The 243982-nt window shown below is 46.5% G+C and overlaps 1 protein-coding gene and 1 non-coding gene across 6 annotated transcripts; one reads left to right on the top strand and one right to left on the bottom strand.

The window, feature by feature from the left end:
• Positions 1–43963: 43963 nt before the first annotated feature.
• Positions 43964–228172, bottom strand: IQCA1 (IQ motif containing with AAA domain 1). 5 transcript variants are annotated; one of them, XR_011255947.1, is made up of 20 exons: positions 226653–228172; positions 214765–215089; positions 213368–213487; positions 208557–208748; positions 205475–205546; positions 178139–178344; positions 151535–151619; positions 141862–141984; positions 130425–130503; positions 121218–121324; positions 120950–121051; positions 100493–100548; positions 96988–97070; positions 87056–87163; positions 82153–82352; positions 68494–68580; positions 57178–57355; positions 50666–50904; positions 47403–48231; positions 44429–44550 (listed from the first exon to the last, which is right to left on the bottom strand). XR_011255947.1 is itself a non-coding variant. In XM_069584679.1 (19 exons), exons 1-19 carry the CDS (start codon positions 226661–226663, stop codon positions 44425–44427), a joined length of 2499 nt encoding a protein of 832 aa, XP_069440780.1. In that variant the 5' UTR covers positions 226664–228172; the 3' UTR covers positions 43964–44424. The 5 variants fall into 5 exon arrangements, 4 of the variants coding, with proteins under 4 accessions (XP_069440780.1, XP_069440789.1, XP_069440794.1 ...); XM_069584679.1 differs by lacking the exon at positions 47403–48231 and having other exon boundaries at positions 43964–44550; XM_069584688.1 differs by lacking the exon at positions 47403–48231 and having other exon boundaries at positions 43964–44550; positions 130425–130500.
• On the top strand, positions 90321–90393 carry TRNAG-CCC (transfer RNA glycine (anticodon CCC)). Its single transcript has one exon. It is a non-coding gene; the product is annotated as a tRNA-Gly (tRNA).
• Positions 228173–243982: the final 15810 nt, after the last annotated feature.

Here is a 243982-nt window from a genome sequence, read left to right as displayed (position 1 = left end):
CTTCCTTTCTTTGGTAATTGAACTCTGGCCTTCTATGAGAAAATCTCGCTAATGTTAAAAGGAAAACAGCCAATCCCAGACTCCTCGAGTAGAGGAACAGTGGCATCATGGGTTAGGGTCATCAGAGAAGCCAGCCAGGACCACTTGAGGGGCTGCTGATGGACCCTGATGGAGACATTGCTGGAATCTCTGGCAATGGGTCCCTGCCTAGAAAGGAGAAATGAACTCTGGGAATCTGTATGCAGACATCTGACTAATTTGCAGAGTCTGGTTCTTTCTCCAACCAAAGAATGATGGGTTTTGAAAGAGATTTTAAATCTGAAATTCCAAACACAAATACCTTGTAGCGTCAGATGTCTGACATTTGCAAAGAAATTTAACACCAGCTCATTTGTGTCAATACAAAGAGACGAAATGTAGTGATCACAGGAAGTTGATCGGATTTTGGGTAAGGTGACTTAGAGAAATAAAATCAGGATTATTAGAGATTGCTATCAAACTTCAAATCAGAAGGGAGGTAAAGATGAAGCACTTGTTAGGCAGATAATAAGATGACAAAGCCTCAAAATATGGCACTCACTGATCTTAATTATCAAGCTATCTGCTGGGTGTTTAATCAGTGGCACATATACTATGCTAATTATTCTGGCTAATTTTGTTATAATGTAATTCTTTATCAACCCTGCTATGTATAAATTAGGAACTGAAATGTAACTAACACAAATTATATTTAAGGCAACATGAATTTCTTTATTTCATTGTGAAATCTTCTGATTTCTGTTTCTTTGTCTTTGCTTTTATTGATTTGTTCATGGGATCCCCAACTGCCCACCATGCCTCAGTTCCCTATAGGTCGAGCCATCATTTGAAGAGGAAGGGACCAGGTACCAGTATTTCTCCTTGAACTTCTTGGAAATCTTGTATTTGACTTTCTCCTTCACCAACTGTCCTTGAAAGGAAAGGAATATATTTAAGCAATCAATGGTAGAGAGATCCTGGCTTTCTCTGGATCAGATAAAGGTCGCTTCATTGTTCCACTTGGAGGTTTAAATAATCATCAGAGGGTACCATGATTCATGATCTTTCCCAGTATCAAGAAAAGACCCTGATGCTGGGAAAGATTGAAGGTGGGAGGAGAAGGGGATGACAGAGGATGAGATGGTTGGATGGCATCACCAACTTCATGGACATGAGTTTGAGCAAAGTCCAGGAGATGATGAAGGACAGGAAAGCCAGGTGTGCTGCGGTCCATGGGGTTGCAAAGAGTTGAACATGACTGAGCAACTGAAGAACCATGATTCATGGGTTTCAGTGATATATTGTATGTGACTTACATCGAGTTATGTGTACAAGTTTGGTTAGATGAAGACTAATGACGCAGATCCTCATAGAAGAGCATAAACGCTAAAACTGTTTGCATCATGCAGTTTGCATCTGATGAGCTCGGTAGAACTGTGCAGAGAGACGATTAGCATGCCTTTGAGACCACCAGCCTTGGAAGTTTTTCTCTATCAATACTCCTGGTCTTGAACTATTGTGCAGCAAGACAACAATGCCTGATGAATAAATGGAAACAGTGTGGGTCTAATTTAGTCACAGCCTCGCTCAGGAGGAAAATAAATAAGTTGGTTGCCAGCGGAGGGTCATGGTTTAGAAAAACGGTCAGTCGGGTACACGCAGACCCCATTGTGACCTCAGGTCAGGAACAAGCGCACCGCATATCCAGGTTAACTCAAAGTGGCCGTGGCATAATTCCACTGTGAAATGGGTCCACTTCTGAGACTGAGTGCTCCTTTGAGCTTGAAAGGCCCTTGTTAAACTCTTAGGTCCTGGAGAACTCCTTCCACACACAGGTTCCCTGAGGGTCAGCCCTTGAGTGCTCTCAGCTCAAATCTCACTGTCTAACCCAGTGGACTCACCAGCCCGGGGCTGACCTGGACCGTAAAGAAGGCTGAGTGCTAAAGAATTGATGCTTTCAAATTGTGGTGCTGGAGGAGACTCTTGAGAGTTCCCTGGACTACAAGGAGATAAAACCAGTCAATCCTAAAGGAAATCAACCCTCAGTATTCATTGGAAGGACTGATGCTGAAGCTGAAACTCCAATGCTTTGACCACCTGATGCAAAGAGCCGACTCACTGAAAAAGATCCTGATTCCGGGGAAAATTGAGGGCAGAAGCAGAAGGGGAAAGTGGCAGAAGATGAGATGGTTAGATAGCATCATTGACTCAATGAACATGAGTTTGAGCAAACTCTGGGAGACAGTGAAGGACAGAGGAGCCTGGTGTGCTGCAGTCCATGGGGTTGCAAGCAATTAGACACAACTTAGTGTTGAGCAATAACAACAAAATATTTATACCTATTCTTTTTCAAATTCTTTTCCATTCTAAGTTATTACAAGATATTGAATAAAGTTCCCTATGCTGTATAGTAGGTCCTTATTGTTTATCTATTTTATGTATAGTATATTCGTTTATTACAAATTCCTAATTTATTCCCCCCATCAATAAACACTTTTTGACCTCTCGTATATGCCAGGCACTTCTTGACATGCTGAGAATATAGTATACTATCTGCTGTGAACTGAAGGCTGCTCAGCTGTGTCTGACTCTTGTATAGCCCCTGTCTGTTTGGTCCATGGGATTCTCCAGGCCAGAATACTGGAGTGGGTAGCCTTTCCCTTCTCCAGGAAATCTTACCAACCAGGGATTGAACCCAGGGCTCCTATATTGCAGGCAGATTCTTTACCACCTGAGTCTCTCCCCTGAACCCAGTTCCAGATAGTTCCTCTGATGAGTTCTACTTAACTTTCAAGAAATAGTTAATTTCTATTTCTATTGACACAGCTAGTTAATAGAATCAAACCCAGGTCGCCTGCATTGCAGGCAGATTCTTTACCAGCTGAGTCACAAGGGAAGCCCAAGAATACTGGAGTGGGTAGCCTATCCCTTCTCCAGCAGATCTTCCCAACCCAGGAATTGAAACGGGTCTCCTGCATTGCAGGTGGATTCTTTACCAGCTGAGCTATCAGGCAAGTCCACTTATACTATAGTATGTGGTATAGAATATGCTATATATCGTAGTATGTGGTATATAATATATCCACTATATACTGCAGTATATACTATACTATATACTGTGGTATATGGTAGAGAATGTGCTAAAAACTGTAGCATATGTATATAAGATCCTATATACTATGTACTTCTTATAGAGTCCTGTTGTACATGAGACAGTCTTCTAAAGATGCTGCACATATGAACACCTTTTCTCTCAACCATCCTGCGAGGCAGGAGCTCTCATCATCACGGAGCAGTGAAGCAACTTCCTGGGGGTCACACGGCTAAGCGGCGGAGCTAAGATGCAAATGCATCTTTGGGATGTGCTCTTTATTTTGTGACTTTGATACAATGCACAGAATTTACTCAGAGTCCACTGTGCTCTTCAGAACTGTGTGGCCGTTCTTTGCATTCAGACCCCCGCTGGGCCCAAATCTGCCCTCTCTGAGATTCTTCCTCTTCCTTCTTTTCTAGTTTGTTCTTTCTTTTGAGATGCAGTCTTGTGAAAAAAGATGGGGAAGGGATGGGAGGGAAGTAAAGAGGACCAAGGACTGAGGCAGGGACCAGGAACGTTCAAAGGACTTAGCGAGCAAAGACCCAGGAGCAGCTGTGACGTAGGTGGGAACTGGATAGAGAAAGAACGGCAAGTGCTTTGAAATCATCTTGAGTGGCTAGAGGGTGTTCTGATCAAGGGACACCTTGCTGAGCTGAGACCACCAGGGTCACGGCTTTTCAAGAGTGATCCAGCTAATTGTGGGTGTCACTGACGTCGGTTGGGGAGACAGGGCATCACCTATCGAGCCACAGTATTGTAAGGTGGAAAGTTTGACTTCTGAGGGTTAAAAGGTAAGATCAATCTGATAGGGACTTCCCTGGTGGTCCAGGGGTTAAAAATCCACCTTGCAATGCAAAGGTGGCAGGTTCAATTCCTGGTCAGGAACTGAGACCCCACATGGCGCAACTGCTGAACCTGAGTGCCCCGGAGCCCGTGAGCCACATCTAGAGAGTCTGTGCACCACAGTGAAAGGTCCTGCGTGATGCGGTGAAGACTCTGAGCTCTGCAACTTCAGAGCTGATGCGGCCAAAAAGAAATAAAGAGCAAATCAAGCTGATGGAGCAAAGCAGTCTGTGTACCTGGTCTGACCTTAACCAATTCAAGGGTGCAGAGGCGAAGTTTGTAGTCTGCTTTCAGGTGTGAAGCCCTCCCACCTTAGATAGCCTTGGAAATAAAGAGAGGGAAGAAAAGTGCAGAAGATGTGTATCCAGCTGACGTTAAGGGCGAAGTGCCTCACCGTGACAGAATTGTTGAGGAATCTCTGTGAGACACAGGGCAGGCAAGACTGAGGAAGGGTGGGCCAGCTCACCACCGGAGTGAGTGGGAGAGGAGCCTGGGGGTGGGTGTGGGGTGGGTCTTGCCTCTCCTGCAGGTTGGGGAAGGGCCCCGAGCCCCGCTGGGTGCCCCGAGAACATCAGCATCTCATGGTACATTCTGCAGGCCTTCCAGGTTCAGTCATCCATGTTTCAGAAGGGAGCATCACACCAGCCATTCCGGAGGGTCATATGCTAACAGCGGCTTCCCTGGTGGCTCAGGTGGTAAAGACTCTGCCGGCAGTGCAGGATACCCAAGGTCGATCCCTGGGTCGGAACGATCCCCTGGAGGAGGACATGGCTACCCACTCCAGTATTCTTGCCCAGAGGATCCCATGGACAGAGGAGCCTTGCGGGCTGCAGTCCATGGGGTTGCAAAGGGCTGGACATGACTGAAGCGACTTAGCACACACGCACTTCTCTAGTCTGGGTCTGAAAATCTTTGACCTCAGGGATACACACGGTCCATGATCTACCCAACTGTAGTAGGCGACTTGGGAGATGGCCCTGCTGACCCACTTCGGATCTCCACACGCTGCGTCATCCCCTCCCCTCAAGTGTGGACTCGGTGACCTGGTCCTAATCGACACGGCACAGCAGAGGGGATGGCTTCGCTTTGGAGGTTAGGTCACAGAGGGACTGCAGCTTCTGTTCTGGATGCTCTTTCTCTCCCTCTCAAACTGCTTGTGCTGGAGGAAGTCGGCTTCCATGTGATGACGCAGCATCGTGGAGGGTCCCAGGTGAGGGAACTTGAAGGTGGATATTCTGAGGCTGCCAATTGTCATTGAGGGGGCCTGGCAGTGGAGTCATTAGCCTAGTTGGGTCTTGACATGACAGCAACCTCATGAAAAGCTTTGAGCTGAGCCTCCTCCAATGAGTCATGCCTGGATTCCTGATCCACAGAAACGGAAAAATCATAAGTGCTTGTTGCTTTATGTGGTTAGGTTTTGGGGGTAATTTTCTATGAAATAATATGTAATTATTCCTCTACCTGAACAACTGTTTTTAGAAAGCTGCAAATCTCATTCTTCCCTCTCTCCTTCCCCCACCCCAAGGATAAACCAACATGGACTCTGATTCAGAAGAGCAAAAGGATAGGTTATTTTGAATCATCAGAGCGAATGTCTCTTTATGAAACAGTTGCTGCATGAAACAAGAGAATATTTGAGAAAATCTCTGATTCATGCTGCCACTGAGAATCTAGATGAACACTGTGTATACGGAAAAGGAGATGAAGGAAGATCGCCCTGAGATGAAAACCATCACTTTAAGTCTTAAAAGGAAATGGACATAGTGATTGGAGATTGCACAAAATCAGATCAGTGATTTAAAAGACCAGAGAAAATTTCTCATGCTCAGACTATAAAGGGGACAAAAGAAGCATATAAAGAAAAGTAACATTGAAGACAAATTCAGGAAATTCATTATATCTTAGGAGAAGTAGGAGCAGAGAGAATATAACTTGTAAACAAGGAAATAATGCAAAGTTATGCTGCAGACTGAATTGTGTCCCCAACCAAACCCATATGTTGAAGCCCTAATCGCTTATGTGACTCTGGTGGGGACAGGACTTTTAAACAGGTGGCTTAGGTTCAATGGTGGCTAAAGTCCGTCTAGTCAAGGCTATGGTTTTTCCTGTGGTCATGTATGGATGTGAGCGTTGGACTGTGAAGAAGGCTGAGCGCTGAAGAATTGATGCTTTTGAACTGTGGTGTTGGAGAAGACTCTTGAGAGTCCCTTGGACTGCAAGGAGATCCAACCAGTCCATTCTGAAGGAGATCAACCCTGGGATTTCTTTGGAAGGAATGATGCTAAAGCTGAGACTCCAGTACTTTGGCCACCTCATGCGAAGAGTTGACTCATTGGAAAAGACTCTGATGCTGGGAGGGATTGGGGGCAGGAGGAGAAAGGGACAACCCAGGATGAGATGGCTGGATGGCATCACAGACTCGATGGACGTGAGTCTGGGTGAACTCCAGGAGATGGTGATGGACAGGGAGGCCTGGCATGCTGCGATTCATGGGGTCGCAAAGAGTCGGACACGACTGAGTGACTGAACTGAACTGAACTGAACTGAGGTTCAGTGAGGTGCTGAGTATGGGGCAGGGCTGATCTGATAAAACTGGTGTCCTTATAGATGAACCGCTAAAGACCCCTCTCCCTGGGCACACAGAGGGAAGGCCTTGTAAGCATATATTGAGGTGGCAGCCACCTACGAACAAGAATAGAGGCTTCAGAATGATACCTACTTTGTCAGCATCCTGATCTTGGACTTCCCAGCCTCCAGAACTGTGAGAAATGTTTGTTTTTTAAGCCCCCTGTCTGTTCTGGTTTATTGGGTTAGCCAAAAAGTTCGTTTGATATTTGCATACAATTTTTTAAAAAACCAGAATGAATCTTTTGGCCAACTCAATATTATGGTAGACCATAACAACAACAAAAAAATGGACTATGATAAGTTTCTTGAGCTGAAGAATATCTTTTCTCCAAATTAAAATTATCTTTAAGCATCTTTAAAAATAAAAGATTTAATTGTCTTTAAAGTAGCCTTCAAGAGACTTTTTGAAAAGATATTTAGAAATATGCCCAGCATATTCCAATGACATTTTGGTATTTCAAGGGAAAAGGAACAACTCTTACAGGTTTACAGTAGAAAAGCCACATTACCTAATTGGTAGCAGTTTTCTTCATGTAATAATGAAGTGGTACAAAGCCACAGAATAACCCCCACAAAGTTTTGAGGGGAAAATACTATCTCAAAGAACTCCATTTTCAGCCAATCTAATGTTCATGTATGAGAAATCAGAAAGAGATCTTCAGTCATGAAAGGAATTGGAAAATATTTCATAAGCATCATCTCATGAGAAAAAAATGGGGAAAGATATCTGCAAAATGTCAAACAGACAAAGTGCTCACTTTTAGATTATGTAAAGAATTCCTGCAAATCAATTAGAAAAAGGGAGACCACCAAGTATAAACATATATCAGAGACTTGCACGGATACATCCTCAAACAGGGTACCCAAGTAGCAATACACAAATGTTGAGGGGCTTACTTTCAGTCAGTTCAGTTCAGTCGCTCAGTCGTGTCTGACTCTTTGCGACCCCATGGACTGGAGCACACCAGGCTTCCCTGTCCATCAACAACTCCCAGAGTTCACTCAAACTCATGTCCATTGAGTCAGTGATGCCATCCAACCATCTCATCCTCTGTCGCCCCCTTCTCCTCCTGCCTTCAATCTTTCCCAGGATCAGGGGCCTTTCCAATGAGTCAGCTCTTTGCATCAGGTGGCCAAAGTATTGTAGTTTCAGCTTCAGCATCAGTCCTTCCAATGAATATTCAGGACTGATTTCCTTTAGGATGGACTGGTTGGATCTCCTTGCAGTCCAAGGGACTCTCAAGAATCTTCTCCAACACCACAGTTCAAAAGCACCAATTCTTTAGCACTCAGCTTTCTTTATAGTGACTTTATACATGACTACTGGAGAAATCATAGCCTTGGCTATATGGACCTTTGTTGGTAAAGTAATGTCCCAGCTTTTTAATATGCTGTCTAGGTTGGTCATAGCTTTTCTTCCAAGGAGCAAGCATCTTTTAATTTCATGGCTGCGTTTACCATCTGCAGTGATTTTGGAGGCCCCCCCCCCAAATAAAGTCTCTCACTGATTCCATTGTCTCCCCATCTATTTGCTGTCTACTTTCATTAGTTACCCAAGAAATGCAAGTTAAAGCCCCACTGAAATACCTCTACACTGCATCCAGAATGCCTGCAATTTAATTTTGATTATTTGAAGCAATTTCCAAAAACTACTAGGGCATAAGCTGGTGCAACCACTTTAGAAAACTGGGATTATTTACTCAAGTTGAAGCAATCACACCTAGGTACAAACCTATCTCCCTCCCAGATAAATGTCCAACAGAAATGTTTGCACATTCCCATAGAAAGCATGTTCAGGAATGGTCATAACAGCATCACTCCTAATGCCTCAAACTGGAAACAATTCGATTGCACATTAACAGCAGAATAGATAAATAAATGGTGTTCCTACAACAGGAAGGATTCAGCGATGAAGGGGAATTTACCACAGTCACCTGCAGCACAGCTTGAATCTCACAAACACAATGTTGAATAGATGAAAGTTGCCCAACACAAAAGAGTGAATTCCACGTGACACTGTTTACACAAAGATTAGAAAATGGGCAAAAGGAAACTACAGGAGTCTAAATCAAGGTAGTGATTGATGTTTCAGGAGAGAGAAGAGGGAGAAAGTGGGACATTTCGGGTGAAGTTTTACTTCTCGATCTGGTTGGTGGTTACAGGGGTGTTACTGATGATCCATGGAGCAGGTGAGTGTGTGAGTGTTAAGTGTGAAGTTCTCTCTATATATTTCAGATATGTATAGGAGCTTCCCTGGTGGCTCAGACAGTAAAGAGTCTGCCTGCAATGCGGAAGACCTGGAATCTTCCCTGGGTCAGGAAGATCCTCTGGAGAAGGAAATGGCAACCCACTCCAGTACTCTTGCCTGGAAAATTCCATGGACAGAGGAGCCTGGTAGGCTACAGTCCATGGGATCTCAAATAGTTGGACACGACTGAGCGACTTCACTTTTTACTCTCTCTGTATATATCATACTTCATAATATAAAAAAAGATAACGATAGGCTATTGCAAAGAAAAAAGCAACTGGAACAGATACCAGGCAGAAATATTCAGGGCAGCTTTTGTTGAGAGTTCCTTCATACTCTGAAACCAGAAAATGACCTGATTTGGGGGAGGTGGGGGATGAGTGGAGAAATCCCCCAGACAGACAGGAGTAAGACTCCCCTGTGAGCCCCAGGAGGCTCCATGGGCACTGACCCAGGGCAGAAGGGTCCCTTAGCTCACCTTCCAGACCCTGTGTGTCAAAGGTCAGCCTGCCAGCCCAGGAGCACCTTGGTGTCTCCAGGACTGTCCAGTCCTGCTCTTCCTCTCAGTGACCTGTCACTGGTGAGAAGCTCACTCTTAGTGGCCTGGGTACCCACAAGCCCACTGAAGAGAAAATGCTTACAAATCTATTTAAAAAAGGCAGGCCACCCAGTAGAAAAATGAGCAAGTGACTTGCAACTGGATAATGGTGTGAAAAAAAGAAAAACTCTTCTTAACCAAGATAATAACTGGACAGAAATCAGTAGGAAATTGCCCAGTGTCTGGGGCAGGGTAGATACGGTGTCTATTTTTATATGATAAGTACACAGGTGCAGTAGATACATATTTTATTTCATAGAATGCAAATCAACAGCACATAGACTTTTCATATGTCTGCGTTACATGGACATGTGTTCATATCCTGGAACATAAAGGAAACATTAATACATTTCCAGTGAATGTACTTACGTTCTCTGGTTGCAAGTGAAAAGAAGAAAATGTAACAATAGTCTTCGATAGGCAAAATCATCACAGCACTTGGATATTTAAAACAAACAAAAGTATTTTTTATGAACAACTCGAAGGTTATAGGATAAATCAAATCAGCGTAAGAAATTGTTTCAAATGAATGACAGTGAGGGCACTGTATGACAACATTTATGTGAGACAGCTAATATTGCTCTCAGAAGAAAATTCATAGCCTTTGATGCTTTTATTATGTATCGAGAAAGAAGGAAGATAAAGGAATTAAGCATTCATCTCAGCAACAGAGAAGTAACATAAAAATGAAACCAAGAAAGCAAGAAATCAAGTAGAACTAATAAATTTAGAAAAAAATGAAATAGAATAACTTAAAAAATAGTTAAGATGGTTCAACTTCAGAATTTAAGAATTTAAGTGAAGAAGCCTGGCGTACTGCATTCGATGTGGTCGCAAAGAGTCGGACATGACTGAGTGACTGAACTGAACTGAAGGTGATTTAAAAATTCAACGTTAATTTGAAAAAAGATATGGAAAAAATCTCTAGTAAGATCAGTAAAAAGCAAAAGGAAGGCAAAAATATGTAACCTTGGGAGAAGAGAGGCTATAACTAGATAAGGAACAGAATTTTAAATCTTCAATAAAATATATTTTAGTTTGTCTGAAAGTCTCAGTGAAATGGGTAACTTTTTTAAGGTAAAAAGAAACAAAAGCTGAATAAGGCAGGAACAGAAAACCACAGCACATCAATTCTGTCAACAAAAGTTTAAAAATAGTCAAGGAAACATTCACAAAAAAGCCAAAGTGAAACACAAAATACAGGATAGTAATCACAGCAATAATAACAAAACTAGACCAGTTTCAATCACAAATATAATTGCAAAAATTCTATGTAAAACATCAGCAAATCAAATCCAGCAATGTGTTGAAAGAATTTATATGACCAAGTAGAGTTTGTTGTAGGATTGCCAAATTTATTAAAAAAAAAAAAATCTACTGATAAGTTTTGGGCTTCCCTGATAGCTCAATTGGTAAAGAATCCACCTGTAATGCAGGAGATCCTGGTTTGATTCCTGGGTTGGGAAGATCCCCTGGAGAAGGGAGAGGCCACCCACTCCAGTATTCTGGCCTGCAGAATTCCATGGACTGTATAGTCCATGGAGTAGCAAAGAGTCGTACACGACTGAGCAACTTTCACACACTAGTAAATTATATCTCATAATATGTCAAAGGAGAAAACCATACATCATCTCAGTAGAGATGAAAACAGTATTTCATAACATGCAATGTCTATTTCTTATCAAAGCTTGTAGTAGACTAGATCAAAGAATACTTTCTTACATGATAGAGATTATCTTTCTAAAAGTGCAAACCTACCTCATATTTATGCTAAAACAGAGATTAGTTTTTACTACCAAGAAACACAGAGAGTTCCAAATAGGATAAACCCAAGGCGAAACACCCCAAGACACATATTAATCAAATTAACAAAGATCAAACACTAAGAACAAATATTAAAAGCAGCAAGGGAAAAACAACAAATAACACACAAGGGGATTCCCATAAGGATAACAGCTGATCTTTCAATAGAAACTCTTCAGGCCAGGAGGGAATGGCAAGACATACTTAAAGTGATGAAAGACAATCACCTACAGCCCAGATTACTGTACCCAGCAAGGATCTCATTCAAATACGAAGGAGAAATCAAAAGCTTTACAGACAAGCAAAAGCTGAGAGAATTCAGCACCACCAAACCAGCTCTCCAACAAATTCTAAAGGATATCCTCTAGACAGGAAACATGAAAAGGGTGTATAAACCCGAACCCAAAACAATAAAGTAAATGGTAATGGGATCATACTTATCAATAATTACCTTAAATGTAAATGGGTTGAACGCCCCAACCAAAAGGCAAACACTGGCCGAATGGATACAAAAAACAAGACCCCTCTATATGCTGCTTACAAGAGACCCACCTCAAAACAAGGGACACATACAGACTGAAAGTGAAGGGCTGGAAAAAGATATACCACGCAAATAGAGACCAAAAGAAAGCAGGAGTGGCAATACTCATATCCGATAAAATAGACTTTAAAACAAAGGCTGTGAAAAGAGACAAAGAAGGCCACTACATAATGATCAAAGGATCAATCCAAGAAGAAGATACCATTAAGAACAAAACAGCAAGCCAATATCATGTTACTACATCTTCCTTGTCTCACTTTGGAATCAACAGAGGAGGCATCCGACAGATGGCACTCAAAATGTTAGATTCAGTACTGAGAAAGCCAACTGAAGTAGGTGGCTTTAGATCTGAAACCAGAGGAACTTGCTAGCAGTCCCTGAATTAGGCAAGGTACACAGCCCCTGACCCTCCTTTCCCCACCCACACCCAACGAGGACTGACTGTTCCAGGGAGTCAGAGAGACCACAGAGTCCCTTATTCTCAGATGGGCAGATCCCAAGTGGATCCAGAGGGGCCTAAGCCAGGCAAGCAAATTCTTTGACCCAAAGATACCAGTAAAGTGCTCCCAGAGTGAAAGATACAAGATTAGAAGGAGGCCAGAAGCATCACATGAGTACAAGGTTTGGTGTATGGAAGCCTGAGGCCAAGGGGAGATCTGGCAGTATTCTACACCCTTCGGGAAGCTTAGCCAATGTGAGAACTAGGGAAAAGAAAGAACACATATTAAAGAAATCAAAATGAGCAACCAGTACTTGCAGATGATACAGTTACTTGGAAAATCCAAGTGAATCTACTGAAAAAATACTCTGTGCATGCTCAGTCACTTCAGTTGTGTCCAACTCTGTGAGCCCATGGACTGTAGCCCACCAGGCTCCTCTGTCCAGGGGATTTTTTAGGCAAGAATACTGGAGTGGGTTGCCATTTCCTTCTCCAAGGGATTTTCTCAACCCAGGGATCGAACCCGTGTTTCCTGCATTGCAGGCAGATTCTTTACCATTGAGCCATCAGGGAAGCCTCCCACCAAATATTAGGTAGAATTTATAAAAATGTTTCATAAGCTAGCCTATGGCTCTCCTCCAATTAAAACAAAATTAGTTAACAGCTTTTCTATATACCAGCAAAATAGGAAATTGGGCAAGGTGTGGAGGAGAGAACTCTGGAAAAATAAATTCACATCAATGTTCAGGAAATTCAATACAAGAAGAAAGTTGAGAGAATATCTGCCTTATCAGATTGCAAAAGACAGGCTAGAGCACCCATAATTCTTCAGTGTGGCAGTGGCAAAAGATTCAGTGGAAGTGAGCAGGAAGAGAGTGGGAAACTCAGAGACAGAAACCGCAGACAGGGCTAGATCATGAAACTTGCTGTTGTTCGGTCGCAGTCGTGTCCGGCTTTTTTTCGTCCCTGTGGGCTGTAGCCCGCCAGTCTCTGTCCATGGGATTTCCCAAGCAAGCATACTGGAGTGGGTCACCATTTCTTTCTCCAGGGGATCTTCCTGGACCAGGGATTGAAACCTGTGTCTCCTGCTTGACAGGCGGATTCTTTACCATTGAGCCACCTGGGAAGCCCTTAGATGATCAAACTGGCATTTAATTCACCAAGAAGGCAAGTATTTTCCATAAATGGAGTGAGGTGGCTGGAAAAATGAAAAGTGACATCTGTCATGCTATGTAGCAAAAGAAGGTCCAGAGGATTGAAAAAGTAAAATAATAAAAGTAAAATCATATCACTGCTCAAGGTGAAGAAGGGCTGAAGAAGAGCGAAGTATTAAAACAAGGACAGACTCTAGAAAAAGACATGTTTGCTCAAACAAGCAATTTTAAACTTCTAAATATAAAAAATTCCTAAAAACAAATGGTAAGAGCAACTGTGTGAAATACTTCAGAGGATTGAACTTTTGATGTAAAGAGCTTCTTATTATTCAATAAGCACATCTTCAAGGCTCCAGTAACAACAGGAGCCACAGATATTTACGGCATCTCACGCAAAGGAGTGAAAATGCCAATAATCTCTTAAAGTGATGTTGAACTTCACTAGTCTTCAGTTCAGTTCAGTTCAGTCGCTCAGTCTTGTCCGACTCTTTGCGACCCCATGAATCGCAGCACGCCGGGCCTCCCTGTCCATCACCATCTCCTGGAGCTCACTCAGATTCACGTCCATCGAGTCCGTGATGCCATCCAGCCATCTCATCCTCTGTCGTCCCCTTCTCCTCCTCCCCCAATCCCTCCCAGCATCAGAGTCTTTCCCAGTGAGTCAACTCTTCCCATGAGGTGGCCAAAGTACTGGAGCTTCAGCTTTAGCATCATTCCTTCCAAAGAAACCCCAGGGCTGATCTCCTTCAGAATGGACTGGTTGGATCTCCTTGCAGTCTAAGGCACTCTCAAGAGTCTTCTCCAACACCACACTTCAAAAGCATCAATTCTTCGGCGCTTAGCCTTCTTCACAGTCCAACTCTCACATCCATACATGACCACAAGAAAAACCATAGCCTTGACTAGACGGACCTTAGTTGGCAAAGTAATGTCTCTGCTTTTGAATATACTATCTAGGTTGGTCATAACTTTTCTTCCAAGGAGTAAGCGTCTTTTAATTTCATGGCTGTAATCACCATCCACAGTGATTTTGGAGCCCCCCAAAATAAAGTCTGACACTGTTTCCACTGTTTCCCCATCTATTTCCCATGAAGTGATGGGACCAGATGCCATGATCTTCGTTTTCTGAATGTTCCAGCTTTAAACCAACTTTTTCACTCTCCTCTTTCACTTTTATCAAAAGGCTTTTTAGTTCCTCTTCACTTTCTGCCATAAGGCTGGTGTCATCTGCATATATGAGGTTATTGATATTTCTCCCGGCAATCTTGATTCCAGCTTGTGTTTCTTCCAGTCCAGCGTTTCTCATGATGTACTCTGCATAGAAGTTAAATAAGCAGAGTGACAATATACAGCCTTGACGTACACCTTTTCCTATTTGGAACCAGTCTGTTGTTCCATGTCCAGTTCTAACTGTTGCTTCCTGACCTGCATACAGATTTCTCAAGAGGCAGGTCAGGTGGCCTGGTATTCCCATCTCTTTCAGAATCTTCCAGTTTATTGTGATCCACACAGTCAAAGGCTTTGGCATAGTCAATAAAGCAGAAATAGATGTTTTTCTGGAACTCTCTCGCTTTTTCCATGATCCAGTGGATGTTGGCAATTTGATCTCTGGTTCCTCTGCCTTTTCTAAAACAAGCTTGAACATCAGGAAGTTCACGGTTCACGTATTGCTGAAGCTTGGCTTGGAGAATTTTGAGCATGACTTCACTAGCATGTGAGATGAGTGCAACTGTGCAGTAGTTTGAGCATTCTTTGGCATTGCCTTTCTTTGGGATTGGAATGAAAACTGACCTTTTCCAGTCCTGTGGCCACTGCTGAGTTTTCCAAATTTGCTGGCATATTGAGTGCAGCACTTTCACAGCATCATCTTTCAGGATTTGAAACAGCTCAACTGGAATTCCATCACCTCCACTAGCTTTGTTCATAGTGATGCTTTCTAAGGCCCACTTGACTTCACATTCCAGGATGTCTGGCTCTAGATGAGTGATCACACCATTGTGATTATCTGGGTCGTGAAGATCCTTTTTGTACAGTTCTTCTGTGTATTCTTGCCACCTCTTCTTCATATCTTCTGCTTCTGTTAGGTCCATACCATTTTTGTCCTTTATTGAGCCCATCTTTGTATGAAATGTTGCCTTGGTATCTCTAATTTTCTAGAAGAGATCTCTAGTTTTTCCCATTCTGTTGTTTTCCTCTATTTCTTTGCATTGATCGCTGAAGAAAGATTTCTTATTTCTTCCTGCTATTCTTTGGAACTCTGCATTCAGATGGTTATATCTTTCCTTTTCTCCTTTGCTTTTCACGTCTCTTCTTTTCTCAACTATTAGTAAGGCCTCCCCAGACAGCCATTTTGCTTTCTTGCATTTCTTTTCCATGGGGATGGTCTTGATCCCTGTCTCCTGTACAGTGTCACAAACCTCATTCCATAGTTCATCAGGCACTCTATCTATCAGATCTAGGCCCTTAAATCTATTTCTCACTTCCACTGTATAATCATAAGGGATTTGATTTAGGTCATACCTGAATGGTCTAGCGGTTTCCCCTACTTTCTTCAATTTAAGTCTGAATTTGGCAATAAGGAGCTCATGATCTGAACCACAGTCAGCTCCTGGTCTTGTTTTTTGTTGACTGTATAGAGCTTCTCCATCTTTGACTGCAAAGAATATAATCAATCTGATTTCGGTCTTGACCATCTGGTGATGTCCATGTGTAGAGTCTTCTCTTGTGTTGTTGGAAGAGGGTGTTTGCTATGACCAGTGCATTTTCTTGGCAAAACTCTATTAGCCTTTGCCCTGCTTCATTCCGCATTCCAAGGCCAAATTTGCCTGTTACTCCAGGTGTTTCTTGACTTCCTACTTTTGCATTCCAGTCCTCTAGAATGAAAAGGACATCTTTTTGGGATGTTAGTTCTAAAAGGTCTTGTAGGTCTTCATAGAACCGTTCAACTTCAGCTTCTTCAGCGTTACTGGTTGGGGCATAGACTTGGATTTCCATGATATTGAATGGTTTGCCTTGGAGACGAACAGAGATCATTTTGTTGTTTTTGAGATTGCATCCAAGTACTGCATTTTGGACTCTTTTGTTGACCATGATGGCTACTCCATTTCTTCGGAGGGATTCCTGCCCGCAGTAGTAGATATAATGGTCATCTGAGTTAAATTCACCCATTCCAGTCCATTTTAGTTCGCTGATTCCTAGAATGTCAACATTCACTCTTGCCATCTCTTGTTTGACCACTTCCAATTTGCCTTGATTCATGGACCTGACATTCCAGGTTTCTATGCAATATTGCTCTTTACAGCATCAGACCTTGCTTCTATCACCAGTCAGAGAACTGCAAAATAAAACCAGATATTAAGTTGACAAAGTTTAAAAATGTATGTTTGTCACGTGAAAAGATGCTCAACATCACTCATTATCAGAGAAATGCAAATCAAGACTGCAATGAGGTACCATTTCACACCGGTCAGAATGGCTGCTATCCAAAAGTCTACAAACAAAAAATGCTGGAGAGGATGTGGAGAAAAGGGAACCCTCCTACACTGTTGGTGGGAATGCAAACTAGTACAGCCACTATGGAGAACAGTGTGGAGATTTCTTAAAAAACTGGAAATAGAACTGCCATACGACCCAGCAATCCCACTGCTGGGCATACACACCGAGGAAACCAGAATTGAAAGAGACACGTGTGCCCCAATGTTCATCACAGCACTGTTTATAATAGCCAGGACATGGAAGCAAGCTAGATGTCCTTCGGCAGAGATGGATAAGAAAGGTGTGGTACATATACACAATGGAATATTACTCAGCTATTAGAAAGAATGCATTTGAATCAGTTCTAATGAGGTGAATGAAACTGGAGCCTATTATACAGAGTGAAATAAGTCAGAAAGAAAAAACACCAATACAGTATACTAACACATATATATGGAATTTAGAAAGATGGTAACAATGACCCTGTATGAGAGACAGCAAAAGAGACACAGATGTACAGAAGAGACTTTGGGACTCTGTGGGAGAAGGTGAAGGTGGGATGGTTTGAAAGAATAGCATTGAAACATGTATATTACCATATGTGAAACAGATCACCAGTCCAGGTTCGATGCATGAGAGAGGGCGCTCAGGGCTGGTGCACTTGGTGATCCTGAGGGATGGGATGGGGAGGTTCATGATGGGGGACACATGTCCACCCATGGCTGATTCATGTCAGTGTATGGCAAAAACCACTACAATATTGTAAAGTAATTAGCCTCCAATTAAAATAAATTAATTATAAAAATGTATGTTTGGGTGTCAAGGTGACTTTAGGGAAAGGAGTCTTTATATGCATTTCTGTTGGATATAAACCTACCGGAAGGCAGAATCTTATAGCATATAATCTCACAGGTTTTATTTTTGGTGAAGTACTTGTGAAATAATGCATGGAGAAAGATTGAAATGACAGATTCCAAATGTTAACAGTGATTATCTCTAAGTGATTACTTTGTAAAATCTGTGTTTTCTTGTTTTTATATAGTAGAAATGATACTTTTGTAATCATGCTGAAGTATCACCTCCCCAACCAATACTGTATATATATGAGAATACTTTAAAAACTTTTGAGGAAAATGTAAAAGACGGCCCTTCCCTGGCAGGGAATGATGCAAAGTGACAATGCTTAGCAGTGTGCGCAGGCGCAGAGGGGCTTCCGAAGCGGCAAAGAGCCCACCTGCTGATGCCGAAGACAGCAGAGACTCGGGTTCGATCCCTGAGTCAGGAAGAGCCCCTGGAAGAGAGCTGGGCAGTCCACTCCAGCATTCTCGCCTGGAGAACCCCATGCACAGAGGAGCCTGCTGGGCTACGGCTCACAGGGTTGCACAGAGCTGGACACGACCGAAGGGACGTGGCATGCACGCACGGGTGTGTTGGACACAAGACAGAGCAGAGGAGCGACCGGAACACGTTCTCAGTGGCTGCTCAGAAGCTGCTGAAGCTGGAAAACTATCATTCGGAGGACTGGGAGCCATTTCTGTGGTGGAATTTTCCTTTGGGAGGGATCACCTGATGAACCCTACAAGTTGGGAATAACCCAAATATCCGATTCATAGGAAACTGGCTGAATGAATTATGGTACATTGATTCAGTGGAGTTCTACAGAGCTATGCAAATCTGTCATGATAGGATATTTCATGGCATGGAAATTTGTTTACGGTTTAGTGTTAAGTGAAAATCTGGTTTCAAAACTGAATGCATGCTGTGATCCAATATTTGTTAAAAAAAAAAGAAAACTATTTATTTAAAGATTTGAAGGATGTATTTTATTTTACTCTGTTCACTCATCTGCATTATATTTTCTCTGTAATGAGCATCTATTTCTTTTATAAGAGAACACATAATAGACGTAGTTTATATGCAGTTTATATAAAAATATAAAAAGGGAGAGGAGAGTTTTCCAGTCAGCAAGGCTCAACTATAAAAGGACTAAATGAACCAATACATCCAAAACAAAGTCAATTAGGCAAAAACACTAACAGGGGCCTCCTGTTAAAAGGAGAACTCTGGGCTCTGGACTGCAAACAGTGAAGACCCACAGGCAAAACCATCTGTTTTGTGAGAAGGAAGCTGAGGTTGCCCTGGCCAGTTGCCATGAAATACTTGAATTGTTTCAATAGCTCTGTGGGCTTCCCTGGTGGCTCAGATGGTAAAGAATCTGCCCGCAATGCAGAAGACAAGGGTTTGATCCCTGGGTGGGGAAAATCCCCTGGAGAAGGAAATGGCAACCCACTCCAGGATCCTTGCCTAGAGAACCCTATGGACAGAGGAGCCTGGCAGGCCACAGACCATGGGGTCATAAAGAGCCGGACACGACTGAGTGACTGACACACACACACTGGCTCTCCAGAGTCACTATAGGGAATTGGCTCGCGTGACTGTGCAGGTTGAGAGCTCCTACTGTCTCTGTAAGCAGGGTACCCAGGCGCAGCCGGTGGTCCAGCTCTAGTCTGAGTCCAAAGGCCTGAGAACCAGGAGAGCCTGTGGTTTAAGTTCTAGTCCAAGGGAAGGAAAAGGCGGAAGCCCAGGACCAAACAGGCAGAGAGGACAAATGATGCCTTCCCCTGCCCTCTTGTTCTGTTGGATTGGCCTAAAGGTTCATTCAGGCTCTTCCGTAAAATGCTACAGAAGATGGGAAAGAGCTTTCTGGTCGACCCAATATTTGGGTCCTCAATGGACTGGATGAGGCCCACCCACGTTGGAAAGGGCCGCTGGCTTTACTCAGTCTTTTTTTTAACTTTATTTTGCTTTACAATACTGTATTGGTCTTGCCATACATCAACATGAATCCGCCATGGGTGTACACGTGTTCCCCATCCTGAACACCCCTCCTACCTCCCTCCCTATACCATCCCTCTGGGTCGTCCCAGTGCACCAGCCCCAAACAACCTGCATCTTGCATTGAACCTAGACTGGCGATTCATTTCTTACATGATATTATACATGTTTCAATGCCATTCTCCCAAATCATCCCACCCTCTCCCTCTCCCACAAAGTCCAAAAGTCTGTTCTATACATCTGTGTCTCTTTTGCAGTCTCACACACATTTCATCTTTCTAAATTCCATACATATGTGTTAATATGCTGTATTGGTGTTTTTCTTTCTGGCTTACTTCACTCTGTATAATTGGCTCCAGTTTCATCCACCTCATTAGGGCTGATTCACATGCATTCTTTCTAATAGCTGAGTAATATTCCATTGTGTATATGTACCACAGCTTTCTTATCCATCTCTGCTGAAGGACATCTAGCTTGCTTCCATGTCCTGGCTATTACAAACAGTGCTGCGATGAACACTGGGGTACATGTGTCTCTTTCAATTCTGGTTTCCTCGGTGTGTATGCCCAGCAGTGGGATTGCTGGGTCATAAGGCAGTTCTATTCCCAGGTTTTTAAGGAATCTCCACACTGTTCTCCATAGTGGCTGTACTAGTTTGCATTTCCATCAACAGTGTAAGAGGGTTCCCTTTTCTGTGAACCCTCTCCAGCATTTATTGCTTGTAGACTTTTGGATTGCAGCTGTTCCGGCTGGTATGAGATGGTACTTCATTGCGGTCTTGATTTGCATTTCTCTGATAATGAGTGATGTTGAGCATCTTTTCATGTGTTTGTTAGCCATCTGTATGTCTTCTTTGGAGAAATGTCTATTTTGTTCTTTGGCCCATTTTTTGATATGCCAATCTTGTCTGGACACACACTGACAGACATGCCTAGAAATAATGTTCAAGCAAGAACCTGAGGCCTCTGCGGCCCAGTCAAGCCGACACACCAGCTTAACCATCCCAGCCCTGTGACTGTGTGAGGCGGCAGAGGTTTGAACCTGGGTATTTTCAGTGAGGTATAAGGCTATAGAGAACTGTCGTAAGCATTGCAGAAAGGGGAATGAATGATGGCTCAGATGGGCTGGTCACCAGGGTGAGGTGGGGGCCCTGGCCCCCCTGTGAAGCAGGAACACACCCAATGCTGGAGGGAAGAGAAAGGAACAGATGCCCCAAAGACAGAGGTGAGGCTGTGCCCGGGGCCAGAAACGCAAGGGAGGGGGGCTCATGGTGTCTTTGCTTTGAAATATGAGTCAAAGTCATTTGCTGAGGGCTAGGAGAGATGGTTAGGGTTCAGAGCTTGAATACAGCAGTGAAAACTATAACAGAAATATCTGGTGTGGTTTGATGGGTGAGGAAGCTGACTAGGAGCAGAGAGAAAGTTTATGGATGGCATCGAGAATCCGAGAATTTTAGAGGCACCTACAGAAGGGGGAGCTTTGTGCTTTGAGCATATCACATGTCTTACTGTTCTCTGATCTATCAGAAAGGGTTAAAAAGAGACATGGCCTGTCTTTCATTTACCCTTAATCCAAAAGACTCTATGACATAGAACCCTGTCATAGGCTACAAAGGCTTGTAGAGTAAAGTCTCTGGTGCCAGGGACAATTAGATAAGAATATTTAATTAGAGACTTGATCAGCTTGGGGATCAGTGATGGTGGCGGGGAGAAGACTTCTTGTTGTAGTAACCAGAGAATTCATGGGCAGGTGGCTTTTGAGTTGAGTCTTGGGGAATGGGCAGAGTTTTGGTGCGTAGAAAAGTTCCCTCCCAGATGGAGAGAAGAGAGTGAGCAAAGGGATATGGAGAGACTACCAGGTATGTGGGCTCGGCCAGCAGCAGTGGACATGATGACAAGGTCATGGGTCAGCATACAAGGTCTTCAATGCCACTTGATGCCCAACTCTTCAATGTGTGTTAGGGTCGGCTTATGAAATGACCAGGGTTGCACTTTAGGAAGATGAGTTTGGTGTAGTTTATAGAAAGGGGAGGCAGGGCTGGCCTAGAAATAGGTTGAAGGCTCCAGTGTCACAGACATCTAAGAAGAATCACTGATGAGCGGCAAAACAATGAGATTAGACCGTCCATGTGATTACGCATAGGGACTTCTAATTTTAAATCCAGCACCCTAATGAAGCATAAATTATTTTGCCATTCAAATGTATTCTGGCTTGAAGCTCCCTCTCCGTTGGTGGTGAGAGGGGAGGAGGGAGGTGGGGAAGCAACCGCAAGTCAACAGTCAGCGTTAGCTGTCATTTCTACTCAAGAGCAGGAGTGGAGAAGGCAATGGCAGCCCACTCCAGTGCTCTTGCCTGGAAAATCCCATGGACGGAGGAGCCTGGTGGGCTACAGTCCATGGGGTCTCAAAGAGTTGGACACGACTGAGCGACTTCACTTTCACGCATTGGAGAAGGAAATGGCAACCTACTCCAGCCTTCTTGCCTGGAGAATCCCAGGGACGGGGGAGCCTGGTGGGCTGCCGTCTATGGGGTCGCACAGAGTCGGACGTGACTGTCACGACCTACCTGCAGCAGGAGCAGCTACTCAAGAGGAGCAGGCCGTTCCCCGGGTCTCCTGCACCCGCGTTTGCCACCCTGGAGCTCGCCGGTGCTGGGCGCGGACTGTGTTCTCCGGCAGTGATGGCTTCTTGGTTTGGTGCCTTCAGCCTTCCCCAGGGTCCAGCTGGAGTAGAGTCCAGAAGGGTTTGGTAACCTCCGAGTCTAGATAGTGGAGAAGCCCAGAATCACTGGGAAGAATTTCCAGGCACCGAGCAAAGGCATCCAGGACACTCAGGGAGGTGGATGTCCACGTATGGCCTGGCAGACAATGTGAGCGGCAGCGTTGAGCCTCTGTGGGGAGTTCAGACCGTCCTGAGGGGAAAGTTGGGAGGAGTCCAGAGAGAGACACAGAAAACAGGGGATGTTGGTTACACACAGACGTGGCCGAGCAGCTCGGGTGTGTGGGAACACGCGGCTCTGCAGCGCTGTCGTCTCCCCGCAGACAGATGGGCCGTGGGGCAGATCCATAAGCCTGGTCATGCCATCGCCTCGCCTGCCCTGGCAGCAGACGGCATCATCACTTGGGGGGAAGAACATGTGCCTGGGAAGAAGGAGAGAGGGAGGGCTCACTCTCCCGGGACCTTGCCAGGTGGCCTGGGGTTACCGGGACCCCCACCACCCATCCCTGAGGGCAGCTCTCCCTGAGTGGGGGTCCATCGCCCCGAGTTTGGGGGCCACCCACCTGTGGGGTCAGGTGAAACAGAGACTTCTCACATTGGACAAATCTGTGTTTTGTGTCTTTTCTCTTCCCTGACAATATTGGTGGGTGGAGAGTGGAGACAGTAAAATCACCTAATCTCTCCTCTCTAGGCTTTGTATGATGGTCTATAAGGCTTTAGAAGACAACTAGTTACACATCTGGGCACTGGTTCAAAGATGAGGGTCAGCAAACATGGAGGGAAGGGAGATATCGGAGCACAGAGCATCCCAGGCTAACAGAAGAGCCGGTGCAAAGCCCCCGAGTGAAGAATACGTGAGGTGTGTCTGGAAAGAGCCAGGCTGCCACCAGGCTGGAGAAGAGCCGGGTGTAGACTGGGGCTAAGTCATACAAGGACCTAATGGTCACTGTCGGGATGCTGGATCTTCTGCTCAGGGAGGTGAGAGGTTATTGGAGCAGAGGGATGACCAGTCTGCCTGAGCTACGGTGCTCAGGGTGGGCTGCAGAGGACAAGAGTGGAATCAGAAAGCTATCACAGCAGTTCAGGTGAGCCCTGATGCATTGGTCCAGGGCAGTAGCCATGGATGAGATGAAAGAAAGGTGGAATCTGGGTATATTCTGAAGACCAAAGAGTCAGGATTTCCTGATGGCCAGGGAGAGGAAGAGGGAGCCAAGGATGATTTTGGAGGCTGAGCGATGAAAGGATTCATTCCAAGGCTCTGAGCTGGGGGAGACCTGGGGAGAAATAGGTTTCGGGGGAGGGGAAATCAGAGTTTGACTTTGGACTTGTTAAATTTGAGTTGCATTTCCAAGGAGGATGTTGAGTTGGCAGGTGGAGACACATCCGCCGTCTTAAGCCTGAGAGAAAGATCCAGGCAAGAGACAGGTAAGCAGGAGTCCTCAGCACTGGAAGATATTTGGGGCCTTCAGGTGGGATATTATCCAGGGAGCGAATGATAACTGGGAAGAGAAGGCAAGGACTGGGCATCTGGGGCAAGAAGACAGGGAGGGAAACAGGAAGACGAGATTGACTGGTGGGAAAGGTGCCTTGAGGAGTCCTGGGGGGAGGAGATGCCGCCTGGAGGTGGAGCCGTGAGCTGAGAAGTCATCCTTGATCTAGGCATTCTACCTTTGGGGCGCTTTGGTGCCTGGAAGCTGGCAATGAGCACACAGCCATTCTTTAAACAGATTTAAAGAATGGAAATGGGTTTAAATGGTAAAGCGGATTCTTTGCCAGCTGAGCCACAAGGGAAGCCCACAAAGCCCACAAAGTTTGCTAAATCAGCACTGGAGTGAATTGCAAACGGTGTTGCCAGGTAACCAGGTTTCCATCTGGGGATTCACATAGAACCAGGGAACATGAATCAGTTAACCTCCCATGAAAGAGGAAACTGCCCTCCAGGAGATTTTTTTTTTTTAACTCAACTTTTCTTTAGGTATAATTAAGTTTTTAAAATAATTTATACGTGTATTTTTGGCTCTGCTGGGTCTTTGTCGCTGCGTGGGCTCTGGTTGCGGTGCACGGCCTGCTCATTGCTGCGGCTTCTCCTGTTGCAGGTTCGGGCTCTAGAGTGCGTGGGCTCAGGAGTGGCAGCTCGTGGGCTCTAGAGCACAGACTCAGTAGTTGACGGGCACAGGCTTAGTTCCTCTGCAGCACGTGGGATCTTCCTGGACCAGGGGTCGAACCCGTGTCCCCTGCATTGGCAGGTGGATTCCTTATCACTGAGCCACCAGGGAAGTCCCCATCACTACGTTTTGACAGATGTATTCAGTCATGTCCCTGCACCACAACTGAGACGTAGAATGTTTTCACTTCCCCCCCAATATGAATTAAAAATTAATTTTTAATTTAAAAACAAAACAAACAAACAAAAACTTCCTTACCAGCCCCGACCCGCTGCTGCAGCCTAGCTCTGCATGATGTACTGGCAACCTGGTGTAGCTCAAAGGCCACGGAGTCTGAAACCTGCCTGAAGACAGCTTGGCAGCTCACAACAATTCTGCGTCTAAATAAGGCGGAAGCAAGCGGCTCGTCTCATCATCTAAAGCTCACACAGAGTGCCTCGCTTCCCAGGTCTGGCTCAGGACAGCCCCCCATGGGGAGTCCCAGGAGGTCGACCGCCTTGGTCAACGGACAGGCCTGTCCCCTTTGAACTGCATACACTTCAGGCCGCAAACTTAAAGGGAGGTGTGTGTGTGTGTGTCGGGGCTGAACGGGTGGTAAGGCTGCCCCTCAGCCCCCACCAGACTCAGGGCGAAGTTGGAAGCCCTCCCCTGGAAGAAAGAGAGCTAGGGCTCCTTGACCAGCACGGGCCACCCCAGAGGAGCTGGTTGAGGCTGTCTTAGGGATGCTGAGAAACCAGCTCACAGCTCCTCCATCCATTCCCTGGCGGGAGGAGGACCAGCGGAGGGGAGAGGGGTGGAGAGGTGACATTTCCGCACTGGCCACTCACAGAACTGCCCACAGGGCCTTTCTCTCCGGGGACGCACCCCACCCCCTCCGCCGCCACCCTCCACCCCCTCCGCCGCCCCACGCCCCCAGAAAATGGCTGCTGAGCCCAGGCCGCCCAGCAGGGGGCAGCAGCTGACCCACAGCCTGGTCCACTCCCTCCGGGGCTCAGAGCACTTGGAGCTGAGCAGATAGGATAGACTCCCGAGATGGTGATGGGTCACTGCCCGCAGCACACTCTATGTCCATTTGTGAAGGAAGAGCTGAGACCACCGAGAGCTGGGGTTTACATTCAGAACGCTTGAGCTTGGGCAGAACCCTTGCCGTCTCCGTGTTTGCAGCTGGTCTGGGCCAGCACCTTCCAGCAGTGTGCCTTGGGAGTTCATTGATTTTTCTGGGCCTCAGTCGTCTCGCCGGTCAGATGGGAGGAGCACAGCATTGATGCGTGAACAGCGTGGCCGTGGCAGGGACGCAGGTAGTGTTCCTGTTGTGATCATGTGATGGTCGGTCGTCCGGTGAGGTGTCAATGGGGCACGCCAAGGGCACGCTATCAGGACCCTGTGACTCTGGGCATGACCTTTGTGAGGGCAGGACTTTCTCCCCCTTGCCTGCAGAGGACGATGGATCTATTTGCTGACAGCTCACACAGGGGTTTCCCAGGCGGCTCCGTGGTAAAGAATCCGCCTCCAATGCAGGAAACTCAGGTTCAATCACTGGGTTGGGAAGATTCTCTGGAGGAGGAAATGGCAACCCACTCCAGTGTTTCTTGACTGGCAGGATACAGTCCATGGGGTTGCAAAGAGTCAGACACGACTGAGCTTGCGTGCTCCTGCCTGACACAGGTGAGAAGTCAGGTGTTTCCTCCCAGGGATCTTTGACTGTAATAAAGACCCTCGCTGGGGGTCTACATGGTGTGATAAAAGAAGCAGAAAAAGCCCAAATCTGGATGGAGGTCAGAGGGCAGTGGCCTGGGTCTGTCCTTTCCTGCTGTCTTATGTGGTCTCTTTCCCCAGCTGGGCTTGGATTAAACCATCTTCAGGGTCCATTCTTGCTTGGAAGCCTTTGATATCTGAACCAAGTTAAAGCTTAGAATCCCGCAAGGCTAAGTCCATCAAGCATGGGGATGATAAGGAAAAATTCATCAAATCTCTCATCTGCCAACAAGACCTGAATTTCCATTAAATTCCTACTCTAAAGCTGATTTTTCCTGCTGCTTCGAAGGGCAGAGGAGGATTGCCAGTGGGTCTAATCAAGCCGGCCCCAGCTGCTGGCGAACAGGAGAGCAGTGTTGGCTTCCTAAGGTAATGAGAACCGGTTGCCAGGTTGTTACACTTTATTCTTTCCCGGAGGTTTGGGGAATCAAAACCAGGCTGCTTCTGAGCAGACCTGGACAGTCACCTGGAGGATGAGATCAATGTGAGCCCGCAAGTAAAGAACCCACCTTTTCTTTTCTAAAAAATTGTGGGAATAAATCAGTTCAGTTCAGTCGCTCGGTCGTGTCTGACTCTGTGACCCCATGGACTGCAGCACGCCAGGCCTCCCTGTCCATCACCAACTCCCGGAGCTTGCTCAAACTCTTGTCCATTGAGTCAGTGATGCCATCCAACCATCTCATCCTCTGTCATCCCCTTCTCTTCCCACCTTCAATCTTGCCCAGCATCAGGGTCTTTTCCAGTGAGTCAGTTCTTCACATCAGTGGTCAAAGTATTGGAGTTTCAGCTTCAGCATCAGTTCTTCCAATGAATATTTAGGACTGATTTCCTTTAGGATGGACTGGCTGGATTTCCTCGCAGTCCAAGGGACTCTCAAGAATCTTTTCCAACACCACAGTTCAAAAGCATCAGTTCTTCAGCGTTCAGCCTTCTTTGTGGTCCAACTCTCACATCCATACACGACTACTGGAAAAACCGTAGCTTTGACTAGACATACTTTTGTTGGCAAAGTAATATCTCTGCTTTTTAATATCTTGTCTGGGTTGGTCATAACTTTTCTTCCAAGGAGCAAGCATCTTTTAATTTCATGCCTGCAATCACCATCTGCAGTGATTTTGGAGACCCCCCAAAAATAAATAAGTGAGATCCCAGTTCCCTGACCAGGGATTGAACCTGGGCCCAGAGCAGTGAAAGCACTAAGTCCTAACCACTGGACCACCACGGAATTCTGTGAGAATATATACACAACATGAAATCTGCCATTTTAACCATTTCTAAACGTGTAGTTTGTGAAGAGTCGGACACGACTGCGTGACTAACACACACACAGACGTGTAGTTCAGTGGCTTTAAGGACACGCACATCACTGGGCAACCATCACCACCATCCTCTCGAGAGCATTTTTCCTCTTCCCAGACCGAAGCTCTGTCCCCATCAAACGGCAGCTTCCCATGCTCCTTCCCCCAGCCCGAGGCAACCACCCTCCTCCTTGCCGTCTCTGGCTTGGACTCCTCTAGGGACCTCACACAAGTGGGATCATGCACGATTTGTCCTTTGATGACTGACTTGCTTCGCTTACCTTAACGTCTTCAAGGTTCATGTGTGTTGCGGCCTCTGTCAGGATCCCCTTCCTTTTAAAACCTGAATTGTGTACGGACTGCATTTTGTTTATCCCTTTATCCACCGCTGGGCGTTTGGGTAGTTGCCACCTCTGCGGCTGCTGTGAAGAGTGAGGCTAAAGATGAGGGTGCCATGCCACAAGCTGCCCCGTGACCTGCGTTCACTGTGGGCCCCCTGCCCCTGCTCAGAGGGACTGCAGGAGTTCCTGCTCCCAGCCCTGGGGTTTCTCTCAAAGAAAGCAGTGCCAACCTGTTTCCTTTCTGGAATGCCCAGGCATCGTCCAGAATGCTGCAACACAGAGCGGAGAAGAAACGACGGCGGCCTGGAAATGGTAAGCCAGGGCTCCCTAATGTCCATTTTCCACCGAAATAGAGTCTTAACACGCTGCTCACAGCACCAGGTGTTAGAATCAGCACCGGGTATTAGAATGTGATCAAAATTCTGATGGAGCCTCTAGGACGTGTTAGCCCAATTACGAACACGCCCCCCCCCCCTCGCAACCCTCCTCCCCCAAATAAGAACAAATGCTAACTTGTCGAAGAGCATCGTACAGAAATATTCTTCTGGAGCCTTCTGAAATCTGGCAGGAACCACTGAGGCTTTGGCTTCCACCTTCGGAATGCTCTTCTCGACAATGACTGTTTAATAAGTTCAGCTGCTTTTCATGGACGTTTCTGCAGGTCTTTCCATGAATGTTTGAGGATGCATGTCTCCTGTTTTGTTTTGTTTTCTGGCAGGGATACATGTTTATTATTCCTCTAAAAGCAGCATGGAGCTTTTTAGTAGCCAAATTCAGTTAAAAGGAGGGAAAGTGGGCAAGAGACACAAAGAGATATTTCTCTGAATCCAGATGACAAGTAAGCACAAAAAAAAAAAAGATGTTCAGCATCAGTAGCCGTCAGGGAAATGCAAATGAAAATGACAGCGAGCTATCTCTGCAGAATCTATCAGAAGGGTTAAAATAAAAAAGCGACAACACCAGGTGTTGAGGAGGATGCAGAGAAACTGGGTCCCTCCCCAATCTCTGCTGAGAAAGCAGCACGATGCTGCTGCTCCAGAAAGTAGCTGGGCAATTTCTCATAAAACTAAGCATGCGATTTTCACAGACCCAGAAATTTTACTCCTGGGCATTTATTCCAGAGAAATGAAAATTTATATTCACACACACACAAAAACCTGTACACAAATACTCATAGCAACTCTTTTTGGATAAGCCCCAACTGGGAAAAAACCTCATTACAAGTATTTTCTTACATTCTGTGGGTTGTCTTTCCAGTTCACACTGTTTCAAAAAAGATATTTGAAACGCGCCTGTTTAAGTCTACCCTGAAAATCACAGCAAAGCATCAAAATGTAAAGCTTCGATTTTGAAAGCTTAAATTCTTAGAACTGAGAATGAGTTGTGGACGCAGATGCCCAGTTTTAGGGACAAAAAGACTGAAGTTTGGGCAGATCGAGTCTCACCGAAGGTCTGTGCTCATGCTCAGCATTCAGTCGTGTCCGACTCTGTGTGACCCCGTGGACTGCAGCCCGCCAGGCTCCTCTGTCCATCGGATGCTCCAGGCAAGAACACTGGAGTGGGTTGCCATGCCCTCCTCCAGGGGATCTTCCTGACCCAGGGATCGAACTTGAGTCTCCTGTGTCTCCTGCGTTGGCAGGTGAATTCTTTACCGTTGAACCACCGGGAAATCCGAAGGTCTGTACACATCCGTTAGCGGCAAAACTGAGCTTGTATTGGGGTCTTCTTCCCTGTTTTATGTTCTTTTTCTTTTTGCTTTTTGTTTTTCTTCCTTTAGATAAAGCATAGATCAACTTTCATTTCTTACTCATTTAATGGTTCCTTTTGCTGGTAATACTTGCATTTTTCTATCAGTGCGTAAACTTTTGAAATGCTTTTCTGTCTTTTCATTTACGCAAGCGATACCTTCCAGGTGTTCAGTCTGGCGGCACCTGTGGTTGTGATGGAGTTGCTCCCTGACAGCAGAAACTCAAAGGTGATGGCTTCACATGCTCCCTACATTGGCTGATTTCATGGGTACCAAGCATGGCTCTTGGGCACGAAGTTCCCTGATGCCCTTGTTCTGATTTCTGATGTGTAAGTAGTGTCTAGAGCAGAACTTCTGAAATTGTATGTGCACGTGAGTCCCCTGGGGATGTGATGAGATGCAGACTCTGATTCCCTAGGCCTGGGGTGGAGCCCAAGATGCTCTCTTCCTCATAAAATGTTCAGGGACCAGCGGTATCAATATCATCTGAGAAAGAAAGAAAGAATCGCTTAGTCGTGTCCGACTCCTTGAGACCCCATGAACTGTAGCCTACCAGGCTCCTCAGTCCATGGACTTTTCCCGGAAAGAGTACTGGAGTGGGTTGCCATTTCTCAAAAATGCAGAATCTTGGACCCCAATCCTGACCCAGGGATAAGGAATCTGCATATTAACAAGATCCCTGGGAGATTCAAGGGCACATCTGATACAGAGAGAGGCTGCTCAGGGGTGCGTATCGGTACAGTCACTGCAGGAGCTCCGAGCTGCAGGTGAAGATTCAGACAACACCTGCACCCAGGTTCTGCCGGGAGCCCTGGTGGGTCCTGGTGCCCCCGGCAGGCTTTAAGATCAATCTGGGTCATTTGTGCTTTTTTCCTTTCAGGCCACCTTGGGGACCCACCGCTGCTCCTCCTCCTTCCCTTCCCTCCCTGGTGGTCTGTTTCCTGACTGCATAAATACCTCCCAACTCCGCTGTGGTCCGCTGTGAACCCTTCCTAGTTAATAGGCATCTGTTTTGTGCAGTGGGCCTTCTCCCCATCTTACAAGCTGTGTTCTCACTAAAGTCCCAGGGACCCCAGGCACAGATGGGGTCTGGCGGGCAGGAGTCCAAGACATTTTATTGACCTCCAGCTGCCCTAAGGCATCTGACAGCAGCATCGCATTTCAGCTGCCAGCATCCCTCCCCTGCACAGAAGTCGGGGCCTGGGCTTGAGGGTATTGTGCGGAGAGAGAGGCCATTTGGCTCATAGAATCTTAGGAGAGTTTATGGACCTAATAATGCCAGCAGGAGAGCTGGCTGAAAGCACCATAGTGTACCCAGCTCGTCTCCAAGAAACCAACTTTCAAGAAGAGTTTATTGGCCCCAATACACCATCTCCCCCATTCTCTTGGTTTGGCTTCCTCTTATCACCAAGACAATCTCCATTCCACATGGATTCACCAAGGCAACAGGAAGGAAGGCTTTAAAAGACGCATTCTATTCAAGGGACCTTCGCTCTTTCCTCCTCGGTCAATGGAAGTCATTAGGATTTAGCATTTCCCAATTAAGTACGTCAGCTGGGACGTGTGTGCTTGTTCACGTACATCTAGATACGACAGTGATGATGGTTTGATAAGGTAACACTCATATTCTAATGTAATTGGCCAAGGCAAAGAGAAAACAATGGGCAAACACAGATTAATTTAGCTTAGGGCAAGGCTTGTTGAATCCTCAGTTCTTTTTTGTTTTAAAGAAACAGTTTTTAAGATATTTATTTTATCTTTATTTATTTTTGGTGGTGCTGGGTCTTCATGGTTGCACTCAGGCTTTCTCTAGTCGTGGAGAGCAGGGGCTTCTCTTTAGTTGAGGTGAACGGGCTTCTCGTGGCAGCCGTGGCATCTCTTGTCGGGGAGCACAGGCTCCAGGGTGTGCAGGCTTCCACGGTGGCAGCGCTCGGGCTCAGCAGTTGTGGCTCGAGGGCTCTAGAGTGTGCTGGCTTCAGCAGCTGTGGCGCATGGGCTTAGCGGAATCTTCCCGGATCAGGGATCCAACACGTGTCACCTGCATTGGCAGGTGGGTTCTCATCCACTGCACTACTGGGGAAGTCCTCCTCAGTTCTGAAAAGGAGAGGAGGAAAAGGAGGAGATGTCAGGTTTTCCACTCGTTTGCGTTTTCGCCAAATCCATTTGACTATTAAGCCTGTCTGGTTAATATCACATTTCTTGGAATGTTGGGTCTTTGCAGCCTTCACTCATGGATATTTCTCTGTGTGTAAATGATCAGAGAAGTTAAAACCAGGTACGCACCTTTCCTCAGTGCATAACCCCCTCCCACCCGGCACTCCATCTTTCTCCATTACAGCTCATACCCCTGTGGTAAAGTGGGGGTATCCTTAGGGGGACGGGAGAGTGGGCTTGCAGTGGAGTCTGCACTTGCTTGTCAGTCTTCTGTCCTCAGAGATGGGTCTTATCTTCTCCCCACCTTGTGAACCCCCTGTTGCCCACTGGAAGCAGGACCGTCCTTAGAGTGTCTGGACTCAAGGAGAGACATTTAGATGGATTCATCCATTCCGGATTCTCTGTGCCAAAGGTCTGCCTCTTCTGTGTCTTGCATGGGGATGGCCCCAATAGAGCACCCGTTTCAAGCATCTCCTCTGCATCCTGTGATCCCGTTATGGAGCATGTGGGAGGGTAGAGCACCATCCAGGAGGTAGGAGCGGGTACAGGCAGAGACTGGTTACTGTCGGTCTCTGCCCCTTGAGCCGGTTGCACTGTAAAACCAGCTCCACTGCTTTTGAGGGACTCCCTCTAAAATGCTATCCTTGAACATATTTTCAGACCTTGCAGAGCATTGTCAGGTGGGGACTTCCTACCTCTTGTATTCATAGTTTGAAAGTCCTCCCACCATCACCTCATTTTTTAAAACAAATTTGTTTCATTGTTGTAAGAACACTTGCAATCTACCCTTTTTAAGCAGACAACATGGTCTTGTTGGGCTTCCCAGGTGGTTCAGTGGTAAAGAATCTTCCTGCCAATGCAGGAGACACAAGAGATGCAGGTTCAATCCCCGGGTCGGGAAGATCCTCTGGAGGGGAGCATGGCAACCCACTCCAGTATTTGAGACTGGAGAACCTCACAGACAGAGGAGCGTGGCGGGCTGCACTCCACAGGGTCGCACAGAGTTGGACAGGACTGATGGTGCTCACACGCGCAGAGTCTTGTTGACTGTGAGTAGGATGCTGTGCACCCGGTCTCTAGAGCTTATTCATGTTGCTTCACTGAAACTTTACATCTGTTGATTAGCGGCTCCCCTTCCCCCTCCCCACTCAGTGCCTCATTTTGATGCAAATTCAGGTGTTTGCCAGTGATCCTGCTCAGCGGGGGGCAATGGTATCCTCGGTGACCATCACAAGTAGGACACCCAGTGCCCTATGGCAACTTCTAGGGAACCACCTCTCAGAGGTGTCCATCTCGCCAGAGAATGCAGGGAATGGGAGTCTGAGTGAAGCTCTTTCCTTGCTCTTAAGGTTGTTGCACAGTGGCTTAGTTGTGTTTGACTCTTTGTGACCCCATGAACTACAGGATGCCAAGCTTCCCTGTCCATTACCATCTCCAGGAGTTTGCTCAAACTCATGTGCATCGAGTCGGTGATGCCATCCAGCCATCGCATCCTCTGTCGTCCCCTTCTCCTCCTGCCCTCAATCTTTCCCAGCATCAGGGTCTTTTCCAATGAGTCAGTTCTTTGCATCAGGTGGCCAAAGAATTGGAGCTTCAGCTTTAGCATTAGTCCTTCTGATGAAGGTAATGGGAGTTTATTTCAACCCTTTCCTGACCATGACTTCCTTGCCCCTCCCTCTTTCCCTTTGTGTCTGGCGTGGTAGGAGGGACTGGGGCCTTTTTACACATCACAGCAAAAGCATCGCGGCCTGCCTGCTTTCCCATTGTGAGTGAGCCCAGAGAGGGTGGAGCCAGGGCGGAACTGGGGCCCCTCCGAAGGCATCTGCAGACACGGATCCTACAGATGTCTCCAACAGGGCCTGGCTCTCCCGCTGTTGCTCCCACCTGTCCTTGGCCAGTTTCCAGGATGGCAGAAATGATGGACTGGCATCCTCTGCTGGGGAGTCCATGACCCAGGGTATCTCACCCCTGGAGGGCTGGCAGGAGGCCACAGCCCCATAGTCTATGATTTTCACTCCCCGCTACTTTCTGCTTCCAACTTTCTATGCATGAAACGTTGACCCAGCTGGGCCACTTTTGAGAACCCATCCAGCAGAAACAGACGAGGCACCGAACGAGGCTAAGCTTGAGATGGTATTTGTCGTGGCAGCATCGTGGTGGCCCAGATGGTCAGCTGCGGCCAGCTGATGCTACTACTGCTGAGATAAAGAACATGTCCTTCGGTTGCAGGGGGAATGGCCGGCAGCAGTCTTCTGGGTCCATCTTTTAAGCCAAAGTCATGGTCCTCACATGGGGCTTCCCAGGTGGCGGTAAGTGGTAAAGAACTCGCCTGCCAATCCAGGTAGACATGACAGACAGGGATTGGATCCCTGGGTGGGGAAGATCCCCTGGAGGAGGGCATGGCAACACACTCCAGTCAGTATTCTTGCCTGGAGAATCCCATGGACAGAGGAGCCTGGTGGGCTAGAGTCCATAGGGTTGCAAAGAGTTGGACATGACTGAAGCAACTTAGCATGCATGCGTGGTCCTCCTGGGCAGACTCTGGCCAACAGTAATGATCGAGGAGAAGAAGTTAGTGACTGAAGACCTGCTGAAACACACAAGTAGGACGTCGGAATATTCTTGCATAATATCCTATCGGACAGGTGAGGGCTCGGCTGGGACCACAGCACTGGGCAGTCAGCTGAGACCCTCTGTTGCACAGCAACCTCACACTCTGAGTTGTCCCCTGTGGCCAGGACCCGCCTTTGGCCCAAGTCCATCCAGTGCTCAGTCAGTTCACACTCGAGAACCACTTTCATCAGGAGGTCAGTAGCAGCCTGTGCCATGCACGAAAATAGGTCCAAAGGGATTGCGGGTTCAGTAGCCATCTCTTCTCACTCATGACCATTCTTCCCTCCCTTTTCCACATGTACTTGTCTGTCCCTGAAATGTTCCACAGTCCCCAGGAAGGGATAACCGCATGATGGACATTTCCTATGAATGTTTGCAGAATAGATGAGCTGGCAGGGACGGGCTGAGGAGTGGAGGTCACCCAAGGAGGCAAAAAAAAAGGGGGGGCATTCTTTGAATATTTGTACATTTGCTTATTGGAGATGGCAGAATACCCTGCATTCTATTCGTAAACCAAGATACTTATTCATAGGTATGATACTTATACGTATGATACTTATTCACATGTACTCAAAATACATGCCTTTACGTTTAGAATAAGAGATTTCTGGCATGGCCTGGGCTTAACAGAGCACGTTCCCCGTCCCAAACTGACTAAGGGCAGTGCTGGCCACTCTCCACTTGAGGGCACTGTGGTCCCAGGGTTGTTCTGGTGTCCCTTCAGCTGGATCCCTGGGCAGGTGCCTGACTGGTCCAGCTCCATCAAACTCCCAGTGTGCTCCTTGAAGAATGGGCGAGGTCTCCATCCTCACTGGGGACAGAAGCCTTGAGCTGAGTGCCTGGTTCTTCGCGGCTGGCTTTGCACAGAGCCGCGGCTGTCGAGGCTGTTGGAGAAGCGATGCCAGTCTCTGCAGCGGTGGCGAGCCCTCAGCTGCCGTCCGCACAGGGGTGCCTGTCCCAGTTCAGTTGCTTACTGGTCGGAGAGAGGCTGGGTCCACCTTCCGCAGAGCTGAGGGTCTGGGGCGGAGCGCCCCTTGGTTCTGGCCTGCAGCAAGCTCACCGCCCAGCCTCGGGAGCCAAGCCCGCGAAGCCGCAGCAGAAACCTGTCTGCTCAGGTTGCCATCTTAGTGTCGGCTGACTGATTGTGCCTCCTTTTCCCGGGACCAGCAGAGAGGGCAGGAACGGGCTTCACCAAGGTCGGGTGCCACCCGTGTCCGGATCTGGAGCCTTTGGAGGACGGCGGAGGCCCGTCTGTAGGTGCAGGCCGAGCCCACACAGCTCGTACGCTCTCCCGCCACTGGACACGGCACCATCGTGCTCCAGGGATGAACACAAAACCTCTGTCATCCTGCGTCCCTTCAGCTCATTACCATAAACACTATTAAATCCTGGCAGCACAATAATCCCTTCCCTGTGTATGTGTGAGCATGTATTATGCAAGATTCAAAGTCACTTGATGCCAAGAGGACAGTAAAGAGACTCTCTGCATAGGGCAGAAATAATTTGCAAGACCAACTTGGGGTAGAGGGTTCTCAAATGAACTCCGGTGGTCCCACAGCTTTCAGAGGGCCAGGCAGGCACCCCCTTTGAAGAGCTGTGTAACAAAAGGCCCTGGCTGGGGGCATTATAATTTGCTCTAACCAGTTCCAAAGGACTCCTATTTTCAATGATGTAAAGAGACATACTAATGTCACAGGACGTGGGCATTGTACATAGTATAAATACACACACAAAAGCTATGTGAGGGTATTTTGGATGTCTGGTTGGGGCGGATGTAATTAAATTTACCTTCGAGAACACTTTGAAGTCTGTGGCTAACTGTTTTATATAAAGCTAACATTCCCCATCAGCTCATCCTTCAGTTGTAGAATTCTCGCAAATTGGGAAAGTTGCTGAGGCAGAATCAATTAGTTTCCACTTGGAGTAAAATCTGTCCTTTAGGACGGAGGCTGTCATCCCCACTCTGGCTGTTGCAGGTCACCTAGGGGGGTGACCTGCTGTGTTCAGGGAGCCGTGGGAGCCCCCAGGACCCGGTGTGGATCTAGGCACTGAGCCCTGCACCCTTCTGTGTGCCATGGGGAGACCAAGGTTTCTGGTTGGCACCAGCTTCTGCTCAGGCCCAGCCCTGCTAGGGTACCACCCAAGGAGACCTCCCCACCACTGAGCCCCATGAACTTGGCAGCCTGGCTGGTGAGGAAAATGTCAAATCTCACTGGGTGGATGATGTTGGAAGTGGCCCGTGTGTGCCACACCCAGAGCAGAAGTCCAGCAAGTGGGCTGCTTCTTTCTTTTTTGTTTCCTCTTGTATTTATTTATTTATTTTTTATTGAAGTATAGCTGATCGAGAGGATTGTGTTAGTTTCAGGTTTATGGCACAGTAATTCAGTTACTTATATACATGTGCTAATTTGCTTCAGTTGTGTCCGACTCTCGCGATCCTGTGGACTGTAGCCTACCAGTTTCCTCTGTCCATGGGATTCTCCAGGCAAGAATACTGGAGTGGGTTGCCATTTCCTCCTCCAGGGGATCTTCCTGACCCAGGGATCGAACCTGAGTCTCTCATGTCTCCTGCACTGGCAAATGGGTTCTTTACCACTAGAACCACCGGGGAAGCCCCATTCATATACATCAACTCAGTTCAGTCACTCAGTCGTGTCCAACTCTTTGTGACCGCATGGACTGCAGCATGCCAGGCCTCCCTGTCCATCACCAACTCCTGGAGTTTGCTCAAACTCATGTCCATCGAGTCGATGATGCCATCCAACCATCTCATCCTCTGTTGTCCCCTTCTCCTCCTGCCTTCAATCTTTCCCAGCATCAGGTTCTTTTCCAAGGAGTTAGTTCTTTGCATCAGGTGGCCAAAGTATTGGAGTTTCAGCTTCAGCATCAGTGCTTCCAGTGAATATTCAGGGCTGATCTCCTTTAGGATGGACTGGTTGGATCTCCTTGCAGTCCGAGGGACTCTCAAGAGTCTTCTCCAACACCACAGTTCAAAAGCATCAATTCTTTGGCGCCCAGCTTTCTTTATGGTCCAACTCACATCCATATATGACTACTGGAAAAACCGTAGCTTTGACTAGATGGACCTTTGTTGGCAAAGTAATGTATCTGCTTTATAATATGCTGTCTAGGTTGGTCATAGCTTTATATACATATATTGATGTAATTCAGTTATTTATATACATATATCCGTTTTCAGATTCTTTTTGCTTATAGTTTACTACCAATATTAATATAATTCCCTGTGCTATACAGGAGGTCCTTGTTGGTTATGTCTTATATATATATATAGTGTGTGTGTGTGTTAATCCCAAGCTCCTAATTTATCCCTCTCCTCCTTCATTCCCCTTTGGTAACCATAAGTTTGTTTTCTATGTCTGTGAATGTCTTTTTGTTTTGCCAATAAGTTCATTTGTATCCTTTTTTTTTAGATTTCACAAATGTGTAATATCATATGGCATTTGTCTTTCTCTGTCTGGCTTACTTCACTTAGTATGATAATCTGCCTCAAATTGCATTATTTCCTTCTTTTTTATGACTGAGTAATATTTCATTGGTGTTGGAGAAGATTCTCAAGAGTCCCTTGGACTGGAGATCCAACCAGTCCATTCTGAAGGAGATCAGCCCTGGGATTTCTTTGGAAGGAATGATGCTGAAGCTGAAGCTCCAGTACTTTGGCCACCTCATTCGAAGAGTTGACTCATTGGAAAAGACTCTGATGCTGGGAGGGATTGGGGGCAGGAGGAGAAGGGGACGACAGAGGATGAGATGGTTGGATGGCATCACTGACTTGATGGACGTGAGTCTGAGTGAACTCCGGAAGTTGGTGATGGACAGGGAGGCCTGGCGTGTTGTAATTCATGGGGTTGAAAAGAGTTGGACATGACTGAGCAACTGAACTGAACTGAACTGAATATTCCATTGAGTTGGTGGCTCAACAGACACGAGTTTGAACAAACTCCAGGAGATGATGAAGGACGCAGGAGCCTGGCGTGCTGCAATCCATGGGGTCGCAAATAATCAGACACAACTTAGCGACTGAACAACAACATTTTATTGTATATATGTACCATATCTTTTTTAATCCGTTTGACTGTTGACTGGACATCTCTGCAAGTGGGCTTCTAAAGTGCTGGCAACACCTCCCCTTCTAATACTGGATGGTGAGCAAAGTGCCTTTATAGTATTTGTGTCATAACTCAATGAAATCTCAAATGCACATCCCCTCTCAGGAGTGTTCACATTTTGATAAAAGGCTATTGGGACGTTCTCCTTCAGAAGAAAGACTGAAGGCAATTTCAGGTGGTGAGAGTGCGTCTGTGCTGAGTTACTTTAGTAGTGGCTGACTCTGCAGGGGCAGACGAATATCGCCCCTGCTCTCCAGGGTGAGGAAGACTTCTCACCAGGCAGGGCTCCAGCCCTGAATCTGTAATTCTGGGACATAAGATCAGCCAGGATGTTCAGAGAATCCCGTGCAGAGCACAGCAGTTCTGACTCCAGCTGTTTATCTTCTTCATCAGCACTGGGTCAGCTTCTGTTAGGGTAGCCCTCGCCTGACCCCAGCACGCTGCTCTGTTCGCTGTAGAGATACTGAATATTGGGCTGCAGGCAGAGGACCCAGCCTTGCGAGGCTGCGGGTTCTTCCCTCGGGGATGCGTCTGAGCCCAGGTGTTTAGGAGTCGGGTGAGCCTGGCCACAGTCCTCTTATTACCAGTGACCCTGATGACTGCCACGGGTTAAGGCTTACAGAGCTCCTTCTCTGGAGTGCTTCCATCCCAAGGGCATCAGGAACTCAGAGCTAGAAGGATGTTTATGAGGCTCACCCCCAGGTCTTTCATAGATGAGGAAACACACGTGGCTCCCTGGGGACCCCCAGGACGGGCCCTGCACCACCGATGTTCAGCTTCCCTCCCCCTCCCCTGAGTCGTGGTGTGGTCTGGTGGTGTCTGGAGCAACTCTGTGACTTTGGGAAGGTTGACAACCTCTCTGAGCTCCGCGTGGAGAGCAGGGAGTCTGGTTTGGGTTTTTTGTGGCCGCGCTCTTCTGAGCGGCCCTTCCTGTTCCTTGTGCAGTGGGGAGCCATGGGGGGCCAAGTCAGCCTTTCCTGCTGCAGCAGGAAGCCCTCAACCCCCTCCCATGGGGATCAGGAGGCAGATGTCTTCACCATGCACTTGCTCAGTGCAGCTCGTAAACACACTGCGCGGCCCAGGAGCGCCTGCGGGGACGCCTCCCTCTTGTGCTGCTCTCGAGGGGAGCCCTGAGGCTCAGGGATGCCAGCGTCTGCCATCAGCCCTGCTGAGAAAGTGGGGGCCATGGGGTGTGTGCATGCACGTGTGCGTGTGCTCGTGGGTGTGTGGGTGTGCATGGATTTATTGGGGTGGGGTGTGCACATATGTGAGTATCCGTGCACGTGTGTTTTGTGTCTATCCGTGTGTTTGTGTGTGTGTGCATGTGTGTGTGGCTCGTGTCTTTCTGTGTGCCGTGTTATGTGCTGTGTGTGTGTGGGTGTGTATGGTTGGACTGGCTCAAGGTCACCCAGCTCGCTTGTGAGTCGGAACTCAGCCCGGCCCAGATCACAGGGCTTTTCAAGAAGCCACGGCCCTCCTCCCAGATGCTGGCTGATCTTCTTCCAGATGGGCCGGGAGATACCTTCGAACAGGCTGGAGTGGTGGTCTCTCTACCCAGGGGCTCTAGAGATGAGCCCATGGTGTCCCCGAGAGGGCGACAGAGGCCTCCCGGACCCCAGATGGGCCCACAAGGGAAACGGTCAAGGGGAAGGGCTAGGGGTGGGGGTGGGGGTGGGGTCCTGGCTTCTGCAGGTACATCCCGGCTCTGGGGAAGCAGGGGCATCCCAGGGCAACCGCCCATCACGTCACCACACTGCACGGTTTTCTCAGGAAGCCGGGGACCTGCCATGGAAGAGCAGGTGGTGCTCACGGAGACCTCACCAGGTGCCCGGCTCTGCTGGGCACCTTGGTCAGAGCTGGGATCGCTCGTCACTGCAGTTCCACGAGGCAGAGACCAAACTCCTGCCCAAAGAAGACGCGGAGGGTACAGGGCCAGGAAGGGTGGGGGGTCAGTCAAGCCCTTTGCTCTAAACCTCTAGAATTGATGGTGGAGACAGAATTTCTAAGATGCTTAATCTCTAGGCCAAAAGAGAGACCCTGTCCGTTTGCCATGGGGAGGACCTGGGCGAGCTGCCCTGTGTGAAGAGAGAGACTTCCGAGGAAAGTCCAGTGGGTGTGGGTTGGGGGAGTTGGAGGGTGGGTGTGAGTGTGAGGGCAGAGTAGGGGGGCAGAGGCCAGAACTCCTGGAGGCAGACTCATGGGCTCTGGGTTATCGCCCCAAAGCCCAATATGCGAAGTGCACTGTGAAATGTCTGCGAGGCAATAAACCCATAGGGAGTGCATTCCATGTGCCAGGGGCCCTAAATATGCCGTCTTAGGTAGTTATATGGGCAGTAAGTGCAGCCATTTTGAAGAGCTAAGGAATCAGACAGACCTGCCATATACTCACAGAATCTCAGATTCTCCATCCAGAAACGGTTACTAAGGCTGGATCCCTTAGGCTAAGTCTTAGGGTGGGTGTCCCAGTCCCCACACCTCTTGTTCGGATCTGGCTCCATGAAGCCAGTACTTAAGTCTTTTATTGATGGCCCCTCCCCCTCTAAACTGCAAAGCAGTTCACTTGAGCCTCTTGGCACATAGAAGGTGTTCAATAATAGACTTGGAGAATGAACCCCCAATCCCTGCATGCTGCAACCGTGTCTTCTAATGACTGGGGATGGATAAGGGGACCACACACCAGTGGATGAGTGATTCTAACAGTGCGTGGTGCCAAGTCGCTCAGTCGTGTCCAACTCTTTGCGACCCCGTGGACTATAGCCCGCCAGGCTCCCCCGTCCATGGGATTCTCCAGGCAAGAATACTGGAGTGGCTTGCCATTTCTTTCTCCAGGGTATCTTCTCCACGCAGGGATCAAATCTTTGTCTGCCTCATGCGTTGGCAGGTGGGTTCTTTCCACTAGTGCCACCTGGGAAGCCTAGTGGTGCAGGGAGACATATTTTGGGTCAAGATCCCTTTGATTTTCCAAACCTTACTGTTGAAGTAGCTGCTCTCTTGGTTTCAAATCCACTGGTCTTTTGTGGTTTCTCTGTGCTTGTTAGTATCATTTGCTGCTGCTGCTGCTAAGTTGCTTCAGTCGTGTCCGACTCTGTGCGACCCCATAGATGGCAGCCCACCAGGCTCCCCCATCCCTGGGATTCTCCAGGCAAGAACACTGGAGTGGGTTAGTATCATCTACGCTTCTCTTAAAATCTTCAGACCTGCAAGGGCACCAGAAGCCACTTCTCTAAGTAGGCTGGGCCGCTTAAAGTCATTAGTGGCTGAAGCTACTGTCACTCTTTGAAATAGCCATGTGACACCACCCACAATTACTGTCTTCATATCACACATGGATGGAGCATTAGGAAGAACCTCGAAAATGGTTTCTGGAGCACTGTGCACTTGAACTTTGCAGACGTGCTCAGCTATATCCTACTCTTTGAGGCCCCATGGACTGTAGCCCACCGGGCTCCTCTGTCCACGGGCTTCCCCAGGCAAGAATACTGGAGTGCGTTGCCATTTCCTCTGCTAGGGGATCTTCCCAACCCAGGGATCAAACTCGTGTCTCCTGTTTGGCAGGTGAGTTCTTTAGCATCTTTGCCACCTAGGAAGCCTCAGCATTAGGGTGTCCTAAACCTTCTAGTTCTGGACGGAGGTGTGTGTTTAAGGACCGACGGCCTCAGGAACATGCTCAAAGGAATGCTGAGTTAGCCCGCAGTGGTTCCGGGTCCAAAAACAGGGCAGGCTGAGGGCAGAGCCACCGAGAGCTTTAGTTCCACTTTAGTCAGATTTCATTGCACAGACGCTCCCTTAATGAGGGTTAATGACATTCATGACTGTCTCCTTCACTTAAGAACGTGCTCGGGAGGGGCGACCTGTCACAGCACGGCCCAGGAACAGCTCAGGCCCCAGCTCAGAAGTGTCCATTTGTCCTTCCTCCCCGCAGTCCCTTCCTCCCTGCCCTCTCTGCACGCTTTTATGTTCCTTTCCTCCCATCAGTCAAGGCTGCCATTTCTCTGCATCAGGTAAGAACAGGGGTTGTAGCACACGGCTGCATCATTTTCCCAGGAAGACCTCGGATTTTAAACATGGACTGGGGGGCTTCTCTGGTGGCCCAACGGTTAAAAATCTGCACGTCCATTGCATGGAGCACAGGTTGACCTCTGGTTGGGAACTAAGATCCTGCATGCTGAGTGGTGTGGCCAAAAAGTAAGTAAAAATAAACATGGATCCCTTACGGTTTGATGAGCTGGCCAGTGGACGATGATGTAGTGATTCTCATGGCTTTATAACCTAGATTCTATTATTTGCAATGAACACCAAACCCTAGAGCCTTGAAGTTCTCGTCTGGGGTCAAAACCAAGGGTTTGCTCCCATGACACATGAAAAGATGGGGATCACCCTGGAGAGATGAAGGTTTCCCTGCTCTCTGGGCTCAGAGTGGCGAGTCTGTCCAGCCCTCAGGCCTCTTGGAGCGTTGGCCAGACATGGTCTGGGGTGGTTAAGGGGTCAGCAGGCTGACAGGCTGAAGTCGGGGTTCCTTTGGCGAATCTATGGCAGTGCACTTGGTTTATTTGAGAGAACAGATTCAGTGACTTTGCAGTTTGTACAGAGCAGATTCGGTGCATGTGGGCCCAGAGCTGTCTCTTTCTCTCCTCATCTGTGTCCATGTCCTGTAGAGATGCAGGCTGAGGGGTCTGTGCTCATGGCCAGGAGATGTCTGGGAACAACTGCCCATTTTGGGCATTAAAGATCTAACTCACTGAAAATCTCGGGAAAGTCTGGAGACGGAGCTTGGTCTATAGGGAAGGAGACTGTAGAACTTTCTGTGCCACAGCCCCAAACTGTGCAACAGTTAATTTGAATTAAATTTAATTAAGTTTATCCCACCTCAGCCTGTCTCCTTCCTCCATGTTCTCACAGATTAGAAGTGGGTCACTTACCGTCTTCTACCAAGTAGCCATTCATGTTCTTACAAAACTGAAATTTATCTTTGACCCTCATCTCTCTATTCTTTCTTTTTTATTCTCAGCATTTGTTTTACTTCTTTGTTTAGCATTTCTCTTCTACAATTCTTATCCCATTTTATTTTTGGCTACGCCTCACGGGCTCTTAGGTCCCCGACCGGGGATTGAACCCGGGGCCGCTGGATGGTTGGGGAAGTCCCTGCTCCACTTTCAAGCTGTTCTCTTCATCTTGCTGCTGGCCTGCCAGCGCTCCAGTGCTTCCCAAGATCAGCCACCCGGGAATTGAGGCAATGACTTCAGCCTCAGGGTTCCAAATATCAGCTCTGTGACCCTGGGTCTCAGCCTCCCCATCTTTGAACTCAGAAGATTGAAATCATTAACTTAAAAATCCATTTCTAGCTTTAGCAACCAAATTACTGAGTCAGTTCAAGAAAAAAGTTTTTATTGCATTATTTAAAGTATATGAATAGAGCAAAGAATTAATTTATTAAAATATGTGCAAGATAATATACTGTGTACATGAATTAATAAAAACCTAGTAGTATCAGTGACAGACTGAACTTACTAGTTGTCAAATTAGAATATTTTCTAACTATTAACATTTAAATCTGGCAACTAGTACTGTTGAGATGAAGTGTCCAACTTGGAAAGATTGTGGAGTATGTGAAGAGTGAGTTTGGGTTATATACAAATTTTACATAGGCTAAGAAACAGTTACAAGCTGCAGAAATAGCTGTTATGGACAGCTAACTTGGTGGTCAACCTATGAAGACCTGGGTGGGAGCAGGGCTGATGGGCGTGGGGCATCAACGCGGGTCTTCAGATGCGCAATGGTGAGTCTCCTCTGTCAAGTCAGAGACACCTGCATCCTCGGCTCCTCAGAAAGGCATTACTTTTTCTTTTTCTCCTTTTCCCCTTTCTTCTCCTTTTTTCCTTTGTCCTTTTCATTTTCTTTGTTACCTCCTGTTAATGCCAAGGCTCGCTTTTTACCCATAGGGGTCTTGGCATACCAGTCCTGAAATCAAATAGATGTTTAGGAAAATATGAAAATGACATAAATTCACTGGTATGCCCTTAAAAATAAGAAAAGCTTGCTGAAAGGAAGGGGGCAAGCAGCCACTCAACACTGGGCTTTTAAGGTATGTTCTTTCTTAGTGGGTTTTGCATATTTCTACACTATCTGAAACTTTCACCTTAAAGAGTTAACAGAGAGACTACTTGCCAGGTCAAACCAAGAGCCCTTCTCACTAAGTCACCTGACTTCCTGGGGGTCTTGCTCTAACCCCAAGTTACCAAGGTTTTCTTGGTAATGTGAGTAGCTCCCTGTGGTTCAGACAAGACCATCAGCTGGACTGATGACCAACTGTGAACCTTGGGAGGGCTTCAAACACTCTGAGGGACTGCTGAAAACAGGACAGAAACACTGGAGCCAGAAGGTCCAAAAAGCACTCACTAGTCACAGCTGGCCCTGTCATGACGTTCTTCTCAACCTTCACTTTTATTTGAAGTCTGAGAAACACTTTGGCTTGCAAACGCTGTAGTCATATTTCATTAAACGACTGTTGTTTGTGCTTATGCTTAATTGCTCAGCTGTGTCCGACTGTTTGTGACCTCATGGACTACAGCATGCCAGGACTGCATGTCCATCAGCAACTCCCAAAGCTTGCTCAAACTCACGTCCATCGAGTCAGTGATGCCATCCAACCATCTCATCCTCTGTCGTCCCCATCTCTTTCTGCCTTCAATCTTTCCCAGCATAAGGGTCTTTTCCAGTGAGTCAGTTCTTTGCATGAGGTGGCCAAAGTGTTGGAGCTTCAGCTTCAGCATCAGTCCTTCCAATGAACATTCAGGCTGACTTCCTTTAGGATGGACTGGTTGGATCTCCTTGCTGTCCAAGGGACTCTCAAGAGTCTTCTCCAACACCACAGTTCAAAAGCATCAATTCTTCGGTGCTCAGCTTTCTTTATGGTACACAACTCTCACATCCATACATTACTACTGGAAAAACCAGAGCCTTGACTACATGGACCTTTGTTGGCAAGGTAACGTCTCTGCTTTTTAATATGCTGTCTAGGCTTTTCTATAGCTTTTCTTCCAAGGAGAAAGCCATTTCCTCCTCCAGGGGATCCTCCTGACCCAGGGATTGAAGCTGTGTCTCTTGCACTGCAGGTGGCTTCTTTACCCAGTGAGCCATCGGGAAGCCCTTAAATGACTATAATAAACATTATTTATCAATTCTCCTATTGACGGACTTAGAGGTGATTTTCAATTCTTTGTCATTTTGAATGCTGTTGAAATTCACAAGTTTAGTATATATGAGAAAGTTTATATTAGAAAGCTTCTCTGGGGCATATACCCAGAAAAAGAATTCCTGGGGTTGTAGGTAGGTCATGAGCCTCTTCAATTTAATCTGATGTTTCCAAGCCGTGCTCTGAAGGGGTGTGAGTAGGACACTACCTCAGTCTTTGTGTGTGTGTGTTTTCTCTCATCTCTTGGGTGCTGGTTTGCATGTAAGTATGTGTGCTGGGTGCTCAGTCATGACTCTTCGTGACCTCAAGGACTGTAGCCCATCAGGCTTCTCTGTCCACGGGACCCTCCAGACAAGAACACTGGAGTGGGTCGCCATCTCCTCCTCTGGCAGATCTTCCCGACCCGGGGACTGAACCTGTGTCTCTTGCATCTCCTGCCTTGCCAGGAGAATTCTTTACCACTCTGATTCCTGGGAATCCCCTGGAGGCTAGTTTTGCTGGATATAGATTTTAGGCAGCTGGTTATTTTTCCTCAGCACTTTGAAGACAGGCTTTCACTTTCTTCTGGTGCTAATTGTTGCCAAGGCGACGTCTGATTTCCCCACTGCTTCTCTGCAGGTAATCCGGTATCATAAGACTGGCCTGTCACCTTGTTCTCAGCTTGACAATAATGTACGTAGATGGAGATCTCTTTTACTTATTCGGCTGGGCCTGTGGAATTTATTTTTAATCTAAGAATTCATGTCTTTAACTTAAGAAAGTTCTTAGCGAGTATTTCTTCAAATAATCATTCCTCTGGTATTTCCTCTCTTCTTCCAAAACTATTACCTGGGTGCCAATGTTTTCAAAGGCTGTCACTTGCCGTTTATCTGTTTATTTTTCTGTGCTGCTTTCTGAGGGAGCTCCCTAGGACCATCCTCCATTCCACTAATCTGTTCTTTGACCATCTCTAGTCTAGAGTTCACATCTCTTTTGTTTTTTGACTTTTTATGTTAGTGACTATATTTTTCATTTCTAAGCTTTCTGTGTGTTTTTTTTTAAAATAATTATCTGTTTTTACTCCATTTCTGCCCATCTTTCTTTCAAAACGTTGTATGTTTCTCTAATGGAAGTTATGGTTTCATTATATTAATCTAATATAATTATATTAATATAATCTAACATAATGGATTAAAACCTAATGTAATTAGATTTTTGTTTAAACTACTGTCTTTTAATCATTTTTGTTTGAAGATCATACTCAGCACTAGATTTTCTGAAATGTTTTGGAATTTTGATTTTCAGATTTGTCTTGGCCTCTCTCTCTCTCATTATGCCTCCGTTCCTGAGCAGTACTGAAGTTGCTTCCATGTGTTCTCTAAACCCACATTCAGAACGGAGTCTTACGGGATGTTTAGAAGCCTTACAGGATGCTCCTTGGTGATCCTGGGACGTCAGAGATCTCGTCACAGAGGCAGCAGGTTTGTCACTGTGCCTGCTGCGACTCCTAACCCTTTTGCTTTCTATTCCTATTTCTCTCTTTGCTGCACGCCACGCATCCGGCTTTCCCTGTGTTTGAGATTTATCTTTGTTTCTGGCACTTGGGGATTTTGTCATTCTTCTTTTAGCTTTGGCTTACCTTTCCATGAAAGGTGAGGTGGCCAAGCATTTAAGGTGACAGCCTCCTAATTTACTGAGACACAGGATGGACTGCGTTCTATAGCACTGGCTTCGGAGTAAGGTTTGAACTTCAACTCTGCTCCTTTTAAAAAAGCTGCGTCACCTGGAACACATCATTTTGCCTCTTGCGGTTTTCTTTTCTGGTTCTGTTTCATTTTGGCTGCTGTAGCACATTGCTACACACCTAGTGGCTTAAAACAAAGCCCTTGGTATCTTACAGTTCTGTGGGTCAGAAGTCCAAAATGGGTCTCATGGGGCTAAAATCAAGGTGTCCGCAGGCTGTATTCCTTTCTGGAGCTCCGGGGGAGAATCCGTCCCCTTGTCTCTTGTAGCTTCCAGAGGCCACCTGCTCTCCTGGCTGGTGACCTCATCGCCACCTTTGAGCAGCAGCGCTGGGCTACCTGGAGGTCCAGTGAATCCTCACACGGCCACCTGTTTCTCTTCTGATGCCCTCTTCTAATTTTTATGAGTACACTGGACTCACGAGGATAATTCAGGGTGATCTGCCTTCAGGTCAGCTGATTAGCAACCTTACTCCATCTGAATTCCCCTTTCCCATGTAACCTGACAAATTCCCAGGTTCCAGGGACTGGGGTGTAGACCTCTTTGAAACTGACTATAACCCAGTTTCTTCATCTGCAAAATAGAGCCATGGTGAGGTCTGAATTCGTAGGGTGCCTGGCTAATAGTCACAACAATATTAACTAACATTGTTGTGACTGTTACATTCTTATCATTCAGTATGTTCTCCATGACGTCCACGGAGCAGGTACATGTGCCTGGAGAACCTGTAAGAAAGATCTCAGTGTGACACACAGTTAGCTGAAACTTCTCAGGGTGACAATGATAGACCTGGTTACCAGCATCTACAGCCATGCAATCTCATTATTTGGAAGAGTGACAGTGTCATTCCATCTATCCATCTGCTCAATCCATTTGCCACTCAACAAGTTAACTGAACGTCTAGCTGGGGCCAGGTGCTGTGCGAATCCTGGAGTAAAGACAGGAAGTGGAAATGGATGGGGTGGGTGGGTTAATGATGATGGCGGTAAAATGATTTAGTTCCTTTGAAAAACGAACATGATGGAACTCTGCTCAGTATTATGCGGCAGCCTGGATGGGAAGGGAGCTTGGGGGAGAAAAGATCCATGTATTTGTATGGCTGAGTCTCCTCACTGTTCACCTGAAACCATCAGAACATTGTTAACCGGCTATACCCCAATATGAAATTAAAAAGTTTGAAGTTAAAAAAAAACCAACAAAAATGAGTATGAGAAGCAGAGCAAGAAACATACATGTTCTCACCCCAGGTTATAAAATGGCAGCCTTTCCTTCTTTTGATTAATATGATGGATTCTAGTCACTGGATCTCAAGTACCTGTAACAGGTAGGAAGCTTCTAGAGATTATTTCAGACAGTAAAAAAACCCAACTAAGAGAAAACACCTAAACCTAGTTCCTCAAAATGCAGAGGAACATTATCATTTTACAAAGGAGAAATAACCTGGGAATTTCTAACAAGAATATATCACTTGAAGAGGATTACTATTTGCAGTCAACACTAACAAGGTTTAAATAGTTAATGAGTATAATTCAGAAGCTTGGCAAAAACTTCTACTTGGAGTTGTAAATATTTCTTCTGACTTTTCTAGAGCAAGGCTTCCCTGGTGGCTCAGAGGGTAAAGCGTCTGCCTGTAATGTGGGAGACCTGGGTTCAATCCCTGGGTCGGGAAGATCCCCTGGAGAAGGAAATGGCAACCCACTCCAGTATTTTTGCCTGGAGAATCCCATGGACGGAGGAGCCTGGCGGGCTACAGTCCACAGGTCGCAAAGAGTCAGACACGACTGAGCAGACTTCACTTCACTTTCTAGAGCAAGGATCAGGAAACTATGGTTGGATGGGCCAAAGTTGGTCTGTTTTTGCAAATAAAGTTTCATTGGCAGCTGGCCACACCCATTCATTTATTTACTGTGTCTGGACACTTTGGAGGCAGAACATAGAGTTAAATAGTTGGGACAGAGACCACGTAGTTTTTGAAGCCTAAAACGTTTACTATCTGGCCCTTTAAGTAAAAAGTCCGTCAACTCTTGTGCAGACCATTACTTCTGGAATCAGTGCGGTGACTATTTTGCATCTTCACTGACCCATCAGTGGCAAAGCAGAAGGGGAACAGCTTCTAGAGTTGGTGGAAACAGTTTCTAGAGTTGGTGGACACACTGTAGAGGGGATTTTCCTAATCCCAGGTAGGCTATTAGGGATGAAAGGTTTGAACGAAAATTCCAGCTCTCTTTCTGGTGACTGAATGGCCAGGATGGTGATGGATATAATTTCATGGATACAGTTTCCCTTCTTTTTATTCCTAGTTGGCCAAGAAAACTACCTTCAGGTCCAGAAAGAGAACTCAACGGTGCTCACTGCTATGAAAAGGGTTTGGAGGGGCGCCTGCTGGCCTGGGCCTTGGCGGGTGATGGTGCTAATTCTGACGGTGCTTAGAGAAGGCACACCGCTCTTGGCTGCTTCCTTTCCTCCTATAGCAGAGGGATCTGGAAGAAAACAATTCTGTGAACATCTCAGAATGTGTTCAAAAACTAGAAAACTAAATCGAGCTGAATTTTCTCGTGCTTTCCTATCACAAGCGAACCCAGGCACATATGAGACAAACCAGCCTGGGCTGGAAGCACACTGTTTAGGGAATGGTTTTCTCTAGCCAAAACCTGTTCCATTATGTGAATTGTGAAAGTAAAAACCAATGTGTGTGTGTGTGTGTGTGTGTGTGCAAATTCAATAGTTTTGAAGCTGCTACTCAATTCTGCAATTTGACTGTTCTTATAAGGTTCTTTTGTGGCTCAGCTGGTAAAGAATCCGCCTGCAATGCGGAAGACATGGGTTCAGTCCCTGGGTTGGGAAGATCCTCTGGAGCAGGGAAAGGCTACCCTCTGCAGTATTCTGGCTTGGAGAATTCCATGGACTGTATAGTCCAGGGGTCACAAAGAGTCGGACACGACTGAGCGACTTTCACTTTCACTTATAAGGTTACGGATCACAACTTTCCTAAGATTTAGAAGACACGTGCTTTATTGCTAAGGCCAGAAGATACTGTGGACCCCAAATTTCACATTTCCAAATTTCACTGGATAGGGCAGAGTCCAAATGCATGGATAGAGGAGGGTGGAGGTGTCGTGTGTGACAAGCCTTTGTTGCTGAGACATGCGCTGCACTTACCTTAAAGCTGTCTTCTTCCTCCTGGTAGACCGGATTCATGCTGGTGAGAGAGGCGACGAACTCGAGGGCGGTGAGCGGCTTGTGGGACTGCTGCCGGAGTCTCCGCTCCGTGAGCACCTCCTTCACCACTTGGACAATGTGTCCCTGTGTGAAGCCGTCGGTGATCTTCGCCAGGCAACTGACACTCAGGGTGTCCGTGATGACGCCGCCGTGTCGCTGAATGATCTCCTTCCACAGAACTGTCGTGTCCCAGACGATGGCGAAGACAGAGAACGAGAGTCAGCAGAGAGAAAACAGGGTTAACCCAGTCTCCGGGACAAACCTGCCTCTCACCAAGAAAGGAGAGCACGGGGGTCTGCTCCAATTTGTAATTCAAATGAGCATGGGGCCAAAGAACCAAACGCTGTGCCTCAAGTCATTTTTCACTCACAAGGCATGCACGTCGATGGCCCTGAGTTCTACAGATCCCTGAGTCCTTTGTGAATTGACAAAAAAACACTTAATAAGGGTCAGTATACACTTTCATGTGTATTAATACAGCAGATCGCTGGCAGGAAGCAGCTGTACGGCACCCACCGTGAACTCCGCTGGGTGCTCTGTGATGACGTAGAGGGGAGGGGTGGGGAGGGGAGGGGTGGGGAGGGGAGGGGAGGGGTGGGGAGGGGAGGGGCGGGAAGGAGGTCCGAGAGGGAAGGATATAGGTATACATTTAGCAGCCGCTTCGTACAGCAGAAAGCAACACGACCTTGTAAAGCAATTACACTCCAATCATAAATTTTTAGAAAAGGTCAGTAGAGTTTTAGGGTGATGCCTTCGAAGATGTTCAAAATCTTCCAAAACTGGAAATTCATGGTGTTTGGTTAAGTAGGAGTTTGACTTGAGTTACAAAGGTTATTTCATATGTAATTTATACATGTAGAATTGCAACACACAGTCCGATTTCCATCAGCTTTGCAGGGCTTGGTTCCTGTTAGGCGTATGCCACCGCAGAACACTGCCTTTGAGCAGAGCCATACTCTCTGCCCCCAACCATGGCAAACATGCACAGATGAACAGGCTACCAAATGGTGCCCTGTTGCTGTCTGGGACGGTGGGACCCTGGGTAACCAGGAGATTCCACTTCGGACACGGGGATGCCGTGAACACGAATTAAGAAATAATCCCTGCTTCTAAACCTTAGACATAGGATGGTCTCCCACACAACATTCGAGACATAACACTTTGAACACTGCATCCATTCTGTAAGAGAGATTCTACGGAAATAAATTGAGACCCGGTGTGATATGTTTTTCCAGTGGTCATGTATGGATGTGAGAGCTGGACCATAACGAAAGCTGAGCACCGAAGAATTGATGCTTTTGAACTGTGGTGTTGGAGAAGACTCTTGAGAGTCCCTTGGACTGCAAGGAGATCCAACCAGTCCATTCTAAAGGAGATCAGTCCTGAGTGTTCATTGGAAGGACTGATGTTGAAGCTGAAACTCCAATCCTTTGGCCACCTGATGTGAAGAACTGACTCCTTGGAAAAGACCCTGATGCAGGGAAAGACTGAAGGCAGGAGAAGAAGGGGACGACAGAGGATGAGATGGTTGGATGGCATCACTGACTCGATGGACGTGAGTTTGAGCCAGCTTTGGGAGTTGGTGATGGACAGGGAGGCCTGGCGTGCTGCGGTCCATGGGGTCGCAAAGAGTCGGATATGACTGAGTGACTGAACTGAGCTGAACTGAACTGTGATGTGTTAGTTCTGTCCAGACAGTGAGGAAGGGACTGGGCAGGGACAAGACTGTCCATCTCAGAGCCAGCCCTGGCACGGCGAAGGCTGGGCTAAATGTCTCCAAAGAGACATGACCTTCTTTGAGGAAGGTTAAAGACAGTTTTTTAATTAAGAAGATTCTGGCATGATCTGAGCACTGTCAGGTGTGTGGAATGACTACATCATTCAAACACATCGACCTCTAAATACCAGGTGAAATGAAAAGTTCCAATGACTGTCTAGGAATAGAATGACTTGGGACATAACTAGGACCCACACCAGAGAGTCCGGTTTTGGGGCCTCAAGTTATTTCTCTGTCCTCCTTGGTGGGGGGATCCTTGGCTCCAAGGTGAGCTGAGTTGCTGGGAAGGGGGATATGTTACCATGGGGCCTGAGGTGTCTTCTAGTGTGGAAGGTTAGCCGTTGAGGCTTGAGGACCACAGTGAAGCCTGTAAGGGCTACAGGGGGCCCCAACCTGACCTAAAGCAACATCTACCCCCTGCATCTACACTGCTACTTCCTTGAGGGGTTTATTTAAACTTGAAGTCATCTTAAGGTTACCTGTAAAAATAGGAGTAGAAAGATTTAATTCTTAGGCTTCTGTGAGGACTAAGGACAAGAAAGTATAGAAAGCAATTGGAAGAAACCGTTCTGATACACGGTGGGCATTTTGTTTTAGCTTTATTACTGTTATTTCTGTAATTACTATTAGTCATTCCATTTTGTGGGGCTTCCCAGGTGGCTCAGTGGTAAAGAACCCGCCTGCCAATGAAGGAGACATGGGTTCAATCCCTGGGTGGGGAAGGCCCGCTGGAGAAGGAGATGGCAGTGCACTCCAGGATTCCTGCCTGGAGAATCCCATGGATAGAGGAGCCTGGTGTGAGTCCATGGGATTGCAAAGAGTTGGACACGACTGAGTGACTTAACAGCAACAACACTGCACTTTGTACCAAAGTTTACTAATGCTCACTAAAACGTCAATGATTGATAGAAAAGCTAACACAAAATAAACTAGAGTATTTTCTAAGCATATTTGTGTGAAGACCCTGGAGCAGGTAACGATTACCCTTATCTAAATACAACTGTCACAGATCAGAAAACATAACCCGTGGTAAAAACACACAGCAACAACAACAACCAGATCACACTACCCCTTGGGATCTAGTCTGTCTTGTCCACATTCATAGCATCTAAAAACTGTGCAAACAGGTCTGAGTGGTGACTTGGAAGCTAAGAAGGGAACGTGTCTTATGGCACAGGTGATAACCCCTAAAGCTGAGGAGCCAGAAAACACCCCAGACTGGGATCCAGAACAGCCTCAGTCTCGAGGGCTGAGGGCAGCCGAGGGGCTCTCTGCACCCGGTGCTGCATTTCATTTTCCTCTCGTGGATGCAGAGGGCTTCTCAGTTCTTCAGGCTAATCTACATCCCCTTCCCCTTCTTTAGACCTGAAAGGAATCTGGTCTTTGGGTCCCCTGTGAAGAACTGACTCATTGGAAAAGACCCTGATGCTGGGAAAGATTGAAAGCAGGAGGAGAAGAGGGCAGCAGAGGATGAGATGGTTGGATGGCATCACCAACTCAATGGACATGAGTTTGAGCAAGCTCTGGGAGTTGGTGATGGACAGGGAAGCCTGGCGTGCTGCAGTCCACGGGGTCACAAGGAGTCAGACACGACTGAGCAACTGAACAACAACAACTCTGCTTTTGCCATTCCAAATTGCTCTCATCCTGACTGCTGGTTGAGAGGGCACCATCTCTTAAAATTCATTTGGGGTCTTGCACAAGCACATGAGGGTGAATAATACGATTTGGATGAGCTTCTGGCCTCTGCAGTCTAGAATTCCAGAAAAATAGAAAGACACGAGCTGGACTCCTCCGAGCAGACACTGGGTCCAGGGTGGGGAGCCTGTGATGGATTGGGTTATTAGTGGAACAGACCCCAGGGAAGAGAGGCAGGAGGTAGAGCATTAGGAACGTGGAGAGATGGAAGCCCAAAGGGATTTCTGGGGACTAGACACGGTATTCATCAACCAGGGAGGGGGGTGGATTTTCTTTGCAGAGACATTTTGAAGGAAACAGCTTGATTTGGGGGAAGGAGGTGGATATTGAATTATATTTGGTAAACCTTAAGGACTGTGTTTCCTCTGGCTTATCTACCCTTAGCTTCTCAGCCCCGTCACTTGCCTCCTCCCCGCCTGGAGGAATTTCAGAAGTTGGATGGTGATTGTTCCACACACCTCCAGCGCTCTGCTGCCCGCAGACAGATGGACAAGCAAGGGCCCAAGTTATGAATTTGCAGGCCAGGCTTTACGGGCTGTGAGGGACCATTTTTGATCACTGCAAAGACAGGAATAGTCTTTCTTTAAGATAGATGTCCCAATCAATGTGGCTATGATAACTTCAAGGTCACTGGAGAAAACAGGCAGTGTTTATGATGTTGGCAAGAATGGCAGCCTCAACAAATCACCCACCAGCAAAGAAATATGTGAGACGCATGTGGCTGAGCGGACAGAGCCCTGAGCCCAAGACAGCCACTGCTGCGGGTTCATCATCTGCTCACAGGTGAAGGGACGCTTCCTCCTCCTGTCCCACGTGGCTGCAGGAGGGGGTTCAGGCTGGAATCTGTCACACGATCTGAGTCCCTAGAGAGGCCTGGCACTACATCAGAAGAACACAATTGTCCTCGTTAGACATCAATAGCTCCATTTTTAAAGGGCCTCTGGTTTTGTCAAACAGTGGAAACTATTGAATCCAAAGTCAAGAATAACGTTCTAGCTCCTGAAAATTAATAATACACTACTTTATTCCATTAAGATAGCTTAAAAAATATATATACGATGCAGAGAGAGAGAGAGAGAGAGAGAGAGAGAGACAGACAGACACACACAGAGAGACAGGGAGAGAGAGATGCTAACAAGAGCTGGGGAAGCTCTGATGAAGGTGGGAGCGAGGAATCCTCTGCAGTGACTCACAGTGGGCCGAGAATGCTGGTGCCCACCCACCCTCTGAGCAAAACGACACAGCCCTGTCCCCTTGAACCTGAGATCATGTAAGTCATTCTGGCCAACGTGGGTAGAAGTGCTGTGGGCCCCATCTGGGTCTGGTTCCTAAGATCTCCTGAGAGATCATTTATAGGATCTTTTTCTCCCTTTGGTGCTGATTGGCTGCAGAGAAGCCAGTAGAGGGCTTGCAGGCCCCAGAAGTCAGAGAAGCCCCTAGATGATGGAGAAATGCCTGCATCCAAAGTCTCTCAGTGCTTTGCATATAACACTGACTTATGAAGTCAGGACCACAGTTTATGGAGACAGAAATGAGTGCGTGTTGCAAACCGAGTGGCTAATAAGCTAAGAGATTTTCATGTATGGGGAATAAAGGGCTGTTCTTTCAGCAAATCACATTAGCCAGGAGCTTAAGAACAACCAGAAAGGACCACATAGCCTCTCTGTTTTGGTGATGCTATTGTGAAGGGTTAAGAGAAACCAAGTCTGACCCAGTAGATTTTATTACTATCATCGGTGCTAACCATTGCTGCTGAGTCAGCGCTAGCTCCATCTCCTCTGTTGCCACCACCACCGTGACCGCCAGCATCTCCTTCATCCCCAGGCTGCAGTCATGACCACCATCCTCAGACCGCAGTCACCATCACCACCGTTTCCGACACCAGCACCACCAGCACCACCTCTTGGATGGTCTTGGATGTCCACGCCTATCCAGGCTTCAGATGACTGAAGCTCCAGTCACCGTCATGAAACACCTCGGCAGGAGGGAAGCCCCAGCTGAAGCCAGTGGCCCCTCAGAACCACGTGAGGCATAGGTTGTTGTTTGCAGTCCCTGGGGAGGGCTGTCACACAGCAGGAGACGTGGAGACCCCATCAGCACCACTGCCAGCTCCCGAGCCATCTACCGCCCAGCCATGGAAATCCTCCTCCTCCACGACAACCATCAGCACCTTATTCTCCCTTCTCCTCCACCGCCACCAGTGCTCTTGTGGGGCTGGGATGGTGCTGGGCATTCCAACCATCTCACAGAAGGGTCACCACCGCCCTGCGAACTCCACGGTTCTCCTACGTTACAGATGAGAGAGCGGGGAGGCTCAGAAGGTCAGCCACCTTGTCAAGGTCATCAGTGATCCAGGGGCCAAGCTGGGATCAGATCCAGGTCTGCTCAGAGCCCACATCTCACCCTTCTTCCCCATTTCACTGCCCTGGGTCCCTGGTTGGTACAGTTCCCCGTTAACAATAGATTTCCAAAAACATGGATTTTGAATCTGTCTGTTCAAGAAAAAAAAAAAGGAAAAGAGTAAGCTATTGTATAAGTCAATCAACGTTCTCCTGAACTAATACTTTAAGACTGGAAAAAAGGAAAATCGACCTCGTGAAAAGAAATGCTGCTGGATGAGAAAGGCAACACCACCACGGGGACAAAATGAGGGACCCGAGTCTACCTGTCGGAAGAAAAATTCACACCCTCGAGGCTTCTGTCTCCCTCGGGGCTCAAAATAATAACCCCTGTCCAGTTTCTTTTTGTCCAGGGAAAGACGATCATGTTAGCAACAGAACAGAGGCATACGCTTTGCTCTTCTGACCTGGTATTTGCGTTTATAGCTCGAGCCTGGCTGACCCTGGCATGCTGGGCCTCATGCCCCTCCTGATGCTCCTGGGTGACGAAGGCCACCCTCCCGGCCCACAGGACAGCATGGCCGTCGCGGATGGCCCAGCCTTGCTGGCTGCACACGGAAGGGATGAGGGGTACTTGCCGTATCTGGAAGCGTAGTCTGGTCTGGGAACCAAAATAATTTTTTGGTAAGCTTTGCAGAAAGGTTGAAGTTCCGCATCAAAAGGTCGCTTTGTGGTCCCCACAATTAGAATCCTGTCGTCTGGCTTCAGGAGTTTCAGCATTTTGGGAAGCTGCTTTTTCAGGCGCTTAGGTTCCATCTGGGAGAAAGAGAGAGGAAAAAAAATGAGCCCACATATAGGAAAAAGAATTGAGAACTAAAGGAAATTCAGCCTCGGACACACTGTGGGACGCCCTTACTAATGTGCTTTTGGGGCTGCTGGACATATTTTCCTAGAGTGTGTCCTGGGCCAGGCCTCAGGACGCGGTTCCTGGCTGGTGTGGTCTGAATTGCTGGCCCTTCCTTTCCTCAAATCTGGTGTTAGATTTGGACAGGGGGAAGGAGGGAAGCACCTGACCGAACGTTCTAGCATCTTAGCCCTAAGCATGGGAAATGGGGGGATTTCCAAGCGGAAGGAAGCTGCCTGGGGTTGACAATGGGTTCTGGTGCGTCCCTCCGAGCTGTTTTGCAGGTGAACTCAAGACTTCCTTTGTTGATGAGGATCTGAGTTCCCGGATCTCAGGTCTGAAAACACCTCATGACATGGAGCCTGACACCACTTCTCTCTGAAGCAGTCTGAATGTAGTCCGAAGCTGTCTTATTTCAGTAGAGCCTCCGCACTAATCGAGGGTCAGGAGCAAGACGTAAGGCACTGGAGGGAGGAGGACTTCCAGCCTGGGGGGTGCTGGTGAGCAGATTTGGCCACATTGCCATGGCAACGCACTGGCCTTCAACCAGGGCAGCAAGAGAGGAAGCAGTGAGGGGTGGTGGGGAGCCTCCACAGAGATGCCCAAGCATAATCTTGGCCTCTTCCGCTCCCCTTTGGCTCAGGGACAACTTAGACACCAAGCTAAAGATCTCACCTATGCTGGGAGTTTCCCGGAATTGCCCCCCAGCACCTGTGAGCTCCTCCACAGAGATGAGGCCACCTGAGGTTTGTTCCTGTGAGTCCTGCACCCTCGGCTGAGAGACAGCCCTGTACGCCAGTCTGCAGGAAGGGGCTCGGGATGCCTAGGGAAGGGAGGGAGCGTGTGATAAATTCCATCCTCGGGAATAAAAGCGAACGGTGGAGGGTGCTGGAGGCCCGGGGGCTATGGGGGTGCCAGAGCTGTGTATAGCTTGCAGGGCCTCGGGGACAAGGCCACTGTGTGCTGGGGGACGGCCAGCCTGCTGGGCAGAGGGCTGGAGGGTGGAGGTTGGCATGCAGCCCGCAGGGTGGGTGCCACCTGGGGGAGGGGAGAGGAGGGGCTGTTGGCTGAGCAGGGGCCCCAGGGCTGAGTCTCTCCTTCCTTCCTCTGTGTGCCCGGCGGGAGGGCCCTGATTTCACGGGGCACAGGGAAAAGACCACAGAGGCTGAGGAGGAGCACTGCTTTGGCTGAGGGGCCCTTAGGAGCACAGCCCAGTGGGAAGCTGCAGGAACTTCAGCTCCAAGCAGGCCCTGGGTTGGGGCTTGCCTTGACCATAGGACAGGGCAGCTGCACTTCTGTGCCCACCTGCCTTGCTCATCGCTTCTCACACCCAGCTACACGCACAGCACCGGAAGCGCCGACCGCAGAGCTCCAGGGCCCCTGCTCTGTGCCTGGCGCAGACTCTCTCACCTAATCCTCACAGGCAGCCCATCAGAGGGGCTTGTTCCCACCCTCACTGGGGAGATGTGGGCCTGAGGCATGAGGCAGTCTGGAGACCTGCTCAGAGTTCACGAGCAAGACCCTGGCTGCCAGCACGGAAGCGGTGACTCCAGAATGTTGCTCCTTCCCCAACTCTTGAGGGGGCCAGTCTCTCAAGGGGATGTGCTGGGGGTCTTGCTCCCGCTGACTCGCCAACTCCCTTCCTGTGTAGGGCCTACAGCAATTGAGAGCTGCAAAGGAGACTTAAAATATCTATTACTATTATATTATGTTATGGCTGACTTTATTTTTCTGGGCTCCAAAATCACTGCAGACGGTCACTGCAGCCATGAAATTAAAAGACGCTTACTCCTTGGAAAAAAAGTTATGACCAACCTAGACAGCATATTAAAAAGCAGAGACATTACTTTGTCAACAAAGGTCCGTCTAGTCAAGGCTATGGTTTTTCCAGTGGTCATGTATGGATGTGAGAGTTGGACTATAAAGAAAGCTGAGTGCCGAAGAATCGATGCTTTTGAACTGTGGTGTTGGAGAAGACTCTTGAGAGTCCCTTGGACTGCAAGGAGATCCAACCAGTCCATTCTGAAGGAGATCAGTCCTGGGTGTTCATTGGAAGGACTGATGTTGAAGCTGAAACTCCAATCCTTTGGCCACCTGATGTGAAGAGCTGACTCATTTGAAAATACCCCAATGCTGGGAAAGATTGAGGGCAGGAGGAGAAGGGGACGACAGAAGATGAGATGATTGGATGGCATCACCAACTCAGTGGACATGGGACAGTCAGTTCAGCGACTGAACTGAACTGATACGTTATTATATTTATATAATTACTACAGTATGCTGTTTTTCAGTCACTCAGTTGTGTCCGACTCTTTGCCACCCCGTGGGCTGCAGCACACCAGGCTTCCCTGTCCTTCACCTTCTCCCGGAGCTTGCTCAAACTCACGTCCGTTGAGTCAGTGATGCCATCCAACCATCTCATCCTCTGTCGTCCCCTTCTCCTCCCGCCTTCAATCTTTTCCAGCATCAGGGTGTTTTCTAATGAATCAGCTCTTCAGATTGGGTGGCCAAAGTATTGGAGCTTCAGCTTCAACATCAGTCCTTCTAATGAATAGCCAGGGTTTCATTTAGGATTGACTGGTTTGATAAGGTATAGATCAGCTTTATTGATATAATTCATATACCATATAATCCACCTATTCAAAACATGCTTCCAATAAAATTAAGATAGTAAAAAAAGAAAATGTCTGGCTGAATGGTTTTTAGTATATTCACAGAGTTGTGCAACCACCATCACAATTAATTTTAGAACATTTTCATATTTGCTCCCCAAAGATCTCACCCGTTTGTAGTCACTGCCCACTTCCCCCCAACTTCCTTCTCCAATCCTAGGCAATCACTAATCTACTTTCTCTCTCTATGGATTTGCATATTCTGGATATTTCATAAATAGAGTCATTCAATGTGTGTGTGTGTGTGTGTGTGTGTGTGTGTGTCTTCTTTCATTTAGCATGCCATTTCTGAGGTTCACCCATGTTGTGGTATGCTTTAGTATTTCAATTGCTAAATGATATCCACTGCGTGGCTATGCCACACTTTATTTATCCACTGATCAGTTGATGGACATTTGGGTTATTTCTATTTTTTGGCTCTTCTGAATTGTGCCACGATCAACATTTGCGTATAGGATTTTATACATGCTAATGTTTTCGTTTTGAATTGCTAGGTCATATGGTTACTCTTACATTTAACCTTTTAAAGAAATGCCAGATTGTTTTTCAAAATATTTGTACCGTTTTACAATCCTGGCAGAGAGCAGAAGATTTAAGTTTTCCCAGACTCTTGCCAACACTTGTGGTTGTTTTCCTTAATTTTGTTCATTTAGCTATCCTCATGGGTGTAGTGGCATTGCGTTGTGATTTTGACTTGTATCTTCCTGGGGGCTAATGATGTTCACATCTTTTCATGTGCTTACTGGCCATTTGTATACTTTGTTTGAAAAAAAAGGTGTATTCAGATCTTTGGCCCTTTTTAAAACTGCGGTTATTTGTAACGTTGAGTTGCAAGGGTCATTTATATGTTCTAGATACAGATTCTTTGTCAGATAAATGATTTGCCAATATTCTGAGTTCTTTTCACTTTCTTGATGATTTCCTTTACAACAAAAAATTTTTAGCTTTGATGAGGTTCAGTTTAAGCTTTCTTTTGTTGCTTGTGCTTTTGATGTCATGTCCAAGACACCACTGCTTAATGCAAGGTCACGAAGATTCATGTCTCCATTTTCTTCTAAGAGTTTTATAGGCATAGCTCTTTCTTTTAGGTCTATGAGGCATTATTGGTTAACTGTGTGAGGTAGGGGTCCAACCTCATTCTTTTGCAGGTGGCAATCCAATGGTCCCAGCAGCATTGGTTGAAAAGACTATTCTTTCTCCATTGAATTGTCTGGGCACCACTGTAAAAAAAATCAATTGACTGTAAATGTGAGGGTTTATTTCTGGACTCAGTTCTATTCCATTGACCGAGAGGTCTTTCCTGAGGCCAGCATCACACTGTCCTGATTGTTGCAGGTTTGTGGTAAGTTTTCAAACTGGGAAGTGTCCTCCAATTCTGTTCTTTCCCAAGACTGCTTTGGCTGTTCTGGGTCCCTTGAATTTCCATATGGATTTCAAGATCAGCTTGTCAATTTCTTGCAAATAAGCCAGCTGGAATCCTGACGGGGACTGTGTTGAATCTGTAGATCAATCTGGGGATTCTTGCTATATTAACATTATTAAGTTTTTCAGTCTACGAACATGATGTATCCTCCTCCTTATCTAGGTCTTCATTATTTTTTCAGCAACTTTGATTTGTAGTCTTCAGAGTGGAAGTCTTCCACTTCTTTTGTTAAGACTTTTCCTATTTTTTGGATGGTATTATAAATGGAATTGTTTTCTTAATACCAATTTTTTCACAGGAAGTGTATAGAAGGCAGTTACTTTGAATATGGGTCTTGTATCCTACCCTGAAATCTCACTGAATGTTTGCATTAGTTTCTAAAACGGCTTTTAGTGAATTCCTCTGGGTTTTTTTATACACAAGATCATGTCATCTGCAAATGTGGTTTTATTTCTTCCTTTTCAATATTACGCTTTGCTTTTCATCTTGTTTTCTTCCCTGACTGCCCTGGTGCCTCTTTGCGACCCCAGGATCCTCTTTCCATGGGATTTTCCCAGCAAGGATACTGGAGTGGGTTGCCATTTCCTCCTCCAGGGGATCTTCCTGACCCAGGGATTGAACCTGTATCTCCTGCATCTTCTGAACTGCAGGCAGATTTTTTACCGCTGAGCCACTGGGGAAGCCTGATTGTCCTGGTGAGAACCTTCAATGTAATGTTGAATAAAAGCCTGGCATGCTGCAGTCCACGGGGTCACAAAGAGTCAGACATGACTGAACGACTGAACTGAACTGAAAAGAGGCGATCTTAAGGGAAAAACATCCGGTCTTTTACCATTAAGGATGGTGTCAGCTCTGGATTTTTTGTAGTTGCTCTTTATCAGGCTGAGGAAGTTTCCTTTTCTATTTTTTTTTTCTTTTAACTCATGAAGAGGTGTTGGCTTTTGTCAAATGCTTTTTTCTGCATCTGTTGAGATGATGGTGTGGTTCCTGTCCTTTATTTTAATGATACAGTGTATTACATTAATTGACTTTTGGATGCTAAGCCTGGGCTAAATCCCACTCGGTCATGGTGTATAATCCTTTTTCTGTGTTGTTAGATTCAGTTGAGAAGAGACTTTCTGTAATGTAACTCACAGAGAGAACAAGATGGGATTTTTACAGCAAAATAAATCCCACAGTCTGGGCCTGAAGCCAGACCACCAGGCAGCTTCCGACCATTTCCTCCTGCACTCACAGGAGTCCAGAGCCAGCAAGGCTCCATCAGGAGGGAACAATGGCCACGCAGGACTCCATCCAGGAAGCATGGGTGGGGGCTGGGGACAACAGGGAGCTTAAGAGAGGGCAGAGCACAAGAGAGGGATGACCGGAAATAAGGCTTCCTGAAGCCCCAGAAATGGGTGTCAGGACGGAAACCTGCTCTTGAAGGGGCTGCACCCTAACCCTGACCCTAGGCCTGTGCAGAAACCTGCCGTTGCTCAGATCCATGCCTCTGGGCTGCCTGGGATGGGAGAGATGTCTGTTGGGCCTTGACTATGCTACTGAACTTCCCATGGGGGCCAGGCTGTGTGCAAAAATGAAAAGCTCAAGCATAGAACTCCATATTGTTCTTGTTCAGTCCCTAAGTCATGTCTGACTCTTTGAGACCCCATGGACTGCATGCACTGGGCTTCCCTGTCCTTTGGCATCTCCCTGAGCTTACTCAAACTCATGTCCATTGAGTCGGTGATGCCATCCAACCCTTTCATCCTCCGTCACCCCCTTCTCCTCCCACCTTCAATCTTTCCCAGCATCAGTCCTTCCAACGAATATTCAGGGTTGATTTCCTTTAGGATTGACTTGTTTGATCTCCTTGCTATCCAAAGGCTCTCAAGAGTCTTCTCCAGCCCCCCAGTTTGAAAGCATCAGCTCTTAGTGCTCAGGCTCCTTTATGGTCCAACTCTCACATCCATACAGGACTACTGGAAAAATCATAGCTTTGACTACACAGACCTTGATTGGAAAAGTGAAGTGCCTGCTTTTTAACATGCTGTCTAGGTTTGTAATAGCTTTCCTTCCAAGAATCACATGTCTTTTAATTTCATGGCTGCAGTCATTGTCCTCAGTGATTTTGGAGACCAAGAAGATAAAATCTGTCACAGTTTCCACTTTTTCCTCTTCTGTTTGCCATGAAGTAATGGGATGGGATGCCATGATCTTAAGTTTTTTAAATGCTGTTTTAAGCCAGCTTTTTCACTCTCCTCTTGGACCCTTATCGAAAGGTTCTTTAGTTCTTCACTCTCTGCCATTAGAGTGGTGTCATCTGGATATGAGCTGTGGTTATACTAAAAAAGTAACCCTTTGGAAAACCAGGAGGAGGAGCAGGGTGATGAAGGTGGCGATGGAGGAGGAGAGCTGGGCAGGCCCTGGCCGTGCTGGCAGCACTGTGGTGGAGACATCCCATGGGTGATTCTGGTTGACGCCAGGTGTCAGCATCCAATCCGCAGGGGAGAGCTGCAGCCTGGGGATGGGGTGTAGCATCTGTTGGTTAAGTGGTGATTTCTTTACGTTATGAGATGGTGCCCAAGGAGGGCAAGGAAAGAAAGGTCCATGGGCTTGAGATGGAACCTCAGTGAGCATCTGTGTATTTAATGGAGTGTTTAGATGCACATGGAGGAGAGAAAGAAGAAAGTGTTGGTGGGGTCTGAGGAGACCAGGAGAAGGGAAGGTGACAGAGGCTAAGAGAGGACAGACTTTTACAAATGGGGGCTCACTGGCAAAATGGACTTCAAAAAATGCTGTGAGAGCAGTTTCCACGGAGCTGGAGAACATCAAGTGGAAGCAGTGGGTGGAAGAGTGAGTGGGGATGGTTGAGAACAGACTGGTCTTTTAAGAAGCTTGATGGAGAACAGTGCAGTTTTGCTGGGAGATTCTCTGGTGGCTCAGATGGTAAAGCGTCTGCCTGCAGTGCGGGAAACCTGGGTTCAACCCCCTGGGTCAGGATCCCCTGGAGAAGGAAATGGCAACCCACTCCAGTACTCATGCCTGGAAAATTCCATGGATGGAGAAGCCTGGTGGGCTACAGTCCATGGGGTCGCAAAGAGTCGGACATGACTGAGCGACTTCACTTTCTTCCTTATGGTGCATGTGGGGTAACATGAAGCTGCCCAAAGACTGGAAGGAAGTCTGATCCCCGGACCCTGGTAGGACTGGAGACTGCCACCCTGGGGGTGGGGGGTGGGCAGAGGTGCTTTTACAAGGTGCCCACGGTGAGAGTGGTGCGGTCCCGCCTGTTCCGAAGCGGGAGATGATATTGCTGTGTCCTGTCAATATCGGGGATGTACAAACTTAACCAGCCTGTTTGGGTAATAAATGTTGATCCTGGGCTGGCTCCAGAGTGACATCTTTGCAGATGGTGAGTCCCCTTAGGAGGGCATGGAAATGAAAGGTGAGTCTGTTCGGCCAGCAGCCCCCTGCCCCCGGGGCCACCCCGTTCCTGTTCAGAGCCGCATCCATTACACACGAGACCCGCACGCTCAGGCGTCACGCTGGCCAACATCCCCACTGACCCCTGGCAGCCTTTGCGGCCGACGCCCCTATGGCAGGACCTGCTGGGCCTGCCCACCTTATCGCTGCGGGCGATTTCTAATTGGTGTCTGACGCCATGCGGCAGTCCCCGTGTGCTTTCCTGCAGTCAGCTCCACCAAACCATGGCAGCCGCCCGGCCCGACCCAGCCCTCGTGGAGGCCTGACTGGGATGCGGGGAGGGCTCCCACGTGCTGCAGCCACGAGGCTAATGGAGCGGAAAACGCAGCAGCGTCTCGTCCTGCCTCACGCTGTACTGCCTCTGTCTTGTACACCGACAACTGACTGACGGGGTAGCTGAGGGCTGTGGAGAGGACGGCCATCCTCTGGGAGGGGAGGGGTGGGCACAGACCCAGCATCCACCTGGTGACCGGGGGCTGGGCGCTGAGGACGTTGTCGGGGGGAGAACTGGGGTGCCAGGGGGCTCTGGAGCCCAGCACCGTTGGCTCTGAGACCAGAGGGCCCCACGCGCAGTTTTCAGGACATGGTCTGGAGCACGGGGGTTGAGGAGGGCGGACACAGGGGTAGCAAAAGCGTGGAGGGCAGAGCAGGAAGTGCTGATGCCAGAGCCACATCCAGGTGCGGAGAAGGGGCCTGCGGCTGAGTCCCAGAGCTGCCAGAGACCAGCGGTGCGCCCTTCCTGGCTTAAGGCTTCCTAAGGAATCTGCCTGCCAGTGCAGAAGATGCAAAAGACGTGGATTCGATTCCCTGGATCAGGAAGATCCCCTGGAGGAGGAAATGGCAACTCACTCCAGTGTTCGTGCCTGGAGAATCCCACGGACGAGGAGCCTGGCGGGCTGCAGTCCACGGGGTCACAGGGAGTCGGACAGGACTGAGCACATGCAAAACAGGAAGGCCACCTCCTTCCCCTCAGGACCACTAACTGCTCCAGACCTATGCTTTGTGCTCCCGGGACCTCTGCTGTCTGCTGCAGCAGCCCGCGGGGTCCCTGCGCCCCACCAGGAGCTGTCACCTCTTAGGACTGGGCCAGCCTCCACACTGTACCTCCGAAAGGGCCTCGACCCAGAAGCGGAGGCATCGAGGGTGGAGTTAGTCACTGTGGGTGAGAGGTTTCCCCAAGGGGTGTTCCTGGAATGCCCTCGAATGCCCTGTGCTACTGCCGGGAGTACTCTGGGCTGTGGCCGTGGCAAGGGGGTGGTTTCTCTGCAGCTGGACATGTTTCTCTAGGTCTCAGGGCCTTGGACGTGAGGAGCCTTTGGACGCAGGCTGGGCCAAGTGGTAGTTAGGATGCTGGGGTCCTTGGGCGGCCAGGTGATGCAACGTGGAGCTTCTTGTCTGTGGATGCAGTGAACGCCCTTGGCGTTCGGTGGTCACCTTCAGAGCCTGACTGTCCAATGCTCACAGCCACCCCAAGCCCGCGGGCAAGGACAGAAGTCAGAGGCTGGGGACAGGGAGGAAAGCAGAGAGAGCAAGCCGGTGCTGGCCCCGGAGGCAGGAGGCAGTGGGAACCCCGCTGCCCGGGGGGCAGGTACAGGACTTGGGGCTGGAAGATGCTCGCAGGGCCGTTCTCTGCCGGCTGGCTCTCTTCTGGCACTGGAGCTGGGGACTCTGCAGGGCCAGAGGGGTCTGCATGCCTCCCCACCAACCTGTGGCAACTCTGTCTGTGCCTGGGCTGGTTCAGGCAGCCCAGCCGGTCTTGTGGACCTTTGGGGACCCGGGACCCTTCTGCTTGTATTCATCAGGCGTCCTGGGATTTCCCCATACTGTGACTCAGGCTCCGGTGCAGTGAATTCCCCTGACAAACGACAGACTTTTCTAAAGCAGAGGCGGACAGAATAAATGTGCAATTTGTCCACAACAAACACTGTGCCACCAAAGGCCTTCATTTTCTACAGGAATGAGACTAGTCAGGGACCATACTTGTGGGGACCACAGCCTGTGCATGGGGTGAGCAAGAAAAGGGCCGCTTCAGGGGAGGCTTCTGGGCCCCCTTCATGGTGACCCCCCCGGCTAGGGTGGGGGGGCGTCTGCTGAACTCACATTTATTCCCTGTGGTCAGCACTCCCTCAAAGCCTGCCAGCCCACCGCCCTCTGGCTCTCAAACGGGCTTGTTCATACCTCTCATTGTCCCTCCACACAGGGGCACAGGGGAACAGAGGTAATTGCTGGTGACAGCCGGACAGCTTGAGGGGGTCCTGGGAGAGGACTTGAGGGGGGCTTCGTGAACTCAGAGGCTGGTCTCTCTGCAACTCTTTAGCCAGCTAAGGGGGTGGAGGCTCGGAGAGGTTAGCTTACTTGCTCAGGGACACACAGCCAACTAAGCTAAAGGCCCGGGACACACTTCTGAATTCTCATATCTTCCAGGCTGATGCCCAGCGAGAGGTCCCTTGCCCATTAAAGAGACTGAACTTCCGATGACATTAAGTGAGTGATACCTTGGACTAAACACTGCCTTTCATCTCTCTTGAGATTTACTGTAGTAACTGCCTTCAAGTTCACATCTACATGAACTTTTAAAATTTTATTATTTAAAAAAAACCTGATTTTTTTTGGAGTCTAGTTGCTTTACTGCGTGTGGACTTTTTTTTTTTAATGTAGCAACGTCACCAGCAGAGGGAGCCACCTGCCAGCTTCCCAGATTAAATAGTAAATGAGTCCTCTTAAGAGTTTCCAAAATGACAGGGCAATCAAGGCTCATTTGGGGAAGAAAAGATTGAGCTTTCATTCTTTACCCAAATCATCTCTACCTGCTAAAAATGATGTATAATACATAAGGATCAAAAGTGATTAAAATCCTTATGAATTTAATCAGAAATTCAGTTAACCACTATTTGCTTTGGTGCAAATTGATGTGGAATAACAATCATGTGTATCTGCAATCTTTTTTTTTTAACTTGTGGGAAATTTGCTGGTGATTTGGGGGTGGGTGGGGGGAAGTGCGGAGGAGGGGATCCATTGAAAGGAGAGAAAAGGCGGAAGGAAGCAATTGACAGAGGGCTCCCAGGGGGACCCTGAACGTGGGGGCGCTTGGCGGGTCTATGCACCGTCTTTGTTCATAAATTTCAGGCCTTTGGCTATTTATTATGATGAACAATAGGAAATCCTAATAATAACTCCTGTGTGTGCCATTTGCCGTGGCCGAGCAGAGCTCTCTCGATTGTTCCTTACTGTGAATCCTATGTTTGGGTTTAAGGCTCCCCTTCCCCCTTCTCCATCCTTTCTTTCATTTTTCTTCTAAATTATGCCTCGTAAAAATCAGACACTGGATCCTTTCAGATACCGACAAGCACTCAGGGCAGAGAGCGCCGGCCCCTTGTTTCCTTCCTCCCTTGAACAAGCAAGACCTTCTTGAGAGATCGAGGTGGTCCCTGGGAAGGGGACCACTTGGGAGGAGAGAAAAGGCCCCACGGAGAATCCACCCGGAAGCCCTCACCTTCCTTTCTGCGTGGGGCACTTTTTTGTAGAAGGTTTTCTCTGTGTCTCCGATCCACACCACGGAGGGCTGGAGCATGCGGGCCACCTGCGAGGAGAAACGGTTGGTTGTAAACGCGTTTCCTCTGGGGTGCACTCTTGACCGCCTGCTCCCACCCCGGGGAACAGCAGGACAGTCTGGACCACCCCCCCCCACCCCGGGAACAGCAGGACGGACTGGGACGGTCCCCCGGGACAGCAGCGCCTTGAGAGGCTGCACTTCCTTCGCTGCAGGATGTGGGCGCTGGTGGTCAGGACGCTCTGGGGGTCCCTACGTCCTGCTGCAAGGACCCCAACCGTCCACCTGCTTTGGCTTGAAATGAACCAATAGCTTTCTGCTGCAAATTAAGGGAACTGGGCCACGAGTTTTAATTACAGCCTATGCCCTACTCCCACGCTGATTCAAGTTTGCGCGTTTTGAGAAAAGCCCGTTTCAGCACCAGGGCCCCCGTGATGCTGTCTGTTCGTCTCCGTGGGCCTGCTGCCTTTGTGGCCGTGGTTTCATTTGGAAGGTGGCTCCGAGCCCCTCCCAGGGCGAGCGGAGCTTCGTGACTGCGCTAGGACTTACTGTGGGCTCGTGAATAATTGCCACACACTAACAATCTCTTCAAAGCACCCCCATGATAGCGGAGTTCGGGTATTTTTGCAACAATTTGTGCTTTGTGCAAAATTGTGCCAGATAAAAGCCGTCTCCAGTCATAGTGAATGCAGTGTTATGTACTCCTATTTTTATATATCTTTAAACATCATTAAGGCAGCAGGTGTGATTTTTAAACCAAGACAGACATTTAATAAATGATGGAAAAGTCACTGGGAACACTGGCTGGGTCTGTTTTCCCCCGGCACTATGTACCAGGGGAAGCAGATTATGCAGCTTCAAAGACAAAAGTGGATACCGCTTGATCCCAGTGCCGGTCTGGCCCTGGGCTGGGACTTGTGTCCAGTCCCACACACGCCGGGACGTTCAGAGAGGAAATGGTGCCAGCCAACCACCCTCTGGTCGGCATTATGTTTTAGACCCCGAGCCACAGAGCTTAGGAATCTGGTACCACAAGTTTCAATCTCAGTACCCAAGGCAGCTTGATGGGAAGCATATAAAATGGCCAGTGAGCCAGGCTCGGGCCACACGTGTCGCACACTGCCTCTGTCACACACAAGGTCACGGCCAGCACCAACCAGCACTTCCTCTACTCAGAGGATGGGACCTGTGATAACTCACTCACATTCATTACAACTCTATGGAGCAGGTAACATCATCACCATCCCTGTTTGCAGATGGGTAAAACTGAGGCTCAAAAATGCTCCATGACCCGTCCACGGTCATGCAGCTAGACGGCGGCAGAAGCAGGATGCCAGGCCATCCTCAGTTCCCGTCACTCCCTTGAGCCAGACCCTCTGGCGCCCTCCCTGGCTTCACTGGACACATGGAACCATCACCAAGTCTGTCTGCCCTCTTCCTAATCTCTTTCAACCCCATCACATCATCCATCCCCTCAGCTCCTGACGTGAACCCCCGATTTCTTTCCAGTTGACCTGCCCACTGCAGTCAGTGGGACCCACTCCAGTGCCCCAGGGGCAGGCCCCAAGGAACCACTGTTCTGCTCAAAGCTTTTTGGAGTTGAAGTAAAAAGCTTCTCTACTTCCAGCCCCCAAAGAAAATAAGAAAATGAGATACTGGATATAAAAGGTTTTCAGCTTCCCAGGATACTTTGTAATAACAAAGGCACAATTTTTATTCTTTGCAATCCCTCCTAAAAAAATCTTAAGCTTTAGAACGGAAACCAATGGCAAAACAATTTTTGCACAGACAGTTGTCTCCCGTCTCAGGCTAACTTGTGTGCTCACGGAGGCTGCAGTCTGGCAAACGACAGCTTTTCCCCGGCTCTTTCTGCGTGCCTATGCTCTCTCAGTCCAGCTGTTCTTAACGGGAACTGTAGATGTGAGTACCAAGTACCCCCATTCTCCTATTCTCTTTCTGCTTTTAATAAGGTAAGCTGAGTAGATGGACTGGAGACACAGGCATCGTTTTAGCTTGGGATAATTTTGAAAGCAGCAGTCTTACTTCCAGCCTCTTATCTAAAGTTGTTTTGAAAACGTGGCCACAATGTTCCACTGAATGTGAACGCTGAGGAACTGTTCCCTCGTTCCGAGCAGTGGGGGAATTCCACACTTCCTGTGTTTCTAACATGCACTTGTGAAGGATTTCCTTCCTCAGGACGGTCACCTGCTCTGGGGCTCCCGGGGCTGTGCGGGGGGGCTTGGGTGACCACGTGGTTTGGAAGGGCTCGGGGATTATCAAATGAACAGAAAACATTTCCCAGGCAAGTTCTTGGATGATACTGCAACAGTACAAGGAACGGCCATTTGTGAGTTGCCTTGAGACCCGGGACACCGCTGCTGCTCCTTCACCACGTGGCAGGTGTGAAGCCAGGTGCGTTTCACCCCCCACTCCTCTTTTATACATGAGGTCGCCGAGGTGGACAGAGAAGTCAGTAACGCGTGCCCCCCTCCACCAGCATGGGGATGTGTGGAACCCGGAGGCATCCCTGGGTTGGTCTGACACCCCCAGGCCCATGCCATCACCCGGGCAGCAAGCTGCCACGTTGCCATGGAGACAAGATGCTTATTCCACAGCATCTCCTAACCCCTGGCCCGTGTCCTTTCCTATCACCTTTCATTCTAATAGGATGAAAGGCTTTAAAAACCATCACTGTCTGTCTTGTCCTCCAGAGCATGAATCTCTATCTCTCTGACCTTCCTTGGTGGCTAGCCTGTTCAGGGGATGCCCGGGGACCTTGTTCAGTCCTGGGCAGAGAAGGAGGGGGCAGAAACTCTGGCCCTGCCAGGCCAAACGCCTCTCCCACCAGGAAGAATGGAAAGACCTGAGGCTCTTTTCCTTGGGGAAAAGAAGACTCCAGGGAGCACGTGAACTGTTTTCAAATAGTTGAATGGCTGTCATGGGGTGGAAAGGGTTTCTATCATCTTGGGTCCAGAACGTAGAATGAGGGCTTCCCTGGTAGCTCAGATGGTAAAGAATCTACCTGCAACGTGGGAGACCTGGGTTGGACCCCTGGGTCGGGAAGATCCCCTAGAGAAGTAAAGGACAACCCACTCCAATATTCTTGCCTGTCCCATGGACAGGAGAACTCGGCAGGCTATAATCCATGGGGTCACAAAGAGTCGGACACGACTGAGTGACTGAACAACACTGTAGAATGAAATCCATTCTCTCATTTTCCGTTTATGAAGCATCGACAGAGGAGCTCTGATGTACCGGGCACTGTGCCGGGTGCTGGGGTCCCTGACTTGAAGGAGTGCACCGGTGGGAGGGGACGGTGAGGTGGGGATGGCAGGGCGGGTCAAGGAAAGTGGGTGTCAGCATGGACCACCTCCGACAGAAAGAGAGGGAAGGGGATGAGGGCGGCAAGCAGATGTGGGCAGGGCCAATGAGGGCTAAAGCAGACGGGATCTGCAAGGGTCTCTAGAAGGCCCAGAGCCTGGAGGAGGGCACGCGTCTGCCACACTAGGGGCAGGAGCCAGGGTGCAGGGCGGGGCTGTGCCCACGTCGGGTGCTCAGGTCATTCTGGAAGGTGTCAGAAAGGCCTTGGCCTTGCCACGGAGCTTGCTCTTATCCTGGAAGCTCTTTGGGGTCTATAAGGGACTCGAGTCGTGAGCTTCGATCCTGGTGTGTTACCGACAAATCCCTCTGGTGGAGCGACAAGCATGACCAGCTGGCGGCTGTCTCCCAGGAAAGGGGTGGGGGTTTCCCCCAGAGGTTGTGCTGGGAAGTAAGGCTGGAGGCAGGGAGAAGGTTAGGAGGCTTTTGGAGGAGAAGAGGTGAGGGACTTGAGCAAAGGAGTGGCGGGAGGGCAGGAAATGGGTATGAAGGGCGTTTAGGATCTGCCAGACCTAATGGACAGCAAGGAGATCAAACCAGTCCATCCTGAAGGAAATCAATCCTGAATACTCATTGCAAGGACTGATGCTGAAGCCGAAGCTGCAATACTTTGGCCACTCGATGCGAAGAGCCGACTTACTGGAAAAGACCCTGATGCTGGGAAAGACTGAGGGCAAGAGGAGAAGGGGGCGACAGAGGACGAGATGGTTGGATGGCATCACTGACTTGATGGACTTGAGTTTGTGCAAACTCCAGGAAATAGTGAAGGACAGGGAGGCCTGGTGTGAAACGGTCCATGGGGTTGAAAAGAGCTGGACACGACTGAGCGTCTGAACAACAGCAGTGAGACCTGGTGATGGTTGGGTGAGGGGGGAGGAAGCGGGGAGTTTCCAGTGCTGGGAAGCCTGGAGGCCAGGAGGAAGAGGGCCCAGGAATCCAAACAGGGCACCAGATGAGGGATGAAAGATGAGGTCCGTTTAGGCCACGGGAGCCGGAGGGCAGCTGGACCTCCAGGCAGGAAGACTGGCGGGTCTGGGGGGCAGCGGGCAGGAGGGAGGTGGGGCTGCAAAGGGCTCTGAGGCTGCAGTGGGGCTGTGGGAATGGGTGGGGGACATGGGGAGAGGCGGGGAGGCCAGCCCAGGGCCGCGGAGTGGGGTCTGCAGGAGGGAGACGCTGATGGAGGAGAGAAGGAAGGGGGCCCTGGGGGAGGTCAAAGGGGCACAGAAGAGGGAGCAAGCGGTCTCAGAGCCCAGGGAAGGGCAGCAGGGAGCTGGCAATGGCAGGCAGTGCTGGCCTGAGGGTCTGGCAACCACGAGGTCACAGGTGGTGTGGAGAGGACGGAAGCCACATGACAGGCAGCTGAGGAATGCATGGACAGAGACAGGAAACGCGGGCAGGGCAGAGCTTGCAGACGGCATTGGGTGGGGAGGTAAAGCCCAGGAGAGGGTGACCTTGATGGGGAGACCCCCTTTCTGCTGTTCAGCCACTGGGAGTGGGGAGGACCACTGTAGGTGCAGGCAGGGTGCCTGCCAGTCAGGGCATGTCTCCAGTGCCATCACCTTGAACACACGTGCCCTGCAAATTCAGTCCTTTCTTGCCACACAAAAGGAGTACTGGTAAAAATTTCAGAATATACATTCTAAAGGAGATCAGTCCTGGGTATTCTTTGGAAGGAATGATGCTAAAGCTGAAACTCCAGTACTTCGGCGACCTCATGCGAAGAGGTGACTCATTGGAAAAGACCCTGATGCTGGGAGGGATTGGGGGCAGGAGGAGAAGGGGACAACAGAGGATGAGACGGCTGGATGGCATCACCAACTCGATGGACATGAGTTTGAGTGAGCTCTGGGAGTTGGTGATGGACAGGGAGGCCTGGCGTGCTGCAGTTCATGGGGTCGCAAAGAGTCGGACACGACTGAGCCACTGAACTGAACTGCACTGCACTGAGACATTCCGACACGCCTCCTCTGCCCCCTTTGCTGAGAACCACTCTCCAGTCCTCTCCTATCTTCACAGACCTTTCACGACATCAGTACTTGCAAACACGAGATGGCTCTTCACATACTGCTTTATATTCCTGTTCATGCTGTATGCAGTTTATTTCACCAACAGCCTTTTAATAAGAAGCTCCATCACTTAAGGATCTAGTCCCTGTTTTTTGAACATCTGGATGGTTTTCTGCCTTCTCACTAAACCCAACAGGGCTTAAGATGGGCCTTTTGGGTCCATGAAGCCGCTAGGTCGAAGGATCTGCCTGCCGGCTCGTCACACTTGCACCCATGTGGTCACCTGCCCTTCTGGAGGCCCTCTCCTCCAGCCACAAATTTTTTTCACACTCTTCTCAACAAAGTATTAACAATAAAAAAACTCTTTGCCAATTTGTTAATGAAAGATGGTATCCTTTGCTCTTTTAATTTTCATTTAGTAATGGAAAGGCGCCATGTAAATTATCCACAGATAGTTGGAGGTCATGGGCAATTAAATGCAATTAATCCATAATGGAACTTTTCCAAAGTTACCGGGATAGTTTATTTCCATTGCCAGCAGAGGGCTCTGCACTCCTATCGAATTATCAATTCCGGACTAAAGATACATTTCACCCAACATGTGCTTTTTCAAGTTCTGGAAAGGTCTAGCCAACAGTCACTCCCCCATCCATGTGAATTTTATAGATTTTATCTTCGGCATTCTCCAAAGAAATGCTGTCAAACATCTGCCATCAGGATGAGATTCTCTTGGGTTGGCATATAATGGCTTAACGATGAAAACCAGTTTGCGTTTGGCACGCTTGAATTACTAATTAGATCTGCCCAAATGACCCTTGGAAGCTGTGGAAGTTCTTTCTGAAAGGGTGCTCTTCTGCTTGCCACAGAGAACCCCAAGAAAACCCAGGTCTGCTTTTCAGGGGTTGTATCTTTACCAAACCGAAAAGGACAGTCCATCCGACTAGCCAACCATCGGCCTTCCATCCATCCACCCAAGCCACACAGACCTGGTGAGCACCTGCAGTGGGAAGCACGGTCCCTGCCTGCGGAGGGAGTGGCCTCCTGTGTCTGAACGGGGGCTGTGGGCAGCCGGCAGCGGCTAAGCTGGGGAAGATCTGGGGCAGGCGGAGACTGGGGCGGGGAAGGCTCACTTTCCCGAACTATCGTCACTCGGATTCTGCTTCCATATTTAATATGTGAGGACGGCTTGTTCTCTATTTCCATTATTTAAAGATGATAATTTGTAAAATTTCTATTTCCTTGTATTATCTTTCATGTAATTGTAGAGGTTACTGGGTTGGTCAAAGAGTTTGTTCTGGTTTTCTCCTTACGTCGGATGAAAAACCTCAGTGAACCTTTTGGCCAACTCCAAGTCCTTACTGGGTGTGAGCTGGGATAAACCGTGAATGTCCATCACAGGAAGAGCAGAGGTGGATTAAACGGTCCAGAGCTGGGTGGGGCTGCCCCTTGACAGGAAGGAAGGTGAACGGAGGCACAGGAGAGGACCAGGAGGGAGCTGGGGATGGAGGCACAGCGGATGGGCTGTGACACGTGGCATGGGGAAGCGGGTCAGTGCTGGTGGCAGGCACCCACCAACACCACTGCCCGATTTGGCGGAGGCTGCTGTCTGGAGGGCGCCAGGCTTACAAGACCATCCAGACTGTCTCCCGGAACCCCTTCCTCCTGGTTCACTCCCAGCTACACCAGAAATAACGGGTTCACACCCATCCGCCCAACCTCGTGCCAACTCTGAGAAGCGCGGGAGTTAACACCTGGGCACAAGGCAGGTGCCTCACCTTCCCCAGGCACCGTTTAGCTGCATTTAGGGCACCCCCTTCTCGAAGGGTTTTCAAATTGGCTAAAAATCCTTTAGTGCCTGTGACATTGTCCCTGCTCACCCCCACTGCCCACCACAGAGTGAGAGCAGATGCGGACCGCCCTTTGCAGCCCTCAGCTGACCCTCATGGTGCCCGCGGGCATCCTCATGGCAGGAGGCACCCTGGGGCATCTGCAGTTGGGACCCGCCCTCCCCTCCGAGCTGTCCATCCTCCCTGGGGGTGTGGGATGCTCTCATTGCCACTGTGAACTAAAACTGCTCTAAGATAGAAAGTCTGTGGTTAAAAACAACAAAAAAAAGAGGTTTTGATGCCTTTCAGTTCAGCTCAGTTCAGTCGCTCAGTTGTGTCCAACTCTTTGCGACCTCATGGATCACAGCACGCCAGGCCTCCCTGTCCATCACCAACTCCCGGAGCTTACTCAAACTCACGTCCATAGAGTTGGTGATGCCATCCAACTATCTCCTCTGTCATCCCCTTCTCCCTCCTTCAATCTTTCCCAGCATCAGGGTCTTTTCTAATGAGTCAGCTCTTCACATCAGGTGGCCAAAGTATTGGAGTTTCAGCTTCAGCATCAGTCCTTCCACTGAATATTCAGGACTGATTTCCTTGGGGATGGACTGGCTGGATCTCCTTGATGCCTTTGCTCAACCTGAAGCCCTCTCTGTGGCCCTGCAGGAGGGCCCTGCTTCCTGACAGCAACTGCTCAGGGCTCACAGGCACTCGGCCCCCTCCTCCCACCCCGGTGCCTCTATTTCCATACCTGATGCTCCATCAGAGCAGCTATCTCCTCTTTTTCTCTTTTCCTCTCCTCTCCTCCCTCACTGAATTCCCGCCACCCCCATTTGAGCAGCTCTGTTTCGGGGTGGGGGGTCAGGTGTAGGTCTTTGCTCTGTCCTTACTGAATTTCACCTTGTAAAGGCAGGGCTAACATACTTGTTCTGTTTATTATACATCTGTTTTATTTAAAAAAATCATCCACGAATATCCACGATGTCTTTGGGTTATTAACCAGGAGTAGAGGTCTCTGTGAGCTACAGAGACGTAACTGGTGGGGCTCCCCTTCCCCTGCCTGCTGGGCCAGCTGTTTACACCAGCACATCTGGGTGAGATCCCTTGGCCGGCTGCCACGGGCTGTTGGCTGGGAGCCCAGCAAGGAGCCCAGGTGGGAGGAGCTCAGGCTCGAGCAGCATCTCAGCTCCCTTGGGTCCAGATTCACAGGCCAGTGCAGGCCGGGTGGCCTTGACCCTGGCCGGCTGTCCACCTTAGACCTGCTCTCTGAAGCCTCCCTCTGAGTCCAGCCCTCGGGGGTGAGGTCTCTAACAGAGGAGGAAGGGGAGGAAGCAAGGGCCCCAAGGAAGGGGCCTGTCCCTGCCAGACCTCAGGAGAGAGATGCTCTGCTCTGGCCTGTCCTCCGGGGTGCCCTGGCCTCTCCTTGGCTTTCTCCCAGGCGGTCTGGAGGGTCAGGCAAGGGGGAATCCAGAAGGCGTGGAGACAGCGGGACCTGCCAACAGGATGCTAAAGTCTCTAGTTTCTTCACCTTCTGACGCTGAAATGTCCCCAGCTGATACTCTAGCCCAAGAATAGCCTTTGCGGTGGTTTGAGGGCACAGATCTCACAGGGCCGGGGACTACCCAGGCTTCACTCCCCCAGAGCCCAGCTGGGGACCAGGTGACAGCTTCTGAGTCACACCTAGGCTTAAATCCAGATGCCAGCCCCTTAGTTCTCTTATGCGTGCCTGATAAGTCGCTTCAGTCATGTCTGACTCTTTGAGACCTCATGGGCTGTAGCCCACCAGGCTTCTCTGTCCATGAGGATTCTCCAGGCAAGAATACTGGAGTGGGTTGCCATGCCCTTCTCCAGGGGATCTTCCCCACCCAGGGATTGAACCTGCATCTCCTATGTCTCCTGCATTGGCAGGCAGGTTCTTGACCACTAGCACCACCTTAGCGCCAACTAAGAGAAGCCTTAGTTTTCTTGTACTTTTGGTCAAATTAAGCACTCTGAGCCTCAGTCTTCTGGTCTGTAAAATGGGCACATTAATTCTTGCCTCACCAGGAGCTGGGGCAATCAAAAGGGAAAGTGAATAGACAACTCCTTGGCATGCGCTGGACTCCTGGCCAGACAACTCGAGTCCTCCTCACACCTTCATCCCCTGATCAACCATCACAAAACACCAGAGGAGGCTGGCACCCCGCCTTGATAGCTTTTGTCCAAAAAATATCTATTAAATGTGAATCACTTATCCCCATGGGCTGCAGCTACTGAAGCCCGTGTTCTGGAGCCGATGCTTCACAAAAAGAGAAGCCGCTTTAATGAGAAGCCAGGGTACCACACCTAGAGAACAGCCCCCACTTGCTGCAACTGGAGAAAGCCTGCACTCAGCAATGAAGACCCCGTGCAGCCAAAAAAAAAATAAACAACAAAAAAAATCATTTATCCCACAGTTCTTAACTGTTAGATGCATTTCTAGTATGTCCTAACTAAACAGATGTATTGGAAAAGGAAATGGCAACCCACGTCAGTATTCTTGCCTGGAGAATCCCATGGACAGAGGAGCCTAGCAGGTTGTGGTCCAGGGGGTTGCAAGAGTCGGACATGACTTAGCTACTAAACCACCACCGCCGCACAGATGTGTATTCCTTCCCCCGTCTAGCCTTACTGGAAGAGAGAATTTTAAGTGACAACTGTTTACCTGTACTGTATACACATTTGTGGAAGGAACGCACTGGATTTATTGTGTGTAGACTAAAGGAACCCTCCCATAATAATGAGAGCAGAACAGAATGTTTTGTCAAATTATCTTCTATTTTTTTGTAGAAAATTTGAATTTGTGCTTGGAAAACAAACCAGAGACTCATCTCACCAGTACATGTTTCCACATGCAGAGGGTTTTGTGGGAGAGGTAAACGCCTCCAGGCAGAAGCGAAGTTTTCTTCAAGAGTTGCGTTCTTAGCTCTGCAGAGAGGAGCTCAGCAATAGGAATTCTTTACGAGAAGATGTTATGAGTAACCAGGCCCTTCTGTTATTTCACCTACTCGAGCAAATGCCTCAGATCTGAATTTTGCTGCCCGCAGGCCCATGTAACAGGCCCACGTGTGGAGCTCTCCGCATTTCTCCGATTAATTAAAAGCAAGTACCTCTTTGCAATGCAGATAGCTGCTCTGCAGTCCTGCCAGGGCACTGTGGCTCAGCGCACGTGAGTTTTAATTGAATGACTCCCACTCCGGAGACCTCTGGGCCTTCCATTAATCACTTACATACACAGTAAAGGTGAAGCGTAATGAGGTGTGTGTCAGGCCCTTCGACGCAGAGTACACAGGCTGTATCCACATCTTGATGACCTGACGTCCAGCATTTTGTGCTCCATGGAATGCCCATTTGCAATGATTCAAATTAATGCCAAGACAGCTTGTCTGATATCAAGACAAACTTCTCAGCAGCAGGAGCAAATAACACAACCATGCCCTTGGCTTTGTCCTAGACTCTGAACGACACAGCCCTTTGGTGGGTGGAGAAGAGAGGCTCAATTCAGAAGCTGAATAACGCGGGTGTTGGGCCTGGAGCCTCAGCACCCAGACTGGTCAGGCTCATGACATGGCACTGCAGCCCTGGGAAACTACTTAGATGCCGTGTGCCTCAGTTTCTTAAGTAAGCAAAATGGGTATAGCGATACTGCCCACCTCCTAAGGTTACTGTGAGGAGTGACTGAGTTAACACAGAGAGCGGTAAGGTCTGTGATGCCCAGATGCTCATGAAATGCCTATGTTTTTACACTTATGTGCTTCTGCTGGTTACTTGACAATGTCAACAAAATCCGGCATTTAGAATGAGTTCCCTGGGGCATTCTTCTGGGCAAGAGGATGAGTTTTACCTTTCCTCTGAAGAACTCGGTGCTTTGAGCTTGGTGGTTAAGTACACAGGGGCCACAAGCGAAGCTGCTGGGCTTCAGATTCCAGCTCACCTCCAAGTTCTTGGTTAACCTTGCAAGTATGCATGCATGGGGGAAGATTCCAAGAAGCTCAGTGGAAAGCCACAGCTGGGAGAGTAAAACAGCTGAGCACAGACCTTCGCTTCTGCCAAGTTAAAGGAACTTGGTAAACAGCTCAAGATTCCCACTGAAACCTCAAAGTAAAGACAAGCTTTCAGGACTAAGAGCAAAATCAAAATAGACCCTCACTAATGAAATGGAAAACAAAACTTCTGCAAGTTCAAGCTGAACAGCCAGTAATTTAACTGCCTGTTAGAACTAAGCCTAGCAGGCTTCAGGATGTCAACAACATATTATCCACCATGTCTAATCTATAATAAAAACTTATTAATCATATGATGAAACAGGCCTCCTTCATGGCTCAATGGGTAAAGAATTCACCTGCAGTGCAAGAGACACAGGAGATGTGGGTTCGATCCCCGGGTCGGGAAGATTCCCTGGAGGAAATGGCAACCCACTCCAGTATTCTTGCCTGAAAAATCCCACGGAAAGAAGAGACTGGTGGGCTACAATCTATAGGGTCGCAAAGAGTCAGACAAGGTTGCAAAGAGCATGACCATGATACAACAGAGTGATACAATATGAGGAAAAAGAAACATGTGACCCACAGTTGAGAAAAAAAGCAGTCAAACAGAAGCAAACCCCAGGATGTCCTGACTCGCTCAGTGTGGGGTCCACGCGGCTGGGAGGAGAAATCCCGCTGCCATCACTTCCTCCTTTTTGTCTGTTAGGAGAAGACGGAAAAGGAACTGCTCCTGCCTGAGCAGCTGCTCACGTCTAACCATCTCCCTTAAAAGCAGATGCGGAGCTAACACCTCGCTCCGTGTACTGGCTGACACTTATTACGGGTATGTCTTGATGGAGTCAAAGCTGCTCACCTGGCATTCTAGCAACCAAACATGAACTGAACGGCCTAAAGACAACCTTGAAGTACTCAACCAAATGAAAATGAAATCCTGTCCAGTTTTAATATTGGATATAAATATGTGGGGGCTTCCCTGGTGGTCCAGTGGCTAAGACACTGCATTCCCAATGCAGGGGGCCTGGATTCAGCCCCTGGTGGGGGAACTAGATCCCACACGCCATAACTAAGAGTTCAAATGCCACACTAAAGATCCACATGCTGCAACTAAGACCCGAATAGCCACATAAAATATGTAAATAAAAATAAATATTAAATAAATATACAAACATTCAGTGTCAGAATACTCTAAAACTTGGCCATCCTTCTGTGTGTATATATATGTATATTTTGCCTCTATCTATCTATATATCCTAGCTTCCCAGGTGGCTCAATGGTAAAGAACTTGCCTGTTCAATGCAAGACAGAGGTGAATTCTATCCCTGGGTCAGGAAGATTCCATGGAGAGGGAAATGGCAACCCACTCCCGTATTCTTGCCTGGGAAAACCTGTGGACAGAGGAGCCTGGCAGGCTACAGTCCATGGGCTTGCAGAAGAATTGGACACAATTTAGCAACTGAACAAGAACAACAGTCTATCCATCCAAATTATGTCACGGAATCACAGCTTTTAGGGCTGACAGTATCATTTGATTTGACTCCTTTATTTTGGTGATGATGAAACAGAGCCCTGGGGAGGTGAAGAGTTTGTCTAAGATCCCAAGGCAGGGTTGCGCAGCATCTTTCAGGACCCTGCTACCTGACCCTGGGCTGCTGTTAAGTCACTAAGTCCTGTCTGACTCTTTCCACCCCATGGACTGCAGCACACCAGGCTTCCCTGTCCTTCATTATCTCCTGGAGTGTGCTGAGATTCATGTCAATTGAATCTGTGATGCTATGTAACTGAAAATCTACACTACTCTGGTCAGCTTAGATTGCTGTGGGTTCCTCCTTATATTGGAAATGAGGAGCTGATTGCAATTCACAAGCCATGTGAGAAAGAACACCCCCAAATGCAAATGTCTGATGCCGTTATTGGAGGGTGGTGGGCTGAAAAAAGATTTAATTTCTAAGGAGACGTGAGCACTGCAGGAGGGAAGATGTGAGCGTTTCCATGACAGAGGAGGCCGATCTGAACGGCACAGGAGGGCGCTTACCAAGAGAGAAGCTGTGTCTGGCTGCTGGACGCTCAGCAAGATGCAATAATAAAGCAATTTACCGGAGGATGCAAAGAGGATGTTTAAGAGGGACGTGCATGTCAGTTAAGGAAAGGGTCTGTGCTAGGGGACTTCAGGAAATTGTTATCATTCGGTCGCTAAGTCACGTCCAGCTCTTTGCAACCCCATGAACTGGAGCCTGCCAGGCTTTCCAGACCTCCACCATCTCCCAGAGATGGTGGACAAACTCATGTTCATTGAGGTGGTGACGCCATCTAACCATCTCACCTTGCAGCACTTGAAAATGTGATATGAGAGGAGGAGGAGAACCGGAGACTGGGAAACGTGACGAGTACCTTGAAGACCACATGCAGCATCATCTGGAGGCCACTCTTGCCTGGGTATTTCCCGGTGATGTTGGCAGCAGACAGGTTGAAGAGGTTGGCTCCTGTTTCGGTACAGATGGCATGGACCAGCATCTTCTTCCCCACCCCAGATGGTCCGGCCAACAGCAGGGACTTCACCAAAGGGGCTTTCTCGTGCACGGCTGCAGAGCCTAAAAAAAGGCAGAAGCAGAGGCTCTAAGATCCTGCCAAACACAAGTGGTTCTTAGGTCAGGATCCTGCAAGGCCGTGACTGCACGGCGTGACCCCAGTCTCGACAACAGTGATGGATGTGTTGAAAGCATTCTCACCAGGGGCGCACCTCCTGTCTCAGCCGGCTCGGTGACACCTTTGATTTGTACGTCAAGGTGGAACTGTTGGGTCTCCCTGGGTGTCCATACATCACTTCTCTCTCACCCTCACCCCAGCATTCTCCCTAAACTTGTAATTTTAAAGAGCATTCCTGTGATAACTCAGCTCTGGCATTCTGTGGGGAGGGGGCAGGGGAGTCTCTGTCAGCAACAGCACTGCGCCCTTTGAAGGCTTGGGAGGATGAATGTGATGCGGACAGGAGGATACAGGGGAAAGAGGGAAAAACGGAGGTCCAGATGGCGGTAGCCTGGGCTTTGAAAACTTTTTATTTTACATTGTGGTACAGTCGATGAACAACGTTGGGTTGGCTCCAGGTTCCGTTACACGCATGCGTGACCAGCTATTCATTCTCAGGTTCTCTTCTGTAGGTGGGGACAGAATCCTGAGCAGGGCTCCCTGCGTTGTGCAGTGAGTCTGTATTGGTTTCTCCTGCCCTGGGGTCTGGCCTGTCGCTGGGGCAGAGTGAACATGACCCTCGATAATGAAACGACGCGACTCATCGGGTCACTCGGAGGCCTCTGGCTTTTGCTCTCCACCACGCCGTCCATCTCCTTTGAGCCCAGACTGGGACTCGGGTTTGATCTCTCCCATCATTCTGAACACGATCAGAGCACACGTTGGCACTGACTAGTTAGTGGGTGGAATGAAATCCTGTAGAGCACTGCGGTCAGAACCTCCGCTGTCACACTCGTCTGCTTTGGGCCCACTGCTGGGCTCTTCTGGGTCATCTGGAAATATATCAATATTCTAAGAACGACTGTGCTTCTCTTTCTTTGTGTGTGATCGACAAGACACGGAATCGATCTGAGTCATCAGAAAGAAGGCTCCAATTCAGTTCAGTTCAGTCGCTCAATCGTGTCCGACTCTTTGTGACCCCATGAATCGCAGCACGCCAGGCCTCCCTGTCCATCAACAACTCCTCGAGTTCACTCAAATTCATGTCCATCGAGTCCGTGATGCCATCCAGCCATCTCATCCTCTGCCGTTCCCTTCTCCTCCTGCCCCCAATCCCTCCCAGCATCAGAGTCTTTTCCAGTGAGTCAACTCTTTGCATGAGGTGGCCAAAGTACTGGAGTTTCAGCTTTAGAATCATTCCTTCCAAAGGACACCCAGGGCTGATCTCCTTCAGAATGGACTGGTTGGATCTCCTTGCAGTCCAAGGGACTCTCAAGAGTCTTCTCCAACACCACAGTTCAAAAGCATCAATTCTTCGGCACTCAGCTTTCTTTACAGTCCAACTGTCACATCCATACATGACCACTGGAAAAACCATCACCTTGACTAAACAGACCTTTGTTGGCAAAGTAATGTCTCTGCTTTTGAATATGCTATCTACGTTGGTCATAACTTTTCTTCCAAGGAGTAAGCGTCTTTTCATTTCACGGCTGCAGTCACCATCTGCAGTGATTTTGGAGCCCCCTAAAATAAAGCCTGACACTGTTTCCACTGTTTCCCCATCTATATGGTTACACAAAAGCCTGGAAAGTAGTTTCGAGCACGTTCTCTCTAAAGTGAAATAACCCAGGCATGCTTCATCCGCGGCTGGCGAGGGCGACGATACTGTGTTACAGTGAAACAGACCCAATTCCATGATGGCAGAGAGAGGCCGTCCAGACAAAGGATCTCTCACCCTGGCAGTGGCACCCTGAACAGTCAGGCCGACACACACACTCCCTTTTGTGACTGGATGCTATTACAGAAGTATGGTTATTTAGACGGAGCCCTCGCAATCTGCCACAGGAGCGAGTTTCTCTGTCTGACTTGCTGGTAGGTTGCAAACCTGCCAACAGGTCACGGTAACAAAGGCCCTGCTGGGTCCGTGGCTTGGGTCAGGCAGACCCCTGCAGGGACTCCAGGTTTCTCAGCGACAAAAGGAGGGTCCGGGCAGGATGCGTCCTGGGCACACTTCTTCCTGGGACCCTCAAGGCAGCCTGGAGACAATGGCCCTCACCTGTTGATGATGCAAATCGACCACAGCCTCACTGGGGAGGCATTCCCTGAAAACCTTGTCACCGCTTGGTGTTCTTGGCTCTCTACTGCCTTCCATCACACTGTGATGGGGGTTTAGGGGACATCTGTTTATTTACGTGGATCCTGTAAGCGTTATATATTGATTTTATTGACCCCCAAATTATGCAGATCCCCAAGGATTATGTATTTGTTTATGTTACACATGCATCTTATTTATGTTGACCCCTGGGCTACCCTTATGGCTCAGCTGGTAAAGCGTCTGTCTGCAATGCAGGAGACCTGGGTTCAATCCCTGGGTCAGGAAGATCCCCTGGAGAAGGGAAAGGCTCCCCACTCCAGTATTCGGGCCTGGAGAATCCCATGAACTGTATCGTCCATGGGGTCGCAAAGAGTCGGACACGACTGAGCGACTTTCACTTTCTTTGGAGAAGGAAATGGCAATCCAGTCCAGGACTCTTGCCTGGAAAATCCCACGGATAGAGGAGCCTGGTAGGTTACAGTCCACGGGGTCGCGAAGACTCGGACACGACAGAGCGACTTGCACTGCACGATGTTGCCCCGATTCCGCGTACTCCTGACGTGATGTTGAGAGAAGAATGCGCTGTTTCTTGCCAATAGGCTTAGGTTCTTTTTAAAGTTATTCATTGATTTATTTTTGGCTTCACCGCTGTGCGAGCGGCTTTCTCAAGTGGCAGTGAGCTGGGCCTCCTCTCTCGTGGTGCTGTGAGGGCTTCCTGTGGCGGCGGCTTCTCCTGCTGCAGGGCACAGGTCCCAGGGCCTGCAGGCTTTTGCTGCACGTGAGCTCAGGAGTTGTGGCTCCAAGGCTCGGGAGCTCAGGCTCGATAGCCGTGGTGCATGGGCCTAGTGCCTCCAATCTTCCCGGATCAGGGATGGAACCTGCGTCCCCCGTGTTGGCAGGCAGATTCTCCCTGGATCAACAGGCAAGTCCTGAACTTTAAGTTTGCATTTAAGTCAAAGTGGAGGGACTTCCCTGGCGGTCTAGGGGCTGTCTCCTCGTTTCCACTGCAGGGGGCCGGGGTTTCATCCCTGGTGGGGGAACGAAGATCCCACATGCCATGTGATGCAGCAAAAAAAAAAAAAAAAAAGTGGAATAAGATAAGAAGTGTCCAAACTATTCCCATCTCACTTTAAAGCAAATTAAACGAACAAAACGCGATTTATAGTTCAGGACGGTCATCAGAGCATGGCCTGGCTGGGGTTCCTGCCCCTGCCCCAGTGGCTCAGGTCACACACAGACCAAAGTCATGAGAACACACACAAAAGCGGAGGAGAGCAGCAGGCACTTCTTATGGTAAGCCCAGACTTTCCTGCAGACTCTGGTCTGTTTGAACAATTGTGACTGAACCTCAGTGGAAGCTGGCAGAGTCTTGATTCTTTCTATCTATGAAATATAGCTCCACTGAAGGGCTGGCTCTACTAAGGACCTGGTAACAGAGCCTGTGCGTAAAAGGCAAGCTTAACCTCAGGCTGAGCTTACTTTGAATGGCAGGGGCTTGCTTTGTCTATCATTTCTCCAGAGTTTGGCCATCAGGGATTTCAGCCCAGAAGGTTAAGCGGCCAGGACGTGAAAGCAACTTAAATATCCACCGGCAGAGGACTGGGTAAAGAAGATGTGGAAGACACACAGTGGAATACTACTCAGCCATAAAAGGAGCGCAGCTGGGCCACGTGCAGAGACGTGGGTGGACCCGAGAGCGCTACAGGGTGAAGTAAGCCAGAAGGGGAGAAACAAATACTGTGCATTAACTCATAGCTTCCCTGGTGGCTCAGACGGTAAAGCGTCTATCTGCAACGCAGGAGAGCGGGTTTGATCCCTGAGTTGGGAAGATTCCCTGGAGAAGGGAATGGTAAACCACTCCAGTACTCTCGCTTGGAGAATCCCATGGACGGAGGAGCCTGGTAGGCTACAGTCCGTGGGGTTGCAAAGAGGCGGACACGACTGAGCGACTTCACTTTCACTTTTAACTCAAATATGTGGAATCTAGAAAAATGGTATAGATGATCTTATTTGCAAAGCAGAAATAGAGACACAGATGTGGAGATCAAATGTATGGATATTAAGGGGGAGAGAGGGGGGAGACTGGGACTCATATATACACTGTTGGTGCCGTGTGTGAAACAGATAGCTCATGACAACATTCTGTATAGCCTATGGTACAGGGAACTCTGCTTACAGGACTGTGGTGACCTGCATGGGAAGGAATCCACAAGGGGAGGGGATGTATGTATATGTATGGCCGATTCACTTTGCTGTGCAGTAGAAACACTGTAAAGCCACTATACTCCAGTAAAAAGAAAGGAATGCTAAGAAGACACTCTAATGTGCTGCAGCTGTGCTTCCCAGGCAGTGCCCTCCCGGGTGCCCCTGGATGCCCCAATCCAGCAGAACGACCCTTAATCACAGTTCTCGGTAGGAAGGGTTGAGCTGCAGTGCCTGCTGACGACAACCAGGAAGACACGAGCAGACAGCCCCACTTCTATCACAGGCACAGTGGGGCAGGAGGAGCCTTACCTAGTGGCAGGATCCCGTACAGGGTGATGAGCTGTCGGACATCCAGGAGGGAAGGCATGGGTTCTATGGACACCTGGCGAAGGCTCGTCCCCAGGTAGCTGTACTCACCTGGGAGAAAAGAAACAGAGGCTGAATGAACTGGAAACTATGCCGGTCTGAGCCGCATAGTTTAGTCGTTTGCAGAATTAACAAGTGAAGACTCTTGAGAGTTCCTTGGACTGCAAGGAGATCTAACCAGTCCATCCTAAACGAAATCAACCCTGAATATTCACTGGAAGGACTGATGCTGAAGCTCCAATACTTTGGCCACCTGATGTGAAGAGCCAACTCACTGGAAAAGACCCTGATGCTGGGAAAATTCGAAGGCAAAAGGATACGGGGGCAGCAGAGGATGAGATGGTTGGATGGCATCACTGACTCAATGGACATGAACTTGAGCAAACTCTGGGAGATAGTGGAGGACAGAGGAGACTGGCATGCTACAGTCCGTCGGGTCACAAAGAGTTGGACATGACTTGGCAACTGAACAACAACAACAGAAATGAACAGAGAATACAAACTTAATATTTCTGAGCAAATATAATTGTATTATGGAAGAGTCATCATGAAGAACTTTTTAGATAAAGGCTTGAAAGAAAACTTCCAGCCACAGAAACATTTCTATACTCACTACAATAACTGGGAATTATGGCTTCACTTGTAGCTCAGTTGGTGAAGAATTTGCCTGCAGAACAGAAGACCCGGGTTCGATCCATGGGTTGGGAAGATCCCCTGGAGAAGGAAATGGCAACCCACTCCAGTATCCTTGCCTGGAAAATCTCATGGACAGAGGAACCTGGTGGATCGCAGTCCATGGGGTCGCAAAGAGTCGGGCACAACTGAGCGACTAACACACACATGACTAACCTCCTAGTATTTTAAAAAATAACCTTTGAATGTTATGTATGTGAAGAGCAAGTGCTATAATGAAGGACATATACAGTAAATTAATACACAACAGGTTTGGTTTAATTTCTATTCCAAGAGATTATGTCTAACATTTGCACAAACTTTAAAAATAACTTATTTAAAATGGATGTGAAATTTGTATTGGAGGTGTGTAAATCTGAACCCAAAATGCAATCATTTGAAAGGAAGGATCTGAGTCTAATTTAGGATAAACAGAAATATCTCCTTTTGAGGGTGATATTCATTAACATTTTTATCATTTTTAAAGGATTACCAAAGGAATAATATCGAAATAAATCTTTACAGGTTTAATTAGAAGGCTTCAAAGAGCTTAATTGTAACTAGTCATAAATCTGAAGTGTTATTTTCCAACTAATTTAGATAAGGTCACCAGGAAAATTAGTTTGGCTGTCTCCATTTGTCATGAGGATGGACTTTTACATGCTTACTTGGTTCTCTCTTGATCTGTACCTGAATCTGAAAAAAAAAAATTTCATAAATGAACACAATTTCTTAATTTTTTTCCTTTTCATAACCCTTGGTATCTTGCAGAGTGCAATGTTATATATGTTCGACAAATACGTTTATGTGTGTATGAAAACACTAAAAGGACATTAATACATTCATGTGCCTATGAAGTCCTGAAAATATTGAGGGCTTTAAAGCATTTTCAAGTGCTAAGAAAATGAGAGTTAAAAACTAGATAATGATTGCTGTTTTGTTGTGAATGACAGTCTTTCAAAGCCTCCACATGAAAAAAGTCCTTGGCAAGGACAGTGGTCTTGGTGAAGGACATGAGTGATGATGAAAGCTCGCCTTGCGGCTTCTGAGCCCCACGCTCTGAAATGAGCAGGTAATAAACAGAAGAGTGGTTAATTTCACCTTCACTGGAGCAGGAAGGCATCCTGCAGCCACTGTTCAATCCAGCACTTCTTGCTGTAAACATGGCATTAGGGGGGATGTGAAAGTGACCCCCTTTTCCTGCTTAAGTAAATCAAAGCTAATACGCAGGTGTGCCCTGTTTTGTAGACCCCCAGCAGATTTTATTTAGACAAATGAAGTTGAATAGGTGGGTGCTGGTTCCAAGACAGGGTAGGACCCTTCACCAGGTGATGAGACTCATTCTGAAAGCGTGTTACTATGTTTTGCTATTTCCCAGGACAGAAGCTGTAATCAACTTTTCCCATAGACTCATTCAGTACTTAGCGACTTCAGGATTCCTTGCAGACATGAGGTCTTCCATGAGGGAGGGAAGACGGAAATAGTGGATGAAAAGGCACTGGAGGTAGAAAGCAAGAAAAAGGGCAAGGAAGCCGAGGACAACAGCAGGGAGAGAAACAGGAACAGGTCCTCTTAAGATCCACATGTGGAAGCCGCAACTCTCAGTATCTCAGAGTGTCACCTCGTTTGGAAATAGGGTCATTGCAGAGGAAACGAACTAAGCTGAGCTTCTTAGGGTGGTGGCTGTTTACTTGCTAAGTCGTGTCCCACTCTTTTGCGACCCCCTGGACTGTAGCCCATCAGGCTCCTCTGTTTATGGGATTTTCCAGGCAAGCATATTGGAGTGGGTTGCCATTTCCTTCTCCAGGGGATCTTCTCAACCCACGTCTTCTCCAGGGGATCGAACCCACGTCTCCTGCATTGGCAGGCACATTTTTTATCACTCAGCCCCTGTGAAAGCCCTACACACAGGATATAGAAAGCCTAAAATCTCCCTTTAGCCTTGGCTCTAAGAAAAATATAAAATGTGTCTCAGTGGGGCTTCCCTGGCGACTCATTATAAAGAATCCACCTCCCAATGCAGGTGACGTGGGTTCAAGCCCTGGTGGATTCTTAGTGTGAGTCCTAATCCAATAAGGGTGTCCTTTATAAAAAGGGGAAGTTTGGAGACAAACACGCACACATAGAGGGAGGAGGTCACGTGAGGATGAAGGCAGAGACGGGAGACAGAGCGGAAGCCAAGAAGCGCAGTGACTCACAGCAAACCCCAGGGTCAGACAACACATGCAAGGATGAGGCCGGCGAGGGCCACGTGAGCCCAGGGACACTCGGCCGCCAGGGAGCAGGGGCCCAGGGACAGGACAGATGGGGAGTCGGAAGAGCGCAGAGCTTCCAAAATGAACCAGCACTGCCGACACCGTGGCCTTGGACTTCTGGCCTCCAGAGCTGGGAGAGGAATTTTCTGTTGTTTAAGCTGCCCCCTCCACCCCACTGTGGTACCTGTTATAGCAGCCCCGGCGAATGAACACAGAAAGAGGAAATAAATGCAGAGAATAGGAACATACAAGCACACAAGAAATAATGAGAATCAGGGGCTTCCTTGGTGGTCCAGGGGCTAAGACTCTGCATTCCCAATGCGGGGGGCCCGGGTTCAAACCCTGGTCAGGGAACTAGATCCCACATACTGTAGCCAAGACCTGGTACATCCAAACAAGTAAGTAAATATTTCACAAAAAGATGAGAAATAAAAAATATTAAGAAATCAAGGTGGAATCAGTTTCTAACATTTCCTTTCTACTCCATGCTTAGTCACTTCAGTTGTGTCTGACTCTTTGCAACCCCATGGACTACATACAGCACACCAGGCCTTCCTGTCATTCACCATCTCCCAAAGTTTGCTCAAACTCATGTCTATTGAATCGGTAATGCCATCCAACCATCTCATCCTCTGTCATCCCCTTTTCCTCCTGCCTTCGATCTCTCCCAGCATCAGGATCTTTTCCAGTGAGTCAACTCTTTGCATCAGGTGGTCAAAGACTGGAGCTTCAGCTTCAGCATCAGTCCTTCCAGTGGTTGATTTCCCTGAGGACTGACTGGCCGGATCTCCTTGAAGTCCAAGGGAGTCTCAAGAGTCTTCACTGAGAAGGAAATGGCAACCCACTCCAGTATTCTTGCTTGGGCAACCCCATGGACAGTATGAAAAGGGTAATTTAGGGGAGTATCTGCTGTGTTTGTCCCCTCTGTATTTTCCCCTCGAGTGGTGGCCACCTCAGGGCCTCCTGCTTCTGTGACATGGACAGAGAGAGAGGGACACAGAGGCACCAGAAAGTCACAAGCCCTCCTGTTGGCAAACCCTGAGCCCGTGGAAGGCTGGGTGAGACCCCAGCGACACAGAGAGACAGCCAGCCGTGGCCTTGGGTACCCCATCTCCTCACTCATTAAACTCCCACAGCAACTGAGTGAGGCACTTGCTGTTGTTATCCTCATAATCACGGAAACTGAGGCACAGAAAGGACCAGCATCCCAGAGAGCAGCAGCTTCAGAGGGTGGAAGTGGGGAGACACTCCCAGCCTGAGTGGAGAGCTGGTCAGTGGGTCTCTGTCAGTGGGCATCAGCCCTGTGTCCTGGAGGACAAGCAGAGGGGAGAGAGCCCTGGATGACAGAGGGTCCTGGGCAGGCAGGAGTGGCCTCCGTGGGAGCCGTGGGGTCTTAGAGGGCACCAGAATATCTCCCCAGTCTTTGGATGCCCCCTGGGAATTGGGGGCCTTGATAGCTGGGGTAGGGATGGGGCTCATAGTTCAGTTCAGTTCAGTCACTCAGTCGTGTCCGACTCTTTGCGACCCCATGGACTGCAGCACGCCAGGCCTCCCTGTCCATCACCAACTCCCGGAGTTCACTCAAACTCATGTCCATTGAGTCAGTTATGCCATTCAACCATCTCATCCTCTGTCATCCCCTTCTCCTCCCGCCATCAATCTTTCCCAGCATCAGGGTCTTTCCCAAGGAGTCAGTTCTTCACATCAGGTGGTCAGAGTATTGGAGTTTCAGCTTTAGCATCATTCCTTCTGAAGAACACCCAGGACTGATCTCCTTTAGAATGGACTGGTTGGATCTCCTTGCAGTCCAAGGGACTCTCAAGAGTCTTCTCCAACACCACAGTTCAAAAGCATCAATTCTTCGGCACTCAGCTTTCTTTAGAGTCCAACTCTCATATCCATACATGACTACTGGAAAAACCATTGCCTTGACTAGACGGACCTTTGTTGGAAAAATAATGTCTCTCCTTTTTAATATACTGTCTAGATTGGTCATAATTTTTCTTCCAAGGAGTAAGCGTCTTTTAATCTTATGGCTGCAGTCACCATCTGTGGTGATTTTGGAGCCCAAGAAAATAAAGTTAGTCACTGTAAGAAGGACTGAATTTGAATAACCTCGGCAGCTTAGCAGCTGTGATGCTAAATGACAGTGATATAAAGGGTAAGGAAACATGCTCTCTCTGGCATACCTGAGCTTGTGGTAGGAGCTGGCTTTCAGGCACAGGGCCAGTGCTCAGAGGTGGGCAGATGTGGAGAGGCACAGCAAGGAACCAGGCAGTGGCAGGGGGAGCATTGGGAGCTGAGCCTTGGGAGGCCAGACATGACGAAGTTGAATGTCCTCTCCTCTGAGTCTCTTTCAGGCCTAGCTGCTATGACCCTAGTGAGTTTTGGGATTTGCGTGGTGTTAAGAAGAGAGTGGAATTACACATGCTAAGCACCCCCAAACAACTCCAGCCTGGATGGGGAATTGGTGAGGCACAGACCACTTGCCCTGCTTGTCCAGCTTTGAGCCAGAAAAGGAGAGGGGTAATGCCCAGGGGTTTTTCTCCTTCCCTAAGTCTGGCACTTTTATTAGAATACGGCTTGGTGTTGGTCCATTGGAGTTGATGGTCCCACATACAAAGTATAATCATCCATTATGTGGTTTGCACTTCTGTTTGGGGAAATTTTTCAGAATAAAAATTCTCAGTATGTGTCCTCTTCCTTTGCTTTGGCTTTCCTCTTCAGGGATGTGGATTATCTTTGCCTGCCTGCGTGGATTTTCTTTGCCTACCTTTAGTATCTGTCGCTTTCTTTGTAAATCTTGTAATCTCACTTTTCATTTAGTTTTATTTAAAAAGTTCCTGTCTTTCACATTTCATTTCTCTTAAAGCTTGGTTTGTTGACTTTATTCATTCTTGTATTCACTGTAATTTAGTTTTTTCCTAAAATGATTTTTCCCCTTAAAATACTCCATTTTTCCCGACTCATTTCTGCATTTTTCTAATTCCATTTTGTGTATTCTTACATATCTTCTATCAATCCCTTCTATAATTTCCTTAATGTTTATTTGCTTGGTTTGAAAGGGTAGGTTCCAGGTATGTCTGCTTTATGAGTATCTCTTTCTGTGACGTTACTTTGCTCCTTATTTTTCCTTTTTTTAAATAGAAGCTTTGCATGGGCTTTGACCTTGAACTTTTCGTTGCTTAAATATATGAGCTAATATTCCTGTATGCTGAGAAGACAGTTGGGGTCAGGGTAGCTTTTTAAATCCCAGAGAGCCCTTGTCTTCTGTGGTTTTTGTACCCGTTATTAGTATGGTGGCTTGCTTCTTGTGATGTCCTGGCTCTGTTCCCCTCCCCCAATTTATTCGGGATCTTTTTTCTTCTTCATCTCTATTGCTCCTATTCGGTGGTTTCAATTCAGTTCTACTCCCAAGAGCTTCCTTGCAGCATAAGGCCCTGTCTTCGCAGGGTCCACATCAAGAGCGTCTAGCGGCTGGACCGCTCGCAGGTGCTCAGACTTTCTGAGGCTGTCCGCTGCCATGCCTCTGCTGGTGCAGTGGGCAAACTCCTCCCGGTCCACCTGCAGTTACTACCGTGTCCCGCTCTGCTCTCCAGGGAGGGCTTGCTGGCTGCTTCGGGGTTCTTCTCGTTTTTTGTCCCCAGTGCCTTGTACTTTGGGCTCTGAGGGGGAACTTGGTTCATTTTGTTTTGGTGTAAGTGCTGTCCGTGGGCTTTGCCGTCTAGTTGCTTTGTCTAGTTTTTATGTGGGGATCTGGGAGGGTCCACTGCCACCTTTCCAAGATAAGAACCTTAACTGGGAGAAATGAGAAAAACACGGAAAAGGCAAGGGGGAGCCAAGCCTGTAGGCAGCTTGACTGTTTTGCTGGACTGGGTCATTTCCATTTGAGGCCGCTTCTATTTGCTTTGTCGCTTCAGAGGCCGATTTCTGTTTGCTTTGACCTCAGGCAACTTTTTGTGTGTGTGTGGGGGGGGTGTTAGTTCTAAAAGGTCTTATAGGTCTTCATAGAACTGTTCAACTTCAGCTTCTTCAGCATTACTGATTGAGGCATAGACTTGGATTACTGTGATACTGAATGGTTTGCCTTGGAAACAAACAGAGATCATTCTGTCGTTTTTGAGACTGCATCCAAGTACTGCATTTCGGACTCTTTTGTTGACCATGATGGCTATTCCATTTCTTCTAAGGGATTCCTGCCCGAAGTAGTAGATATAATGGTCATCTGAGTTAAATTCACCCATTTCAGTCCATCTAGTCAAGGCTATGGTTTTTCTAGTGGCATGTATGGATGTGAGAGTTGGACTGTGAAGAAAGCTGAGTGCCAAAGAATTGATGCTTTTGAACTGTGGTGTTGGAGAAGACTCTTGAGAGTCCCTTGGACTGCAAGGAGATCCAACCAGTCCATTCTAAAGGAGATCAGCCCTGGGTGTTCTTTGGAAGGAATGATGCTAAAGCTGAAACTCCAGTACTTTGGCCATCTCCTGCAAAGAGTTGACTTATTGGAAAAGACTCTGATGCTGGGAGGGATTGGGGGCAGGAGGAGAAGGGGATGACAGAAGATGAGATGGCTGGATGGCATCACTGGCTCAGTGGACATGAGTTTGAGCAGACTCAGGGAAATAGTGGAGGACAGGGAGGCCTGGCGTGCTGCAGTCCATGGGGTCGCAAAGAGTCAGACACGGCTTAGCAACTGAACAACAACAATTCTTTAAGACTCTACCATCTGCCAGGCTCTGTACTAATACCAGGAATTCAGTGAAGCAATAAAAGACATGATGTGAAAGGAGAAAGCAGACAGAACTCAGAGATCTCAACTTTAAGTAAGGAGATAGACTTCTGCTAACAGTGGTATTTTTTCATATAAACAGAATGAACAGAACATAATCAAGGCAATCCAGGAAAAAACCCTATAGCCCTTGAAGAAGAAACAAGAAATAAATAGAAACCCAATACATATTTCAGTACACAGCCTGGTAAAATCTTATAACATTAGGAAAAATGAAGGTTCTTCCAAGTGCCCAAAAAGGAAATGCGTCTCTATTTCAAAGGGATTAAAGTATCATTTTTTGATCCAAGGGAAATGTTAGCCTTTTCGCTCCTGCGGGCTAAAACTGGATCATTGTGAACACTGGAATGAAACACATGGATATGGATTACAATACAATTAAAAACAGAAAAAAGAGTCCATGTGTCCACACTGATACCACAACAATTTTAAAAGGAAAGTGGGAGGGAAATTTTTCCAGAAGAACGGTACCCAATAAATAAAGAATAGGAGAGAGAACTAGAACATGGCCACTTCACGACCACCAGAACAGCCATCAGTGTAGGCAGAGAGCATCAGCGGATGCTAAAACCTTTCATATGGTTGGGAGCAGAATCTCCAGAGCCCCCAGGATCCCCCATAGATTATCATTGATGATAAAGGGGAAAATGATGCTTTACAATGGAGGGATCTGGGGAAGCTTCATCAGGGATGAAACTTTACATCACCAGTGATGGGACAGAGCTTCATCATATGCCTTCAGCATGAAAGGCTGAGAAGGACACAATACTGCCATTTTTTTTTTTCCTGTAAAAAGCATTCAACATGAATCAAGTCAGGAGGAAACCATTGAACCAACCCAGCTGAAAGACAGTCTGTAAAACAGCTCAGACACTTTAAAACTGTCAACATTGGGAAGGACTGAAAACGCCTATAAACTGGTGCAGACAAAAGGAATGAAGGGCTTCCTGGTGGCTCTAAAGAGTCTGCCTACCAATGCAGGAGACATGGGTTCGACCCCCGAGTCAGGAAGATCCCCTGGAGAAAGGAAAGGGCAACCCTCTTCAGCATTCTTGCCTGGAAAATCCCATGAACAGAGGAACCTGGAGGGCTGCAGTCCATAGCGCTGCAGAGTCGGACATGACGGAGAGCAACTTATCGCGCACACATGCAAAGGAATGAAAAGGGCTAAAATGATACATGGCCATCGCCTCCGTGATCACGGACGGTATTCTGTACTGAGAAAGAGTTTCAGAGGACTAACGAGGACTGTTGGGGAAAATTGATTATTAACTAGATATTAGGTAACTGTACGATACAAAAATTTTTGAGCGTGATTATCTTTTTGTGTTTCTGTGGGAGGATATCCTTGCTGATTGTAGACGCACAAAAGTGAACATGAGGTTTGTATTAGTGTGGAAGGAGGTAGGAAGGATTTTAAGCTTGAATACGTTTTCAGGTCCTTGGGCCTGGTTTTTTAAACATTAAGAGAGAGACATCAGCTGAAGACGGTGAGAGTAAATGTCCCCTCCTCATTCCTCTCAACTGGGGCTTCCCAGGTGGCTCAGTGGTAAAGAACTTGCCTGCCGATTCAGGAGATGCAAGAGACGTGGGTTCGATCCCTGGGTTGGGAAGATCCCCTGGAGTAGGAAATGGCAACCCACTCCAGTATTCTTGCCTGGAAAATTCCATGGGCAGAGGAGGCTGGTGGGTTACAGTCCATGGAGTTGCAGAGTCGGACACGACTGAGCGGCTGAGCGCATTCCTCCCTATTCCTCCCACGGTGGCCCCTCTTTAGAATTCTGGAAGGAATTCCTCCTAAAAGGACTCTGTGCTGGAAGTACCAGGGGCTGGCTCTAGGGCATTTTGATAATCATGAGAGCATGAACAATTCTTCATTTCCCCAACTCAGCTTCAGCCAGAAAGAATGCCCTAGGGAGCCCGGCTAGTAGGTTTGGAAATCTGCTTCTCCTACATTAAGGGAGACAGTCAAACCTACTATATCCCAGCGCAGGAAGAGCTCAAACCAATTCAATCCAACAAACATTTACTACAAGCCACCAGGGGCCAGAGTTGCGATAAAGCACAGATGAAACGTACCTCCCTCTGTTGGGTCCTTAAACCCCAAGGGGTGACATACGTGTGTGACACACACATGCATCACTGTTGGTGTACTTTACCAATGTAATCTGAGAGGTTGACTTTCAGTGCCTGGATCAGTAAGCCTTCTTCCACGAGTTCCTTATACAGAGACTCAATGGTCCTGGGGAAAAAGAAGACCATCGATTCTGTGAGCCAGCACATCAAATCTGCGGTGTTCATGTTCATCCTCACAGATGTAGCAAACTTTAACCAGATCTAATTCAAAGTACTTTCATATGTACACAAATAAATTGATGTTTGAACTGTTTTTACAATTTGGGGATGAATTAGGCTTTTTAAAAACAATACTTTCACTCATCCATGGGTATATCTGATATTTCCTATTAATAAGAATTATATCTTTGGGCATCTGAGACCAGCTATAACTCTTGAAGTCTGCCCTTTTTCATAATGGTACGAATACGAGTTAGAAATTACCCAATAATAGTAATGTAACGGGCCCATAATTATATATTCAGTTAGCATCTGCAAGCTGTAGCAGATCATTAATCCTTCATGAAACTGATGTTTCCTTTTAACTCCACAGCATAATAGTTTAAAAGAAATATCTATAAGGAACAAAGGCTTATAAGGAAGATCATTTTAATGTGAAAGACAAAATGTCAAAAGCTGTGAGTGTAGTAATTCTTTAGGAGCATGTTAAGCTCTTTTCTGCTGTTTACAGATGACAAAATCACTTCTGTAAGTGGAGGGGGGGTGGCGTGGGCATGTAGCCAGCACACTGGCAATTTATACTAATTGGGAAAAAAAATGAAGATAGTATTCCTCTTAATGAATGAAACTCCCAATGAAATTAAGTGGGGCTTGGGTTGCTGGAATTCCGACAAATCACATTCAAATACTGTCCAGTATGGTCCTCTGAGTTGTCTCGTCTTTTCCCATTTCATTTCTAGGGGCCTTATGATTTGGTTCAGCCTAGTCTTTCATTAGAATGAAGAACTGCAGATATGTCTAAAACGTTCTTTGTTCTATGATTTAAGTTAGTGTGAATTAAAAAAGACTCAATTCAAAATGGAAAACCAGCAAGGACCTACTGCAGAGCACAAGGAACTCAGTGTTATGTGCCAGCCTGGCTGGGAGAGCAGACTGGGGAGAATGGACATATTGTACACGTATGGCTAAGGCCCGTCATTGCTCACCCGAAACTACCACAACACTGGAACTCCAATATCAAATAAAATGTTTAAAATTAAAAAAAAAATACTCAAGTACATCCCTGAGATTCAAGCCAAATACTATTGGGATAGATGTTAATTCAATGACTCCAGCCTTTGGTTGACTGAAATTTTATTCTATCAAATATATTTAAAATAGTGTGGTCTCAGCTGAGAAGTAAGCAAGTTTTCACTGTACATGGAATTGGGGACGATGTATCTCACCTATATCAAGGAAGTACACGTTGCAGTGTCTGAACTTGAATATTTGTTTAATACAAACACATGTCTAAAATATTAACATAAAATTGAAGAAGATTCACTAAAATAATTAAAACCTAATATCTTAAGAAGCATGGAACACAAACCTATATTTGGATCTTTCCAATGAAATCAACACTTGCTATGGAATAAAAAAAAAAGTCTAAAACTATGTATCTTATCAACTGTGGTAAAAGTGCTGATTTAAGGTTTATGCTAAGTGGGTGAGAAAAACAGAAGTTGTCTTACAGAGTCTTGGTGGAGAACTAGCCCACTAACTGAATCCTACTTAATGAGTAACAGTCATTAAGTCTTAAAGTCATTAAGCTTTCAAAAATAAAAAGTCTTCCAGGAATGAGATGACTAGGTATTTCTGTACTTTTGGGCATAAAAGTGAACAAAATACTTTTAAAGACCATAAAATGGTCTTCATTTCACTAGAGAATTGCGTGTGGCCCATTTATGACAGTTCAACTGTAAAGAAACATATGCCAAGAGCACATTCATCGTCTAACAGACATGGTCCACGAGCTGCACGCGTGCGCCCTGTGTGCTTAAGGCAGAGCTGCACTCAGTCGCGCAGTTGTTTAAACGTGAGTGGATAATGTCAACTTAGTAGTCGGCTCGTACTGGCAGATTCGAGGTGAGCTCTGGGTGGTTATCCAATAAGACACTTAGCAGGACCTTCTCAGAAAGACTGATGGAAGGACACGAGAGAGAAGTGCCATGGGAGAGTCACTAAAGACAGAGGTGGCTCTGCGTGTAGGCAGGGGCTGGACCCTCCTCCAGGTCAGGGCCCATGATGTCCCTGTGTCCCCAGGAGGCGTCAGTATCAGTCACCAGTAGGCGGTGCCTCCCCAGGAACTGGGGGCCTGTGTCTCAGAATGCTGACAGGGCAGCGGTCAGCCACCGCTCCTCACCTTGAACCTGTCCCCAAACAATGGAAACTCAGCAGCTCCTCCTTCCAGGGATATCCTAAGGAAGCTGTCTCTCCCCAGAGCCAAGGCCACACCCAGGCTGGGCGACACTGCAGAGGCTTCCTGCTGGGGGCCCGGGGCGTGCATGAGCTCTGGGGTGCTCTGGTTCCCACTTTCCACGTGGATGATCCCAGGCTGGCTTCCTCTCTCATGGGTCCTCTCTCAAGTAGAGTTTGGGACTGTATCACTGCACCCAGAGAGGAGAAAGCATGCATGCATGCTAAGTTGCTTCAGTTGCATCAGACTCTTTGCAACCCAGTGGACTGTAACCTACCAGGCTCCTCTGTCCACTGGGTTCTCCAGGCAAGAATACTGGAGTGGGTTGCCATTTCCTCCTCCAAGGAATCTTCCCAACCTAGGGATCGAACCTGCATCTTCTGTGTCTCCTGCATTGGCAGGCAGGTTCTTTACCATGAGCGCCACCTGGGAAGTCCAAAGAAGAACTAGGGAACACACCTAACAGGGAGCAACACCTGTGACCGGTTAATAAACCCATGGGGAAGAAAGGTGTATGCATTCAAGATGATTCCTGCCATTTCCTTAGAGGGGATTTTAATTAAACTCCTTGAAAATGTTTGAAAACCTGGGCCCTAACTATTTCTAATGCTAAAGCACTGAATGCCATTTCAGCTTAAAGTGAGCTTTTACAATTATCCATTAATATCAAAGTTTAGCCAACGAAGCTGAAGGAGATGGAACCACCCCTTTGTGACGAGCCCTCATCCTTTGCTTCGAGGAGCATTTATAAAGGGCCCAGTGGCCAGACCCAGGGACAGGCAGGGAATAAGAACTGTGCCTGCCCTCAAGTCTCAGAATTCCCTCAGAAGCTACAGCAGGATACTATTTCTTAATAAACTTCTTCGGAACCCCAAGAATTTTAAAGCTTAAAACGTCACACGGCCTCAGAAGCGACGGGGCCGAGTCTGCATGTCCCCAGTTGAGGATGCCGGCCTGGGGGCAGGACTGCAGGGTGGTCCCGGGTCTTCGCCTACCAGCTCTGCCAGGATGAAAGGTGTGGTGGGTACAGAGCCGGCGGGGGCCGGCGGTGCCTCTACCAGGCCAGGCCGAGAGGACCCAGCCACGTCCCGGGCTCTCCTCTGGGTTGCCCGCCCCCAGGGTGCACCCCTCACCTGTCCACAGTCAGGTCTTTATCCTTCTTCCCTTTTCTGCCTTTCTTCTTATTTTTCTGGAAGAAAACGGAAGAAGAAAAAAGCCCCGACCCTTTAGTAAAAACAAAGAAAAAATGAGCTCTAGAAATGAGCTGAGGAGGCTGGTTTGGGGGGTGGGGAATGGTGAAGTCAATCGTGCCCCCTGGGTCTGGAGCAGCGAGACTTCACGCCACAGGGAGCGGCAGGGGAGGCAGCCACCCTGACACCCGCACAGACCCTGAGCTCCCAACAGGCCCCGGGCGCCCTGGGTCGTCTTCTGGGTCCTGGGATGCTGACGACGAAGGATGAGAGCGCCCTGTGCACCATCAGCTGTGCTTGTCCCTGGTTCTGATCGCCTCTCAGTTAGCATCCGGCCCCAAACCTAGAGCCAGAAATGCCAGGCGGCCTCTGGTTTCCCAAGGGCTCTGCACTCAGCTCCTTGTGACGGCTGCTGGGCGGTGCTGGGATGTGGTTCCTTGGAGCAGAGCTGATCGCTGAACTCTTCTGTCTCAAATACCTCCCCACTGCCCACAGGATAAAGTTCAAGTTCCCCAGCCTGACCCCTATCTTTCTTTGCCGCATCTCATGCTCCTTGGGTGACTCGTGTTCCCTGTTACACAGGATTCCCTTTGGGTCCTTCTTTTTATTAAAAATTAATTTATTTATTTTAATTGGAGGCTAATTGCTTTACAATGTTGTGGTGGTTTTTGCCATACATCGAGATGGCATGTGCGGTCCACGGGGTTGCAAAGAGCCAGACACCACTGAGCGACTGAACCGACCGGCTGACATGAATCAGCCAGGGGTGTCCATGTGCCCCCATCCTGAAGCCCCTCCCACCTCCCTCCCCATCCCCTCCCTCTGGATTGTCCCAGTGCACGGGCTTCAAGCGCCGTTTGATGTATCGAACTTGGACTGGTGATTTATTTCACACACGGGTCCTTCTTTTTTCTCTTTGTGCTGCTGCTGCTGCTGCTAAGTTGCTTCAGTCGTGTCCGACACTGTGCAACCCCATAGATGGCAGCCCACCAGACTCCTCCGTCCATGGGATTCTCCAGGCAAGAATACTGGAGTGGGTTGCCATTTCCTTCTCCAGGGGATCTTCCCAACCCAGGGATCAAACCCAGGTCTCCTGCATTGCAGGCAGACGCTTTAACCTCTGAACCTCCAGGGAAGCCCCAATATGCACTCTGTCCTCTTCCACTCTTCCACGTCCATTTCCCATTCATCCATGCTTTATTATTTTTATTACATCATAATTTATGTAATCACATCTGGTTGATAAACTTTTCACATTGAATTTTTACACAGGCCCACATCACCACCACCCAGTTTAAAATTCAGAACACATTTTCGTCATTCCTGAACTCTCTTCTCACGTGGTTTTCCAGCCTTTAGGTGACCATCCCTGTGACTTCTCTGTGGACTCACATCACCTGTTCTTGGACATGGAGTCTTACAATATAGACTCTTTAGTGTCTGGCTTCCTCCAATCAGTATTACGATTACAGCATTCGGGTATGTGGCTATAGGTAGCTATACTTGATGTTTTTCAGTATGTTAAAAGTTGAAATTTTTTATTTTGGGATGATGTTAGATTCACATGCAGTTCCAAGAATTGATACAGAGAGATGTAAACTTCAGAGTGTTTCTCCCAATGGTTAACAACTTGCAGCACTTTCCCTCAAGGTCACAACCAAGATATTGAACTGATGCGGATACAGTCAAGAATGTTTCCTGTCACCATAAGGATCCTTCAAGTTGCTCCCTCGGCCACCCCAGCTTTACTAGAAACCACTAACTCCTTCTCTGTTTCTACAATTTTTGCCCTTTCAGGAATGTTCTATCGCAGAATCCTAGAGTATGTTTCTTGCTTTCAACTCATCATCAGTTCAGTTCAGTTCAGTTCAGTCGCTCATTCGTGTCCGACTCTTTGCAACCCCATGAATCGCAGCACGCCAGGCCTCCCTGTCCATCATCAACTCCCGGAGTTCACTCAGACTCACGTCCATCGAGTCGGTGATGCCATCCAGGCATCTCATCCTCTGTCGTCCCCTTCTCCTCCTGCCCTCAATCCCTCCCAGCATCAGAGTCTTTTCCAGTGAGTCAACTCTTCCCATGAGGTGGCCAAAGTACTGGAGTTTCAGCTTTAGAATCATTCCTTCCAAAGAAATCCCAGGGCTGATCTCCTTTAGAATGGACTGGTTGGATCTCCTTGCAGTCCAAGGGACTCTCAAGAGTCTTCTCCAACACCACAGATCAAAAGCATCAATTCTTCGGTGTTCAGCCTTCTTCACAGTTCAACTCTCACATCCATACATGATCACTGGAAAAACCATAGCCTTGACTAGATGGACCTTTGTTGGCAAAGTAATGTGTCTGCTTTTGAATATGCTGTCTAGGTTGGTCATAACTTTCCTTCCAAGGAGTAAGCGTCTTTTAATTTCATGGCTGCAATCACCATCTGCAGTGATTTTGCAGCCCCCCAAAATAAAGTCTGACACTGTTTCCACTGTCTCCCCATCTATTTCCCATGAAGTGATGGGACTGGATGCCATGATCTTCGTTTTCTGAATGTTGAGCTTTAAGCCAACTCTTTCACTCTCCTCTTGCACTTTCATCAAGAGGCTTTTTAGTTCCTCTTCACTTTCTGCCATAAGGGTGGTGTCATCTCCATATCTGAGGTTATTGATATTTCTCCTGGCAATCTTGATCCAGCTTGTGCTTCTTCCAGCCCAGCGTTTCTCATGATGTACTCTGCATAGAAGTTAAATAATCAGCATGACAGTATACAGACTTGATGTACTCCTTTTCCTATTTGGAACCAGTCTGTTGTTCCATGTCCAGTTCTAACTGTTGCTTCCTGACCTGCATACAGATTTCTTAAGAGGCAGGTCAGGTGGTCTGGTATTCCCATCTCTTTCAGAATTTTCCACAGTTTCTTGTGATCCACACAGTCAAAGGCTTTGGCATAGTCAATAAAGCAGAAATAGATGTTTTTCTGGAACTCTCTTGCTTTTTCCATGATCCAGTGGATGTTGGCAATTTGATCTCTGGTTCCTCTGCCTTTTCTAAAACCAGCTTGAACATCTGGAAGTTCATGGTTCACATATTGCTGAAGCCTGGCTTGGAGAATTTTGAGCATTACTTTACTAGTGTGTGAGATGAGTGCAATTGTGTGGTAGTTTGAGAATTCTTTGGCATTGCCTTTCTTTGGGACTGGAATGAAAAGTGACCTTTTTCAGTCCTGTGGCCACTGCTGAGTTTTCCAAATTTGCTGGCATATTGAGTGCAGCACTTTCACAGCATCATCTTTCAGGATTTGAAATAGGTCAACTGGAATTCCATCACCTCCACAAGCTTTGTTCATAGTGATGCCTCCCAAGCCCCACTTGACTTCACATTCTAGGATGTCTGGCTCTAGGTGAGTGATCACACCATTGTGATTATCTTGGATGTGAAGATCTTTTTTGTACAGTTCTTCCGTGTATTCTTGCCACCTCTTCTTAATATCTTCTACTTCTGTTAGGTCCATACCATTTCTGTCCTTTATTGAGCCCATCTTTGCATGAAATGTTCCCTTGGTATCTCTAATTTTCTAGAAGAGATCTCTAGTCTTTCCCATTCTGTTGTTTTCCTCTATTTCTTTGCATTGATCGCTGAGGAAGGTTTTCTTATCTCTTCTTGCTCTTCTTTGGAACTCTGCATTCAGATGCTTATATCTTTCCTTTTCCCCTTTGCTTTTCGCCTCTCTTCTTTTCACAGCTATTTGTAAGGCTTCCCCAGACAGCCATTTTGCTTATTTGCATTTCTTTTCCATGGGGATGGTCTTGAACCCTGTCTCCTATACAATGTCAGAAACCTCCGTCCATAGTTCATCAGGCACTCTATCTATCAGATCTAGTCCCTTAAATCTATTTCTCACTTCCATTGTATAATCATTGATTTAGGTCATACCTGAATGGTCTAGTGGTTTTCCCTACTTTCTTCAATTTAAGACTGAAATTGGCAATAAGGAGCTCATGATCTGAGCCACAGTCAGCTCCTGGTCTTGTTTTTGTTGACTGTATAGAGCTTCTCCATCTTTGGCTGCAAAGAACATAATCAATCTGATTTTGGTGTTGACCATCTGGTGATGTTCATGTGTAGAGTCTTCTCTTGTGTTGTTGGAAGAGGGTGTTTGCTACGACCAGTGCATTCTCTTGGCAAAACTCTTATTAGCCTTTGCCCTGCTTATTCCATATTCCAAGGCCAAATTTGCCTGTTACTCCAGGTGTTTCTTGAGTTCTTACTTTTGCGTTCCAGTCCCCTATAAGGAAAAGGACATCTTTTTTGGGTGTTAGTTCTAAGAGGTCTTGTAGGTCTTCATAGAACCGTTCAACTTCAGCTTCTTCAGCGTTACTGTCTGGGGCATAGACTTGGATTACTGTGATACTGAATGGTTTGTCTTGGAAATGAACAGAGATCATTTTGTTGTTTTTGAGATTGCATCCAAGTACTGCATTTTGGAGTCTTTTGTTGACCATGATGGCTACTCCATTTTTTCTGAGGGATTCCTGCCCGCAGTAGTAGATATAATGGTCATTTGAGTTAAATTCACCCATTCCAGTCCATTTTAGTTTACTGATTCCTAGAATGTCAACATTCACTCTTGCCATCTCCTTGATTTGCCTTGATTCATGGACCTAACATTCCAGGTTCCTCATCAAAATTCTCAGGAAATGTTCCCAGGTTATTGTATGCATGAATAGTTCACTCTTCTTTCAATTGTTGTTTCTAGTTTGGGGCTATTATGAACTGATTATGGTACACCGTGTGTGTATGTGTGTGTGTGTGTGTAAGCCTTCATTTATTTGGGATAAATGCTAATGAGTGCAACTGCTGGGTTGTATGGCAGTTGCTGTGGGCTTCCCAGGTGGTAAAGAATCCACCAGCCCACACGGGAGACACAGGAATTCTCCTGTGCAGGTTTGATCCCTGGGTCCGGAATATCCCTGGAGAAGGAAATGGCTACCCACTCGAGTATTCTTGCCTGGAAAATTCCATGGGCAGAGGCAGGCTACAGCCCATGGGGTTGCAAAGAGTCAGACACAACTTGCCTACTGAACATACATACACGTGGTGACGTGTTTGGTGTTTTAAGCAATGCCAAATTTCATGTGCTGATCATACCATTTTACATTCCCACCAATCACAGAAAAGTGACAATGGTTTGTCCTTGTCCTTTTAAGCAGCTGATGTTGCCAATGCTTTTATTTCAGCCTCAAGGGTATGGGTATTTTATGGGTATTTTATCCTCATGGGTATGGGGTGCTTTCTTTGTGGTTTTCATTTGCTTTTTTCTAATGGCTCATGACAGGCATCCTTTCTGTGCCCATTTCCCCTCTGTATGTCCACTTTGGTGAAACATCAGTTCATGCCCTCTGTCCATATCATAATTGGATTGTTTTCTTTTTTAAGTGTTGAGTTTTGAGTGTTCTTTTTATGTTCTACATATTAGATCTTCATTAGATACATGGTTTGTGAATACTTTCTCCCAATCTGTGGCTTGTCTTTTTACCCCCCTAACAGGCTCTTTCACAAATATGCTTAATTTTGATGAAATCCTAATTTTCCTTTAATGGATTTGTGCTTTCAGTGCTAATTCTAAGAAGGCTTTGCTAACCTTAGATCCAAAAGATTTTCCCCTATGTATTTTTTTCCCATCAATTTTTAAAAATTTTATTTATTTATTAATTGAAGGATAAATGCTTTACAGAATTTTGTTGTTTTCTGTCAAACTTCAACATGAATCAGCCATAGGTATACATACATCCCCTCTCTTTAGAAACTCCCTCCCATCTCCCTCCCCATTCCACCCCTCTAGGTTGATACAGAGCCCCTGTTTGAGTTTCCTGAGCCATACAGCAAATTCCCATGGGCTATCTATTTTACATATGGTAATGTAAGTTTCCATGTTACTCTCTCCATACATCTCACCCTCTCCTCCTCTCTCCCCATGTCCAAAGTCTATTCTGTATGTCTGTTTCTCCATTGCTGCCCTGCAAATAAATTCTTCGGTACCATTTTTCTAGATTGCGTATATATATGTTAGAATACAACATTTATCTTTTTCTTTCTGACTTACTTCACTCTATATAATAGGTTCTAGGTTCATCCACTTCATTAGAACCGACTCAAATGTGTTCCTTTTTATGGCTGAGTAATATTCCATTGTGTATATTCCCCTATATATTTTTAAAAGTTATAGTTTTACATTTTACATCTAAGTCCATGATCCATTTTGAGTTAATTTTTATACAATATGTAGGACTTAAGGTTTTTTTTCTTCTTTTTTAAATTTGTGGGTGTTCACCTGCTCCGGCACCGTTTATTGAAAAGATTATCCTTTCTGCTTGAATTACATTTGCATCTTTGTCAAAAATCAGTCAGGTTTATTTGTGCAAGTCTATACCTCAAAACGAAGATCATGGCATCTGGTCCCATCACTTCATGGGAAATAGATGGAGAAACAGTGGAAACAGTGTCAGACTTTATTTTGGGGGGCTCCAAAATCACTGCGGATGGTGACTGCAGCCATGAAATTAAAAGACACTTCCTCCTTGGAAGAAAAGTTATGACCAACCTAGATAGCATATTCAAAAGCAGAGACATTACTTTGCCAACTAAGATCTGTCAAGTCAAGGCTATGGTTTTTCCTGTGGTCATGTATGGATGTGAGAGTTGGACTGTGAAGAAGGCTGAGTGCCAAAGAATTGATGCTTTTGAACTGTGGTGTTGGAGAAGACTCTTGAGAATCCCTTGGACTGCAAGGAGATCCAACCAGTCCATTTTGAAGGAGATCAGCCCTGGGATTTCTTTGGAAGGAATGATTCTAAAGCTGAAACTCCAGTACTTTGGCCACCTCATGAGAAGAGCTGACTCATTGGAAAAGACTCTGATGCTGGGAGGGATTGGGGGCAGGAGGAGAAGGGGACGACTGAGGATGAGATGGCTGGATGGCATCATGACTCGATGACATGTGTCTGAGTGAACTCCGGGAGTTGGTGATGGGCGGGGAGGCCTGGGGTGCTGCAATTCATGGGGTCGCAAAGAGTCAGACACGGTTGAGCAACTGAACTGACTGACTGACTGATACCTCAACCGTCCTGTTTCACTGATTTGTGGTTTAACCCTCTACCAACAGCAAACAGTCTTGATTATCATGGCTGTATAATAAGCCTTGAAATCACATGCATGGATTCTTTTTATTTTATTGCTCTTTTTTCAAAATCATCTTAGCTATTCTAGATTCACTGTCTTTCCATATATATTTTAAGATTATCTATGTTTATAACTATCTTTCTGGGATTTCGATAAGAATTGGATTAATCTAGTATACTGATGTGGAAAGAACTGACATCTTTACAACATTGGTCTTCCAATCCATGTGCATAGTATGTCTGTCTATTTGGGTCTTTGATTTCTTTCGTCAGCATGGTGTTCTTTTAGCATACAAGTCCTAGACATGTTTTGTTAGCTTTACACCTAGGTATTTCATTTCTGAGTGATTTTAAGTGATATATTTTTAATCCTGGTGTCTACCTGTTCATTGCTAGTAGATAGAAGTATGACTGGTTTTTATATGTTTCCCTTGTATCCTAAGACCTTGCTGAATGCACTTTTTTATTTCTAGGACTTTTGAGAGTCCCTGGGGTTTTCTAAATAGCCATTCATGTCACCTACAAGTAAGGACTATTTCTTTGATTTCCTTCTCTTGTCCTACTGCACTGGCTAAAATGTCTTGCACTATGTTCATGAAAGTGTACTGAGTGGACACACTGGCCTTGCTCCCAGTCTTAGGAAAAAGACATTTAGTCTTTCACGGTTAAGTAAAAAGTTAGCTGTGGGTGTTTTTGTTAATTTATCACCTTATGGAAGTTCTCTATCCCAGTTTCTCTGAGGAACTTATTATGAGTGAGTGTTAAATTGTGTCAAATGCTTTTTCTGTATCAACTGATATGATCGTGATTTTTTTCTTCTTTAGCGCATTAATATAGTTCATTCCATTACTGATTTTCAAATATTGAACGAGGCTTGCATTCTTGGAATAAACTCCATTTGGTCATGGTTTATAATTCTCTTTATTGTTTCATTCTATTTCATAATATTTTGCTAAGGAATTTTGCATCTATATTCACAAGGGATACAGGCTTACGGCTTTTTTTGGTTTTGGTTCTGTCTTAGTCTGGTTTTCATTTAAGGGGAATACTAGCTTGTTATGAAATGAGTTGGGAAGTGTTCCTTCTTCCTCTGTTTTCTGGACATGACTGTGTAGAACTGGAGTTAATCTACCTTTGAACATTTGGTAGAATTATCCAGTAAATCATCTGGCCCCAGAGACTCTACGTGGGGAATTGTTTTAATTACAATTCAACTTCTGTATGGTTGTAGAGCTAGTCAATTTATCTGTTTCCTATCAAATGAGTTGTGGCAGTTTGTATTTTTAGGGAAAGTGGGTCCATCTTATGCTAAGTTGTCAAATTATGTGTGTGGAGCTGTTTACAGAATCCGTTATTAAATTATTCTTTTTATGTCTGCAGTCAGTGGTGGCAACCCCTGCTTCACTCCTGATGTTGGTGATCTGTGACTTGGTTTTTCTTTGTTAGTCTTACCAGAGGTTTGTCAATTACTGATAATTTTCAAAAACTCAGCTCTGTTTTATTTACTTTCTATACTGTTTTTCTGTTTTCAATTTCACTGATTTCTGATCTCTATTTTCTTCTCTCTGCTCTTTTTTTTCTCTTTTTCTAGGTTCTGAAGGTGGGAACTTGGCTGATGAATTTGAGCTTTTCCCTCTTTTTTTCTAGTGTATCTGTTTGTACTTAGTCACTCAGTCATGCTTGACTCTTTGTGACCCCATGGACTGTAACCTGCCAGGCTCCTCTATCCATGGGATTCTCCAGGCAAGAATACTGGTGTGGGTTGCCATTTCCTTCTCCAGGAGATCTTCCTGACACAGGGATCAAATGCGTGTCCCTGTGTCTCTGGCACTGGAAGGTGGATTCTTTGCCACTGCAAAGCCCCTATTGGTATATACTTGTCTTTACAGCAATCCAGTCATGTGATCTTTTTGGTATTTTTTTCACCCAGGAAGGGGCCCACGACGGCAAAAATGCTGAGGGCCTAGGGTGACCGACTTGCTCAGTTGCCAGGGATTCTTTATCTACTGAACCATCAGGGAAGCCCCTGTGTATGTGTTTAAGGCTATAAACTTCCCTCTCAGGGCTGCTTTGCTTGCATCCCAGGTATTTTTATACCTCGAATTTTTGTTACATGTTTTTATTTCTATTGTTTTTCTTTGTCCTATGAATTAGAAGCGTGCTGTTTAGTTTCCCCGTGCCTGGACATTTTCTTGTTACTGTCCTGTTCCTGGTTTCTAGTTTTGAGTCCACTGTGGTAGGGGAAGACACTCTTCATAATTCCAACTCTTTTCAATGTATTGAGATATGTTCCATGGCACAAAATATGGTCCACCTTGGAATATGTTCTGTGGCCACTTGAAAAGAATATGCCTTCTCTTTGTTGGGTGGTGTTAGTAACTCAATAGTGTCCAACTCTTTGTGTAGCCTGCCGGGCTCCTCTGTCCACAGAATTCTCCAGGCAAGAATACTGGAGTGGGTTGCCATTTCCTTCTGCAGGAGATCTTCCCAACCCAGGGACCAAACTCAGGCCTTCTGCACTCCAGGCAGATTCTTTACTATCTGAGCCACGAGGGAAGTTGAGCAGAGTGTTCTATAAATGTCAACTAGATTCTGTTTGTGGCTGGTGTTGTTGAGTTCTTCAATATCCTTGCTAATGATTTTCTGCCTAGTATTTTATCAGCTCTTGAGAATGATGTGTTGAGTCTCCAGTTGTAACTGTAGATTTTTCTGTTTTTCCTTTCGTTCTATTGGATTTTGCTTCCTATGTTTTGTAGTTCTGCTGTTTGGTGTATGAACATTTAGGATTACTATGTATTTTGTGGATTGGCTCTTTTACCACCCCGGTCTTTGACAATTTTCTCAGCTCTGAAATCTCCTTTATGTGATATTATAATAGCTTTCTTTTGATTGTTTGCATGGTATATTTTTCCCATCCTTTTACTTATACCTGCTTATATCATAATATATCAAATGAGGTTCCTGAAGATATAGTTGGGTCATATTTTTAAACACACTTTGCTAATCTCTGTCTTTTAATTATTGTATTTAGACTATTTACATTTAATATAATTATTGATATGTTAGGACTTTAGTCTACCATTTTATTTTTTTCTGTTATATTTTTTGCTTCTTTATTTGTTTTTTCCTGTCATCCTGTGAGTGACTTCATTTTTTTTTTTAATTTTAGAATTTCACTTTGACGGTGTTCTTTAAGTGTATCTCTTTGGATAGTTTTCTGGCAGTTGCTCTGGGTGTTACATTATATATGTATAGCTATCCCAGTCTATCCATGTCATATTTTGAGTGAATTAGAAAAACTGTAATTCCCTTATATCCTTTAGCTCATACCCCCATCATTTCCCAACATTTTAAAAAATTTCCTCTGCATACATTGAGAACCATGGCAAACAGTGTTATAATTTTTACTTCAATCAAATAACATAATTTAGAAGGGACAGAAAAGTCTATTCTTTTTACCTATGTTTTTGCTTACAAGTTCTTTCTTGCCATCTGGTACTCCAGGTTTTCCTTTCCATTTGAAGAAGTTCCTTTAGAAATTCTCCAAGGGTGATTCTACTGGTGAAAAAATCTTAGTTTTCCTTCATCTTGATTTCCTCCTCTTCACTGTTGAAGAATATTTTTGCTGGGTATAAATTCCGGTGGCATATAAATTCTTTCAGTGCTTGAAAAAGTATTGTATCCTTTCTTCTGCTCTCAATTTCTTGTGAGCAATGCACAGTCATTTAAGGGTTTTTTTTCCCCTATAGGTAAAGGGTCATTTTTTTTTTTCTCCTTGGATGCTTTCCAGACTTCTTCCTTGTCTTCAGTATTCAAAAGATTAATTATGACATATCTCAGATCAGATTTCTTTGGATTTATTTTGTCTTGGGTTCACTCAGCTTCTTAAATCTGCAGGTTTATATCTCTTTATCAAATTTGGGAAGATTTTAATCATTACTTCTCAAAATGGGTTTTCAGTTTCATCCTCCTTCTCTCCTGAGATTCTGATGACATAAATAAGATGTTTTTTTACCAGTCCCACAGTCCCTGATTCCCTGTTTAGCTTTTTTCTTTTTTTCCAGCTGATTTTCTCTGTTCTTACTGGATAATTTCCATTGTCCTATCTTCCAATTCAGTGATTATTTCCACTGTCACCTCTATTCTGCTGCTGAGCTCAACCAGTAATTTGGATACTGTACTTTTCAGTTCTAAAATATCTATTTGCTTCTTCTTTGTATCATATACTATTTTGTTGAGGCTTTATATTTTTTTTAATCTGTGTATAGTAGCTTCATAATTACTCATTGAGAGATTTTAATCATGACAACCTTAAAATATTTGTCAGATAATTCTGACATCTCTGACATTTCAGACTTGGGATCTACTATCTATTTTCCTTCAGTTTGAGATCTTCCAGGTTCTTGTATAATGAGTGGCTTCCAATGACACCTAACCATTTTTGTATTACGCTGTGAAGTGAGGTGAAAGTCACTCAGTTGTGTCCAGCTCTCTGCGACCCCACGGACTTAGTCCATCCATGGGATTCTCCAGGCCAGAATACTGGAGTGGGTAGCCTTTCCCTTCTCCAGGGGATCTTCCCAACCCAGGGACTGAACCCAGGTCTCCCACATTGTAGGCGGATCCTTTTCAACTGAGCTACCAGGGAAGCCCATCATGCTACGAGACTCTGACTTTAAATCTTCTGTTTAAACTCTGACATCACTCTGTCAGGGTAACTGTGTGTATGTGTTGTATGGTTACTGTCAGGAAGGTAGAAGGATGGATTCCTCACTCCGCTGTGGGGAGGAGTTCCTTCTATTTCTGGGTGGGGGAGGGAGACCTCTGGCTCCCCCTGTGTGGTCTTCCAATGACACTGGGGTAAAGGTAGCCTTGTTACCACTGGGAACTGGTGAAAGTCCTGACTGTCCACTTAGCTTCCTCTGATCCATCCCAGCAGGGAGGGAGGGGTGGTGACTTTTTGGTCTTCTCTCACACCACTCGAGAAAGGATGTTGGGTTGCCTCCCATGTCTTCACGGGGTAGGCTCCTCATGCAGCTTTGCTGCTGTGTCCTGGAGCAGGGATCCTTTTTTTTTTTTTTTTTTTTTTTTTAGGTGTTTGAATAGCGTGTTGTTGTCGTTCAGTTGCTTAGTTGGGTCCAACTCTTTGTGACCGCATCGACTGCAGCATGCCTGGCTTCCCTGTCCTTCACCATCTCCCACAGCTTGCTCAAACTCATGTCCATTGAGTTGGTGATGCCATCCAAGCATTTCATCCTCAGCCACCCCCTTCTCCTTCCACCTTCAATCTTTCCCAGCATCAGGGTCTTTTCCAAGGAGTCAGTTCTTCGCATCAGGTGGCCAAAGTATTGGAGTTTCATCTTCAGCATCAGTCCTTCCAGTGAATATTCAGGATTGATTTCCTTTGGGATTGACTGGTTTGATCTCCTTGCGGTCCAAGGGACTCTCAAATGTGTTCTCTGACACCGCAATTCAAAAGCATCGATTCTTTGGTGCTCAGCCTTCTTCATAGTCTAATTCTCACATCCATACGTGATTACTGGAAAAACCATAGCCTTGACTAGATGGACCTTTGTTGGTAAAGTAATGTCTCTGCTTTTTAATATGCTGTCTAGGTTTGTCATAACTTTTCTTCCAAGGAGCAAGTGTCTTTTAATTTCATGACTGCAGTCACCATCTGCAGTGATTTTAGAGCCCAAGAAAATAAAGTCTCTCACAGTTTCCACTGTTTGAATGGTGTAGGGTGGTTATTACCTAAAGTCTGCTTTGTCTGATATTGAGTTACACTAGCTACCTTTCGGTTAGTACTTTGATGGTTTATAGTTGACTGTTCTTTTATTTTCAACATATCTATTCTTTATGTTTAAAGTATGCTTCTTCATGGAACTCTACTTAATGTTATATGTCAGTCTGGATGGGAAGGGGGTTTGGGGGGAGAATGGTTACATGTATATGTATGACTGAGTCCCTTTGCTGTTCACCTGAAACTACCCTAACATTGTTAAGCGGTTATACCCCAATCAAAATGAAATGTTTAAAGTGTGAGTAAACTTTGTTTATTTATATCTTTTTTCAAACCCCATGAACAATATGAAAAGGCAAAATGCTTCTGAACTGTGGTGTTGGAGAAGACTCTTGAGAGTCCCTTGGACTGCAAGGAGATCAAATCAGTCAATCCTTCTGAAGGAAATCAATCCTGAATATTCATTGGAAGGACTGATGCTGCAGCTGAAACTCCAATACTTTAGTCTTCTAACTCGAAGAGCCAACTCATTAGAAAAGTCCCTGGTGCTGGGAATGATTGAACCAGGAAGAGAAGGGGATGACAGAGGATGAGATGGTTGGATGGCATCACTGAATTGATGGACCTGAGTTTGAGCAACCTCCAGGAGTTGGTGATGGACAGGGAAGCCAGGTGTGCTGCAGTCCATGGGGTCATGAAGAGTCGGACATGACTAAGCAACTGAACTAAACTGAACTGAGCTGTGCTTCTTATAAACAGCACAGAGTTTGGTTTTTTTCAAGTATGGAAATAATTGTCTTTTAATTAGAACATTCAGTCTGTTTTCATTTCACGTAATTATGGATTTGGTTGAGTTCAATTCTATCATATTTGTATTTCCTTTCTTTTATTATTTACTAATGTACTTTTCTTTTTATTCCTATTTTTCCTTCCTGTATCCTTTTCAATTAATTTCTCTACTTATCTTTGCTATTCCTCTTTTGCTATACATTTTAGAGTAATTTTTAAAAAACTACAAAACACATCATTAGCTTATTACAATTTACCTTAAATTAGCCCTTCATGGTTTCCTGAGAAATGCAATCATGCCACACGCCCTTTTACTGCTATTTGCCTTTTCTGCTGCTGCTGTTCTGTATGTTGTTTGTATATATGGTACAGACACACATGGCTCTTACTCTAGCTTGCTTTAAATGCCAGGTTATTCGAGGAGTCCTCAGCCTTTTACATTCACCCCATGTTCCTGTTTCTCAGAGCTGAGAATTCCCTTTATCTCTCTGCAATCTGTTCTCCCACCTGAACTAACTCTCTTTCAGCCTGAAGAATAACATCCCTTTAGTGTTTTCATATTGTGAGTCTGTGGCTGATAAGTCCTCTCAGATCTCTATTTTCAGTTTTGAAGGATATTTTCATTGGGTATGAATTCTAGATTGGTAGTTATTTTTTTCCCAGTCCTTCAGGATGCCATTCCATCCCTTCTGGCTTTCATAGTTTCTGCTGAGAGACTTAGTAGTCTTTCTTATTTTTTCATGACCCTGAAGGAAATGTGCTTAAAAAAAAAAATCTAGTAAGCCTTTCCTTTTGACTTCCAGCATTTTGACTGATGTGTCTGGACCTCATTCTTCTTGAACCTCAGTGAAGCTCTTGAATTCGTGGCTTTGTGTATTTCATCTGAACTTGAAAATTTAACAAACATTACTTTTTCATTTATTGCTTCTGTTCCATCCTTCTTTTTTTGGGCAAATTCTAATTGCGCATATGTTACAACATTTGACTATGCCTCAAATCTCCCTTCTTCTCTGTTCTTTATATATTTTTTTCTGTACTTCCATTTGTATTACCTACTGATTTGTCTTTGAGGTCAACCTGCATTTACTATGTCCATACTGTTGTTAAACCAGGTAGAAGACTCCTTGCTTTTGGATACCATATTTTTCAGTTGTAGAACGTTCATTTGTTTCTTTAAAAAGACAATTCTAAATTTCTATCTGCCCACACTGGCCATGGTCAAAGCTGGGGGCCACATGTGCTCCAGGTTACTCCAGGGCAGGATGAGGAAACCACGGCAAGACTACAGCGGGCCGTCTCCCCAGAGAGCGCCTGCCATGGATGCTCTTGCTATGGCAGTGATGTCATAATGGGGGCACCGCCCTTCCAGGGTTGACTGACAGTCCTGTGTATCTGGAAACTTGTTTCTGCCAGTACAGACTCTTTGTCTCGTTATCTTGTATACCTCAAATGCCTTGAACTGCACTTGGCATACAGTGCTCAATAAATACTACTGAAAGAAATAATTAGTAAAGATGATCTGTCTCTCAGTATCAGCTTTTGGATCTCCAAATCACAAGAGAAGGTGGACAAAACTGTAAGCTAAGTAGATTAAACTGTACAGTGAAATATAATTGCTGAGAGAAACAGGGTATAGCTTTGTCTTGTTACAAAATAAACATGAAACCACAGTAACTCACAGGGTGGTTGCTTGTTGAGTATGGAATAGCAAAGAAGGTGCCTGGAATCTCTGAATTTTCACCAATGCCATGACTGTGGCGTCTAAAGGCACTGATCTAGCTGAGAGGGGTCAATCTGCATAGGATCTAGATTTGATGAATTAACTCACTCAATAATATGCGCTGAGGACTTGCTATGTGCCAGAAAAGGTTACAATAGCGAGCAGCAAAGACAGTCACACAGTCTCTGCACTTCAGTAGATATGGGAAGGCAGATACTAACAAAAAGATCTTCAGTTCAGTTCAGTTCAGTCGCTCAGTTGTGTCCGACTCTTTGCGACCCCATGAATCGCAGCATACCAGGCCTCCCTGTCCATCACCAACTCCTGGAGTTCACTCAGAGTTGCGTCCATCGAGTTCGTGGTGATGCCATCCAGCCATCTCATCCTCTGTCGTCCCCTTCTCCTCCTGCCCCCAATCCCTCCCAGCATCAGAGTCTTCTCCAATGAGTCAACTCTTCACATGAGGTGGCCAAAGTACTGGAGTTTCAGCTTTAGCATCATTCCTTCCAAAGAAATCCCAGGGTTGATCTCCTTCAGAACGGACTGGTTGGATCTCCTTGCAGTCCAAGGGATTCTCAAGAGTCTTCTCCAACATCACAGTTCAAAAGCATCAATTCTTCAGCACTCAGCCTTCTTCACAGTCCAACTACCACATCCATACATGACCATGGGAAAAACCATAGCCTTGACTAGACGGACCTTTGTTGGCAAAGTAATGTCTCTGCTTTTGACTATGCTATCTAGGTTGGTCATAACTTTTCTTCCAAGGAGGAAGCGTCTTTTAATTTCATGGCTGCAATCACCATCTGCAGTGATTTTGGAGCCCCCAGAAATAAAGTCTGACACTGTTTCCGCTGTTTCCCATCTATTTCCCATGGAGCGATGTGACCAGATGCCAGTAAATATGACATGGAAGCCGTGACAAAGCACCAGGAAGCCACTGTAGCGCAGGGTCAAGTGCACGCAGAGCAACCAGAATTACTCAGAGGTCCCAGAAGGTTTTCTTGAGGAAAAAGGACTTGGACAGACCCCAGGGATGAGTAGGGGTTTAACTACACTCAGGACTGAGGGTGTGGGAGCAAACACAGTGCCTGAGAGAGAGCAGCATGTGCAAAGGCCCTGTGGTGGGAGGGAGCACAGTGTCTCTGACGGACAAAGAGGAAGCTCAGGGTGCTGGAGTGCAGCCAGGGAGGGAGAAGTGGGTGATGGGCCTGAAGAGGAGAACCCTTCCCAGGTCAAGCATGGCTTTGTAAGCCTGGCAGAAGACTGTCACCTTTATCCTTGTGGGAACTAGGGCGTCATTGAAGGGTTTCAGTATAGAGAACTAAGGTCATATCTGTATTTCAAGAGGGGTGCTCAGGTGGCTGTATAATCTCTGATCAAGTCACTTTCTCTGGATAAAGCTGGAATAACACAGCCAAATTTTATCCCTCTGAGTCCCTTTTCTCCTTTCTGATCTTCAAGGTTGTCCATTCTCCTTCTGCTAACGGTCTTCTTAAGGAAGGGATTTAATATAGCTAATTAAGTCTCAGCTTATGAAACAAAATTATATTTATGTCTCCCAAGGCCACTTGGATTGGAATTTTGAGAACTCAAAACTCTACAGTTACACAATTACAGTTACACAATCTGTTGGGGGTACCCTGAGCACATCTATTGTGTGTTCAATCAGTTTAATTCCAAGAGGGAAATTCACAGCAACCCTATCCTAGGACACTTCATGAGCTAGGACACGGTGGAGGGCAGACATCAGACTTCAAGGAATGAGAGGGGCAGCAGTGCCAGACCGATGATCAGCTATTGGTTAAGGAGAGGAAGCCGAGTCTCAGCTGGAGGGGTGCAGCCACCTCCTGTCTTCATTTTCCCTTTTGCTTAGCTTGATTTCCATGTTCAGTCATTAGAGCATCACTTTTTTAAGATAGGAAATTCATTAACAGGGTCAACCAGTGGCATACATAGATGACCTCACCTATTTATGGGAATTACATATAAAGAACCTTCATCAGGCTATGGGCTTCCCTGGTGGTTCAGGTGGTAAAGAATTTTGCAATGCAGGAGACCTGGGTTCAATCCCTAGGTCAGGAAGATCCTCTGGAGAAGGAAACGGATACCCACTCCAGTATTTTTGCCTGGAGAATCCCGTGGACAGAGGAGCCTGGTGGGCTATAGTCCACAGTGTCACAAAGAGTGGAACACGACTGAGCGACTAAGCATGCGTTGGGCTACCATGATGGAAGCTCAGAAGAGGTGCATGAAGGACATTCAGGTGTTAATCTGAAGAGTCAGAGGTAAGCTGTAAAACTGTAAACTGTAAATCAACACAAAAGGCTTCAGTATAGAGTCACTGCAAAGACACCACACATCCCCCTGGGCTGGCAAACAATCACTAACGCAGTTGAGAGTGTGACAAACTCAGGGAGTGTATGAGCCCCAGGGAGGGCTGATGGACCGCGGGAACTTGAGAAAGCCCACACCCCGCCAGCTCCCCTGCCTGGAGTATCCTGGCCCCAGAGGCACAGCTGGCTCCGGACCCACAGGAAGCACGTTCACCACATTTCTGATGCCAGTTGCGTGGGGGTTTCCTCCATCAAGAAACCTTCTGCAACACCAGCTGGGGCTCTTACGATCTAACTCAGTTCTGGCAGTGTCGACCTGGAGATACAGAGTCTGATCCCATAGGTGAGGGGTGATATTCCACAAAACCGCCCCCACTCCACTCCAAATGACAATCACAAGTCTAGATTGTCACCTGTGCTTCTGATCAACCGGCTGTAAATCTACATTTCCCACGACCCCCTCCTTGGGTTTGATGAATTTGCTAGAGTGGCTCACAGAACTCACAGAAACACAACTATCAGGTCATCAAAGGACACGATAAAGGACACAGAAGAACAACCAGATGAAGAGGTGTGTACGGCAAGGTCTGGGAGGGTCCTGGGCATAGGAGCTTCTCTATGAAGTTGGGGTGTGGTGCCCTTCCAGAAAAAGCAAGAGGATCCCAGAAAAAACATCTACTTCTGCTTCATTGATGATGCCAAAGCCTTTGACTGTGTGGATCACAACAAACTGTGAAAAATTCTTAAGGAGATGGGAATGCCAGGCCACCGTACCTACCTCCTGAGAAACCCGTATGCAGGTCAAGAAGCAACAGTTAGAACCGGACATGGAACAATGGACTGATTCCAAATTGGGAAAGGCTGTATATTGTTATATAAATATGTCAAGGCTGTATATTGTTACCCTGCTTATTTAACTTCTGTGTAGAGTACATCATGTGAAATGCCGGGCTGGATGAGGAACAAGCTGGAATCAAGATTTCTGGGAGAAATATCAATAACCTCAGATACGCAGATGACACCACCATTATGGCAGAAAGCGAAGAAGAACTAAAGAGCCTTTTGATGAAGGTGAAATAGAAGAGTGAAAAAGCTGGCTTAAAACTCAGTGTTCAAAAAAAACAGATCATGGCTATCCAGTCCCATCATTTCATGGCAAATGGATGGGGAAACAATGGAAACAGTGTCAGACTTTATATTCTTGGGTTCCAAAATCACTGCGGATGGTGACTGTAGCCATGAAATTAAAAGACGCTTGCTCCTTGGAAGGAAAGTTATGACCAACCGAGAGTGTATTCAAAAGCAGAGACATCACTTTGCTGACAAGATCCTCCTAGTCAGAACTGTGTTTTTTTCCACTTGTCATGTATGGATGTTAGAGTTGGACCATAAAGAAGGCTGAACATTGAAGAATTGATGCTTTTGAACTGTGGTGTTGGAGAAGACTCTTAAAAGAGTCCCTTGGACTGCAAGGAGATCAAACCAGTCAATCTCAAAGGAAATCAATCCTGAATTTTAATTGGAAGGACTGATGCTGTAGATGAAATTCTAATACTCTGGCCACCTGATGCGAAGAGCTGACTCATTTGAAAAGACCCTGATGGTGGGAAAGATTGAAGGTGGGAGGAGAAGGCGGTGACTGAGGATGAGATGCTTGGATGGCATCACTGACATGATGGACATGAGTTTGCGCAAACTCCGGGAGATGGTGATGGACAGGGAAGCCTGCTGTGCTGCAGTCCAAGGGGTCGCAAAGAGTCGGACACAACTGAGAGAGTGAACAACAGCAAGCCTTCCAGCATGTGGTTGTGTTCACTCACTCGGAAACTCTCCAAAGCCCGTGATTACTGGAGTTTTACAGAAACGCCCTCACACGGGCACGATCAAGTATTGACTCCATGTCCAGCTCCTCTGCCCTCTCTGGGGAACGGGGTGGATGGAACTGTGATTTCCAGGCTTCGGATCGCAGCGTGGTCTTTCCAGTGGGAACAAGCCCCAACCTGGGAGCCACCCAGAAACCCACCTAGAATTGCTTCATTGTAACGAAAGAGGCTTCCAGTGCACTTACCACTTAGGAATTTACAAGGGTTGCAGGAGCTCCACGCCAGCAAGTAGGGGCAGAGACCAACAGGAGCATTTTCTATTATCTCACAGGACCCAGCACATAACATTGAATATTGGGATCTGACTGGCCTCTAAACCACTGGTAGATGGATGAGTGGAGACTTAAAATTCATTTCATCAGATTCCCTGACTCTCCAAGAACCTGCTCTTTGCCACTGGCCTCCTCCCCCACAGATCTTCTACAGGGAGGTGGGCATTTGAGGCACATGTCCTAGCTCCTTGGAGAGATCTCATCCCGCCTGTGGGCTTGGGTACCACGGATCTGCAGTGAGGAGGGCAGAGAGGTCACTCCCAGACTGGATTTATCCCATTTATGATCCCACAGCCCTGAGGGCTATGCATTTGGTGGACCGATGCACAGTGGACCAAGGGAAGCTCTCCACAGGCAGGCACGTTTCCTGGAAAGCAGCCCAGGGCAGCCAGGGTCTGCCTGCGGCACACCTGGACCGACCCTGGCCTCTGGGGCCGGGCTCCTGGTCACCGTTCAGCTCTACCCTCCGTCTCCCGAGCGTAAGCGTCACTCACCTTTTTACCTCCTTTCTTCTTTCCTTGTCTGGCCGGCAGTTCCTTCTCTCTGCTCACAGCTAGTTTCAAGTTTTTTAGTTCCTGTCTCATCAGCTCATCCACCTAGGTCAATACAAAAGATACTCTGTTTTAGGTGAATTTGCCTGCTTTGTGTTTTCTTTGCGAACTTAGAAACAGCTTAAATTCTGGGTAGGTCGCTAACAGGGCGTGATAAAGAAGCGCTGCAGTGGAAGACTTGACTAGGCCTCCAGCATTAAGGCCATTTTACCTGCACTCTGATCTCTGACTCCAGTTCCTTCCGCTTGTCTTCCTTAATCAGTTCAGGGTCATAGTCCTGCGGGAAATTCCACGATTCGTCTTTATTCTTCCACAGGTCTGCACTCCAGAAGGACAAAGAAAAAGAAAACGATTTTTTTTTTTTTTCTACATGAAGACTAACAAAGGCAGTTTCGTGAAATGTAACACAAATTCAATCTTCTACCCTATGTCTTTCTTTTCCACTTTCCAAATGGAAGAACTGTGCCTATACAACATCTAAAAAATAAAGAAGAAAGTTGCTAATGTGAAAAGCTCCAATAATGAAGTATGAAACAAATGGTACTCTTCTGTACCATTATAGTCACGTATGGATGTGAGAGTTGGACCATAGAGAAGGCTGAGTGCCAAAGAACTGATACTTTCGAACTGTGGTGCTGGAGAAGGCTTTAGAAAATCCCTTGGACTGCATGGAGATCAAACCAGTCGATCCTAAAGGAAATCAGTCTTGAATATTCATTGGAAATGCTGAAGCTGAAGCTCCAATCCTTTGGCCACCTGATGTGAAGAGATGACTCATTGAAAAAGACCCTGAGAAAGACTGAAGGCAGGAGGAGAAGGAGATGACAGAGGATGAGATGGTGGGATGGCATCGCCGACTCAATGGACACGAATCTAAGCAAACTCCAGGAGACAGTGAAGGACAAGGGAGCCTGGTATGCTGCAGTCCATGGGGTCACAAAGAACGGACATGACTTAGCGATTGAACAACAACAACAGTAATTATGGGGTTATGCAGTTATAGGTGACTGTTTCTGTAATACGTTTTCCATTCGTTCTATTATTCAAATAATTCAATGAAATGGGAGAGATTTTGTTGCTAGTCCAGCTTACCCATGATTTCCCTTGGCCCCTATTAAAAGCCAACACTAAACACACAAGTACCCATTACTCATCACGAATTCAAAAGCTGTGTTTTTGCATTACTTTTGGGATGTTTTTGAAATCATATATATTTTACATGTCCCTTTGGCCTTACCCTGGCAGTTAGGAGGATGGTTAGAGGAAATAAGGGTAATTTTGTATCACTGGAATAAATGGAAATAAAGCTCTTTTCTCAGAAGGGGAATTCCGAATGTTCACAGAGGGGCAGACCCCTGGATCCTGGCCGTGGGATTGGAGGATCTCCCAGGGGAAAAAGACTCGCCAGTTGGGGAAGGGATCTCTTCCTTGAATTTGTGTTCAGACTGTGATGAAAATCTGCTGGAACCAAACCTGCAACCACCACGTAGCTGGGCCACTTCGCTGGGAGCTGGTCCCTGGGGGCACTGACGCTGCTCAACTCAGGAGGGCAGTCGAGGACTGCGGGGCAGCCCACCTCCATCTGACAATGGCTATGACTAAGAAAGGGGGCCCGTGCGGGGTCTGGACAGCAGGTGGTGAGGGACAGGGTGTAAGCTTGGCAAGCATGGTCTCCCCTACGAACACTGATCCTGAGGTCAGACAGGAGTGTGTCCCCTGACACAGCTGACCAAGTAGGGAGGGGCTGGCACTTACACTCAACACCCAGAGGACAGTCGTGGCCACAGACAGAAATGCATGTCTGGGTGCACAGGGAGCCAAGCGGTCAACCTTGTAGGCAGAGGGCAGAGAAGATTCTTAAGAGAGTCAAGTGGGCACACAGATGAGAAAGGAGGGTGGACTCTCTGGGTAAATCACAGAGGCCAGGGGTGGAGCAGAAGCAGTGAGACAGGAAAGGAGAAGGGATGAGACATGGTGGGAACTGCAGATCCCGGGCGACAGAGCAACAGGGCCACGAGAGGCAGACACACAAGAATGGACAGCCAGGCAGGGAATGGCCCCAAGCTCCGGCCGGGGGGAACCCATCAGGGAGATCCCGCGTCCTACCACTTACCAGCTGCTGGTCCTACATCGTCCTTTGCTTATTAGCAATCTCCACCCCAAAGGGGCAAGGGGCCAGGAGGGACAGTGGCTGTGCTAAGAACACTTAAAAACACTTGTTTTTAGCAAGTGGAAGAGAGGACACAGGACCACGGGGCATGTCCTCTTACAGGGGTCAGAGTCAGGACCACACAGGATACAAATGGAGGGAGACGGGGAGCCCCGATTTTCCAAAAGTGTGGGTCGGTTGCACAAGCCCTGCGGGGACACCCTGACGCTGCTCCCAGAGGCTGGCAGGGAGGTTTCTGGAAGCCGAAGAGGATCATCGCAAACTACTGACCTCACACAGGTCTGGTGGGCCGGCTCACTTCCTGGACAGCTGGCTGGGCAGAGGGGTTGGCCTGTCTGGATTACAGGCCTGGCGAGGGCTCTCAGGCTTAGCAGTCTCCCCTCAGCTAATTCGAGGGCAGTGTGGCTTGCACAGGGCTCCACCAATCCTTGGCTGATCATAGGAAGATAGGAAGGAGACATCTACCAGTGATGCAAAGTTTCAGTGGCAGGTTTTTGAAAAAGATGTTGAATGTGCCCAGATCTTTTCTAGGGTGACTACTGTGAATTTATAAGAAAAAGTGGTGAAATTTTCATAAAATTGATGCACCCATGGGTTCTTCCCCGGCAGGGTGGCCAGGTGAGAGGTGGCCCAGCCACCGCTGAGGCTCAGACAATGGGATGTGATCATGGGGCTGGAGGGGCTTGGGGGTGTGCCTCCCGGATGCCAGTCAGAGGTGAGGGTCAAAGGTCAAGGGGAAGGAACCTCCCTGGTGGTCCAGTGGCTAAGACTCTGCACTCCCAGTGCAGGGGGCCCAGGCTCCATCCCTGGCCAGGCAACTAGGTCTCATATGCTGCAGCTAAGAGTCTGAATGCCACAATAGAAAGAACCACACGCTGCAAGGAAGATCAAAGATCCTGTGTGTTGCAACTAAGACTCAGCCAAATAATTTTTTTTTTTTTTAAAGTTCAATCAGGGCTTCCCTCATAGCTCAGTTGGTAAAGAATCTGCCTGCAATGCAGAAGACCCCAGTTCAATTCCTGGGTCAGGAAGATCCACTGGAGATGGGATAGGCTACCCACTCCAGTATTCTTGGGCTTCCCCGGTGGCTCAGCTGGTAAAAAATAAGCCTGCAGTGCGGGTGATCCGGGTTCAATCCCTGGGTTGGGAAGATCCCCTGGAGAAGGGAAAGGCTACCCACTCCAGTATTCTGGCCTGGAGAACTCCATGGACTGTCTAGTCCATGGGGTGGCAAAGAGTCGGACACGACTGAGTGACTTCCACTTCAAGCAGAATCACCACCCCAATGGGGGAGGTAGCCAGCCTGGGACTGCTGGGTCCCAAGGGGCAGGAGACCCAAACAAGACAGATGGGGACCAGGTTCGGCAGGGATGGGCACACAGGAAATGGCTGGAAAGCTGGCTCTGAAGAGTCATCATTTTGAATAGTCATTCCCATGGAAAGTGTTAGCAAGAGACAGCTATCCTGCTCATCAGTGTCAGGGCAAGAACTCATTAACTACATGGTCTATACCATTCCTTTGATGTGAAAAAATATCTTAAGTCATAAATATCTGAGAGTTTATTCTTTGGCCTGGACCCCCTGGAAGGGGGATTTTGCAGTGAGCTTGTCAGGTGTGCGTACATGAAGGGCAGTTAACTCATGGAACTGAAGGCAACTGCTCCTTCTCTGTGCATTTTCTGAAATCTACATAAGCTTACAGTGAGGGAAAACTCTGAAATGTAGGAATAACATGGGTTTAAAATTCTTTTTTATGGGTTTAAAATGGTAACTTTTCCCCCTTGAAAATATAACTGTGCTAAAATGTTCTATTCGTCAACAACACTGGGATTTTTGTGCTGGCTCAGTGGCAGAGTCCACCTGCCAAGTTCAGTTCAGTTGCTCAATCGTGTCTGACTCTGCGATCCCGTGGATGCCAGGCTTCCTTGTCTATTACCAACTCCCGGAGCTTGCTCACACTCATGTCCATTGAGTCAGTATGCCATTCAACCATCTCAGCCTGCCAAGTAGGAAAGGTGGATTTGATCCCTGGGTCCAGAAGATCCCCTGGAGAAGGACATGGGAAACCATGCCAGTCCTCTTGCCTGGGAAATCCTATGAGCTGAGGAGCCTGGCGGGCTGCAGTTCATGGGGTCGCAGAGTCAGACATGACTTATCAACTAAACAACAACAACACTCAGCAATAACAACTCTCTTCTAACAGATGACGACTGAATCTTGGTTGATGATTAAATCTCTGCCAGCAAAACCCACCTGCTTCATTAAGATCTTTTAGAGCAAACCACTTTGTTATTCAAAGGAAGCTGCTTTGCTATTTCAGGGGATAGATAAGACAGGAAGTAATGCATTTAATAGTGAAAGGAACAGAGAATATTCAACAGAAAAGAAAGCAAGATACGATTATTTATGTGGAAGCAGTGGCACCTTGTGACATCCGCACTCGAGCTGTGCCTCTGATTTACAGATAAAGCACTTCCGAGCAGCCTTCGTGGGTTTTACTAGAGGTGACGTAAATGGACCTCGTTTTCCACTGAAATGTTGTTTTTCTCATGACACTTTTGCACAGGGCACGTCTTGACCCCTTCGAGGATTTCATGGACATTTATAAATGCAGGAAGCTATCCATGCTCTCAAAGGGAAACAACCGACCGCTCTTTCCTGTAGCAGAGAACGAGTTTTTAATCTGAGAGTGGGAGAAGCCAGGGCTGGGGCAGTTTTCATCTGCTCAGAAGTGGACCGAGGAGGGGGCATAATATCAGTGATTAAAATGCTAATGCTTCCTTTGAGAAGGAAAGCCTTTGAGTTTTAGGAAAAGAATTCTCAGATGAAGACACTGAATTTCTGTAAGTTACCAAAGACATGCCAGATAACTCATCAAATACCCCAACAGCCAGAGAGTAAAATCACGGTTCATGCCTCCTGCTCCCGAGCAGCTGGTAGTTTTCTCAGCCTTGATGGAATTACAGGGTAATCACACACAAGGCATGGGCTGTTTCAACAGCTTTGTTGTGTGGGTCTGTGGGCTTCCCATAGGAATGTTAGATGTCCCCCAAATTAATTTTTATCAAAATAACACAGTACCTTAAAGCCAGACAGTATTAAAACAATTATAATTTTAAAAAAACTCTGCCTTCCAGTTACACTGTCCAAGGGCATTTATTCCTACGTTCATTTGTTCATTTAAAATGCATTGGCTAGATTCAGAGTTATCCATAAATCTGATCTATTCATAAATTATGAAACTCATGCCCTGTCCCTGGTGGCTCAGACAGGAAAGAATCTGCCTGCAGTGCAGGAGACCTGGGTTTGATCCCTGGGTTGGGAAGACCCCCTGGAGAGGAAATGGCTACCCACTCCAGTATTCTTGCCTGGTAAATCCCACGGACAGAGGAACCTGGTGGGCTGCAGTCTATGGGGTCACAAAGAGTTGCATGTGACTGAGTGACCGACATACCTTCCCGGTTCTCATAGACCCATTGCCCTGCCGTGGGGAGATGGAAACACACCCCTGGAAGTCAGGCAGAGGTGAATACTGTGGCTCTGGGATGGGCACAGGTGAGGCGGGAGACTGTCATCCCACCTGGGTCTCAGGGGAGGCCTGGACAAGCATTCCAGGCAAAGGGAACAGAAGGCACGACAGCCTGGAGGTGTGAGTGTGCGCGGCTTGCGGGAGGAAGAGCACAGGGCCCGCGGGAGGAGGATGTGAAGGTCCAGCTTCACTGGGCCCTTCCGGCTGTCATCTAGAAGGATAACATCTAGGGAACACACTTTGTTGCTGCTGCTTCTTAAGTCCCAGCCTTTTCTTCCAATAATTTATTTTAAAGTTTTTATTGGCGTATAGTTGTTTTACAATGTTGTGTTAGTTTCTGCTGTACAACAAAGTGAATCAGCTGTGCCTCTTCACACACCCCCTCCTTTCTGGATTTCCTTCCCATTCAGGTCACCGCAGAGCACTGAGCAGAGTTCCCTGTGCTATGCAGTATGTTTTCAGTAGTTATCTATTTCATACACGCGGTATGTTCTCACCAGCCACCTATTCCATGCATATGGTGCATTCTCATAAGCCACCTATTCCATGCATATGGTGCATTCTCATAAGCCACCTATTCCATGCATATGGTGCATTCTTATAAGCCACCTATTCCATGCATATGGTGCATTCTCATAAGTCACCTATTTCATGCATATGGTGTGCTCTCGTGAGTTGTCTATTTTATACACTGTATCAGTAGTATAGATATGTGGACCCCAATCTGCTTCTTGACTCATCAAGTTTAGACACAAGCTCCTGACTCCCTGTGAAGGTAGGGGAGGATTTCACCCTCTCCCACTTTTCTCTCTTCATCCAAGCAGTTACAATCAGAGGTGAAGGAAGCCAGGCTTTCCAAGTCTTGGGCGTGTGCTGACTTAAAAAATAGTCCCAGCCTCAAAGTTGAGAGTTATGTTTTTACTCAGTGGGAATTTTTAGGACTTCAAGCCCGAGACAGCATCTCCAGTAGCCCTGAGAGAACTGCTCTGAGGAGTGGGGTGGGGAAGAGTCAGGTTACATAGAAGTCTTCCAACAAAGGGCAGGTAGTCTGAATGTTAAAAGCATTTTTGTGAATTAAAGAAAGCCAGATACCTCAAGTCAAGGACCTTAGCACTGTTCTGTGTGCAGGAAGACGCAAGAGTCTGGGCTCGCTGAGATCTTTCCTTCATATGCCTCTCAGCTCTCTGGGATCGGTGTTCTGTGTGTTTCACATCCTGAGTTCCTCCATGCTCACTGTAGGGAGTGGCTGCAGCCTGATGGCTGCCAGACCAAGCAGGTACTGTTCTCCTTCCTGAGTGCCCTTAGGGTTCAGAAAGTCACAACTGGAGGGCTGGAATCACTGATGGCTGTGACACCCGTGTTTACTGATGTGGCAGGAATACTCCATTTCTCAAGTGTAAGACACTACTGAGATGTACCCAGCACCCGAGACGTCTCTTCACACTGGCAGTCGCTCTCGGGACCCCCTGGAGGGTGGGCTCCACACGGTGAGGGAGTAACAGGAGAATGAAGGAGGGACAGGCAGGAAGCCCCAAGGACAGCCAGCAGGGCTCCAGGAGAGGGGGCTCTTTAGAAGAAAATGAGCTGACAGTCCAAAGGCCTGGAAAGTATCTCCAAGGCTGGTGATGCACAAGCAGAATACGAGACAAGAGATGGTGTGTGCAGACCAGTACATAATGTCCTGGGATGGAGGGCAGCTACTGTGTGGGGCCTAGCCCTGAGTTCCAGGGCACCCCAGCCGGGCCTGTGACTCTGCAGGGTGGACTACCACGATTCTTAGCTAGGTCCCTTGGAAGTGGGTGTGGCCAGACTAACCAGCCACCCATCTGGTGCCACGTCCCCACCCGCCCACCACCTCAGCCCCTGGCTGTGCAGTGAGCCTGCTGACGGCATGCACCTCCAGGCCAGCACTGCACCTGCACACTGGAGCCAGCCAGTGTTTGCTGAGTGAATGTGTGAGTGAGCGGACGCTTGACAGAAATCATAGAGTTGCCATGGGATCCTGAATCCTACTCCTGGGTATGTATCTGGATAAAACTGTAGTGTGAAAAGATACAGGCACCCCAGTGTTCACAGCAGCATTATTTCCAGTAGACAAGACATGGAAACAGCCTGAATGTCCACTGACAGATGAATGGATAAAGATGTGTCCCATATATACAACGGAATACTTCTCAGCCATAAGAAGAATGAAGTAACGCCATTTTCAGGTACATGGATGGATATTATCATGTTAGGTGAAGTAAGAAAGAAAGACAAACCCCATATGATACCACTCACGTGTGGAATCTAAAGTATGACACAGATGAACTAATCTTCAAGAGAAACAGATGCACAGATGTAAGGAACAGGCGTATGGTTGCCATGGGGGGGGGCGTGGGGGGGCGTGGGGGAGGGTTGGATTGGGAGTTTGGGATTAGCAGATCAAACTGTTATACACAGGATGGGTAAACAACAAGGTCCTGCAGTATCCAGCACAGGGAAAGACACTCAACATTCTGCAATAAACCATATTGGAAAAGAACAGGGAAGAGTGGATATTCTCAACACGAATGATGGCAGGTCTCCGACTGTATCTGCTGACCAGGCTGAGTGATGTTTATGTCTTCCTGGTTGTTGTAAAGAGAAGTGAGATGGGCGTGAAAACACGCTTTCCATGTCGTGGGCGCCTGATCAATGTTAATTTACCCTCCGACCTTCTCCCTCCCCCATTAAAGCTGTTGCCAAGTCCTTCCGAGGTCATCCTTTCCCGGTGCTTCTGCCTTAGCTCAGCGTCTCCGGCTGAGTGGGAACCTGGCCACTAGTGGTGAGCGAGAGAACTGCAGGAGGGACACGGACATTCTTATTTTACAGAACCAGACAGCCCATCAAACCTGCCACGACTCTGACAGAGTTGCTAAGGGTGAGGCTCAACAAACTGGGGGTGGAAACCATTCATCAATTAAAAACACATACTAAATAAATAACAGTCCCACTGCAGTCTGGCTAAGGCCAAAGAAAGAAGGAGCCACATGCGTGACTGAAGCGTGGAAATATTCTACTTCACACCCTTATGGCATTTCTCAGGAGTTTCCAAATAGCACTAATGACCAGGGTCACCCTGGCAGGTCATTCTGTTTTGGGATTTATCATGAGGGTGGAGTGGAACCAAAGGAATTGGACAACCATTCCAGTAAATTATAATGAGAACATCTCAAAGGCCAGTTCATACACTTGCCGAAAGAGCCAGATTACATTCTGAACGTGGGACAAAAGAATTAGGTGTCAGCGTGCAGGCACGTGTCCTAGGCTAATAGGATTACAACATTTTACTGTACATACGGCACTGATTTTCTTAATTTAAACAATCCAGGGAAAATCCTTCTTCCCTTTCATTCCAAGCAAGAGAATGTTCAGCCGACGTCTCTCAGGGGTTTAAAACAGAACAGAGGTCGAGACATATTCTCATCTTGCTCTTTTACCACCTATATGCTTTGAAGCCACTCAAAGCAATTTTAAGAGACGGACAGACAGACTTGGTAGTGAACTGCATGTTTGCAGCCTCTGGAGTTTGAGCAAACTCCGGGAGACAGCAACGGACGGGGAAGTTAGATGTGCTGCAGTCCACGGGGATGCAAAGAGTCAGACGCGGCTGAGTGAGTACGCAATGACAAAAGCTTTTCATGGCCGGGCGTCAACGTCTGCCCAACAAGGGCACCCCACCCGCCTGGTAAACTGACCTTTGTAGACGCTATTTCCTTCCTCCATCGTGTGAAGGAAAACGCTCGGTGACATTTTCCACATCTCATCTTCTTCCTGCTAGAGCGGAATAACACACCCGTTAACAACAGGCAGTCTACCTGCTGCAATCAGACACTGAGCGGCCCGCACATGCGTGGTCACACCCACTGGAGAAGCACACGTTCGCTCCTGGTTTGTGGGCTGAAGGTCCAGCCCCTCGTCCGCCCGCCTGGGCGGCTTCCCTGCTGACAGTCTGAGCGGGAGGCGCTGTGTCCACTGACTAGCACGGGGATGGGTGAGACTTAGCTCCACTGGTGGGCTCACAGGGCCTTCCTGACTCAGGCACCTCCCTGCACGCCCCCACGCCCAGAGCTGGGGCCTGTCCTCTGAGGTCTGGCTCCTTCCTTGCTCTGAGCTGTTGCCCATCTGAGTCTTGCCGCCTCCCTTTGCCATGTTCCTGTGACCCAACTTCGGGGCTGCTCCCCACCTGCGTTCTGCTCCGCTACCTGTCAGCTCGGGCTTTGTAGGAGCCCGGGACTGCTCCTTTCTTTGCTGGCCTGTCCCCTCCCCGGGCCAGGAAGCCAGTCCTGAGCCCCAGCCTGAGCTGGAGACCCTGCCTCTCTCCTAGAGGCTGGTCTTGTTGGCCTCCCTGCCCTGGACCTCTGCTGCACAGACAGCTCAGCCACCCAGAGCAGCCAGATGAGAGCTGCAGGGACCCTGAGCTCTGCAGGCAGAGGCCCTGCCCTGATCCCCAGCAGAAATACCCTCCGCCCTACACCGCCACAGCTGCTTTCAACTGTGAACAGCCAGATCTTGCAAAGCCCCATCTGACGTTTCTGGGCAATCATGTTTCTACTGTATGAAGAGTCAAGTGCCCGATGACCTGCTTCTTGTCCCCCTGGAAAGGACAAAGGAAGGATGCTTGTCAACATGATGTCCATGGGGAATTTTCCAAAGCACCTGAAGCTCTCTGTGTGGCTTAGGGAAGGAGCGGCAAGAAAGGGACATACATCTCTGGTGGGTCAGGGTAGAGGACATGCCCTCCTTTCTGGGACTCTGAAGCCACATGCCCTGGTGGTTGGGCAGTGCCCATCCTCATACCGGACCCCTCCCCACTCTCCTGCCCCGCCTCCACGTGGCTGTTGGGAGGATACAGGGAAGGAGAGCTCCCAGGAGTGATGAGAGCACCCAGGAAGGAGTCAGGCTTCTGGGAGGACCCTCATTTCTTGGGATGGGGTCCCAGAAGACCTGCTTGAACCACAGCTCACGAAATATGCCACCAGCCTTGCAGGGCATGGGAGAGAACCTGGACCCAGAAATGCTGGGGACTCCAAGCCTATGGAGCAACTGACATGCCTTCAGGACCCAGAGGAGGTCACAGCTCTCACCGGGGCAGGAGATCCACCCCTGCCCTGCACACCCGATCTTCTGAGAAGACTCAGCAGAGAAACAAGAACATGACAGTGCTGGATGAAGGCGTGTCCTTGGAGGAAAGAGATGATTCACGGACAGAGAGGCACCTAAAAAACTGACCAAAGAGCCCCTTGATGAAAGTGAAGGAGGAGAGTGCAAAAGCTGGCTTAGAGCTCAACATTCACAAAACTAAGATCATGGCATCCAGTCCCATCACTTTATGGAAAACAGATGGGGAAACGGTGGAAACAGTGGCTGACTTTATTTTTCTGGGCTCCAAAATCACTGCAGATGGTGACTGCAGCCATGAAATTAAAAGACGCTTACTCCTCGGAAGGAAAGTTATGACCAACCTAGACAGCATATTAAAAAGCAGAGACATTACTTTGTCAACAAATGTCCATCTAGTCAAGGCTATGGTTTTTCCAGTGGTCATGTATGGATGTGAATGTTGGACTATAAAGAAAGCTGAGCACTGAAGAATTGATGCTTTTGAACTGCGGTGTTGGAGAAAACTCTTGAGAATCCCTTGGACTGCAAGGAGATCCAACCAGCCCATTCTAAAGGAGATCAGTCCTGGGTGTTCATTGGAAGGACTGATGCTGAAGCTGAAACTCCAATAACTTTGGCCACTTGATGCAAAGAGGTGACTCATTGGAAAAGACCCTGATGCTGGGAAAGATTGAGGGCATGAGAAGGGGACGACAGAGGGTAAGATGGTTGGATGGCATCACTGACTCAATGGACATGGGTTTGGGTGGACTCTGGGAATTGGTGATGGACAGGGAGGCCTGGTGTGCTGCGGTTTGTGGGGTCGCAAAGAGTCGGACACGACTGAGCAACTGAACTGAACTGAACTAAGTCTTCTCAGAGATGTTACGTCCTCTCTCTCCAGGTGTCAGTAAGCATTCGTGAATCCTTAGTATCTTTAGAATCAATGTGTTACTGACCTGCGTGTTGCCCTTTCGGTTTGGGAGACTCAGATCGGTCTGTATTTGGGGAGGATGGGACAGGGGAGAAGGGGAGGGAGACAAGGACAGGGAGGGGGCGGGGGGGGTAGGGGGAAGAGGAGGAGGGGAAGGAGTGCTACTCCAGGGATGGGAGCACACAAGCACTTTTCACAGAGGGACCAGTCAGTCCATGGGGGTCTGAGCTGCGAGGCTGGGCTGCCTTTGGGTAGCTGGAAATCAGTAGGGCAGCGTGTATGGAACGGGGGCCAGCAGACAGACAGGAGGCTGGGAGACAGAGCAGGGATGGACCTTGCAAGGCCCATGAGCCACGATCTTCAGAGAGCATGACCTTGGTCTGGGAGCAGGGCGGTCACTGAGGGTCCCAGCAGAAGTCCGACGTTTCTGCATCTGCTTGTTGGGCTACGACTCTGGCTGGAGGGGGTGAGGGTTGCCCCCCCTTCTCTCCGACCAGGATTCACTTTCCCATCTTCTTCTGCGGGAAATCCCCCTTAGGCCCCAGGCCAATGCCCCCTCCCCTGTGAAGCTGTCCTGGATTCTCCCAGGTGGACAAGACCCTCTGCGGCTCAGTGGGATCTGCTTGTCCTTCCCGGTGCCTGCTTCCCCGTGTAGATGACCAATTATTTGTGCATCTGACTTTCCTGTTCTCTCGGGCTGTGGGGCCCCCGTGCAGGGGGATTCCCATCTTGCTGATGCTCATACCCTATAAAGAACCAGCACCAGGCCTGTTTCCTAAATAGGTGTTTCACACATGTAAATAAAAATGAGATTTATAGCTCTATTTGTACAGCTTTATTTCTATAATAAATATCAAGTTCTCAAGGGAAGCAGAACACTGCAGGACCGGTTTTGGGAAAACATCTGATCCCGATTGCACAGAATGACCGCGGTACTAGCAGTTCCCATGACGTTTCACACAGTGATGACGTAACTGGGCCACACAGGAAACACCTCTTAACCAGAATGAAAGCACAATGAACGCTCTGCCTTCCTTTTTAGAGATGGCTCTTTCTTTGGTCAATAGTTTACCAGATAGATCTTTGCCTCTGGCTGATGTTTTAAACACTTCCCATTTTGACAGTTATTAGGAGAGAGAAATGCCATGAGGAGGCTTTACCACTCCAACTGCAAAGTCGTTGCTTTTTTTCCCTGCATCTTTCACTGTGAAGGGGTCACACAAGTCCACTTGCATCGTCAGGGTGCTCACCTTGACCAATGTCCCTCTCTGATGGAAACTTCTCGACCACGACTCCCAGCTCAAGCCAAGTGACTGGGGAGTGTTCTCATCAGAGAGACCTGCCTCTCAGGGAGCAGCCTGACTCTGAGGCTGCTTATCCTTCCCGGCACCTGCCTCTCCGTGTAGATGACCAGCTATTTGTGTGCCTGACTTTCCTGCTCTCTCGGGCTGTGGGGCCCCCATGCAGGGGGATCCCATCTTGCTGATGCTCGCACCCTATAAAGAACCAGCACCAGACTGCTTCTGGCCAGCCACGCCGACTCCCTCTGCACTGGGGCAGGGACACACAGCTGGACCGGCCAGCTGGCAGCAAGGTGGGGACATGGGTCCCAGCCATCACACAGTCTTCTGCAGAGAAGGGGGGACAGAGGAGCTGGTCCCCACGGACCTGGGTCCTGCAACTCCCGGCTCCAGCCCGTGCCTGCCAGGAGTCTCCATCATGTGTCCCCCATGTGCCCGGCTCTGTCTTATCAGCGAACCTAAGTGGGCTGGTGTTGCCACCCACAGACCCAGTGAATCACAAGAAGAAACAGGATCTGAGATATGCCCAGCCTTTCCACTCATTCAGAAATCTTGTAAACATCACGGAGGATCTGCTCTGTGCAAATGCGCGCGAGGGACGTCCGGAGAGTGGGGGCCTGGCTCACCTCGGCTTCTCCCGCAAGCTGATGGCAGAATCATGTTGTATGTTTTGCAAAAATGCTTATTTATTGTGCCAAGAACACGATGGCAACAATGCGATAAAATTTTTAAAAATCGAAGAAAATAATCAGCTTCCTCACCATCACTTTTATCCAATGAACCCTTCATTTTCCTTTTCTGTACATATAGGAGATGTCTGTCTGTTAGAGCATAATCATAGTGATATAAAAGTCTTGCCAGCTGAGTAGGTGAAACAAAGATTTACTTTTAATTTCTATTCCTTTATTTGGCACCACTGAACTGTACTTTGTGTTTTGTTTGTTTTGATATTTTCAGCTTGTTTACCAACTTTATGACCTTATCTTGCCCACCTGTAAACATTTCCTGAGCACCTACTGTGTGGGGAAATTTCTAGGTGCTGGGACGACAAGGACCCTTCAGGCTCCACCTCTGGGGCCTGCCTCTGAGTTCTCCGGGGCTGGGACTCTCAGATTAGTTGCTGTTCAGTCACTCAGTCATGTCTGACTCTTTGCCACCCCATGACCTATAGCACACCAAGCTTCCTTGTCCTTCACTGTCTCCTGGAGTTCGCTCAAGGTCATGTGCATTGAGTTGGTGATGGCATTCAGTCGCTCCTCTGTTGTCCCCTTCTTCTCTTGCTCTCAATCTTTTCCAGCATCAGGGTCTTTTCCAATGAGTTGGCTCTTTGCATCAGATGGCCGAAGTATTGCAGCTTCAGCATCAGTCCTTCCAATGAATATTCAGGGTTGATTTCCTTTCAGATTGACTTATCTCCTTGCTGTCAAGGGACTTTCAAGAATCTATTCCAGCACCACAAATTAGAAAGCATCAATTCTTTGGTGCTCAGCCTTCTTTACGGTCTAACTCTCATATCCAGTGGGCTCCCCTGGTGTCTCAGATGGTAAAGAATCCACCTTCAGGGAGGGAGACCTGGGTTAAATCCTGGGCAGGAAGATCCCCTGTAGTAGTGAATGGCAACCCACTCCAGTATTCTTGCCTACAGAATTCCATGGACACAGGAGCCTGGCGGGCTACAGTCCATAGGGTCACAAGAGTTGGACATGACTGAGTGACTGACACACACACTCACATCCGTACATGACTATTGGAAAAATCATAGCTTTGACTATACACAGCTTTGTTGGCAAAGTGATGTCTCTGCTTTTTAATATGGTGTCTGGGTTTGTCACAGCTTTTCTTCCAAGGACTACGAGTCTTTCAACCTCAGATCGGTGGAAAGGGGTTAAATTCAAGTGGGGGCACATCTGTTAGGCTTTTTAGATGGGGGTATGCATCTAGGTATATATCTGTTAGCATGTAAGCCCATACATCAGCCTGATCACTTGTGGCTTTCAGATTATCTGATGGGCCCCTCAGGATCTGTGTCCTGGGGATGGGAGAGAGGCTACTCTGATGGGGAACAGGCTGATGACTTCTCACTGAACTCAGAGTGAAATTATGTTCCACTTTTAGATGCAAAAGGGAAAAATCAGCCCAGAAGTGGCCTGGGGGCACTATAGATAGACAATAGCTTTTCAAGCTAATTGAATCGCATAGAGACAGGCCCAAGGATCTTCCCAGAAGAATTAACACTAAGCCAAGTCCATTTATGGCTGCAGGAAACATAGACAAGGCTCTTCAATATTTGTGTGATTGTGTGTTAGGATCAGGACAAAACCACTGAAGACAGTTCCAGGGACTTCCCTGCTGGTTGTGGTTAGGACTCCATGCTTCCAGTGCAAGGGATGTGGGTTCCATCCCTGGTGGGGGAACTAAGATCCCATGTGCTGTATAGTGCGGCCAAGGGAAAAAAAAAAAAAAAATATATATATATATATATATATATATATAAAGGAAAATAGTTCCAAATGGTTGAACATAAGGAACACTGGAAAATAACAAAGAGAAAACAAGAGCTGTAGGGATGAACTGCAGAGTGCTTTTCCCCTGTGTTTTCTCTTTCAAAGCCAACATGAGGTCCAGAGAGAGGCAAATGAAATTACGCTGATATTGAAAGCATATTTGCAAAGATTGCTATTGGTCTGCAGAAAATGCCCTTGAGGCACCAGCCTTCTCCTCTATCAAGGCGCCCCTCTGAGGGGATCCCCTTATCTGCAAGCCTGAATACCTCTGTGTGTTAGCTGCTCAGCTGTGTCCGACTCGTTGCAACTCCATGGACTGTAGCCAACCAGGCTCCTCTGTCCACTCGATCTGGGCAAGAAGACTGGAGTGGGCTGCCATTTCCTTTTCCAGGTCATCTTCTCCACCCAGGGATCAAACCCAGGTCTTCTGCATTGCAGGGAGATTATTTTTTTTTAATATTACCATCTGAGCCACCTGGGACGCCAGTTTAAAACCAAAGATCCCAAATAAGGACCAGTTTGTTTTCTCACTGTTGAATTTTGAGAATTCTTCATGCATTATAGATACAAATTCTTTGCCAGATAAATAATATGAAAATAATTTTCTCCTAGTCTATGGCCTATCTTTTCAGCCTCTTTACAGGGTCTTTACAGAACATAAAACTGCTATTAATATTTTGATGAGATCAGATTTATCTCTTTTATGAGTTGTGCTTTCGGCGTTAGGTCTCAGAAATCTTCAGCCCCAGATCCTGAAGATCTTTCCCCAAGGGTTTTATTTACAGGTTTTATTGTTTCATGTTAAAGTCCATGATACATCCTGAGTTAGTTTTTGTATCAGGTATGACGCTTAGGTAGATTCCCACTTTCTTGAGTATGGATGAAAGAATAATTTTTGGAAACCCGTCAGTCCCTAAAGAAGAAAACGCCTGGATCCATCTATTTCCTTCTGTCCATTAGTGGCATCTTCGTGTTGAGGATCCCCAGGTGGATCCAGAAAAGGAATAGAGAATTTCCATTAATTTGAAAGTGAATATGTTTGCAAAGTTTCTTGGTGAGCTGATCAAATGAATATAAGATTGCTAGTATGAGTTATTTTAATTTAAGGTACTCTTGTCTACAGTTACAGAGATCCACCACAGTGCCCCCAACTCCTTTCTTATGCTACGAAGCCCAAAATAAATTGGAAATCCAAGCAGGGACACTGAAACCTACAAGTTCACGCTCCAAAACTTCTTCCAGTTGTCTCCACATTCAACCATCTCAAAGACACCACAGGGACATTCACTCATCCTCAGATTCTTGGTTGATGGAGTGCCTACGGGAGCTCTACCCCGTTGCTCTGGGGTCAAGAGGAGAGGCCCTGTGGGAGGGTCACAGTCCTGCAGCTAGAGGTGGCCCCAGGAAGGAGATGCTGTCAGGGAAGGGTGGGCGGGGGTCTCTGAGCCGGATGGGTGGGCTGCTGTACTCCTGACTGTAAAAGCCCAGCTCTTTCCACCACCAGCAGTACCTGCCCTGTCCATCACATTCTCAGGGAAAAAGAAACCCACAAGGTCAACAAACCCACTTGTTTCTCTTTCAACTTCATGAATAACGTTTGATTTTAAATGCATCGTGTCCTGTGAGGCTGGATGCAAACTTCAGACTCGGACCATGGCTCCCCCTCTCTGAGTCCAGCTCCCCACCCCTCTTTCTCAGTCCGGCGCCTCCCCTCTTTCCGGCTCCCCCTCTGAGTTGGCTCCCTCTCTCTGAGTCTGGCTCCCCCCTTCTCTCTCAGTCCGGCTCCCCCTCTCTGAGTCCGGCTCCCCCTCTCTGAGTCCGGTTCCCCCTCCTCAGTCCGCCTCCCCCTCTCTTTCTGGCCCCCCCTCTCAGTCCAGCTCCCCCTCTGACTCTGGCTCCCCCTCTCTGAGTCCGGCTCCCCCCACTCTTTCTGGCTCCCCCTCTCAGTCCGGCTCCCCTCTCTGAGTCTGCTCCCCCTCTCTCGGTACATCCCCCCTCTCTCAGTCCGGATCCCTCTCTGCCTTGCTTAGTTCCCTTTCTAACCAGAGCTGCTCCTCTCCCTCCCTTCCCTTCAGGGAAATAAACCACCCTTACAGCCTCCCTCTCAGTGTTTCCAGGGAACCCCACCCAAAGGACCAGTTACTACTCTATTGATCTGCCTGTACCCCCCAAATTCTAACTCATTCTAAAAAAAAAAAACCCAAAAAGAGAACTCACTTGATACAGTTAATATTTAAAATCCTCCCCCACTTGGCAAGATAATTTTGAAGCAGTGCCTAATAGGGAACAGGGACAATTGGAAGAATTTCAATTTTATTCTAAGCATCTCTTCTTCTAAATATGCATGGGTGAGTTTGACACTTGCAAATTAAAACTCGCTGTTAGTGAAGCTTGTTCCATAAAAATCTGAAATTATCAGCTACACAATCTGGTCTTTGTTGAGTGACAGCATTTTATTAACTAGCTATTAAAGAGTCACTTAATGATGAATGGCTTTCTACAAGAAAAGCAAAGTTTGAGTACATCAGCATTTATGATATAGTTGCATATGATGGGGATAATCCTTCAGAATTACTTAGACATGAATTTATATGAAAAGTACAGGTCTACAAAGTGATAATGTGATTATTAAAATAGGAAATATCAATCTCTAAGAAGCCTTGGCACATTTAAATGATGTTGGTATGTTTCTTACAGATCAGATTATCTTTTCCATTGACTTAAAAAACATCCTATCCTGAAATCATTCCTAAAGCTATTCAAATCTTTATGTGGAAATCAGCATTTTGACCTGTAGAAAAAGATATCTATTATTGTTCATCCTGGTTAGAGGGTAAAAGGCAGGAGACAGAGTCAGCTAGCTTTGTTGGACTCACACAGGTATGAACTCAACCCTAATAACCACAAAGGCAGAGCTGCTCACTTATTCTTCTGAGTATTGTTCTAACACCTGGTCATCTATCAATCGCCAGCCCTACATATATAGTCAGAAAACTTGGCAAAGATCTCAGAAACATCTGAATATTTCAGCTAATCTCTATAAAGGGAAAACAGACCCTTTCCAAAATATCACACCGGTAACAAGGTTTAAAGCTTTGTAAGTCCATGAGATAAGGCGATAGCGTGGGGCTCCCAGGAAAGAAGACAGAAGTCAGCGGGTGGTTTATTGGGAATGTCCCCCAAGAGGGAGGGAGAGCAGCAGCAGCAGCCCCAGGCAGAGGGGGAGCTGAACTGGGCAGAGGAGGAGCCGAACTGCGCTGCGATGGTGAGAAATCAGGAGTTGATCCCATAGGGCACCCAGGAGCTGGGAGAACCTTTCAGAGTTGTCCTGGGCAGTGAGGGGCTGGGTCTCTGTACCCTAACTTATCCTTTTTTTTTTTTTTTAAAAGATGATTCTATTTCTTCGTTTAATTAATTTTTGGCAGCACCTCACAGCCTGTGGGATCTTGGTTCGCTAACCAGGGATCAGACCTGTGCCCCCTTGCAGTGGAAACACAGATTCTTAAACCACAAGACGCCAGGGACCCCCCCCTAAGGTGACTGGCCTTGAAGGCAGCTGGCCAGTGCGGGGTGGGTAACCTCACTTCGAGCACCTGCCGTAGACCCTGAACAGCTGCTGGGGAGGGACCGAGTGCAAGGGGTCAACACCCCATCCTATAGCTGGGGATGGAGCCCCTTGGTCCTGAGGGGGCGTCACAGGGACCGCGTGCATGCAGCATCCACTTCAGTGGAGAGGGGGAGACCAAGGAGAGGAGGGAGGGGGGCCTTTCTTCTTTCGTCCACGCAGCTAATAACAGAGTACCAGGGTTAGAGAGGGACAGGGCAGTGGGGGCAGCTGTGAGATTCCCGTTCATTGTGTGCAGGGGGCGAGCCCCCTCCTGCTGTGTTGGCCACGATCGAGCCCAGGAACTTTATTTATTTCTTGGCTTAGCTGGGTCTTCACTGCCGGGCTTTCTCTAGCTGTGGCGAGTAGGGGCTGCTCTTTGCTGCCCAGCGCAGGCGTCTCATTGTGGTGGCTTCTCCTGTTGCAGAGGGCGGTCTCCAGATGGGAGAGCTCAGTAGTTGTGGAGCATGGGTTTAACTGCCCCGCAGCACGTGGGATCAAAGCCGCGTCCCCTGTACTGGTAGGTGGATTCCTAACCACTGGGCCACCAGGGAAGCCCCACTGAGAAATTCTAAATGAGATGCTAGCTCTTATCACCATCGCGATACCTTGTGTTTTCATGGACTTCGGGGATTCCCGTTTGATACTCTCCATCACCCCCTCTCCCCTGCTTACAACTTTGGCCTCCTGGGTCCAGTCACTCCTGGATGATACACCCGGTCCTGTGTATTTCTCACTGTGACAGCTCCGGAGTTCCCAGGTGCCACCCACCACACCCGGAGAGCTGTCTCCCCCGTGGAGAAATCTGAGAGTCTGACTTCCAGGGGGAACCCGTCTCTGGGAATATGAGGAGCCTGGCCTTGGCCACCTGGGCTAGCGGTGGCTCTCTGCCTCTGGACGGAGTCACGGAGGGACATAACCTTTCAGGATGCACTCTGATTTAGGTCGGGCTTTTGGTCAGCCATGACATAGTATCTGGGCAAAAGGCTACAGCACACACATTCAGGTTTTCGGATGGTGCTACCTTCCAGCTGGAATTCTATTTCCCAAAGAAGGAGTCTATGTTGGAGAGAACCACCACCCTGGCAGGGGCCTCTCCACGTATGTGGGGGTAAAGACCCCTCCAATCGTGCCCAGGACATAGCACCTGCCTGCCTGCCCGCCCACCACCCAGCAACCCCACCACACGGGGCAGGCCCGGCCCGCAGTGACTCTGAACTCTGCTTTCCTTTGGGTATTAAGAAACAAATCCTGCTAAAAACAGGTCTGAGACGTCGACGTGAAGTGATAAATTGGAAGGAATACGCTTTGGCGGAATTAGACAGGATTGTTTTGACTTTGTAGTGGACATTTGGTTTGCCAAGAGAATTTCCTTATCTCCACCCTTGAGAAAAGATGAGTGGGATCATGTGTCTTTGAGGAATGAGCATTCAGAGCGATGGCATATGTGACTAATGTGAGGTGTCTGAGTTGTGGAGACCACTCCTCAGCCGAACAGGTATTTACAAGTCATAGAAACGATGACAAGTGACTGTCGACCGACATTTAAAGAAAAACGAAAGACAGCTGGGGGATAGCATGGTTTCCAAGGCAATGAGTGACTGTAGTCTCAACAGACTTGAGATGATTCCAAGGAGTCAAAGCAAAAAAGGAAAAAAGAAAACTCCCAATTTCTAAAACTCCAGATACCTTGTTTTTTTCCTTTGTCTCTTTCGCTTCCTTTTCTTTTTTTACTTTTTTTTCTTTCTTTTCCTTTTTCTTCTTTTTGGTTTTCTCCTCTTCGTCTTGGCTTGCAATAATATCATCAATAACCTGCAGAAAAACAAAATCATCATAGCACTTTAAGAGAGTCGGATCAAGAGGATTATCTTTCCGGAAGTGTTTGTGTGGGTCAGTGTCCCTTCTCTGCTCGGCTCCAAACCCTGCAGACCCAGCCTCCTGGCCTCTCCACTCTGCCTGCCGTCTGCCTCTGGCTGGATTCATCAGCAGAGGCAGTGGTGGGGCCTCAGATGGCAGGTGGAGAGAGAGAGACATTTCTGGACATTTCTGAATCCAGTTCCCTCCAGTTCAGAGCGGCTCTGACTCCCAGGGGTCCCACCAACACCCGGGGCAGGGTGGGGGGGGGGGTCTCGGCTTCATTAGCGTCTCAGCTACAGCCTGCTTCAGGCCTGCCCACGCCTCTTCCCCAAATGCCAGCGGAGAGCTCCTGTGCTCCTTACCTAGACTCCATACATCTCCTCTCGGAGCTGGTTTCTTTCATCTCTGATTTAATTTGTATTTCCTACAAAACCCCACTTATTGCCCTAAAATTTAAAATACTGGTTAGGAACTTCCCCAGTGGCCCAGTGGTTAAGGCTCCAGGCTTCCAATGGAGGGGGCCCAGTTGGAGAACTAAGATCTCACATGCAGAGCAGCATGGCCAAAATAAATACAGAAAATAACAATAAGACAATAAAATAATTTTTAAAGAATACAGTATTGATTAAAAATACCTCGTTCACATAGGATTAGCATCATTGGAGAATTAGTGGAAGTTTGCAAAAAAACCCACATGTGCTAACTTGCTTCAGTGGTGTCCAACTCTTTGTGATCCCATGGACTGTAGCCCGCCAGGCTCCTCTGTCCATGGGATTCTCCAGGCATGCTGGAGTGGGTGGCCATGCCCTCCTCCGGGGGATCTTCCCGACTGGGGGATCAAACCCACATCTCATGTCTCCTGCATTGGCAGGCGGGTTCTTTACCACTAGTGCCATCTGGGAAGGCAAAAAAACCCATATGATTCCATTCAATATGATAAATATTCACTGAGCGCTCACTTGCTGTGAATTCTGGGAGGTAAAACAGTGACCCCGACGGAACACACACCCTGTTGGACCCTCGGGCTTTGCTCATCACTGATCACGTGACTGAGACAAGTGGCAGCACCTCTGAGACCCAGTTTCCTCCGCTCTAAAATGAAATCAGCACTTCCATCCGGACCACGCACAGTCACCAGGCATGGTTCCAAGAGCTTCACAAAGGTGAGCTCGTTTACTGCCGAGCACATTTACTGCGCACAGTCCCATGCGCACAACTAGTAAGTGGCTTGAGCTGGGATTCAAACAGTGCAAATCGGGACGACCTGCATAACGTAGAAAGTAAAGAGGCAAGATGCCAAACCATAGTTATACATTTAGCCTTCAGTGTAAAATGCAACTAGTTAAAAACATGAAAAAAATAATACTTCACCGTTTCATGATACATATATGTGTAGTTAAAAGTGTAAGAGGTGGGGAAACGGTGGTGAAACAGTGGCAGACTTTATTTTTAGGGGCTCCAAAATCACTGCAGATGGTGACTGCAGCCATGAAATTAAAAGACACGTACTCCTTGGAAGAAAAGCTGTAACAAATCTAGACAGCATATTAAAAAGCAGAGACATTACTTTGCCAACAAAGGTCCATCTAGTCAAAGCAATGGTTTTGCCAGTAGTCATGTATGGATGTGAGAGTTGGACCATAAAGAAAGCTGAGCACCAAAGAACTGATGCTTTTGAACTGTGCTGTTGGAGAAGACTCTCGAGAGTCCCTTGGACTGCAAGGAGATCCAACCAGTCCATCCTAAAGGAAATCAGTCCTGAATGTTCACTGGAAGGACTGATGCAGAAGCTGAAGCTCCAGTCTTTGGGGACCTGAAGCAAAGAGCCGACTCATTGGAAAAGACCCTGATGCTGGGAAAGATTGAGGGCAGGAGGGGAAAGAGGACGACAGAGGATGACATGGTTGGATGGCATCACTGACTCAACGGACATGAGGAGTTGGTGATGGACAGGGAGGCCTGGCGTGCTGCAACTCATGGGGTTGCCAAGAGTCAGACACGACTGAGCAACTGAACTGAACTGGAAGGGTAAGAAATGTAAGAGAATGACACACACCAAATTCACTCCAGTGGTTACTTTTGGAGAGCAAGCTAAAAAGGGCTAATATTGGACTTCCTTGGTGGCCCAGTGGTCCAGTGGTTAAGACTCTGCCTGCCAATGTAGGAAACACTGCTCCCTGGTCTGGGAAGATCCCACACGCTGCAGGGCAAGTAAGTCCCTGCGCCCAACTACTGAAGCCCATGCTCTCTAGAGCCTGTGCTCCACAACAAGAGAAGGCGCCGCAATGAGGACCCTGAGCACCACAGACTCAGGGCAGCTCCGGCTCGCCTGCCTAAACTAGAGAAAATCCCGAGCTGCAGTGTAGACCCAGCACAGCCAAGTTAATCACTGGTGGCTCAGTGGTAAAGAATTCGTTTGCAACGCAGGAGATGTGGGTTCCATCCCTGGGTAGGGAAGATCCCTTGGAGAAGGAAATGGCAACCCATTTCCAGTATTCTTGCCTGGAGAATCCATGGACAGAGGTGCCTGCAGGGCTACAGTCCATGGCATCACTGAAGAGTCAGATATGATTTAGTGACTAAACAACGCTAAATAAATAAATAAAATTTTAAAAGGGCTAATATCATTTTACCGTGTGTGCCATGCTAAAGCATTCTCCTGGGATCAAGTGTACACTGATTATGCCTTAGTGTGATTTACTGAAATGCTGAGGTTTATTTTCTAATATTGAATTTTTAAATTCATAGCTATGTTGTTTTTAGGAGCTTAATTCACACCTTTAAAAGTGTTCATAACAGCTTTATCATGAACAAAGTAAGATATTTAGGCACCAGCTGGACTTAAAAAAACTGTAGTCCTGTGTCCACGTCCATATTCTCCTGAGGCTCACCCACCTCTGAAGCTTCTAGTGAAGATCCTGGGTAGGGGAGGCTCAGAGAGGTGGTGTACAGAGGTGAGAGGTGACGTACGTGTTGTGTACACTATTTGGTAATAAAAAGGGTGTCTTTAGACAGGATTGAAAGTCCCTTGTCAGAATAGCAATGTTATCCTTGGGGGTGAGACTCACCTCAACTCACAGAACCAAACTATGGCTGCCAGGACCTTCATGCTCTGGTGCACTTATGGAAAATGGACATGTTTTGGCCTTTGGAAGTTTGGAAACTTTCAGAAACATATATAATATATATGTATAAAATATATAGTATAAATATATGTGTCTGAAAAGAGGATAAAATCCTTATTGTGAGCCAATACAATTCAGTGCATCAACCGTGTGTTTCACCTAGATCCTTACCCAGTTTATTATTTTCAAAAGACAAAATATCAACACCATCCACACTTCAGAAATTACGAACAAGCGTGTAGTGAAACGTTTCCTCCCCACTCATAACTTATTTGACCCAAACGGAAGTCAAGGCTATCACCAATCTTTTGCTATTACCCGCAAAGCTGCCAGGGATTGACGAATGCAAATGTCACCTTGCAAGTATGTGGGCATGTCTTCTGGATAATTCCTAGGAGGAGAAACGCTGGATCACAGGCATGTACAAGACTGTGAAACTGCCCCAGCGGGCTGTGCTAATTCACACTCCGCCAGCGACGCGGGCGAGCCCGCGCTTTCCCACATGCTCACTGACACAGTGCTTGTGTTTGCCAGCTGAACGGGTGAAAAACGGCATGTCATCGGAGTTGTTTCGTTTTTTCGTATAGGTGCCAACGTTGAATTTATTTGGCTTGTGCTCTCCGACTATAGCAAAATCTCCCAGAATTAGAGATGCGCTTTAGTGCCCGTGAAGTCAGCCATCGTGTTTGGAAAATCGAGGGGCCTGAATCTGGCTTGCTGCCTATTTTCTTTCTGAAGATATAGGTCCAATTCTGTTGAGGCGTATTTTACATTCTCTGCATTTACCCATCCATGTGGACAAGTCGGTCATTTTTAGTGAGTCTATCGCATCGTGCAACCATCACTGTAAATCAGTTTTAACACATCTCATCATTCCACTAAGATTCCCCTGTGTTACTTAATCGTTTCCCTCTCCTGCCCTTCTTGTTCCGCACGAATCTACCCTCTGCTTCCATGGATTTACTCTTTTTCGACATTTCCTATAAATGGAATCACATACTACGTGGTCTCTCGTGCGTGGCTCCTTTCATGGTTCAGCGAGCTTTTGAGGTTCACCCCAGTTGTGTTGTTGTTCAGTTGCTAAGTCGTGTCCAGTTCTTTGCAACCCCATGGACTGCAGCCTGCCAGGCTTCCCTGTCCTTCATTATCTCCTGGAGCTTGCTCAGATTCACGTCCACTGAGTCGCTGACTCCACCCAACCATCTCATCCTCTGCCACTCCCTTTCCTTGGGCTTTTTCCTTCTGTTTGCTCCTTTTATACTGCTGAGTACCATCCCGTTGCACAGCTATTCCACATCTCACCTACCCATTCACCAATGGATGGGAATGTAGGTTGTTTCGAACATTTGGCTATTATGAGCAATGCTCCTATGAATATTCATGTACATTTTCTGTGTGTGGGCATACGTTTTCATTCCTCTTGGATAAAGTCCTAAGAGTGGAACAGAACTGCTGAGTTATTTGGTGAATTTGTGTTTAACTTTTAAGAAACTGACAGACTGGTTTTCCAACGTGGATGCACCATTTTATGTCCCCCACAGTGTAGGAGGGTTCCTTCTTCTTGACATCCACAACATTTGTTACCGTCTTTTATTATTAGTACATCACCCTAGTGTTATGAAATGACACCTCATTGTAGTTTTAACTTTCATCTTCCTAATGACACGGAGAAGGCAATGGCACCCCACTCCAGTATTCTTGCCTGCAGAATCCCATGGATGGAGGAGCCTGGTAGGCTGCAGTCCATGGGGTCGCAAAGAGTCGGACACGACTGAGTGACTTCACTGTCACCTTTCACTTTCCTGCATTCGAGAAGGAAATGGCAACCCACTCCAGTGTTCTTGCCTGGAGAATCCCAGGAACAGAGGAGCCTGGTGGGCTGCCCTCTATGGGGTCGCACAGAGTCGGACACGACTGACGCGACTCAGCAGCAGCAGCAGCAGCAATGACAAGTGGTGTTGAGCATCTTTCAATGTGCTTATTAGCCATTTATCTGTATTGTCTTATGAGCTGTCTTTTTGAGTCTTTTGCCCATTTTTAAGAATTGTCTGTCTTATTACTGAGATGTAAGAGTTCTTTGTACATTTTGGATACAAATCCTTTATCAAGTGTAAGTTTTCAATTATCATCTCCCAGCCTGTTCTTGTATTTGCATTTTCTTAACGGGGTCTTTCTGGATGGCATCACCGACTCGATGGACGTGAGTCTGAGTGAACTCTGGGAGTCGGTGATGGACAGCGAGGCCTGGCGTGCTGTGATTCATGGGGTCGCAGAGTCAGACAGGACTGAGTGACTGAACTAAACTGAACTGAATGGTGTCTCTGGAAGCCCCAAAGTTTTGAATTTTGATGAGGTTCAATCTATCAGTTTTGTCTGTCAGTATAGCTTTGATCTGCATTTCCTTTATATGGTGGGGTTGATCTTTTCATATGTTGAACATTTTTTATTATATTTAAAATCCATTCAGATTTTCATTTCTGAGAACTTGTCTGTTCATATCTTTTGGCTTTAAAAATATTGGGTTGCTGAGTTTTTTTTCTTATAGAGCTATAGGAGCTCTTTATATATTAGAAAAATGATCTCTTATCTGTGATACTCATCACAAACAATTCTTGCAGGGTGTCATCTGTCATTTGACTTTACTTGGCGTCAGTTTTGCCATGGAGGCTAAAAATATTTTTTTAATGTAGTTTAAGTCATCTTTTTTTTCTTTTATGACTCCCGGGTGGTGCAACAGAGGTAAAAAGGTCTTTTCCACTCTGAGGTTATGACACATTTCTTTGTTGGCTGCTTTTAGTTCTTTTGTGCTTTTGTTTTGTTTGATATTTAAATCTTTTTTGATCCATTTGGAATCGTTCTGGGGTAAAGTATAAAGAGACAGAGATTTAATTTTCTTCTTTTCCAGTTGACAACCTGGTTATTATCATCCCATTCATTAAATGGTCCTTTTACTTTTCCTTATACAAGAAGGATGACAGGCTTCTTTATTATATACTAAATTTCCACGTGTATTTGGATATATTTCTTGACTTTCTGTTCTTTTTCATCTAATCATCTGCCTGTACCAATGGGCTCTTAAAAACACGTTTTAATACCTGGCAGGGCTGGTTCCTCCTCATTACCCTTCATTCTCAGAATTTTACTAGTTATTCCTGGTTATTTACTTTCTGCCCAAAGTTTAAAATCAAATTAGTCACCCTCTGCATGCTCTGACTCCCTACTCCAACAAAATGCTATTGGTATTTTTATTTGGGTCGTATTATATGTATAAACTATGTTTCAGAGAGCTAAAGCATTTATAACATTGAACATTCCTACCTAAGAACACAATATGCTTTTCCATCTGCTCAATTTCATTTTTCAGAACGTTTTAAGCTTTTATTTACACATATCACACATTTATTATTTTTTCCTGGATGTTTTATCTTTGTGTCATTGTTGCTGTTTGTAAATGGACTCTTCTTCTATTTTCTAAATGTAGCTGCTGTTTGAACATACAAAAGCTTTCTCTTTCTGATTATTAATTTTGTAACTCCTCATCTTCTCATGTTAAGGGTTTTTTTTTTTTCAGTTTATTCTCTTTGCTTTTCTAAGTACAGAACATATCTGCAAAAAGTGATCCTCTTCCCTCTTCCATTCCAATTTATTGCTCAATGTTCTTTCTCTTGTCTAAGAGTGTTCAATAGATCCTGTTCATCAATGGTGATGATGGCTATCCTTGCATTTTTCATGACATCAGTGTGTTTCTTGTGAATTTCTCTAAGCGTGATATTAACTTGTGACCTAAAAAATATTTTGTCATGTTAAAGAAGTATCCATGTATTCCATTTTTCTCTTATTTTCTTAATATCAAGAATGGGAGCTGACTCTGTACAATGCCTTTCAGCACCCACAGTGATGAGCTTATGGTTTTCCCTTTCAGATCTGTTTAGATAAAGCAATGTATTCACAGATATCCAAAACACCACCATGCTGACATTCTGGAATAAACACCACTTGGCTGCATTGTTTTGCTAATATTTCACTTTGAATTTTTGAATTAATACTCAAAAGTACGATTGATCTGAGGTTCTTTATATTCCATCTTTTGTGGGATTTGGCATCAATGTGATTATACTCACTTCATTGGAACTTTTTTTATTGTTTTGTTTTTTTACAAATATAAATGACTACACACAGGCGTGCCATAATGATTATGCTTGGTCTATCTTTTCAGCTTCCTCCCCTTCCTCTTTCTGCTTCTACTCCCCTCCTCCTCCCCTTCCTCATTAGTAACAACTGCTAAGATTCCCTGAACAATTTCAGAGGGCCAGACTCTGCTCTGAGTACATTACACGTTTCATCTCATCTAATGACTCCTCAGCCCAGGGAGGCAGGTCTTGCTGGTATCTGCATCCACAAAGAAAGCTGAGGCACAGCAGGTCAGACCCTTGCCTAAGGCTGCAGACCCAGTGGAGCTGTGATTCTGCACCACAAGGCTGTCCTGACTCTTCACTCGTCTGCCTTTTTAAAAAAGTGTCTGTCTTGTTTATTTGGCCATGCTGGGTCTTAGGTGTGGCAATCGGGATCTTTAGTTGCGGCATGAGAACTCCACTAGCTGTGGCAGGTGGGATCCAGTTCCCTGACCAGGGACTGAACCCTGGTCCAATCTGGGCCCTCCGCAGGGCAAGCTCTTAGCTCTTAGCCACTGGACCACCAGGGAAGCCCCTCACCTGCCTTTTAAAATCATGCTACTGCGTGGCCCCCACTGCCTTGTGTATTAATTCTAGCGTATTAACCAGATGTCCTCAGTTTTCTTTTGCTTTTAGTCTGACTGGACATTAACGCTACTTTCGAGAGTTTCCAATGGACAATTTAGACATTCCACCAACATTCCTAATTCTGTAATTGTTACCTTTCTAAACTGACATGAAACACGTCTGGCTGCCTGCCAGGGGCTTTCAAGACACAACCTGTGCTGGCTAATTTAGCTGGAGGGACAAGACCTAAACACGTAAGAAAGTGAAGTAACAGCACATCAAAATGACAGTGGCTCTAGACGGGGCTTGATGCACGGCCCCCAAGAGGGTGCCTATTAAGCGGGGAGGAGGACAGGAGGGTGGAGAGAAGGCTTTGGCAGCTGACGCTGGCTTCTGACAGGGGGCTGGAAGAGGCGAGTTTCCGCCTGACCTCGAGGGCTCAGGCAGAGGAGTGGAGGGAGCCAGGGACGCTGACCGCAGGGTCGGCAGTACTGACGCGCTCTCCCCTACAGCGTGGCTTTCACCATTGCTTAGTTAGCACTTCACGCCACTTAACTAATTAACCAACCAACAGACACTGGGCTACCCTGGTGGCTCAGAAAGTCAAGAATCTGCCCGCAATGCCGGAGACCCAGGTTTGATCCCTGGGTCGGGAAGATCCCCTAGAGAAGGGAATGGCAACTCATGCCAGTGTCCTTGCTTGGAGAATCCATGGACGGAGGAGCCTGGCGGGTTGCAGTCCATGGGGTTGAAAAGAGTTGGTCACGACTGAATGACTAACGCAACACACGTTAGCCTGGTTTCTTCTTTGTCAATGCTGTGAACAGTGCAGACGAGAACAGCTTTTTCGGTTATCTGTGGCAAGAGTCAGCAAATCCTATCACGTGGGCCAACTGCGGCCTGCTGCCCATGTTTGTATATAAAGTTTTACTGGAACACAGCCGTTCCTTTTCATTTACATATTATCTGTGCTTTCAGGTTATAATGGCAGAGTTACTTACTATTTCTCTGCTAATGGAAAAAGTTTGCTGTTCCCCTATGGCAAGTTCCCTATGGGAACTTGTCTTCTTATTTCCTTAGTATAAATTCCTTAAATAGCATGTATGGGTCAAAGGGTATACTTAATAAACATTTTGATATATACTCATTCCAGGGCCCTCAAAAAACGTCATGCTAATTTATGTATCCAGCTACAATGTTCGGGAGTGACTTTTCCCCATGTGTCTGCCCACTCCAATTATTATCACAATCTAAAAATTTTAGCAATCCGACAGGGGAAAGGAGATAGAGTAACATCACTTTATATTTAAGTTTCCTTCCCAGAGAGTTTTTAAAAATTAATGTTTTTTAATAAGTTAATATTTTTTTGCCTTCTTTTCTACCGAGGTGTTCAGGTCCCATGCTCATCGCTTACTAAGATGAGAATCACATGTTGTCATATAGCCTTCAAAGACAGGAGAAAGCATGAATTTCATTAAGAAAAGTTCGAAAGTACATTAACTGATGAACATCAAAAGTATTTCCGTGTAAACATCTGTAGGGAAATAACCAAGACCTAATAACCCTGCAAACTCATGAATCCTAAGGTTTAAAGGATTGCAATTATGATATAGCTACATTTTATCTCTCAAGCATCTGTACCTGTTGCGGGGTCTTATTGGAAAAAATAATAGCAGAACCTCCTTCTTCTTCGTTAGGGTAGTCAGGAAAAGTGCCCGTTAAGTTCCTGAGGAGGAAAAAAAAGACAGAGTAAACATCCAGGAGCGCAGCCCTCTCTGCTACATTCCCGACGAGCTGGCTCTGCTCAAGCTCACTGAAATGAGTGATAGTTATTAGGATGGGGCTCCCTGCCAGTTGCTGGCCGGACATGCAGTCTCTAAGGACCTGGTGACATTCAGAAGCAGGTTTCTCTCCTCAAAGCAATTGTTACTCTGAGTCAGACCTCTCTCCTTAAAGCAGACTGTACTCTTCTGCCTTTTCTTTTTTTTTTAATTATTGCAATACTCCATGCTTGTGTTAAGAATGACGACAGAAGCACAAATTATTTCTTCCTGTTTTAAAATGTAGGATAAACACAGGATTTTGAAATAAAACAGAAACATGGCGTTGTTCAAATTACAGACTTGGTCCTCGTGCATGACATAGGCACGCATGCTTTAGATTTCAGTGAGTCTGAGCCCCACATGTTAAGAGACAGGAATAGTCATTGTTTTCTGTAACCATATAGTTCTATGTTTTAAAAGGCAGAGTTTGAAATTTAATGTTGAGAAATTTCAGAAGGGATACAAAGTTAATTTTTCCAAGAGAAACTGCCTGGACACCAGTGTTATATTTATTCCATATAGAGAAAGAAAACATTTATCAAGTTAGTTCCATTAATCCAGAATCTAAGAGTTAGTAAGATGCCCATGCTCACGATGACTCCTTATTCTCAAACTTTTGGCCTTAGTTGCTCTTGACACTCTTTTTTAAAAAAACAAGTTCTATTTATTTATTTTAAAAATTCTTGGCTGCACCCTGCATCAGCTGGGATCTTAGTTCTCTGACCGGGGATCAAACTTGCACCCCCTGCATTGAAAGGCAGAGTCTTAACCACTGGAGCACTTGGGAAGTCCCACTCTTGACACGCTTGATAATTTTTGATGATCCCCAAAGCTTTTGTTTATGTGAGTTCTAGCTATTGATAGTTACTGTAATAGATATTAAAATGGCAACCTTTCTAAAATATGCATTTTCATTAAAAACAACTATAATAAACCCATTAGGTGTTCACATAAGTAACATTTTTAATGAAGAATATATTTTCCATGAGAAAAAATTAGAAGAGTGCTAGTGTTCCGGCTCCTAGTAGAACCTAGCAGGATGCTTATATATGCTTCTGTATTCAACCTGCTGCAATATGTTGTTTTGGTTGAAGTGTAGAAAGAAAATCTGGCCTCACAAGGATGTGTAATTAGAAAAGAGAGGAAAGTTTTAACAGCCTTTTAGATAGCTGTGAATATTCTGCTTTGACTCCACACCACAGCTTGATGAACGGTAGCCTCCTAAAGGCTGGTGGTGATGCAGAATCTGAAACCTTATCAAGAACTTTGCCTTCCCTGCTACATTGAAAGTCATGTGTCTTTGTGCGCGGAACAGATCTTTCACTCAGACGTGACTCTGTAACATCAAGTCTTGATCATTTCAAAACTAATGGTCCACTGACTTATGCGGATCTTCCCAAAGCTGATATACATTGCATAGCATCAAAAATCACAGTCACCAATAACTCCTAGACAGCATATTAAAAAGCAGAGACGTCACTCTGCTGACAAAGGCGCATATAGTCAAAGCTACGGTTTTTCCAGTAGTCACGTACAGATGTGCGAGCTGGACCATAAAGAAGGCTGAGCGCTGAAGAGTTGACGTTTTTGAACTGTGGTGTTGGAGAAGACTCTTGAGACTCCCTGTGACAGCAAGGAGATCAAACCGGTAAATCCTAAAGGAAATCAACCCTGAATAATCATTGGAAGGACTGATGCTGAAGCTCCAATACTTTGGCCACCTGATGTGAAGACCTGACTCATTGGAAAAAACCCTGATGCTAGGAAAGATTGAAGGCAGGAGAAGGAGGCAGCAGAGGATGAGATGGTTGGATGGCATCACCGAATCAACGGACATGAGTTTGAGCAGGCTCCTAGAGATAGTGAAGAGCAGAGAAACCTGGCTTGCTGCAGTCCATGGGGTCGCAAGGAGTCAGACACGACTGAGCAACCGAATGACAACTCCGTCAAGCTCAGACTCTAAAGCTAAGCAATGGGAAGCTCTCAGACTCTCAGTCTCTCAGACTAGATTTCCAAACTTATCATTTTTGCTAGAAAGCTTGGATTTTATTATTAGCAACAAATACCCTCAGTTGTTTTCCTTCAGGCTTACTTGGTTCTTTTTTGAGAAAGTGACTCCTGCAAACCTGAGTCTGAACAGCCAGAGTGTCAGTCATCTTTTCAGTGAAAAATGAGGTTCCATAGAAAGGGCTTGCTCAGTCTGAAACTGGACAGGTGGCAGGCGCCCACCTTGAATGGCCGTCACAGTTTGGGGTGCAGCAGAAGGCAGTCACTCATCTCCAGGTCCCTCACATACAATATTGAAAAGCTAGGTATTCAAGGGTTAAGTCCTACAATTATTTTCTACTGTGTCCGCAAGGATATTGTTAAATGAACTTTTTAAAAAGGCAGGTGCATGGCAGTGAGGATCTAGATAAACTGGGGCCACTGCCTTGGGTCAAGGTCAACACCCAGCAGCTCCCTAAACATCCGCCCCTGCCCCAGCGCTTTGGCCCCTATCCCTTCTACAGACTGCCCCCCCAAACATCTTAGGACAGCTTCATCCCTGGCTGCATAAAATCTCTCAGGTCTCCTGAACCTTGTCCGGGGGCTCACTCAGTTGGCATGTGACTCAGCTCCTCAGCGGAGCTTTGAAAGGAACTGGAAACAGGGCAGCGTGCGGCTGGTGGGGGAGGTCTGTGGACAGACGCATCACCCTAGGGCATGGTGGGTAACCACCCACTATGTTCAGCTCAGTTCAGTCGCTCAGGCATGTCTGACTCTGTGACCTCATGGACTGCAGCACGCCAGGCCTCCCTGTCCCTCACCATCTTCCAGAGTTGGCTCAAACTCATGTCCATTGAGTCTGTGATGCCATCCAACCATCTCATCCTCTGACACCCTCTCCTCCTCCTGCCTTCAATCTTTCCCAGCATCAGGGTCTTTTTCAATGAGTCGGCTCTTCACATCAGGTGGCCGAAGTATTGAAGTTTCGGCTTCGGCATCAGTCCTTCCAAGGAATATTCAGGGTTGATTTCCTATAGGGTGGACTGGTTTGTTCTCTCTGCTGTCCAAGGGACCCTCAGGAGTCTTCTCCAGCAACACAGTTTGAAGGCATCAATTCTTTGGCGTTCTGCCTTCTTTACGGTCTAGCTCTCACAACCGTACATGACTGGTGGAAAGACCACAGCCTTGACTATATGGAACTTTCTTGGCAAAGTTATGTCTTTGCTTTTCAACACAATATCTAGGTTTGTCATAGCTTTCCTGCCAAGAAGCAATCATCTCCTGATTTCAAAGCTGCAGTCACCATCCACAAAATTATTATGTGGTAAAGATCCTGACTTGGTAAATGGTGGTTATTTATGTCACAGCTTTCCCTCAAATATAGTTTAAATCTTAATTTCACAGACATTTATCTTCAACTTTCATCATTTTGCTGATTTTCAAAGTTGCCGTGCAGTGCGGGCTAGAATCCGCCACTGCTGTGCCACTGCCTGCCACCTCCCCACTGCACGGCCCTCCCGCCCCCACCAACCAATTTCCATTTGCTCTCAAACTGCCGCAACAGGCAAGGCCGAAGCCGGTTCTGCAAATGGGCATCCAAACTGCCAGATGGACCAAGTGATGCAGAAAATGGAACTCATCACACGGCTGCGTGAAAAATAACCTGAACTACAGACATTTCACCCAGATCGACAGAACAGGAGAAATAAGAGGTGAGAATCATCCAAAAACGCAAAGTCTGAGAAATGGATGCAGAACTTGATAAGACAGGACTCACCAGCTATTTGTGAGCTCTTAGCATTTCATCACCTCCGAGCAAATGCTGGCACACCTCAGGGGGATTATGGTGGGGGACAATTCTTAAGTTGCTCAGTCATGTCTGACTCTGTGTGACCCCATGGATTGCAGCCTCCCAGGGTCCTCTGTTCATGGAATTTTCCAGGCAAGAGCACTGGAGTGGTTGCCATTTCTTCCTCCAGGGGATCTTCCCCACCTAAGGATCAAACCTGCAGTCTCCTACATTAGCAGGCAGATTCTTTACCACTAGTGCCACCTGAGAAGCCCCATGAGGATTAATTAAATCAACAACTCAATTTTCTGGAACAATATTTAATTTGTATTAAATTAAGTATAATTTCCAAAACATACGCGTTCAGGTATTCATTAAATCCACTCCCTAAAAAGTACCTTGGAAAGCAGTTCTCCTGGATTCCCTTACCCTCCTGCTCTCCACCCAGGTGCCCCTTCCCAATGAAGTCTTTTGCTTTGTCAATTAAAAAACGAAATAAATAAAGCAAAATAAAATTAAAAATAGGAAAATTTGAATAGGAACTCTGAACACGAAATATATTTATCAAATTTGAGATTTACCAACAAATTAGAGATGGTTGAATATTTCTCAAAATCAAATGATACCTTTCCACCACGAAACCTGGATCACCCCTGAAAATTTAAGAAAGAAAGAAGCTGAGAAGCTAACCAGGCCCCCGCCTCACCAGAGAATTAGCCTTCTAAGTGATGATGCCTGCCAGCTGCTCCAGCATTGGAAAGCTCCAGTAATCTGACGTTTCTTCCAACTTCTTCGATTGCTACCAACCTTAGTTCTTGACTCAGAAAGCATCGCCTGCAGGTTGCATGGTCAACATGACCTAGGATGACGGCCTCCGAGGCTCAGGCTCGAGTGGGACCTGCACCATCTCCTCCCTAAATGGGCTTCCAGGCAGGGTTCACAATGACTCTGAAACCACAGCCACATGTGGTTTGATCCCATACTGTTCTCACTTAATTTTCTCGCCAAATCCCAATCCAAACCCTTGGTCCGTGAGTGGACTTTCAATGTCTCTTTGGCCCTAAAGATATATTTGTCCTGCACCTCTCAGAGCCTAAGAGAATAGCCCCTGCCTGAGGCATCATGGAAGCGGGTCCCCACTGTGTTCGAGGCCAGCAGCCAACAGACCTGCCCCCTCCTCATCTTACACAGGGAGGTGGGAGGTAGCCCCCATTTTATTTTTACAAGTGGTGTCTGTCTGGCATTGGCATAACTCAGAGCACCTTGCTGCCGTTTCCTTTGCTGTTGTTTAATCACTAGGTCATGTCCGGCTCTTTCTGACTCCACGTCCGCTGCCAGGTTCCTCTGTCCATGGCATTTCTCAGGCAGGAACACTGGAGCAGGTGGCCATTTCCTTCTCCAGGGGATTTTCCCAACTCAGGGACTGACCCTGCGTCTCTTGCTTGGCAGGTGGATTCTTTACTGCTGGGCCACCTGGGAAGCCCTGCTATTTCCTTAGTGTGCCTGCAAAATGGCTTCAAGGTCTGGAGGCAGAGGCCTGGGATGGGGCACAGTAACTCGCTTGCACTCAGACGGAGAGGGGCCGGCCTGGCCCGTCTGGAATGCCTGAGCATCAGAACTCACAGCAGTTCAGGTGACCTCGTTCGCACCTCACGGGCATCTCCGAGCAGCAGCGACCTCTTCTCAGAAGTCAGATGCTCTGCACAGGATGCCGATGGCTCATTGTTTTAAACAGGAGGACATAAAATTCGGTGTAACTACAACCCCTTGCCCCAGCCAATTATTCTGGGGTGGGGTGGGGGTGCCGATGATGGAAGTCCACAGAGAAAAGCCCCAGTCCCATTCTGGAAAGAGCAGAATTCAAACACAAGTGGGCCAGGCAGTTCTGAGGCCCCTATAGTCTGTCCCACCTGTCTCACGATGCATTAGCATTCCTCTTCCTCGAGCCTAGGTTTAGACCAGTTTGGGTGTCAAATAGAAGCACAGCTTGAATTTACATTTGCATTTCTTTAGCTGTTACTGACCGGAGAGGGCAGTGACAACCTGCTCCAGGGCTCTTGCCTGGAAAATCCCGTGGGCGGAGGAGCCCAGCGGGCTGCAGTCCGTGGGGTCACACAGAGTAGGACATGACTGAGAGACTTAGCAGCAGCAGCAGCTGTTACTGACGCTGACACTCGGCTACATGCTAGGTGCACTGGTGCAGCTGCCTCCTTGGTGGCTCAGTGGTAAAGAATCTGCCGGCAATGCAGGAGGCCCGGGTTCGATCCCTGGGTCAGGAAGATCCCCTGGCAGAGGGTATGGCAACCAACACACAGTATTCCTGCCTAGAGAATCCAAGGGACAGAGGAGCCTGGCGGGCTACAGTCCACGGGGCTGCAAAGAGTCAGACACGTCTGAGCGACTGAGCATGCCTGCACTCCTTGGACTCCCTCATTAAGCAGAAACGATCATCGCGTGTGGGTTTGCGGCACACAGGTTTACACAGCATTTCCACAGACGCCGTACACAAATTGTTTCCATTTCATCCTTACAGAAATTCTGAGAGATGAGCCCTTCTCTCCATTTTGCAAAGGAGGAAACTGGAAAATGTGAGAGTTTATATGACTCTTCCAAAGGCAAACAATTCCTTCTGGGAAGAGCCAAGATTCTAACCTTGGGCTTCTGCCTAGATCCCCAGGATTCCCCACTACTCACAGTCACTTACTGGCTTTGTCAAAACTCCTTAGACAATGGACTGCTTAAGTCTTCAGCTATCAAGTTGGCATTATAAACCTTTCATACGTGGGCTTCCCTGGTGGTTCAGATGGTAAAGAATTGCCTGTAATGCAAGAGACCTGGGTTCGATCCTTGGGTCACGAAGATCCTCCGGTGAAGGGAATGGCAGTCCACTCCAGTATTCTTGCCTGGAGAATTCTACGGACAGAGAAGCCTGTTAGGCTACAGTCCATGGGGTCACAAAGAGTCGGACACGACTGAGCATTCAGGCATGCACTTTCACATGCATGGACCTTTCATATGTACACATTTAACCCAACAATTCCACTACTGGGAATCCCTACTGAACTAAAAGCAGAGATATTAAAGCTCTGTGATGCATTTTTGTACAAGCAAAAGCTGCAAAAAATAAAAACTGTAATAAGAAATCGAAAATAATCAGATTGCAGGGAATGGTTATGTAACTGTGGTTAAGCCCCAGTATGGAATCCAGCATGGGACTAAACTTCACCTGCTCTGCTTTAGCTTTTCACCACTAGCACTGAATAAATATTTAGCGGATGAACACATTCAGCTCTCATGAAGACGACTCAACTCTGTGTGAACAGGTGTTATTGTTTAGTCACTAAGTTGTGTCTGACTGTTTGCGACCCCATGGACTGTAGCCCAGGTTCCCCTGTCTGTGGAATTTTCCAGGCAAGAATACTGGAGTGGGTTGGCATTTCCTCTCCCAGGGGATCTTCCTGACCCAGGGATCGAACCCACGTTTTCTGCATTGGCGGGGGGGGTCTTTACCACTGAGCCACCAGGGGAAGTGCTAAGTGAACAGAGGGGATGCTAAAGACAGAATATGAAGGGGAAAAACTGGGCTGGAGATCTACCTGGGTTATCGAAATAAAAGGGGACAGGACTTGTTGCTCAGTCGCTAAGTCGTGTTCTGACTTTTTGCGACCCATGTATTGCAGCAGCCCAGGCCTCCCTGTCCCTCACTGTCTCCTGGAGTTTGCCCAAGTTCATGTCCACTGAGTTGGTTATGGTTTAATGGCATCACCAATTCAATGCGGACAGGAGCGTCAAACAAGTGTTTATGTTTGCAGGTCCAGGGGAAGGCATGCCCTGTTCATCTGGATTAGCTAAGAGGGAGGGGCTGGAGGGAGGAGAACACTGATTTTTTTTTCTGTGTATATTGCAGTATTATTTTACTTGTTACAGCAAATAGGAATCATGTTTATAATTAAATAAGACTATAAAGTACAACAATTTATAATAAAAAATAAATTTTATTTTTGGTTGGCTTCCTTTCTGTCTTATTTTAGGGTTCGATTACTATATAGACCCTGTAACTTTAACAGTGGAAAAATTTTTGTTTCTATAGTTGGAAAATTGTGACCTTTCTCCAGGGAAGTTAAATCCTCTGTTCTGCTTTCTCCTGCTTGTTGGCTTTAGCAATTAAGGCAATCTAGTTACTGCGAGTGTATTTTTCCCATTCCTATTACTTTTTAAACTTAATTTATCATATGCTATCTGTTCCCATCTACATTTGTCGGCTCTGGGGCTCTCTTCTCTATTTCACTGACTTATGCTTGTGCTTTTATATGAGTGTAATGCATTCACCTTATTTTTCTTTATAATATTCTTGAAAACACAGGGCCATTTGTCCTTATCGTTTTTATTTCCTGATTTTAATCCTAATGACTTTAATAATTATGTTTTCAAGTTCAATAAATAATCCTGTTGGGATTTTAATTGAAATTGTGTCCTGTCTATAAATTACCCAGAGCAGTCATGTCATCTTTCCATTTAACCAGAAACATGGCGTGTCTCACCATTTATTCAAGTCTTTTAAAATTTCTTCAAGTCTTTTAAAATTTCTTCAACATTTGTAGATGTCTTAAACTTCTTAAACTTTCATAACTCTCTTTTTCACAGTCTATCACTGATTTTTTTTAAAAATACATTTTTCTACTTAAAAATATCCTTCTTTCCTTTCAATGTCACTATACTGACAAAAATGTATACTATAGTACTAATTATTAGGCCCGGAGTAGGAAATGGCAACCAACCCATTTCAGTATTCTTTCCTGGAAAATTCCATGGACAGAGGAGTCTGGAGGGCTACTGTCTATAGGGACCCAAACAGTTGGACATGAGTGAGCGACTGAGCATGCAGGCACAAATTATTAGGGGACAAAATCAGCCATATTTTCCTTTCTGTTTGTGGGACAGCCTATAGTGTTTCCTCATTAAGTGCAGAGCTTTGTTTTAAAAAAATACTTGCTGTTTCATTCATTCACCCACTCATTTAGAACTATGTGCCAGATACTGTTCTGGGCACAGGGAAAAAGCAGTAAACAGAAGATTAAACAAATCCTTGTTTTTTGTTCAGCTTACATTCTTATTATGCTAAGAATTAACCCTTCTCTTTTAGAATTTTTAAAATAAGAAGTGGGCATTCCATCTCATCAAATAGTTTTTCTGCATGATATGAAATGATTATAGTGCTTTTCCTGATGTATATAATACTGCATTTTCCTACCATGGATCTATTTATATTCTTGGGAATAAACACTCGTGTTTAATTTTGAAAGACTTGGAAACCTAAAAGTCCTCTCTGAAATAACAAGTGAGTCAGAGAGGGAAGGCAGAACACAAACAAGCTGGCTATGGACCAAGAAACCAATCGCAACATATACTTCTTCATCCTACAGCTCAAGGAGTCAGTAACGTAAGTGGAAGCCCCTAGTCTCCCTTCTCCTGGATCTCATGAGCAGAAACAACAAAAGCTGCACCGAGGAGAGCTCTGGGAGCAGAGACTACAGAAGCACATCTCCCAGGTGCTAGACGCCCTGTGGAGGAGGCTGCTGGGCTGGGCCACAGCGACGCTCCAAGGTGTCCCTGGGTTGCCCCGAGAAGAGCCAGGCCTTGGTGGTTGGCCACAGGACACTTGCCCTCCTGGAGAGGAACGGGAGCCACTTTACAAGGCAGGGGCATGACCTGCTTTAGGTTTTTACAGGATGATCCCTGCTCTCTGGGTCCACAGACTCTGGGTCCACACCTTTGTGCACCTCCTTCCTTGAGTGGGGCTGGGACCCGAGACTGACTTGGAGCTGGTGCTACACACAAGCGTGACGACACCTCCAGCCCACAGCAAGGGACTGAGGCCCATGGTCCGGCAGCCCGGAGTCGCCGAATGCTGCCCACAGCCTGGAAGGCGTGGGTGCAGATGAGACCCTGGGCTGCAGCCTTGTGAGACTCCGAGCAGAGGACGCAGCTAAGCCCAGACTCCTACCCACAGAGACCGTGGAAACAGCAACAGGTGTGCTTTTAAGTCAGTAAGTAGGTTCGTAAGTCTGCGTGATACTGTTATGGACTCAGCCATACGTTGTGAATACGCTGTCATCAACCCGAAAACAGACTTGGGGAGCCAGGCTACTGCCTCCAGGCTGGGTGTGATGCCTCTCAGACCTCAGGCGGCAGCGAAGTCAGAGGCCTGGGAGGCCGGTGTAGTAGCAGAAGCAGGGTTAGTCGCTCAGTTGTGTCTGACTCTCTGTGACCCCATGGGCTGGAGCCCGCGAGGCTCCTCTGTCCAGAGGAATCTCCAGGCAAGGATACTGGAGTGGGGTGCCGTTCCCTTCTCCAGGGGATCTTCCCAAACCAGGGATGGAACCCGAGTCTCCTACACTGCAGGCAGATGGTTTACTGTCTGAGCCGCCAGGGGAGCCGTGGGAGGCTGGTAGGCTTGGGGCATATTTTGAAGCTGGGTTTTCCAGCCGACTGTGTGCTGGGCTGAGAGAAGACAAGGAGCTGGGGTGATGCTCGGAGACTGGCTGGGTGGGTTCTCATCTAATGGGGTGAGGGGCTGTTGGGGGCAGAGCTGAGGGGATGAGGTGCCAGCTTACTTCCGGATGTGTGGAGCCTGAGATCCCCTCCCCGAGTACCTCCGCCCCTACTACTGCATGTCAGTGTGGGTACTGGGCGGCAGTGACATCTCCACAGCCAGAGTTCTGGGGAGCGAGCGCCCCGGGTGGGGATTCACGTTTGGAGTAAACCAAACAAGAGATGGACTGGAACGCCGTGAGCCAGGATGAGGTTACCATGGATACCGAGAAGGGCAGGAATCCAAGGGAGGTGAGGGAGGAACCAGCGATGCCTTTGAGTAGCTCCTATCATATATTTTCTGTTGGACGATTTTTCTCCCCTCTTTTCAGATTGCTACACTGCCATTTATGTCATGTAACCTGTATTGGCCTCAAGACAGGGCTGTAACCAATATCTGCCTCAAGACAGGGCATTTGTTGGGCAAAGCTGATGATTTCAGGAGCAGCAAAGCCCACTTCAAGTCAGATGGCCTTTCCAGCTATTTCTTGCCCTTTTGGGCAAGGTCCTAGGTCCCCAGAAGATGGATTCCATTCTCCATCAGCTGCTGGCTCTCTACGGTAAACTGAAGGGCTTAAATGTGACGACCTTGGATCTTAGTTTAAAAATGCAATGCTGGAGCTTTCCTGGTGGTCCAGTGGATAAGAATACGCCTGCCAGTGCAGCGAACACAGGTTTGATCCCTGATCTGGGAGGATGCCACATGCTGTGGGGCAACTAAGCCCATGTGCCACAACTCCTGAGCTCCAGAGCCCGTGCTCTGCATAAGAGAAGCCGCAGCAACGAGAAGGCCGAGCCCTGCAACTGCAGCGTAGCCCCGCTCCCTGGAACCAGAGAAGGCCCACGCGCAGCAGCAAAGACCCGGAGCAGTCAAGAACAATACACTAATTAATTAAAAACAGAAAATACAATGTTATTTCTGGATAACCTGATCAAGCGATCATGTTGAAATGATCGGCAAAGAATCCTCCATAGCAACGTACTCACTTTTTAAGCACTCTGTGCTCAGAACTTGCTATCATGATCTCTTTTAATCCCCCCAACTGCCCTGAGAGGTAGGTTGCTGCTGTTAATATTTTTCAGATGAGGAAACCGAGGTTTGGCGAGTTTCAGCAGCTGCCCCAGCAGGGCCAAATGTGGAGCAACCGGGGAACCTGCCAGGTTGGCTGCCCCACAGTACACTTTACCCGGACCCATGGGAAGAGCTGAGCTGATGGCCACAAAAAGCACACGGGTGGCTTCAATAGTAAAGCATTAAAATAAATCTGTAGACCCAATAAGGAAGCACTTAGTGGGAGCTAAATGTATAATGAAAATGGTATTTAACTGGAAATGAAGAAACCAGGGCTGCAGTCCCCAACTAGAGGTGTGATTTGAGCAAATCGCTCCATGAGCTGGGGGAGCCTGGTGAGTTTCCTTGTGTCAAATGATGCTGTTGAGCTAGGTCTGCTCATTCATTGTTAAAAAGTAAGTACTGCGTGCCTATCAGTCAATTTCTAAAGTCCCTTCCAGCTCTAGAAACTATAATTCATATGTGACAATGTTAATGGGGGAAGGGCAATGTTAATTTCTTACAGAATATTCAATGATTAATGTTGCTTTCTTATAAAAATACCTTCGACAGAGCTACCTGCCTTTATATTCTTTTATTTAAAGGAGCCTGAGGAGAAAAAACACCCACGCCTTCTATATTTCAGTTAGCAAACGTGAGGCTCTGAACATTTTGTAAAGTTCGGGCTGATTAAGAATTTATGCATATTGTCAAAAATTCTTGCACAAACGTGAAAAGGACCAGCTCTCGAGTCTGCAGTGATTTAGAAAGCAGAACTCCTAAAATGATAAATCTCCCCCCTGAGCTCTGACACCGAGCTTCAGCGGTCCCACCATTTCAGATGCCCAGGACAGAGATTTATCTATGTTTCATCAAGTATGAAAAATATATGGATGGAGGGGTTTCCGGCCAGTGCCCCCCCAAGTCTTCCAACCACCTCCATTAATGTCAGCAGGCTCATAAATTTCTCCTGCGTTCTAAAGAAAGCAGCTTGTGCCACCACACAGAAGCCTCCGAAAGTGTCACTTGCTGCCTATAAATTCACTTACACTCAATAAAGGCAATTGGCTACACATGGACTTAATTACCATGGCCCTTGTTGGGAAACTGAGGGGTTCGCCGTCTCTCAAAGGAGAGGAGGAGAGAGTAGTGTATAAATCGAGGTGATGTCTCAGTTTCACTTTACAAAATCTGATTTGTTCCTTGATGTTTCTACTTATTAGCGGGCTATTTATTAACAGTTACCATTCCAGGGGGAAGCCTCCTTCTCGATCCCAAAGTATCACTGTTGCTCAGGCTCCACTCCCACAGGAACCTCCCTGCCCTACCCTGGTGCTCACGTTTATTTTATTAAAAGGAAGACTATATTGCCAATAACATAATCGACTATCTAGACTTTGACTACTCTTCTGTTGAGAAAATGATTAATATACTATATTTTCACCTTTTGTCTTAAATATTTATCTGTATAGAAAATTTAATATGCAAGAACAGATCATTTCAGGAACAAATGCAGAGAATTTTCTGTTTAAATAGATGCCCATCCATTTCTGTTCACACACCTGTCGTTTTAAACCCTAGACACCATTCATTCATCGACCCTTCTTCAGTCAAAGGAGCCTCTGCCCTTCCTAACTCAGGAGTCCAGAAAGCTTAGGAAGGCAGACACAAGGGGAAGGGAAGTTAGCAAAATGTCCACGTTTACATTCCAAACTCGGTTCCTATGTCCTACTTTCAAAAAGAATCATTTACAGACAGCAACAGAGTGATTACAGAAAAGGGAAGCGTTAGAGTTCAAGGTTAATTCTGAAGCTCCTCTGACCTGATTCTATCAAGTGACAAACCCCTGTTTATGGAATAAAGGCATGACACTTCCTGTCTGGAGCAACACGTGTATTGATGTCTGTTACCATATGACACAGAAGGGAAGCGTCTGCTGCATCAAACCCAGAGGCTTTATATCCAAATGACAGCCTGTCCAGCCTTGCAGGGTATTGAGTGCTGATAAAGGCTCCCAAGCCATCCAACGTTCACAGTTAGAGTGGTTTCAGCAGAAAGCCAGGAGATTGGGGGGCTTTCATATCTCCAGGATAATACTGGCTTTAATTTTTTCAGTGATTCTCTGACATTCCTAGGGGGACTACCTACACTTTCCCTCCCCCAGGAAGGGCTGGCCGTGCCTCCAGCCCAAGGCTGTGTTAAGCTGCTTCAGTTGGGTCTGACTCTTCGTGACCCTGTGGACTGCAGGCTGTCAGGTTCCTCGGTCCATGGGATCTCCACACAAGAACACTGGAGTGGGCCGCCATGCCCTTCTCCAGGGGATCCTCCCGACCCGGGGATGGAACCCACATCTCCCGCATTGCAGGTGGATTCTTCACCGCAGAAGCACTGGGAAAGGCTACTCAAAGTATTATCCCAGATCCAGGACTCTTAGCATCTCCCAGGAGCTCTCTAGAAATTCAAACGCAACACCAAAAACACAGGCAACAAAAGCAAAAACAGACAACTCAAAGCGCCTGAAACTAAAAGCTTGCGTGCCACAGAAGAAACCATCAACAGGATGAAAAGGCAACCTACAGAATGGGAGAAAGAGTTTATAAACCATGTATCTGATAAGGGATTAGCATGCAAAATACATACAGAACTCCTACATCTCAATAGCAGAAGATCCCCGGATAACCTGGTTTAAAAATGGGCAAAGGAAGTAGATAAACATTTCTCCAAGAAGACACACAAATGGCTAACAGGTACACAAAAAGATGTACAACATCACGAATTATTCAGTTCAGTTCAGTTCAGTCGCTCAGTCGTGTCTGACTCTTTGTGACCCCATGAATTGCAGCACACCGGGACTCCCTGTCCATCACCAACTCCCAGAGTTCACTCAGACTCACGTCCATCGAGTCCGTGATGCCATCCAGCCATCTCATCCTCTGTCGTCCCCTTCTCCTCCTACCCTCAATCCCTCCCAGCACCAGAGTCTTTTCCAATGAGTCAACTCTTTGCATGAGGTGGCCAAAGTACTGGAGTTTCAGCGTTAGCATCATTCCTTCCAAAGAAATCCCAGGGCTGATCTCCTTCAGAATGGACTGGTTGGATCTCCTTGCAGTCCAAGGGACTCTCAAGAGTCTTCTCCAACTCCACAAATCATTAGGGAAATGTAAATCGAAGCCACAACGAAGTGTCATCTCACGTGTGTTAGGATGGCTATTATCAGAAGAGGGAAGATAAGTGTTGATGACAACCACGTGGGGAAAAGTGGAAAAAACCTTGTCCACTGTTGGGAGGAATGTAAATTGGTTCAGTCGTTATGGAAAAAAGTATGGAGGTTCCTCAAAAAATAAACAAACATAGAGTTACCATAGAATGCAGCAACCCCACTACTGGGTACATGAAAGGGAAAGTCGTTCAGTTGTGTCCGACTCTTTGCGACCCCAGGGACTACACAGTCCACGGGATTCTCCAGGCCAGATTACTGGAGTGGGTAGTCTTTCCCTTCTCCAGGGGATCTTCCCAACTCAGGGATTGAAGCTGGGTCTCCCGCATTGCAGGCGGATTCTTTACCAGCTGAGCCACAAGGGAAGCCTAAGAATACCGCAGTAGGTAGCCTATACATACATATATATATATCTGGGTATATATCCAAAGGAAATAAAATTGGGATCTCAAAGTATTAATATGTACCCTGTGAAATAACAGAAAAAAAGTCTCTGCCTCCAGTTCCTGGCACAGGAACTCAATACCTTGGACTTTCCTGGGTGACAGGAGAGTATTCTGTTCTAACGAGGTGATGCTTGGTGGGCTCCTGAGCGGGGCTGGCCCCCAGAAAGACCAAGCCATGATTAGCAGCTTGGAAGTTTCAGCTCCATGCTCTACTGACTAGGAAGGCGGGAGGAATGCCTATGTGAAGAAACCTCCATACAATTTCCCAAAGTCAGGGGGTTTGGAGAGCTTCTGGAGCTGCAAGGCTGGTGTCTGGAGGGAGGCGTGGCAGCTGGTGCCCCTCCCCACACCTTGCCTGTGTATCCCTTCCATCTGGATGCCCACTTGTATCCTTTGTCATTTCTTTTTATAATAAACAAGTCAGTGTGTTGCCCTGAGTTCTATGTGCTATTGAAGCCAACTGTCAAAGAAACCCAGATTTACAGCCGAATGGTCAACAGCATGGGTAACAATCTGGGGTTTGAAACTGATATCTGAAGCTGGAGAGAGCAGTTTTGCAGGGCTGGATCCCTTAACATGGGGCAGGGGGGTTAGTCTGAGGCTCTCTCTAGGGAGGTCAGAACTGCACGGAATCATAGGACACCCCAGCTGGCCCTGCAGAGAACAGCTTAATGTGTGGACAACCCACACACATGGGGAGTCAAAAGGCAGCATGGTCAAAGCGTGTGAGTCAAGGACACACACACAGGAGGAAATGTTTTCTTCTTTTACATACATCTATGTTCAATGCAGAGGACACCATGAGAAACGCTGGGCTGGAAGAAGCACAAGCTGGAATCAAGATTGCTGGGAGAAATATCAATAACCTCAGATATGCAGATGACACCACCCTTATGGCAGAAAGTGAAGAGGAACTAAAAAGTCTCTTGATGAAAGTGAAAGAGGAGAGTGAAGAAAGTTGGCTTAAAGCTCAACATTCAGAAAACGAAGATCATGGCATCTGGTCCCATCACTTCGTGGCAAATAGATGGGGAAACAGTGGAAACAGTGTCAGACTTTATTTTGGGGGGCTCCAAAATCACTGCAGATGGTGATTGCAGCCATGAAATTAAAAGACGCTTACTCCTTGGAAGGAAAGTTATGACCAATCTAGATAGTATATTCAAAAGCAGAGACACTACTTTGCCGACTAAGGTCCGTCTAGTCAAGGCTATGGTTTTTCCAGTGGTCATGTATGGATGTGAGTTGGACTGTGAAGAAAGCTGAGCACAGAAGAATCGATGCTTTTGAACTGTGGTGTTGGAGAATACTCTTGAGAGTCCCTTGGACTGCAAGGAGATCATGTTTCAGTCAGCCAAGACAAGTAAGTTCTAGAGATCTACCACATGGCATGGAGCTAGAGTTCACAGTACTGCACACTTCACGTTTTTGCTAAGAGGGTGTAAGTGATGTTACATGCTCTCAATGCACATGCAACAGTAAATCAAGAAAGAATGGGAGGTAATTATAGAAAATTCAGACGCCCCCCACTGAGGACCTACTGAATCAGAGCTTCGGGGCTAAGGGGGATCTGTTCTGACAAGCTTTTCAGCTGATTTGCTCTTTTTCTTTTTTTCAGACCATGCCACGTGGGATGTGGGATCTCAGTTCCCCAATCAGGGTTTGGACCTGTGTCCCCTGCATTGGGAGCGCAGAGTCTTAACCACTGGACCAGCAGGGAAGTGCCGTGAACTGCAGGGTGAGAGGCACTGCAGTCTGACCTGATGTTAATTACACAGTTTAGCTCGACCTTCAGCTCAGCTCTGCACATCTACTGCATCCGCGAAATCGCAGGCACTCTGCTGGGTTCAGTGAAAACCTGAGGAAGACCCCACTGCCCTGTCCCTTCCCCCAGAAGCTTGCAATCCAGAGGGAAACACACAGGTTCGGTGTAGGGGACCTGCGGGCTAGAGGTGTGACCTGGAATAATCTATGGACCTTATTAGAGAGGCAGTCTGGCCACTGCGCTTGCAGAAGAGCCTCAGGGCCTGTCTTTCCATGGGACTTGGTGCACGGACAAGCCTATAGCTGCTGGGTGCTCTCCGTCTGATTTACTGTCACAATGGACAACAAAATATGTGATTTTACACGGGTGTGCACCCGTCCCGAAGGCCTCTGTAATGTCGAAGACCTTGATTTCTCATCCACCTCTTATGTCCCCCATTCAAGCTAATATATTTTCCACCAAAGCCAATGGCAGAAAAAAAGCTCTTCATCTTCTCAGAGGAGTCATCCACACGTGTTCATGTCTCTTACACAGACCACAGCTGCTTTGGAGAATTTACTGAAACTATAATTACATAAGGAATTCGAAATGATGACCCGCAGTCACCTCCCCTGGCCATCTGTTTCCCTCTATCCTCCTGAAATCTCTTTTTAGTTTCTGAAAGGAACTCACGCTCAAAGAAGAAAACCTGGAATATAAAGGCAAAGAACAGACAGAGCCGTGGTTCCATTCCCGGGAAGGTATCGATCATGAACATTCTCGTGGTTTCTTTTTGATGTCCTGCAAAGTCCTCTGAACAATTCTGAACCTTCCCCTGAGGACCAATCCTGGTTTGACACAATGATCAAGCTTCCGAAAGCCTCTGCTCACCCTGGCTTTAGTTCTGCCAGGAGCGACCCCAGCTTTTAGCCAAGCTACCTGACTGCCCTGAGTCTGCTTTGTCACCTGCAAAATAATTGGAGTCAGCCAGCATTCTCAAATCCCACGGTTCCTCTGTGGCTCTCTCCCGTTTACGGACACAGACTGTCACCATGCTCTGCAGAAAGAGGCTCAGAGGCTGGGGGCAGAGAAGGAGCTGGGAACAAGGAAAGCTCCGGGCTTCCAGGCGGTACCCAGTGAGCAACCCGGCCGTAGGCAACTGCCATCCTTTCCCATGAAATGACAGCACAGGAGTCCAAGATGCACAGGTCAGGGTTTCGGCTGCTGGGATGTTCATACGGAGGATATGAGTTCAATGTCATGGGAGCAGCAAGGCTGTTGGAACCAAGGGACCTGAGTATCAATGGCCTCTCAAGAGTCACAGACTCTAAGAAAGACACTCAACGGTTCCCAGCCCTGGGGTCCCAGAAGAGCATCCACGGGAAGCACCTGGCGAGACCCTCCTGGAGAAGTGGTCGGGGACACAGGTCCAGAAGGAGGGCCCAGCTTCCTAAGGAGTGAACAGTGACGGAAGCTGGTGCAGACCCAGGGGCCTAGGAGATCCCAGCCGGGGACAGCAGAGCTGGATAGGAGAGATCCAAATGTCTTTCCTGAAAGAGACATTCACTTTTCCAGGCTGATGGAAAACTCTGAGGTTCTGCCCTGCTCCAAACACCTTCCCAGCAGCATTCTCAGCAGATTTCTGCTTGTGACTGGTGAGGTCTACTGGGCAGTGAGAGAGGAGTCTATAGGTCTTACTAGGTCCAAAAACCTTAAAATCACAAAGTTTCACTTGCTGAATGGTACCCAAAAGGGCGAATTTTACTGAATTTAAACTCAATCTTAATCTTCAAAAAAAAAAAAAAAAATTAGCAAAGCATTCCAGGACCTCTTCAGGAAGAATGTATATTTCCTGGTAATCTGTAGACATGTCGCTCCTGTAGACAAGTCACATCCCAGCTCCCCACCCCGGGGACTAGAAGCGCATTCCACCCTGTCTAATTTGTGTTTGCCTGCCCTGTCATTATCCCCTCAGCTTTATCCCCACTCCCAGCCCTCACAGCCCTTCCGCCCCCGCCTCCACCACCAGCCAGTCCCTCCTACCATCAGGAATGTAGCATTTTGAAGAGATGCTCGTGGCTGTATATATAAAGGCCCAGACCCAGGAATGAAAATGCAGAATGCTTTGACTATGGCAACTGTTCCACACTGCAGGCTTGTATGTCTGAGCGTGTGCTGGCTTTCCGATAACAGCACTGGCTGTTCTTTCTGTCATTGATATGATGGTGTCATTTAAAATAATTACTGAGGCCTAAGGGCTTTATATATATTATTCTGTTATCCTGTCTGTGAGGTCAATACTGTTAATACCCTCATTTTAAGATGAGGGGAAAGAGGCACAGAGAGGTTAAGCAACTGGTTCAAGGTCACACAGCCTGTGTGTGTCAGATCTGGGATCTGAACCCAGGCAGCCTGGCTCTCAAGACCACCCCTGCTGCGTGCGCATGGTCTGCAGTGTACTTGCTTACGATACAGAGCATGACAGGTGCCCTCCCATCATTAGATTAAAGGGCAGAGGCGTTTTATTTCTCAGAGCATGACAGGTGCCCTCCCATCATTAGATTAAAGGGCAGAGGCGTTTTATTTCTCAGCCAGGCTCACCCTGCTGAGGATGAAAATCATCAAGACCCCAGAGTCCTGCCTCTTTGCTATCACTTGTGATTGACCCAAAAGGGCGAACTTTACTGCATTCGAAGTCTATCTTAATCTTCAAAGCTATGACCAACCTAGACAGCATATTAAAAAGCAGAGCCATTACTTGGCCAACAAAGGCTCGTCCAGTCAAAGCTGTGGTTTTTCCAGGAATCACGTATCGATGTGAGAGTTGGACCATAAAGAAAGCGGAGTGCCAAAGAACTGATGCTTTTGAACTGTGGTGTTGGAGAAGACTCCTGAGAGTCCCATAGACTCTCAGGAGAGAGATCCAACCAAGTCCAAACTAAGGGAAATCAGTCCTGAATATTCACTGGAAGGGCTTGTGCTGAAACTCCAGTACTCTGGCCACCTGATGTGAAGAACTGACTCATTGGAAAAGACCCTGATGCTGGGAAAGATTGAAGGTGGGAGGAGAAGGGGATGACAGAGGATGAGATGGTTGGATGGCACCACTGACTCGATGGACATGAGTCTGAGCAAGCTCTGGGAGTTGGTGATGGACAGGGAGGCCTGGTGTGCTGTGGTCCGTGCAGTGGCAAAGTGTTGGACAAGACTGAGAAACTGAACTGAACTGAATCTTCAAAATTAAAAAAAGATTAGCAAAGCATTCCAGGACCTCTTCAGGAAGAATGTGTATTTCCTGGTGTGTTGGCTTAAAAAATGGAACAAGGTTATGTCGTTTACACCATTTCCAGATTCCTCAAGATTACACAGGTTAAGAGGAGTCTGCTAAGAGCCCAGGAGAAAAGCCACAGGGCCAGTCCCAGGGCTGCCACCCCATCCGGGGTCTCACTTCTCTCTAGATCGAAGGTGAGCTAGATGCCAGGCACAGTTTCAACAAATTAAGATGAAAAATGCGGGTGGGGAGAAACGGTCCGCACGGGACCGTTTGCAAAGAAACAAAGGCCTAGAATCAGAGCTGACAGCCACTCAGGCGGCTCTGATGCCCGTGTGGGGAATGGGGGAAGAGACTGCGCAGCTTCAACGCCAAGAGTCCACAGTTCCATAGACTTCAAGGTTCTCCTCGAAGAGGCTGGATGAGGTCACTTCCAAGACTCCTTTAGGTACTTCAAAACGAAGGTCAGCCACGGATGGTGAAACTTAGATGACAGTTCAGCGAAAGTCCCAAGCCAAGAAAAATACCAGTTACAGCAAGAGATGATCTCAGAACAAGAATTCCCATGACTGTGTCATCTAATATGGTAGCCTCCAATGACACATGGCAGGGCTTTCCTGGTGGCTCGGTGGTAGAGAATCTGCTCCAGTGCAGAAGGCACAGGTTTGGTCCCTGGGTCGGGAAGGTCCCCTGGAGAAGGAAACGGCAAACCACTCTGGTACTCTTGCCTGGGAAATCACATGGACAGAGGAGCCTGGTAGGCTGCAGTCCACAGGGTCTGAAGAGTCGGACATGACTTAGCACCTAAACAATCACCACAAAAATGTATGTAAATAACTATAGTTTAGAGATCACTTAACAAAAGAGACGTCACAAAGAAAAGCATGTGAGTGACTGGGAAGTTCACAGAAGAAATGCTACCAACAAAAAGACTGAAAGGTTTTCCAACTCTTCCAAATCATACAATGAATGCAAATTAAAAGATTACTGAGAAGTCGCTGTTCTCGTATCAATTTGGCAAAATATTAAAATTATAAAAACTGATTCATTAGCCAATGTGTCTATCCAACAGAATGTTAAACAATCAAAAAAGACCTCTTTTGGAAAATATTTTAAGGACTAAAGGAAATCCAATGTTAATTTTTTTTAATTAGAAAAAAGATTCATAAAACTAATTAAAATATACATTATACATGACAGAAAAATACTGGAGAGCAATTTGCCAAAAAATTGTATAGTAGGTATCTCTGTATACTAAAATTGTAGATTTTCTTCTTAAACTCAATCTTGTAAATTTTCTACAGTGAGCATGAATTACTTTTACCATTGGAAAAAGACTTCTTTTAAAATAATTTAAAAATTGACTCGAGAAAGAAATCCTACTTTTGACAACTGCAAGTATAGACTAAACGCACTAAGAATAAGTATTCTAAATTATGGGAGTTTATAGTAATTGTAACTTCTAGTCATTTTTTATTTGTCACTGTGTGTCCTGTTGGAATTTATCCTGAGGATTGATCAATGTTTCATGTTTCAAAAGACAATATTTGCTTTTTATTTGCCTTTGATTTAAAAAAGCAAAGAAAAGGATTTTATCAAAGTCCATCAGATAAATGTAATCCAATTATGAAAATAAATCCACCCTTGATCTTGCATTACTTCAAAAGAATGGGTCTTTACGTCTGTGTGAATTATACACAGCACACCCATGGGACCTGCTCTAACTTAGCCTCCAAACTGCCAGGTCAGCAATACCAGGGCAGAATGTTCTCAAGGGGACTGGCTGGGCTGGGAGCGCTGGGTCTTCAAAGGAAGCCCAGAGCCAGCGGGAAGGGCGGCTCCCAGGAGGCACAGGGTCTCCCATGACCCTTCAGCATCTCCGGGGGACAACTCAACTAGCCAGCCTCCAGGCACCCTATTCTCTCATCAGAAGAGAATTTCTAAGAGTGCTCTGCAGGTATTGTATTAATCTACTTTTTTTGTTTGTTTTTAACAGGGTGTTTTAACATTTTAATGTTTATTTTGGATTATCCCAAACTAACTTCATGCCTTTCTTTACTTTCTAATATATTTTCAATGAGGCTTTTAATTACAAAAACAATACTCATAAAAGACTTCTAATTGTACAGAAGAATATAGAATAAAAAGTAACATCACTACATGAAGTATCATCACTTCAAGGTATATAGATGGGGAAACAACAGAAACAGTGAGAGACTTTATTTTCTTGGGCTCCAAAATCACTGTGGATGGTGACTGCAGCCATGAAATTATAAGACGCGTGCTCCTTGGAAGAAAAGCCATGACCAACCTAGACAGCATATTAAAAAGCAGAGACATTACTTTGCCAACAAAGGTCCACATAGTCAAAGCTATGGTTTTTCCAGTGGTCATGTATGGATGTGAGAGCTGGACCACAAAGAAGGCTGGGTGCCAAAGAAATGATGCTTTCAAACTGCGGTGTTGGAGAAGACTCTTGAGAGTCTCTTGGACAACAAGGAGATCCAACCAGTCTATCCTAAAGGAAATCAGTCCTGAATATTCATTGGAAGGACTGAAGCTGAAGCTGAAGCTTCAAATACTTTGGCCACCTGACGCAAAGAACTGACTCATTAGAAAAGACCCTGTTGCTGGGAAAAAGACTGAAGGCAAGAGGAGAAGGGGACAAGGATGGTATCACCAACTCAATGGACATGAGCTTGAGCAAGCTCTGGGAGATGGTAAAGGACAGGGAAGCTTGGCTGGCGTGCTGCAGTCCATGGGGTCACAAAGAGTCAGTCACGACTGACTTGACTAACTGAACAACAACAACAAAACCACTATTTTTGTCCCCAGTGGTAGCCATGCTAACAAAGTTTCTAGTGAACCCTTTCAAAAAATTTCCATGCATACACAAACACATATTTTTAAATCCATGTATGAATATATCTTTGTATATGTGGGTATAGATTATATATATTTTAGCTTATTTGGGGTTATAATTGTACACAGTGCTTTCATTTGGTTATGTCACCTTTTAAACTGGATTTTAAAAGTTTATATAAAAGTAAAGAGGGCTTCCCTAGTGGTTTAGAATGGTTAAGTGGTTTTTATATATTATATATATATATATATATATATATATTTATATATTTTAGCTTATTTGGAGTTATAACTGTACAAAGTGCTTTTCAATTTTGTTATGTTACCTTTTAAACTGGATTTTAAAAGTTTATATAAAAGTAAAGAGGGCGTCCCTGGTGGTTAAGAATGGTTATGTGGTTAAGACTCTCCCTGCCAATGCGGGACCACTGGTTCAATCCTTGGTCCAGGAGTCAAAAAGAAATGAACAAATAAGAATCTTTTTTTAAAAAGTAAAGAATTATTTCATCTGCAGGAAATGTATTTGCGCACATCTGTTCTCTGAAGTCCTCAGAAAAGAGAAAAAAGTTCCTGATAAGGAAAGTTCACGAACAGAGGGCAGATCATCTTCGTTAACTATGAAAAGGAAGGTTTCAGTTATAAACCAAGATGATTTAAACAGAAGGCAATTCTTTTGAAAGAGCTGCCTTTCTACCTAAATTTCCATGATTGCAGAAAACCATCCCGAGTGCATTTCCTCCAGACACAGTTAGGTAATCAGATAAGAACAGAAAACCTCGGCCCTGCCGGTCTGCACAGGCCACTGCTTGGAGGGGAAACCTGATCACCACCGTCCCTTCTCTGCAGTGGGCACCGTCCTCACGGGCCGTCCACTGCTTCAAGGGAGGGGCCCAGGGATGAGCAGCTGGCTACAACTCAGCGGGAGTAATTACGGCCTGCCTCTGGGGCTAAGTCACTCATCTCTCAACAACCCCACGAAACGGGTCTGAGTCTTGCCCACGTGTCACAGGTGAGGAGACGGACGGCACGGAGAGGCTGAGCCACTTCCAAGGCTGCACAGCTGTCCTCAGGCTCTGGTGTGTGTGCTCACGCAGACCGCCTGCAGGAGGAACAGGGAGGGCGCCAGCAGAGCCCAACGGGGAGACAGAAAGGAATCGCAGGGCGGCCCTGAGCGGGGGTGTCATTAAGGGGTTGAAGCTGAACAATACGCTGGGGGTCCAGGCCAAGGGGGAAGAGAAGGCAGAGGCGTGAGGACACCACCGGGACCTTGGGCCCCAACCTCCAAAGTCTCAGACCAGGAGGGGATGAGTGCTGAGACCTGGGCAGAGACCACAGAGTGCCTGGAGAGCATCACAGACCGCCTGGGCGAAGCGAGGTGTCTTCCTGTGCGTGCGGCACGCAAGGGGGTTGGATGGAGCCAGGAGCAGGGGACCTGCTGGTGAGAGCCCACTGGTCTCCGGAGGCCTGAGCATGGCACCCCAGGTGTTCCTGGGGAACATGGGGCTTGGGAAGGACTCAGCATCCCAGCGGTATGAGGCCTGTTCAGGAGACGAGAGGCCGGAACTGCAGCTGCCCAGGGACTCGCCCCGGCTCCCAGCTGGTGCTACGAGGATTGGTGACTTTGCTCTGCAGTCAGATGCCATGAGGGGACATTCATGATGGGGAGGCATCTGAAGTATATCTGACTGCAGATATACTCAAAGTACATAGTTAACCTTAAAGAGACTATTTTAAACCAGAAGAGACTGCTACCTGTTAAGCTTTCCCTATACTGAAAGCGGGGGTTTAGTGGAGGGCAGTGGTGGGGCAATCTGAGGACAAGTGATTAGAATACTTAGTTTCGGTATTTGAGTAACAGAAAGACATGCTATTTTTAAAAATGAGACACTAACATCTTTGCTGGTAACTATATCTTTTCTTTGACATATTTGCTAACAGCTTTATGGATGTATACTTAATATGTAATAAACTGTTCACGTTCATGGGGTTCTAGCAGTAGGGAATACTGGAGAGGTTTGCCGTTCGCTTCTCCAGTGGGCCTCACTTTTTCAGAACTCTCCACCATGACCTGTTCGTCTTGGGCAGCCCTGTATGGCATGGCTCACAGCTTTATTGAGCTGCACAAGCCCCTTTGCCATGAGAAAGAAGAAGAGGGTGGCAGAGGATGAGATGGTTGGACACCATCACCGACTCAATGGACATGAGTTTGAGCAAACTCCAGGAGGTAGTGAAGGACAGAGGAGCCTGGTGTGCTGCAGTCCACAGGGCTGCAATGAGCTGGACATGACTGAGCAATGGAGCACACACAAGTGTTCATATTTAAATGTAAAATTTGATAAGTTTGAGATACCTATCTCAAACCTACCTATCTATGAATATTTTATGTCTCCACGAAACCATCACCACAATGAAGAGTGAGGAGGAAGCTGATAAAAGAGAACCCATTTTGCTATAAAATATCCCTGAAAACACATATAAAAACTCACAAAAGTAATCAATTTTGAATTTTAAGAAATCATAAATATTTTAAAGCTCTATTTATATAATAAAAGATGAGCTCCCCAATCAAAACCATGTGACTCTGATATCAAACATTCCGAAAGAATCTCTGTTATAAAATTTAAGGATTATTGAGGAGATACTGTGTTAAGATCCCATACAGAGTTAACCCAAGAGAAGCTTACCGACTGTTCAGGTTTTTCTGAATCACTGTAAAGCAACTGATGTATGTCAGACACCTGTTGCTGCGTGGTAAATCACCCCAACAGTCAGTGACTGAAATGACACACGTTACTGTGGCAGGGGAACCAGGTGTGGCTTAAGCAGAATACCCGTGTCTCAGGGTCTCTGCCCCTTCGAGGCTGCAGTCAGTGCTGGCTGGTGCCGCAGCCTCTCTGGAAGGCTCGCCCAGGGAAGAAGGCCCTGAGTTCACACACATGATTCTGGACCGGACTCTGCTCTTCTCAGGCTGGAAGGAGGCCCTAGGCTCCTTGCTGGCTGTTGCCAGGAACCTCTGTCAGCTCCTTCCAAGTGGGCCCTTCTGCTGGGCAGCACCTGACCGCTCTCAGAGTCAGAGGGAGAAAGCAAGTGAGGGACCGGGAGGCAAGCAAGATGTCAAGTTCGCTGTCGCTTTTGCTGCATTCTTTCCTTTAGAACTGAAGTTCTAGGTCTGCATCACACGCAAGGAGGGGAGGGCATCAGCGAGGGAAGAGGCGGGGTCAGCAGAGGCCATCCGCCTACCACAGGGATTCATTGTTGTTCAGTGGCTCAGTCGTGCCCAACTCTGTGACCCCATGGACTCTGGCACACCAGGCTTCCCTGCCCTTCAACTCTTAGCCTTTCTACTTTTCTAAAATGAAGCCAGAAAAGCACATGAATCTACATCAGGATATTTCTATGCTTAAAAATATCCCAGGACATCACCCGCCACAGAAGAGACTGTCAGGACAGACGCCCTGCGCTCACCTGCATTCGATGAACCAATGACGGATCTGATCCTGAAGGTTCTCCTTGATGTCGGGACCCTCTGTGAGTTTCAGGTCATCCTTGATTGTGACTAAGGCATCTCTGTATTCCTCTTCGTGCTTTATCTGCACCTTATTCCTCAGGTGGGACAGCCTGTCAGCCTGGATCACTGCAGCACTGACTTCATTAAACAAAGGAGGTGGATTCTGAAAATACAGGCCAAAAGGTTTGAGATCATGAAGGTTATAGTGCTGGTGAAAAACATCAGACACTCGTGAAACATGTCAGTATCTTCAATAGTGTCTTACCCAGGGCCCTTAAGAAGTACAGACAGAATGAAAGAATCAGATCTGGCAGGAGAACTTGAAGGAGGGATTCGCCACGGTGGGGAGGCAGGATCAGATCACTTCGTACATTTTCGAGAAACTGGCTGGGGGTGGGGGTAGGTAGCTTAAAAAACGCATACTTGGTAAATCGTTCAAAATCTTTCAAGTTACAGAAAGTAAAGCTTTTCTAAATCTTCTTGGTTAGGGGGAGAGAAAAGAATATAGAGTAAGAAAGCAAGAACCGATGGAAAGAGTTTGGGTGTTCTGATTTCAAGAGAAAAACGCTACCAGGATTTCCCTGGTGGTCCATTGGATAAGAATCCACCTGCCACTGCAAGGGACGTGGGTTCAATCCCTGGTCCGGGAAGACTCCACATGCTGCAGAATGTCTAAGCTCGTGTGCCGCAACTACTGAAGCCCTCACACCCCAGAGCCCGTGCTCCACACAACAGAAGCCATCACACCGAGAAGCCTGTGCACCACGAGACAGCAGCCCCTGCTCCAACTAGAGAAAAGCAACAAAGACCCACAGCACAGCCAGAAGTAAACACACAAAATTACAAAAAGAATAAATCATGTCGACAACACAAGCTACCAATACTAAAAACGCATTGATTCATAATATTTTGTGCTGGATTTTATTGTCTTCTCTGCTCTTGATGTTATTAGGTCTGTCTTGTCTGGATGATGAAATACCGTACAATGCTGTACTTCTGTGCGGATCTTCCCATGTTCATTCAGGTTAGCAGCTTGAAGTCGGCTACGGGAATATTTACACCATCAGTCAGTTCAGTTCAGTACAGTCGCTCAGTCGTGTCCGACTCTTTGCAATCCCATGAATCGCAGCATGCCAGACCTCCCTGTCTATCACCAACTCCCAGAGTTCATTCAAGACTCACGTCCATCGAGTCGGTGATGCCATCCAGCCATCTCATCCTCTGTCGTCCCCTTCTCCTCCTGCCCCCAGTCCCTCCCAGCATCAGAGTCTTTTCCAATGAGTCAACTCTTCCCATGAGGTGGCCAAAGTACTGGAGTTTCTGCTTTAGCATCAGCCCTTCCAAAGAAATCCCAGAGCTGATCTCCTTGCAGTCCAAGGGACTCTCAAGAGTCTTCTCCAACACCACAGTTCAAATACATCAATTCTTCGGTGCTCAGCTTTCTTCACAGTCCAACTCTCACATCCATACATGACCACCGGAAAAACCATAGCCTTGACTAGATGGACCTTTGTTGGCAAAGTAATGTCTCTGCTTTTGAATATGCTATCTAGGTTGGTCATAACTTTTCTTTCAAGGAGGAAGCGTCTTTTAATTTCATGGCTGCAGTCACCATCTGCAGTGATTTTGGAGCCCCGAAAAATGAAGTCTAGAAATGAGCAAATACGACAGATGAAGGCTTGAGTTACTGCTTTGTTCTGACTGTGCAGACTTATGAAAGTGGCAGGGAAAATAAAAGTGCACATAACAGTGAGTCATGTCTGTATCAGAAACTATCATCTGATTCAGCAAAGGAGTCCTTGACTTAAAAAAACGTTGAATGAGTGACATCCCGCCATAGATTTTCCTGTTTCACTTTCATCTTCCTCATTAACACAAAGAAAAATATCAGTCGACATTCACACTGAAACGACGCTCATTCGTCAACTGCAACCACAGGCTGACAACAGATACACGGGTTTAGTAAAAATCAAGGAAGGTGCTCTGAGAGAATCCACAGCTACTTTGAATGTGCAAGGAAGAGAAGTGCATATTTCACAATTGTTTGCAAATTGCATGTACATATCCTATATCAATGACATGGTGATAAACACAGGTCTGAATACATACGCATGTGTTTCTTTCCAGAGAGTCATGGTTAAGCATTATGCAGGAGATGTGGGTTCACTTCCTGGGTCGGGAAGATCTCCTGGAGGAGGAAATGCAACCCACTCCAGTATTCTTTCCTGGAAAATTCCATGGACAGAGGAGCCTGGCGGGCTACAGTCCCTGGGGTCGCAAAGTTGGGCATGACTGGGCACACAGAGCGTAGAGCCTGGGGCCTGGGCACATCCGAGATCAGAACTCAGTTGTCTGTGACTCCTTGGTCATCTGCATACCCCTCCACTGCCCACCTCTGTGGGCCTTTCTTCCCAAAGAGGCTCTTTGGGATGGGATAGTTAAAGTGCCCTCGGAATCTAGGGCAAAGCTTCTTGTTGTTTAGTGGCTAAGTCCTGTCCGGCTCTCTTGTGACCCCATGGACTGTAGCCCGCCCGGCTCCTCTGTACATGGGATTACCCTGGTCAGAATACTGGAGTGGGTTGCCATTTCCCTCTCCAAAGGCTAAGCTAACCAACCTCAAAAGATTTTTTTGCCAAATCAGAAGCATAAACGAATCTTCTTCTTCCTGGAAAAGTGAAGAAGATAAGCCAAGGGTCTGAAGAGGAGTGCGAACGTGGACTGTGGGTAGAGGAGATGGGGTGGGTATGGGGAGAAAGAGCTAGCACGTCTGATAATGTTCACACAGACCAGCAGTTCTCAACCTGGTTTGTGCCTCAGTACCTTTGTCAGTCTGGGGAAGTCTACGGATTTCCTCTCAAAATAACGTTTTCAAATGCAGGCTTCCCTGGTGGCTCAGTTGGTAAAGAATCTGCCTGCAGTGCAGTAGACCTAGGTTCGACCTCTGAGTAGGGAAGATCCCCTAGAGAAGGAATGGCGACCCACTCCAGTATTCCTGCCTGGGAAATCCCATGGACAGAGGAGCCTGGCGGGCTATAGCCCGTGGGGTCACAAAGAGTCGGACATGACTCAGCAGCCAAACCATCACCAAAGATAAAATGCACAGATTTATATGGGAAACCAATTACACTGACACATAGCTCTACCTGGTAATGATTAGGCTGGGATTATGGATGATTGAGAAAAAGGCCACAGAGATAAAGTGCCATTTTCATCACATCGTATCAAGGGTGCACACTGTCAGCAAGACTTATGGCTGATGATGTTTTTCTGGGTCACTGACTTAGACTTCACACTGCCCTCTTTGGAAGAAAGTCATTAAGTGCACCCCCAGTTAAAAAGCGAAAAGTTAAGTTCCTCTCCTTGAGGATAAGCTTCTAAAATTACTTGGGATCACGCAGCTTAGATGATTTATCTGTTTGCTCACATTTGTTAATTTAGTTGATCTTGTATTTATATCCGTATGGCCTCATGGATATTCATTTTCCACTTCGGGTTATAATCCAGTACTACTTTACTGTTTTCTTTTCAAATTGTCCCAGTTTTGATCACTGCGAGCTCTTCCAGTTGGCTCCTGTGTCACTTTGAAAAACTTCCATCATTATATGCATGTGTTTCTGTGGTTTTAAAAAATATGTTCACTTTACATATACCTAATTATTAAAACTTCAGTAATTGTCTCCCCAAGAGTATCATACCCCCAAATCCAAAACAACAGGGAAAGATTAGTTGCTTCAATAAATGGTGTTGGGAAACATGAAGGAGAATGAAACTGAGCCCTGATCTCACACTATATACAAACATCAACTCAAAATGGATTAAAGACTTAAACATAAAACATGAAGCCAGAAAACAACTCAAGAAATAAAGAAGAGGCTTCTTGACAGTTGTCTTAGCAATAATTTTTTGGGGTATGACACCAAAAACACGGGCAACAAAAGCAAAACTAGACAAGTCGAACTATACCAAACTAAGAAGTTTCTGCACAGCAAGGAAACAAGAAACAAAATAAAAACGCAACCTACAGGAAGGGAGCAAATATTTACAAACCACATATCCAATCAGGAGTGTGGAAAAAATATAAAGAACACATGCAACTTAAAAACAGCCTGGACAGGCAAGGAACTGAGAGACAATTTTTGCCAAACAAGACCCACAAATGGCCAACAGGCATATGAAAATGTGTCAACATCACTGATCATCAGGAAAATGCAAACTGAAACCACAAGAGACAGCACCTCACATCTGTTAGAATGGCTACTATCAAGTAGAGAAAAGACGGGAAACTGGAACCTTTGTGCACTGTCGATGGGAATGTAAATCGGTGCAGCCACTCTGGAGGTTCCTCAAAAAATTAAAAACAGAACTACTGTATGACCTGGCAGTCCTACTTCTGTGTATGTATTCCTATGGATGTGAGAGTTGGACCGTGAAGAAGGCTGAGCGCCGAAGAATTGATGCTTTTGAACTGTGGTGTTGGAGAAGACTCTTGAGAGTCCCTTGGACTGCAAGGAGATCCAACCAGTCCATTCTAAAGGAAATCAGCCCTGGGTGTTCATTGGAAGGAATGATGCTAACGCTGAAACTCCAATACTTTCGCCACCTGGTGTGAGGAGCTGACTCATTGGGAAAGACCCTGATGCTGGGAAAGATTGAGGGCAGGAGGAGAAGAGGACAACAGAGGCTGAGATGGTTGAATGGCATCACTGATTCGATGGACATGAGTTTGGGGGAACTCCGGGAGTTGGTGATGGACAGGGAGGCCTGGCGTGCTGCAGTCCATGGGGTCGCAAAGAGTCGGACACGACTGAGCGACTGAACTGAACTGAATTCAAAGGAAATGACCTAAAGAGATATCTACACCCCATGTTCACTGCAGCCTTATTCACAATAGTCAAGATATGGCTACAAGCGAAAGCCAGGGCCCAGTTTAGATCTGAAACTCCCTAGCCTTTTGTTCTAAGTCTTTTTTGCTGTCGTTGTCTATGTTTTCGGTTACTGCTCCTTTACAATCTCCTTCCTCTGCTCCCTTCTTTTTCTCAAGAGCTCCCGCAATTTTCTTTACACACGTCCCTTACCCATCACTTTGTCATTTGGCTACTTTTTAGGAGATTTCCTTAACTGTTTCTTTCAACTTTACTTTTTGAAATTTCCGTTATTATATTTTAACTTGTCAACAGCACCGTCCTGTTTTCTGGTTCCCCATTGGTGGGGGGAATGGTACTTTAATTCCTGGATTCAATAATCTGTTTTTGTTTCTCTAAGGTTATTACTTTCAGAATTTCATTCTTCATTTTTATTCTCTTCCTCTTTCTCCTTCCAATTTCTTTTCTGCTGCATCTCTGTCTCTCCTAAGTGACTGGCAACTCTTTGGTGCTCACCCTTATTTAGGAGGAGGCTCCCAGACCTGTTTGGAAGCTGTGTAGGGTGGCTGCTGACTGCTGGGGTCAGAGCTGTTTTCTAGGAGGTATCTGAAGATGGACTTCCCTGATAGCTCTGATGGTGAAGAATCTGCCTGCAAAGTGGGAGACCAGAGTTCAATCCCTGGGTCAGGAAGACCCCCTGGAGAAGGGAATGACAACCTACTCCAGTATTCTTCCCTGAAGAATCCCATGGAGAGAGGAGTCTGGGGGTATCTGAATATTTGTTGAGGTATCTGAATATCAGTATCCAAATGTGTTGGAGCTGGTCAGTTTCTACAGATAGAACTCCTCCCACATGCTCCGGATGCAGTAGAAGCATGGCTGCCCGAGCCCAGCAGAGGGAGGGAGCTGTGGGTCTCACTGCCGTGAACACAGAATTTCTCTTAATCTGCCCTCTCAGAACAGGATCTCAGTTCGCTCCTCACTGGGCAGAAAGAAGAAAACACATGCGCTTACTCTACCAAGTTAACCCAAAATCACTAATACATTTGAGTTAGATCGGATAGACAGAGTGCCTGAAGAACTATGGACGGAGGTTTGTAACATTGTATAGGAGGCAGTGATCAAAACCATCCCCAAGAAAAAGAAATGCAAAAAGGCAAAATGGCTGTCTTAGGAGGCTTTACAAAAAGCTGAAAAAAAGGAGATGCAAAAGGCGAAGGAGAAAAGGAAAAATATACCCATCCAAATGCAGAGTTCCAAAGAATAGCAAGGAGAGATATGAAAGCCTTCCTAAGTGAACAATCCAAAGAAATACAGGAAAACAATATATTGGGAAAGACTGGAGATCTCTTTGAGAATATTAGAGATACCAAGGGAAGATTTCATGCAAAGATGGGCTCAATAAAAGACAGAAATGGTATAGACCTAACAGAAGCAGTAGATATTAAGAAGAGATGCCAAGAATACACAGAAAAACTGTACAAAACAGATCGTCATGAGCCGGATAACAAGGATGGTGTGGTCACTCACCTACAGCCAGACATCCTACAGTATGAAGTCAAGTGGGCCTTAGGAAGCATCACTATGAACAAAGCTAGTAGAGGTGATGGAATTCCAGTTGAGCTACTTCAAATCCTCAAAGATGATGCTGTGAAAGTGCTGCACTCAATATGCCAGCAAATTTGGAAAATTCAGCAGTGGCCAAGGGATTGGAAAAGGTCAGTTTTCATTCCAATCCCAAAGAAAGGCAATGGCAAAGAATGCTCAAGCTATTGCACAGTTGCACTCATCTCACACGCTAGTAAAATAATGCTCAAAATTCTCCAAGCCAGGCTTCAACAGTAAGTGGACCAAAAACTTCCAGATGTTCAAGCTGGATTTAGAAAAGGCAGAGGAATCCAAGATCATATTGCCAAAATCTGTTGGATCACAGAAAAAGCAACAGAATTCCAGAAAAACATCTACTTTTGCTTCACTAACTATGCTAAAGCCTTTAACTGTGTGGATCAAAACAAACTGGAAAATCACAGCAAACTGGAAGAGATGGAAAATACCAGACCACTTTATGTGCTTCCTAAGAAACCTGTGTGCAGGTCAAGAAGCAACAGTTAGAACTGGGCAGGGAACAACAGACTGTATCAAAACTGGGAAAAGAGTATGTCAAGGCTGTATATTGTCACCCTGCTTATTTAACTAATATTCAGAGTACATCATGCGAAATGCCAGGCTGGATGAAGCACAAGCTGGAATCCAGATTGCCGTAGACGAATAAGCTCAGATACGCAGATGACACCACCCTTATGGCAGAGACAGAAGAGAGCTAAAGACCCTATTGATGAAGGCAAAAGAGGAGAGTGAAAAAGCTGGCTTAAAAGTCAACATTCAAAAAAGGAAGATCATAGCATCTGGTCCTAACACTTAATGGCAAATAGATGGGGAAACAATGGAAACAGTGACAGACTTTATTCTCTTGGGCTCCAAAATCACTGGGGATGGCGACTGCAGCCATGATATTAAAAGACACTTGCTCTTTGGAAGAAAAGCTATGACAAACCTAGACAGCATATTAAAAGTAGAGACATTACTTTGACAACAAAAGTCCTTCTAGTCAAAGCTATGGTTTTTCGAGTAGTCATATACAGATGTGAGAGCCGGACCATAAAGAAAACTGAGTATTGAAGAACTGATGCTTTTGAATTGTGGTGTTGGAGAAAACTCTTGAGTTCCTTGGACTGCAAGGAGATCAAACCAGTCAGTCACGAACTTCCATGGTGATTTCTAAAAGAAATCAACCCTGAATACTCACTGGAAGGACTGATGCTGAAGTTTAAGCTCCAATACTTTAGCCACCTGATTCAAAGAGCTGACTCACTGAAAAGACCCTGACGCTGGGAAAGACTGAAGGCAGGAGAAGGGGACAACAGAGGACGAGATGGTTGGATGGCATCACTGGCTCAATAGACATGAGTTTGAGCAAGCTCCGGGAGATGGTGAAGAACAGGGAAGCCAGGTGTGCTGCAGTCCACGGGGTCGCAAAGAGTCGGACATGACTGAGCAACTGGACAACACTGATACATCTCTTATGTTCCTTTGTTTTAAACTTTTCAGCATCAGTTTGTTTGAAGTTTCTCCCTTTCAACAGCATATAACTGGGTATTAAAATTCAATCTGAGAATGACAGAAAAGAGGATCTTTATTCATTTAGATAAGTAAAATATTTGGAGCTAATTCTGCCATCTTATACTTTTTAACACAATTTCTTGTTTTCCCTTTCCTGTCTTTTGATGGCTCAGACAGTAAAGAATTTGCCTGCAGGAGACCCAGGTTCAATCCCTCAGTCAGGAAGACACCGTGGAGAAGGGAATGGCAACCTACTCCAGCATTCTTGCCTGGAGAATTCCATGGACAGAGGAGCCTGGTGGGCTACAGTCCACGGGGTCTCAAAGAGTCAGACGTGACTGAGTGACTAACAAACACCTTTTGCTGGGTTTATGCAGTTAGCTTTGTTCATTCTTGCCATGTAGTGGTTAATAAATTGTACATCTTATTTTTCATCTTCTGCCAGTTATTCTGAAGTTTTTAAAACACAATAATCATCACCTGTATTTCTATCTATGTCTAGAATTCATTAGTATCTCTACCATTTCTTTAAGCAAGTCTAGGAGCTCTGCACGTGTTCACTTTCATTCCCCCAGACTTCTATTCTATAATCACAGATTGTGACTAATATTAAAAATTAGTAACCATTTAGATTTAACCACTGTTTTGGTTTCTCTATTTACTCTTCATTCTCTTATTCACTTTTCATTTTGTTGAAGCATGTCCTTGAGCGTAACTTCCAGAATGTATATAGTCAGCCATAAATATTCTAAGTACTTGCATTTCTAAAATGTCTTCATTTGGTCCCTCCCCCTCAAATGGCAGTTTACTAGCAACCTTGGAGAATACTTCTAACAGGCAGAGCTGCCAGAAACTAGTTTGTTGGGACTTTAATGACTGCTGCTTTGTAGATAAGCTTCTCTGCTCTTAGGATGCTTTACAGACTTTTGAAAGTTCATCACAATGAATCTAGGTGAGTACATTTCTTCATGTATCACATTCCCCACTTGGTGGGTCAATTCAATATAAAGAATTACTTCTTGGGACTTCGCTGGTGGTCCAGTGGTTAAAGACTCTGTGCTTCCAATGCACTGGCTGGATCTCTGGTAAGGAAACTAAGATGTTGCTTGCCACATGGCGTGGCCAAAATGAGTAAGTAAAATGAAGAGATGTTACTGGAAAAAAAAAGAATTTTGTCTTCCTCTCTGTAAATTTTCCTTCTGTTATTTCTTTATCTGTTTCTCCTGCAATAAATATTGCATAAATGGCAGACCACCGGTTTGATCTGAACTTTTCTCTTGTATTTTCCATCTCTTGTTTATTTGCTTGCATTGTGCTACCAAAGATTTACCGTTCACAATCAATTTGGCTTTCAGGTATGTCCATTTATTATACAGAATTATTTAGAATATTAGGAGGGTTATTATTGTTTTGCTTTTTGAGCATGCTTTTATCTTCCCAAAATTCTTTCTCATTTTATATTTGCTCCTTTCTTGTTTTTAGTAGCCACTTTTTTCAGGGTCACCGCCCTTATGGCAGAAAGCGAAGAACTAAGGAGCCTCTTGGGAGTGAAAAACTAAGATCATGGCATCTAGTCCCATTACTTCATGGCAAATACATGGGGAAACAGTGGAAACAGTGAGAGGCTTTATTTTTGGGGCTCCCAAATCACTGCAGATGGTGATTGCAGCCATGAAATGAAAAGACGCTTGCTCCTTGGAAGAAAAGTTATGACCAACCTAGATAGCATATTAAAAAGCAGAGACATTACTTTGTCAACAAAGGTCCATCTAGTCAAGGCTATGGTTTTTCCAGTGGCCATGTACCGATGTGAGAGTCGGACTATAAAGAAAGCTGAGTGCTGAAGAATTGATGCTTTTGAAGTGTGTTGGAGAAGACTCTTGAGAGTCCCTTGGACTGCAAGGAGATCCAACCAGTCCATGCTAAAGGAAATCAGTCCTGACTATTCATTGGAAGGACTGATGCTGAAGCTGAAACTCCAGTACTCTGGCGACCTGATGCAAAGAACTGACTCATTGGGAAAGACCCTGATGCTGGGAAAGATTGAAGGTGGGAGGAGAAGGGGATGACAGAGGATGAGATGGCTGGATGGCATCACTGACATGATGGACGTGAGTTTGAGTAAGCTCTGGGAGTTGGTGATGGACAGGGAAGCCTGGCGTGCTGCAGTCCATGGGGCTGCAAAGAGTGGGACATGACTGAGTGACTAAACTGAACTGAACTTGTTCAGGGAAATTATTTCAGATGGAATACATCCTCAGATATACTACTAAGTTCTTTTTTTCCACGTTCACATTTTTCCTCAAAATTGTGAAGAGCATTAAAAAAAGTATAGACTCCTAGTTCCACCCTGGTGGTGAGGTAGAAGCAAATAAATACTGTAGTTTGTTTAAAATCTTTGAGTGATTCTGATAATAATCAGGTTTGAGGAAAAACTAGTTGGCTCTAGAAAATGGTTTAGTCACTGAGAGCCCACAGGTCAAACCTGGCCCATTATTTTTGTGCATAAAGTTTTACTGGAATGCAGACATCCCCATTCATTTACACATTGTCTATCGTAGCTTTCACACTACAATGGCTACCCTGAATAGCGGGGACAGAGGCCATACGGCCTATAGAGTCTACAAGGATGATGATAAAGGGAAAGAAGAGGAAAGGGAGGGGGAGGAAGAGATGGAACAGGGGAAGGAAGAGGGGAAGGGGAGAGTTGAGGTGGGGAGGGGGAGGAAGGGGAACAGGCAGAGAAGGAGAGACGGAGGAGGGAGGAATACGACAGGAGTCACAGAGGAAGACACAGGATGACTTCCTGAGTTTCTGCTGTGCACGCTCACTGGACAGAAACAATGTTTTAGGCCTTACAGCAAGCCAGCCAGGCAGGTATTCTTACCATATAAAGAAATGGGAAAAAATAACAGCAAACAATGAAATGGAACTAGAGAGGCTAGTTAATGTTCCCTAATTCACACAGCAGGCAGATGGCAGAGGCAGCCACTGACCCCTAGCTTCTGTGATCCAAGGCCATGCTTGGGGGTTTGGGGATAGAATGCCTGGTTTATTTCTTGGCAGGGCCACTTGCTCCCTCTGTGATAGCTAACAAGGCACCGATTCTACTAAGGATGGGATGGCATTAGGCTTTGAGGAGTCCACGGAGCCCAAAGCCAGCCAAGGAGCCTGGCACCTGGTTGTGCTTTATTGTTACACCAGGGGTACCAACATCTCAGCGGGTGAAACCCAAGGATGTTAGGGGCTACCAGGACAGGGAGGCCTGGCGTGCTGCAGTCCATGGGGTCACAAAGAGTTGGACACGACTGAGCGACTGAACTGAACTGAACTGCACCAGGTAAAAAAAGTCCCAGGGATAAGAGAAAGACATGAAAGTCATTTCTAAATCTGTGAAACAAGTATATGGCAAAATTCAAGGTCTTATTTACAAAAGGCATCAGCAAAACTATACATTTAAATCAATTACGTGGAAAAAAGATGGTCTTAAAAGACTCATCTTAGGTCATGTGCTCAGATGCTCAGTCGTGTCTGACTCTTTGCGACCCCATGGACTGTTGCCCACCAGGCTCCTCTGTCCATGGGATTCTCCAGCCAAGAATACTGGAATGGGTTGCCACTTCCTCCTCAGGGGATCTTCAATCCTGACTCAGGGATTGAACCCAAGTCTCTTAGGTCTCCTGCACTGGCAGGTGGATTCTTTACCACTAATGCCAATATATATATTTAATATATATACAAAAGTAAATTCCAAGTAGATGAAATAATTAAATGTAGCAAGTATGCAGGTGCAAACACACACACACAATTCCCAAGAAATATTTATAAGCCCCAGGAGGCATTTCTCTACTTGAATTCACAATTGAGACACTGTTAGAATTCACTTAATGACATAAGGTCAGTTGAAAAAAACGAAAATCACACATATAATACTCAATAAAAATGTGCATTAGAATGTCTAACAAAATGAGCCTATTGTCTAAGTTGAGTATAATGAGAACATGAGAATGTACAACTTTTGACTAGGAAAAAACCCTAAAAGTACTTTCAAAGTGAATCTAGAATAAGAATTACAGAATCATTTTAAAAAACAACATTATAAAACCAGTGATCTGAATTTGCTTTAATATATAACTCAAAGTCATGATTTTGTGTCAAAATAAAGCGATAGGAATTCCCCTTATCTAATCATTGAGAGAAATAACCAATTCTTACATTTTTCAGGTAATGTTTTACATTCCTGGTATCATGAAATACAAGTTTATAATTCACAGAGATTTTTATCTGATCTCTCTTAAAGTCCATTGTTTTTATGAAGAAGTTCAAATGCCTCTCTGCTACAAAGGACCCAAATTTCTTTGTCTCTGATGAAAGTGTAGATTTGTTTTAAGGTCATGCGTCAATGTTATGATTCTTTACCAGTGACTCATATGACATTCCCCTCCTGCCCCCCACACGCTACACTGTTCTTACGGTAAATCATGGCAGATTTTTTCCATAGAGTCAACACATGCAAACTGTGTTTTAGCCAGGCCTTGCCCCCTTTGAATTCTTAAAAGTGAATTTATAAGGGATTTCTCTGGTGGTCCAGTGGTTATGAATCCACCGTCCAATGCAGGGGACACGGGTTTGATCCCTGGTCTGGGAAGATCCATCGTGCTGCAGGGTAACTAGGGTAACTAAGCCCCATGTGCCACAACTACTGGGCCTGAGAGAGGCAGCTACTGAGCCCGCGCACCCCAGAGCCCGCGTTCTGCAACAGGAGCGGCCACCGCAACGAGAAGACGCAGCCAGCAAACAGCCCGATCAGCAACGAACAAACCGCAGCCAAAAGTGAATAAATGAAAAAAAAAGTTTTTAATTGAATTAATGAGTAGGCGACTCTGACTGGTGTTCTCTCAACAGTGCTATACAAAGTGGTCAGCCAACTTTCTGACACATCCACGATCTACGATGAAACAGAAGTCTCCCTGCCCTCACCAGAGTTTTGTAATTGGCATGACACTGTCCCACACCTTCTTGCTCTACATCTCTTCACTGATGTTACATCCATCTTTAGAGACAGAAGTGAGGATCTGATTATCCCATTGAACAGATGGGGACACTGAGGTCCATCAGCTAATGACCACCCCCCCCCAAGCCATCATATATTAATGAATAAGCTGGCAATAACGTTTCTGGAGTCCTCTGGGTGTGTGTTTCCCCTATTACACCATGCTGGGCTGTTAATATGTGTGTACTCATGCATGTTTCTTGAGATAGACTTTCTCTGACAAAAACACATTTGGGGTCATTTGTAGTTTCTTTCTCTAGTTGCTTTTGAATTTAAAGGTTATAATATATTCAGGTCCTATGTTAATGAGTAGCTTTTCCTTTGGGCTAAAACATCTTTTCTTCTTTAGCAACTTTGGTCATATGGAACTCAAATTTGTTAACTTGCCACATAAACAGCAACTCATTTAAAAATAAATTACGAATATTAAAGGGAAATAGAGAACATGATAATATACTGTATATGGAAATACATCAGCTGTAGAATAATGCATCTTAATGAAGGCTTCCCATGTGAATAAACCATTATATTTACAAGCTTTCCATGGTTAATGACCCAGAACTGGTTAACGAAACCTACGTTTATAGCAAGGTCCTCCGTCAGCAAAAATATACATATTGATAATTGATGGTGCTGTAAAAATAGGACATAAGATGATGCTTCCTGGGTTTGTGGAGAAATAGGACTCTGTGGTCCATTAACTTAAAATGCTTATCTAATGTTTGATGGGCTTTGTCTTTAAAAATCCTTCTTCAAATTAGTAAGATAAAATGGACATTTGTCCAAATGACAATCTGGCCAATTTATCAGCCTTGCAAATAAGTGATTTAACGCTGGCAGCTTTCTTGAGCAGCTCATGGTGCTGGGGGTTTTGCTTCTCTTTCATGCCCTGTAGTCACGCGAGGCGCGGATGGAGAAGTGATGGGAAGGAAGAGGGTCCACCGTCCACTCCGCAAATGCCTGGCGTGTCAATGCAGAGGTTAATTAGTTTCAGTTGCCTCCTGGACACAGCCTGAGAGGGCATCATTAGGGAGCACTCAGAGCCACTCCATCAACCCATCGGCCACACCACACGCTTCTGGCTCTAATTTGCTCCTGGAATGCCTCATGCTGCGGAGTAAACTGCTCTTCAGTTGGTCTGTTTTAGGATCGTGTGTATGCGTGTGTGTGCCTGTGTATGTGTGTTCCCCAGTTTACAAAAATAAGCCCTTTGTTTCAGCATTTCATTTCAGAGTAACACATCTACATTTATCTACCTGTGTTTATAGAAACACACTTACTCAGAAAGACGAACCCAGCAAGAAGTGGAGTGAAGGCTGTGTGGAGAGTCAGAGCTGATGGCTTTGTTTTGCCCTCTGCTTATACTTTGCCTGACAAATCCCATGGACGGAGGAGCCTGGTGGGCTGCAGTCCATGGGGTCGCTAAGAGTTGGACAGGACTGAGCGACTTCACTTTCACTTTTCACTTTCATGTATTGGAGAAGGAAATGGCAACCCACTCCAGTGTTCTTGCCTGGAGAATCCCAGGGATGGGGGAGCCTGGTGGGCTGTCGTCTATGGGGTCGCACAGAGTCAGACACGACTGAAGCGACTTAGCAGCAGCAGCAGCTTATAATTTAGTTATGGTTAATCTTTATTTTTGCTGTTGTTTTTCAATCGCTCAGTCATGCATGACTTTGTGACCCCACGGACTGTAGCACACCAGGCTTCCCTGTCCTTCACTATCTTTCGGAATGTGCTCAAACTCGTGTCCATCGAGTCGGTGATGCCATCCAACCATCTCATCCTCCGTCATCCCCTTCTCCTCCTGCTTTCAATATTTCCCAGCACCAGGGTCTTTTCCAACAAGTTGGCTCTTTGCATCAGGTGACCAAAGTATCAGAGCTTTGGTTTCAGCATCAATCCTTCCAATGGATATTCAGGACTGATCTCCTTTAGGATTGACTGGTTTGACCTCCATGCCATAATTTCAGTGAGTGAAACACAATGAAAAATAAAGCAATTTCTACCCTGTTATATCTAATTTCTAAAATTTTTAGTAAAGTTTGATTAAGTGCAGTTGGGCTAGAACAGCACAGATGAGCCTGTTAGCTGATTAGCATAGTGGTGGGAGCTTAACTGGCTACTTTTGTGTCCTATCATCTTTAAAAATGTTTTAAAATAAACATTTCAACAGCTCTTACAGTTTTTGAGATGCTATTTTGACTGGTTTGCAAATATTCATTAATTTATTTCTAACAATAAATAAGCAGCCTAATATATGAATACCATTACTACCTTCATTTTATATATGCAGAAACTGAGGTACAGAGAGGTCAAGGAACTTGTCCCGAGTCACACAGCCAGCAAGTGGCAGACTGCGGTTTGACCTGAAGCGTGCACCTCTAGAGTCTCTGCTCTTAAACCTCTGTGCTCTGTTGTATCTCTTCACTGATGCATTTCTTCTGGCTTAAAATATTTTGTGTGACAATGGCTTTTTATGGGTACCATGGATCATACTTTGAAAACCTGCACGTTTGTAATTTTAATAGACATTGCTGAGCTGCCTGGTAAGAGACTGCAGGGTTGATTTCCCATGCCCAGCCCCCCGCCAGCAGTAAACAATGGCCTTTTATCCCAAATCTTGCCCACAATGGGATATTAACCAGTTTGATCATGGCTAACTTAAACAGATAAAAATGGCAACGGAATAAACATTTGGAATCATGAATGATGAATTTAAACCCACGACGATCAGCCATTTCAAAAACTAACAGGGAACACTTCACGTGTCAGACACTGTTTCAAACGCTTTATGGGCACTAGTGCCTTTAACTCACATCCAGGAGCTTGGTGCCAGCACGATCTGCACTTTGCACAGGTGGAAACTTAGGCCCCAAGAAGTCAAGTCGCCTCCCCAGGTCACACGGGAGTAAGTGGTGGAAACAGAACCTGAACCGGGGTAGGCTGGCCTTCCCTTCTCTTCTCCATTAGTGGACTCTGTAATGGGCCCAAATCTGAGATGAATAAAAGCAAATGTCCTGCCCTAGAAAACAGATAAAGACCCCTGGGATCAGGTGACAAAAGGGAGAGAATCCTCTACCTCACTGAGTTTCTGATGTCCTGGGGGCCTGCGGCAAGAATAAGCAGAGTAAGAATAACAACAAATAGTTTCAAGAAATAAACCCAAGCACATATGGCCAGTTAATCTACAACAAAGGCGGCACAAATATGCAATGGAGAAAAGACAGTCTACAACAGACGCTGGTAGGAATACTGGACAGCCACACGCAAAAGAGCGAAACTGGACCCCGGTCTCACTCCACATGCAAGAATAAAGAAAACATGGATTGTTGCTGTCGTTTAGTTGCTAAGACTCGTCTGACTCTTTCGTGACCCCATGAACTAGAGTCCACCAGGCTCCTCTGTCCGTGGGATTTCCCAGGCAAGAATACTGGTTAAAGTAAAGTGTTAGTTGCGCAGTTGTGCCTGACTCTTTGTGACCCCATGGACTGCAGCCCACCAGGCTCCTCTGTCCTTGAGATTTTCCAGGCAAGGATACTGACGTAGGTTGCCATTTCCTTCTCCAGGGGATCTTCCCAACCCAGGGATCGAACCCAGGTCGCCTGCATTGCAGGCAGATTCTTTACCAGCTGAGTCACAGGGAAAGCCCAAGAATACTGGAGTGGGTAGCCTTCTCTAGGAGATCTTTCCAACCCGAGAATCAAACTAGGATCTCCTGCACTGCAGGCAGATTCTTTACCAGCTGAGCTACAAGGGAAGGAGTGGGTTACTATTTCCTTCTCCAGGGGATCTTCCCAATCCAAGGACTGAACCTGAGTCTTCTGCATTGGCAGGCAGATTCTTTACCACTGAGGCACCAGGAAAGCCCCAAGAATAGACTGGAGACTTCAACGTAAGGCCTGAAACTATAAAATTCCTAGAAGAAAACATAGATGATAAACTCTTTAACATCAGTCTGAACAATATTATTTTGGACTTCTCTCTGCACTGAAGAATTGATGCTATTAAACTGTGGTGCTGGAGAAGACTCTTGAGAGTCCCCTGAACAGCAAGGAGGTCCAACCAGTCAGTCCTAAAGATAATCAACCCTGAATATTCATTGGAAGGACTGATGCTGAAGCTGAAGCTCCAATACTTTGACCACCTGATTCGAAGAGCCAACTCACTGGAAAAGACCCTGAAGCTGGGAAAGATTGAGGGTAAGAGGAGAAGGAGGTGACAGAGGATGAGATGATTGGTAGGCAATACTGACTCAATGGACATGAGTTTCAGCAAACTCCAGGAGATAGTGAAGAACAGGGAAACCTGGCATGCTGCAGTTCATGGGGCTGCGAAGAGCTGGACACGACGTAGTAACTGAACAACAACTAACTGTAAGTAAAGGCAACAAAAGCAAAATAAACAATGGAACCACATGCTTTTGCACAGTAAAGGAAATGATTAACAAAACTAAAGGGCTACCTACTGAACGGGAGATAGTATCTGCAAATTATATACCTGATAAAGGGTTAATATCCAAATTATATCAAGAACTTGACCAATCTAATGGCAAAGAACAAACAGCCTGATTGAAAAAAATGAGCAGATGACAAGAGGCATTTTTCCCAAGAAGACATACAGATGGCCAACAGAGACACATAAAAACATGCTCAACATCACTAATTGTCAGGGAAATCAAAATCAAAACCACAATGAGGTATCTCCTCAGACCTGTCTGACTGGTGATTAAAAAGACAAAAAAATAATAAATATTAGTGAGGATGTGGAGAAATGGGAATCCCAGTACAATGTTGGAATGTAAATTGGTGCAGCCTCTATGAAAAAGTAGGCAGATTTCTCAAAAAATTAAAAACAGAACCACCGTACAATCCAGCAATTTCATTTTGGGTACTGATCTGAAGAAAACAAAAACATTCAAAAAGATATATGTTCACTGAAGCATTATTTATAATAGCTGACATACAGAAGCAACCTAAGTGTCCACGCAATAGATAAACGAGTCCAGATGATGAATATATACAACATAAACGCACAGTGGAATATTCCTCAGCCATCGCAGAGAGGCGGACACGACTGAGTGACTGAACTGAACTGGACTGGACTGGTACACAAGAATGAAGTCTTGCAGTTTGTGGCAACAGGAAGGGACCTGGAGGGCAATATGCTAAGTGAAATAAGTTAGACAAAGAGAGACAAATAGCATATGATTTCATTTACATGTAGAACCTAAAAATCAAAACACATGAACATCAAAACAGAAACAGACTCCTTGTTAACAGAGGACAAAGTGGCCGTGGCCAGAGGGAAGAGGGATGGGGGTGAGAGAAATGGGCAAAAGGGACAGAGAGATACAAACTTCCAGTTATAAGACAGTAAGTCACAGGACTGAAATGTAAGGCCTAGGGAGTGTAGTCAATTACACTGTAAAATCTTTGTGGGGCGACCATGTCTAAATGTGTATAAATGTGAAATCACTATGACGCACACCTGAAAGTAATACAATCCTCGTGTCAACTACACTTCAGTAAAAAAAAAAGGAAAAAAACTACAGTTACCAGACTGTAAAATCCTATTTAACAGAAAATGGTGACTTTTTTTCCCCCAAAGCCTCCTGAGCTGGACTTCTAAGTCACAAGGTTATTCAGAGCGTCCTCCCCACACTCATCCCCCTGCTCAATCTGACAGCCTTCCATGCACGCCTCTGTCAGCATCACTGCTTTCCCTGCTTTGCAAATATCTTCCTGGACTAACACACACAGTACATGGTGGGCGATACCCACTGCCCCAGGGATCTCCTGAATTCTCCCTCTGCAGCTGCCTTAAGACTGGGACCCTGTGGGCTTTCCAAAGGCACTGCTTTTCCAGATCATACTCTTAACAGACTAATTTCAAGTTCATAAATCTGAATGAGACAGGCTGGGACCTGGGACCCTTTGCTGCAGCGCTTGCACCTGGACAAGTCTCCTCCAGCAACAAAACACAAAGCAACGAAAAGGGACTAAAAATAACTGTGGATGTACAGTTGCGGTCAATCACAGACAGCAAGATACAGAAAGACCAGACCCCCAACTGCCACTCTGAGGTGGTTGTTCAGTCGCTAAATCCTGTCTGACTCTTTTTGCAACCCCATGGACAGCAGCACACCAGGCTCCTCTGTCTATGTAATCCTCCAGGCAAGAACACTGGAGTGGCCATTGCCTTCTCCATTTCCATTCCCAACCCAGGGACCGAACCTCTGTCTCCTGCACTGCATCCCCTTTACCACTGTGGTGCTGGGGAAGACTCTTGAGAGGCCCATGGACTCCAACGATATCAAACCAGTCAATCCTAAAGGAGATCAGTCCTGAATATTCATTGGAAGGACTGATGCTGAAGCTCCAATACTTTGGCCACCTGATGTGAACAAGTGATTCATTGGAAAAGGCCCTGATGCTGGGAGAGACTGAAGGCAGGAGGAGAAAGGGATGACAGAGGATGAGATGGTTGGATGGCATCACAGACTCGATGGACATGAGTTTGAGCAAGCTCCAGAAGTTACTGATAGACAGGGAAGCCTGCTGTGCTGCGTCCATGGGGTCACAAAGAGTAGGGCACAACTGAACTGAACTGAACACCTGGGAAGCCTGATACTCTGAGGAGATGAGAGAGAGCAAAAGCAAGGTTCTGGGGGCATGTTTCCTGAACACACAACCATCTTAGGGGTTGGCAAACCACCTAGGCCACCCCTCCAGCCCGATCCCTGGACACACCCCTACCCTCATCCTGTATAAGGAACCAGCTCACACCCCCTACCCCCACCCTGGGAGTGAGCAAGGGAACCTGTTCCTTGTGTTTGCTCCCCTTGCTGCATCAGGGCCCCAAAAAAGCCTTGCCTGAACTTCTCCTCCTACCTTATCAATTTCTATCGATTAAGAAGGCCAAGAACTCAGATCTGTAACATGAACAGGACAAAGCAAGGGCCAAAAAAGTTTCTATTTTGAAATCAGTGGCATGTGTATGTTGTTAGGCAATGACTTATTTTGAAATATTGTTTTGTTACATAGAAAAGTCATCACGGGTCCTGACAGTCATCCTTTGCACAAAGTCATTCTGTCATTATAACAGTATGAGGTAATTCTCCAAGATGATAAACATCAGCCACCATTTCTTGAAGGCAACCTGTCCAGGCTGGGTCCGGAAGCCCTTCTAACAGCTCTGGGAAATAGGTGGCACCATCCTTTTTCTACAGAAGGAGAAACAGAGCCTCGGAGAGCAGGTGAGTGTGTGACTCAAAGTGTCTCCACTCCCGGCCCACATGGCCGAGGGCCCATCAAGATGCCTGTCTCTTCATCCATCTGGCTGAGCAACCCTTCAAAGCCTGCAGAGACATGCATCCATTTCTAAGATGCTGCTGCCCCCAGACACTTAGGAAACATTTAAAAACCAGAACAAAACTAAGTGCTGCATAGTCTTTGTATGGATGTGAGAGTTGGGCCATGAAGAAGGCTGAGCGCTGAAGAACTGATGCTTTTGAACTGCCGTGTGGAGGAGATTCTTGAGAGACCCTTGGACTGCAAGGAGATCCAGCCAATCAATGCTAAAGGAAATCAACCCTGAATATTCACTGGAAGGACTGATGCTGAAGCTCCCATACTTTGACCACCTGATGCGAATAGCTGACTCACTGGAAAAGACCCTGATGCTGGGATGATCGCGGTAGGAAAAGGGGACGACAGAGGATGAGATGGTTGGATGGCGTCACCGACTCGACGGGCATGAATTTCAGTAAACTCTGGGAGAGGGTGGAGGACAGGGAAGCCTGGTGTGCTGCAGTCCGTGGGGTTGCAAAGAGTTGGATGTGACTTAGCAACTGAACAACAACAAAACAAAGTAAAACAAACCCCATTTATCAGAGTAAATCTGTTTTTTAGTACATTTACGTCTAGAAAACAACCAAAGGTCATTTGGAGCCAAATATGATGAATATGGCACAGAACCAAGCTGGATACTGTGGTTTGGGGTTGAAATCCAAATGAGATCGTAAAGACCATTTCACTTTGGTTCTCGGTTCATTTTGGCTCTGACAGCAGTTCCCAAAGAGGAGCCTGGAAGTTCTGAGGACAGGGGACCAAGGGGAGCCCCTGGAGAGAGCTGCCTTTCCGAAGCATTCACTGGGCGCCCAAACTCCTACCTGGGGATTTGTTAATAAGAAAGAAGTTCAATTTATTGACCAAAAAATCATCTATAATGTAGTTGGTTTCATGTTAGAATTTGAAAATGAGCACGGCTTTATGGTGTTTTGAGGATTTAGCTGATGTATTTCAAAGCGTCAGTTCCTCCCCTATAATAAGTGTCCCCTAGTGTTCTTTATTATAATGCAAACAGTGATGGCTTCAGGGTAACATAAAATACGCCACGGTCATGGCAGTAGGGCACATTATTTCAGAGGGATCCACAGAAGAAAATGTATTACATTCATTAAGTTTCCTCCTTGAGCCACTCCATTGCCTCTGCCAATTAAAATAACTGCGCATGAATTTTTAGAGTGTTATTTATTTCCCTTTGTAGATTTTAGAATATAAATATTTAAAATGGCAATATCAAAAAATAATTTATATGGCAATGGTAAAGGCAACATTTGGTCAGGAACTAAGGACATAATGATGTCTTTTGCTCTAATTCTGGATTCAGTTACTAAATAGTCACCCCTGGAAATACGCCAGGCTTCCCACAAAGATATAAACACTGTTTTAATCAGAGAAGGCAACAGTTTATATATTGACATAACAAAATAAAATAATGGAAAAATGAAATTTTAAAATGAGTAGGCACTATCTTAATTAGTGATATAGTAGAAAATAGACTTAATTGAAAACATTCCTAGGATTTGGGGTAATGGATTTTTATGGTTATCAGCCAGCCAACAGAAGATACCATTCTTTTAAAAATTGGATCCATACATTTCTCAATGGTGTACAATTTCATAGAACACGTAATACCAAGAGAAGACATGCTTGGAGAAAAAGAAAACTGAAGAAAGTCACATTTAATACAAAACAGACAAGCTGTCCTGTTTCCACTGCCCAAACTCTGTGTCGCTGAAAAATTAAAACAGACTTATTTTATTTAAGCTGAGCAAATATAAATGGCAAAGTAAAACAGAAAAATTACAATAAAAAACAAGCAATTCTATCTTTATTTGGTATCAGTGTAAGCCATTAAGACTTTACCATGGAAAAATAGCATTTGACCATTCTCTAAGTTTCTGGTGTACTACACGTAGGTTTTTAGTAAATGTCGGCTGAATTAAATTAAATGGAAATGGTCATGTCAAAACTGCTTCTTATATAAAATTTCATGTTAAATTTAGATTATCTTAGATTGGATCTTCTGACTGCTAGCTTAATTTTTGAAGTAGAAAATTGGAGATAACCACTGTTTTTATCGGTACATCTCTTCTCTGTATTTCTCTAATGAGTGGAACAGAGAAATAATTTTGTATCATTACCTGTCCACCTATGTATATATATCAATTCAGAGATCTGAAAGGAAAAATTTGACAATACTCTATAGCCATTTGTTTTTATTTTTAAATATGTGTCTTTTCCCAGTTAACACAGTAAAATTTAAACAGTTTGGAAAACACAATCAAAACAAAAAACTTCCAAAGTCCTGACATTTAGAAGGAGCATGATTTAAACTTTCTTTTGTGTGCATAGATATATGTACCTATTTAGTTTAACTCATATTATATGTGTAATTCTAAATCCTGTATTTTCACTCTGAGCATTTTCACATCAAAAATAAGTCATAAACATTTTGTCAATGGTGGCATATCATTACTTTAATGCAAGTCCACCATAAATCATTTAACTCTATCCCTACTCGAGAATGCTAGGATTATTTCCAATTTTTCATTAATAAAAACAACACTGTAGGAAATGTCTATGCACATAAACCTTTATTTCTGATGATTTACTTAAGACAGAAATAGAACTGGAGGGAAGGATATATTTTCATGATTATGTTGCCTCTTTCAGAAAAGCTCAATCAGTTTAACTCACCACATATGAGAATAAACATCTCCTCACACTCTTATCAGTAATTATAACTTGATTTTACATTTAAGTCTTTAATCCATTTTGAGCTTATTTTTGTGTATGGTGTTAGTATGTGCCAGCTCAGTTGCTTCAGTTGTGTCTGACTCTCTGCAACCCCATGGAGCCCGCCAGGCTCCTCCATCCAAAGGATTCTCCAGGCACGAATACTGGAGCGGGTTGCCATTTCCTTCTTTAGGAGATCTTCCTAATTCAAAGATTGAACCCACGTCTTGTGTGTCTCCTGCACTGGTAAAAGTGAAAGTGAAGTTGCTCAGTCGTGTCCAACTCTTTGCAACCCCATGGACACCAGGCTCCTCCGTCCATGGGATTTTCTAGGCAAGAGTACTGGAGTGGGTTGCCATTTCCTTCTCCAGGGAACTTCCCGACCCAGGGATCGAACCCAGGTCTCCCACACTGAATGTTCTAACTTCATTCTTTACATGTAGCTGTCCAGTTTTTTCAGCACCACTTATTGAAGAGGCCGTCTTTTCTCCATTTATACTCTTGCCTCTTTGTCATAGATTAATTGACCATGGTCAAATAAAGGGTTTATTTCTGGGCTTTCTATCCTGTTCTGCTGATTTATGTGTCTTTTTTTTGTGCCAGTACCATGCTGTTTTGATTATAGTAGCTTTATAGCATAGTCTGAAATCAGGAAGTTCGATTCCTCTAGCTCTGTTTTTCCTTCTCAAGATTGCTTTGGTTATTTGAGGTCTTTTGTGATTCCATACAAATTAAAAAAAAAAAACTTTTGTCCTAGTTCTATGAAAAATGCCATTGGTAATTTGATAGGGGATTATACTGAATCTGAGGAGGGCATGGCAACCCGCTCCAGTATTCTTGCCTGGAGAATCTCCTGGACTGAGGAGCCTGGCAGACTGTAGTCCATAGGGTTGCAAAGAGTCAGACTGGACTGAGGCAACTGAGTGTGCAGCATGCACACCAGGTCTATAAATCGCCTTGTGTAGTGTGGTTGCTGGAGAAGGAAAGGGCAACCCACACCAGTGTTCTTGCCTGGAGAATCTCATGGACAGAGGAGCCTGGTGGGCTACAGTCCATGGGGTCACACGAGTCAGACACAACTTAGCAACGAGAGGGAGAGAGAGGGAGAGAGAGGGAGAGAGAGGGAGAGAGAGGGAGAGGGAGAGGGAGGGAGATGGAGGGAGAGGGAGGGAGAGGGAGGGAGAGGGAGGGAGGGAGAGGGAGAGAGAGGGAGAGAGAGGGAGGGAGAGGGAGAGAGGGGGAGAGGGAGGGAGAGAGAGGGAAAGAGAGGGAGAGAGAGGAGAGTATGGTCGTTTAACAATATTAACTCTTCTAATATAATTATAACTTGAAAAAACTTCCCTCCCCAAAAAGACTGGTAAAACTTGCCTCTGTTACCAGTGCTAAGCTATACATGTTTCACGGTTTAACATACCTGAAATTAGGGATATATGTATTACAAAAAAGGAGGTGTTTTGATTTATTTGCCCAAACATTTTCTTTCACTTTCCATCATGATGTATCCTATAATGAATGAAATCTTAGATTCAAAGAAATACAGTGTCTCATTAAATTTTTAACTTGTAGTTTTTTTGACATGTATTAACATGTGAATAGTCATGATTCATATAAAACCATTTCAGTATACATTTCAATGTCTCAGTGAGCTAAAAAAATTTTTTTTAATTGTGGTGAAAAACATGTAACATAAAATGTATTACCTTTACCATTTGTAAGTAAACCATTCAGTAGTGTTGAGTATATTCATGTTGCTGTGCAATAGATTTGGAGAGATTTTTTTACTTTTCGAACTGAAAATTTATACCCATTGAACAACTGCTAGCTTCCCTCCACCATGCCCTGGCATCCACCCTTCTAGTTCCCGTTTCTACAGGTTTGACAACTTTAGATCCCCTATAAAGATGGAAGCGTGCAGGATTTGTCTTTTTGTGACTGGCCTGTCTCACTTAGCGTAACACCCTCCAAGTTCATCCTTGTCGTAGCATGTGTCAAGATTTCCCTCTTTCAATGGCTGAATAATATTCCACCCAGAACCGTCTAAAAATCATAAAGATCTGTAACAGCTGGCAGTGACTCACCAGTTTGATGCTCACAGTGCTCCACCAACCAAGAAACGGAAGAGGAGCTGTGATCCCAGGGGCCCTCAATTCCCCACAGAAATGTGGACTCGTTTATGAAAATCAAAGATGAAAGGGAAATCAAGAATGCAGGTGATCAAATCAGGGTACTTCTCGAATCACATATGCCCCTCTGGGATGAGTCACCATATTCTCTGAGACAGTAAAAGTTGGCCACCACAACTGAGACTCTGCACACAGGTGCGGTGGGCACACGCCCCTTCACCAGGGAAAGATGCTCTTCCAGGCATTGGCACCACGGTGGTGAATCCCCTCAAGCAAAATAACACCTGTTTCCCATCCTGTGCTGACAACAGATGATGCACCCAACGTGCAGGTGGAGCAGTCAGGAGGAGGGGTCAGAGGAAAGCGTGTGTGCACGCTGAGTCATTTCAATCTGACTCTGTACGATCCTATGAACTGTAGCCCACCAGGCTCCTCTGTCCATGGGATTCTCCAGGCAAGAATACTGGAGCAGGCTGACATTTCCTTCTCCCAGAGGAAAATGTATGCTATTCTAAAATGATTTATCACACCATCTGGCACTTAGAACAGATCAGGACAAAAGTGATCCAAGAGCAGAGAGTGGGTTCTGCGATCAACCAAAAATGAGACGGTTTAAATTTTCTTTAAACAGTCTAAATTTAAATATAAATTTACTTTAGATTTAAAGTAAATGAAAAGACCTTATCAGCAACATTACTGTATATAGAAAAAGTAGCATTTGGTCCCACACTCGGGGCACTGCTCTAAGACCTTCATCACTTTTGTCTTAAAAAACACAGAGTGGACCCTACAACTCCCCGATTACCATTGGACCAGGGCAAAGCTTCCCTCATGGCTCAGTTGGTAAAGAATCCACCTCCAGTGCAGGAGACCCCAGTTCAATTCCAGGGTTGGGAAGATCTGCTGGAGAAGGGATAGGCTACCCACTCCAGTATTCTTGGGCTTCCCTTGTGGCTCAGCTGGTAAAGAATCCACCTGCAATGCGGGAGACCTGCGTTCGATCCCATGGGTTGGGAAGATCCCCTGGAGACGGGAAAGGCTACCCACTCCAGTATTCTGGCCTGGAGAATCCCATGGACCCCATAGTCCATGGGGTCGCAAAGAGTTCGACACGACTGCGCGACCTTCACTTTCACTATCAGGGCAAAGCTGATGCACACCACTTTCGTGATCCTCACATGGGGCTGTAAGCAGCTCACCCAGCTGCCATGTGGACAGTCCACATGGCAAGGGGCTGGGGGTCACTTCAAGCTAACAACTAGGAAAAGACTGAGGCACTCAGCCTGGTAGTCCACCAGGAACTGAATCTGGCCCACAATCACATAAGCTTGGGCACTGTTTCTTCCCTGGTTGAACCTCAGGTGAGACCCCATCCCCAGCCAACACCCAGATTGCCACCTATGAGCCCTGGAGCAAAGGACTCAGCCAAGCCCAGACCCCTGACCCACAGAGACTGAGGGAGCGGGGTTGTGTTGTTGAAGCTGCTAAATTTGTGGTAATAACTAAGGAATACACCCATTCAACTCTTGATTCAGTAATCACCAGATCCCCTGTAGAAGGCAATGGCAACCCACTCCAGTATTCCTGCCTGGAGAATCCCCATAGACTGAGGAGCCTGGCAGGCTACAGTCCCTGGGGTCGCAAAAAGTCAGACAGAGTGGACTTCCACTTCACTTCACTTCATGGAGATCACCCAGGAGGAGGCAGTTATACTGGGGCAAACCCATTCTCCCGGTCATGCATACTAACAGATATTAACAGAGTGGAGGCCACAGCTGATACTGGTGAGCAGCTCACAGCTTGTCCCTGCTTCAGAGCAGCCCACGTACTCCAACAGATGTCTAAACAGACACAATCCTGTGTCTCCAGAACCCCTCCCCTCCCCCGGGAGGCTTCTAGATAATACATGGGATTCCACTCTCTTAAGTCACCGGTCATGTTTTTTGTTTTCCTTTCTTTTCTCAAGTGCTCCTTAAGGAGGACACGAGTCTTACAGATTCTACGGTCTTTAAGAGAACCAGACGCTGATCTTGTCTATAAGAAAACTTACCATACCCAGAAATATCATCTCCTTTTCTCTCTCTCTTTCGGTTCTCTTGCACTGATGGAAACCTCGCCAAACCTAAAGACAAAGAAACGCTTGCTTAATACATAAAGACAAATCAAACACGGTCATACCATTTCTCCCACGTAACCTGCACTTGCCAGATGATGCACTCAGGGTTTCACACGAGTCTGTGTTGATGGAGTGCTTTTCCTTCTGTGATCACAGTGACATTTTTAAAGAAAGAATGAAACACAGAAGTGGCCTATGCCACTGTCCACTGTCCGAGGACCCAACTGTGGACCCTGATGAAGAACCTTGTCCCAATATCCCCTATTAAACAAGGCAGTTCTGTCCACCCAGGGACCAAAGAGGAGCCACCCTCATCCAAGACCCTGGTAGCAACTGCAGAGCGTACTGCTGACCCAGTGACAGCCTCACGCCTGTTAGGGTGGATGTTATCGAAAAGACCAGAGATAACAAGTGTCAGAGAGGATGTGAAGATAAGGGAAGCTTCCAGTATGGTTGGTGGGCCTGGAACTGGGTACAGCCGCTATGGAAAGCAGTAAGCAGAGTGCTCAAAAAATTAAAAATAGAACTACTGTGTGCTCTGGAAATTCCACTCCTGGGTATTTGTCGGAAGAAAAGGAAAGCACTAACTTGAAAAGATACATGCACACCAGTGTTCACCACAGCACCATTCCCAACAGCCAAGACATGGAGACAGCTCGTCTGTTGACGGACGAGCATATAAAGAAACCCTGGTATATACATACAAGGAAGTATGATTCAGCCACAAAGAGAAGGAAGTTCTCATCTGCGACAACATGGATGAATTTTAAGGGCATGATGCTGAGAGAAATAAGTCGTAAGAAGACAGGCAATTTATGGGTTCACTTACACGTGGAATCCAAAAATGCCGAGTGCATAGAAACAGAGTAGCTTTCGTGGCTGCCAGGGGTTGGGCAGGTGAGGGAGACAGGTAAGGGTAGTCAAGGGACCAATTATAACGTGAATACGTTCTGGGGATGCAGTGTATTGTGTGGTGACTGCAGTGAACAGCGCTGTATCTCACACCTGCAGGCTGCTAGGGGAGCAGACCTTACACGCTCTCAGTATAAGGAAAACGGCATTCACGCGAGGTGATGCGTGTGTTAAGTGTGACCCATAAATCTGGAGAACATAAGGAAATAGCCTATAGTTTTTTTTCTTTTTATGGTGAGATTCCTCTACCTGTATTTCTTCAAGAGAAACTCCTTGATTGCAGGATTGGGGCTAAATCTGAGGGTGGTACTTCATGGTTTTATAAGATTTCCACTGTAATGTGGAGAAATGTTACAGAGTAGCATCCAAGAATTGTTCAAGCCAAGCCTTGAACTCAGATGTGTATCCCATATCCCATATCCCAGAAATTTCAAATCCCATAGAGAACAGACATTCAGCTGCCAAGTGGGGTTGGAAAAAAAATGGAGTGAAAGCTGGTGGGAGATGCAGCTATTACTATTATTACTTTTTACTGCCTTTAAAAAATTTTTTAAATTGATACTTGATTTACAGTGTTGTGCTGGTTTCAACAATGTCCATCAGCCATATGCATCCATGTATCCCGTTTCTCTGGCCCTCCCTCCCACATCCCACCCATCTAGGTCGTCACAGAGCACTGGGCTGAGCTCCCTGTGTTACCGAGCAACTTCCTACAATTTCACACATAGGATTGCATACACGGGAGAAGGCAATGGCACCCCACTCCAGCACTCTGGCCTGGGAAACCCCACGGACAGAGGAGCCTGGCGGGGTGCAGTCCACGGGGCCACACAGAGTCGGACATGACTGAGCGACTGAACAAGTGTGCACAGGTCAGCGCCACACTCTCAGGTCGCCCCGCCCTCTCCCTCCCCACTGTGTCCCCAAGCCCACTCTCTCTGTCTGCGTCTCTACTCCTGCTCTGCAAACAGGGTCATCAGCACCCCTGTCATATATAGGACGGGTAACAACAAGCTCCTACTATAGAGCATAGGAAAGCTATTCTCTATCCTCTGATAAACCATAATGGAAAATACGAAAAAGTACACACACATAAGCCTACAAACATGCACATGACTGAATCACTTTGCTGTACAGTAAAAATTAACAAAACATTGTAAATCAACTATATTTCAATAAAATAAATTTAAAAAGACTTTATGTCCCCACAGAAACTTGAAAGAAAGTAGTCTTTTTCTGCCTCTCCTCAGCCCCCTCCCGATTCCCATTCAAACACAATTGGGGACAAGAGCTCCGAGCTTCTGGTTCCCCTTTATGTCCTTATACTCGCTTTCTTGCCAATCTAATCCTACTTCGTATCGAGCTGCAGTTTTCTTCATTTTTCCATCAGCAACCTCAGTCACAATTTGAAAAAAGATGGGAGTATCAATCGAGGGGGTCGTCTGACAAAAGCAAGGAAATGTCCAGGGCTCCTTCTGAAAGGAGCATCCATGTGTGGTCATCAGCGGTGTTCCCTGGAGCTTATGTGAATGGTACACGCTTCTCTAAGCTCCTAGGTGTTAACCCTGCTCCCTTCTATAATCACGTCTGTGTGTAAATGTAGTTTTAAAAATTCAGTGAGGGCTTGTACTGCAATACTGCCTCCGAAAGTTATAGATGATTTTTAAAAATACTTCAATAAAAGGTCCTGAGTTTCCGACCTATTTATAATGCAATATGAAAAAACATAACCAAGCGTGCTTAACAGTTTCCCCAGGATAAAACAGTCTTTTCTGGAATTTAGTCCAGTTCTACTAAAGGCTTCTCTAGTGGCTCAGACCATAAACAATTTGCCTGCAATGTAGGAGACCTGGGTTCGATCCCTGGGTGGGGAAGATCCCTCGGAGGAGGAAATAGCAACCCACTCCGGTATCCTTGACTGGAGAATTCCATGGACAGAGAAACCTGGTGGGCTACAGTCCCACCAGGTGGGCTGCAAAGAGTCGGACACGACCGAGTGACTAACACGATCACTCTTCTACTAGAGGTGGGGCTTGGGAATGTTGAGTTCTGGAGCTCCCCCCACCCCCGGTCTGCATCTCCACCTTGTGCCCCATGGTCGCACCTTCTGGATTCTCAGTGCAGCGGCGCTCACATCTGCCACTTTATCGCCGAGTAACCTGGCTTGCTTGGCTCTGTATTCTTGCAGGTAGATCTGCTTCATGAACATGGCTCTCAGGCGCCCTTGCCGCGCCCTCTCAGCAATCTGGATCAATTTAACAGCCTCTTCTAGGGGGATAGGCTTTACTTGGTATTTCTGCAAAAACATTTAAGATAAATCAATGTTTAAACACGCTCATGACCTTAACTGATTCCAGAAACGTGACATGCTTACTTCTAACACCACCCTGCTAAGAGTCTCCAAACTACAGAGAGAACTGTAGCCATTTGATACGAATCATTTTTTTCCCCATGCATACACATATTTTGATAATATGTCATGTTCACGCTGTGAGCCTGTATGTAAGGACCTGTTAAGCCTTCCTCTACCATTCTGAACAAAACACTAATTAGCTCCACAATGTTTTAGGTTGGCAGCAGACTATACGAGGGATGCCAATGAAAACGGATCGAAATCAACCTGAAATGGCTACCAACATTCCATTAACTTCATAGTAGAAGTGTAGAAATTAAAAACATAGATCTACTATGAGAATTTAAAATGGGAAATACAGACGAAGGCAAATGCTGGCTTTAAAATCAATTACAGAACCATGTAGTGAATGTGACTAATATTCGGACCATTTCAGGAGCATTTAACTTTGTAAGAGAAACCTCTCCCAGCACCTCCATATTTGTCCTTTAAAACATCTAACCGTGGTGAGAACTGCTCAAGAATGCTGTCTTTGGAGATCTCACATGGGGGAAGTTTGGGCAGAGTCAGGAGGGGCAGTGCAGCTTTTCGAGGACAGGGATGTGAGCAAGGCTGCTGCTGGTGAGGGGTGCGTCCAGGGCCCTGCGTGGGCTCAGGCCCGAGGCCCTCTGTCATCCGAGGAGGGAGGGCGAAGCTGTGGACCTGGTCTGGCTTCACCCAAGCCTCCTGCCTGGACAGAGGCATAAGGGAGAGGCTGTCTGAATCCAAAAACCACTCAATCATGGGCTGAGCCCTTGCCCAGGCCTCAGGGGGCAGCAACGGCCACACGTGGGTCCAGGCAGGAGAGTGCAGCCCACAGGCAGGTGCTGTAGCTCATCCCCTGGGCCACTGTTCCTCAGGACGGTCACTTCGTGTAACAGGGGTGGCAGTGGGGAATGCAGAGAAAGTGGCAAGAAAGAGAGGGAAGGGCCATTTACTGAGGACCTATAGATGCCAGAAATGCTTTCCACATGCTTTCTCATCCAATTCACAAGGCAACAGCCAAGACAGGTATTACTGTGACCCAGGCTGGGGACTTCCCTGCTGGCCCAGCGGCTAAGACTCCACACTCCCAAAGCAGGGCCTAGGTCTGATTCCTGGTCAAGAACTAAGATTCCAAGTGTAGCAACTAAAGATCACGAGTGCTGCAACCAATACCCAACGCAGCCAAATATTCATCTGTAAAGGGCTTCCCTGGTGGCTCAGGTGCTAAAGAATCTGCCTGCAGTGTGGGAGACCCTCGTCTAACCCCTGGGTCAGGAAGATCCACTGGAGAAGGGGAGGGCAACCCACCCCAGTACTGTTGCCTGGAAAATTCCATGGACAGAGGAGTCTGGTGAGTTATAGTTCACCGCACTGCAAAGAGTCAGACAGGACTGAGAGACTCACACTTCCCCTTTTGTACACATATAAAAAGAAGACCGAGGCTGAAGAAAGTAAAGTAATTCATGCAGTTCCTATGGTTAGTAAGGGATTCACCCCATTTGAAGTGAGACGGGTCACCCTCTTTCATGAAAGCACCCATGGCCCCTCAGCATGGAGGCGCTAGAGCCTTCCAAGGAAGCTCTTTCACACAACTGCTCAGGGCTCGGTGTCCAGGGGCACCTTGCTGCTTCAGATTTGAAGGGAGCAGTTCTTTTCAATAATGCACTTTGGAAGTGAAGGTAAAGTGAATATTGCGTGCGTGCAAAGTTGCTTCAGTTATGTCTGACTCTTTGTGACTCCATGGACTGTAGCCTGCCAGGTTCCTCTGTCCATGGGATTCTCAAGGCAAGGATACTGGAGTGGGTTACCATTTCCTTCTCCAGGGGAGCTTCCCGACCCAGGGGTCAAACCTGCATCTCTTGAAGTCTCCTGCACTGGCAGACAGGTTCTTCACCACCAGTGCCGCCTGGGAAGCCCAAAATAAATATTGCTGTGCTGTGCTTAGTCCCTCAGTCATGTCTGACTCTTTGTGACCCTGTAAACTGTAGCCCACCAGGCTCCTCTGTCCATGGGCTTCTCCAAGCAAGAATATTGGAATGGGCTGCCACGCCCTCCTCCAGGGGATCTTCCCAACCCAGGGATCCAACCCAGGTCTCCCGCAATGCAAGTAGATTCTTTACCATTTGAGCCACTGGGGAAGCCCAAAATAAATATTACGCTGGTATAGATCAGGTGATGTATGTACAAACCCTTACACGTAGAGCAGGTGCTCAGCAAATGCCATTCATTACTGTCTGTTTCCTTTCGATTGCACACTGCCATTCTGAAAATAATTCCAGCCCTTATGGGATACATGTGAGGGATTTGAGATGGCCACTCAACACAACAAAGATATCTGAACGTCAGTGGAGGCCATAAGAGTAAATACTCAGCATGATCAGTGCAGAAGTGGGCAGTTATTTATCAGAATTCTTCATATGGGGATGTCCCTGGTGGTCCAAAGGCTAAAACTCTGCACTCCTAATGAAGAGGGCCTAGGTTTGATCCCTGATCTGGAAACTAAGATCCCATATGCCACACAGAAAAAAAAAAAAAAGAATAAAAAAATCCTTCTTGGGATATACATTGTAAGTATTTGCAAGAAATAAACAGCTTAAGGCAAGAGCAGGGGGTCCAGTGAGACAATGACAGGCCGAGAAAAGTCACACAGACACCCAGGTGTTGCCCGGAGGCCCCATGTTCCACTGAGCACCCTTAGGTACCCCAGAAATGGGGCCTGGAAAACAGAGATGAACGGCTCGACCTAAGAAGGAGAGAGGAGCTGCTGAGGCTGAATGCTGAGTGAAGGAGAGGCAGAAACCTTTCCTCTGCTGACCCTGCAAGAGCCAAGATGGACGGGGAGAGGAGAAACGGCAGGAAGGAGGTCTTACTGCGACTGCGCCGCGTGCGATGTAATTGCCCTTCTCCGTCTTCTGCAGTGCGTGTCAACGCTCTGGGCCAAGGGCTCCCAGGGGTGGGGATGCCTGGTCAGGGGGCGGGTTCTGTTCTAGTGATGTGGGAACTGGAGGCACAGACCCAGGAGCCCATGGTGAAGGGATGACTGGACGACCCCCAAGGCCAGATTCCCAGGAGTCCATTTGGAAGAAAGTCTGATGCAGAAGAGGGGCCAGATGTTTAGGGGAGGAGCAGTGGCTGGAGGGGTGGTCCTGAGTGAGGTGGGTCAGGCAAGGCATCTGCAGGGACACTGTGTCACACCAGGCTCTGCAGGAAAAGGACCGCTTGACTGGCTGGCATGTATGGCCAGGGTGTGAAGTCGCCTGTGCAAAACGACTGTGGCTCAGGGTTCAGTGTGTGTGCTCAGAGAGAGCAGTACTTGACCTAGGTCCTGCGGCGGGCCGATAGGGCACGCGCTGCTCCCTCCCCGCTGCCATCCCGGGGACACCTGGAATCTTCCTTAACACTGTGGCGCAGCGCGGGCTGGCAACGCCCCCTGGGGCATATCCGTCTGAAGGCCACAGGAGTCATCTTCCCCTGTGCACTTAGGCTGCACCCACAGTCTCAGCATGGCTACTAACGATGCCCCTGCCACCCTGCACCATCCCTGGGTGGATGGTCCGCTGCTGCCTTAATGTTTAGGCCGGGAAGACCAGCCAGAGGGCGGAGGGTGGGAGGCATCACTCTGGAGGCAGGGAGGGGCACTGGAACGCATCAGGTTGCGATGACAGTGCCCTGTGGAAAGAGCTGCCCGCCAGGAGGCTGCAGGGAAATAAATGCAGAATCCACGAGAAGGCAGAGAGTTAAAGCCAAGACAGCTACTGTAACAGGCAGAGGGTGCAGCTGCACGCATACTGGGGGACAAAGGAGGAAAGCGGTTAGAGCTCCCACTGGGCTTTGCCCGGGGCTGTCCAGGGGGTCTACGGGTTTCCCCCCTTTTCCCAGAGAGAGTCCACTCCAGGTGATCTAAGTGCCACTCAACTTGAAGTTACTTTTTAAGATTTATTTTTTTAGATGTGGACCGTTATTGAAGTCTTTATTGAATATGTTATAACATTGCTAGTTCTTTTTTCTTTTTAAATCCTTTGGTTTTTTGGCCACGAGGCATGTGGAATCTTAGCTCCCCAACCAGGGATGGGACTTGCACCCCCTTAATTGGAAGGCAAAATCTCACCCACTGGACCCCCACAAAAGTCTCCCTCAGCTTGAAGTTATAGGAGGTCAATCAGGATTTTCAGAAAGTGTGGTTTATAGCTCCTAGTTACTCAGTACTTAATTATTTTACATGAACAACATTCAGTTTCTGACCGTAGGCTGGGTGACTTTGAGATGAAACATGAGACTGAGTCGATCACCTACTCAATCTCAGAGCTTCTGATTTAACCAATACTGTGTTTTGATCTCTAAGTTCTTGGACAGGAGTGGCTACGACTGGTCAAAAACACAGCCAGAAGTTATGCAATGTCTTACTGACTGAATAACATGGGGGAAAGGCTGTTGCTCTCCTCGCATTGAGAACAGTCCCGTTTCTCCTACACTTAGGAGCGGCAGAAAAGGAGGTTTTACAGATTATGCAATGCAGTTTATTAAAATGATATACAAACCTTTGCAGATACACCTAATCCACTTTCTGCTAATATCTGAGAAAGGATTTTTTCTCTTCCTTTTATGACTTCCAACTTCTCCTTCAAAAAATACCTGGGTATGGGGATATCTAACTGTTGCTAGAGAAGAGAAAGAAGAAACAAAAGAGCACTTCGGTCACAATTCCAGGACCCAAATCCACGTAAAACCCACAGTCAGGACAAGGGCATCAGAGACTCACTCGACCTCCTACCCTCACTTACAAGGTGAGGAAGCCAGTGGTGTGAAGACAGCTTGTCCCCATAAGGTAGGCACAAATAAAGTAAAAGGGGGAAAGTATAACATATCTCACTCTGATCATTATTGCAAAATTCCAGTAATCCATATCAATTAGGCCTCAATGAACTAATGATAGCTTGAGGAATTTTCTTTAAAGAAATATAATCTTATCTGAGCCTACCTAAAATAATAATTTAAATTCAGATAGCAAAGAATTGAGCTATAGAGCTCTTTGAATTAAATCTAATAATTTAACATCAGCACATCGACCATTTGTGTGTAAATGGTTACAATTAAAAAAAAATAATTTGGTTTTATTTTTACCTTAATTACCCCATTGCAAAAATCATTTACAAAATGAATTTGCTTTATTAGAAAACTTGTTTCTATACACTAGTTTAAGCTCCTGTTCTTCATTTGTGTGCAGGTATTTCAGACTGTTGCTGAGTCACTTAGCTATGTCCAACTCTTTGCGATCGCAGGGACTGCAGCACACCAGGCTTCCCTGTCTTTCACCATCTCCCAGAGTTTGCTCAAAGTCATGTCCATTGAGCTGGTGATGTCATCCAACTATCTCATCCTGTTAGTGGAGGTCAGATGAATGTTTCCCATTCCAAGGTCAATGATCAAAACTGTAGAAGTGTTACTAAAGGATCTGAGTCACCACTGACCCAAAGCAAAGGAGGAGCTGCATCTTCCTGGGAATTAGGAACCAGCAACCAAGGGGCTGCTCATCAAGAAGATGATGGGAGGCAAAGGCCAGAGAGAGCTGTCTTCTGGAAACAGAAGAAGTGGCATTGCTGTTGGAAACTGGGGGGATTATTTGTGAAAGGGTCCTACTCCATTCTTCCAACTGGCTCGGGCAGATACCGTGGTGACAAGTAAGACCACAACAACCCCAGTGTCCAGCAGACCCCAGGGCCGTGCAACGACTCCTCTGAACCAACAGCTGAATGAACCCCATCCTTGTCCACGGCAGTAAAGTCTCATTGAAGGGCTATGCTTCAACTATCAACACAACATGCAATCAGTCAATATGCCTAGAAAGTCTGTAGATTATTGCTTACAGGCTTACATATCTTATTTACAACAAAAAGAAACTAATACGAAAAAAAAAAAAAAAAACTTAAGTACTTACAGGCGCCAACTTAAGATCCTGTAAGATATCATCAAAGTAATGGAACTCAGTTAATTCCAGCTCAACCATCTCATTCTTCAGCTCCAGGATGCGACCCATCACTGCATCCAGGATTTTCCGGATCAGAATGCGTTTCTGTGGGTGGACTATCTGGTCGTAGACATTCTCCAGGTTTCTGAAGATCTGCACGTATTTTATGTAGAAGGTAGCTAACATCTGGAAGATGAACACTTGATTCCTCTGTGGCTCCATCATCTTCTGAGATTCTTTATCAAGCAAAGAACTGAGGGCTTCTTGGGTCTGATGCCACATCTTATTATACATTCTGAGGGAAGACAGAGTAGACAGTTCAGGAAGCAGAAATTACTTTGCAAGGCATAGATACCGGGCATCTGGTGCAACAAAAAGTAACATACCATAAACACGAGCCGAGAACACCGCATGTGGTTGCAATGTTCTTTAGACCACATATGTTCCGTTTTGTTGTGCATGTGAGTTTTGGATATGACTACAGCTATTATTATCAAATAAATAGTTTAAAAAGCCTTTCACCTTTTGTGGAAGAAGGGGGCAGTGGAGGGGAGACCATTCCATCTAACTCTCCCATTCCTCAGCCTCCTTGGCTGCACGCCTCCTCAGTTCATTCCAACTCGACCCATCACCGCATCCTGGAGCCGAAGAGTGACGTGGCTGAGTTGGAATTAACTGAGTTACCAACCAGTCTGGGAGGCTGGTTCCTCACCCTTGTCTGAGTCAGTGAGGGGTGCAGCCGGGGGTGCTGAGGAGTGGAGGGTTAGATGGAAGGGTGTCCCCTCCATTGCCCCCTTGGCCACTCCCCACCCCCCACACCACAATCCCTTGCTGGTTTCCCAAGATTCAGCCCACACTTTTGCCACCTGGCCCCCTATTCGACCCCCACCCCCCATCCCCCCACTGTACCCCATCCCCCCATTCCCACTGAGCATGCCCTCCTATCCCTGCCAGGACTCTGATCAATACATTCATGGAAGAGGCTTCTGTTTTCTTTCAGAATTTGGGCAATTTTTGGCTCTCATTTTATATCCAAGATCCAGTTCTGAAAAGCTAAGTGAAAGTTCACTGTTTCTGGGAAGGGACTTCTTATAACCAGCGGGCCTAACTGGGGGGTGAGGGGTGGGCAGGATCCTGGCTGTCTCCCTGGGAAGAGGGTAAAACCCACCAATGTCCATCTCTCTCCATAAGGTCTTCCCAGGAACGTGCTGGCGAGGGCAGCTCCAAACACCCACCTGAGAAGCTCGTGGGTCCAGGGGGCTGCGGGCTCTCACGGCCTGTCCTGGGTCAGCCCAGACTCTCGTGCCCGCACCCACCCGTGTCCCGCGTCCCGCCCTGGCTCCAGGTCACCTGCACTGGCCTTGGCTACCTGCACCGGCCTCGGCCACCAGGATGGGAACAGCTTGGCCCCTGCTCTCTGGGGTGGAAATGCCCCTCTGCTGATCTGTGACCAGTCCCCTCACCTCTGAACGACCTTCCCAGGGTCCTGGAGACTGCTGGTCACTCACCTCTGCTGACCTACAGGTCACACTCTCTACCCAGGCCCTCCCTTTCATCCACATCTGCTTTCTGTCCCTTGACAGTGTCCTGCTATCTCTGGTCAAGCGTTCTCGTGGACCTTGTGTGTTTACAGCCCTTAATGCCGTTTCAGAGGCCGTCATGGGAGGAGGTGGAGATGCTGGTCAACCCACCTTGTTGAATGGGGAGGCCCTCATCTCCTGCCTGAGGTCATCCCCAGGCATGCCCTCTGGAACTCTCCTCCGCCATCTGCCCTTCCTCACGCATGCTCCTCTCCCTCCCATGGGTAAGAATGCGTAAGCATCACACAATGAAACCAGCCACCGGCCGAGTTCCAAGCCGTGTGCCATCCTCGCAGCATCCACAGGACAGGGCGGCTCCCATCCCTCCACCGGGGTGGGAGGTAGGGTCTGCCCTTCAGAGGGGAGGTCAGCACCTGAACCCCAGTCTGCAGAGTTGTGAGCTGAACACACAATCCAACCCATGCTGCCACCTCCACCTCCACTCAAAACAAAAGAAGCCCCCCCCCACCAGGAGATGCATAACCACAACATCTGCTGAGACAACAGGTAAGAAAGAGGATTTCCATGCCCATCTGCCTGATATTAATATAAATTTAAAAATAAAATTTAAATATTTTTAAAAATAAAAGTTTCAGATAAATGAAAATAACACCTAAAATGTTCCTTTTTTGTAATTTGATTTTTGTTTTATTGATCAAAATTTCTAATTAAATATACAAATGATTAACATTTACTAACCAGATGTCATGTTAAGTTATTTAAATATGGTAAGCCACTACCTATGCTCTGAACATTTTTCAAAATTAAGTACTGTGTTGTTTCTTCATTGTCAGTACTAGACTCTACTGATCTAGTAAATCCATAAATCACCTTAAATTCAAAACAAACATTTGCTTTGTTAATTTTGAGGACTTGAAATAATTTAAGAACAAAATATAAGAACAAAGCAACATTCTTATTTATAGAGAAAGATAAATATGGAAATCATAGTGTTACCACAACCTCAATAGGCAGGACGTTTGTAGTGCTCATAAAACAAGGAAGGAACTTAAATCTGTTACTGTTTATATACTCATTTCTATACTTTAAAATTTTTTATTTTATTCAAGTATAGTTGACTTATAGTGCTGTATTAGTTTATGCTATTTCTTTATCCTATGCTTGGAACAGAGATGGGAGATTTTCACCTTCCTGGCCCAAAATAAAAAGCTTCTCTTGACGTGAAAACTCTTTTCGGTTCAAATGAAGATGATGGTAACAGTTCATATTCACATCACGTCGGTTACTGTTCTAAGTACTTTACATATACTAACTCATAAATCCTCTAAACCCTATGAGGCGGTTGTTATTATTATTCCAATTTATAGATGAGAAAATCGAGGCACAGAGTTGTACAATCTGAATATAGGATTTGCAGCCTGGCTCCAGAATTCAGGCTCTGAAACGTAATGGACTCTAGTTTGTCAGGACAAACCCTGGAGGGCAGAGGTGTGCTGGACACCACAAGAAAACAAAGATGCACAGTTAAAAACTGAACTTCTGGGCTTCCCCGGTGACTGAGTGTTTACGAATCCACCCGCCAGTGAAGGAGACGGGTTCAGTCCCTGGTCCAGGAAGATCCCACATGCCGTGAAGCCGCTAAACCTGTGGGCCACAGCTGAAGCCTGGGCAACCTAGAGACCGTACTCCAGAACAGGAGAAACCACCGCAGTGAGAAGCCTGGGCACTGCAATGGAGAGTGGCCCTTGCTCTCTGCAAACAGAGAAAGCTCTCGCGCAGCAATGCAGACCCAGCACATGACACACACACACACACACACACACACACTCACACGCACATGCACACACACACATGCACACACACACTCACGCGCACGCGCACACACACACACACACACACACACCCCTGAACGCCTTCTCCCTCCCAGTACCCCACTGAGTTTGGTGGCTGAATACTCACACACACACACACACACACACACACACGCACGCACGCATGCACATGCACACACACACACCCGCCCCTGAATGCCTCCTCCCTCCCAGCACCCCACTGAGTTTAGTGGCTGAATACTGCGCACGTGCGCGCGCGCGCACACACACACACACACACACACACACACCCCTGAACACCTCCTCCCTCCCAGCACCCCACTAAGTGAGTTTGGTGGCTGAATACTGCACACACACACACACACACACACACACACACCCAGCACCCCACTGAGTTTGGTGGCTGAATACCGCCCCTGCCACTCCACAATCTCTGGTTCAAGTACTAGATTTCTCCAAACTTGGCCATATTTTAAAAGTACTGCTAGTCAAACAGCACTCTGCTAGACAACTTTATTGTAACGACAAAAAGCTACTATCAGAAAGTTAGAATTCCACTCAGCTTGGAATGTCTGTTTGCATGATGAACAGACACAAAGAAGCTGAGCAGGTTCCTGGTTTTTCCAAAGCCCAAACTTCCAGCATCTGAGAAGGGGCAGGACACCTAAGGCTTTCACTGACCCGACAGGTGATGGCAGGCCCCACAGGCCAGGAGACTCAACACATGTTCCCACAAAACAGAAAACTCGCCCATTGTGTGGGCTAAATAGGGCTCAGGGCCTAGACCTAGCAGGACAACATTACAGAAGAAAATGACAGGCTAATTTTGTTTGGAACTCAGATCTGAAATTCCACTCAGCAAACAAAACACAGCATCAGATCAAAAGCAAATTGTTCCCTCTGATCAAGGAGGGGTCACCCAGGGAATTCACAAGAGCTCAACGTGAAGGAAAACTGAACAAAATGCCGCACAGGACAGTAAAAGCTGTGGATTATTTCCAGAGATGCCAAGGAGGTGCTCTATAAATTTAATTTATGGCAAATGCCTGATGAAGAATGCTGTCCACACGCCCCAAGGAACAGATGATGACAACCCTCTTCAAAATGCTGAAAACCAGAGACCAAAAATATTTTCGGTAGAAAAACACTAGAAAGCTAAATAATACGAGTTTAAAAAAAGCATGAAGCATATAGAAAAGGGGTGAATATAAAAGATGTTAAAAACTTCTTGTAAATGATACCATTGCAAAATCCATGAAAATCAATAACAAAAAGTAAGAAGTCAATTAGTACAGCAAAGTTGCAAGGCATAGAAAAAAGCCCTCCAAACTAAACGCAGGGAAAATATATGAAAAACGAAACTCCATTCACAGTCCTGATTAAGAACATTAAACATTCAAGAATACATTTGGCAAAAGCCACACGAGATGCACCTGAAGACAATTCTGGAACGTGAGCTGCAGAGGGCTGGATCCCGCAGAAGGCAGTCTCTCTGTTCCTGTCTGGAGACCCAAGATACAAAGAAAGCAGACTCTTGAGACTGACAGGCAGATTTAATATTACCAAGAATTTGCTAACAATATCCGGAAGGCTCTATAAATAAATCCAGTCATAATTTCTAAATGCAGGGGTGGGGCTGATACAAAGATAAAGGGCATTTATCAAAATTCAAAGCATTTACCGTGCCAGCAAGTATTAAGGTGTGTCCCGCCACCCATGGAGGCTATGGAGGCTGTCTTCACAGGGTGCAGGGGGCGACCTGAATCCCATAAAGACCCACGCCCGTCATAACAAGGGATTTCGGTAGAGGAGGCCTCCTCCAGGGGAAACAGCAGCCAAATGAATGGAATGAATGGATGGGACGCATCTAGAACTTCATGCCTAGGTTCTGCTTTGGGGCAGACCCAGCCCAGGAAGTCTCGCTGCCCTAATTCAGTGCACTCGTTGGCTGGTTGTTGTTCAGTTGCTAAGTCATGGCCAACTCTTGGTGACCTCATGGACTGCAGCACACCAGGCTCCTCTGTTCTCCACTACTCGCAGAGCTTGCCCAAATTCATGTCCACTGAGTCAGTGATGCTATCAAACTATCTCATCCTCTGTCGTCCCCTTCTCCTCCTGCCCTCAATCTTTCCCAGCATCAGGGTCTTTTCCAATCAGTTGGCTCTTCACATCAGGTGGCCAAAGTATGCAAACTTCAGCTTCGGCATCAGTCCTTCTAATGAATATTCAGGATTGATTCCCTTTAGGATTGACTGGTTTGATCTCCTTGCTGTCCAAGGGACTCTCGAGTCTTCTGTAACACCACAGTTCAAAAGCATCAATTCTTCGGTGCTCAGACTTCTTTATGGTCCAGCTCTCACATCCATACATGACTACTGGAAAAAACCACAGCTCTGACTAGACGAACCTTTGTCAGCAAAGTGATGTTTCTGCTTTTTAATACACTGTCTAGGTTTATCATAGCTTTTCTTCCAGGGAGGAAGCATCTTCTAATTTCATGGCTGCAGTCACTGCCTGCAGTGATTTTGGAGCCCAAGAAAATAATATCTGCTTCCACTTTTTCCCCTTCTATTTGCAATGAAATGATATTCAGCCTTGTCGTACTCCTTTCCCAATTTGCAATCAGTCGTTCCATGTCCAGTTCTAACTGTTGGTTCTTGACCTACATACAGGTTTCTCAGGAGATAGCTAAGGTGGTCCAGTAATCTCATCTCTTAAAAAATTTTCCAGTTTGTTGTAATCCACATAGTCACAGGCTTTAGCATAGTCAATGAAGCAGAAGTAAATGTTTTTCTGGAATTCTTTTGCTTTCTCTATGATCCAACAGATGTTGGCAATTCGATCTCCAGGTACTCTGCCTTTTCTAAATCCAGCTTATACATCTGGAAGTTCTTGGTTCACATACTGCTGAAGCCTAGCTTGAAGGATTCTGAGCATAACATTGCTAGCATGTGAAATGAGGCAACTGTACAGTGGCTGAAACATTCTTTGGGATTGGAATGAAAACTGACCTTTTCTAGTCCTGCGGTTATGGCTGAGTTTTCCAAATTTGCTGAAATACTGAGTGCAGCACTTTCACAGCACCATCTTTTAGGATTTGAAATAGCTTAGCTGGAATTCCATCACCTCCACTAGCTTTGTTTGTAGTAATGCTTCCTAAGGCCCACGTAACTTCACACTCCAGGATGTCTGGCTTAGGTGAGTGACCACACCATCGTGGTTATCTGGGTCATTAAGACCTTTTTTGTATAGTTCTTCTGTGTATTCTTGCCACTTTTCTTAATTTCTTTGGCTTCCATTAGGTCCTTACTGTTTCTGTCCTTTATTGTGCCCATCTTTGCATGAAACCTTCCCTTGGTATCTCTAATTTTCTTGAAGAGATCTTTGGCATTACCCAGGGTTACAGAAGCAGGACTCCCTCCAGGGCCAGAGCAGAGCCGACTCCTACCTGGAACTTCTGGCCAAAGACCTTCCTGGGGGCTTGATCCTTCCAAGTCCTGGTATTTGGCCTGCACCCTCTTTCTTCCTCACCTGCTGTTTTTCAGGGAACCCTTGTTGGAGAGACCAGGCAAGGTCGTTGATTGATAGGGAAATATTAAGTATCAATAGCGGTGAGAGCATGCAACCGACATCCTTACTGTTTCCCGCGGACACTGGCTTCAGTGTTCCAGTTTTCCTGCTGCCCCTTCCCTGCTGGCTACCACCCTACCACTCCCTGAACCCCCATCCTGTGTAGCCCCAGGACCCACCCTGACTTGAGCTCAAAGTCTCAGCATCCTTCCACTGAGCCAGTGCCCAGGAAGACGACCTGAAACAAGGAAGAGGGCAAGAGGATATTTTAACTACTGAGACCATTACTGAGATGTAAGTCACATACCACAAATTCACCCTCTGGAAGTGCAGAAATCAGCGGTTTTCATCCACAGAGTTGTGCACTCTTCACCACCTTTCTCTGATTTCAGACCATTTTTGTCACTCCGAACAGAAACCCCCGTGCCTGCGAGCAGTCACTCCCTATTTGCCATTATCCCCCATCCTCCCAGGCCCCTGGCAACCACTCATCTAATCTGTTTCTATTTACCTGCCTATTCTGGACGTTTCACGACTCCTCCCACTCAGCATAATGTTTCCAGGGCCCACTGTACCGTGGTGTGTATCATCACCTCATTTCGGTATATTGACCAATAATGTTCCATTGCCAGTATATCCCGCATTCTGTTTATCTGCTCATCAGTTCAGGGACACATGGAGAGTTTCTGCTGTTTGGGTCTGGGGAGTGATGCTGCTCTAAGCATCCCTCTACAAGCTGTGCTGTGGACCTGCGTTCTTATTTCTCTGGGGTATGGCACGGTGGTTTTTAAACATGTGAGTACTCTGACTTTAAAAGCAGAACCCGTCTCCCAAGGTAGTTGGTCTCAGGCGGGTCACTTAACCTCGTGTCTTCACCTCCTCAAGTGGCAAATTTGGATAATGACACCTGCCCCTGGACACCCCACAGGATTACCGAGGAATGGGATAACAGATGTGAAAGTGTTCTTGAAATCTTAAATGCGCCTTGTAAAGAGAAGGCAGTATTTTATTCATGGGACCACTTAGAATTTTTTTTTAAGTACTTGATTGGTTTCAGACTTCAGCATATGACCTAGAAACGTTACAGATACTGAAGTCAGGAGGACCGTGGGTGCAAAAGACTGAATATGATGGCTGAAAGAGACCAGATTGTTATTTCTACAGCTTGGCAGTTTTCCTATGACTGGGGGATCGTGAGGTGCCTGGGTTGGGGGGAAGGGAAAAAAACGACTTGAATATTCAGACACACCATGTGCTGGGGTGGAAAAATCTACATCTTGCAAAATGGGAACTTTCAAGTTATTTTATACATGATAAGCTTTAAAAATTTTCCAGTTTTCCTATCTAGTTGTTTGTACTCTTTCTGGAATATTCCTTAGCGTTCTTGCTTGAAGGGAGGCCTAAAGTGAAAGAAAGTGAAAGTCTCACTCACTCAGTCATGACTGACTCTTTGCCACCCCACGGACTGTAGTCCGCCAGGCTCCTCTGTCCACGGAATTCTTCCAACAATAATACTGGAGTGGGTAGCCATTCCTTCTCCAGGGCAAGGGACGCTTGGCCTTCCCTAAAGGACACAACTTTTCCTGTGACCCTCCTTTGTCTCAGAGCCCTCTGACAGTGGCAGGGAACAGGGCCAAGTCTTTGCTCCTTGCTCAATTTCCAGACCACTCTCCTTCACTCCTTCCTACACTCTCTAATTCTGAAACTCACTGCATCTAATGGTACTGCCCACAGCACTTCAATGTCACCGTCATCTACCATCTGCATCATCTTTCCACGCCCCACCATGACATCTACCCTCCAAACGGAATCTTTACCAACAGCCTCTGCCCTGCCTTCTCAGTTCAGTTCAGTCACTCAGTCATGTCCAACTCTTTGCAACCCCATGGACTGCAGCACACCAGGCCTCCCTGTCCATCGCCAAATCCCAGAGTTTACTCAAACTCATGTCCACTGAGTCGGTGATACCATCCAACCATCTCATCCTCTGTCGTCCCTTTCTCCTCCTGCCTTCATCTTTCTTAGCATCAGGATCTTTTCAAATGAGTCAGCTCTTCATATCAGGTGGCCAAAGGATTGGAGTTTCAGCTTCAGCATTAGTCCTTCCAATGAATATTCAGGACTGATTTCCTTTAGGATGGACTGGTTGGATCTCCTTGCATTCCAAGGGACTCTCAAGAGTCTTCTCCAACACCGAAAGCATTAATTCTTCGGTGCTCAGCTTTCTGCCTTCTCATCTTCCTGAAATAAAGAACCTCCGCTCCTCTCTCTGCATGCTGGGGCCCGTGCCCTTGCTAGCAAGGACGTCACCCCACTTCTCCTTCCTCCTCTCATTTCACCCCACTTCCTTTATGCTGGCCATTCCCTTTAACAAACAAACAGGCTATTGTTTTCTATCTTTAAATCTGTCTCCGGACCCCATTTCCCCTGCCACCAGCTACAGCAAAACGCCTTTAAAAACCCAGCCTTGCACCGTCTACAGTTTCTCCCCTCTTCCTCTCTCCTACATTCACTTGAGTCCATCTTTCTACTCCATCTCGCTCATGAAGATCAAGGTCACCACGGGACTCCACAGTGCTGCCCCTGGCCAATCCTCAGCCGTCTTCTGGCCTCGGCAGCCTCTGACAGACTCTGCTACTCCCTCCTCCCAGAAACTTTGCATTCATTTTCCTCCCAGCATCTAGGGCTCCACAGTTGTGTTGCTTCCTCAACAATCATGCCTATAATTCCTCTGCTGGTTTCTCCTCCTCCATCTCTTGCCACTGGATGGCCAAGTCTGAGTCCTTAAACCTGCTCTTTCTTCTGTCTACACTCCATCTCCTGTCTCATAAAAATTGTCTATGCCAACAGCTGCAGAATTTATATTTCATACACAGATCTCTGGTCTGAACTCAAGTCAGCTGCCTACTTACGCCCTCTGGATGTCCAGAGGGCATCTCAAACTCAACGTCTCCGAAAATGAACTGCCGATCTCCCCACCCACAAAACTCTGCAAGCCCTGAGTCTCAGCCTCACTGCTTTTCCTTTCTGACCTGGAAAACAGGGTTACTGAGAGCTAGAAATCAGGCAGGAGTTGCAGTGCTCTGGGCATCATGTTCCTGCTGTATACGAACTCCTTAGCCTCTATGTGCCTGACTCCTCCACTGTAAAATGGAAATAATAATACTAACAGCTCCGACGCTGCAGGGGAGTCATGAGTTATTATATTTCGAGTGCTTGCAGAGTCAGCACTGTAACAGGTGTTTGAGATGACCAGCAATAACTGCTGGGCTACAACCTCTGCTGGATCATGGAAAAAGCAAGAGAGTTCCAGAAAAACATCTATTTCTGCTTTATTGACTATGCCAAACCCTTTGACTGTGTGAATCACAATACACTGTGGAAAATTCTGAAAGAGATGGGAATACCAGACCACCTGACCTGCCTCTTGAGAAACCTATATGCAGGTCAGGAAGCAACAGTTAGAACTGGACATGGAACAGACTAGTTCCAAATAGTAAAAGGAGTATGTCAAGGCTGTATATTGTCACCCTGCTTATTTAACTTCTATGCAGAGTACAGCATGAGAAATGCTGGGCCAGAAGAAGCACGAGCTGGAATCAAGGCTGCCGGGAGAAATATCAATAACCTCACATATACAGATTACACCACCCATATGGTAGAAAGTGAAAAGGAACTCAAAAGCCTCTTGATGAAAGTGAAAGAGGAGAGTGAAAAAGTTGGCTTAAAGCTCAACATTCAGAAAACAAAGATCACGGCATCCAGTCCCATCACTTCATGGGAAATAGATGGGGAAACAGTGGAAACAGTGTCAGACTTTATTTGGGGGGGCTGCAAAATCACTGCAGATGGTGATTGCAGCCATGAAATTAAAAGACGCTTACTCCTTGGAAGAAAAATTATGACCAATGTAGATAGCATATTCAAAAGCATTGTTGGCAAAGACATTACTTTGCCAACAAAGGTCCCTCTAGTCAAGGCTATGGTTTTTCCAGTGGTCATGTATGGATGTAAGAGTTGGACTGTGAAGAAAGCTGAGCACTGAAGAATTGATGCTTTTAAAGTGTGGTGTTGGAGAAGACTCTTGAGAGGTCCTTGGACTGCAAAGAAATCCAACCAGTCCATTCTGAACGAGATCAGTCCTGGGATTTCTTTGGAGGGAATGATGCTGAAGCTGAAACTCCAGTACTCTGGCCACCCCACGTGAAGAGTTGACTCATTGGAAAAGACTCTGATGCTGGGAGGGATTGGGGGCAGGAGGAGAAGGGGATGACAGAGGATGAGATGGCTGGATGGCATCATGGATTCGATGGACGTGAGTCTGAATGAACTCCGGGAGTTGGTGATGGACAGGGAGGCCTGGCGTGCTGCGATTCATGGGGTCGCAAAGAGTCGGACACGACTGAGCGACTGAACTGAACTGAACTGAAATGCTCTGTAACTGGCACAACGCTGGGTGAAGACTCTTTGGGGCCACGGCCTCCTGACTGGGGTTTCTTGCTGGAAAGCGAAGTGGTACAATAAAGTCTCCTCAAGATCTTTCTTAACTTAAATATAGGGGCCAGGGTGAGCAATGAACATTGCTGGGAAAGATTAAGAAAAAAGCGGATGATGAACTGAACGCAGGCAGCACGTCCTCAAAAATAAGTCCACAAGGGCTCAGTGGGCGTAAAGTAAGCACTGCGCCTAGAGGAGCTTTTCTCTATTGGGGCCGAGGGGAGCGCGAGGGGAGTTGGAGCATCTGAGGAAAAGGCAAGGCCCGTCCGCAGAAGCTGACAGTCTATGCTGAGGTGTATCTTTATTTGGTAAAACTGCAAAAAGAAGGGGTTAGAAGAAAAGAAAAGGAAAAGAGCAAGCTATCTTTTTGCCTGAAGAAGCTCACTCCGCGGCTGCGCCGGGGAAGCCCCTCACTTACGCGTTCGACATGTCTGCTCTTTGCCTCGCCTGCCGGGAAGCTCTTCCGTCGTCCTCTGATGCGCGGCTGGCTGCAGGGTCGGGGCACCACCAGAGAGGCTGGGGGAAGATGCTTCCGAGGGAGGGACTGGGAATGGGGATATCCTCTGACTTCGGGAAGGGAAAGGCGGTAGGAAGGGAATGCCTATAGTCTCCAAGACGGGGGATTCCAGACCCTTCCTTTAGGAGGCTCGGGAACTTGACTCTGGCCACCCTGCGAGACGCGCGAGGCGGAACCTAGCAACGGAGACGCTACGCTTGCGCAGTACGCAGTGGGGGGGGCGGTCCTCTCAGCCGGCGTGCTTCCCGTTCCCTGCGTGCTATGCGCCTGCGCAGCGCTGCCTGATGTTTCCCTGGCAACCGCGCGGGGCGGACGCTACTGCGCCATTGGTGGACGCGCTTGTGGGAGTTACCATCTCTCAGGAACTAGCGCGAGGAGTTTGCTTCTTGGAGGACCCGCCCGGCGTCCCCCTGAGCTCGCCCCACGTCCCATACACCAGCTCCTTGTTCTCCACGCCAGCGTCCCGCTCTCTCTTTTGTCCATTTTCATCCCCACTTTGAGATACGTAGCCTTGGACCAGGTCCGTAATGATTTTAGCCGCAGTCTTCCCATCTGTAAAGTGGTGTAGCAGTCTGTGGTTCTTTCGAAACTTTGCTGGGTATCTACTCTGTACCAAGCGCAGACTTTAGTTCTAGGGGTGCAGAGTAGATGCAGATGCTGCCTTTCTTGGGTGTAATGCAAATGGAATAAGGCGACAGTGCATTCTAAGTGTAAGATGCCTGGCGGATGTCAGCGTTTAGCAGGCCACTGTGAGTGTTTGGGTTCCTTGTTCTGTCGTCACCTTTCGTATCTGTTGAGATTAATTTGCAAACTTGATAACCTGCAGTACCTACTGGAACATATTCAGAACTAATGCAGCTGAAAGGTATAAAGAAACATTTCTGAAACAAAAGAATGAAGTCTGCAGATCAAAAGTTCTCACTGTGTTCCAGGAAAAACTGACATAGAACAACCAACACTTAGGATATCCTGGGTGTGTTATTGAACTTCAAGGAGAAGTGGTACAGGGAATCTGGCTGGTCTCGAATTTCTCCACAGCAGCTTCAATTTCAGATGGAAAGGTAGCGATATTTCTGAGGTTCCTGAGGAAAAATGTGAACCAGGATATTTCTACCGGTTGTAGTTCATTTTCCAAAATATGAAAGCTCTTAGGAAACGCAGCATTGTGTAAACTGGCATGTTTTCAAATGCAGGTAATAGAAAGCCACTGGGTTCATGTCGAATGGCTTAAACAATAGGAGAATTTATAATCTTCCTTAACGACATGGATAGAGCTGAGGCTGTTTTGGAGCTGATTCTTCAGTGGCTCAAGGACATCACCAGTCTTGGGTGGTCTTTCCATCTTTTGGAGCGGTCAGTCATCCTTAGGATGCTGGGTGACTTATCCTCTGCAGTGGCTCTACAGCCTCATTCTGCAACATCTTAAAATAGAAAAGGACCAGCTGAGAACTACCACCTCCATTATTGTTATAGAGTAAGCGGCACTTACCTGCATTAAGACAGAGGTAGACAGTGAAAGAGCTGTATCAAGAAGTGTAGGCTGTTATGTAAGGCAACATTCCATGTGTGCCACAGCCCATGACTTTTCTAGAAAATAAAGCACTTGTTGACAAAATCCAGCAATTTAAACATACAAGCCTTGTGAGATAGAAGAGCAGGCACTCAATATAAGAGAGACAAGTTCTCCCAAGGTCCACATACCAGGAGAACAAACATAATTGTTCTTTGATTACACCCCACGAGCTTTGCTTTCTATGCCAGGGACTGTTGAGGACCTGACCTATGTTCATTCATTAAATCTTCCTACTAATTGTATGAGTCGAGTAATATTTTCATCCCCATTTTACACATGTGGAACTTTCCAAGTAAAGACTCAGAGAGGTTAATTCTGTATCCAAGGCCATCCTCCAGTTCATGGTAGGGTTGCTATTTGGACCACCTGGTACTCTCCCTTTAAAGACCACACCCCTAACTATTATCTTTTTGTTGGTAGCAATGCTTATCTTATTGGATATTTGTTTAAAAGTTTGGTTTCCTGTGAGACAAATGTTACTAAAGATCAGTTCAGTCCAGTTCAGTTGCTCAGTCGTGTTCGACTCTTGGCGACTCCATGAACCACAGCATGCCAGGCCTCCCTGTCCATTACCAACTCCCGGAGTCCACCGAAACCCATGTCCATTGAGTTGGTGATGCTATCCAACCATCTCATCCTCTGTCGTCCCCTTCTCCTCCTGCCCTCAATCTTTCCCAGCATCAGGGTCTTTTCAAGTGAGTCAGCTTTTTGCATCAGGTGGCCAAAAGATTGAAGTTTCAGTTTCAAAATCAGTCCTTCCAATGAACACCCAGCACTGATCTCCTTTAGAACGGACTGGGTGGATCTCCTTGCAGACCAAGGGACTCTCAAGAGTCTTCAACACCACAGTTCAAAAGCATTGATTCTTCGGTGCTCAGCTTTCTTTATAGTCCAACTCTCACATCCATACATGACCACTGGAAAAACCATAGCCTTGACTAGATGGACCTTTGCTGAGAAAGTAATGTCTCTGCTTTTTAGTATGCTGTCTAGGTTGATCATAACTTTCCTTCCAAGGAGTAAGCGTCTTTTAATTTCATGGCTACAGTCACCATCTGCAGTGATTTTGGAGTGCAGAAAAACCATGTCAGCCACTGTTTCCACTGTTTCTCCATCTATTTGCCATGAAGTGATGGGACCGGATGCCATGATCTTAGTTTTCTGAATGTTGAGCTTTAGGCCAACTGTTTCACTCTCCTCTTTCACTTTCATCAAGAGGCTATTTAGTTCCTCTTCACTTTCTGCCATAACGGTGGTGTCATCTGCATATGTAAGGTTATTGATATTTCTCCCGGCAATCTTGATTCCAGCTTGTGCTTCTTCCGGCCCAGCGTTTCTCATGATGTACTCTGCATGTATTAATTTAATAGAAATTAAATAAGCAGGGTGACCATATACAGCCTTGACGTCCTCCTTTTCCTATTTGGAACCAGTCTGTTGTTCCATGTCCAGTTCTAACTGTTGCTTCCTGACCTGCATACAGGTTTCTCAAGAGGCAGGTCAGGTGGTCTGGTATTCCCATCTCTTTCAGAATTTTCCACAGTTTATTGTGATCCACACAGTCAAAGGCTTTGGCATAGTTACTGAAGATAGTATTTCCCAAACCATTTTTCTTTAAGAAAAAAAAAGTTGCTACTTAATTATATGAATGCTCTAGAAAAGGTGACTGTGTCCTCAGTATTTAATTATGCAGCTTCCTGATAATACCACCAGGTCTCTGAGCAAATCCATCTCTTCGGTCTTCTGGATACACATGAAGTCATCTGGATAAACATTGATTGATGCCCATTCTGTTTTTATTTTCTTGGGCTCCAAAATCACTGCAGATGGTGACTGCAGCCATGAAATTAAAAGACACATGCTCCTTGGAAGAAAAGCTATGACAAACCTAGACAGCATATTAAAAAGCAGAGGCATTACTTTGCTGACACAGGTCCATCTAGTCAAAGCTATGATTTTTCAGTAGTCATGTATGGATGTGAGAGCTGGACCATGAAGATGGCTGAGTGCCAAGAAATTGATGCTTTTGAACTGTGGTGTTGGAGAAGATTCTTAAGAGTTCCTTGGACTGCAAAGAGATCAAACCAGTCAACCCTAAAGGAAATCAATCCTGAATGTTCATTGGAAGGATTGATATTGAAGCTGAAACTCCAATACTTTGGCTACCTACTGTGAAGAGCTGACTTATTAGAAAAGACCCTGATTCTGGGAAAGAATGAAGGCAGGAGGAGAAGGGGATGACAGAGGATGAGATGGTTGAATGGCATCACTGACTCGATGGACATGAGTTTGAGCAAGCTCCGGGAGACAGTGAAGAACTGGGAAGCCTGGTGTGCTGTAGTCCATGGGGTTGCAAAGGATTGGACACAACTGAGCAACTAAAGAGCAATTCTATTCCAAGCACATTGGTTCTCACTGTGCAATAGGAAGAGATCTGTCTGATATGAACAAATCCTGCCTCCCAGGAGCAGAGGCGGTGCTGACCCAGGGGAATGATAATCTCAGGCTTCCTTATCCTGGGAACATTCCTAGAGGAATGACAGGCCCAGAAGAGCCATCGGCACTTGTCTGATTTACTTCTGTCACAGGTACTTCAGGCCCTCAAGACATTTCTGTTTCTTGAGCGTCCCTTCTTGCCCATGCTCTGGCAGAGAGAGGGACCGTCTGGCCTCTTGAGAAAGTCCACTTGCCTTGGGACAACTCTCACTATTAGTCTTTTTCATCGAAGCTCTAGGGCAAAACAGAATAGCCCTCTTCTTACAGGAGCAGCCTATTAAATGTTTAAGCCCATTAAAATGTCTGCTTCTCACAAGTCTTCTTAATTATAGGGTTCAGTTCAGTTCAGTTCAGTCACTCTTTGCGACCCCATGGACTGCAGCACGCCCAGTCAAGTTCTTTAACACTAGTTCCCTTGCCATCGATCACTCTGTATCTCTGTTCACTGTCAGTATCCTTTAGACATAGACCAATGGATCAGAACCTTCCAGATGCAGGCTGATAGGTGCTCCATCAGGCAGCAACAGGGGTCCCACGTTGGCCTTCACCCCATCCAGCTGTTCTTGGGCAGTCACAGTCAAGCAAACCTCTAAATCCCCCCAGAGTCCCCCTGCTGAGGCCCTTCTGTCATTCAGCGTGCCCACCGTGCCAGCCAGGTCCTTGTCTTTCCTCAGATTTGATCCAGGCCATCGATGAGAATGTTCTCTATGAGAAAGCTGGAGAGCCTGGCAGCCCAGCACCAGTAGTGTGTCTAAGTGAGCATCAGTCTGGCACGTTATCTGCCTCCCCTGCCGTCGTGTCATCTCTTGGTCCTCAACTAGTCCGTGAGACAGAGATGCAGTCGAGTTTGTCACCAGTATGGGGCTTCCTCTCTTTCTACAGCTTTGGCCTTGTCCACTAGGCTGGTCACTATGGAAACTGAAAATTCAGATCATCTCTTTGTTGTAGAGAACCCACTTGTCCCTGCTTCTTTTTTCTGAGAACCCACAAATTGGTCTTTTTTCAGACTTTATTTTTTTTAAGTGAAGGGTATTTGCTTTATAGAACTTTGTGGTCTTCTGTCATACATCAACAAGAATCAGCCGTAGGTATACAGTTGTCCCCTCCCTCCCAAACCTCCCTCCCATCTCCCTGCCCATCCCACCCTTCTAGATTGTCACAGAGCCCCTGTTTGAGTTCCCCAAGCCATACAGCAAATTCCCATTGGCTAGTTCTTTTACACAGGGTAATGTAAGTTTCCATGTTTCTCTCTGCATACATCCCACCCTCTCCTGCCCTCTCCCCATGTCCAAAGTCTATTCTCTATGTCTGTTTCTCCATTGCTGCCCTGCAAATAAATTCGTCAGTACCACCTTTCTAGATTCCATATATATGCGTCAGTATATGATATTTATATTTCTCTCTCTGACTTACCTCGCTCTGTATAATAGACTCTAGGTTCATCCATCTCATTGGAACTGACTTAAATGCAAATAGTTTTAATGATCTATTCTGGATCCACTATGAAGTTCACTAGGCCAGAACCTAACCTGCTTTTCTTTTCTGAAACACCAGTCCCTGCTCTGCATGAACCCTGCTTTCCAGGGCAGCACGGTGATTCAGCCAGCCTGGAGACCTGGCTCCTCACACGTGAGTCTCCTGAGAAGTCTGCACCAGAGTTAAAACAGCCCAGAGAAGCTCCACCCTCTCTGACCCCTCTGTCCTCCCTAGTCCATCCCAGAGTCCTTTCCTGTTAGCGTCTCTCTTCTGGCAGGAAAATACTAAGTTCATTTTGTTTAGTGGCCATACTCTCTGCTTCCCTGGACATCTGGCACCCTAATCATTATTCTGACTCATCTTTCTGTAATTTCCTCTAAATCGACTCCCATGGCTGAGACGGTAAAGAATCTGCCTGCAGTGCAGGAGACCTGGTTTGATCCCTGGGTTGGGAAGATCCCCCAGAGAAGGGAATGGCAACCCACTCCAGTATTCTTGGCTGGAGAATTCCGTGGACAGAGGAGCCTGGTGGGCTATAGTCCATGGGGTCACAAAGAGTCAGACAAGACTGAGCGGCTAACACACACATTTCATTTAGAATGAAAATGCCTTTTTACACGGCCTCATAATCTGACTGCCAGCTCTCTGGGAAGAGCCATTGCTGTCTGATATGTGTGATGTCCCTGGGCAACTGTTTACTGATACCCCTTCTACACAGAGCCCCACACTCGGTGCTGTGCAGTTGACACCGATGACTGGGGAATTCTGGCTCCGAAGAGGAAAGGAGAGGAGAGGAGAGCTGTCTTTCCTGTCTCAGGTGATTAAATGCCATGGTGCCAAGTCACCTGGGAGTTTAGAAGAGAGAGGGATCACCGTGCTCTTGGGGAAGGAGAAGGGGTGATGTAGCATGTGGAATTTCAACTGGCTTTGACCTGAGGAAACAGAAAGAGAACATTCCAGGCAAAGGGAACAACATGGGTGAAGACTTAAAAGCAGAAGCGTGGGGAGCTGTCTCCATTTTGATCTGATCTTGAATCTGAGTGAACTCCGGGAGTTGGTGATGGACAGGGAGGCCTGGCATGCTGCGATTCATGGGGTCGCAAAGAGTAGGACACGACTGAGCGACTGAACTGACTGACTGACGGAGGAGCAAGCCTGGCATCCTAGCGTGAGGCCAGATGGTGTCTGTGCTCAGTAGCTGCCCGAGAAGTTTGGATGAACTCTATGGACCAGGGAGGTCCACTTGGGCAGAAGGTGGACGTGATCATGGGGCAGTGAGACCAGTGAAAAGTCGAGAAGTACGGATGAGAGGAGAAATGGGATGAGGTATAAATAAATACAGGGGGACAGCATTCAGCCATAAAAAGAACAACCTTCTAATGTGTGTCTGAATATGGATGAACCCTGAAATAAGCCAGATACAAAAGGACAGATATTGTATGAGTTTGTTTAATGTGAACTATCTCGAATAGGCACTTTCATAGAGGCAAAAAGTAGCTTAGCAGTTCCCAGGGGTGGAGGGGCAGGAGGGGTGGAGAGTTGCTGCTGAACCAGTACAGAGTTTCTGTCTGGGTGATGAATGACTTTGGAAATTGCGCTGATGTTTGTGGAATGTTGTGAGTGCAGTTAATGCCACCAAACTGTATACTTAAAACCGGTTTAAATGGCAAGTTGTGTGCCGTGTATATGATGGAATCTGGCCTGCGAAGGGTCAGTGGAGTCGGCAGCGCACGCAGTTTGGGTAAGTCTCTCCTTAACCCGCAGCACCCCAGGTGTACCGGGAAGACTGCTCACCCATCTCTAGGGACCAGCACACCTGTGTGCCTCTCTGCAGGGAGCAACCCAGGGGCACGTTGCGTCTCTTCCATCCTTTGCACAATTCAGGTTTCCCATCACGTTGTGTCTTCCATCCTCTGCACAATTACAGATTTCTCCAAAAGCCCCCAGCATACGGATCATGCGTATTAGTCTGTAAGGCACAGGATGTCATTTTTTCTCCTTTAATACCTTATTTATTTGTAAATTTACTTTTTGCCGGCACCACGCAGCCTGTGGGGTCCTAGTTCCCTGGCCAGGGATTGAACCTGTGCCCCCTGCATTAGAAGCGTGGAGTCTTTACTGCGCCACCTTGGAAGTCCCTCCTTTTAGTGCTGTAATTACTCCACTGATGCTCAAAAATAGGTTAGAGTGTAATCAGGCCAACCATAAGCTTGAAGTTCATTTGAAAACAGGATCCGGGGGCTTTATGCCCATGAATGGAGTAATTGCAGGCAACCAGAACATCAGACACCCCGTCCCAGTCCTTCCGTTTCCTGCCAGGGTGGCTTGAAGCAGCCCGGGGGACATTTCTGAACCTCGGTGAGAACAGACCTCCCCCCAGTCCCCACCACCCCTCATCCCTGAGAGCCTGAGGTGTGTCTCCTCCTTCAATGTCTTTGAATTGCCTTGAGTTGGAAAACAGGATGTTACGACCTTGGGTACTTGAGGTTCTAGAGGTTTAGTTCATGACGTTTTCCTGAAGACTCAGTAAGTGAGCCTTGTGGACGGTTTTCCCCACTTCCCTCACGCTGCACGTGGGACAGGACTCATCTTCAGAGTCGGGTCCCCTTAGCCCGCAGGGAAGCTGGTGTGCAGGCTGTCCAGGGAGCTTGGGGAGTGATGGCTGCGGCCCCTCCCCTGGCTCGATGGGCTTTGAAGTGGAATGGACCTTGGTTCAGTTCCCATGTGTTCCTCAGATGGGCCTACAGAGCAGCAGGCAGAGGAAACGGGATGGTTAGAAGTGAAAGTGTCTCAAGTTCAGCTGGAATTTGACAGTCTTCTCAACTTAGCCGTAAGGAGCATTTTCTATGTTTCTAACTATGAAATGTCATTCCGCATAAGTGCGTGCTGAGTTTCTTCAGTTGTGTCCGATTCCTGGTGATCCTGTGGACCACAGCCCGCCAGGCTCCTCTGTCCATAGGATCCTCCAGGCAAGAATTCTGGAGTGGATTGCTGTGCCCTTCTCTGGGGGATCTTCCCAACCCAGGGATCAAACCCATGTCTCTTACGTCTCCTGCATTGGCACGGGCGCTCTTTACCACTAGAACCACCCAGGATGTTATAAAGTATCAGGTGTTAAACTCTGCTATAACAGGCTTTTGCATCTAACGTTATATCTGTGCAAAAGAAAACTGATACCATGCTAACTTGTTATGTTTGCTCACATAACTGGAAATGAATCAAGCATGGGCTTCATCAATTCATAATTATTAAAGTAAGCTTTGTTAGATTGCTGGTGTTCTAATACTCTTTGTCTTGACTCTTTCTGACATCCCCTAATGTCTATGAATGTTATAATTTGTAAGAGGGACAATTCCACTTACCTCCAAGGATTATGCAAAAGATTAGGTGAATAATGTAGGTAAAGCACTTGGTGCAAATTAGAAGCACATGCTGTGGTGTGTCAGCCAGTTCCTCAAGGTCCGAGGAGAATCTAGGTGTCTGTTCAAATTCCCTAAGTCAGCTAGCGGTATTCCTAATCTGGGGGTTCACAGAAATCTTGGAAGTCAAGGACCTGCTCCATGTGAGAGGTTTGGTGGCTATACCATCATCACCACAGTGACAATTACAAATTTCTCCATCGGCTGAAATGGACATTCCCAAACAGAAGACATTTGGGTTGTGAACCTTGGCTTCCCTCTAGTCCATTAAATTGCACATCAAAGGATGTTTTGGACTGGAAATAAGTCTTATTTGATAAATTTTGCTGAGAATATGTTAGTAAACTGATTTAAAAGGGATGTGAGCAATCTGAAAGTTACGTTCTGGAATAGATTCCAAAGATAACAGAATTTGCAAACACCAAAGCTATTTTACGTCAAATAAACATCACTTCCACCAGGAAATGAGTGTAACTGTGTGTGTGTTTCTTATAAGCTGCCTTTATTATCTATAAATAAAACTGCCCAGTGTGAGAAGAAAATAAAAAGGAACCAGTCAGAAGCAGGATGTTTTTTAATTTATCATTGTCCTGTTTGGTTTCACACACATTGGGGCAGCTTTTGTAACCCAGGTGCAAAGGAGGTCACTTCTCATTGTTTTCACACCTGCTGTCTTTCAGAACGAACACGATTTCCACAGGCCCATTGATAAATTCAGCCTTAAACCTTCCTCAAAAACGGCTCTCTCCTATATTTTGGTGCCACTTCTGAACAACCAGCACGTGTCGGTCCAGTTTCTGGTTTGTTTTCTTTCCATTCTACTCTCATATGTGTTCCCTCCTCTTGTGCTATTTTATGCTCACAATGCTTATAATGAAACAATAGCTCTTGGTACCTCGGGTAGAGAGCCCATTGCAAGTAACAGCTGCATTGTTCATAAAACAGAAGCGGTACATGAATGAGGCTTATTTATTTAAAGACCTGAACTGCCAGTAGCCCTGACTGCAGCTGTAAGATGAAGATTAGCAACAGGGAAAACATCTACTTAATCTATCAAGTTGCCGTAATACACTGCCGGACGTCATAGAAATATAATCTGGGTTTTCAAATATCAGGCAGGAGGCTGGTAAGAATTTGCATATGCCCATTTCTTCCTCCATCCACCTTCCAGACTCAGAGATGGAGAGAGCAGGTTAGTGGTTACCTGTAGGGGAGGAGTGGTGGGGGGACGAGATGGGGGAGGGTAGTACAAATTATTATAATAGAAGTAATAGAAGTACAAATTATTATGCATAAAATAAGCTGCAAGGATATATTGTACAGCACAAGGAATATAGCCAATATTTTATAACAACTGTAAATGGAGTATAGCCTTTAAAAATTGTGAATCACTATACTGTACACCTGTAACAAGTACTTGAAAGCAGTGGTCCCCAAGCTCTTTGGCACCAGGGATCAGTTTTGTGAAAGATAATTTTTCCACAGGCCGGGGAGGGGTGCTTTGGGGATGATTCAAGCACATTATAATTATTGTGCACTTTATTTCTCTTATTATTACATCTGCTCCACCTCAGATCATCAGGCATTATAGCCCAGAGGTTGGGTGCTTGGAGTGGAGTGAAAGTCACTCAGTTGTGTCTGACTCTTTGCTACCCCATGGACTACAGTCCATGGGATTCTCCAGGCCAGAATACTGGAATGGGTAGCCTTTCCCTTCTCCAGGGGATCTTCCCAATCCAGAGACTGAACCCAGGTCTCCCGCATTGCAGGGGGATTCTTTACCAGCTGAGCCACAAGGGAAGCCCAAGAATACTGGAGTGGGTAGCTTATCCCTTCTCCAGCGGATCTTCCCGACCCAAGAATCGAACTGGGGTCTCCTACATTGCAGCTAGATTCTTTACCAACTGAGCTAACAAGTACCCCTGCTTTAACATATAATAAATGCCCCAAACTGTGAAACTCTTAAGCACCCAGCTCACTTTCTCAGCTTGCAAACACAAGCTGAGAAAGATCAAGACGCAGAAGAAAAGCTGAATGAATTTCAGAAGCATCCCCGAGTCCTTCCTAATCTTACTCTGGGTCTGCTTCCTGCTACCTAACACAGAAGGTTAATTTTTCCCTTATAAAGGAAGACTTTATATGTACGATGGAATTATACAATGATGCTTAGTAGCTTTGACCCACTGTGTGTGTGAGTTTTGCTCACCTTGGTGCATGGAGATGAGGTTTGTTTCCATGACTGAGCAGTCTCCCATCGTATGAACAGACTTCAGTTTGTTACCCATTCTACCGGTGATGGGCAGTTGGGTGCTCCCAGGCTAGGGTTATTACAGATAATGCTGCTGTAATCAAGTTCCTATGTATCTCTTACTGCACATGTCTATCTCTTGCTGGGTCATGGGGTATATGTATGTTTAACCTCAGTATATGGGGCTTCCCAGGTGACTCAGAATCCACCTCCCATGCAGGAGACACAGGAGATGAAGGTTTGATCCCTGTGTTGGGGAGATCCCCTGGAGAAGGAAATAGCAACCCACTCCAGTATTCTTGCCTGGAGAATCCCATGGACAGAGGAGCCTGGCGGGCTGCAGTCCATGGGGTTGCAAAGAGTTGGCCATGGCTGAGCATGCAAGGGCAACCTCGACAGATACTGTCAAAAAGTTTTCCAAAGTCACTGTAGCAGTCCCTTCTTCACTTCTACCAATCAGTGTTCTGATTGCTCCGTGTGTTTGCCAATACTTAGTATTTTCTGTCTTTTTCTTTGAAATTGTGGTATTATTCAGTCGTTGTGGTTTTAATTTGCATTTTCTTAACAAACACTGATCCTGAGAACCTTTTCATATGCCTCTTCGGCCATTTGTGCATTTCTTGGGAGTGAAGTGCCTTTGGAAATCTTTCACCCACTTTCATTGAATTTTCTGTCTTTTTCTTATTAATTTTTTAGAAGACTATTGATGTATTCTGACAAGTCTATGTTGAATATATTTGTTGAAAAACCAATCCTCTGGTTTGTCTTTCCTGTCTCTTAATGATGTCTTCTGATGAACAGAATTTCCTAGTTTTAATGAAATCCAATATACCAATGAAATCCAATATATTTCTTAATGATTAATGCTTTTCGTGTCCTGTTTAAGAAATTTTTTTTGTCTACTTCAAGGTAATGAAATTATTCTTCTAGAGTTTTTCTTCTAATATTATCTTATGGATAATGTCAAATTAGAATATTCTTTTAATATTATCTTCTATAAGCTGTTTGTTACCTTTCCCATTTAGATCTGTAACCTATCTAGAATTAATTTTTCTATAAAATATAAAAGAAAAGTAGTGTTTCTTGCTCAGTTATGTATGATTCTTTGTGAGTCCATGGACTGCAACCCACCAGACTCCCCTGTCCATGGAATTCTCCAGGCAAGAATAATGAAGTAGGTTGTCATTCCCTTCTCCAGGGGATCTTCCCGACCGAGGGATCAAACCCAGGTCTCCTGCATTGCAGGCTGATTTTTAACCTCATGAGCCACCAGGGAAGCCCTATAAAATGTGAAAGTGAAGTCTACCAGTCGTGTCTGACTCTTTGCAACCCCCTGGACTGTAGCCCACCAGGCTCCTCCGTCCATGGGATTCTCCAGGCAAGAATACTGGAGTTGCCATTTCCTGGGTTGCCATTGCCTTCTTCAAGGGGATCTTCCCGACCCAGGGATTGAACCCAGGTCTCCCGTATTGCAGGCAGACGCTTTACCCTCTGAGCCACCAGGGAAGCCCATAAAATGTGAAGTAGGAATTAATTATTTTCCCCCATGTGTCCATCTCTAGCTTCCTTGTGCACTAATAGAAGGGTTTGGTTTTAGTCTATCCAAACTTTTTAAACTTTTGATTCCTTCCAGAACAGGCTTCCTTTCCCAAGCCTTTTGGGTTTGGAGCCATTATCATGCTCCCCCCAAAAGGCATGAGGATGAAGAAGAAAAAAAGACAGTGCCCCAGAAGCCTGCAGGTACCGCTCAAGGATCAAAGGAGTTCGATGTATGACGCAAGGAACCCAAAGCCAGTGCTTGGTGACAGCCAGGAGGGGTGGGGTGAGGAGGAAGGTGGGAAGGGGTTCAGAGGACACATGTGTGCCTCCAATTAATATAAAGAAATAAATTAAAAAGAAGGGAAAAGAGAAAGGGTTGGGTAGACTGGGTGAGGCCAGGCCTGTTGTTATCTCTGTCTTTTGAAAGAAGCCTGCCTCTCCCTGGCTGGTGGTGTGATGGTGAGTGTCTCTAGACTCTGAGAGACGTTCTGGTTTCCTCAGGGTTGGGGCTGGGCATGAAGGCCTGGCCCCCATCCTCCTGCACTGGCCAGGGCCCGGGTCTGCTGCGGAATGCTGCGATGTCTGGGGAGGATAAAATTCTCCTTTCCGCACGATCAGCAGTCATCAGGGGACTGCCTGGGTGAATTAGAAGAGGAGCTGGACTCGGGTCACTTTTCCTTTTTTTTTTTTTTTACTGATTTGGAGGCTGTATTACTATTAAACAATATGGGAGAGTGAAACTGTTAGTGGCTCAGTTGTGTCTGTCTCTTTGCAACCCCAAGGACTGTACCCCGCCAGACTTCTCTGTCCATGGAATTTCCCAGGCCAGAGTGCCAGAGTGAGTTACTATTCTCTTCGCCAGGGGATCTTCCCAACCCAGGGATAGAACCCAGGTCTCCTGCATTACAGGCAGATTCGTTACTGTCTGAGCCACCAGGGAAGCCCATGGGTGTAGAATTCAGGCAGAGGTAAATGGAGGAAAATGATCAGATGTGAACAAAAGGCAAAAAGAAAAAGAACTGGCTACAAATCACAGCAGACGTGCTCTCTATGTAGCACACTTCCTGCTGGTGTGTGACTGATGACCACACACCCCATCACTTTGAACTGCATCTGTTAGTATCTCACTGTTTCTGTGGTCAGAGGTCCCATGTGGCTTGGCTGGGGGTCTCTGCACAGGGTCTTGCAAGGCTGAAGGTTAGTTAAGGCTGAAGGTTAGTTCTGGCTGGGCTGGAGCTCCTGCTGGAGCTCTGGGTCCCCTGCAAGCTCATGTGGCTTGTTGACAGAAACCAGTTCCCTGAGCCCTCAGGACTCAGCTCCTGGAAGCCAAGCTCAGGTCCCAGGCCTGGGGTCCTCTCCCAGCACAGAGAGCCCACTTCTCCAAAGCCAACCAGAGAGGTTCTCTCTTGGGGACCAAAAGGGAGTCTTGTTGCTTCTGACATCAAGGGAGCTGCTCTCGGGGGAGGGGCTGATACAAGGGAGGGACTATAGAGGGACTTCTTAGCATTCTTCCCACCACAGACTACAAAATCTGGCGATTTCTTTTACAAAACCAGTTTAACAACAAGGACATTCTGTATGCCACAGGGAACTAGAAAGAAGGTGAAGTCGCTCAGTTGTGTCTGACTCTTAGAGACCCCATAGGCTGTAGCCTGCCCTACAGAGGGGTCCTCTGTCCATGTGATTTTCCAGGCGAGAATACTGGAGTGGGTTGCCATTTCCTTCTCCAGAGGATCTTCCTGACCCAGGGATCGAACCCGGGTCTCCCGCATTGTAGGCAGACGCTTTACCATCTGAGCCACCACAGAAGTCCTGAGCCACCAGGAAGTACAATGGAGAGGTTATTCCCAACCTTTGTCCTAAGTGAGGTTGTTACAAGACTGACTGGACCCAAGCATGTGAACTGCATCTGCAAATATCAACAGAAGAGAATCGGGATCTGCGCTTGGTCCGAGCTTGTGCCTGCAGTGAGTCCACCCCACCTGCCTCCTCTCCCCCACTCAGAAGTCCACCCACTACCTTTTCTGTTCGCACTGCATCTTCACTGCTTCTTTTTTTGCACCTTTGCCTCTTATAGGATGCTAACACATGCCACCTTCTCTTGTCATTTCTTTTTACCTTATATCTGTTCCTTACCCATTTGGAGCCTTTCCAGCCATAGAGTTTCACCTTAATTATTTTCTGGCATCCACTTAGAGTCATGAAAAAGTAAAGGGATGATAATCCATCGTACATTCAGCACGTTGTAAGGCTGAGTGCAGTCATCATGCGGGGGGAGGGGCTGACCCCGTCCTGGAGGGTCCTCGTCAGTAGATTTCACTGGCTTCCTTTATGTAGCATTTAATGAGTGCCTGCTGTCACCAGGTAAAGTGTCATCAAATGTGGTGACTCTTCAGGGTCTCTGCCTTCTTAGAAATGCTCTGTGTTAAAACAGGGCAACTTACTTTGAGTATCAGTGAGGCTTCCATCGCATCACAGCATGCCATTCTGAATTGCTTTTGCTGTGAGTGATCAGTTGCTCAGTTGTGTCTGACTCTTTGCAACCCCATAGACTATAGCCCACCAGGCTTCTCTGCCCATGGGATTCTTTAGGTAAGAATACTGAAGTGGTTAGCTGCACCCTCCTCCAGGAGATCTTCCTGACTCAGGGATCGAACCCACATATCTTATGTCTCCTGTATTGGCAGGCAGGTTCTTTACACCTAGCACTGCCTGGGAAGTCCTTGGCTCAGACAGAAAAGAAAAGTGAAAGTGAAGTCACTCAGTCGTGTCTGACTCTGTGATCTTTTGGACTGTAGCCGTCCATGAGGTTTTCCAGGCAAGCATACTGGAATGGGTTGCCATTTTCTTCCCCAGGGGATCTTCCCAACCCAAGGATTGAACTCAGGTCTCCTGCTTTGCAGGCAGACTCTACCCTTTGAGCCACCAGAGAATCCCAGATGGTAAAGAATCTGCATGTAATACAGGAGACCCAGGTTTGATCCCTGGTCTGGGAAGATCCCCTGGAAAAAGGACATGGCAACCCACTCCAATATTCTTGCCTGGAGAATCCTATGGACAGAGGAGCCTGGCAGGCTACAGTCCATGGGGTCGCAAAGAATCAGACGCAACTGAGCAGCTAACACAATACAAAGATTTTTAGAAAAGGATACTGAATGCAGACATACTTTAAAATTTCACAGTAGTACCTAGTGGTCCTTAGGGCGACCTGCACTAGTCTGGAGCTGCCAACTCCCCAGGCGGAGGTGAATCTAGCTTGCAGGGAGGCTTTGGGGAGTGGTGGGCCTTTGGCAGCCACATGGTGTGTGACGTACCATCAGCATCCACGGGGCTGCTAAAACCAGCTCCCTGCGGGTTGGCAAGAAGATTCATACTATAAAATAAATACCTGCGGTAGAGCCACATAAATTTGTTGGATGAAGGGACTGAGCAGCGCGTTGGCCTGGTATGAACTTGCAGCAAGTTAAGAGGCATTATTGAAAGTCTTTCTCCTTCTCCAGGCTCAGAGAGGGAAACCTTTGTCTTAAATGTGGGCACACAAGGTATGCTTTCCATAACAATTGTCAACCACATCTCAGCTTAGGCTAAAAGTTTCCACTTGGGTAGAGTGTTTTTTTCCAAAGTTTAATTATAACAAACCTTATGCAACTAAAAAGGTATAAAGAATTATATAATGAGCACATAGATTCCCACTCCAGAGGTTTAAAAAACTGCTAATTTAGTTGAAGGCCCTGAAGTATCCCTCCCTGATTATCTGCCCTTCCTTTCTTTCCCCCAAGGTATCTATGGACCTGAATTTCCTACTTTCTATTCTTGTCCTTTGCTCTACAGTACCCACAAACTTTAGTTTCTCATGAGTTTGGATTTTATATAAGCGCTATCATAATGTAGGTATTCTTTGATGACTTCCCTTTATCATTCAATATTATGTTGGGAGTTTCATCCAATACTCATAGCTCTGGTTCGTTTTTCCTGCTCTACAGTCATTGTAAAAATATATATCTTTCATTCTTTGTTCATTGGACATTTGGATTGTTTCCAAGTTTTTCTAATACAACCAATGACACTACCAACATTGCGGCCCATGAGCCACTGTAACAAGAATGTTTTTCTGATTGACTAAATATACCTAGGAGTGGAGTCCAAGGATATATCTCTTTTCAACTTAAGAGAATATACTCAATTGCTCTACAAAGTTTCTACACTGGGTGGTTTTTTTCATTACTAGACTTAAGACTGCGCTTACCCATGAATTCTCACAATGTTGAGTATTTGGAATCTCAAGCTGTTGATCAGACTAGGGCTGCTTCTCATTTGCTCCATGAAAGATTAACCAAATCATCCATCAGAATGACCATGTTTATTTTCTTAATATTGAAGAACAAGTTTTTAATTCCCTTTCTTCTCCACCAAGGTGGGACCTTGTACTGAATGATGCTTCCTGGCCAGCATCACAAACGATCTCGCCCTCCCCTTCCTT

Source organism: Ovis canadensis, chromosome 1, assembly GCF_042477335.2.
Source record: "Ovis canadensis isolate MfBH-ARS-UI-01 breed Bighorn chromosome 1, ARS-UI_OviCan_v2, whole genome shotgun sequence".
NCBI lineage: Eukaryota > Metazoa > Chordata > Mammalia > Artiodactyla > Bovidae > Ovis > Ovis canadensis.
Note: the sequence above shows the minus strand (reverse complement) of the source record. Positions and strands in the feature narration are given on the sequence as shown.

Coding starts and splice junctions, on each gene's coding strand:
- IQCA1 (XM_069584679.1), bottom strand. Junction 213,488..214,764: donor AGGATCTTAAGTTGGCGCCT/GTAAGTACTTAA, acceptor TCTCTTCTCTAG/CAACAGTTAGATATCCCCAT. Junction 121,325..130,424: donor AGGAAATAGCGTCTACAAAG/GTCAGTTTACCA, acceptor TCTGGAGTGCAG/ACCTGTGGAAGAATAAAGAC.